Here is a 288,358-nt window from a genome sequence, read left to right on the forward strand (position 1 = left end):
TATAATACGGCGGGCCCCTGGACGACCCATGGTGGATGTGATCAGCGTCCTCTGATTCACTGCGGGCCCCTCCGCGGGTCAGCCCTCAATCCCTTTGCTGCTCCACACCAGTGCCATTAGACAAATCCTATGTTGCACAAATCTCCTACTGTGACACATTGAGGCACGAACTCCAGACTCCCTCATACCTCACATCATGCCCAGCAAGAACTTAAATAAGAGCAGAAGGACCGGCCCTATGGATTCGTTCACCAGTTCGCAGACACCTCCTGTAAGTCCGGATACTCCGCCCCCCACCACATCCTTACTGTCGGAGGACTCCAAATTCAACCACCTACTCACCACAGTACAGAGCGGATTCCTAGCCATAAATGTCAAGCTCGATGACATCGTATCCACAATTGGTTCACTGAAGACCCGAGTAGACAAGGAAAGTGCCAGGATCACCGAAGCAGAGGGTAGAATTGGTTTGAACGAGGACTCCACCCGGCAAAACACCCAGGACATTACCCTCCTGAAGGGGGAAATGGACAAACTCTGTAGCAAATGCGACGATTTGGAGTCTCGTTCCAGGCGGAACAATATCCGCATTGTCGGCCTTTCAGAATCGTTCTGTAAGGGCCCAATGGAGCTTCGGATCGAGGACTTGCTGAAATCCCTCCTTGGGGAAGAGGCCTTTTCATCTCAATTTCTGGTAGAGAGGGCCCACCGCTCTCTCGCCCCACCGCCTAGACCTGGGGCCCCACCCTGTACTGTTATAGCCAAATTGTTAAACTACAGGGACAGGGACGCTGTCCTACGACTGGCTAGGGAGAAAGGTCCCCTAAGAATTGGAAATGATCACATCCATATTTACCCGGACTTTTCATCAGGGGTCCAGACTCAAAGACGGTCCTACGAAATAATTAAACGTCAACTGCGACAGGTCCCCTATGCCCTTCTGTATCCTGCTAAACTCCGAATACAACATGGCGGAAGAGCGCACTTCTTCGAATCCCCTGCAGCCGCCCTGTCCTACATGGAAGCTTCGATACCCCTTCCGCCAGGGAGGCAGAGTGCTGACCAGGATGACCTGCAACAACCGGTGTAGCCTGAATAATCATCTTACAACGAGCGGCCAGATAATTTGGGGGACAAGTGAACTGCCGACGGCAATGGAATCGAGGGGGGGCAGAGACGCACCTCTGCTTTCGATCCTTGAATGTAGCCGGATGTGTCAAGTTGGGTTCGATGATGTGGGAGGGGGTGGGCTATGGCGATATGGGTTGCCACCTGGTTCTAGAGGCCACTGTTGAGGCCTCAAGATGCCCCTGTTGGGCACTCGACACAAAGCTTCTCTTAGCTGGTTATCGGTTACTTTTGGTTAAAATTGCACTCACTGGCTCGCTCGCTGTCCCACCTTCTAGGAATATCCACATCCTTGAATGTTATCACTACGAATACAAATGGCACAAACCACTAGAATACCCCAGGGGCTACGATTGAAACTAATCACGTGGAACATTCGAGGGTTAAACAACAGAGCAAAGGCTAGTAAGGTCGGCGCATACATTAATAGACATCATCCGCATATTGTAATGCTCCAGGAAACCCACGCACTGAAGCCCACACACGAAAAAATACTTAGGCAATGGGGTGGCAATAGACATTACACGGAATATTCCTCTCAGAGTAGAGGGGTCATCACACTGATACACCCCTCCTTGGGGTTCTCCACCGAAAAATGCAGGATAGATCCACAGGGAAGATATGTGGTGGTCTGGGGTAGCTGGGCTGGGGTAAAACTCGTTTTGATAAACACATATGGCCCGAATATCGATGATCCGCAGTTCTATATACAGCTTCTTACAACGATAGGCCTTACAACTAACGCCTGGGTCCTTTGGGGAGGAGATCTAAACACTATTCTCGATACTACATTGGATAGGTCCTCCAGTAGGCCTAGAGCTCTCACCAAAGCGGCAAATGTTATACGACATGCCCTCGAAGAGTTCACCCTCTCTGATGCCTGGAGGGGTATCCATCCCACTGAGAGGAAGTACTCGTTTTACTCCTCAGTGCACGACACTGAATCTAGAATAGACTATTGGCTAATTTCGTCCCCTCTGGTCAACTACACGGAACAATGCGAAATTCTTCCCCGTACGCTCTCAGACCATTCCCCGGTCACCTTGGCCATACTATTCCCTGGCACAGATCGCCCAACACAACGATGGAGGATGTCCCCCAACATATTAAAAGACCCGAATGTCATGGAGACTCTCCACACTGACAAAGAGGAATTCTTCCAGTTGAACAATGGCTCCGTAGACAGCTGGTCGATTTTATGGGAAACGTTTAAGGTGTGGGTGAGGGGTATTTTGATGTCCAAGACGACTGGTCTCCTTAAAGCCGTGAGAAACGAACTAGACATCACAGAATCGCGCTTGCAGATACTCGAAACTGAATATAGTATGACACACGACAGGCATACCCTGTCTGACATCAGCGCACATCTCCAAACGTTCAACGATCTGGCGACCAAGGAGCAACAGTACATGGCCACTCCCATCAGAGCACGCAGATATGGGGAGGGTAACAGAGCAGGTCACCTCCTAGCCCGTATGCTCCGCAATGAACGCTCCCATACCCCAATTGCGAGCATCTTGACAGAGGGAGGTGCAGTTGTCAGTGGCGAGAAAGAGATAAATGACGAATTCTCACGCTACTATGCTGACCTATATTCCAATCATGATAGTAGTACACAAGAAGAAATACGTATATACTTGAGTAAGATTGATCTCCCTAAACTAAACTTGGAAGACAACCAAATCCTTGAGCAGCCTATACCCTGTGATGAAATAACTGAAGCAATCAAATCACAGGCTTCAGGTAAAACCCCGGGCCCGGATGGGATAGGTGCCGAGTTATACAAATCCTTCTCAATGATCCTTGCTCCTGTCCTCACCCGTATATGGGAAGAGGCCATCGAGGTTGGCTCGCTCCCAGAATCAATGACAGATGCTGTCATCACAGTACTCCTGAAGCCTAGACGTCCAGCCCATGATCGTTCCTCTTATCGTCCCCTGTCGTTGATAAACACGGATGCCAAAGTCTACGCAAAAGTTCTTGCCAATAGACTGCTTCCTAAAATGGCTACACTGGTTCATCCCGACCAATGTGGATTTATACCCACTAGATCCACTGCACTAAAATTGCGTAGACTGTTTTGCATTCTAGCACAGATTAAACCACAAGCGCAGGCTGTAGCAATATCCCTAGATGCAGAAAAAGTGTTCGATTCAGTTTCTTGGGTGTATATGTTTGAGGTTCTCCATAAATTTGGATTCGGCCCTTATTTAACCAGTTGTATTGGGCTCCTGTACTCGTCACCCAAAGCCAGGGTATTGACCAACCGAACACTGTCTAACCAAATCTCATTACACAGAGGGACAAGACAGGGATGTCCCTTTTCTCCTATACTATTCGCTCTAACAATTGAACCGGTGGCGGCTGCAGTTAGGGCAGAACAGGAATCCAGAGGCATATATATGTCAGGGGCGTACCAAGCCATCTCGTTGTATGCTGACGACGCTCTGTTATATGTTCGAGAACCTGAGAAAAACTTGCTTCCTATACTGGCCGTAATAAATGATTTCACCCTACATTCGGGTTACAAAGTTAATAAGACCAAATCCGAAATCTTTCCATTGACCAATGCCACCACCTGTCCCACAAACACATATGGTCTCGCATGGGCTCCTGAACACATTCGATATATGGGAATACAGGTCTCCCGTGACAGCACCTCTCTATATATAGACAATCATGAGACCACTCTACAAACCATATATTCAAAACTCCAGATCTGGGCTAAGCTCCTCATATCCCTGGCTGGCCGAATAGCGGTGCTCAAGGTGACCGTGTTACCTAAGCTCCTTTACGTCTTCTGCAACTTCCCCATCTGGCCGGGCAGACCATTTTACGACAACCTTCGATCCATGGCTACAACCTTCGTTTGGAATGGGGGGGCAAATAGGATAAGCTGGGCCAAATTGGTCGAACCTTATGAAAAGGGAGGCTTCGCGGCTCCTGATTTCGAACTATATTGTCAAGTAGCACAAGCCCACTATGTGAAATTCTGGCAAGACCCCTCGGACACTACACCACACGTACCCATAGAGCGCCACTCAGTCCGCCCAACAGACCTGCGTTCAATCATCTACTCGAAAAGACATAGAGATGACTGCAAATTTGACCCAACCTCCTGCACGATCGCAGCATGGAACGCAATCAGTAAACGACTTGGCATAGATGACCCCTACGACTCACAAGCACCGCTTTGGAATTTCCCAGGCATCGCACCCACATATGATATTGGTATTCAAAAAAGTTGGCTCCCAGAATATGATTTCACAATGAAAACCATGTTCCCAAACGGTAAATTTGTGACTCCTGAAGATTTCGCAGAATCGGTCGGTGAGACTCCCCTAACAATCTTGCAGTTCCACAGAATGAAAGCAGCGTTCAAGAAGCGCTGGCCCACATTTCCAGATGAACCTCCAGAGCACGCATGTTACCAATCTCTGCACTCCCAGACTGGTACGGGGGTGTCCAAACTGTATACCTTAGTCCAGACGCATACGGACACCTTGAATACCATTAAGTCATCTTGGGAAAAAGATATGGGCACTGTTATTGAAACAGGGAAATGGTCCAGATACTGTCTCCTATCCAAAAAGATATCGTTAAATGCGGGCTTAAGACTAATACAGTTCAAGATCCTGAACAAACTTCACTTCACCCCGGCAAAGATGGCGAAGTGCTACGCTAATGTGCCTGATACCTGCCCAAAATGCCACGCCCCTGGCGCAGACTCCTTCCATATGTACTGGGATTGTCCTCTTGTAGCAAAATTCTGGAGTGAAGTAGCAAATACCCTAGAAAGCATCACACAAATCCCTGCAAACCTTAACCCCCCGAAATACCTATTTGGAGACATTGGAAAGGTCTCGGAAAAAATTAGGAGATTATTTAATGTTGCCTGTGCAGTTGCAAAGAAATGCATCCTACAGAAATGGAAAAGTACATATTGGAACAATTTCTCTCTACACTGGTATACGTGAATGAATGTGAAGAAAAGTATGTGGGATTGTTTTTTTTTTTTTTTTTGAAAATCTTTATTGGTTTTTCGATAACATGTAACAAACAGCGCATAGGCAAAGCATTGTAGTATGTATGATAACAGAACATTAACTTTAACATACCCTCCCCACCCACCCCACTCCCCTCCCCCCGAGACCGCAATAAAACCTAATATTCCATGGGCTCACGTGCCGGGCTGGGGCTGGCAGGACTGTTCGGTGTGCTGTCAGGTGTCGCTGGACGGAGAAGTGGTTCCGTCAGCTCTATCCAACGAAGAAGATCTGCACTGGAGTCCAGTTTTTGTACTTGGATTGCCATTTCCCAAGCCGCCGTTTCTGCAGCAATCCATCTCTTGAGATCGCACCACCAAAGGGCTTCGCTAGGACCCCGTACGCTCTTCCAGCCCATGGCTATGCGCCTTTTAGCTGTTATGTAAATCAAGTCTAGGAGTCTATTTAGGGGTTTGTTCTTGCTGCTTCGCGTGTATGTCCCCAATATGCAAGCTGTAGGAGTATGAGTTTCCACTTCGATCCCGGCCGACGCCACTCTCTCCTTCACCCGGGCCCAGAACTTCAGGACCTCTGGACAGCTCCAGAACATATGGGTCATTCCTGCCCACGGCGCGTGGCACTTGGGACAGGTCTGTGGCGAGGCCCCTTTGAACTTTGATATGGCATCAGGCGTAAGGTAGGCTCTGTTTGTAATATACAGCTGTATTAATTGGAGGCGAGCATTCCTGGAGGTCTTTTTATGGTAGAGGGTTATTTTCTCCCAAGTGTTGTCCTCAAATACAAGGCCCAATTCGCACTCCCATCTCTTTTTACATTTTAGTTCGTTCTTTGTCGAGGCCAGCAATAGGGCTTCGTAAATTCTGGAGGTTTCGTGGCCTCCCTCGGCAGTGTCTAGTAGGGTTTCGATGGTTTAGTTCTCGGTGAATCGGTTGTCTGTATCAGGCCACCTATTTTTTAAGGCCAATGTTACTGCCCTGTGGAGTAGAAACTGCCCGGCGGGCAGGCCCGTCAATTCGCAGAGGTCGGGGAATGCCAAAAGTTCATGTTCATGCATGAGGTCGCCCAGCACTGCCACCCCGCAAGGCTCCCACACCGAGCCTTGCGGGGTGGCAGTGTTCAGTGTTCCCCCAGGATGGTTTCGCCATGACTGCGGCGATGGGGATCTGTGGGGAGTATGGGTCTTTCAACCCCACAGCTTTGCAGGCCCGCTTCCAGAGCTGGATTCCTAATTTAGCCAGGTATGGGTGACCCTGCGGAGCCCCATTCCCGACCCACAACAAGTCTCGAAGTAGCAGTCGCGGCAGAGCCGGTTGGAGAAGTCTGGTGTCTGTGGTGGTTTCATCTGCCATCCAGTGCGTTACGTGCTTCAGTTGGCTGGCCAGGTAATATAGTTCGAAGTTGGGGACTTTCAGTCCGCCCTTCTCGTAGGGCCTTTGAAGGATGTCAAGCGCCACTCTGTGCCTGCCTCCCTGCCACAGAAATCCTCTGCAGAGTTTGTTTAGGTCTCTGAAAAAGGCTGGGGGGATGTTGTAGGGGACGTTGGTGAAGCAGTGCAGTAGGCGTGGGAGCGCTACCATTTTGAGGAGTCCCGCCCTTCCTGCCACAGAGAGAGGGAGTTTCCCCCAGAAAGCCATAGAGTTAGTGAGTGCGTCCTTTGCTCTGACTGTGTTGAGGATATGTTCAGTAGCCGGGCTACGGTGTATGGTGATACCCAAGTATTTGAAGGAAGTCACCTGCCACTGAAGGGCCAGTGGGGGCAGGGATCCACACTCATTGCTATATAGTGCTGCGAGGGGGTAGAGACACGACTTGTCTTTGTTTATCTGGATGCCTGTATGTTTTTGGAAGCAGTCCAGTGTCTCCAAGATGTAGGGCAGGAGGTGCTCAGGGTTATGTAGGTAGAGAAGAGTGTCATCTGCGTACATGGAGATGAGGTGTGTCACTCCATCTAGTGTGATGCCTCCCCCACCGTATTCCTGCCGTATATACGCGGCCACTGGCTCTACAGCAATGATGTATAGCATGGGGGATAAGGGACATCCCTGTCGTGTGCCTCTGTGGAGGGGCCATTTGTCAGAGAACGTCTTGTTGGTGCGCACTCTAGCTACCGGGTGGGTGTAAAGCAATTGGGTCCATTTAAGAAAAGTGGGTCCAATGCCCATTCTAATCATGGTGGCGTATAACCATTCCCAATTAACCGAGTCAAAAGCCTTGGTGGCGTCGAGTGATGCCACTGCATATTTCTGGGTGTCTCGCTCGGTGCAGTATATGACGTGGTGCAACCTGCGTAAATTTTCGGTGATAGAGCGCCCGGGTACATAACCTGTTTGGTCATGATGGATTAGCAGGGGGATCACTCTGCGTAATCTATTGGCGAGGAGTGCCGATAGTATTTTGCAGTCGACATTGAGCATGGAGAGTGGTCTATATGAACCGCAATCTGTCCCATCTTTGTTGGGCTTCAGTAAGGGGATAATTAATGCTTCCCTCATGGAGTCAGGGAGTGTGCCACGTTCAAAGGACTTGTTGTATACCTGTGCCAGCAGTGGGGCAAGGGTCTCCTCATATGTCTTATAGAATTCCCCAGGGAGACCATCCATGCCTGGCGCCTTCCCAGAGGGTAATGATCTAATGATTGCCTTGACTTCGTCTGGGGTAATCGGGTCTTCCAAGGCTAAGGCCAACTGTGGGTCCAGTTTGGGCAACTCTATGCAGTCTAGGGCGTTTTCGATCCCGGTGTTCAGCGAGGGCGGGGTTTTGGAGTATAGGTCCTGGTAGTACTCAGAGAAGGTTGTGTTAATTTCTGCCTGGGTGTGCACCGTAGTGCCATCCGATCTACGGATGTGGCAGATAGGGGTCCTAGGGGTTTCCCGCTTGTACAGCCAGGCCAAGAGTTTACCAGGCTTGTCTCCCAGGGCGTGTGTCCTTTCGGTATGTTTGGCGTAGCTTAGTTTCCCCAGGGACTCCCAATGCGAAAGACAGGCCTGTCTCTGCGTTATAATTTCCCGTACATGCTCTGGGGTCGGGTCTGCCTTTTTCTCTAGCACCCCTAACTTTCTTTCTGCTTCCGCCAGAGCATTCATAGTGACCCTTTGTGCCCCTCCCACTGCAGCCAACATGTCCCCCCTCATGACCACCTTATACGCCTCCCATGCGGTGCTGATGCACTCTACACTGCCTAGGTTATTGAGCCAGTATTCATCTATGCTGTCTTGTACGTGGTCCTTGAGGGCCGCTTCCAGAAGAGCCTCTGCCCGCAGTCTCCACGTGGGAACCGGGGGTCTGGGTGGGTACACCTCCCAGGTGACCAACAAGGGTGAGTGGTCTGATAATACTCTGGGTAAGTACTGTGCCTCGCTGAAAGTGGCTTGTTGCTCCCGGCTTACCAGCATGTAGTCTAACCTTGTGTGGACGCTATGCGGCGGGGAGAAGAAGGAGTACTCTCGTCTCTCCGGACCTAGTTCCCTCCACAGATCGCAAAGTGACAGCTGAGAAATCAGTTTGGATAATATCTTGGCTGGGGGGGGCGGGCGGGAGTGTTTGGTGTCGGACCTATCTTTGAGAGGATCTAGGGTGCAGTTGTGGTCTCCACCCCATATCAAGCTGCTATTTATGTAGGGGCCTAATCTAGCGTACAGGGAGTGGAAGAAAGTCGTGGCGTCATGGTTAGGTGCGTAAGTGCTAATCAGGCATAGGTCTTTTCCCTCCAAGGTACCCCGCACCAGTGCCATCCTGCCCTCATTGTCTGTCTTGGTGTCCGTAACTATAAAGGGGACTGTCGCGTTAATCCATACCAGGACCCCTCTAGCGTATGAGGAGTAGGAGGATCCCACCAAGGTCCCCCGCCAACTTTTAGCTAGCGCCGTCAGTTTCTCCCCAGTTAGATGTGTCTCCTGGAGCATGGCGATCCCTACCTTGCAGCGTCTCATGTATGCTTGGATCCTTCGCTGTTTGACATAGCTGTTCATGCCTCTGACGTTCCACGTCATCACTTTTATTCTCTCAGCCATAGTCGTGGTGGTGTTCTCTCTCCTGCCCCGGGCCTGGTCGAGGTCTCGTTAGAGGTGCTGTAGTAATAGGGTAGTCATGCGGTCTCGGTACTTTAACTTTAGGGTTCCCAACTAGGGAGCGGGTTTCTGGCTCCCCCTTCCTTAAGAAAAAACTTCCCCAACAAACAACTGGTCTGACAAGGTACTCCTCGTCGTGACTGTCCCGTTTCCTCTCCTTAGGACCAGGCATGGTCCTCGGGTGCCCTACGGGCGGGTAAACGTACCCTGTAAAAACGGAAAAAAAAACAAGCTCCAGGGGGGTCGAGGGAGTTGGAGCTTCGGTGTTCCGCGAGGAAGGATCATTTCAGCTGCTCTTGGGGTTAAGTTATTAAGCAAATTCGTTACAGCAGTCTCCGGTAGGTGCGTCAGCGCGGCTTGCGCCTCTTGCCTTCGATGTCAGGTAATTGCTGCTCATCCATCCAGTCCCGGACCTGTTCCGGAGTGTCGAATAGATGGGCCCTGTTCTTGTGTATTACTTTTAGCCTTGCAGGATATAGGAGCATGTACTTCAAGCCTGCGGCCTTCAACCTGGCTTTGGAGTAAATGAACTGAGCTCTGTTCATCTGCACTCGGAAGGTGTAGTCGGGGTAAATAGTGATCTTGGCCGAATTCCTTAGTATCTGGCCCCCTGACCGAGAGTACGCCATGACGACTTCGCGGTCTCTGTAGTTTAATACTTTAGCTATCATGGGCCTGGGCGGGCCTCCTGGCGGGGGTCTCCTGGCAAGCGATCTGTGAGCCCTTTCGATGGAGAACCCCTGCGATAGTTTCTCCGCGCCGATCTCCTGCAGCAGGAGGTTTTCCACGTAGTTGGTGGGGTCCGAGCCTTCGATGCCCTCCGGTAATCCGAGCAGCCGGATGTTGTTCCGGCGGGCCCTTCCTTCGGCCTCCTCCACTCTGTCCTCCAGGTTCTTGACCGTTTGCTGGAGGCCCTCAACGTCATGCAGGAGCTGGGTATTCGCTTCAGTGTTCTTGCGTGCTTGGGTCTCGAGGGCTTCAGTTCTACCAGCCAAGGAGCGGACGTCCTGGCGAAGGAGTCCCAGATCTATGGCCACAGTGTCGATTTTATTCACCATAGTTGTTTGGATTAACGTGATGGCCTCCAAAAGTTGGGAGTTGGTGGGTTCAGACGTTTCTGGCGAGGGGCTTATGTCTTTACTGGCAGTTGCCATGGTTGGGCACTCAGGGCTGGGGGGTTCGGCGGTTGTGTAAGCATCTAGGGTGGTCTGCCGCTGCTTTGACCTGGCCCCCCTTCCCATAGACTTATCTAAGCTGGACATCCTCTCAGCTCAGCTCAGCGGGTATCAAGTGCTGCGATCGGGTGCTCCGGCCGGGTACTTTAGAAAATTGCCAACTCACGGTTCTCCCGGTAACCAGTCCGCGCTCTGGGCTCTCCGGCGGGGTGTGTAACGTTCCGGCGCCGGTCCCCCAGGTTCACCAGGCCCCGCGAGGTGCAGTAGGTCAGCGTATAGCTTCGTCAGGCAGAGTACAGCAGAGAGGTACCCGATGGGTGTAGGTTGGTAGGCTCCCCGTGGTGGTTCCAGGAAGTCCCCCGCCAGGGCCGCACGATCGTGCGGTGTAACTAGGCCCCCACACGCTCTCCGGCCTGTAGTCGTGGCCAGGGAGCCGGGGTCGCGATGCAATTCGGGCGGGCAGATGGTGTGCGCGGCTCCCGTAGTAGCGCCCACCAGGGGCGGCGCGAGGCGGCCAGCGTCCGCACTCGATATAGTGCGCGATCTCAAGGCCCCGCTTCCGGTACTCTCTTCGCCTCCAGCCGGTCCTCGATTACCTTCGGTCCCCACAGCAGGGCCGGCAGGCCCCCTCGGCTGCTTCGGTCGCCCTTTTCGCCCTCGGGCCTGGAGCACACCCAGGCCTATCGTAGTGGTCGCTTCTGAGGGGCCAGCAGGGGTACCACCCGCACCAGCTCCGCCCAGCAGCGTGGGGCGGCCTCCTCCCAAAATGCTAGGCTGACGCCGGGCTCTCCGGGCTCAGCAAGTGGAGGCCGCCATTTTGGCTGCCCGTTCCGTCAGGCGCAGGATCTCCCCGACGCGGCTCCCGGGCATCTAATCTCGAATGTGGGGAGACCAGGAGGTTCCCGCCGCTGCCAGCAGCTCTTGGGGGTAGTTTGCAGGCGCTGAAGACGACTTAAATGTTAGATAACAGCTTATCAGTAGCTCATTGTGCGGAGCTTGCCGAAGTCGCGTCCGCTCTACATGGCGGTTGGCCACGCCCCCCTATGTGGGATTGTTACCCGCTCCATGCAAGCCGAAAGACATTTGGGCACCGCTCAGGACGTATCTAGCCGAAAATTCCTTGGATACAGAAAGCTCTGATAGTGACAGTGTAAACGAACTATAATGCTCTTCAACCCTATGTAGCGCTTTATCTCCCCTTGTGCACACTTCTATCTGTTTGTACCTATGACGTCGTATGCCCGAAATATAATATTAATCAGGAACAACTGATGCAAATCTGGATGTACATAACATGTTTGTAAAGAATATGTGAGTTTCACAGCGAGATAGCCGTGATATGCAACCAAAAATAAATTTTTAAAAAAAAAAAACAAATAACTTGCTCGATGGAAGACCTTTTGGCTAATCCGAGTAGGGTGAAGAAAAAATTGTTCGAAGCAGATTGGATCCAAACCATGGACAAAGTAGGAAAGTTAAAACTCCATACGCAACTAGCCATGGAATCAAGAAAACAAGGTGTGATTCAATCATACCTATGGAAATGTCCAAATCTGAAAATGCGGACAGCTTTTATGAGGATTCGATCCAATTTATGCAGAACTAACAAAATTATTGCGGCTCGATCACAATCCAATAAAAGGAATTTCGGATGCAGATTCTGCAAAAAAACTGAAATGAAAGAAACCCTTTCTCATCTATTTACTGTTTGTCCGTGTTTTACAATGAAATGAACGGAATACTTCGACCGGTTTGTGGAGAAATTTAGAACTCTATCGGCAGATGACTGGTGGCAATTCCTAATAGGAGGAACTCAAACCCCTTTGCTTATAACGATGGTTCAATATTATTGGAAGGTCCTAGAACCTCTGTTGGATAAGATCTAATGGTTTAAACTAAGCAGAAGACCTAGGCAAAGGAATAAAGTAATTAAAATAATGAGTAATAGTTGAGAAAGATCAGCCAATGGACTATAAGAGACATCAGGACTGTCTGGTTTAAATGTTTTATTGATGTAATTACAGAAGAAAGACTTGGCTATGATTGATGAAAGATGTAAAGACGGCTTTTGCTAAAATGTGTTTCTTTAACATAAATATGTAAATAAATAAAAAAATAAAAATACCTGGAATAAGGGTTGTATTTTCAAGTGAGGAGGCAAATGTAACTTGACTGCAACAGAGTTGATAATTTCCTGAATAAAAAACATTCCTATATAGCAGGGTTTAAATTTACATGAAGAACCGGGGATATGGATTTTTTTAGTAGACAACCAGACCTTTTGTCCTTCAACATAAAGGGGTTCTTTCCTTCCATGGCGATCTGCATGGATTTTGAACATTTCTTGACTCTGTTGGAGATGGTTCTCAATTTGAGACTGCTTAAGATGTTGATCCATTTGTCTGCGCTGGGCACATAAGTACTGTGTATCAGTTCTAGCATTAACATTTTTGGATGCTGTGCTGTGTAACCAAAAAGAGAGAGACTCCAGTTGCTCAACATAGAGAGTTCCTGCAAAAGAGGGATGCGACGCTTTGCAGAGACAGCATAACGGGACACGAATACGCCGGACGGTCAAACCAGTAGACAGAAACAGTGTCGGGGATTCAGAAGTCCGAGAGGTGTTCATCGCTAAAGGAACTGATACGCTCGCTTTTTGTTTCAATTTACTGCTGGCACTGCGAGTGCAGGGAAACTCTTGCCAGCGTGACTTCCTGGAGGAGGAGGAGCCCAGTGTCGATCACGTGAGTTGTCACGTGACTCCTTCCCGACCTCAAAATCCGCCCCAGCCGCCCGAGCGGCGTGTTCATCGCTAAAGGAACTGATACGCTCGCTTTTTGTTTCAATTTACTGCTGGCACTGCGAGTGCAGGGAAACTCTTGCCAGCGTGACTTCCTGGAGGAGGAGGAGCCCAGTGTCGATCACGTGAGTTGTCACGTGACTCCTTCCCGACCTCAAAATCCGCCCCAGCCGCCCGAGCGGCGTGTTCATCGCTAAAGGAACTGATACGCTCGCTTTTTGTTTCAATTTACTGCTGGCACTGCGAGTGCAGGGATACTCTTGCCAGCGTGACTTCCTGGAGGAGGAGGAGCCCAGTGTCGATCACGTGAGTAGTCACGTGACTCCTTCCCGACCTCAAAACCCGCCCCAGCCGCCCGAGTGGCGTGTTCATCGCTAAAGGAACTGATACGCTCACTTTTTGTTTCAATTTACTGCTGGCACTGCGAGTGCAGGGATACTCTTGCCAGCGTGACTTCCTGGAGGAGGAGGAGCCTAGTGTCAATCACGTGAGTTGTCACGTGACTCCTTCCCGACCTCAAAATCCGCCCCAGCCACCCTTGCGGCGTTAAGCCCGACTGCGCAGTAAAGGGCACTGCATTTTATATGTAAAGAACTGTTTTGCTGCTGTTTGGCTCGGGTGGCTCAAAAGAAGGTAAATCGTCTAGATCACTAATTAGCAAGTGAACTGTGGGGAGGAGAGACGGACTAAGGCTGCTCCTCAAGCTATCGGGCGTTCCCAAGGCGATATAATCATAGTTGATATTCTTACAAGCTGAGAGAATTGTTATTTAACATAGGATTTTATTATCATTTATTTTAGCATATACCGGAATTGCTTATCTTCAAGTTTTTACTATTGTATAGCAGAACACCATGGTTATGGTGAAAAATACTTTGAAAACAGGTATGCCGAACTTGGTTCCAGACCCTCTTACTGCTGTTTCCCGCTCTTCTTTAAAGCAATCAATTTTGTCATTTACTACCCCCACCTCTCCCAATTCTCAAAGTCAAATAATGCGTGCTGCTACTGCCCACTCCCAAACAATTTGTGAAAAATCAATGGGCAGAACATTGTCTTGCCCTATTGTGCCTATGATAATTACAACAGAAATAGACACTGCTTCTTCACATGTTACCAGTGCCACAGAGACCTTACCTTCAGCAATATCCCAACCTGCACAGCAAATATACATCCCACTTACCTGTTCCATTCCTATCGATCTACCTTGTTCCATCTTAACCATGTGTCATTCTGCTGGATGCGCTCCACCTACAAGTAGTCATGCAGAAGTTACAGATACCACATTAGTGTCTGCATGTTTAGCGGGAGACATACATGATACCTCTCAGCTCAATTTAAATAAACAGAAATATCGTTCTCCTGTTCATAAAACTCAGGCGATAACCAACGCACAAAACATTGATTTCCCTCAGGTACAAGAAACTTCAATATTGTCTTTCGCACCCATACAGTGTTCTGTAGCTGCACAGGCCAATCTACGGCAAGCGCATGAGCAATTGCAAATATTGGGAGAGGTGGGCGAAGACACTATGGAATCCATGAATTTATCACACAATTCAACCTGTCCTAACACTGATGTACTATATATATGTTCAAATACAGGTGACTTAATCCAATTGCAAGAGGACCAGTCACATAACAACACAATAGTACCTGCTATCCCTGGTCCATCCTCACATTCTAATCATTTGAATTCTGTTTCGTCTCCAGTATTAGACAAAACTCATAATCAAACCATCAACGAATCTCCATCTTTTATTGCGCCTACTCCACGGCGTACTAGATTTCATGAAGAGAGTCGACCGTCAGATTTTTTCATACACAAATCCCAAGATAAACGTTACTCATTTCCTGAGGCCCCGGTGCTTAATAACACACTGACTGCCATGAATACTGCTTTATTAACTGTTGCAAAATTATATGAATTGTTAGATCATAAAGTTTCATACCAGACCAAACTTATTGAACAACTTTGCATCAAAACCTTATATCCTGGGACTACGACTAGTATTAACAACAAAGAAATACAACTACCAACATCGCCCACCAGTAAATCAAGTATACCAGGGGCTGACAATGTGATGCAACTTTCACTTATCGAAACTGCACAATCACGTTCTGCAGCACATGACCCACCCAATAATTGTAATCCTATTCAATCTCAGCTAGATCTTGAAGAAATTCAAATAGTGTCTGAGCCAGACCCACTACAGATCCCCAAAGCAACCACTGAAAAGTCAACAAACATATTTGATCTTTTTACGCAATCATCGGCAATTTTATCAAATAAAGCAACAGGAGCTCGCCGCTCAAGAAAAGATTGGAAAAGGATGAAGAGATCAAGTAAAAAAAAAAACTACTGTCCAAAATCCAAAGACACTGCACGTAAATATATCAAAATCCCTACTCGGTCAGAATCTCCTATAAATACACTCCCTGTTAGCGTTCCTGCAGCTAAGATTCCAACAGTGGCCACATACAAGCCACTTGGTGATCTAGTGACCCTTGCGAAACAGACCACTTTTCCGAATTCTAATCCACTTACCATGTTTCCAACTGTAGTCACCAATGTCTCCACCGCAATGAGTAAGCAGTCTGGTCTCGTTGGCACTGCCACATCTATACCTATAACTAGCTTTCAGCAAGAAACTGAATCTATCATGTCTCAATTGCGAGATGAAATAAGAGCTTCAATCCATGCTTACACTCTCCATTCACTAGCAACTTCCCAAATTATCTTGCCATCTCAATTGGTGGACCAACCGAAGGCACCATCCCTAATCATATGCCCCCCTAAGGACTTGAGTGAGTTACTACCCACTGACCTGACTTCCGACAAGGCTGAGAATAAATCTTTCCTCGCCGCCTCAATAGATTGGCCACAGACGCAAGCAATCTCTGAGGCGGCTTGCAATGGTGCCACCCACATTCAAAATGAATCGAATCCTATATTCACAGCCTCACCACAAGAGGTACAAGACTATATTAAATCATCCATCGACCAATATATGATCAAACTTAAATCCTGTGATAGAGATTATAGAATTCCCTTACCGACAAATATGCCCAAAATATGCATTCCACCTCAAGAATTTAATGTTACAAACAAACAACAGGTCCATCTGCAAATTCTAAACAGGACTAGTGATCTGCAAGTCTGCAAAAGAACAGCAAATTTGCAAGATTTGCGTGTTCCAGGTAAACTGCGACTTCACTCCCTTAATTTAAAGTGTCGCGCATCACCATTTCCCAACTATGTTCTCAACAGGACAAGTATTTTGAATATTTGCTCTGATGTACCACAACTGAAAGAACTCTCTACTTCTGACATCGATTTGGTGGAATTCACAAATTTAAACGATCTAGCGGAAGTCAGAATACATGTCCGCTCAGGTCTGGTGTTTGATTTACTTTGGCAAGCAAGGATGGTCTTCTTTGATATGGGTTTTATTCTGTCTCAGGAATCCAAACCGTGTGCTCATAAAATTGAGAAATCGCAGATTCCCATTTATCAGTCCCGACAAAATGATGCAACTAAAACTACATCTTTTTCTCAAAATTCAAGAATATCAAGCACACAAGACCACGGTACACATTCGTAACTAGAAAACAACATGGATTCCATCACCCTTCTTTGCTGGAACACTAGAGGTCATGCCCACTTCATTAATTCAATAGATGGCAAAATTAACCAATATGACTTACTGATTCTACAGGAAACATGGCTCACAGAGACCCCATGTTGGACCTCACATGCAATTGTTTGAACACCTGCAATCAAGAAGTTAATGGGGCGCCCTTCTGGTGGCCTACTCATAGCCATTAAGACTGATTTTGGCTTTAGTATTACACAATATCCCTCTTCATCTCCTTATTTTCAGAGCGTGAAATTGACTCGAGGCAAGTTCAATTTAGCCATCGTAAATATATATTGGAGTAGACAAAATGTATCAGTCGATTCCTTCTTTACCTGCCTACCTGCTCATCTTGATATTATAGCTGCCGATGCTAGCATTACATGCTCTATCATTCTCGGTGATTTAAATTTACATATCCTCCCATTCGATACTAACAAATATATGTCTGAAGAATTAATGTGGTCTAACATCATGCAAGAAAGAGGATTTATCATGGTTAATAATTCTGTGCCTGGTGATGTACCTGGCTGCTCGACCTGGATGTATCTGTCGCGACAGTCAACTCTAGACTATATTTATATCAACAAAAATGACTTCTCCCAGGTTGAATCTCTACAGATAGTACCCTCTCCGGCCAGTGATCACCACAAACTTATTATGCTGCTCAAAGTACCATCTGGTCAGCGCCCTGTTTATAAATCTATTTATTTGTCCTCTTTATATGTGAATAATAGTGCCTCTCGCTTACAATGGAACCCTGAGAAACTAGTTCATTACAATCGTGCATTGATTAGTTGTTTCAATTCTTCAACTGATAACTCTTCCAAGTCTTATGTTAGTATGATGCAGCTCTTTAAGCAGATCAAATTGCCAGATCATACTATCAGATATAAGCACCAATACACATATAATCCAATTCTTCAGCAGAAAAAAACTAAACTTAGACAAGACATACGCAATTTAAAGTTTGAACCGCTGGCCAATAGATCGGCGCTTAAAAGACAATTGAAAGCAATTTATAGATGCTGGTTGAAAAGTGAGAGAGTCCTTCACTATCAAAAGAATGGAGAAGAAATGTTGAAACAGATACTCACCAAATCAACTAGTGGTGTCTGGAATTGCTTGAACATTGCCACCTTTAAATCGCAAACAGCCATACTTACATCTGCTGTAACTAACCACAAATGGCATGACCACTTTAATGCCTTGTACCAATCCCCGTTTCCAGATTTTGATTTGAGTTCAATTAATATGGCAACTTTGCATGCCTTCCCACTTGTCTTTGCAGATATTCTTCTATGTATTAAAAATCTAAGTCGATCGAGAGCCATTGGTCCAAATGGCTTGCACAATGGCATGCTTAAAAGGATGGTCTAGTAAAATTTTTTATTTAAAAAATAGATAGGCTACATAAAAAAAAAAATACTAGCATTCTCCGTTTTAAAACTTCCTATGTAAAATTTTGAGCTATTCAAGCTCAAAATTTGCAAAAGCAAGCACATGGGCGCATCCATTTTGTGAAATGGAGGCCCTCCTGTGCTGGCTTTTGCTTTTGCGGCACTAATGAAGGAAAAGCCAGCCAGCTGTAGTAAACAAAGGCTACCGCTGGGTGGCTTTCCCTTCATTAGTGCTGTAGGCGGAGGACGGGGGCCAGAGACCAGAGCATGAAAGCTGCAGCTGAATCTCGGTAAGTGCTATTTATTTTATTTTTTAAAAATAAGCACTAGCTGCGTTTTTTTTTCTAAGTTTTCCGGGCTGGAGGAGCCCGGAAAACTTAGAAATAAAACCGCAGCTTTAAAAATGTTGTATTTATGTTTGCGGTCGCTTTTGAAGCGACCGCAAACATAAATACAACGTTATTGTGTTGGAAAACGCTGCGGTTTTTCTTTCCAAGTTTCTCAGGCTCCTCCGGCTCAGAGGAGCCTGAGAAACTCAGAAAGAAAAACCGCAGCGTTTTCCAACACAACCGCGTTGTTTCTGCCTGAATCTGCTTTACCATTTGGGACTCTCGGGCTCCCTACGAGCCGGAGGAGCCTGAGAAACTTGGAAAGAAAAACCGCAGCGTTTTCCAACACAATAACGTTGCATTTATGTTTGCGGTCACTTCAAAATACGTTTTTAAAGCTGCGGTTTTATTTCTACGTTTTCCGGGCTCCTCCAGCCCGGAAAACTTAGAAAAAAAACTGCAGCTAGTGCTTATTTAAAAAAAAAAAATAAATAGCACTTACCGAGATTCAGCTGCAGCTTTCCTGCTCTGGTCTCCGGTCTCCGTCCTCCGCCTACAGCACTAATGAAGAGAAAGCCACCCAGCGGTAGCCTTTGTTTACTACAGCTGGCTGGCTTTTCCTTCATTAGTCCCGCAAAAGCAAAAGCCAGCACAGGAGGGCCTCCATTTCACAAAATGGATGCGCCCATGTGCTTGCTTTTGCGAATTTTGAGCTTGAATAGCTCAAAATTTTACATAGGAAGTTTTAAAACGGAGAATGCTGGCATTTTTTTTTCATGTTGCCTATCTATTTTTTAAATAACATTTTTTACTAGACCATCCCTTTAAGGATCACCCCTATGAGTGGTCCTCCATACTCATCACAATTTTTTCTCATATTTTTGCAAAGGGCAGTATACCAGATTCATGGAAAAGTTCTATCATAGTCCCCATTTTCAAGAAGGGCAATAGAGCAGACCCCTCAGCATACCGCCCTATTGCCCTCCTTGGTTGTCCGGGTAACATTTTCGCCCGCCTAGTACTAAAACAATTGAATACATGGTTGGATGTGTGTAAGTTGCGTGATCCATTTCAGACCGGATTTTTGCCAAGGTTAGGCACATCTGTCAATGTCATCACTCTGAACTCAATCATCTACCAAGCTCGCCAGCGAAAACAGGCATTATACATGGCGTTTATAGATTTTCGTATGGCCTTTGATGCCATACCCCGTGAAATATTATTAAAAAAACTCATGGACAGAGGCTGCCCCTGGCACGTCTTGAAGTGGATTATCCAATTACACAGTGGTACATCCATACAAATTAGATTGAACCACGAAGGCTTACTATCTGAACCAATAATAACTGCACGTGGTTTAAAGCAAGGCTGTTTACTGGCATCAGCGATATTTAATTTCTTCATCTCGGACATAAGAGAGGACTTTGAAACTGCCATTTCAGATTCGCCAAAATCAATAACACCCACGTCAAACATCTACTATATGCAGATGACATGGTGCTTCTCTCAAAGACTGCAAATGGTCTTCGCATCCTATTGCAAATTTTGGATAAATATACAACAGCAAATTGTCTAACTGTTAACATATCAAAAACTAAAGTCATACAATTCGGAACATCTAGACAACATTATACCAAACAACAATGGCCCCTTCAACTAACAACTGTAAGCATAGTGCCATCTTATATCTATTTAGGCACCCTTGTCACGCCCAACTGCAGTTCAAATCCTGATGAATTAAGAATCAAGCAAAAAGTATTAACAGCAGTGTCCCAGGCACGTTTAATTAAAATTAAATACTGCAAATTTTCAATAAGTCCCATCATAACATATTATAAGCAAAATTTTTTACCAGTTATAATGTATGGTATGGTAGCTGCCCTAAAAAAATCTTACCATCATTGGTCGTTACTTGAGGGTTGCTATTGGAAACGAGTGCTAGGTCTCCCGTTATCTCGGCCAATATGTATTGTAAGGCATGAATTGGGTTTGTTGTCCCTATATGCTATGCATAAGTGGAAAATGTGTACTTTCTACAGGAAATGCCTGATGGCTGAGAACAAAAATGGCCTCATTAACATCATTGCAAGGTATCTTTTAACCTCAAAAGATACATTTCCTTTCACTTGGCGAACGCAGGCACAGGAAATCATTACCAATGCAGGCATTTCTACATCCCTTTTGATAGCTAATCCAAACAAAGCCAAGGTGCGCTTATGGGAGTTTGATAGGATACAAACCAGAAGAGCGTGTAATCAATACCGCTCTTTTGCCAATAACCCCTTTAACGTTAAAAGTTATGGATCTACCGAAAAATACTTGATGATTTTTCCTGATTCTCGACTGCGAAATGATTTCCTGCGCTTTCGCTTAAATTTATGGCCGACTCACGAAATATTGCATGATCGTAAATTATTAACTGATGACGAGCTTCCATGTAGGTTCTGCGGTGTAGCCATTGAATCCTTGAAACATTTATGTGCAGAATGTCCATCACTTCTCAAGCAGAGACTTTTGCATTTTAAACCTCTATTACAAGATTATGTTATAACAACAACCGAAAAATTGGGGGAACTATTGTTTCACTCCAATACTCAATTAATTAAGTACACTATTTTGAATTACCTTTTATGGTTTAAAACTCCAAGATAAAAGATCAAATCATAGCAAATTGTGAACATATATAGCGAACTATTAAGGAGGTTCTCGTTGATGGATTGTTAACTTTTGTGATTACACATCAACAATGTGAATGATGTAATTTCTTTTTAAAAATGTCATCAATTATTGTATATCCTATTGTTATTAATGTCGTTGTGAATATTCCGAAATTCTTGTAAGTTATTGTTACAATTTCTCAATTATTTTTTCGTCTTAAATATTTTGTATTTTACTAACTGTTTTAAAAATATTAACTTTGATATTTGTTGAAAAATCAAGTTTCTTGATTAAAACAACTTAATAAATAAAAATAAAAAAATATGTAAATTCAGCAAGGGTTAAAAACATGGCCCAGTCCATCTCATTGTGACTACAATAGCATCTAAAGTATTGTTCTAGGTTTTGGTGGAGTCTCTCAGTTTGTCCATCACTCTGAGAATGATAACTGGTTGGACAGATGTACTTGTACCCCTAAGTGCTTGTTCAAAGTCTTCCAGAGTCTTGACAGGAATTGTGGACCATGATCTGAGATGATATCTGGTAGTCCATGATGCCTGAACACAGTGTTCAAGAAAATTTGCGCCAAGGTTGCTGCAGTGGGTATCTCACTTAATGGTTTGGAATGTACCATCTTGGTAAATTAATCAATCACTGACCAAATGGTAGTTTACCCCTTGGCATAGGAAGGTCTGTAATGAACTCCCCACGTATGGTATGCCAGGGGTGTGGAGTGATGGGAGTGGACATAGCAGCCACAATGGTCTTTGTCTAAGACTCTTGGCTCTTATACACATTGGTTGAACTATTGCCTAGCATCCTGAGTCATGCTTTCCCACCATGCGTAACATTGCAGTAGTTCCAATGATTTTCTCTGTCCATAGTGTCCTGCTAAGAGGCTATCCTGGCTATCATGGCACCATTCCATTAATTGGATTTGTTTCAATGGTTTGGGAATCGTGACAAATCTAGCACTATCGTCAATGATTCTTTTGAGGGAAGCTTCCCTTACGTGGCCAATGAAAGGCAGAAGCTACCTGACTCTGACCCTGGTGGTGGCTATCTGCGGGAGGACCACATAGGGGAGGACAAACTCCAGAGGGACAGAACAAAAGCATTAGATCAGAATAACCCTTCACCTGCATCTCTTAGTAACGCCCATTTCCCTTTTCAGCATTATGGTATAATATATTGTAATGCAAAGGTAGAATCTCCAATCATAACCAATCTCCAACCTTATTTGCATTTCCCTCTGCTTGACAGCACTGAGATGAGGAAGAGGACTGAAGTAATAAAGATCACTGCAAGCAGGAAACAGACGCTGCATTCTAGTCTTTGGAGAAATCTGGCCAATGCCCAGAAGTTTAAAGTTAAAGTTGACACAGCTGACAAGCCAATGAGAGAGGTGCAGAGGCTGAGTGGTGCTGAGTGGTGCGGCGGCTTGTCCCAACGCCAAAAGAAAGCGGTAAAGAGACTTTCCGGAATGGCGTACAGAGGAACCGGAATGACGGAAGCTCGCCAATTGGCAGCCTGAGGCCATGAGCAACATGCAGGGCAGAAGAAGACAGGGCGATTGCCGGGAAGCATGCCGAGCCAGCAAATTGAAGGAAGCAAAGACGGAGAAACGCAAGAGACACTTAACTCGCCCAGTAAATGCCCAGGGAGAGCGGGCAGGTTACTAGATTGTATGAGAGTGTATGCCGTGTCATATAAATAACACAAGAGAAGCAAAGTCAAACCTTTAAAGAGATTGACACACTTATGAACTGTTTCACGAATCGGTTGGTGACCCCATATCTCAAGAGAGAAATAAATGTGAACGTGAACAAGCTTGAAAAGGGGGCAGAAAGCCTGTGTTTGAAAGGAAGAATACACATTGACAAGGAGTCAATAGGGCAATATTGGACAAATATAATTTCACGTGTAAAAAGAAAAGTGATTAAAGGACGGAAAAGCCCTGACAGGTTAGTGAACAAGGCAAGCCGTGAGTCTGAGTCTGAGGCCCACACCCAGGAACAAGAGGAAAAGAGACCCACTGATGTGACATCCTGGTAGGAGAGTAAACCTGGAGTTTGAAATTGTGAACTTTTGCAAATACCCCGGCAGGAGAGTACACCAGCAGGAATAAGAACGAATGACCATGAAAAGGGAAGTGTCATGCCCCATTAAAGTTAATGGAAATATAAAAGATGAGAAGCTGAACAGTGGAGAGGAACCGTGTATATAAAAGAGGATCAAGGGAAGATGTATGCATCTTGGACAACTGTGATAAAGTGACTTTTTAATTACCAGAAGAAATCTAGTAAAAGGGAAACCCCTTTTCCTGGTGGAACTATATTACTTTATTTTCTACACCTTAAATCGTTATGTTTTTGCGCCTCTGAAGAAAAGCTAGCAGCATATAGCCTACTGAAATGTCCTTGTGCAAATTGTTTTAAATTAAGAGCTTAAGGGTCAGTGTAGTGTTTGGACACAGGACAGCCTTTTTGTTTATCCTAACACAGACGCTCATTGGGTTTTTGTTGAGGCAGGTAAGCCCCTCTTAGAGCTTAGGGACAGATGGGAATTTCCCCAAACCTCTTATTATTTTATTGAATACAAGTCTATAATCAACATCCAAAATGCCACTGTGTCCGAGTCCTACTCTTGACCCCTTACAGAGCCCATAACTGTTTCTTATGATGCATCAGTCCGTCAATGTTATGATGATGTTCATTTTACAGAAACCATAAGACATCTGTGGGTTCATAAAAGTCCTGTATGGAGTTTAGGAATTCCATATTTGGGGTTGTTATCACTAGTAATACTTTCTCTGGTGGTATGAACAAGAGTCCTTGATCTTCCTGTGCGTCTACTGGCGAAAAACGTCTGACACGTCGCCTTTGTGTTTTGTTGTCCTGGTTTATAGGTGACTTTCAAATTGAAGCGGCTGAAAAAATTAACCCAACGGGATTGCTGCTGGTTGGTACGACGGGCTGTCTTCCTAAATCCCAAATTACGGTGATCTGGGATAACCGTGATTGTATGTTGTGCACCTTCCAAATAGTGCCTCCATGCGAGGAATGCCTCTTTTATGGCTAACAATTCTTTGTCGAATATAGTGTAAATGGCTTCAGAGGTGTTGAGTTTGCATGTGTGAAAGGCCACGGGAAGGTCATGGGATTCTGGTCGTGTCTGTGATAGTATAGCTCCTATCGGCATTTTGAAGGCATCAGTTTCTACTACGTAAGGAAGGGTAGCCACAGGTAACTACAGAATCGGGGCAGAAGAGAATGCTTCTTTTCAGATTCATGAAAGCTTCTGGCTGACTGATCCCACACATACTTGACATTCTTTTTTTAGCAATTTAGTCAATGGAGCTACTACTGTGGAATATCTTTCGGTTGTAGTTCACGAATCCCAAAAATGTTTGTAAGTCTGTAAGGTTTTGGGAGCTGCCCATTCCATAATAGCTTTTACCTTGTCTTGATCCATGTCCACCCCAGTGGGTGAAAATACTTACTCTAAAAATGACACAGTGTTAACGTGGAATTCACAATTCTTTAAAATTGCATACAATCTTTGTAGCTGGAGCCTTTTCAGGAATTCTCTCACATGTAGCACATACTGAGGGTAGGATTCTGAATACATCTAAATAGATTACGACAAAATGGTCTAGAATGTCCCGAAACACATTGTTTAAGAAACATTGGAACGCAGCATGGGCGTTATGAGGTCCGAACGTCATTACCAAGTATTCATAGTGTCCTGCCCTTGTTCAAAAAGCTGTCTTCCACTCATCCCCCGGATACGTATATATGGTTCCATGTGAAAAGACCTCATGTTAAAGCTCTCCATAGAAAAAGGATGATTTACAATTACCGATTTTCTCTTGATCGCTAAACCAGCATTGTTAAGCATCATCAACGGCCTTTTTCTCTGGATAACTTTAAAATTAGTTTAAAAATAAATATATATTGAGGGAGTTTCACCCCCCCCAGCCTGCCATTGCTCCTCACCCCCATCTTTCCCCACCGTCTTCCCTCCAAATCTTCGGTTTTGCCACCCAAACCTCCATCTCTCAGCCACCCGCCTCCTCCTTCTCGACCCAAGACTCCCTCAAACCAAATAACACTCAAACACACAAAACACACACACAACACACAAAAAAAAACACACACACACACACACACACACACCCCCACTCCACCCCTCCCCCCTCTTGTCTTCGTCCTGCGCTTCCAGGTCTCAGCGAGCCTTTCAGCCCCTGTGCTCACTCGTGTGTGGCAGGGGTGTGACAGTTCGATTTAGAAAGACTGCTCTGTGCGGTCACAGAGCGGTCTTTCTAAATCCATTTTTTTTTATCTCGTGCTTTTGAAAACAAGAATTTCACTTAGGACCAGATATATACGTACCAAATTGTACGCGCCTCTTAGGTTGAGGTTTGCACCTTGGATTTGATCGATCAATACAGGTATTAAAGGCAGAGGGTACCTGTTTTTGATAATGATAACGTTTATCTGCGTATAAATGATGTATGGCCTCAATTCAGCACAATCCTTTTTGGGTATAAAGAATATTGGTGGTAGGTCGTATAAATCCTTTAGCAAGGTTGTCTGCGATGTACTGCTTTAGGACATGGATTTCTTTGGACTTGAGTGCATAGGTCTTTCCATAAGGTATGTTTGCACTGGTTCTAAATCAATCTTGCAATTGAATGATCGATGTGGGGGCAGGGTTCCAGTTTCTTTGGGGTCAAATACATCCCAGTAGTCATGATATTCTTCGGGGAGGTTATCTGTTGTAGGGATTACTTGGTTTTGTTAATGGTTTGATGCTTCACTAGTATCACTTGATGGAGAAGTAACAAAAGACTGCAAGTGGCAAAATCGGGCACAGTGAGGAGATCCAAACGTGGTACCGCCTTTACTCCAATCAATGAGGGGATTGTGTTTTTTAAGCCACTGCATTCCCAATGTTATTTAAAAGAATAGAGCATCAATACAGAAGCTTCTTCATCATGGCGTAATCCCATAGGAAAACGTTCTGTGAACCGGAACTAGATGTTCTTGTTTAAAACTCCCGTTTGATGAGTGATGAGACAGAAAGTAAAGAGGGAACCATAAATCGAATGGATGGGTTCTATAAGTTCTTTCAGAATCATTGTTCACCACAATTTAATAGAATATTGCCAGTCCATAAAGTTTCCGGTATCACCACAGTCTATCAGAGCTCTGCTCTCAATGGGTTCCTGCTTCCCTGGTAGTAAGCAGTTACCCAAATGCATATGGCTTCCTATTGGTGTGGGTGGGTGTTGTTTTTGGTGTTGGATTTTGGGTTTCGTCAGACCTCTCTTATTCACAGAGGACCCGAATCGTTTCCCAGCATTCGGGGTCAGGCTCTGACTGAATGACCCACCTGTCCACAGTAAAAACAAAGATTACATATTCTACGTCTTTCTCGCTCTTCAAGTGTTACTGGATTGCTGCCCCTCCAACCTGCATAGGCTCAGGCCCTTTGCCGCCACTGTTCTCTGCAGGCACTCTGGGAGTGGATCGCTTGAACTCAAACCTTTTATTTTCTTCTTTTCTTTCTCCTTGTCTCTGATCTATTTGTAAGGCTAGGTCTATCAGTTCTTCTACTGTAGTTGGGGGAGGTATGATGTGTACCACATCATCACTGACACCCACTCTAAGGCCTCTGTAAGACAGGACAAGACAAATTCTATTTATTTGGTTTATACCATTTACAGAGAAAATGCATTATAAAAAGACAGCAACACACACTTATACCAAAACACAACATTAACTACATACAAAACATATGCAGCTGTGTGAACAAAGTTAAAGTTTCCACCATGTTAAGATGCAGGGCACAAGAACAGTTACTTGAGAACAAAGTCCCCAGATGGCAATAAGTGCTCATTACCTCAATATTGAGCATGTGTATTTGGAAGTATTGCTGCTAAAAATCTCTATTTTTGATTCAGATTGATTTAGGTTGAGCCCATGTGACTCTAAATAGCTAGCTGTGTAGCTCAAGCTGATTCCTAATCCCTTCGAGGTGAGGTCCAACAGGATAGCATCATCAGCATACAGGAGAGTAGAATGACTCAATTTAGAATTGTTGAGAACAAGGCTTAAAATCTGAGTGAAAAATGTTGAAAAGCAAAGTCGCCAATGGGCAACCCTGCCTAACGCACTTATTCATACCGAGCTCCATGGCTGCCACTTGCCATCCCTGATTGCAATAAAGGTCGTAGTGTCGGATAAAAAGCAATTTATCAGCTGCAATAGAGCTACAGGAACCCCCAATTTATAGAGTTTACTCCACAGAAGAGCCTGATCCAGAGAATCAAAGGCCTTCACCTAATCCAAAAATGCAGTGTAAACCTGACTCGCCTAATTGAAACATACTGTTCGATGACTGTTTTAACAACAAAGCAATGATTAATCGTCCTAAAGCCTTTCCTGGAGCCAGCATGATGGATACACAGGATCTCAATGTCCACTGCCTTCTCCTCTAGTCTTGCAGTCAGACAGCAGGTGAAAATCCTAGAGGCTCCATCTAGCAATTATATAGGACGATAGCAAGGTGGATCATCATGCGACTCTTTCTTCAAAACAGGTATAATTATGCTCTTGTTCCATGAAAGCGGGATAACCTGGTTCTGGGCAATCATATTCAATAATTTCAACAAAATTGGGGCCCATCCCCCCAGGAACCATTTTTATATATCTGACCGTATGCCATCCGGGCCAGGAGCTTTACCAACTTGTCTACCATTAATTTGTATTTGTATTTGTATTTGTTTTATTTATAACGCGCAAACCATCAGGCCCGGAGGCATCAGGGCGCAATTTGTACAAGATTACAAGAATGCATATATAAAGACATAAAAAGGAGTTTTCAGCTCTGATTGTGGCGGGGAGGGAGTTCCATGGCTTAGACGCTAGGACAGGGAAGCTTGAGCCCCCGGCTTTTAGCAGTTTAAACCTAGGGATCGAAAGACAGTGGGATTGGGCAGTTCTTAGTGGTCGGGAGGTCGAGTGGCACGACAGCCGACTGCAGAGGTAGATAAGGGCCTTGTTCGTCAAGCATTTGTGCGTAAGGGCGAGAGTTTTTAGAGAAATTCTTTGCTTGACAGGTAGCCACTTTAGGTTGCTTCTGGATTCTGAAATGTGGTGGCTGCTGGGAATGTTGAGGGCAGCACGAATGGCATTATTCTGGGTTGTTTGGAGTTTATTTAAGTTCTCTTGGCTTGTGCCTAAGTAAAGAGCACTACAATAATCAATTTTAGCCATAATGAGGGTTCTGGCTAGTGTGACACTGTTAGGGGTGGTGAGAAACGGTCTGCAAGCTGAAATAAGTTTGCAGGTATATGCCGAGGCAGATCTGACTGCATTTATTTGTCGGGATAATGATAGGGTGGCGTCGAGGTAAAAACCTAACGTTTTAGTATCTTTCGAGACTAGTATGGTGTTACCGTCAATGGTGAATGATTGATAGGACGGCTCTAGTTTGCTCAGGCGTTGAGCGGTGCCCAAGATCAAGAGCTCTGTCTTGTCATCGTTTAGGCATAACTGGTGTTGGGCCATCCAGGCTTGGATGACCAGGTAGACGTCGTTAAGGGCCTTGGTGTCAGCTAGATAATCTCCTGTGATGGGAATGAGTATCTGGGTGTCGTCCGCATAGTTAGTGTAGGAGACACCCACATACTCAAGCACATCAAAGAGAGGTTTCGTGAAGATGTTATAGAGTGTAGGTGACACACAAGATCGCTGGGGTACGCCGCAGTGAATTGGGGAGGTGTCCGCGGCTGCGTTAGGGGCAAAGACCCGCATGGATCTATTGCTCAAAAAAGATTTGATCCAGGCTGCAGCAGAGGACGAGAAGTTGGCAGCAGAGTGGAGGTGCTTGCACAGGATCTGGTGGCTGACCAGATCAAATGCGTCTGAGAGGTCGAGAAGTAGTAGCATTGCTAGTTTGCTCTGATCCTTCAGTACCTCGATTTGGGTTTTTAGGTCTATTAAAGCAGTTTCCGTCCCGTGTTTGGGGCGAAATCCGGATTGACGTAAACCTAGCAAGTTGTTAGATTCCAAGTAGTCTTGGATCTGGAGGTATGCTGCACGGTCTAGAATCTTAAGCAGAAATGGGAAGGTGGTGATAGGTCGGAAGTTAGTCGGTATGCTTGGGTCTAAAGATGGTTTTTTGATCAAAGGGATAACCCAAGCACCTTAAGGTTATCTGGGACAATGCCTGTAATAAAGGAGGAGTTGATAAAGGCCATGATGAATGGGGCCAGATCATTTGCAGAATCCTTAATGATAGGAGCTGGACAAGGGTCACCTTGGCAGTTGGATGGTTTAATTCTCAGGATGATATTTTCTACCTCGGTGACGGTGAGTGGTGAGAAGGCAAATGGTTTAGTGTTGGCAGTGTCTGGAGGGGGTGTTGTATCTGGGGAGTGTGAGCAGTTGACGAGTTTCAGGCTGTCCTGCTTGTCTTTAATTTTAGATTGTAATGTGGAAATTTTATTTAGTAGGGCTGCTTGGATGTTAGCACACCATTTACTATCTTTCATACAAGTGTCTGGGGGTGAGACTGGGGTTTCTAACTCTTTTAAAATTCTGAAGAGCTCCTTTGTATTCGAGTCAGCTTGCAGAATGCGGTTGTTAAGAGATTCTTTTTTTGCCGTGATGATAGCATCTTTATAGGTAAGTGAGGCAAGAAGGAAGCCATCTTTATGCTGATCAGACGGGTGGCTTTTCCAGCGATTTTCAGCACAGCGTTTAGCTTTGCGGAGCAATCTTAACTGTGGGGTAAACCATGAGTTGAGATGTGCTTGAGGTTTAGCCTTCCTGCGTTTGAAAGGGGCTATAGAATCTATGGCCGCAAGCATAGTTTGGTTATAGGTGTCTGCTAAGGAGGTGGGATCTGAGTAGGAGTTGGTGGCTGCATTAAGGGAAGGGAGTAACAAAGGGAGGAGTTTCTCCTTAGTTATGTCCTTTTTACTTCTAGTAGGCAGTGCTGGGGCTATGAGTGTCGGTGTTCGCGGGGTGGCTTCAATATTAAAAGTTATGATGTGATGGTCTGACCATAAGCAAGGGGTATTGTCGAGAACCTTGATATTGCAGTTAGAGCCAGCTAACCAGTCAAGGGTTCTGCCTTTGATATGGGTGGGTTCTTGAATGTACAAGGTGAGGCCGAGGTCAGTTAGAACATTCTCTAGATCTATTGCAACCGGATCATTTGGGTCACCAAGACCGAGGTTAAGGTTACCTAGGATGATGGTTTGTGAATTATTTTTAGTTTTGTCAAGGAGAAGAGTGGATATTTCACCAGCAAAGGTTGGTGCTGGACCTCGGGGCCTATAGATAAAGGTGGAGGGTGGCTGTTTGGTTGGGCGTTAGTGAGAGTTTGACTGACAACGACTCGGCTGATTCGAGTTTGGAGTCAGGTACCACTCTTAGGTCAAGAGCGTTTTTGTATGGATGAAGGCCACTCCACCGCCTCTGGATTGGGCAGTGGCACGGTCACATCGTGTAATGCCGTAGTCAGGTGGTAAGGCCAGGGATAGTGAGGGGCCAGATGCGGCATGTAGCCATGTTTCTGATATGGCAATGAAGTCGAGGTCAGAAGTGGTGATAAGTTCAATGATGTCTAGTGCGTGTGCTGCGAGGGATCTAGCGTTGATAAGGGCGCCCTTGAATACAGGTAGTTTAACCTCTGTGGTGGAGTTGTGTGTGGCGGTGGATAGGGGAGAATCAGGTGGTAAGTGTGGAGTTTGCTTGGTGGTGTTGTTGCGGGAGTGTCAAAGGCGGAATCTAGTGTCTAGTCTCTTATTTCTGAAAGAGAGCAGTCAAGGTTGGTTAGGGGTGGGTCTCCTGGCGAAGTGTTCCAGCTACAGCGCTGGATCATTAAGGTATTGGTTGATAAGGTTGCTAGAGTGATGTAAACCTGCGGTGGTTACTGCAGGGCTCATTCTAGGAGTCACAGACGGATGTGCCTGATGATGTGGGTTTGGGTAGGCCAGACTTTTAGGTGACTGGGCAGGTTGAGGCCCAAGGGGGAAGGATGGTGCAGTGGGTGACTGGGTGGCTTTGGCAGCCTGAAGGGCTAGTGTGTAGTATAGTAGAAGGAGCACACTGACGTGCATGATGGTAGTGCTAGTTATCTGAATAGGATGCCTCAGAATGTGTTCACCCTGGTCAAGATAGGGTATCATTGGATGGGCTATAGTATCAGTGACCAGAGCAGCCCAGTGGGACCAAGTACCCCAAGTAGACTAGGTGTCTGCATGTATAGGGGTGATCTGAGAGTACAGTTGGGCAAAAGCATAACAAGAGATGCCTAGATTCGATTTTGGTAGTAACAGCCTAAAAGGCAGTAAGTTCAGAAGCATTAGTAAAGGACACATAGATGTGTTTTGCCTGTAAGGAGTGGGCACGGTACAGTTGTTCTCCAGGATGTAGGGCACCCACGCCAACTAAGGTTGCGCACTGTTGCAGATGATTAAGCAGCTTTCAAGACCAATGTAATGACTAGAGCACATGGAAGGTGCAGGGGAGGTGATGGAAGGTACTGTTTGAGTGGAAAAGTATATGGAGGTGTAGATGGAGTAAGTAGTGCAGACGTGGATTACTCACAGCCTCATGGGATCCGGGCAGGGGATATGGCCCTGGGCTCTGGTCAGCTCGGGACAGTCTCTGGACAGTAGTTGGCCTTGCCTTCAGGGCCTTCCCTGGAGGGGTCGGCTTACGCCTCCCGGTGCCTGATAGGTGGAGAAGTAGGGTGGACCAGCCAATCATCCGGCGCCTCTGGTCGGGTGAGGAAGTGCAGAGGAAGGGGGGGCTTCACAAGGCACAGGCGGCCATCTTGGAATGGCTTCAGCCTCGTGTCCTTTAATGGCGCTCGTATGGTTGTGTCAATGTCAGAGGGACAGCCACAGCTTTGCAGCAGATACCGTGTGCAGCAAATGCAAGTATTTCAAATATAATGAATAATGAAACCTAGATTCGGTTTGAGTGGTTACCGCGCCTAACGCGCTAAGAATAACCCATATAGTCGCAGTTTGCAGGCTATAGATGGCCTACCTTAGTACAGTCCTGCACAAGGTGTAGCAGCAGTGGATCACTGCTCCAGCAGTGGCTAGGAGCTCCTGCTCCTGTTCGGAACATTTTCGAGCAGGAATTGCCCTAGTTACCTCCTTTAATGTAAAGACAACTCTACTAGGGGAAAACCTTGACTTCCATTCGCACAAAGGTCCCTCTGCAACTACATTAAGCAAAATCTGCTTATAATGGGTTACCCACTCAGTTGGTGAGATCAGGCTACCTTCAATACACACTGGAAATTAGTGAAACTAACTCGTCATAAGCTGCAATTGTCACAACGGACTCAACTGGCAGAGCCCAGATAAATGAACCCCATCTACAAAACTCTACCTCTTCCAGGATAGGTTAGCTTTTCCTTAGACAATCTCATGTAGCAGAGTTGTTTAGGATTCTGTTCCTTCTGCACCTCTATGTTGGAGTTTAATAACTCCAATTTCCACAAAAGATCTATAGGGTTATGGTCACTTTCCGGTCTCTCGTACACCTCAAAGTCACTCACTAGCAGGTACGAAAAGCAGTCTATCAAGTAATAATCTATTAAGGATACTCATCCCCATTGGGTCATCCCCAACACACCTCTCATTCAATTCAACAAGGGACAAGTGTTGCAGAAAGGAATTTAGCATGCACCAGCGAGAATCCCCTGCCGGCAAGCCACAATTTTGGGTTACTGTATGCTACTTCCAAGAGTTTCCTATCCCTGTCCATTTCTAAATTCCTACCCAATTTGGCATTAAAATCCCCCATAATAATAATATGACCATCTCAGTTAGATGTAATCAATTTTGCAAACCAGCAATTGGCTGCAAACAAGTTTTTAGGATTTTCTTTTGGGTGTAGATACACCTTAATAATAATGAGCTTGTATTCAGCATCAACCCTTGAAACAAGAGAAATCGCTAATGCTTGATCTGAGGGGCTCGTAATTAATGCAGGTCGCCAGTGCAAATCTCTGCACACTAAATTTTCAGAGCCATTCCTTGGTCGATCTATCCCATTTTGGGTCGCTGCACAGGAGAATTCCCAAAATTCATGGAAAATAGCACCTATTTGCGAATCGTCTTTTAGCCAAATCTTTTGCAGGCAGATCACGTCACATTCTTTTAGCCAATTTATCCAGTCAGGGTCATATAGCTTATTGCACACCCCTGCCACGTTCCAACTTAACAGTTTCATCAGAACATTAGGCACACTTATAGCCCTGCTTGATTTTGCATCACCAATCCTGCTCGGCATTAACCATTTTCCACCCAAGGGACTTGCACCAATTGCTTTCTCCACCCCATGCATATAAGTCCCTAGAGCTGCTTTGTTGGGGGGGACCTGCCTGTCGCATGCATACACCTTCTCCGAAGCTTGCTTGGATACGCAATAATCCGAATGGGTGGACTGAATACGTTGCTGTTCTAGTTCTTCTCTAGACAGGTCTATAATTAAATGATTTGAATCTACTGCCGCAGGAATGGGCGGTTTCACCTCACGAAGCTTAGCTAATGGTGCGATTTCCTCTCCATGTCCAAAGAGGTGTAACATGTATCATGCAAATGACAAATATCAGACCTAATACCTACATACACCTCAATCCCTTTAACTAACAAGGCATCACAGAAAGTGCTGATTTGTAAAGCAAAAACCAACATTGCAGCCTTTACAGAACATGCAGTCAGATAACATATGCAAACTCGGAAAAAGTTTAAATGAAATATCGTTAACACCTAGGACTTCGGACAGGGCTTTGGCCAATGTTCGGTTATAGGAATTCTTGTTTTCGTGATTAAAACCCTTGAAACAACAGATCAGATTAATTTCTCTCCAACCCGCTAGCGGGTCTTCACTATTCACAGCATTCTTTATGCCGCACCTGAGCAGATTCATATGGGATACTGCAGTCCTCTTAGTCATATTATGGAACTGGGAGCTATTAGTGTGTCCTCCATCTTGATTCTGCCTCTTGCATGCAGGCCTGCTTGGAAAGTTTTGCTCCGCATAAGTTGCACCAACAGTTAATTTATTCTGCATCGGTGATACTGCGCCATCCATGGGTAGATGCAAATGGTAACAGGGCACAAGACCCAGCTAACATCGCCTGGATTCACATGTGTCGCCATCTCCTTGTATGTCGCAGTGTTACCTACAACATGATCCATAACTTACTACTGAAATCAGGCACCATACGAACAGCATAATTCTCTTTCGTAGCTCTGACTCTACCCATTGTATTTGTCAACAAGCTTATAATATCCAGATATTTATCCATCTTTTCAGCATTCCTCGATCTTATATCATGTAATAGCCTTAGCGAATCTCTTATCTCCAAATACGCAATGGATACATGATTGAAATCATTTGAACTACATTTCCCAAGGGAATTGTAGTCCGAAAACTATTTAGACTTCTTTCAGGCACGTCAGCGCCAGCGCGTCAGGGACCAGCAAGTCCTCACTTGACGCGCTGGTGCAAACCCCTGTTTTAGGACAGTATGGACAAGAGACTGGAGGCAGTGGTGGTGCGCCCCCACCCCCCTCTGGGCAGAGTCAAAAATAGAGACTGCAGCATGCTCAAGCACCACGTGTGCCTGCCCCACGACACATGTCCACGAACATGAATGTTGCACATAAGGTAACTACTGGGCAGCCCATTAGACTTGGAGAAAAAAAAAAGTAGGAAAATCATATGGCTCTAAGTAATGGCCCTCTCAAGATTTTATTACTCAACACTAGATCCCAAGATAAGCACGCTTTAAATGTCAGGGACTGCATAGTAGATCAGATCAATATATTGTACCTAACCGGAACTTGGTTGTGAGATCCCAGTGGCCCAAACATACACCTAGCCAACCTCCCACCCCCTGGTTATACCAAAATAGAGATCCTGGAAAGGGTGGGGGAGTTGCTATTTTGGCTTATGATGACTTACACTTTTTTCGGTCACTCATCAGCTGCAATAATTGTGAAATCATTTTACTCAAAATTATCCCCACCCCGAATAACTATGAACATCATTCTGGTGTATTGCCCCCCCCAATGACATGCCACTCTTCACTGACGATCTTCTAGAAATTCTATCTTCCCATAACAAACCTAACAACACCACACTTGTACTGGGAGATCTTAATAGATGGTATGGTTACCCTCAGGATACAGAAGCCACCTGTCTGAAACACCGGCTTGTGTCAGCGGGTTTTGAAGTACATAGTAAAGATCGAATGCACAATCTAGGTAACACTCTGGACTGGGATGCCAGTAAAAATCTCAACTTGAGTCCCCTAGAAATTAGTCCATGTATCTGGTCCGATCACTTTTTTGTCTCTTTTCAGCTGACCCACCCTTCTTACGCAGCCGACAAGAAAAACACTCTGAGAAAAGTCAGTAGCAGGAACTACAACAAAATTAGCCATGCATACTTTGCAGGATGACTCACCAGACTTATGAAGTCCACTTTGGACATGGACTCTCCCGATTGCCTGGTATCTGAATATGATATGGCAATAACTGAGCTACTGGATCAGGTGGCTCCTATTAAAGTTAAAACTTGTAGAGAAAAAAGTAACAACCAAAAATGATACACTTCGGCCCTGACTAATTGTAAGAAAGAGAAACGCAAGGCTGAAAGAGCCTGGGAAAAACATCAAACAAAGACGAACAAAGATATATGGAAATGGTTAGAGAAATTATATCGTGCTGACATTGTGCTAGTCCAAAAACAAATTTTGACTTCCCGATTGCTAGCGCAGAGAATAACTCAAGGAAGCTTTTTGCAATTCCGATTGTAAATATATTTAGAGGGCTTTCTCTTATAAAATAGACAAAGCCCTTGTTAATATCACTCTCAACAAGGGTCGGACAAACCAGGAGATACGCCCCATGACCCCAGAGGAATCCCGCACCACTGACTCTGTTCAGGTGGGGGAACCTAATTTCATCTTTAGGCCTATTCAGGAAGGAGACTTGATAAAAACTTTAAAATCTATGAAACCATCCACATGTGTCAGGGAAACCCTCCCTGCTAAAGTTATCCTGACTAATAAAGAGCTTTTCACCCCATTTCTAGTTCGTCTCACCAACGCATCCTTTAGAGAAAGCAAGGTCCCTGATTCTTTGAAGAAGGTAGCTGTGACCCTGCTAATAAAAAAAAAACGGGGTTGGACCCCAAAGACTATTCCAATCTGAGACCCATCTCCAACAAACCATTCTTATTGAAAGTAAATGATAAAGTGGCTACTGCACAACTTCAGGCCCATTTGGAGGTCTCAGAGTTACTGCACTCAAAGCAATCCGGCTTCAGGGCGCACCACAGCACAGAAAGTTCTTTGGTGGTCCTGAGAACGGAAATGCTCTTTCCCTTAGACAAATGTAAGGCAGGGCTGCTGATGTTACTTGACCTCACAGCAGCCTTCAACCTGGTGGACCATGTGATGCTCATAAACAGGCTGAAGAATATAGGCTGCTATTCGGGGGAAGCCGCCGCCTGGATTGAATCATTCTTGGACAATAGAATGTCCAGAGTCGTCTGGGGGACTGCAAGCTCACCTGCTGACATTTTGAGGTGCAGTGTACCTCAGGGCGCATGTCTCTCCCCATCCATGTTCAATATATTTTGTCATCCTCTATGTGTCCTGCTGGATGAATTGGGAGTAAGATTTACAAACTATGCGGACGACACACAGCTAGTGATCGAGCTGTGTGGAGAATATGAGCAAGACACTGAGAGAGTATCGCTGATATACAATTTAATGGGAATGTGCCTGAATGCAGCCAAAACCAAGCTGCTTCTCTTTGGGTCTTCTCAGGCCCGAGGGAAACCCAGGGATCGTTACATTGGCTTCATCATTGATGATCATTCGATTCCCGTTATCGCCAAGGTTAAAACATTGGACATTATCTTTGAAGCATCATTGAGCTCAGATGATCACATTCAAAATGTGGTTAGTAAAATCTAATATCACCTTAGACTACTGCAATTAGGAAAACCCTACGTGTCGGAAGCCAACTGCACTACCCTGGTGAGAGCATTGATTATGCCTAGGATAGATTACTGTAGTGCATTACATATTAGCACTAGTAAGGGAGGCCTAGGATGCTTGCAGGTTTTACAAAATGATGCTGTCCGCATGGTGAAAAGTTTGAGCAGACACAAACTGGTATCAGTGCACATAAAAAGCCTGCATTGGCTTGCAGTTGAAGCCAGGACCCGCTTTAAGGCACTCACCATTGTCCATAAATGTCACTACGGACAGGCCCCAGTATATCTAAAAACCTGTATAAAAGCCACCAGTCCCAGGAGAGCCACTAGATCTAGCAAGGGTATATGTATGGCGGTTCCGAGAAGTAACCGGACTAGAGGCTTGGGAAGATCCTTCCCCATTCAGGCCACTCTAGCCTGGTATTAGCTGCCTAAAGCTCTACGTGCAGACCCGAACCTCCTGAGTTTTAGAAAGAGTTTGATAAACTATCCTATTTGAATAATTATATCCCAGTGACTCAGACCCTGCTTCTTCATCCTTCTCTCTTTTCTGCGCCCTGATGCCTGCAGGCTCCGGCGCATTACAAACAAAAATAAATAAAATGTAATTATAATTTTCATTTATATAGCCCTCGGGGACCGCAGTCCAAAGTATGGGGAATTCTCATAGAGGTTTACAATGGTTGTGTGCATATGGGCAAGATTAGGACTTCGATGGGCTGGCTAGGCTCCGGTAACCAACCCAAGCTCTGTGGCAAGGTGCGGGTATTGGAAGCAAGACCACGCTGAGCAGCACAGGTTTGAATCCTGGATCTGTGCTTGAAACCAAGCATGTTGAGCTTTAGAGCCCGTTGGGTAGCACGCATGCAATGGATGGCATGCAGAATAACTCCGACATCAAATAATTGAACCAACTCAGGAAGATGGCAAAGGTTGCTATTTTATTAACAATGATCTAAAACAGGGAGTTACAGCAGACGTTCGCTCGAGCTCCCGGCTCATTTCACATGAAAACACATTTATATTCTAAAAATGTGTAATACGTGACGTCATACTACGTGGCAAATAAGAAAAACCTACGGAGAGTTGTTATAGGCTTAAGAGGAACATCTAAGTATACTTTCTATAACAGGTTGGATTATAGTTGGATGTCTCCTGTGGACAATTTATGCCTAGCTCTACTGCAAGTCATCTTCAACACTATTAGGTACACAGTATCTCATTGGATCTCAAACTATAAGGCCCTCGATTATATGGCTCTCTACAATTAGTTGGCATGCTCGTGCCATGTCTGGAACATTCGGTTCACTCAGCAGCACATAAACTCATACCTAGGTACTAGGAGGTGGACTTGACTTTACCTCCCCACCCAATTAGCCCAACATCTCTCATCACCCATGCCTTCTGCCATGAAGATTGTTTTTGAACTTAGCCTTGCAGTGTATTCTTGCCTGGGAGAATATCTCGAACTTCATGCCCAACTCTGTTTCCATCTTTGACTCACGTGACAGGAGACCATGATTTGGACCATTTTGCTGCATTTAAATGTCTTAAATGAATAAAACCTGTCACGCCTGATGTTCTTTCTTTGCACCTTAACAAGGAATGTTTCAGCTTCTCTCATTCACCGCCTTCAAGAATAGATAACCGGCCTTGGCTGCCTTGACTTTGATACCAGGCCAAACAGCCTTGCCATTCCTATCCACGAATTTAGCAAATTCTTGCTGTGACACATTTCTCAGCTTTTCTTCTCCATGGGTCCGAGTTTACTAAATTCATGACACCGATGTCCAGTTTCTATACAATGGCAGCCCCGCCTTTAGTTTATTCACTACGTGCAGCCAGCTTCTAAGATCACTTAATCTACTTGCGTTACTGCATCTGTACAGTTATTGAATGTCTTGCATTTTCTGCAGTGGGTCAGACACGTGCAATCTTCTTTTCGCATATGAAAGTTTACTTGATTCTTAACTTCATCATCAGCTTCTATAAGGTCCATGCAATCTCTTCAGCCAGTCTTCTCAGTGTGTCACGTTTGTCTCTCGTGACGTCACCAGCTCCTCTTTCTCTCGTTTTCATATTTCTTCAGGGAGTTCCTCCCTCCGGTTGTCGTCTCTTCCTGAATACATTTGATAGGGCTTTCTCAGAGGGTACCTTCTTTTGACTATTCGCTGTGGTATGGTCACAACTGCTGATGTCGAGCATGGCACAATCTCAGGCTTCTAACATACAGGAAGTAGGGGTGTGGGATTACCTGCAGAGGCATGCGCTGCTCCTCTACAGCGTTATTAATAACCTGCACTGGCGCAATCTGAATGTACAAGGCCTAGTAGGATCGTTTCACCCTCACCCCCCCTTGCCTTCTTGCGCCATGAGATACACATTAGTATAGGCGCATAATAAATGACCTATACAAAAAAAAGCGATCAAGCATGTGAGTGGGTGCTGAGGGTCACGATTATGTGTGAGTGCAAGAGACTTGATTATGCGTCCAACTAAACCAGAATTTTGTCATAGGTTGTCACTGTATTCCAATGGCAGAGGTGTTGAGGCAAGTCTGGAGTGAGTAGGCTTATAAATGCTAATTGTCCAGCTAGACCGAATTTTGTCGTAGGTCGAAGCTGCATTCTAATGTGCATGGATGGATAGCCATGCTTGCGGCACATGTCCACCGAAGTGGTGCATTTATATGTACCTGGAGCTCCGATGCAGTTTATCTTTGATGTCACTGTGTCATCAGATCTTCTGTGGGGACAAAAAGCCAGTTACCTCCGTAGTCTCTTCTAGGCACTATGGAGAGGCTACCCTCAAGTCTTCAAAGTGCAATAGACAGGCTGTCCTAGTACCTCTTTTAGGTGTGACATGCAGACTACCATGGGATCAAGGATATAGTATTCTAAAAGCGTCATAGACAGGCTACCATGAAAGTCTTACTGAGCTATCTTCCCAATTCTAGAAATGCTAATAGCAGCCAACTACTAACTGCGGTTTCAGGATGCCAATGCTGATTTAGGATCTTTAGGTGAAATGAAGGTTACCAGTATAGATCTTGAATGTAAAGGCGAGCTAACATTACATGCTGTCTTATCAATCTCTTAAGTGCCAAGCAGGTGCTAGTCTTAGATATTTAAGCGCAGTGCATGTTGTAACTTCCACCATTTGCCCCAGGTGCAGCAGACGTGCTGACCTACATGTGCACCCTTCTAGGTACAATGTCCTTCCCTACCCCCCAAAAAACATCCAAGAGCAATGACATGTCCCACCGCAAGATCTATCCAAGTGCAATACAATTTCCATCCCCCAATGATCCATCTAGGCGTGACACATTTCCTATCCCTCAAAAAATCTAAGTGCAGTACATTTCCTACCCCCAGCAATCCATCTAAGTGAAACACATTTCCTGCCCACAAAATACAGTTGAGTCTGGCACATTTCCTACCCTCAATAATCCATCTAAGTATATCACGTTTCCTACCCCCTACCTACAGTCCATCTAAGTGTTAACACATTTCCTATTCTTCAGAAACCATCTAGGTGTAATACATTTCTGATCCCCAGCCACACTCCATCTGAGTGTGACACCTTTCCTACCCCCGACAATTCATCTTTGTGTAACACATTTCCAATCCCCAAATGGTGCAGAGGCAGAGACATTTCCTACCCCAGAAACCCATCTAAGTGTAACACATTTCCTACCCCGAAACACAGCTGAAACTGAGACATGTCCTACCCACTAACAACCCCTCTATGTGCAACAGAATACCTATCCCTCCCAAAACCATCACAGTGAAGTACAATTTCTTACCCCCAGCAATCCATCAAAGTGTAACACATTTCCTGCCCCCAAAATGCAGCTGAGGGCAAGGCTTTTCCTACCTCCAACAATCCATCCAAGTCTAACACACCTCTCACCACTTACAAATCATCTACGTGCACTAAATTTCCCACCACCAACAATCCATCTGATTGTGATTCCTCTCCCACGCCCAGCAATCGATCCATTGCTCTCACAACATCCAGGTATAACACGTTTCCTACCCCCAACAGTCCATCTAAGTGCAATACAATTCCCACCCCCAACAATTCACCTGAGTGTGACGCATTTCAGACCCATAGCAGTTAAGTATAAGCAACATTAGCAACAGCCTGGCATGTCCGTAGTCAGTGGAAGATTGAATTGTATGGGTAGTGGTTTGTGGTTGCCGATTTGAGAGGAGGGCTGCGCGCAGACGGCCGGTCCAACCTGGGGTTGCCAGTTTATTAGGTGGTCCGCCGCGATAGCAGCGGCGACTGCTTGTGGTGTCAGGTCATGTCCATGAGGAATGTTGCACTGTCATTGTTGGGGGATGGCTGATCCGTGTTATGCTACACCTTGCAGATAGGAGCGTGGCTGTGGCTGGAAAAGTGATGATGTCTTAATGGAGATGGGGGAGGCAATCGCTTCCACTACACACTTTAGGATGCCACTAGATATAGCCACGTTTTCAGGTACTTTCCGAAGGAGAGGTGGTGTTCTTTGAGGCGGATGTGTAGTGGAAGGGAGGTCCAGATGGAGGGGGCTTGGATAGAGAAGGCGGATCCTCCCAATCTGGTGGAGTTGTGGGGGCGGGGGGATTACGAGAAGGAGTGGCAAGCCTGATCTGAGGGATCTGGTTGGATGGTACCAAGTGATTGTGTCCTGGAGGAACTCCGGTCCAGTGTGGTGGAGGGCGCGTTGAGTGATGCACATGGCTTTAAAGGTGGCCCGTCGGCTGATAGGGAGCTATGTTCTCTGGGTGAGAGGGCAAGGAGGAGTCTGGCCGCAGAGGTTTGGATTTGTTGGAGTTTCCTGAGATGATGTGCTGGGACTCCTAGATAGAGGGCGTTGGCATAATCTAAGCGGGAGAGAATAATGGCAAGTATTGCAGAGAGTCTATGAGGGTAGAATAGGTAAGGGAAGATTTGCCTTAGCATAGGTAAGTAGAAGGTGCATGTTCCGGACACAGAGTTGATGTGTTGGGAGAGGAGAGACATAGCTTTGTGTCCATTGTGCATCCCAGAATTTTTACAAAGGTGGAAACTGACAGTCGAGCTCCTAGTGCGTGTGGCTAAGGTATTGGTTCGAGGATGAGGGCGGAGTTGCCGCATAGTAGTATTTCAGTTTTTGAGAAGGTGATTGGCCGTCATCCAGTGATCAATTGCAGAGAGGCAGGAGGAGAAGTCTGGCGGGAGGACGTTGGTGATTTTGGGATCTTGAAGATGTTCTGGGTGTCATCTGCATAGTTCCAGCATGAAAGGTTGTAAGCGTGGATGAGTGCCACCAGTGGGCTGAGGTACATATTGAAAAGATGGGTGACAGGGAGGAACTCTGAGGGACCCTTATATGGACAGGGCGAGGGACGGAAGTAAAGGGCGTAGGGAGGATGATTTGCAATCGATTAGAGAGGAATGATGAAGTTTCTGATGCATAGTTTTTGAAGCCTGTCCATAAGAATGGCATGGTCAATGGTGTCAAAAGCAGCAGATAGATCGAGCAGGATGAGTGCAGTGCATCCTCCCGAGTCAGCTGTTCTTTTTGATTGTTCTTTTGTGTTCCAGAAGGACGCAAGAGTTCCTCGAAGGGGTCTGAAGCCAGATTGGGCTGGGTTAAGGGTCATATTGGCGTCTGAGAACAGGCAGAGTTGGTTGTAAGCCGGGCGGTCAAGGAGTTTAGCAATGAAGCGGGTGTTGGAGATAGGTCTATAGTTTGAAGGAAGGAGTCATTTGAGACAAGGTTTTTTTGAGAAGGGGTTTGACAAATGAGGTTTTGAGGGCTTATGGCAAGATACCAGATGAGAGAGAGTTTTTAATAATGGGCCGAGTGAAGTTGGCAGCACATGCTGTAGTTAAGATTTGTTTAAGAAGTGTAATGGGACAGGGTTCTTCAGGGGAGCCTGAGGGCTGACTTAGTGCTAGGAGTTTGAGGAACTCAGAATGGGAGATGGGTGTGAACGAGGTTAGGACTGGCCGAGTGGGCCCGGGAGGGATAGGGCAGAAGGAAGTGGGGTGAACAAAGCTAGTTTGTAGAGCATGAGGCGGTATCTTTCCATAGCGATGTTTTGGAAGTGGTCGGATAGTGTGTCGCTGAAAGCTGGGGAGTGTGAGGGGTGCCGCAGCTCGGGGTCTGGAATTCAGTGATGATTTTGTGGAGTTCCCTGTTCAGGTTTTTAGAGTTAGAAATCCGGTTTCCATAGAAAGATTTTGGGGATTTTCTTATTTTGGTCAAGTAGGCCCTAATTAATCTTGCATAAGCAAATCTTGCACAAGCAATTTTGTTTTGAAGAATGGAGCTAGCCCTCCAAGTTCGCTCTAGGCGATGCTTTATTGATTTAAGGGATTTGAGGGAGGGTGTGAACCACTTCGGGAAGGGGCCTGATCACTGAGAGGTGCATCTGGTTGGCGTGAGGGGTATCAGGGTGTTGGTGATAGAAAATGTCGATGGACGGGTATCCACCCTGCAATGGGATGACTGCAAGGGTGTGTAGAGGGAAAATGGCCAGATCAGGGTTTATGACGACTTTTTTCCAGAGGGGTACTGAGACGTGGTGTTACCGAGGTGGGGTTGGCAGGCAGGAGTTGGCGAGAGTACGGTGCATGATGGAGAAGAATATAGCATAGTGATCCATCCAGATTAGTGGGCGAGGCAGGAGGATGGACAGTAGGTCTGGTGTGCTGAAAAGGGCATCAAGTGTGTGCCCTGCAGTGTGAGTTGGGAGGGAGATCAGCAGAGTCAAGTTGTCAGTTAGCGAAGGGGTCATCCGGTTTGATGGGACATCAATCCAGATGTTGAAATCTCATATTATAGTGAGGGATGGATGTAGAATTAGGGTGGCTGATAGGGAGTCACCGAAGGAGTCGGTGAAGTTCCTATTGTAGCTTGGAGGCCTATATGCGAGTAGGATTCTGTGAGTGAGGTTGGAGTGCAGGGGGGCCTTTACTAGTAATGATTCACTATCAGAGTTACAGAGTAGATTCTCAGTGGATATGACTAAGAGGTGTTGTTTGTGGAGGATGGCTAATCCTCCTGCTCTGCTGAGCCTATTCTTTATGATCAGGGAGTAGCCCAGGACGAAAAGCCTCATGTGTGATGGGTCCATAGTGCTTGATGAGCCATGTTTCTGTGATGAATAGGATTTCAGGATTTTCATTGGAAATAAGGTTCAAAATGTTGTATTTGTTTTTTGAGACATATCTGGCGTTAATGAGTATGCAGGAAAGCTGGTGTGGATTCTGATTGGGGATGGCAGGTGAGTGCTGTGCAGGGGGTGGTGGATAAGGGTGACGAGGAGGAAGAACGGCCTAAGGTGAATCAGAGTGGTGATCAGTTGTGGTGCTGTAGGTGGGGAGCTGGGGAAGTGGTTGGAGGAACGTTGGTATGGGCTGTTGGTAGGTGAAGGGGGTTTTAGCAGGGAGGTGAAGAGAGCCAGGATGAGGTTGAGAGTGGGAGGAGAGGGTTGGGAGGAGTAAATAGGTGGTATAGGGTGGGGTCCTGGCTGGAGCTGAGGAGAGGAATGAGGGTGTGAAGTCCTCTGGTGAATGGCTCGTGCTTTTAGGGGGTAGTTTGGGTGGGGATAGGGTTGAGCGTGATAGTGGGAGGAGAAATTGAGCAAGGTGCGCTAGCCAAGGCAGCTCGTGTTGCACTAAGGGAGGTGAAGCATGAGATGGGGGTACTGGGAGTCAGTGTGGCTGGAAGAGGGTTGGAGGGCAGGAGTTGGGGGACGTGTCTTAGTGTGAGGGAATTGAGGGTTTGTGAAAGCAGGGTCTCTCTGGAGGTTGCTGGTGCTGATAGTCTGGACAGAATAACACCAGCGTTCTGCTCTATTCCTGGAGGTGTGGGGTACGCAGGCGGAAAGAGTATTGGGGGATGTGAGGGCAGGTGGGGGACACAGGATGGTAGAGGAGGCCAGTTTGGTTGGGAAGGGAGGTAGGAGCGGGTGAAGGAGATGGATTGGTGGACTGGGACGGATGTTCTGGGCCGCAGAGTGCCAGCATGCCGCTCTATTCTGGGGGGTTTGGGGGTAAAGGGAGAGTGGGTTTTAGAGGATTTGAGGTGGGCACTGGTGGGGGACACCATAAGGGGGAGGAGGCCAGATTGGCTGGTAAGGGAAGGGGGAGTGGTAGAAGGAGGGGGCGTGTGTGGGCATTGGATTGTGGAGAGGAGGAGTCGGTGGAGTGGTGTGTTGTTGGCTAGGTCTTTGAAGTGCCACAGTGTGGCTCTGATGTGGGCAGCATGGGGTATGGTGAAGGCACCTAGATTCAACACACACTGTGCAGGAAAGGATAATCTAAATTAAGAACATGCAGTGTGTTAAAATGTGTCTAGATTTAAAAGAAATGGTGAATGAAGTCACCTAGTTTCAGGCAGACACTGCAGGCGAAATGCACCTATATTTGAACAAACACTGCGGGTGAAATGCACTTATATTCAAACAGACACTGCGGGTGAAAAGCACCTAGATTAAAAAAACACAGCAAGCAAAATCCACCTATATTTGAACAAACACTGCGGGTGAAATGCACTTAGATTCAAACATACACTGCAGGTTGAAAAGCACCTAGATTCAGAAAAACACAGCAGGCGAAGTGCACCTAGATTTAAACCATATACTGTGAGCAGAATGCACCTACCCAATCAGGCTAGATGCAATATTATTCTAACTTACTCAGGCTAAATGCAGTATTAGGCTAACTTACTCAATCAGGCTAAATACAATAATTAGGCTAACTTACTCAATCAGGCTAAATGCAATGTTAGGCTAACTTACACAATAAGGCTAAATGCAATATTAAGCTAACTTTCACAATCGGGCTGAACGCAATATGAAGCTAATGTACTCAATCAGGCTAAATACAAGATTAGGCTAACTTAGTAAATCAGGCTAAATGCAATATTAATCAGGCTAAATGCAATATGAGGCTAACTTACACAATCAGGCTAAATACAATAATTAGACTAACATACTCAATCAGGCTAAATACATTAGGCTAACTTAGTCAAACAAGCTAAATACAATAATTAGGCTAGCTTACACAATTAGGCTGAATGTGACTAGATGTACAATATCCTGTAATAATGGTGGGGCTTTACCGGAGTACAGCAATGGTTGTACATACCGCCCAAACCACACTTGCCTGGTCTGTCGCTGTAGGATGTCTGCGTCAGGCGTCCTGGGGGAAAAGAGCAAGCAGGGGTAGGGACCTGCCCTCTGCCTTATGCCCTCTGCTGGCTGCCCAGGGCAAGGCTGCCTTAGGAGTGTCATAGAGGAGGTGTTCCGGGTCACAAGGAAGGCACCACGGGCCAATCAGTGGGTGGTGGGCTGGAGGGGCGACAGGGGGCCTACGATGAAGATTGACCAAGTACATTATAGTGTCTGATGCACCATCCAATTTACCAGCGGATTGTGTTTCACTTATAGAGGGTACAACAGTTTTCAGACCTGGTGGGTGGGCAGGCTGAGGAGATACCAGGGGACCGAGCTGACAATGAGGAATATATTAAATATCTGTAGACGGGTGCCGCGACAGGTGCCGCATTTCTTGCACACCGCTGCATACATTGGAGGGTATATTGTTGAAATTATCCTTTATAATATCAGAACTCGTCGGAGAAGATAGAGGCTTGGACCTCTTCATCCCAGCTTACTTCAGAAACTAGATACTTAAAATATGCTATATATGAGATAAGATCCTTGTTTCCTTGTTTGAGATCAAGAAGCTCAGTGGCGTATATTTATTTCAAACTTCCGTTTGAACACACTCAAATTCATTATACTGATGGAAAATAGGGGTTTGCTGCGTTATGCATGGTTATGCCCAGGTTAATGCAGGACCTTCTAAATTCATCACGATGAAAGCCACTCTGGCTTTCACTGCATTATACAGCTGAGGGAGATTCATCAAATGTAAAAGACAATGGGGATCATTACGAGTTCACCGGAATATGGTAAAAGTGGCAGTAAATCTGGTTAACTGCACTTTTACTGTCCTGGAGAATTACGAGTTGGAGGCAATACCGTTGCTGGTATTTCCAGCGCCTGTATTTCCAGTTCCGGTAATGGCGGCATCTGAATATCCGACAGTGGAAAAACCAGCATCGGTATTACCGTCATAATTGTATTACTGGGCGATTACAAGCCGGTAAATGGCAGTAACACTGTCATTTTGTGCAGTAATACCAGCAGAAACAAGGTGGAGATACCTACACAACTGAAAGCAGGCGATAAATGCATACAGGTGATGGAAATTAGGCCACAGGTGCACCCAATGAACACAGGAAGAGAACGAAAGGGCAACACCTTCCCCAAACACACTTCCCTACACCACCATGCTGCTACTGGTCTCTGTCAGCATTGACATGCAGCTGCGCCAGGCCAACATAGAGCTGCACGGTCTTGAAGACCAACGCAGGGAACATGAGGCTGAGGAGAGGAGGAGGACGATGATGGCGAGGAGACGACGCCATGGAAGGCGTGTGCCCATACCCCAGATAAGGGTCTCACCATGGACCCTCACTGACAGCCAGATCATCACCCTGTTCCGGCTCAAATGGGAGACTATTGCAGATCTGCTGAACCAGATCCATGATGACATAGGGAACCGGATCGCCATCAGGACGGCCATACCAGTGCTGGTAAAGCTAGTTTCAGTCCTGCATTTCCTTGCCACGGGCACGTTCAAGCACACTTTGAGCCAACTGCATGGCATCCCGCAGCCTGCTTTCACTTAAGTGCTGTGTCAGGTACAACCTCGCTGTACAAGTGACATGCAATAGGGGGGAACCCACACATAGAGATTGCATGCCCTGACAAGGCCCTGTACATGCAGGACCCACCCGCACACCCCTCACATGGCAGGCTGCAACCCACAGAAGTAGGACATGACTCACAATGCAGCAGTAGATGGACAAGCCATGCTTCCCCAACAGGCCAGCCACACACACTGGACTACAGTTACCAGAATGCAACATCACATCTCACAATATGCATGGCCTGCAAATGAGGTGGCTGGCCCACATAGGGGTGTCCAAAGTATGCCCAAGGGGTCCCCCAAGAGTCAGGGGAAAAGGGTGAAGATGACAGTTGGCAACACAACCATTGATCAAGGTTACTGTCCATTCAAAGTAAAACCACACAGTACAACAATACACAAGGAGATTGGCTACTCCAATGACACTCTGACATTCTGAATAGCCTGCCCTCCTTCAGACACCCTTGGTGCGAGCTGAGTGGGTGGGGAACAACTAGATGTGGGACTCACAAGGTCCAATGAAGCTCCTGGGGTGTCTGCAATGTAAAGGTCTGAAGAACACTGCCACACATGGTATGACATTCTGAAAAACTGCAAATCAGGGACATGACACTGGCATTTGACAGGACATGTACTCAGGTCACCATGTATATGAATCCAGTATGGAATCCACACAGATGACCTGCACATGTAAGCAGGCTCCCATCAGGAACCATGAATTGGAGCAATGCACAGGCCGAAACCACCCACCAAGGCATGCTGCCCTGTCAATCATAGACCATGAAAGTAACAAGTGTTGGCTGTGAGCTGTGTGAAAGATGTACCATGATAGACTGAACCTCCCTCCCCTGAGTGTTGGACTCCACATGCTAGGACTGGAATGTGAAGTAGTGTTGTGCAACCACACATGGCACATGATTACACAGACTGTCTATTGAGAAGCTGCTGTTACAGGTAACAAATCCAATGATCATCATGATTGACACCTATGTCTTTTGCCCTTGCAGGTGACTCTGAATATCCGCATCTTCCAAGGCTAATGACTCCTCTGAGGAACCCCCAGATGCTACTGGAGGTGGCATACAACCGGGCACATGTCCGGACTAAGGTGTATGTTGAGCACACCTCTGGCCTGTGGAAGGCCCGCTTCCGATATTTACACCGGTCTGGGGGTGCGCTCATGTATAGCCCCGACAAGGTGGGACAGATTGTGCTTGCATGTGCAATGTTACACGGCATCTGCATTCGACGGAACATTCCACTGCCCCCAGATTTGGACAGGCCACCCCCTGAGGAGGATGACGCAGTGCCTGCGGTTGCCATGCATGCACACACTGAGCAGGTAGAGGACAGAGACAGGTGCTTAACGCACCAGGAAATGACTGAAATTTATTTGTGAAAAAGCCGATCCTTTGACCCGTCGATCCTTTGACCCGTCAATCCTTTTGTTGTCGATCCTATGACTGGGAACCGTAAAATGACATGTTTTTCTATGCGATCACCATTATTAAAACAACTCAATTTCCATCAATAGATCACCATGTTATGAGGATACCTCAATACTGCACCAACATCTCTAACACAACTAATTATAGTTGCTTAGCGATACAACTCATATCATATTGTGAACATTAACCAAAACTGCCAAAATCCTAATCAGGGCCTGAGGTAGCTTTAGAGCAGAGTGATACACGTGTTGGCAAAGAGGATAAGTGAAATAGATCAGGCCATGCGTTTGAGGAAAATAGTTCAAGGGTCTAAAAAGTACAACACTGTTGACGTTTTATTCTGTACAAATATTGGAGTTTGGTGGTATTTTCAGCAGAAATACAGTCAAACTCTAAATGAACCCCTAACTGCTGATTGGGATTTTATAACAAAGATACAAACACAAATTTATTCTTGTGAGGAATAGGGAAATGCAACTCTGCTATTCAGATATGTAATTATAGAGATGGAGGCTTTTGGGAGGTGAGAAACTATATTGAACCTAAAGAACCTCCACTGGATGCCTACAGGTGATTGCAAGAGCTCAGTGGTGTTTCTGCAGGAGTTCTGTTCGGTAGTTGAAAGTCAGCAGGATGCATGGGTGGGCCCAGTGAGGTGCCATAATGACCTTAATTACAAATTAAATAACTAAACCAGTATGGCTGCATTTACAGCCGATAAATCCATAACCCTATGCCATGAGCCCATATGTTACTTGACCTATTGGCGGCCTTCAACACAGTTGACCATAACATCTTATTAGGTCATTTGGCTAGCATGGGACTTAGTAAACTTGCCCAAAAGTGGATCAACTCTTTCCTAAATAGGTCAGCTCAGTCGGTGACATTGGGCAGCTTTGATTCATTTTCCCAAACCGTTTAATCTGGCAATCTCCAGAATTCAGTGTTATCACCAACTACTATTTAATATATACATACAATCCATGGCAAAATTGCTCCACTCCTCTGGTTTGCAATTCTTCTGCCAATCCTGCCATTATCTCGGACAACAAAATAGCAATTTTACCTCAGCTCAGCCAGAGAACTAAGTTCCATTCAACACATCTTAAGAAAATAATTCCTACCTTTACATTTTCTCAACTAGCGATGGTGGTCAATGCCTGTATATCATCTAAACTTGATTATGGTAATTCCATTGGCCTTGGATTAGCGCCGTATGATATTGATACATTTTAGAGTATAAAATGCAGCATTACCTCCTACTCCAGTGGCTCAATAAAATCAAATGACACCTAGTCTGTGTCAGCTTCATTGTGTACAAATTGGTCATTGTATTGAATTTAAGAGACTCTGTATTACTCATGATGCTTTCCACAATATCCTTCCCACTTTTATCGCCAAAAGATTTCATAAATGCTCCTTTCTCTGTCCCAGGGTGAAAGACGTGCTCTGTATCCCAGACTATAAATATGAAAGCAATTCATTTACATATTCCCTTTTTTTTCTGTGTATCTGTCAACTGATGTCAGTGATGTCTGAACCTGATCTTCATTATTTAACATTTAACTGAAAAACCCCTCTTAAAGCAGGAAATTAGGGTTAGGGAAAGGTATTAATCGTTGGTATGTAATTGCTGGAATGAATAGAACAGGCCTTCAAACCACATGTTTTCCTGCAGAACAAAACAGATTTTTAAGTCCTTAAAGACATTTAGGGTCCTTGAAGTCAATGTCGGTGGCCTGAAATCTTGTGTCTGCTGGGAGATTAGCTATGTTGTATGCTGGCAAGATGCAAAGAGCCGGTTGCCAAACAATAATTGAAAAGGATTTGAGTATGCTTTCCTCTAGTGGATAAGTATTCTGATGTTGACAATGTTTACAGTCTACCATACTCTGAGCAATGAGGTAACGCTGTAGTCTTTCACTTAGAATTACAAAATGCCAAATGCTGAGTGCACATTTCTTTCTGGCAGACCATGGAAACTGAAGAAACAATAAAAATCTGAAGCTATAAAATGGATTCTATTACAGCTTTGAAGTTTAGGCTTGCCACCTGCCCCATATTTTATATTAAGATAGAGGGGGGAAGGAACCTTTAGTACAAAGGGCGTGCATGTATCTTACCCTCAAAGAACCAGACTTATGCTTTTTACAGTGCATTCCAGCATTTCATCTGGGATTGAAGCTGGAACATGCTGAAAGACAGATAACATGCAGCATAGGTTTAAACACAGATATTTTAAACGTGATGTTTCCAAGACGTAGAATCCTGCATAAAACCTTACCATCCCATAACATAGACTGCAATAGATTTAGCCCATGCATACCTAGAAAGTTGTGTGACCACCAGCCGGATATCAACCATGACAGTGTTTGAAATGTTGCCTTGCACTGCATCCTAACATATTAGTCAATGTTAACAAGTATCACACCTGGAGGGAATTGGGGATGCTGGCCTGCGTCGCATCTAGATAGATTTGTGAATGTTAGCATGTGCAACACTTAGATGGAACTTGAATGTTAGCAGGTGCCACACTTAGAATTGAGAACATTAGCCTGCGCCGTATCTAGACAGGATTGTGAATGCTAGCGTGTGCCACACTTAGACGGATTTCCTAACTTCGGCCCTGCGTCGCATCTAGATAATATGGTGAAGGTTAGCGAGTGCCACACCTGGATGGAACTATGAATATTATCAAGCACAACACTTAGAAGGAAATGAGAATGTTAACATGTCCGACACTTAGATAGAATTGTGAACATTGGCATGTGCGGTATCTGGATAATATTGTGAAGATTGAGTGCCACACTCAGACTGAATTGAGTAGGTCAGCGGGTGCTACACTTAGACAGAACTGTGAATGCTTGCATGTTAAGTCACATAACCCACTAACCAATATAAACTCAAACTCTCTGCACACTTAAACTCACAAAACCATCTCTCGCACAACAAGCTGGACGCACTTCACCACACTGCAACACCACATGCCTCACCAACAGCACACGCGGACTGACACTGATCCAATACTCACACCAAAGCTCAGCACCCGGTGTCTACCGAGTTGAAGCTGCCAACAGTACACCACTCCTCTCACTATCCTACTCCCTCCTTCACCTTACTAACCCATCCCACCTTCTCATTTACAGATCCTCCAGAGCGCCTGGGGACCAATTCCGTTGGTGACGGTGCACTATATAAGTACCGTTAACATAACCTTTCAATATTATAGGTAGAGTAAGGACAAAGGTGTGATCATGGCCCACAGAAGGAGGACCTTCGAAATATGCTACTCTTATAGTGACTCATCCATATTTTAGTATCTAAAAAGGACTTTGCAACCTCAACTCCATTTCTGTTTATACTGGCTGATTTAACCTGCATGTTAGGAAACAGCTCTCTCTGATAAGTCCAATGCTATTATTTTGTAGAACGCGAAGATATGTTGCATGTCATTTTAATAACCTCTTACTTATGCTGCTAAAATGTGCTCTTAGTGATGACATTTTGCATAGAGGAAGGACATTGTGGAACTTGTGTGCTCTTCTAAAGAGAAGGCATACATTTGAGAACTCCTCCCACCCCCAAGATTCTCACACTCTTGTGAATCAAAGGTTAGGGGTGTTCTTTGTTGACGTATTATTATCAATCTGACCATCCAAGTGAAACAGAACAAATAAAAAGTAGTTTAATCACATGTGTCTAATAAGGGTATTGGTATTTGTAAAGAAAGCATGATATCAAACAGTGAAGACAGACACAAGTGATCACAGTTCAAGGGTGTTTATTAAACTTCAATTGGGTTTGACTAACGCCTATCTAATCCTAAATCTAAAGATGGGAGCAAGCTACGACCATCAAATAATAATGAACGCAGTCCTACTAGAGTCTGGGAAAAATAAAAGGGCCTATAATTTTTGTATTGTGTTATAGTTCGAAAGAACTTTTCACAAAACGTAAACAAAAACAATTAAATAAAAAGAGCATACTCTTTAACCAGTAGATAATAACAGCAATGCATTGGTCACCAATAATACAATATTAAAATTATTAAAAAGTAATTGCGGAAAATAATTATAAAGCACGATAGACAATTTACAAAAAGCAAACAGAACACACCACACATATATACAATATAGACAGTACTGAGTATGTCTACGTCTCATTCACTAAATTTTATTAAGATTCAATATATTTCATAAAACAATCATAAAAATGATCATAGTACATAAAACATATACATTATGTTTAAAATCACACAAGTAGAAACACCATCAGTGAGTAATGTTTGCAGTTATTCCTTAAGGATCTTACACTGTGTGTACATCTCATACTCTGATTCCTATGCCACACTACTAATGGCCTATTTCCTATTGATGTAATACAAACAACCCGACTTGTACAAGTTTCTGTCCTTGAGATACAGTCATGTAGGACATTCTTCAGGGGAAATTGTCTTGTGCCGGAATTTTAAAAAATTCTTCTTTTCTAGGGGAGAACCCTGTTAATCAAAAAAATGGACACCCTATTACTATCTAGTAACAAAGTATCAATCTCTATTGACATAAAAAATATATGTACCCTCATCCCACAAAGGGTGAAAGATATGTCTTAAATTACATACCTCTCTTCCCAATAATGAATCTTGGGCTTTTTCTGTTATGTGTTGCAGATTCCCAATTTCTTCAGGAATTCTTGCGTTTCCTTAATCTCCCTTACCTATATCCTGGATTTTTTTCTGGAAGGTATTCAGGGCCCCCATATTTCCTCCCTTCCGACCTTCATGTAGTATATGCAGCAGTGAACCTTGGTGTGCATACCTTATTTTAATATAACTTTGCTCTATTATAGTCAATTTGTGTAGCTAGAGAAATCAGCCCCATTTCTAACTGAATGACCTGGAACGGCAAGTAGTTAGAGAGACCTAATATTCTCCTCCATATCACGCTCTCTGTCACGTCTTCCCATTCAGACCAATCAGAAAAGGAGGCTTCCAAAGCATACAAAAACATTGCAACCAACTTTTGCTTAAATATGTTAATGATTCCCAATAGACTAAAACCTGCTGTTTTCTTAGAAAAGCTCATAACTGCTGTTAGAGTTGCCATTATCTTGGTTTGTTTACTCTTTTGGACTAGTGGGTTCAATTTCTTTCTCTCACCACATATTTCCTGGCCCAAATATTTATAGCTGTTGACTTTCCTTATAGATCCCAGTGAGCACTGTATGGTGGTGAGACAAAGGCCATAAATTGTGTTTTTTTCAAATTGATGGTGAGGCCATTCGTTTCTGCGTATTCGCACAGGGATGCAGCACTATTACACATGCCCACATAAGTATTGTCCATGATTAGAATATCGTCTGCGTAGCAGATCCACCCCACCTTATGTGGGCCGATTTTGGGAAAGGCATTCATTTTATCTTTAAAGATATAACCAAAATCAGACATGAACAAATTGTAGAAAGTGGGCGCTAGTGCACATCCCTGTTTTACGCCTTTAGAGATGTAAATGAATTCGGATAGGGTACCTCGATTATCTAAGAGTATCCTGGCCCTGCTGTCGTCATAGATCATCATACAAAAATACAACAAATTTGCCGGCATACCACAAGCTTTAAGTTCATCCAAAGTCGCCCCCGCTCAACCGAGTCAAAAGCGGAGGTGAAATCAATGAAAAGTACATATAGTGGTAGATTTTTGTCACGGTTAGCCTGTTCTGTTAATGTATTTAATATGACGATATTATCTACTGTTGCACATCCTTTTGGGTTGGGATGTCACCTTCAATTTCCCCTAGAAAATAAAGCATCATTTAAAAATGAACCATTTTAACTGCACTTCCAATAATCACCATATAAAATAAGGTGTTTTCCATAAGTGAATTCATTAATGACAAAAAGTGAGCAACTTGTCGATTCCTTTACTGTTTGATTTCCTCAAACTGTGATTGTGCGACGATTCAAAAACGATGTACCTTTTGTTTTACAAGACAGAGATAAATTGATTGAAAATATGTTGTAATTTCTGTCTCTTTACTTATAATGCCAAGTGGTCTTTTTTGGAATACATGTCACCCTACTATTAAAATAGGGTGTGTGCTAGTATTTCAAGTGGAATTGCATTGTCAATTGTTCATAGAGAGATAGACCCAAGCCAAAGAAAACTCTTACAACACAACGTGTTTCTTGCTCCAGGAGGTGGGAGTGAGATTGTGGTGCGTGAGACCATTAGAATTAGGCTACCCGTTTCCATAACAAGGACCTAAAATAATGAATTGTGCAAGTCTTGCTTGAGATTGGGTTGTTAAATTCTCATGAATTGGATCCTGTTCATTTGAAAGTGTTGCTACAGGCATTCCGCTGTCAATTACAGATGTATCTGTTTCCTAAATGGCCACCCTCTTCTCCCATGTAGCATCAGATCTGCTCTAATGAGACTCTTTAGATTCGCCTAGTGCCTCAATACCACTGTGCCCTCTGCTGGGTGTACGTACAAGCTTTATTGTCATAAAGTGTAACATAACAGAACATTTCCAGTCCAATTCACAGCACAAAAGTACCTAACCTACCTCTTGAGAGATATGAGCTGGTGAGTTATTCAGCGTTTTCCCTGGGTGCAGATGGCCTGAAAACTGGGATCTCCTCATCCTTTTAAGAGACAGGATGTGGTCTCCCAGATGCAGGAGCCTGGTTTCTCTGCAGTTGGGTGCCTTGTCCTTGCAGACCTGAAATCATACAATACTCGGATCAAATAACATGCTGATAGGGGAGGCATCACAGTGGGGAACAGATGTGTTGCAGGGTTTAGGTCTACTTGATCGAAAATGTTTGACCTTTTCCAATTTGACTGAATCTTTTCTTCGTAGTTTGTTTGCTCTAAAATGCGGGTGAAGACTCCTGCAACTCCCCACTTCCCCCCACCTTACCCCACCTCATATATATATTTAATTACATTTGACCAAAATTCCCCCCAAAAACTATCAAAACTATTTGGTAAAATTGAAAAGGTCAATTTTTTCAATCAAGTATGCTAATACTGTGTTGCAGAGCTCCAATTTGATATAAATGAATGGTACTGTCCAAATCTAAGCCTTTGTTACTCTGCCCCCCCTAGCTCCCATAGCCATTGGCTTTAGGCATCAGGCACAGGTGACTGACAAGTATGATCACACCTTCTTCTTTCCTTTAAGCAGTAGACCATAATCCTTGTAATATGATATCTAACAAAATGTGCATTTTGTTTTTTATATGAAAGAATTCTTGTGCCTGGGAAACAGACTTGGAAACAGATGCCCAGGTCTTTGAAAATTCAAGCTACCCGCTGAGGAATTCAAATGCTGCACAAGGTAAGTACTGGTGATCGTAGTCAATTGTACCCTCAAAGTCTCAGCATAGAAGTGGAGTTGGTCTTGAAAAAGTGTTCTGCTGAACAGACTTATTCCCAATATGAAAAAATAAAATTATAGTATATTTATTGCCATAATACGAAATGGGGCAAACCCACAAAATGGAGACGGGAGACTTCTTGGTTTGCGGCTCCTTATACCAGCTGGGTTGGAGCTTCATCAAGACGAGACTTGAAAATGACTAGTCTTAATATGATCTAGTCACAATGTTATGCATCTTCTTAAATTGTCTTAAAGGAAAACTGGCATGGTGGTGAACCTGCTGCATTAAGGTCGCAGATTCTTCATATGAACAACACTTTAGCCCAGTGTGCCACGTGTGTTGGCACAGTGCATCTCCAATTACCACTGCAACGAACCCTTTTGTATCAACGAATCGACCGCCCTCTTACTTCTAAAGTTTTTCACGCACATAGGTACATAACCAGCAGAGGGTGTCTTACAGACAGCAGATGTTTGTGGAGAGACTATTTCCTGCTTTTGCAGAAATGTTTTGCCAGTTGCAGGTAAGCTCATTGTTGTGACAAAAGTACTTTAGATGTAACAAAGCACAGTGACAAATGTGCTGCGTTAATTTCTCTTAAGTGCCTAAACCCAGCTCCCTGTGAGGTGGGATTGACAAAGGTGATGGGCTTTAATCAATTAAAAAGTTAAGTTGGACTGGGAAGGGGTAACAAAACCGGGATACAAGGAGTCAGATACAACACTTGAAGTGTCTCACCAACTTTTTCTGGACTCCTGGGTGAAGGTGATAAGTGAGGGTGACATTTTCCAAGAGCAATTGTACTATCTTGCACCCGAAGAACATCATACTGATGTCTGCCCTATGAAGATAATTCATTGTGGTAAAAACCCTTTATGGGTGAGTTGAGTGTAATTTTCCACTTTCACGCTTTTGACTTTTGTTAATAGTATTATTGACTGTTGTAACAAGAAGTATTCAGTTCTCAAAAAAGGTGAATAATGTATGTTACTCATCACTGGATTAAGTTCCTTTTTTGGTGCTCTTTACTGTCAACGCACTACTGTTGGGTTTTTACAAATTGGATATTCTTGTACCTAGACTAAGGGGCCAGTTGTCCATGCGGTTGTCCCATAAGAGTCTTGCCCAGAGAGTGGGTTTGGGTTGGTTTTTGTTCCAAGGCAAGACCCACCCTTTCACCCAGAGTCTGCTTTTAAATTGTATAATGGCCATGTATTTGTCTCCTCTTTGCCCATAGGGCAGTATCACAAAGCAATTGTCTATTGAAAAGCAATCGGGTGCCCCCAGACACTTACTATACACTCTAGGAATGCAAGAGCAACGGAGAAGGGTCTGTTGGGTTATGCAATATAGGATAGCCTTCCGACCAGTAAAACCATCTAGCAGAATGGTGTGGTGAGGAGCGGATGTTGGCAAAATGCTTAGTTGTTTAAAATGATTACAAGATTTACAAAGCAATGATTAACCTATGACTGTATCCTTCCTGAAAACTAATTGTTGTTCATTTCAGGGATCATCAACCACAGGACAAATGAGGTACGAATAAACTAGATTAAAGGATTTAGGCCGACACACAGGTATGCTGCTTTATATTCAACTTCTTTCTGTATTATTCTGTGTCATAAATTCCTAGTGGCCCAGTGATGGACTGGCCTACAGGAGATGTTCTAGTGGGCCTCTGCACCATGGGCTTCTTTTGTGTGAGCGCCCTATTTTTCTGCTCTTCTTACTCTCTCCCATGCACCGGGCACCCCTTCTTTCCATTCCGCTTCATCGCTCACATTCCTTTGTGTTATAAAGCCTCATTCTAAAAAAGTTCCTTTTTTGTTATGTTTAACTACTTTTTAATCCCTATATACAGAGAAATCAGCTTTTCTCATTTCACCCAGTTTTTCCAAATGTTCTTGTGACAGAATCCCCCAAACCCACATTTTAAACCATGCACTTGCCTTGCATGGTTTAAAATGTGGCCATTTACAAAAACATTTCCAGATCCACTTTTGGTTCCTAGTGCACCCCTCTCTGCCTCCTTACAAACTCCATAGGTTTTAATCTACAACTTCCACCAGCCCTAGCCAGCATAATCAATGGTGAGTGATCATGGGAGTCATAGTTGAAAGCATCTGCCGTGCCACAGACTGCAACACGCTGCCCCAAAAGGATGCCTGCCCAGACAGCGATGGGCATTGCCAAACATCAAGAGTAGTTTCAAATCACTTGTTTGCTGCACCTGTGACGCTTATCCTAATGTTGAGGTGTGTCATTCGCCACAGAATGTTCTGGTGCATGCGTATGGTATGGTAGGGTAGGCACTTGCTTCCAATGGACCAGATCTCGTGCCTCTAAACCACTTATGCAGTGTCGGGTGCTCCTATGGTCAATGAAAGAGATGGAAGGCAGTCATGGATTGGAAGAGGCTACATCACCCCACAAAATATACAAGAATGAACACCCTATTCGTTTTTGTTTTTTTACTCAGTGTTATGGTTGGACTGGAAAAGTGGTAGGGGCAGTGTGGCGGGCATAACGGCTGAGTGGTATAGTGTTGGTAGTACAGCATGTGATATTAAAGGGACAGCAAACACAGGGGCAGTGCAATAAGGGACGGGGTACCATTCTTATATCGGGAACAGTGGGTGATGCTAATGGCGTGCAATAGTGGATGCTTTACTAGCCGTGGGTAATTGATACTGCAGGGACAGCATAACTGGTGATACTGCAAGGGCAGTGTAGGGGGTCATATACAGGGGTGGGAATTGAAATAGTTCGCGCTCGATTCCGCCAGGGCATAGAAAGTGTGCAATACTTTAAGGGATGGCATAACAAGTGATACGACGTCGATGTTTTTCTTTATGATACTGCAAGGGCTAGTAAGGTGAGTGATACCACAGGAAGGTTAAGCAAAGGGATGAGTAATGGTGGAAACCTCAAAAGGTGTTCCACCAGTGTTGTTCTAAATGGACAAAGAACACAATGTTATTGATACTGATTTCAGCCAAAAATGGTTGCATGTCATTGTCTGGGTCAGGTTTGACTATGTCCCTTATTGTCTTTAATCTATCTATCTCCTGCATTACAATTAACCTGTTATTTGTTCCGCCCTACAGGACAAATACAGCCTACCCGTTGCCGAAATGAAAAATCTTTACTTAACGAAACACAACCTTCTCCAGGTGGGACTGGTCCACTATTTGATGGGTAAACTTTTGACGTGAAGAGAGTGATTGCCCTTCCATATAACCATTGAAAATATTCATTTAAAAATTGGACACATAGAATTTGACTCACGCTCCTTCTCCTTTTCATATATACTTGTATCTTTAAATAACTTTAGTGGTTGAAAACACGAACCCTTGGGATAATGGGAGGGATTTCTCTTGTTTCACTACCTACATGCAGCTTTACCAGGTTGTAGTGAACCTGTGTTTGGCATTTAGGGTAGGGATGGATGTGCGCTTCCCAGTTTGCTGATCCATTATTTCAGTGGTCAGATGGGCTTTCTTCGGGGTAGAATCAGGGCTGTTCTGGCTGCAGGGCACACGTTAGTAATGCACAATACGTCATATATTGTTTGCCATTAGGCTTCTCCCATCCAGGCAATTAAAGGGCCGGTGGGCTCTTATGCACTAATTTTCCCTGTTAAATGTTTTGCCCCACTGTGGTGCTCCATTCACATTGCGTCATTTGGATGCCTGAATTTTGTTCAATTTGCCCTATAAAATGACAAACCCTAGTTCGCAGTGTTACATTAGAATGAATATCAGGCTACAGAGTCGGAAGCATGGGCAAGCGATACACTTATCTGCTCTGGGCAAGTTGGCCATTATCCTCCATGGTTGAGGGTTAGGAGAGACGCCACCGTGAATTTCAGTATTGTAACAGATATCTCAAATTCCATATCACACAGCCAAAGGTTCGGAATGGGAGATGCAATCAGCCCATGCTGGTTTGAGATTTATTGTAAAAGGGGTAATAAGAGAAGTGCCATAGTTAATATACTACAGGACATTCAGTAGCAGGCTTTGTATGAATGTGACCTATTGGGGGTATCTAATAAAATTTAAAAAAAGTCAATCGTGGTAGGTGTAGACCAGGGTATACTATTGGACACAAGCCAAAGAGAGGTTGTAGTGATCAGATGGGAGCGAATCGTTACCCCAGTATTGAAGGGGCTCTATTGGCATGGCAACTATTTTGGGATTCTATTTCCTCTCTGAAAATGTATTGAGTCCAAACATAGATTCACCACAAAGATAGGCTAGGAAAGTAGTAGGACAGGGGAGGCTTGGGGAGCTCCCCGACCACAAGTTACATGTTGCTGTTGGTGGTCTCAGGCAGTACCATGTAGCTTCAGTACATGAAGTTCACCAGAGCTGGGAGATTTGGAGCTCACATTAGCAGCTAGATGAATCAGGTGATACAGAAATGGTCTCTTAATTCAGAAAGAAACTCTTACCTGAGAAATATTGGTAAAGAGTACTTTGCACCTTCAAGATAGTGGCAACGTTTTTTTTTTTACAGTCAACTGCCCATGGAAATGTCAGTAATTTTAGTTTTGGTTCCTGGTTGGCATGTAAGCACCAACCAGCAGAAGCTAAATATTTCATTCAGAGAGGATGTGGCCTAGCCGATTCCATTGGTGGCAGGTCCTAGACTGATTTGCATGTGGTTAATCATCTTCCATAATGGCATTGATAAGATAAGGAACAATTGAATGGAAACTTCCAAACTAATTGAAAGTGGTTATGATTAATTGAACATTTACTAGCCATCACTATATGCAAATTGTAGTCACACTGTCTTGAATCCTCTAGAGGACAAGGGAAAAACCCTGCCAGAATGGTTTTACCTTGACTATTAGAAGTCAAAGCTGTTTATGGCGCAGTGCCAGTTACATTTCAAGTGCATCCAGCTGGATTTTCAGAAAAACAGCCTTAAGTGGTTTTTGAATTGTTCTACCTTAGCAGTAATGCTTGCTTGTCGTAGATTCATTTAGTCACAAGGGACACATCCCTGTTATATAATTTAGCTATGTTTCAAGGCCAAATGAACACAATATTACATTTTATGCCTATTGATAATGAGCTTCTGAATCTAGTACAATGCAATAGTACGTTATTTGCTTATCGGAATGGGTGTTCATGAGCTGTCCTAGAGCCAGTTTGACAAGAACTGAAAGAACCTTGCACTTGGTTTGCGGTTTCATGGACAAATTAAAGGGCACCCTTCCATGGATAGTGGATACACCACAACCCTATTTTTTTTAAAAAATATCCAGTAATTACTACATTTCGAAGGAATTACTAAATGTAAGGTAGGCAGAAATCTTGGGTAGTTTAGGAAATAATCTATTCCAGTATGATAAAGCTGCATCAGAAAAAAGGCAGTTTTGATGAAAAACCACATCTGAAATGAGGTTCTTCTAGGCGCAGTAAATCTCGGCTTTGGAGACCTCTCACACCCACTGAGATCTTACAATTGTCAGTCAAATAAGAAGAGGTTTTAAAGTGAACTGATCTGTAAGTAATACATAACAACTTAAATAAGATTTAGGGAGCCAATCGAGAGGAATTAGGATCAGCGTGAGTTGAGCAAATTCCTTTGCACCAAACACCATTCATGCAGCAGCATTGAGGACAGCTATCAATGGTGCCAGAGTGGATTGAGGAAGTCCGATAAGGATAGAGTTCCTGAAGTCAATTCATAATAAAACCTGAGACTGCAGTAAACGTCTAAAATGTACATCGTATAAAAACGGTTTAACTGAACTCGAAGCCAGTAAATGCAAGTTGGCGGATTTAACTATTATATTAACAGATCAGGATCCAGCATAAACCCTAACGATTTAGCAGTATTAGAAAAATCAATAGAGGCTCAAGGGATATTAGCTGTTTATAGTGATTGCATCGAAAATAAAGGGTCGACATACCAAACCATCGAATACAAAGCATCTAATGCCAAAGCATCGACAGGCTATCTTTTAAATGTAAAAGTGTCTTTCGTTCGAAACGCGTCCATCGAAAATATAAATGGACTGGTTTCAATGGAAATGCACTTTTACATGTAAAAGATAGCATTTCCATGCTTTTTTCTGTAACTTTAAAACGTTACATGGAACTGTCCAGTGCTGACATTTCGGCACTGACCAGCTCCTTGTAACGTTTTAATTTTCTTTTCTATATTGGGGGATTCACCCCTCAGCCCCCCATTCCCCCACGCCCAGCCCCCAACCCTAACCCTAATATAACCCTTAATCTAACACTAGCCCCAACCCTAACCCCAGCCCCAACCCTAACCCTAATGTAACCCTTAATCTAACCCTAGCCCCAACCCTATCCCTAATGTAACCCTCAATCTAACCCTAGCCCCAACCCTAATGTAACCCTCAATCTAACCCTAGCCCCAACCCTAACCCCCAACCATAACACTAATGTAATCCTCAATCTAACCCTAGCCCCAACCCTAGCCCCAACCCTAACCCTAATGTAACCCTTAATCTAACCCTAGCCCCAACCCTATCCCTAATGTAACCCTCAATCTAACCCTAGCCCCAACCCTAATGTAACCCTCAATCTAACCCTAGCCCCAACCCTAACCCCCAACCCTAACACTAATGTAATCCTCAATCTAACCCTAGCCCCAACCCTAACCCCCAACCCGAACTCTAATGTAACCCTTAATCTAACCCTAGTCCAACCCTAACCCTAATGTAACCCTTAATCTAACTCTAGCCCCAACCCTAACCCCCTAACCCTAATCTTAACATTACATTTCGAAGGATCCATCGAATTTTATGCCACCAAATGGCCATTCGAGGGAATGGTATTTCGATGGATAAAATTCGATGGTTCGGTGTTAGATGTTTTTCCATTCGATGGAATGACCAGATACCGATATTAGCATCAGTGAACGCTTACAGAAGGAGGATTAACAATGGGAATGAGAAAAAAAGCACAAATTCCGTATTCTTAGTATTCAATTAAAACAAATTAGAAGCCATTCATGATTCAATAGCCTGTAAACAGTTCTGTAACTGCCACACATCGCTTTCTGACGATATTTGGAGATACACTTGTGGCATCCGCACACTGATGCACGGAAACTCTGTATTTCACAACTAAAAGTTCCAGACATTCCATGTATATGTTAAAAATCAGGGGCTGATCAAATGGAAGCCCGGGGATCGCAAAAGGGGCTAAAAAAGAATCAGAACGATCTTGACCCATGATTGCAATCTGTTTTCATAGGTTTAAAAATGACCGTAACTAAGCAAGAACTTCACCTTGAATCCCCATTCGATCTGACACAATCTTCAAAAGGACCTGATGATCAAGTATGACCAACAAGTTACAAACTCTTTCATCTAACACTCTACAGACATTGGGCCTCATTACAAGAATTGGGGAATGGGTTAACAGGTGCCGCTAATGGTGGCAGCACCCGTTATCCCATTTGCAATATTACGAGGTCCCCTCGTGGGACCCAGTAAGGACGCCTGGTAAAACCAGGCGTTGTTACCGGGTCCCGCGAGGGGACCAGGGAGCTAACAACGGGCCGGTCGTAATCAGCCCGTTGTTAGCTCCCTGCACCCATTCCCATTGAGCCCTGTGGGGGCTCAAATGGGAATGGGGAAGGTCCGGACCCGGGTTCCCTGTAGGGCGAATTACCGTACCCTCCAAACTCAGAATGGCCTGGTAATTCCCCATTCAGGTAACTCGGACCCGGTTTTGGTGGCAGCCATGCCGCCCAATAGCGGCATGGCTACCGCCAAAGCCGTAATGAGGGCCATGGTCAAGAATCTGTAATGTACATGTCACAACACTACATTCAGGTTGAAACCCAGATTGAAATGGGCTAATAAGTTTGTTCATTAACCCAGTTATTCGGTTGCTCAGAAACAACTCTTACCAGGAATTGTCCTAGAAAGAGCAATTACGTTATTGGTCAGTAGTTAGACAGACAATTGGATTTTATTTTAAAGTGGAGAGGCATCCCCTGTTTTAAGAGAACCAGGAAAGTGACATATCTCAAGTGATATGTGATGAATCCGATGATGTAATCACTCCTTTCCCAGAGGTAGCCTCTCCTCATGGGACAGCGGCCGCTACCCGATCCTGGCCCTGAGGGTGGCTATTTGAGGGAGGATCACATGGGGGGAAGCGACCCTCAGGAGGGAAGTGAAGCATTGTTGGATGAGACATGGTATTCCCCCTTCCACTTATAGGGATATTCCCTCCATTCCACATGCTTTGATGGCATATTGCAATTCCCCTCAGCAACCCAAAACTCATCTTGACAATATACTTCAATATTCTGAGACTAACCTACTGAGAAACACTGACATGAGGAAGAGGACGACCAGAATGAAGATTAAGAAACTGAAGCAAAACGAGCAGTCTAGTAGTTGGAGAAATCCAATTGGCTCTGAGCATCTCCCTTTCTCAGCATGGGAGTTCCAAGATGGAACAGCAGAGCAACACAGTGAGATCCGACCGGCTAGCCTACGCCAAGCTGTCAGGAGGACAGGCGAACACAGAGATACGAGAGAACCGTGAAGGAAAAGAAGGAAGTGAGCTAAGCTGAAGAGCGCAGCAGAAACCAGGCAAGGCGGCGTCTGTATTGGCGGCGCATTCCCACGGGCAGCGGAGATGCTGATGAGATATGCAAAGCAGAGAGGAAGCTTTGAGCCGGCAAGGGAAGCTAGGGCACCATGCTGAACACCATCCACTACAGAGCTGAGCAGTCCAAACAGAAGAGAGAGCAGGCACGAAGCAGGACCCGAACGGGGGTCAGAGAAGCTATGGACTCTGTTCAAGTAACGGTGAGTCCATAGAAAAAGACTCGGGCACAAGGTGGAAGTGGGAGGAGGCACTCCTAAGCACAAGTGGGAGGCAAATCGCTACGGCTTGCTGCATGGCTAATTTTCATAGTCCGGGTACTTGAGGAAGAAGGAAAATACAAGTATCCCAAATGGAAAGGGGAACTTGGGGAAGCTAAATACCCCCATGAACCTGAAGCTGTTGACTGTTGTGTTGAAAGTCCTGCCGGGAGAATACACCAGGCGAACGAACGACTCACACCCATAAAGTTGAAATTGAAAGGCCTGGCAGGAGCGTATACCAAGAAATCGAATTGAAGCAAAACAGAAAGGAAGAGCAATACCCCTTTTTGAACAGAACCATGCAACAGACCTATCAAAAGAGTATAACAGGCAAGCTAGAGAATTGAAGGAAAATAGAAAGAAAGAACAATACCCCTTCTTGAAAAGAACTGTACAACAGGCCTGACAGGAGAGTACAGCAGACAAGCTAGAAAAATGAAGCAAAATAGAAAGGAAGAGCAATACCCCTTCTTGAAAATAACTGTACAACATGCCTCACAGCAGACTGTACAAGAGCTTGGAACCACAGCCAAGTTGTGGTATTCTAAAGAGGGAATCCAAAGGAAGATTTGTACCCTTGGGATTTTTAACTGCATTGCATGAGGAGAAAACATGGGGAAGGGAGTCATTTCCCAGGAGTAAAATTACAACAATTACAAGAGGAGAGAGTAACCTCTTGGGCTGCAGGACATTGGTTATTCTTTTTCAGCTTTTTACTTTTGTGAAGAGAAACCTGGGGAAGGGAGCCATGCCATAGAACTGTGAACCTTATCCATTGTAAATTTCTGTTGAACCTGAACATTTGTGCACTTTTTCAAACCAAAGACATTATCCTTAGCACCTTCTAGTTATTTTTAGTGTGAGAGGGCTAGGATAGGATTTCGGACACATGGCATTTTTGCTTTGGACATATTGACAACGGACAGACCCTTAGTTTTTGTTTGAGGTAGGGAAATGCCTCCTAGATTAGGGACAGTGAGGCCTTTCACAAACCCCATTTTTATTTAAATAAAAGTTTGTATCCACAAACATAAGTCTCCTCTATCTGCGTCTCATTCCTGGTTCCTCGCATATGGTGTTAGGGTGGGATACTGACTCAGCAGATACAAACTGGGGAACCCATCAGAATCTTTTAGAGTAATCTTTCTGAGTTGTGCCTCATATGATCCTGATAATCAAACAACTGCAGGGAGAGGAGTTTATAATTGAAGTTGCCGCAGACTAAACAATTTTTTGAATCCAAGAAATACTAGTAAATAAATGTCATCTCCCATTGGGTGTCAGTGGCTTCTCTTTCAAGGGCGCCCACTATCCAATGCTTTGAGCTTATCAGATGACGCCATGAAGCCCAACAGCAAAATCATTATTTCTATTAAAACCAGTGGAGAACCCCCACCGGTGGGTTCTTTGGGGATTAAACCAAGTCTTAAAAGGCCTGTTAAAATCCCTATAGAAAAGGAAAACCTTGAACTTCTGAAATCAAGGCTTGTGCCTTAACAGGTGGCACAGGAAGTAGGCGAGAACCCTCAGGAACTGGAAGGGGAGTCTTTTTCCTTTTTATTTGGGCCGGCAGAAGATCCCATTGGTAAAAACTGATCTTCGTGCCTTCGAAAGGGAAATTAACTTCTCTGATGTCTCATTCCTGGTTCCTCACAGACAGCTGTACAAGTTGAAAGAAAAAAAGGGAAGAATAACAAGGGCAAGGATCATCAGCGAAATAGGTAGCTTTAGCACCCGACATGAAAAGTGCGAGTTTATGGGTGCCGGGAATAATAAATGAGACCCAGCTAACCATAGTTTTATGACCTAAGATTGGGAGTTTAGAGAGCAGCTGTGGAATTATTCTGAGAATCTCTAAGATCTTACCAGAAAACAACGTAGCAAAATCTTGACATTTCATAGTTGGCAGGTGAGATTGTTTCATGAAAGTGTTTTTTTAATCACCTTTAGAAGCGCAAAAAGTACTTTTGGTTAATTTGCAGCTGATTCAATAGCTATTTTGCAGCAGGTAAATTTAACTTTGGAAATATTTTCTGAATGGGAACGGTGTGTGTATTTTAGATTCCCTAGTTTGGTAATTGAGGGAGATGAGCACCAGATACGTTCCAACCGACCGACAGTCAAAGCAAGCAAAATAATCAGGATTTGGAAGAATATTTGCGCTGCTATGTTCAGAAGGAAGAGGATTGAGTTTTTCTCCTTGTCGTTGTTGGAATTTACTGACAACTCTATGCACAATAATATAAGTTACCCTAGTTCCTCTCATGTTTTGTTTCATCCCCGGATGCTACTCACATGCTCCACAAATGACTGCTTCTCTGTGGAAAAACATCATGGTCTGCTAAGCCAAGGTTTGCAGGTGCTCCCAAAAAATTGACTGATTGCTAAACAATAGTTCAATCACTTTGCTGTTCACAAACAATGCTCTGCTCCAATGTGAATTGGGGCATGGAGTCTGGCAATTCCCCAGTCATATTTGCTGATTCACAAAGATGATACAGGTAGTAACTCTGACTTACTCGCCTGCATAATTTACAAAGCCATCACTTTGCATTCTCCCTCCTACCTAGCTGACAAGATCACTATCGCTAGTGGCCAACACACACCAGCCTCATGCAATCAAAAAGAAGCTCATAACCACCCTCTTCAAGGAGCACCTTCTTCAACATCACAGATACCCTCACCCTTTCTCTCCCGTCATCTGAGCCCATCTCACCCCTTATTACTTCTCCTGTTGCTTAACTGTAATGTAGCTAAGCCCTTTTGTAAAATGTGCCCTTAACCTGTCTTCCTATAAACCTTTGTTGTACAGTACTTTGCTGCTTCTCGAAACTTGCTCCGCACTCAATAAATACCCAAAATAAATTACTCTTGACTTACTCGTGTAGACATAACATTAAATTCACAAACACATTACCAGGAATTTCTATGTATTACTCGAAAGGGAAGAGTAAGGAATAAGTCACTCACCTGTAACTCCGGTTCTCCAGCATTGGTATCTTTCATAGATTCACGTGCTGTGAATATTCCTCGTCGTCAGGCTGGGAATCCTCGGTAACATAGAACAGTTTAAACTGAAACTGAAGACTGAAGTCACTTTTGTGCTCTCTCACAGTAATTTTGGGTTATACTGCCCACAGCCACATGCCGTGAATAGATTACAAAGCAGTATTACAATAACAGGCAAGCTCCCAACATAATTTACCACTGGAGACTTACCCACCTTACGCAAAAAGGTTCGGTAGAACCGACTGGCTGACTCTTTCGAAGAATGTCTGTTGACACAGTAGAACCTGGTGAACGTATGCACTGATCTCCAGATGGCTGCACGGCAGATTTCAGGGAGCGGAATTCCAGAGAGGAAAGCAGTGGTTGCAGCTACTGCTCTGGTAGAGTGAGCTCGGGGCCTGCCGAGAAATGGTCTACCGGCTTGCTGATGGCAGAATGAGATGCAGGTAGCAATCCATCTTGCAATGGAGGAGTTTGAGAGAGCTTTCCCAAGCCCAGAAGGCCCAAATGAAACAAACAGTTGATCCTTTGTACGGACGGACTTAGTATGCGCCACATAGTACTTGAGGGTGCACACCCAATCCAGCGTGTGCAGTGTTCGCTACGCTGGAGAAGTTGGTGTGCCAAAGAATACAGGCAGAGCCACACGCTCATTCACATGGAAGGCAGATGGCACCTTTGGCATGAATTTTGGGTTGGTACGTAGGACAGCCATGTCCTTGTGAAACGTCAAATAGAGCAGTTTTATGAAAAAAGCCTGTATCTCCCCAACTCACCTGGCCGAAGTTATTGCCACCAAGAACACTGTTTTCCAGGTAAGATGCTTACTAGATGCTTGGTGCATGGGCTCAAATGGTGGTTTCATGAGTCTTGCGAGTAGCACATTGAGTTCCCATGCTGGAGCTGGGCGACGGACAGGTGGAAAAGACTGGAACAGCCCACGCAAAAACTCCTTCACCAGCCAGTGAGACCACAGGGATTTCGCCGCTGCAGTGCAGTTGTACCTGGAGATCGCCGCCAGGTGCACCTGAATTGAAGAATGTGTTAAACCAGACTGAGCCATGGACAACAGATATGGCAACATATCCTCCGGCTGGATTGTCTGAGGCCGCAGTCGTTTGTTTTTGCACCATATTTGAAAACGTTTTCACTGGCTCCTTGAGCATTTCAAGGTGGACGGAGCCATAGCCAGGTTTGCCTGCCAATCTTGCGGAAGGGAGAGAGCCCCACATTCTAGGAACACAGGAGCCAAGCTGTCCGATTGGGAGAGGTTGGGTCGTGGTGTAGTACCGCTTCATAGTTCCTGGACAGGAGCAACTGGTGTGGGGGCATCTTGATTGGTGTTGCTGACGAGAGAGCAAGGAGGTTTGAGTACCAAAACTGTCTCGGCCCTGCCAGGGCCACTAATATCAGTTTGCACTGATACAGTCTGAAGGTGTGGAGGGTTCGATGCACCAGAGGAATCAGGGGAAATGCATAAAGACACTTCCCTTCCCATGGAAACGCAAAGGCTTCCCCCAAGCTCTCGGGATGGGGAAGCAGCTGGCAAAGGTCTTGCAGCGACTATTGTCGTGGGTGGCAAAGAGGTTGATCTCTGGTGTGCCCCATGTTTGAAAGAATTGAAGCTGGTTGTTGTGCAGTTCCCACTTATGGCAATACCGTAACTCCCTGCTGAGGTAGGGTGCCAGGGTGTTCTGAACTCCCGGTAGATGAATGGGAATGAGAAACATAGCCTGCTGTAGAGCCCAATTACACAGGGCTCGGGCCTCCCTGGAAAGCTGTGGGGACCTTGTTCCTCCTTCCTTGCAGACATAAAACAGCAATGTTGTGTTGTCGGTGTACATTCGTATCACCTTTCCCCTAATCGGGGAAGAAAAGACTTCAGAGCCCATTAGCTTCAGCAGATCTATGTGCTGGCTCTTTTACTCCTCTGACCAAAGGCCCTTAGTGTGTTGCCCTGACAGTGGGTGCTCCAGTCCTCCAGTGAAGCATCCGTTGTGACGGTGGCCTGATGGTCCGGCAACCTGAAGGGGGCACCCTGCACCCGATGTTCCCTCACTGACCACAAGCAAAGGCTCCGTCTGAAAACTGGTGTCAGAGAAATGCAGTCATCCCAGGACCCTGAGGCTTGGATCCAGCGGGCATCCAGGAATTCCTGCACCAGTCTCATGTGTAACCAGCATGTGGTGATCAACGGGATGCATGAGGACAACAACCCCAGCAGGGATTCGTAGTTGCGAAATGGCAATGCCCAGGCACTGTTGAGACAGAGCACATTGTGTAGAAGAGCTGCCACCCTTTCGTCTGACAGTCTGGCGGTGCAAGTTTGACTGTCGAGGCTTGCTCTGAGATAGAGTGCCTGTTGAGATGGAACCAGGCATGACTTTGAGAAGTTGATGGAGAAACCTGTTGCTGTAGACACTGTATGGTGGTGGCAGTGTTGGCTTCTGCCAGCGGATAAGAGGGGGCTCTTACTAACCATTCATCCAGATACAGGTAGACGTGCACTCCCCTCAGCCGCAGGGGAGCCACCACTCGCGCAAGGCATTTTGGCAACACCCGCAGAGCAGACCGCAGGCTAAATCAAAGGGCCTTGAACTGATAATGTACTCCTGCCACCACGAATTGTAGGTAGCGCAGTGTGAGAGGCGAATAGGGATGTGAAAGTCGAGGTCGAGGGACGCCAAGAAATATCCTTATTGTAGCTGGGACAACACCTGCTGTAGCATGACCATGTAGAACGTTTGCGCCTTTAGGAACTTGTTGAGCACCCTCAGATCTAATATGGGCCTCCAACCCAGTTGTGCAGTGACTTTTTTCTTACCAGAAAGTAGCAGGAGTATACTCCTGTGCGCAGCTTGTCCTTGGGAACCTTTTTCACTGCGCCCTTATGCTGCAGAGCTTGCACTACCTGAAACAAGAGGTGTTGCAACTTCTCTGGATTGTGTACCAGAGGAATGTCGGCTGATAGTCCATGAACTCAAGCAAGTGGAGGAGGGATAGCATCCATTCCTCGGTTGTGACGTCTGTCCATTCTTAAATGAATCTTGACAGTCGTCCTCCCACAGGGATGCTGAAGTGGGAGGACCTGGCCCTGGGCTGGTCATGCTTGTTTGCCAGACTGGCCCCTAGAATGGGCCCTGGCATCGCTGCAAACCCCTAGAGGGCTGGAACTTTTTCCTGTACTGGTCCCCTGATGAGTACAGGGTTTTGTAGGAGGAGGAAGATTGGTACGTGGTGCGGTTATCCCGCAAAGTCCTGCCATAGCGCCCTTTTCCTGGATGAAAGGACTGGTGCCTCTGCATTTTTATGGACTGTAAGGCCTCATCCACCTTCTTTCCAAAAAGGGCAGATCCTTCAAAGGGCATATCAACACCTGGACTGGAAATCGGGCCAAAACTCTGTGGCCTTTAGCCAACCCAGCCTACGTAGAACCACTCCATTCCATAGCTGGTGAAAACCAGTGTCTGCAATGTCCACAGAGACGTAATGGCATGGTCTGACGACAAATCGCCTTCATGGAAGATGTCCACATCTTCTTGCTTTTTGTCAACCGACAGGAATTCCAGCAAGGGACTCCTTGATAGTCATGGCTGCAGTGATAATGATCCTCTGACTGAAGGCGTCAAGGTGTTTGCCTTTTTTGTCTGGGGGAACATAGCAGGATGATGAAGGGTTAGCCAACCTTTTTCTGGCACCTGCCGAGACAACAGAGTCTGGTGTGGGTTAGGTGCGGAGGCAGGCAGTAGCTCTCTCTGGGGCTCTGTATTTTTTGTAGAACCGGTCTTTTTTAGCCTGGGCAGTTGCGGGATGCACCAAGGTGATGAGGTCCCCCCCCCAGACAACTTCAAACAACGGGATAGACATGACAGATTTTCTGCGCTGCTCTTTGTGCTGGCACAGCACACTCTCCTTTCACTGCTCCTCCGGCGCAAGGCCAAACATCGTGGCCGCCTGGACGTGAGAGCATGGAAGGCCCCTACATCAGGGGGTGAGTCTCTGAGTGGAACGTCATCTGGTTCTCCATCAGATGTGATGAAATTCTCGAGTTCATCAGTCTGGGTTGTGTGTGGAGACCACGTCGTCAGGATCCGCTTCGGTTCCAGTATCCGACAGCCTCTGCGGTACTGACTGGCGCTTACACCTTCTGGGGGGACAAGTGATGTTATCCATTTCCTTGGAAGGTCTGGGGGCTTCTGAGCAAATCGCCTGATAGGTTCAGTAACTGGGGCTGGAGCAGGCAGCCGTTGTTGCAATGTTGTCACCAGAGTAGTTCGATTAAATAAAATGTCCAATGACATGTCTTTTTGTGGAGGCAGTGATGGCTCTGGTGGATCGATGACTTGAGCTGAATGTAGAGGGGGTAGACATGGTAGTCTGATCAGGCTTGCCTCACCCCATAGTGAACTTCTGGGAGGCGATGTCCTATGTGCTGGTGATGATGACAGTGATATACTGGTCTCCTTCCCCTGTTTCCCCCACATCTGATAGACTTTGCTCTGGCACCACAATACCACCGGCAGCAAGGCTACCCCAAGGTTTGGGAATGATGCCCATGGATGGGCTGTCAATGCAGACACTGTGCTGGTGTGGGTGTCTGAGACGCCAGTGACAATGCCCGTGATAACATAGTATGGGAGGAACCACTTTTGCCGTTGTGAGAAACCAGAAGGTGTCTCACCCGCTAGTCCCCAGGGATCTGTCATCCAGGTGGCCAGGACACAGCCATCGCTTTTGGATACAGTTCCTGGGGTGGACCAGTGCGGGAGGATCCCCTGGGTGAGGGTTCATCGGGGAGTGGGACACTGGATGGTGAGACGCGGTATGTTCTTCCCTATAACACCTTTACCCCATCCTAGCAGGTAATATTTAGGAACTCTACCCCTTGAGCCCCCTTTTACAACACAAACACTTTCACACGGACAGCCCGCTATGGAAGAAAAACAAACTAACACCCGAGCAGTATACCTGACGTGTCCCAATACAATGATCAGGCGAGGTCAGGCAATTACTGACATCACACTCCTGACTTCCATTAAGCTTCCCCACATGGATAAAAGACAGAGCAAAAGAGCACACACTGAGTGAGGCAAGGCACATGAGGAGACAGCAGTTTCGAGACGCAGCTGAACGAGAGAAGAAAGATAGCAAAAAAGAAGGGGATCACAAGGAACTGTTACTTTCCCGAAACCTCGAGAGTGGAAAGCTTAAGACTGGGAAACAAGGCTGAAGAATCCTGCTTTGTGTGTCGGAGATACCCGGCACCCACCCGCGTCAACAATCAAGGCGGGAAGAATCAACAGCCACTGTGGTACCATCCTTGGATCCAAGGACAGGGCAGCATCAGTGAGATCAGCACAGCCAGTAAGTTGGGGAGACCGGTCTGTGTTAAACCAAGGTTGCAAGCAGCAGCCATGTAAGGCGGGCTCTGGAATGAACATTGTTAAAACACGTGTGATAAGAGACGCAAGTAAAATTGAACTGCTGATGAGTGAATGAATTTTAAAAGCAAGATACAATATCTTTGACAGAGTGGTCCAGCACCGCGTGGGTGCTCAATCGAAGGTCTCTGTAAGGTATCCAGCTGAGAAGTGACAAAAGTGAAAATGAGAAAAAGGTTATATCAAGAAGAGAATGAGTAATTGTGAATCGAAGTGGTCCTGCGACGGGTCGAGCAAAATGCTGCACACAGTCAAAGTCTTCGATTTTGGAGAAGTAGAGAAAGTTTGGAATAGTAGATACATTTGGTCCAAGCCCGTCAGAGGGAGACCAATTGAAGGTTTTGTGTTAACGTGGGTCTGAACCCGGCAGAGGGGGACCCGGGTGAACAGTAAATCACCCGAGAAGTTGTATATGTGAAATCCTAACAAGAAAGGAACTTTAATTTTTGTCGTGTTTCATCAGGCTGTCTGAAATAAGAGACTTTGAACGGCAAAGAGAATTTGGCACAGAAGGCCCTGATGTTGAGGTTTTGAACTGCATCCTCGTGGGAGAGAAGCCAGAGAGTGTGCTAAGCTCGAGTGTGCCGCCTTGTCCCATGCTGAAAACGTGCGAATGGAAGCCAATGGCCCTCATTAGGACCTTGGCGGAGGACCATGGCGCTATTAGCACCATGGTCCATGGCGCTAAGCTGCCAACTCCGCCATGGTGGTTGGCGGACTTACCGCCCCATTCCGACCTTGGCGGGGCGGTAAGTCCCCAATCCCCATTTACCCTTCCCCATTCCCATTTTTGCCCCATAGGGCATAATGGGAGTGGGGAAGGCGTTAATTACGCCCCCGTAAATTACGGTGGCGTAATTAACAACAAGGTCCCTTAGCGCCATGGATTTTAACGCCTGCTAAAAGCAGGTGTTAGATCCGCCATGGCGCTAAGGGAACTCGTACTCAGGCGGTAAGGGTCGGCAAGGTTTACGCCGGCGTAAACCCCTTACCGCCTGGGTCCTAATGAGGCCCAATGGGTTGAATATCCTGACATATCATTTCTTGAACACTTTTCTTTTGCATAGCATTGTTTCCCACACTATTTGTATTTAGAAGTAAGGATTGGCAATAGGTTTATTAGGATAGCCCCTTTTATTTTGACAGACTCTACTAGGACTGCGTTATTATTATTTGATGGTCATAGCTTGCTCCGATCTTTAGATATAGGATTAGATAGATGTTTTCAATAAACACCCTTGAACGGTTATCACTTGTGTCTGTCTTACTGTTTGATAACATCGATCAAGAAGACACTCAGTAAAAGGTGCCACATGCTCATTTATTGTTAAGCCTTTATGTCCATTGGTTAACACTTGTTTTGGCCTTGGGGCCTTTTTCAAAACCGACATATACTGGTTAGTCATATAAAATGCTCCATCTATTCACATTTACAGATACAAGACAGAAAAACAGAGGTTGGAGTAGGATAGGATTTAAAGGTAAAGAAAAAACAAACATTGAAAAGAGAAACAAACAAAAAAGTATTGTTTAGAAATAATGGGAGATCACCACAAATAAAATAAGAAAAGCTTCCAACATAGCCTTATCGTACCCAATGTCAAAGGGTAAAACAACTATTTTATCCTAATGTGGTCAGATAGTAAAAAATAACATCCTAGAGTAGACCAGAAAGATAACATCTTCATATCAGTTAACAATAATCCTTGGATAGTATTGTAACAACTATTAATTCCTACCGTTACTTGGACCCAAACAGGCAAATTATCATCATACCACCCACATGCTGTATTAGAACAACTTCCCCATATCCTATGTGATCCTCTCAAAACTTAAGTCCACTTTGAGATACGCCCCTCACCATGAATATTATATGTACATTACTCACCACCAACATTAGTACATCTGTCTCTTGCAATGCAGAAAATTAAATTTTAAAATGTCAGTTTCTGGTTAATCCCTTGTTACACTGTTGGGATAACCATTGAGTGCCAATTTGTACTGGGTAAACAGAAGAAAACACACTGCAGTACCTTAATGACATACAGACAAAAACTAAATGGTGTGAGTCTAAAAGTCCCAATTTATCCATAATCGTATGATCTGACATTTATATTCTACTTCAATGTTCCATATGCAACTCCTCCTCACACACATTGCTGGGTTATAATACAAGTAAAGTGAAGCCTTACTATTTTAGAAAAGTCCCCCACATCAGCCCAGTGACTCCATCTCAAACCCAATGACTTAAATTAATACACATTCCCCGGATTTATGTACAAAATATATCATTAACAAAAAACATTGTTAAGGGGACGTTATGGTTAAGTTGTACTAGTAAAAACCTATGGAATTCAATGGAAAAACGTTGTTAGAGGGACGTTATGGTTACAGGTAAAACCGAAACTCCCCCGAAATTCACCAGTTATGGTAAGCTAAGCAACCATAACTCGCGCCACCAGTGTGCACTGCAAGGACTGACACCTATGACATCGAAGATGCCATCACAAATCTCATTGACAACATCACTGATGACATCACATGTGTGGCTGCCCCTTTTTTGTTCACTGACATAAGTAGGGCAGGTGCTTTTTTTATTGATTTAGCTGAAACTAATCAACTTTTCAGTATAGTACAACATTAAAAACATCTTAAAATTAGTTGACATAAAATATAACCAATTAAATAATTCCATAATTACATATTGCAATTTTCCAACAAAAGAAAAACCCATAATTATGCATACAATAACAATTCATTAATAAAACATAAATTAATACTTCATTATTTTTCACTCATCAGTTCAACTCAAATCACATGTGATGGAACGGTAGAAACAGCTACCCTCATAACAATTTACCAAAATAGCTCCAATTGAAGTTTAATGTGAAACTTTATCTAGCAATGTTGGCAGATCATTTTGGTCTAACTTCAAGGCATGCAAAAATGCATTAGTGGCAATGTGGATAGTAATCTTGGAAGTACACAGTATAGTAAGCCATCGCGAATCTTCATTCATAGGTCCAAGGATTGAGCAAAGTTTAGAGAAGTGCATCTTACGCAAGTCGACTAAAACAAGACAAGATGATATCAAATGTTCCAACGTTTCATTACATGAACGGTCCTGAAAAAATCGACAAAACCTCAGGGTCGAAGGTATCAATGTGCGTGTTGCCAAAAGATCTCGAGTAGGCCACAGATGTAGTCGGAGACGTAAAATGGAGGATCTAAGATTTGGTCATGGCGCCTTCATTAAATAAGGTTCTATATAACCAATTTGCTTGTCTCCAACGGGCTGTGTGGCAACATTTTTATATGTCAGACACTGGCACCGAGTTCCAATCCAGCTGCCTGATATATATGCTTCTTGACCAAGTCCAGATTGGATATCAGCATTTCAATTGTAGCATCTGCCTGGATCAGAATGTGATAAATGCCTTCTAAACAATTTCGAACAAATGTATGCTGGTTTAAAAACAAATAGGTTGATAGGACCTTCAACATTACATTAATCTCGGTAGAAATCAGACGTTTCCTAAAACAGGCACATAAGCGCCATTGATGAAAAGCATTGAGCGAGACAAGGCCCAGTTCATACCGCAGGCATGCACCAGGAACACATATCGGAAGATTCAATGGTTTTCGGCAAAATTTTGATTCCAATTTGTGTAGATAATTAGTTGGTAAAGGGGCTCTGGTTTCGAGCCCGTATAGCAAGCAAGGAACTGCTTTTTGGATCCAATACGAGACGGCTGGCATAACCGAAAATTTACCGTATTTATGCTGTATGATTCTTGCCTGCGATATGGCTGCATCCAGTTTTCAGCCAATACTCTCCATCTGACCTTTTGATGGTACTGTGCCTTCAAATGTTATACCTAAGTATAGATAGCTCGGCACAACTTCCAATCTAACGTTATTAATCATCCAAGACATAAATCCCCTAGAGGTAGTGTTCGGTCGATAAACTACTATCTGAGATTTAGTGAGGTTGATTCTCAATTCATTCATGTGAATTTAGATGTCAAACGCATTTAGCAGGTTCTGTAGCCCAATCAGAGTTTTAGAAATGAGCACCATGTCATCTGCGTACAGCAGAACTTTGACAGGGTACCCCCCAAGTTTTGGAGAGTCGGAAATTATGTTATCAAAAATCTGTTTGACATCATAGATGAAGAAATTGAAGAGGGCTGAAGCAAGTATACATCCTTGCTTCAGCCCTTGTGATGTTTGAATAACCTCAGATAGCTCACCCTCCATATATAGACAGATCTGAATCCAGGTATTAGAATGAAAGGCGCATATGATGTCAGTTAAAGAGCGCGGACACCCATCTCTTTGTAGTTTCTTCATAAGCAGCACTCTCAAAACTGAGTCGAATGCGGCGCGCAGGTCTATGAATGCAAAATATACCGGTTGTCTTGCTGCCTGACATTGTGCTTTAAGGGCATTTAGGCACATAAGATTTACCACTGTACCCATGCCTGCCACGAAGCCCGATTGAATGGGGTTGCGTTTCTGTTTCGATAGTGTCCAGGCATTAAAATCTTGCAGGATAAGTCGGGCAAAAATCTTGCCCGGAGCGTCCAGCAACACGATTGGGCAATAATTAAGCGGAGACGAGCGGTCACCCTTCTTAAAAATCAGGACTACCAAGGATGTACGCCAAGAATTTGGAATCTCACAATTCGCTAGAATTCGTTGAAAGTTTTTTTGCAAAATTATCGCCAACATCACAGGATTGGATTTTAGCATGACATTGTGTAACCCATCCGGGCCAGCAGCACACGAGGAGCTTGCCTTATTATTAAAATCTTCCATAATGGTCACTGAGCATTCTACTAACCAGGGAGAATGCAAAGGCTGTTTATATACAAAAGAATCAAACTGAGCAGCAGCATATAGCTCACTAAAATGCTTGATCCACTGATGTTCCTGAACTACATTGGACTGAGCACCAAGTTGGATGGCGTACCATCTGTTATTTAACAGCGCCCATGTGTCAGCAGATGACTTCTTCGATATAGCCAACAACATGGCCTCACTGTCTTTTTGAAACATGAGGGTTTTACGTGCCCAAGTCCAAATGTGATATTTGCATTTTGCAGTTTTAAGCAGTTCAGGTCTTTTAGAGGCATTACATTTTAATATCAGTTTTCTTTCCTTCCTATAGGCATCTTTTCTGATGTTAAGCTTGTGATCATAACTATGCGTGTGCTTAAAGGCTGTGTTATTTGAGTTAACAATGGCATACTTAAATGGGACTAGTGCGGAGGTATATTGCGCAACAGTTTGCCTGTATGGGCTAAGATCAAAGAACCCAGATATCTCATCTAAATTGGATTGTGTCCACTTAAAGCGGGTTTTAGCATTGTTAACTATTAGGTTCGACTTCACATAAAGTCGTGATGATTTTGTGTGGCAAGATGGCAAATTCCACTTGAGAGATAACATGCTGTGATCACTTTGTGATTGATCAATGATCTCAAACCTTTCAATGAGTTAGAGAAGATTAGCCTCAACATATATGTAGTCTATGGTGCTAGAGGATATCCCTCTACGCCAAGTATGGTGCCCAGGAATATCGCCTGGGAAGGCTCCATTAACCATCTTAAAGTTTCTTTCTTCCATAAAGGAGGACCATCTCAGAATTTCACCCAATTTGCGACCACTTTTTCTGTTGACACAATCCAGATTTAAATCTCCGACCAAAATGTTCGAAAAGATGTTAGAAGCAGTTAGTATTAAATTTAATAGGTCACTAAGCCCTTCATAAAATGCATCATCACTTATCCCCACCGGATTACGATAGATGTTTATTAAGGCAATGTGCTGTTGTCGCATAGTAAGTTTAACCAATTGAAGATGAGAGTTAATAGAGGCCCAGGGGGTGATAGAAATACCCGCACTTAGTTTAACCACCACTAAAAGGCCAGAGGATGGTTGACCTAATGTCATTGCTTTTGCTGGTAACAAACTTATATCATGGTCATCCCACAGTGGTGTTGTGGTGAGCCACGTTTCTTGAAGAGCCAATATATCGAATTGATCTATGCCATTCAAGTCATATTTTTGCAAATGTAAATGCCCTCGTGTGTTCCAGCTTGCTAATGAAACTGATTTGGAGGCAAATTCGATTGATGGTTATGCTCTCCTTGGCAACAGCGGGACAGCGGTGGCTACCACATTGCTGTAAGTACACGTTCTGGGGGTGCAGTGGATGGCATTGCGATGTGTACATTCTTGTTAAGTCACGGTCTGGGTCTTGGGCCAATAAAAAACCCATGTTAAAGAGGACCATTTTGTTAGATTCAAATTTAAGATTGCATACAGGAGTCTAAATAAGCATCCACTGCCTTTTTTATGTCAACCATTGAGCGAACTGGGGTAGTATTTTTAGTAATACTCGCATTGGTTGTCACAGACTCTTTTGTGGGTGCAATTACATTAGAATCCTTCAAGGTATCCTGTTGCTTGTCTAGATTATCAATAGCCTGGAGAAGGTCAATCAGGGGTTCATGAGACAAATCAAGGTCTTGTGTCACCGGCTCTGAGGCTGTAGAAATGATTGATGCAGAGGGAACCATCATGGTATCTGTTGTCGTGTGACTGCTAGGTCGGGTGGTGTTGGGCACAACCAAAGATACATCACCCCCACCTCCCGCCTTGGCAGCAGAGATAGCACGGAAAATGGCTGTTAGTGTGTTTTTAGAGTGATTTTGCAGCAACTTAACATTCTTTGTGATTGTTTTCGCGATTGGGGCTATCCCTTTCTTATGACTTTTTCTTGCCTCCTCTTCAAGCCCCATGCCTCTTGCGGGAGAGACGTCTTTAACGACCGACTGGTCCACGCTCACCCACAAATCATTGCCCAGATGGATCGAGTTATTCATTGCTATCTCCACCGGTCGAATAATCTGGTCAAATGACGGAAGTGTTGAAGGGAACATAAGGGGAATAATTCTGGCAGTGATTTCAGAAGCACACAAAGTCAAGGCGTTGGCGAGAGATGCTTTAGCAAGATTCCTATTGTCGGTTGGATTCACAGGGAGATTCAATATCCCTGTAGAGAGCCATTGAGAAATGTTATCGATTTGGATAGATTGGTGCGCCATTTTGGTGTCAAGCATCTCAAAGATTTTAAACAAGCTCAAAATCGGAGTATTTATAGCCGACTGAGTAAGTCCAGTCATAGACGTGACAGTAGATTCCTTCGGACTCATAGGGGACTGTTATTGTTATCCTGGGGTGGGATGGACATACAAGACCAAAGTGGACTTTATTGAGGAGTCCAAAGAGTGTCTACTCTGATGATTTATGTGCTCACTGTATATTGAAATTAGTGATTCACACTGGCTCTCAAAAATCGAGATGTCTGAATGGTTTTCCCTAAATTTCGAGCCAGTGGAACCAATGGAATCAGTGCCTTTCGGTGGCGTAGGAGACGTGGGGGCCCGTACCGTCTCAGTCGCCGCCGAATGCAGCATGGTGTTATCTGAAAGAAGGTGGTGAGTCAGCATGTCTGTCATAGAATACGTGCGCTTGGTGGACTGCCTGGCACGTAACCATTGCGAGTAGTTCTGAGATCTTGCCAAGATTGTCGAGGGAGAGGGCGGAAGACGCACATCCCTGGGAGCAGGTGATGAGATAGCATTGGTCTCTGCGGCACTCGCGCTACAACTTACTTTGGTAAAAGAGACCGGAGTAAGCATTATGGTTTGCTGAGACACACAATTGGATTTCGTGGTTGCCATGAGATGGAAAGGCATGCACGATTTAATTGAGTAAAATCGGTATTGCATAAATTGGAATGCCAACAATGATGAAGGAGCCACACACAAACACCCGGAAGGCAGGCAAGGCCTACACACCCCTCACGATAAAGAACCGTCAACCTAGTAAATTGTAGTAGCAAGTAACCAATACAATAAGTACCTTACTCGCTACGCCGCTGCAACGCGGCAAAGCGGACAAGCGGAACTTCAGAAAGGCACTTGCTGACAGGAGCGGGCGTGCAGGAGCGCGGGCGTTCTGATGATATAGGCACGTAAGGAGGAGTGCCAAAGCAAGGGGCGTGTTTCTCACAGACCCAGTCCACGCCAATACACGCTTGCAAATGCAAAATAGTAATGTCAAATAGGCAATAAGTTAACAAGTGCCTTCCTTCATAAATCCATCATAACATTCACCTCCTATGGGAAAGTTGAGGAGTTGAACAGAGTCCAAGCGTTCACAACGAAGCAGCGGTACTTCAGAAAGGCCAGGTGCTTTTCTTCACTAACAGTCAGGAAGTAACAATTCAAAAGGGTCTACCTTTGTGTACGGCACCCTTCTCATATGTTCTTGCACTACTTTCCTCAGAGTTCTCTCACGTCATATGATACATATGCATATAGGGGAAAAAGAAAGCGTAAAACACAGCAATCATTTCTGTGCATGAAGATAATCAGTTATGTTATGAACAGTTTCTGGTAATACTGCTACTTTTTTGCTTATTGTAATTTCCCTGTATATGCTCATATTTGTATGCATTGTGGTGTCTTCATGCTTTCTGTGCAGTAGTGCAATTATGTAGTTATTAAGGCAATGGTAGCTACCTCTTACATGTTTCACAGTATCTGAAACTCTAAAACGAAAGCATTCACGATTACACTTCTATGGGGCCCGGTGCAGACAATGGCTACGTGTCCACATGAGTTGGTTCATGTACTTCAAGGAAGTCTGTAATACAATGGTGTGTATAGCAATGCATTGCGCATTGAAATAATTAGCTCATGATAGTACTTCCAATGATCTTTGATAGTTTTCTGCCACCATTACAATAACAATCCCTTGTGGAGGCTTTCCATGAAAACTAAATGCATATGTGATGTCATCAGTGATGTCATCAATGAGATTTGTGATGGCATCTTTGATGTCATGGGTGTTAGTCCTTGCAGTGCACACTGGTGGCACGAGTTATGGTTGCTTAGCTTACCATAACTAGCTAATTTCGGGGGGTTTCAGTTTTACCTGTAACCATAACATCCCTGTAACAAGGTTTTTCCATTGAATTTCATAGGTTTTTGCTAGTGCAACTTAACCATAACGTCCCTTTAACGTTTTTTGTTAGTGAATTTCATAGGTTTTTAGTAGCGCACTGTAACCAGAACGTTGCTTTAGCATAGTGTTTTGAGTAAAGGCAATAGTTTTTTATTAGCGTAACTTAACCATAATGTCCCTTTAACAACGTGTTTTCAGGGAGTACGGACTGGAAAGAAGCAAGACCAGAATGTCACTGCAATGTAGTAAGCACACTGAAGTGTGTATACTAACTGCATAGGTGCTGCAGTAAACAATAGTAGAAAAGCATAATGTCTCATTTATTACGGAGCAATGGCAAGCACCTTAGAGTGGCTTGAAGAAAATTCCCCTCATGACGCAGTGACTTACACTACTAACCCCATTGGTGCGCACAGTACTGTGAAGCGTACATTATGTAATATATATTGCTATATGTACAGCAAACACATTTTCTTTTCTGTGAGAGAACATATTGGAAAGGAAAGCAAGACAGCACAAGCGGCAACCCTTCCACAACCACATACGGCCATAGCAAAGGAAAGAAACTCATAGCAAAAAGGACAGGCTGGAAGCCAAAGTGGAAAAATTGGTGAAAAATTGTGCCGGTTGAAAGGTTGCATACAAGGGTGTATTATTGACAAAATTAAACAGCTCTAGCAGACCTGCACGTGTACCCCTTCCCCATGTCAAAGGGCGCCATCCCCTCAAAATCTGTGTGATGGGAGACATTAAAGTGATACCTCAATGTCTTCCTCCACTCACAGCCAATTTAAGGAAATCCCCAAATCCCCCCAATAAGTATCCAATTATGCTACCCTTTCCCTTTGCTAATGGTGTGTATGAATGTGTACAAGTAAATGTTAATAAGTGAAAGGTTGATGCGTTTATATGTAACATTTTTTTTTGTTGAAATGCCGTTCTCACTCAGTGGCACACAGTCCTCGTTGGAATGACCGCAATTAAGGAAAAGGTCGGTGTCCTACGGACACTGCAGTTGCCCGGCCTATCCACAATGACAGTGGAGGCATCCGTACGACGCCAGCACGCTCCGCATGTCTGCATGTTGTCCTCCACCTACAATGACGTGTGGGAGGGGACATTTGGTCGTTGTGCAAGTACACGCATGTGTATCTGTTCATCTGTGTCCTGGTAACACTGCCACTGTGCAGCATATGCAAACGAACGTTAATTAGGTTGTGGCGCCCACCCACGGCCTACAGGTACCTATACAGATAGAAATTCCACCTGCTATACCTTATAAACAGCCAGTGTCCCCAAAATGCTTTGTACAAGTATGGCACCCTATTATTCAGTATAGAAGTGGCAACAGTATCCACATGCGCACAATGTATACCACCCAAAACGCAGGACAGCAGTTTGAAAGGAGAGCAGTGGCGACGTCGCCATGCTACCGCACCCACGCTGCACGTGGGCCCTTATTTCGTTGACACGATCCGGACCTATGGACAGCGGCAAAGTACAGTGTTGAGGAACGTAGGGAGTGTTTTTCAGAAAGCACACGCTTACAAACACACCACAATGGGCTGTTGTACATGTATTTAGGTTTATGAACAATGTAGGCCTGTTTTCTGGGTCAAAGTTCTCCACAGCAGCCCTACAAAAGGCCATACCCCAGAGCTGCTCTGCAATCTGTTTGCAGCTTTTCAGAACACAGTAGCAGGCCACATAGGTTTGGCATGTAAGTGATGTTGGACCAAATGGGCTGTGCTACATTGCGTTTGCAAGTAAATGCAACCATGTCAGTCCGGCTCAGTGTGCACAGTAATGTAGAAAATTAAGAACCGCTCTTCCTGTGACCCACACCCACATGTGCGATAGTCCCCACTGTCCCAATGTCATGTGTAGCAAGCTGAAACCACGAGTATCTGCACATGCGTTTCCCCAAGGACGGCGAGGGCCGTGCCCCAATAAAGCAGAAACATTCCTTCTTCCCTTTCTACTATCTTCTTTCCAGCACGCCGTCATTGCGTACTGTTAAAAAGTTGCACACGCATCCACCAATAACATTGAAGCGCTACCCATGTAACAGTATCAGTTCTGTACAACAGTCCTCTGCGTACACACCACGCCCAGAAACATTATTGCGCACTCCCTCTACCTACACAGTCCTATTTCCATTAACGCCATCCAGAAAGTTCCTGGATGTGTAGTTTTTGTGCTGTGTGCGGGCGTGGGGGAATAAATTGCAACCAGGATAAGGGTAGTTCGTTGTAAGGGGCAACTCTGAAAAGAGCTTTTTTTTGTAGATGCTGCTAGAGAAACACCTTTTTATCCATTTTTATTTTATTTTGTGTTTTTTTGTGCTCACATTATTACAGTAAACTCTTCAGCGCATCCTGAGCAAAGAAAACTGCATTACCAATGGATGACAACATGAGAAAAGCACCTTGGCATCAATATGAAGCTGGGTAGGGGATTGGGTCTTCCATCGTAGATGTATAACTTTTTTTTTTTTCAATGCTTATTGCACAGTGTAAAAGAAAACGGCATTGCCAATGGCGCTCAAATCAATGCATTTTCTACGGAACCACTGCATATTTTGCGACCTCATGATCTCATAATGGGTGGAGAACATGCCAGCAGTCTGCAGAAATTCACACATGCTTCTGTTTATAACACACCTTCTGAGCTCTGGCTGGTGACAAATTACACTGGCATGGGCCCATACTCCTGTTGGTGTTATGCATGAGAAAACGACCTTGGCAGTAGGAAGAATCTGCATCACTGCGTTCAGAAACCTCTTCAGGTGACAGATTAAACGTCCACACGACATGTAACCCAAATGTAGACTTCCATAGTGCACCACGACAAAGTCTATGTTCGTGACGGAGGTCACATATCTGCAAAGGCGAACCATCCCGCCGAAACTGCAGTCACCCTAACAGCCCCAGAAAGCGTCCACTCCTTCCAGCCCGAAATTACCAACAACGCCTCTTTGCACACAACACCTGTGCAGATGGCGCACAAAGGTATCGCCGACGATAAGCACTGTGTGTCTCTCCATCTCGACCAACCTCACAACACAGTATTGGGAAGAAATGGTACTGCCCCTTACGGTCAACCACACCCTAAACACCTAATTGCCTATTTCCCACAATTCCATTTACATGGCCACCATGCTCATAATGGCAGGATGTGGCACGTGCACTTTCCCATCTACAATGAGGGCCACGGCCCAGTAAAGCAGACACAATACTTCTTCCCTTTGCACTGGCATTTTTGCAGCACTCCCTCATTGGGTGCTGTCAAATTTCCAAACACACGCATGCAGCAATCACATACAAAACCTCTTCATTGCACACTATCATTTCTGTACACCACTCCTTACTGTTAAACACTCTAAGTGCACGTTCCATTTCATTCCAAAGCCCCTCCACCAGAAACTTATGCTAAAGAATGCACGATTGCAGCATCTTCAAAGATCCTGAGGTGCACCCAGCACACCTTTGGCCATGCACACAACAGTGCAGCCCTTGCCCACACCCACCACAAAACTATGGATCCATGCATGCAACCATGTGGGCAGCTAACATTATGCACAAACATAACATACATAGCGGCACATCTACCCAACTCCCCCACACCATAAAACACCCATTGATGAACACGTGTCACAATTAGCAGACTCTACAAACACACCACAGCCTGCACCACCCCTACTCACTGCCATTCACAAAGCATTGTGTCACTAGCAACCTAAGCACAACATATTCACAACATTGGGCCTACTTCAATAAATCTGCACGCAGCAGAGTAACCAACCACATATAAGCTGCACTTCAACCATACACTCTTCCATGCTCACATTATATAAACACTGCACCCTGTGGCCACACTGCACAACTTCTCACTGCACCATCTCATGCCATACACCAAATACTGTAGCATGTTGCAACTATCACCACAACCATGGAACGCACAATACACGCTTTTCAACACACTTGTGCTGCTGTAGCATGTCTACAATGTGCTCCACACCCATTCTCCAAAGATCACCAGCCTGTGCCTATAAGTTGCACTTCAACCATACCTTCTTCCATACTCACATTATATAAACACTGCACCCTGTGGCCACAATGTAAAACTTCTCTCTGCACCATCTCCTGCCGTACACCAAATACTGTAGCATGTTGCAACTATCATCACAACCATGGAACGCACAAGACACGCTTTTCAACTCACTTGTGTTGCTGTAGCATGTCTACAATGTGCTCCACACCCATTCTCCAAAGATCACCACCCTGTGCCAGATGCACTGTCAAACCTGCATTGCTGCGGTGGGTGTGCTCCTTGCATACATTCCCTGCACCGTAATGCAACCATGCATGTCAGCATGTCACCAACTACCACTATGCACATACGCACCACTGGCACCAGCACTCCTACCCAACCTCTGCACTGCAATGGAGCTATACAGCGCAAAATGCAACAGTTACCATAATATACAAACATTACACTTTCTCCAGCACCCCTATGCCCTTTTATTCACTTACTATGGTCTTACCCACTTGCACTCAGAAAGTATTGTGTCACTGCCAACCTAACCACCAAATGTTCACAACATTGCCCCTACTCCAAGCAATCTGCACACAGCACACTATCCAAGCACATATAAGCTATACTTCAACCATACCCTCTTCCATACTGACAGTACGCAAACACTGCACCCAGTGCCCACACTGCTTGACTTTCCACTCCAACCACACATGAAAAACATGACCATGTTCTAACAGTGACCTCACCTGCGAAACCAAGCATACACGCATGGCAGCTCACTTCTGCTGCTCTATTGCATCTAAAATGTGCTCTACAAGCATTCTGTACAAGTCACCACCCTCTAACTGATACAGAGTCAAAAATGCATTACTGCCGTGGGTGTGCTCAAGCCCTAGGTTCTTGAGTGCATGGCCTACGGCCTACAGCCTTCAGCCATGCACCCAATAGTCTAGGCCTTGAACACACCCACCGCAACATAATGCCACCATGCATGTCACCATGTCACCAACTACGACAATCCACATGCACACCACTGTCACCAGCACTCCTACCCAAACTGCGGACTGCCATGGAGCTATGCAGCAATAAATTGCAACAGTTACCATAATGTAGAAAGAAAACACTGTCTCCTGCACCTCTGTGCACTTTCATTCACATACTATGGGTGTACCCACTTCCATTCACAAAGTACTGTGTCACTGGCAACCTACCCACATACTGTTCACAACATTGGCCCTACTGCAACCAATCTGCACACACCACACTATGCAAGCACCACCCTCCACCAGATGCAAAGTCAGACATGCATTGCTGCGGTGGGTGTGCTGAAGTCCTAGGCTCTAAAGTGCATGCCCTAAGGCCTTCGGCCATGCACCCAGTAGTCTAATCCTGAAACAGACCCACCGCTACTTCATGCACCCATGCATGCCACCATGTACCCAACTACCGCAATCCATCCGCAGAGCACAGCCACCCGCGCTCCCACCCAACCTATGTCATGTGCAATTCACTCCCCTTCTGAAAGTCACCTGCCACCATTTATCACGGAAAGAGGTCGCCACAAACAGGTGCACAAGCTATCGGGCCGTTACGACACCTGCCTCCAATCACCACACAAAGTAGTCACCTGTCTAGGTACCCACGAAGTGGCGCAATACGCATGAATACTGCAGGCACTCCTCCGTCTTCTTCCACCTATTTACATATGTCACATGAACCACTTCTCACTCCCTCACCCTTTCCCTCCCTTCTTGCCGCCAACACACGGTGTACAGTATATTTTCCAGACCCTTCCGCCGGCACAGTGTCCTCCGATACACCATGGCGGTGTTAGCCAATAAATGTTGACGCACATCACGCTTCCCTCCAGCCAACTACCGGCCGCGTCCAAAGTATGCCATTCCGCAAGCCAATGACACTTCTGTTCACGGAGCGAACAGGGAAATGGGTCCGCATAGCGGACGCAGATATCACACATTTTTAGAGACATACATTTCAGTTGTTTGCAACAAAAGTACTGATCAGATTCCTACCAAACACACAAAAGCAGGCTTTCTGACCCAAGCCCCCGCTCCTGAAGCAAATTTGGTGCAAATCCGTCCAGCCATTCGGGCTGTAGCTGTGCGCAAACTTTTAGCCCTTTCAGTCTATGGAAAAAAAAATGTTTTCGTCCCCCCGTATAACTTGGCCCCCCCTGCACAAAACCTCGCCCAACTTGGCGAAAATATTCAGAACCGGTCATATACTTTTTTTTTGCAAAGTTTGGTGAGGATTCCTCCAGGGGGAGCAAAGTTATAACCCCCCCGAAAAAGTGGTCTTCCTATGAGTTTGGCAACTTAACTATAACTACACGCCCGCTACCGCGGGCCGTGTAATATATATAAATACTTGTTTAAATCCGTGAAGCACTCACCCATAATTCGATATTCCCATTTCCCAAATTTACCATAGTCATGGAGTTCAGTTCCCCTCACGGACGTGATCCCTGTAGGAATCGCGCCGCCACCTAAACTGTACTATTTAAGCCTAAGCAGGCTTGAACCCCCGCCCCCTGGTCAACTATACCAATAGCCGCGGGGTTACTACAAAACCGCTGTATAGAACAAATGTTTGAATCCCTTCTTTCCTTGGTCCCCCATTCGTGCTGTACCAGATCTAATATCTTAGTGACCGTTAGATGGCGCCAATTGCGTAAATATTGCCAAGACCTTTTTATATCTTTTGCTAAGCATATAATTCCCTCTTGTAATGTCGAACATTATTGAGCATTCTCTACTTAAAATTTACCCTGTATGTCCTGATGTCGATCAGCCATATATCCGCTCCACTGCTTTTAATTCCGTTGAACATAGAAACTGTGCCATGGTTCCAATTATGTCATAAAATCTTCACTGACATGTAAAAAAAACAAATTACTATCCCAGTTAGGCAATCACTAAGAAACATATAATACAAGTAGCATACTCCATCTTATAAACCAGTTGGTTACTGCATGCTAAATTACCTTTACACATATTTGTGCTAAACTCCATAATTCATATAGAATGCCAAAAGCCATGATAACATGCCTTCCTTACACCATCGACTAGGTCCTCAATGGTGTCGTCGATGAGGGTATCACAGTCATGGACATAGATGTCATCGATGAGGTCCTTGTGGCCTTTGACTTTTGTCAATGATGCGGTAGTTGTAGCAGTTGACGGCTTTGTTGACGGTCATGACGAGGTGGTCGTAGTTGCCATAAACAGCTTTGTTGACAGTGTGCCAAAGGACGGCGTCGATGGTCTTGGGGTAGACAACCTGGAGTGAGGCTGGTCGTCGACGATGACAGCTTCATCGCCCATTTCGACAACGAGCCATTGAAGGTGAAGAGTGGCCACCAGACTTCGACATGGACTTAGAAGACATCGCCTCCCTAGGACGATGGAAAAAAAGGCCTTGGCTCTCTTGCTCTATGAACATCCTTTGGGCACTGACCTTTGGTGAAGACCGGTCCTTGTGCGAGGATCTGGGCTTGTCGCTGGGGGGGGTCTTTATGCCTCTTCTTGCTGGTGGCCTGCGACCTAGAGCTCTTACTAGAGGTGTTTCACTGGGTCGTCCTGCCGCACACTAACGAGGCATGACTCCCTACTTAACAGAGTCAGATGCCCCTGCCGGCATCCTTGAGCCACGCAATGAGATGACAGTGATGATCCCTCAGCGTCTTGTTGGAGAGCGACTGGCAGATTTTGCAGTCCTGGATGACATGGTGTGGATGAAGGCAGTAGAGGCAGTCGTCGTGATGATCCTCCGCGTAGACATTCTTAAGTCCACAGCGGGCGCAGGCCTTGAACAGGCTTTTCCTCATGGATTCCACCATTAGGTAGGCCCAACTGCACATACGAAGCTTTGTAGAAGATTACCAGTGGTGGGAATGGTCCACAGAGGTAGCACTGTCGCCGCTAACCCTGGTTGTGGATTAGACGTAGAATAATATATATTTTTTTGTAGAAAAGTTATTAGATCCCAATTTTATTCATAGAAAAGTTGAAGAGATGATTTTTGAGGACTACGTGCAGTAAAACATTTGAAGATGGCCGACAGGGGAGGAGCTAAGGCAGGGGTTCCTATTGGTTGTGTGCAGTATGACCCAAAATGACTGTGATGGGGCAGAAAAGTGACTAAAAGTTTTCAGTTTAAGTTTAAACTGCTCTAGTTTACCAAAGATTCACAGCCTGACAACAGGGAATATTCACAGCATGTGAATCTATGAAAGATCCAATGCCGGAGAAGTCAGAGTTACCCTCAGCAGCATATCTGTGAACCGAATAGTCTCTCCACAGGAGTAACCTCTGGTAACGTATTTGTGACTAGATCCCAGCGTGAGGAGATGGATGATGAAACATTTTTTATTTTATTTATTGGACATTGTATGACGCCTATACAGCAGAAATTGTTTCCAGGCGCCACAAGACAAAAGGGGAGGGGAGACAGGGGAGGATAAAACAACAAGAAACAGTCCCACTAGGCCTTGTAATATTCAGATCATTCAAGTGCAGTAAGTAAAGTGCATGGGGGAAGAGGAGACCCCAGGGTTGAGGCAGGGTAAGTGCTAGGGGAGCCAGCAAAGGGCATGTACGCAGGGAGGCAGGGGTATGGGTAAAGTGCGAGGAACAGCGTTGGACCACCAAACTCAGACTAGTCAGGAGCCCAAAGGCAAGTGCTGGTAGTGGGGTACTGCGGGAGACTAGTAGGAGGATGGCATGTCCCTTGTAGGACTCAGAAGGGACCAGGAAGCCAGTCATTGTAGCAGGGGGACATTAGCAGGGGAGGGGGAGAGGGAAGGAGAAGAGGAAAGTCTTGAGGAGTTTCCGGAACTTAAGGAGATCCGGCTGAAGTTTGAGAGGAGCAGGAAGGCCATTGCAGAGGGAGGCTTCTGCCAAAGAAAGCGATTTAAGAGGATGACATGATTGACAGTGTTGATGGCAGAGGACAGATCCAGGAGGATGACAACAGAAGGAGAGCAGGAGTCAAGATTAGAGAGCAAGTCATATACCACAGGTGTTCAGGGGAGCAGTTTATGTGCCTCTTGGCTGCTCCTAAGCCAGACTGGTGGTCATGGAGACAGCAAACAGCTTCAGTGTGGTGGATAAGTTGGGATATGGCCAACTTCTCCAATAGTTTGCCCAACAAGGGGGTAGTGGAAATAGGCCAGTAGTTAGCCAGGCAGGAATGGTCCGCAGATGGCTTTTTTAAGAGGGTGTGCACAAGGGAGTGCTTGAGAGGTTTTGGGAAGGAGCCAGTGGCAAAAGAGTGGTTGCAGAACTCAGCCAAAGAGGGCGCGAGGGCAGCAATATTATCCTTGATAGTTCTAGATGAGCAAGAAAGCACTTGTTTTGGACTTTTTTAGAGCGAACAGTCTTGGCAAGCTCACCTGGTGCAATGGGTGAGAAGGAGGAGAGAAGGAGGGTGGGAGAGAGAGTGGAAAAGGTGTGAAGAGGAGAGTGAGGACAGTATGTCCTGAGATTTTGTTTTGAAGTGGGAGGCCAAGTCCTGCAGAGGGGCTTGGAAGGAAGAGGAGAAGTAGAAACTGCAGTAGGATTGGCAAGTTCCTTACAGAAGTTCAGTCGTGTTGTTGGTGGCCCCCCAAGATGCAGGCTTGGATATGGGCCTGCTTCTTGGTCCGGATGGAGCAGGCAGCAGGCCAGTTTGTCAGAGGGTGTGGAAGAGGCCAGCCATTTCCGTTCCGCAACTCTACACTTGCTTTTCAGCGAGGCTGGGTCAAAATCGTACCAACTGTTGCATTTGGAGGTAGGCTTCATGCAGATCCTCATGGCAGGGGCAAGGATTACAAGGGTGTTGGAAATGTGGAGGTTAGCAAGGGCTGGGTCAGAATGAGAGTCAAGAGTAGGAATAGGGGGAGGGATAAAAGAGGTGGCAAAGGGAGCTACTGACACTCGCTTCAGCAATCGGATGATGGATCAGGAGGCTGACAGTGCAGGCAGAGGCTTAGCTGGGGAGCCCAGGAGCTCCAGGTGAGAGGAGAGAATGATCAGACCAAGAGACAGGTGTACTGAGAGGGTTAGATAGAGAGATGTCAGCAGAGATGAGCGCATCCAGAATGTGCCTGGCTAATTGGGTCGGACCGGAAGGAAGACTGGTGACAGGAAAAGAGTCAAGGCAAGTATTAAAGTCTCAGAGGAGGAGAAGCTTTGAGGTAGAGGCCAGGAGTGAAGAGGTGAGGTCTGCCCACTCTGATAGGAAAAGTGGTCCCGGCCCCGGGGTTCTGTAGATGGTAGCGAGAGTGATCGATAGAATAGGGGAGATGCAAAGCTTGCAGACAAGACATTCAAAGGAGGAGTTGGATTGAATGGGTATGATAGAAGCAGGGATCCATTCAGGGAAGATAAGGGCCATGCCGCCTCCAATACGATTAGGCCTGGGCTAGGAGAGAATCTTGTAGCCTTCAGGAAGTTTGTCAAAAGCAGTGACAGAGCTGGCATTGCACCACGTCTCGGTGAGCGTGAGGACATCAAGGTCAAAGTCTACAAGGAGGTGGCAGATGTCAGAAGAGTGTTTGGCAGCAGTCTGAGAATTGAGGATGAAGCTGGTTGCCCCCTTTAAAGGTTTTCTGAGGGTGGGTACAGGGGTGGGGTACCACCACTGGAGGGGTGGTGGGAGGTGGGTGGGAGATGGAAGAGTGACAGGAGACAGGGGGAAGTTGAAGAGAGACGGAAGACGCCTGTCAAGAAAGAGGAGGTTTAGCTGAGAGCCCTGGTCCATGATAGTCCCATTCTGATAGACATTGATGATGCTCCTGGATGATGAGAAGGGTGCCAAGAGGACTTCCCATCTGGTTCCACCATTAATGGGTGAGAAAGGGGAGAGGACGGAAACCATATGGGGAGTCCATAGGTCAGGAGAGGGAACGACAAAGAGAATGTCGGTGATAGTCTGCCTAGAAGAAGCATTGACATAGGTGTCGGCAATGGGCAGACCATGATTAGAGACCAGGAGAGCCTTCTTAAACCTTTTCGTTCCAGATCTTCGAGAGAGAGGGAGGATAGGTTATAGAGAAGCAGTTGGGATAGATAGGGGAGATGGAGAGCACCATAGGGAGGGGGGCGGGGGATTAAGATGCCCAGATGAGAGACAGAGAGAGAACACTGAACAGTGCACAACAGAACTCACCAAGCAGCCTAGTAGCCATGCAGGAACAGTTGAAGCATGTACGTTAAGCAAGATTTAGATGAGGGCAACAGCGTTAAAAAGTACCAGATTTGAAAGTTCAAACATTCATGAGGAATGCCAGAGCAGGGCAACACATCTACATACACCTAAGATAGAATTTCAGCCCTACAGCACGGGCAACCGGTATTAGAGGGCCTATGTTTTTGTTTTAATCAGCACGACATGCAGGCAATTCAGTGGGACAGCATTAGAAAAATGCCTAGATTTTGACTTTAAGAACAGCCACAAAAATGCAAGCAATTCAATGGGGCAACAGATTTTAGAAAAACGTCTAGAATTGAGATTCAGAACAGTAGTAAAAAGCGAGCAGTTTAGTGGGGCAAAAGATTATAAAGAGAGCCTAAAATTAAGTTCAAGCATACATGGAAATGCAGGCATTTAGAGAAACTGGGCAGAGGCAGCAAAGTGAGAACACCCCATGCGGTGTCCATGTAGGCAACGAATGGGGGTCCATGCACCAAATAAATGACGGTAAGTAAGAAGTCAGGTAGGTGTAGAATGTACCAGAGGGAAACGACGATAACTTGGTGAGTCGAAGAGGGTTCAGTGCAGACAGTGTACGTATGTGGAGACAATCATACAAGTGGGGGAGAGAAGCAGGAGATAGGACAGACTTGGGGCCAGAGACTGCAGCAGCATCAAAGCAACACAGGCTCCGGGAAGAGCTCAGAGGAAAGAGAGTGCTGGGCCTGGTGGCAGAAGAAAGAACTGTGATGAGCGGTTACCAATGATGCGCAGATGATCTAGGTGGCAGGCCCCAGGACTGATGATGCAAAGACAGGCAAACAAGGCATATGGGCCAGACAGCTTTTTGGCGGCACTGAAGGACAGCCGGACAGGCCAGACTGGGGCCTTGGTAGTGGGCCTTTTTTGGAGGCGGGCTCAGCCTGCTGGCTCCCCGGATTATCCTTTTAGATGAAGGTGAAGGCCAATCACTGCTTGATTTGGGCCGGGTAACAAGTCCCTCCTGTGCCAAAAATTAGCGGCAGTCATGTTGTTGGGGATGGCAGGCCCCTCTGGATTTAAATAGCCCAGCTGGGCTGAGAGGCTACTTGCAAGCGGCACGGATGATGCAGAGGGCAGGGCCCACAAGTCTTATTGCAGTCAGCAATTTAGAAGATGGACATAGCGTGTCATCAAAGACATTCAAACATTTTCAGAGCATATCAGAGTAAAAACATTAAGCCCAACTGGGCTTACCCAAGATGTTGGGATCTCGTGGCACCATGATTCTGCCTTTTGGTCTGAAGATTCTTGTAGATGCTGCCTGCATCTGCAGCCAGCATGGATAAATGGAGAGAAAGGCCAGACAGGGGCCTTGGTAGTGGTAGTGGTATCTCACTTCAAGCATCCTGCCAAGGGGTCACAGTATCGCTGATATCCCCCAAATTGAACCTGATAGTAACTCCTGTCTGCAAAACAATATTCTATTTATTTTGGTGAAAAGGAATGCAGAGGACAGGCATAGAAATGAGACGCCTTAAATTGAGGAAAAGCATAGGCTCCTTGCTGTTTAGGTGATGTCCTGGCTGGAGGGCTGGGGTACACAGTACAATCATTTTCATATACTCCTTCCAGGTAAGGGCTCGTAGGAAGTGTAGGGGCCTAGGTTGTAGGTTCTGCCCAAGTACATGCCCAAAAACATTCCCTCCCATTTATAAGTGAAAGAAAACCTCCCCCCTGCTCATAGTGTCACCTAAATATTATCATGGCTTTTGGTTTGGGAATATTGGATTGTAATTATTACAAACATTGCCATAAAATAATGTGTTTTTTTTAGTTGGAAAAATAAAACATGAAAGATAATGGTTTCCTTTTTTGCTTTCCAGAGGGAGTGGGGGTGGGCTGAGTGTTTAGATATGCTGGCTAGGGCTGATTGGGAAATGTAGTCCAAGCTATCTTGAGAGCCAATAGTTGCAGACCCCTGCCCCATACCAAATGCATGGATTTTTAATAGTGGGGAATGAAAGAAAGGTAAAATGGGGGCATCATTTGTGCAGGGGATTCTCCACTTGGGTTTCTGGCATATAAATAGCGAGTCCTCCACAAGATATGGTATACACTTGAAAGACACCCATGAAAACATATAGAATGGTTTGCTCCTGGGATTCCCCCAGGACAGTCGGAATCCTCACATGGAATTACATCAAAAGCCACCTTTGCTGCTTGTCAGAATTTTCAGTAAACAAAAAATGGTAATCTGGTAATGAGGTACTCGAACAATAAACGATTTGCAAATGATCAATCCGTCATTATATACAGTGCACATATTTCAAGTATCCGCAGATGCCAGAGCGAGCACATTTTAGTTTGCAGCGAAAAATTGGTCTGACACTAAGGAAAGTCCGAACCTAGTAGCAAAAGAAAATTGTTGGGCACACTCCATAGAAAAGTCATCACAAGAAAGAAAAAAAGCCATTCCAAATAACTGGTATTTTTCAGAAATAAATAAATGAAAATAAAAAATGGGGTTTGAAAGCATAGTCAACAAATATTTGCCAAGCATACTGTGCGAGTCAAACTGAAAGTAACTGTTAAAAAGCTACGAGGTTGGCCCTGCAGGTTACGTAAAATCATTAGGGGGCCTACGTGGGAAAAGCGCCTGGATTGATGTTCTTTGCTTGCAGATTATGAACCCATCAAGAGATAATCCACTGGTGACCTCAGTGGGGGACAGAGAACGGGGTTGCTCACGGAAACGATGACAAAGTTACATGAGTCAATGTACAGGCCCCTAAATATATACCCTCCCACCCCCCAGTAATCATGTGACAAAGTGTAGGCATTTGAATTTTTTGTCGGTCGGGTGTCCATGTTGAAGTTACATATAGTAAATGTAAAGTTTGCTGTTTCACTAGTACGGAGATAAGTTTATTGAAACTTATCTTAAGAATCCCTTCAAATCAGAAGTTCCCTAAGAGTCCTACCTCTGGTTTGTGTTTTCTTGATATTGTGAGGAACCTGAGGGCGTCCTCACTTCTTCTCCCCTTGGATCCTCTTCTCAGGTGGCCAGGGAAAGGCCATCGCTTTTGGATCCCTACCCTAGGGGTGGATATGCAAGGGAGGATCACCTGGGAGGACGAGACTTGGGAAGTGGGGAGAGGACATCCTTGGGTGAAGCATGGTATCCCCCATTTCCCTTTCACCACAAACCCTCCATCCCACAAGCCTTCATAGACTTTTGTCAGCCCTTGAACTGTGACTCCCCTAAAATATCCCCCAAATTGCAGCAGTTTGATACTGGGACTAAGAGTAGGACAACAAGGCACATACATCCTCATTTCATAAAAACAAACACATATGAGTACCCTGCTTTGCCGTGGTAGCGTTGCTGGGTGTGCCGAGCCACAAGGAGACCCCCGGGAGAACCAGGAACATGTGGCGGCAGAAGGACTCATGAGGAGCCGTAAGACCGACCAGTGAGTGAAACCAGAGAGAGGGCAGGGGAACACCAGGCTGGCAGGCAGTGATGCTGAATTTATGGACATTTTGAATATTGAATTAGTTGAAAGCAAGTTTAAAGCACATTTTGAATGTCAAACGAATTGAAAGCACATTTTGAATTCCAAACTAATTAAAAACAAGTCGGAAATTCGTGGGCATATTGAAAGGAATGAAAGACAGAATTGTGAACTTTATTAAAGGAACGTTTTTAATCATATGGAATTGGTGAACTGCATTACCTGAAACCAGTGCCAGCAAAGCCAAAAGAGCACAAAGAGGGAATGCAGATGCAAAGAACTGTATAAACAAGAATTGTCAGGAGCCAGAAAAGTGTAAGGAGGTGCAACAAGTGCAAGGTGGCTAACCAGGCCACAATACCGTGTCCGGAGAGTGCGGCATATGTAACTGATGCAATCCTTACTGCTGAGGAGAAGCAGTATACTGGTACCAAAGGGAAAGCAACCAAGGAAGGGTACCAGTTGCGTGTCCTGTAGCAGGTAGACCGTGTGGTCCGACAATCGCGCCTAGACCGGGTGACCCTATAAGATGAAGCCACTGAACACCTATAAGGAAACTGTTTTATGCAGAGACTTTATCGTGATACCTAAAACGAGTGTTACTTTGAAAGCTGAAAGAATTGAACTCTTTCTGTTTGATATCTGTAAGACAACTGAAAGAATTGAACTCTTCACTTCAAAGCTGGAAGATTTGAACTTGGCGAAGGGAACCCTGGTATTTGATGAACTATCTTGAACTTGGGGAAGGGGAGCGGATTCCAAGCCCAAGAGCTAGAAGAAGCTCTGAACTTTACTTTGAAACACTATTTCTTTTGATGCTGACGTCTCTACACATTGTATGCAGTTAGTTGTGAGGGCAAGTATAGGTTTTGGACACAGACAAATATTTTACTTTGGACTGCCTGGCATAGACTATCCTTAGTTTTCTTTAGGTAGGGAAATCCCCCCTTAGCGTAGGGCAAGTTAGGTATTCATCCACTGTCATGATGCATACCCCCGGGCATCCAGACCACGTCCATCAGCCCCGGGAGCAGGCAGCATGTCGCCTTGAGAAAACCCAGCAACCCCTGCTAGGGGCTGTCTGGGTTCAGTCCTGGCGCCTATGGCACCAGGCTCATATGGGACATCAGTTCTGGCGTCTATGGCGCCAGGCTCATAGGTGCACACTTACCTGATGCAGACCATGCTGCAAGAAGATCCAAACCCATGTGAGGCCTGGAAGGGACTACTTTACCTTAGGGACTATTTTGTTACTCGGGTGTGGTCGGGGAGGAATACCTACCTGGGACTACTTTGGAGGCTATTTAAACCACGCCCGAAGAGCAGCACATGCTTCACGTTATTCTGCATCCAGCAGCGTAACGTTCACCGTGTTAGCAGCAGCATCCAGCCTTCTGCCATGCCCGCCTCGAACCTGGAGCACCTAGAAAGAAGGAAAGAAGCAAAGGTTAGAACAAGAGTATTACCTGATTTCTTACCTGATTCCGGATTCATCGCATCATCAAACCAGAGGAAAGAATTTGTTTTAAATGCGTTGCATTGCCAGCAGCAGCGCCGCGCCATACACACCGTTCCACGCAGCATCTCTTCGATCCGGCGCTGTCTCCATCTTTACATCGCCGAATCCCGGCACCTAAGGGGGACAAGAAACAACAAGGTGAGCAGAGAGAACAGACAGAGACAATCTCTTTAGCCGCCATATGCTTACCTGATTTTACCGCCGGAGGCATAATTCAGCAGCACGCCACATCTTCTTATGCCGCACCTGTAAGATAAGGAGAAAGCAGCAAGTTTAACCCTTGGCATTATTTACCGGACAGTATTGGGTAAGACAGACTTTTACCGGAGCGCTTTCAGCTGTCAATCTTCTTATTGGGTCAAAGCTGCAAGATAAAAGAGGAATTGGACAGGAGTGAATTCCAGACATTTTGAACTCTTACGAACTATATACTTACGGCTCTTCGCCAGGACATTTTGGAGTCAGGATTCGTCTACAACTCTTCCAATATCTTCAGGCCAGTGAAGTAACTGGTCATCAACGCGTCCCTGTGTGCTTCGCAGGATGGAGGGCTCATCCTTCAAGAATAAAAGGTGAGATTGCTGAGAGGGTGCTTCAGAGGTGATTAGTGGGGAGGACAGTGGGGGTGCTATCACTTGAATCCACAAGTGGCTAAATCCATCTCTCCACTTGTAGGAGAATATTTCTATGGGTCAAGCAGATAAGATTAGGAGGGCAGATCCAGTCAGTCATCGCTGAACTACGCATCACGTGGGTGGAGGCCGCAGCAGTCCGGGTCCGACCGATGCCCCTGTGGGAGCCAGGCGAGCATAACAGAACGCAAAGCCTATCTACAAATCCCCACCCGGGCATTATGGAAACCTCAGAAACCGACCAACTGGCACAACTATTGGGGGAACTTAGGGTGGAAGTGCACTCTGCTCGCCAAGAGACTAATGCCCTCAGAAGAGAACTAATTGTATTGAAGGAGCGCACAGATGATCTCGCTAGACAACTGCTGCAAAATCAAGCTGGACAAGCACCCCTACCTGGTTCCGGGGGGAACCCAGCTCCTGTGTTATCGAGTAACCCTGTGCAAATAAACCTGCCAGGAAATATTCCATTAGCTCCACCCGAACGCTTTGCCGGGGATCCCAAAAGGTTTGCCGTGTTTATGAACCAATGCTGCTTGCACTTTTTATGCAGACCAGGTGTCTTCCCAAACGATCAAGCCAAGGTAGCCTTTGTATTTTCATATCTCAGCGGCAGTGCAGCTGATTGGTCAATTCCACTAGTTACTCAGGATGACCCAATTCTTCGGGATTTTCAGGGCTTTCAAACGAGCATGGAAAGACTATTTGCCCGGCACTCCCAAGGACAGGCCCTAGTTAACGAACTTTTGTCCCTACAACAGGGTAACCAGGATCTGCTAACCTATATCGCAACCTTCAATAGATTGATAGTGGAAACCGGATGGCCTGAGGAAAAACGAATTACATTGTTTCATCGTGGACTTCGGGGAGAACTTAAAGACGTCTTGGCTCAAGTTGTGAACCCACCTCAGGATTGCGCAGAGTTTATAGACTTAGTGGTCCAGCTGGATCATCGACTCCAGAATAGAAAGGCTGATCGAGCTAAGTTCGAAAATCGGGTATTGGTTAAATCCAACGTTGCCCCCAAAGGAACAGATGCATCAGAACCTATGCAAATCGGGGGGTCAAAGGACCCTTAACTCTAAAGGACAGGGAAAGAAGAAGACAGATGCAATTGTGTCTGTACTGTGGAACCTCAGAACATTCTCTATGGGATTGCCGTATAAAACCACCCAAGAAGGTGGTAGGAGTTGCTGATAAAAGCCCAAAAGAGCCCGATTCGGAAAACGACCATGCCCGACAAGCGTAGAGGTCTGCTTGCCGAGCTTAAAGAAGGACACTCAGACCTCGCATCTGATCATACCAATGGTCCTAATTGATCCTAGACAACCCTGACGTATGCACGCAGTAAGGGCATACATTGATAGCGGGCCATAGGGAACTATATGGACCACGAATTGGCTTCAAGGATGAATCTCCCTCTTTGCAAAAAGACCACTTCGGATGTCATCACTACAGTCGATGGAACTGAAATTGCCTCTGGGCCTGTAACTCATTCCACTACAGAGATGACACTGTTGGGTCAAGATGGGCATCGAGAGACTATTGTGTTTGATTTAATCAAAGCCCCTCAGTTTCAAATAATACTGGGGATGCCGTGGTTGGAAACACATAATCCTTGTATTCAATGGCGAGAGAAGAGAATAACCTTCCCGGATTGTACACACACCTGTTACCCGGAGAAAACCTCGAACAAAGGCCTGGCCACAGTCATCAACCCAATCGTGCAATTACCTCAGGAGTATCAAGAATTTCAGGATGTTTTTCAAAAAGAACAGGCCAATACATTACCACCTCACAGATTGTACGATTGTCAAATTGACCTTCTACCTGGTGCACAACCCCCATGCAGTAGAATCTACGCCCTCACGGAACCTGAAAATCTTCACCTATGGCAATACTTGGACCAATACCTGGCTAATAGGTTTATTCGCCCTTCCAAGTCTCCTGTATCCTCAGCTTTGTTCTACGTGCCAAAAAAGGAAGGTGACCTTAGAACGTGCATAGACTACCGCGCACTAAATCAGATTACGGTAAAAAACCAGTACCCATTGCCTCTGATCCCCGAATTACTAGACCAAGTAAAGGATGCTTGTATCTACACTAAGTTAGATCTCCGAGGGGGATATCATCTGGCACGTGTAAAGAAAGGCGACGAATGGAAGACGGCCTTTCGCACCAAGTACGGATTATTCGAGTATCAGGTGATGCCCTTCGGGTTGTGCAATGCACCAGCAGCCTTCCAGTATTTTATGAACAATGTCTTTCGTGAACTCATTGATGTCTGTGTTGTCGTATACATAGACAATATCCTTGTGTACGCCTCCTCAGAATCAGACCATGTTAAGCACGTACGTGCAGTCCTTGAGAAACTACGCCAGCACAAGTTATATGCAAAATTGGAAAAATGTGTTTTTCATGTTACGGAAGTTGAATTCCTTGGATTTATCTTCACTCCAAAAGGAGTCCGAATGGACTCACGAAAAGTGGACGCAATTCTCAAGTGGCCATCACCTAGTTCAGTTAAAGGAATACAAAGCATGCTCAGATTTGCCAATTTCTACCGCAGATTCATTCCGGACTTCTCACATGTTGTACATCCCATCACAGCACTTTTGCGAAAGAACAAATGTTTCTTGTGGACCGAAGAGGCTGAAAAGGCCTTCCAAGAGCTGAAAGCGAAATTCACGTCTGCGTCTGTCTTAAAGCATCCACGCCCAGAGCTTCCATACATAGTGGAAACTGATGCATCCAGTTTAGCCATGGGAGCTGTCCTGTCCCAGAAGGATCCTGAAACTGGTCAACTTCACCCAGTGGCATTTTGGTCCAGAAAGTTCTCGGCACCCGAATTAAACTATGCGGTTACAGATAAAGAGTTATTAGCCATCAAATCCGCCTTTAAGGCTTGGCAACACTATCTTCTCGGTGCCAGGCATACCATTACTGTAATCACCGATAACCGGAACTTGCAGTATCTGAAAACAGCCAAAGCCCAATCATCGCGCCAACTTCGATGGGCATTGTTCTTTGCCGAATTCGATTTTGTTGTCACTTATCGACCAGGCTGTAAAAATGGCAAGGCAGATGCCTTATCCCGAATATGAATGGAAGAAGCATATGCAAACCCGGAGCCGGTGCCTATAATTTCTGAACAAAGAATTCTTGGCATAACTACTTTACAGACACTAGAAGAAATCCATTTAAAAATCCAACAACTCTTCAATCCAGCAGCCCTGCAGGACTGGGTAAAGAAAGGCCCGGATTACTCAGTCATCAATGACCTACCCTACTATCAAGGACGACTATTTCTACCACACAAGGAATTACAGGAACTTGTCATCTCCAATTATCATGATACCCTAATGGAAGGTGACCCAGGTATCGCAAAAACCGAAGCTAAAATTAAGAGACAATTCTGGTGGCCCACCTGGCGAAAAGATATAAAGTAATTTGTGATGTCTTGCGGCATTTGCGCCCAAAACAAGAGTCAGAAGAAAAAACCAGCTGGCCTGTTACAACCTTTGGATATTCCACCTGCACCATGGCACACCTTATCTTTAGACTTTATTACTGATCTACCTCCATGTAATGGATTTAACACCATTCTAGTTATCGTGGATCTTTTTTCCAAGATGGCCCACTTTATTGCTTTGAAGGGATTACATTCTGCTTCAGTTCTGGCCAAGAAGTTCCTCGAAAACATCATTCGAATACACAGGTTTCCTTCTGTATTGGTCTCTGACCGAGGTAGTCAATTCATTTCACATTTTTGGAAGAATTGTTGCCAATTGGCGCAAATTGACGTAAGGTTATCAACCAGTCACCATCCCCAGACCGATGGTCAGACGGAGAGGACCAACCAGACCCTTGAACAGTACCTTTGTTGCATGCTTCACCAGACCGAAAGTAATTGGAAAGATATTTTATGGATTTCCGAATATGCATACAATAACTCTGTACATTCAGGAACCGGACAAAGCCCCTTTTATACCATATATGGTCACCACCCTCGAACCTCAGAACTCGATTCGCCTCAGCACTTAGAAATGCCTGCAGTTAGTCATTTACATTCTACTATTACACAAGCCTTCAAGGAAGCGACAGAACATTTGAAGCAAGCAAAAGAGAAATACAAGAAAAATGCTGATCTACATAGAAGTGAAACTCCACAGTACCAAATTGGAGATCAGGTTTGGCTAGCTACAAAACACATACCTCTGAAAGGAACTTGGACTTTTAATCCTAGATATTTGGGACCTTACACCATTAAGGCCATTAACAACCCGGTGGCCGTCAAACTGGAATTACCCTCCAATATGCGAATCCATCCTGTCTTTCATGTTTCACTTTTAAAACCAGTTCAACCAGGAACAAGATTAACCAAACCACCAGATCCTATCTTGATAGATGGAGAACCTGAATTCGAGGTGAAAAACATCCTGGACTCCAAGGTGGTTAAATCAAAACTTTTTTACTTAATCGATTGGAAAGGTTACGGGCCACAGGAAAGGTCATGGGAGCCTAGTGACCACGTTCATGCACCACGATTAGCGAAGAGATTCCATCTGGACTTCCCAGACAAACCAGGACCAAGGGGAGGAACGACTTTAGGAGGGGCCTTGAGGGGGAGTGCTGTCATGATGCATACCCCCGGGAATCCAGACCACGTCCATCAGCCCCGGGAGCAGGCATCATATCGCCTTGAGAAAACCCAGCAACCCCTGCTAGGCGCTTTCTAGGTTCAGTCCTGGCGCCTATGGCGCCAGGCTCATATGGGACATCAGTCCTGGCGCCTATGGCGCCAGGCTCATAGGTGCACACTTACCTGATGCAGACCATGCTGCAAGAAGATCCAAGCCCATGTGAGGCCTGGAAGGGACTACTTTACCTTAGGGACTATTTTGGTACTCGGGTGTGGTCGGGGAGGAATACCTACCTGGGACGACTTTGCAGGCTATTTAAACCACGCCCGAAGAGCAGCACACGCTTCGCGGTATTCTGCATCCAGCAGCGTAACGTTCACCGTGCCAGCAGCACCATCCAGCCTTCTGCCATGCCGGCCTCGAACCTGGAGCACCTAGATAGAAGGAAAGAAGCAAAGGTTAGAACAAGAGTATTACCTGATGTCTTACCTGATTCAGGATTCATCGCATCTTCAAACCAGAGGAAAGACTTTGTTTTAAATGCGTCGCATTGCCAGCAGCAGCGCCGCGCCATACTCACCGTTCCACGCAGCATCTCTTCGATCCGGCGCTGTCTCCATCTTTACATCGCCGAATCCCGGCACCTAAGGGGGACAAGAAACAACAAGGTGAGCAGAGAGAACAGACAGAGACAATCTCTTTAGCCGCCATATGCTTACCTGATTTTACCGCCGGAGGTATAATTCATCAGCACGCCACATCTTCTTATGCCGCACCTGTAAGATAAGGAGAAAGCAGCAAGTTGAACCCTTGGCATTATTTACCGGACAGTGTTGGGTAACACAGACTTTTACCAGAGCGCTTTCAGCTGTCAATCTTCTTATTGGGTCAAAGCTGCAAGATAATAGAGGAATTGGACAGGAGTGAATTCCAGACATTTTGAACTCTTACGAACTATATACTTACGGCTCTTCACCAGGACCTTTTGGAGCCAGGATTCGTCTACAACTCTTCCAATATCTTCAGGCCAGTGAAGTAACTGGTCATCAACGCGTCCCTGTGTGCTTCGCAGGATGGAGGGCTCATCCTTCAAGAATAAAAGGTGAGATTGCTGAGAGGGCGCTTCAGAGGTGATTAGTGGGGAGGACAGTGGGGGTGCTATCACTTGAATCCACAAGTGGCTAAATCCATCTCTCCACTTGTAGGAGAATATTTCTACGGGTCAAGCAGATAAGATTAGGAGGGCAGATCCAGTGAGTCATCGCTGAACTACGCATCACGTGGGTGGAGGCCGCAGCAGTCCGGGTCCGACCGACGCCCCTGTGGGAGCCAGGCAAGCGTAACAGTACGCGAAGCCTATCTACAAATCCCCACCCGGGCGTTATGGAAACCTCAGAAACCGACCAACTGGCACAACTATTGGGGGAACTTAGGGCGGAAGTGCACTCTGCTCGCCAAGAGACTAATGCCCTCAGAAGAAAACTAATTGTATTGAAGGAGCGCACAGATGATCTCGCTAGACAACTGCTGCAAAATCAAGCTGGACAAGCACCCCTACCTGGTTCCGGGGGGAACCCAGCTCCTGTGTTATCGAGTAACCCTGTGCAAATAAACCTACGAGGAAATATTCCATTTGCTCCACCCGAACGCTTTGCCGGAGATCCCAAAAGGTTTGCCGTGTTTATGAACCAATGCCGCTTGCACTTTTTATGCAGACCAGGAGCCTTCCCAAACGATCAAGCCAAGGTAGCCTTTGTATTTTCATATCTCAGCGGCAGTGCAGCTGATTGGTCAATTCCACTAGTTACTCAGGATGACCCAATTCTTCGGGATTTTCAGGGCTTTCAAACAAGCATGGAAAGACTATTTGCCCGGCACTCCCAAGGACAGGCCCTAGTTAACAAACTTTTGTCCCTACAACAGGGTAACCAGGATCTGCTAACCTATATCGCAACCTTCAATAGATTGATAGTGGAAACCGGATGGCCTGAGGAAAAACGAATTACATTGTTTCATCGTGGACTTCGGGGAGAACTTAAAGACGTCTTGGCTCAAGTTGTGAACCCACCTCAGGATTGCGCAGAGTTTATAGACTTAGTGGTCCAGCTGGATCATCGACTCCAGAATAGAAAGGCTGATCGAGCTAAGTTCGAAAATCGAGTATTGGTTAAATCCAACGTTGCCCCCAAAGGAACAGATGCATCAGAACCTATGCAAATCGGGGGGTCAAAGGACCCTTAACTCTAAAGGACAGGGAAAGAAGAAGACAGATGCAATTGTGTCTGTACTGTGGAACCTCAGAACATTCTCTATGGGATTGCCGTATAAAACCACCCAAGAAGGTGGTAGGAATTGCTGATAAAAGCCCAAAAGAGCCTGATTCGGAAAACGACCATGCCCGACAAGCGTAGAGGTCTGCTTGCCGAGCTTAAAGAAGGACACTCAGACCTCGCATCTGATCATACCAATGGTCCTAATTGATCCTAGACAACCCTGACGTATGCACGCAGTAAGGGCATACATTGATAGCGGGGCCATAGGGAACTATATGGACCACGAATTGGCTTCAAGGATGAATCTCCCTCTTTGCAAAAATACCACTTCGGATGTCATCACTACAGTCGATGGAACTGAAATTGCCTCTGGGCCTGTAACTCATTCTACTACAGAGATGACACTGTTGGGTCAAGATGGGCATCGAGAGGCTATTGTGTTTGATTTAATCAAAGCCCCGCAGTTTCAAATAATACTGGGGATGCCGTGGTTGGAAACACATAATCCTTGTATTGAATGGCGAGAGAAGAGAATAACCTTCCCGGATTGTGCACATACCTGTTACCCGGAGAAAACCTCGAACAAAGGCCTGGCCACAGTCATCAACCCAATCGTGCAATTACCTCAGGAGTATCAAGAATTTCAGGATGTTTTTCAAAAAGAACAGGACAATACATTACCACCTCACAGATCGTACGATTGTCAAATTGACCTTCTACCCGGTGCACAACCCCCATGCAGTAGAATCTACGCCCTCACGGAACCTGAAAATCTTCACCTACGGCAATAGTTGGACCAATACCTGACTAATAGCTTTATTCGCCCTTCCAAGTCTCCTGTATCCTCAGCTTTGTTCTACGTGCCAAAAAAGGAAGGTGACCTTAGAACGTGCATAGACTACCGCGCACTAAATCAGATTACGGTAAAAAACCAGTACCCATTGCCTCTGATCCCCGAATTACTAGACCAAGTAAAGGATGCTTGTATCTACACTAAGTTAGATCTCCGAGGGGGATATCATCTGGCACATGTTAAGAAAGGCGACGAATGGAAGACGGCCTTTCGCACCAAGTACGGATTATTCGAGTATGAGGTGATGCCCTTCGGGTTGTGCAATGCACCAGCAGCCTTCCAGTATTTTATGAAAAATGTCTTTCGTGAACTCATTGATGTCTGTGTTGTCGTATACATAGACGATATCCTTGTGTACGCCTCCTCAGAATCAGACCATGTTAAGCACGTACGTGCAGTCCTTGAGAAACTACGCCAGCAAAAGTTATATGCAAAATTGGAAAAAAGTGTTTTTCATGTTACGGAAGTTGAATTCCTTGGATTTATCTTGACTCCAAAAGGAGTCCGAATGGACTCACGAAAGGTGGACGCAATTCTCAAGTGGCCATCACCTAGTTCAGTTAAAGTGGTACAAAGCATGCTCAGATTTGCCAATTTCTACCGCAGATTCATTCTGGACTTCTCACATGTTGTACATCCCATCACAGAACTTTTGCGAAAGAACAAACGTTTCTTGTGGACCGAAGAGGCTGAAAAGGCCTTCCAAGAGCTGAAAGCAAAATTCACGTCTGCGCCTGTCTTAAAGCATCCACGCCCAGAGCTTCCATACATAGTGGGAACTGATGCATCCAGTTTAGCCATGGGAGCTGTCCTGTCCCAGAAGGATCCTGAAACTGGTCAACTTCACCCAGTGGCATTTTGGTCCAGAAAGTTCTCGGCACCCGAATTAAACTATGCGGTTACAGATAAAGAGTTATTAGCCATCAAATCCGCCTTTAAGGCTTGGCGACACTATCTTCTCGGTGCTAGGCATACCATTACTGTAATCACTGATAACCGGAACTTGCAGTATCTGAAAACAGCCAAAGCTCAATCATCGCGCCAACTTCGATGGGCATTGTTCTTTGCCGAATTCGATTTTGTTGTCACTTATCGACCAGGCTGTAAAAATGGCAAGGCAGATGCCTTATCCCGAATATGAATGGAAGAAGCATATGCGAACCCGGAGCCGGTGCCTATAATTTCTGAACAAAGAATTCTTGGCATAACTACTTTACAGACACTAGAAGAAATCCATTTAAAAATCCAACAACTCTTCAATCCAGCAGCCCTGCAGGACTGGGTAAAGAAAGGCCCGGATTACTCAGTCATCAATGACCTACTCTACTATCAAGGACGACTATTTCTACCACACAAGGAATTACAGGAACTTGTCATCTCCAATTATCATGATACCCTAATGGAAGGTCACCCAGGTATCGCAAAAACCGAAGCTAAAATTAAGAGACAATTCTGGTGGCCCACCTGGCGAAAAGATATAAAGTAATTTGTGATGTCTTGCGGCATTTGCGCCCAAAACAAGAGTCAGAAGAAAAAACCAGCTGGCCTGTTACAACCTTTGGATATTCCACCTACACCATGGCACACCTTATCTTTAGACTTTATTACTGATCTACCTCCATGTAATGGATTTAACACCATTCTAGTTATCGTGGATCTTTTTTCCAAGATGGCCCACTTTATTCCTTTGAAGGGATTACCTTCTGCTTCAGTTCTGGCCAAGGAGTTCCTCGAAAACATCATTCGAATACACGGGTTTCCTTCTGTATTGGTCTCTGACCGAGGTAGTCAATTCATTTCACATTTTTGGAAGAATTGTTGCCAATTGGCGCAAATTGACGTAAGGTTATCAACCAGTCACCATCCCCAGACCGATGGTCAGACGGAGAGGACCAACCAGACCCTTGAACAGTACCTTTGTTGCATGCTTCACCAGACCGAAAGTAATTGGAAAGATATTTTATGGATTTCCGAATATGCATACAATAACTCTGTACATTCAGGAACCGGACAAAGCCCCTTTTATACCATATATGGTCACCACCCTCGAACCTCAGAACTGGATTCGCCTCAGGACTTAGAAATGCCTGCAGTTAGTCATTTACATTCTACTATTACACAAGCCTTCAAGGAAGCGATAGAACATTTGAAGCAAGCAAAAGAGAAATACAAGAAAAATGCTGATCTGCATAGAAGTGAAACTCCACAGTACCAAATTGGAGATCAGGTTTGGCTAGCTACAAAACACATACCTCTGAAAGGAACTTGGACTTTTAATCCTAGATATTTGGGACCTTACACCATTAAGGCCATTATCAACCCGGTGGCCGTCAAACTGGAATTACCCTCCAATATGCGAATCCATCCTGTCTTTCATGTTTCACTTTTAAAACCAGTTCAACCAGGAACAAGATTAACCAAACCACCAGATCCTATCTTGATAGATGGAGAACCTGAGTTCGAGGTGAAAAACATCCTGGACTCCAAGGTGGTTAAATCAAAACTTTTTTAGTTAATCGATTGGAAAGGTTACGGGCCACAGGAAAGGTCATGGGAGCCTAGTAACCACGTTCATGCACCACGATTAGCGAAGAGATTCCATCTGGACTTCCCAGACAAACCAGGACCAAGGGGAGGAACGACTTTAGGAGGGGCCTTGAGGGGGAGTGCTGTCATGATGCATACCCCCGGGCATCCAGACCACGTCCATCAGCCCCGCGAGCAGGCATCATATCGCCTTGAGAAAACCCAGCAACCCCTGCTAGGGGCTGTCTAGGTTCAGTCCTGGCGCCTATGGCGCCAGGCTCATATGGGACATCAGTCCTGGCGCCTATGGCGCCAGGCTCATAGGTGCACACTTACCTGATGCAGACCATGCTGCAAGAAGATCCAAGCCCATGTGAGGCCTGGAAGGGACTACTTTACCTTAGGGACTATTTTGTTACTCGGGTGTGGTCGGGGAGGAATACCTACCTGGGACTACTTTGCAGGCTATTTAAACCACGCCCAAAGAGCAGCACACGCTTCGCGGTATTCTGCATCCAGCAGCGTAACGTTCACCGTGCCAGCAGCACCATCCAGCCTTCTGCCATGCCGGCCTCGAACCTGGAGCACCTAGATAGGAGGAAAGAAGCAAAGGTTAGAACAAGATTATTACCTGATGTCTTACCTGATTCAGGATTCATCGCATCTTCAAACCAGAGGAAAGACTTTGTTTTAAATGCGTCGCATTGCCAGCAGCAGCGCCGCGCCATACTCACCGTTCCACGCAGCATCTCTTCCATCTTTACATCGCCGAATCCCGGCACCTAAGTGGGACAAGAAACAACAAGGTGAGCAGAGAGAACAGACAGAGACAATCTCTTTAGCCGCCATATGCTTACCTGATTTTACCGCCGGAGGTATAATTCATCAGCACGCCAGATCTTCTTATGCCGCACCTGTAAGATAAGGAGAAAGCAGCAAGTTGAACCCTTGGCATTATTTACCGGACAGTGGCCCTCATTACGACCCTGGCGGAAATCGAAAAACGATGGCGGAAATGCAATACCGCCATCGAATAGCGCTCGGTGCAACTATGACCCGTCACCGCAAAGTACGAAGCCATTAGCGACACCGTAGTGAACGCCAACGCTAACTGCACCAAGCACGCGCGCGCGCGCCATGCCAAACCGCAAACACCACCATGGTGCAACGGTACGCCAATTCCGACCCTAGTGGACATGTACCTAACGCCATCAGGCATGGCGGAATGTACCATTCCGCCATGGCAAGAAGTACGGCATCGCGAATCAACCGTAAACGGCCCCACTGAGTGCCTGTACACCGCTCCCTGCCCACAAAGTACAACTCCCGGTAGGTGCAATGAAGTCACAATGCAACCATTGAAATGTACAAAGCACCCATGCATGCCAACGAACAAAAGCAACACAAGAGGGGCCAATGGGAGCTGCAGGTCACAGATGGCACGAATACAGAAGCCATCCCAATGGACATGACCACAGTCCCCCACCAAGAAACGCACGCAAACACAGGCACCTGTGCCCAGCAATATTCCGAAAATCACATCATTCCACCAGTCCACCTGGCTGACCGGCATCTGTTACACAAAACCCAATCCCCCGCCCCTGAGCATGACAACATTCAAACTGTCATATAGGCAGCCCCCATCCCTGACCTCACGGGCTTAGTAGGCAAACGCGCCCAGTACAGTACCACGCAACTAAACCCCGAAGGTGGAACCCAATGCAGATCTCCTCACAATACATCGCCCCCCAAATAGGCATATGCCACATCACTTGCAAAGAAAAACGCTACACGGGCCAAATCAGAATAGCAATTTATGCACATCAAAGACACCAAGCCCATACAGCCATCAGGCCATGAACTCCAAAACACTAATCACCATTGTGGGCTGCATCCGCAAGAAATGACCAGCCACTACTTGTGTGTCGCCCTGTACCCCCATGGTACACAGAGCCACATTCACGTACGAAAAGGCAACATGGAAGCGCACAGAACCGCAGGGCTGTCCCAATGGGGAGGCACTAGTCCAGCTGAAAGGCCAAAATGTTGCTCCGAGACACCAGTACTGCGTAAGGGCATGTGGGCCATTGGCGATCGTCCCATAAGATCGTAATGCTGCTCCACCGATTAACACGAAGCAGCAGGTGTCGGGAGTAAAATCCATCTGCAGAAGTGGCATACAGATGGCAGTGGCAAAAGGGGAGGAGATACCTGTCAACCAAAAGAAAAGAAAAAGAACAGAATGGCCATCAGAACTACATTCGAACAACTCACTTCAATGATCACACGAAATCCACAGCCATATGCATGCTAGCCCACTCAAAAGGATCATCACCACCCCAAGACCACTTGCGACTCATAACTATCTATATCGAGGTGCAAACACCATCACAAACGAGTGTACCTGTGCATGCGTCTGTCAAAACAGAATCCATCAGATGGGAATGTCAACGTGCATGGACACAAGTGTCTGAGGGCGCCTCGAGACAGGGAGGGCTCAACAAGGCCAGATAGACGATGGTCCCACTATGGCAGCCCTGCATCACATAGCGTAGGGGAGGCGGATAGATCCCAAGAAGCCCTGTACATGGCAAACTCTGTATCAAATCACCTGCCCATGCATCCATTCATCATTCCCTCATCCCGGGATCAAAACGCCTGAATATTTACTCACATGACATTAGAAACATCCATTGAGTCTGTGCGTTATGCAGCCTGCAAAATCCACAGTGCCCCAGCCCGTAATTCCAGTGTTGTGAAGTAACATGTATTTGGGAACGGCCGGCCTCATCGCCCACGTAGCTAATGCGCATCCCAAACTATTCATATCAATCATTGCTCCCTCGCCATGGGCCCTGTCTCAAGGACATTGAACAATAGAACGTTATATTTGCAGTCAGACCTGTGGGCATCTCCTCGCCGCCAGCTGAAGACCGAAAGCGCCGCCCTTCGAATTCCTCATTTGCAACATCACGTCGAAAAGGCATCTGTGGCCGTTTGAAATCACTAATTATTCCATCGAGTGCGGCTGTGTGTGAAAATGGCAACTGCCTTCACCCACGAATGGGACGCCCCGCCCGTCGTTGCAACTCGGTACAGTGATGCATGAGGGCCCACCGTTACTCGAGTACTACGTTCCACTGACCCTTCACAAGTCTGTTCGCGACTGCACAGATAGAATGGGAAACAATGGGACCATAGCCGAATGAACATAACAACCAATCCAACACGGCCATCGGGTACAAATACATGATAGCAATAGCAAGATACCATTCCCCGAATTGCAGCGTTGTGCGCGTGACGTGCTCGGCCAAAGGGGAGGGCAGTTTGCACAGGTGGAATGAATCACCACAGGTGGAGGCCATACAGCCTGAAAACACATGAATTGCACAGCCAGTCTCCTCCCACAACCACACCGAAATGCTACCGGCAGGACTCGCGATGTTGGCCCTGGGGGACCTGTTAGCACTGCAAGTGCTCCAACTCCAAGAGGAAGACGAACACCAACTACAACCGGCCGCACGGAGGAGACGCAGGAGGAGGAGGAGGGCAAGGCAGGGCCAGCAAGGCCCACCAGCACAGCCACTACCACCACGCAGGCAGCCCGCAATCCCACGCCTCCGAGCACATCCGTTCAACCTCACTGATGAGCAGATCCACACCCTCTACCGTTTGGACCGGGACACCATAGCCGCCATTGTGGACATGACACAGGCTGACCTTGTCAGCATGATAGATAGCCCAACCGCCATCCCACCCCTACTGAAGGTGGTGTCTGTACTCCACTTCCTGGCCACAGGCACCTACCAGCACACAGTCGGACAGTTGCATGGCATTTCTCAGCCACTGTTCTCACGGACACTATTGCAAGTGCTCGATGCCCTCCTGCAGCACGCAGACGACTACATCTCCCTACCACGCTCGGAGCAGGAAATTACAAACACGAAAGTGGGATTCCATGCACTTGCCGGCATACCGGGTTGCATTGGTGCCATCGACTGCACCCATGTGGAATTGGTCGTCCCACATGCCATGGAGGCCCAGTACCGCAACCGAAAACAATTCCATTCCCTGAATGTACAAATGGTGTGTGACTCCAACAGGATCATTACACATTGTTGCGCCCGATTCCCTGGATCAACCCATGATTCTATGGTCTTGAGGAACTCTACAATACCACGCTACATGGAGCGACACGCAGGGAACAGATCCTGGCTACTCGGTGAGTCTCATTACATGCATGATGATGTGGGGTATGTGAATTGGCAATGACCTGGCAGGAAGGGGGGGGGGGTGTGCGTACGTATCAATGGCATTCCACATCATACGGTTCTCGTCCACATACAGGTGATGCTGGATATCCACTGAAGAGATGGCTCCTCACACCAGTCCGGAACCCACGGGACCAGCATGAGGAGGACTACAACCATGCCCACTCACGTACCCGTGTAGTCATAGAACAGGCATTCGGCCTACTGAAGGGCCGTTTCCGCTGCCTCAGCAGGTCTGGCGGGGCACTCCTGTACCGCCATGAGAAGGTTGCAAAGATGGTGATGGCATGTGTCATGCTCCACAACATGTGCGTACGTAGAAATGTGCCCATGCCCCCTGACGCAGAACTGCAAGCACCTGAAGATGGTCATGATGAGGGTGGGGATGTGGCAGCACCTCATGGAGTCTGCGAGGCACCGGAGGCCCGTGACATTCGTCAGCATCTCATTGATGTATGCTTCTAGCACTCACGCCTGGTGGCTGATACATGGACACGGGACTCGTGGCACTGCATGTGTCCGGGACATGCACAATATGGACTGTACGCCTATGATGGCCTAGTACACAAAGATCAATGTCCACACATCTCATTGGTTGATCGTGCACTTTTTATGGCATATGTGATGTCATGTTGAACACCCTATCGACCCGCCACCCAAGTGAGCCCAACACACCCCCTCCACCCCCCTACCTCCCCCCCGAACACCAGTGTCCAAAGATGCTCATTGTCAGTGGGCTGTCGCTATTGCAAGCCCCCTCTGCGGGTATCAGGGGCACCCCTGCCTGTGGAGCGCAGGTTCCTTCCAGATCTACGTTGGGGGCTGCCCTGGACGGAGCTTGCAACGGATGATGTGTCTGCCTGCTCACGTCCATGCATGTCCCTAAGGGTTTGCGAGAGCTCAGTGAGCACACGGCGCACTGCGGCAAGTTCGGCACATACGTCCTTGGCCGTCGCATGCAGTTCCCCCCTGAGGCTCTCGGTGCTTCTCTCCATTTGGACTCTCAGGCTCTCGGTGCTTCTCTCCATTTGGACTCTCAGGCTCTCGGTGCTACTCTCGATTTGTGCCCTAAGTGTCTCAGTTGATGTTTCTATGTCTGCCTTAGTGCCCCCACATTCATCAGCATGGTCCTTGAGGAGCGTGGCCAGTTGCTGCTGTTGTTCGATCAACTGGTCGAGGGACTGTTGCCTCTGCTGGGTCAAGGCCATTTGCGGGGGTGTCACAGAGGGGCTGTTGTCCTCATGTTGCATTGCCACAGGGCTTGTGGGGGATGGCCAGTCGTCGTCTTGTGGGTGCCCCTGCGTGGTATCCTCATGTTGTACGGGATGGGACAGACAGGGGGATTGGGACAGGTCATGGATGGATCTGACTTCGGCATCCCCGTTTTCTGTGTCGGAGCATGCTGCCATCAATGGGGTGTCACCTATGGTGCTGCTGCCACCGGAGGCAGTGCCTTCTGTGGCATCCATTGGGGGGACCTGTGGTGGTGGTGTTGTGGGCATGCTGGCTGCTGGGGTGCCTGTTGATGTTCCCTCCTCTGTGCTGCCACCTGATTTGTGCTGCTGCCGTGTCTTGATGCGTGCAGCTGAGGTGGAGGGTCTCTGGCCGTTGGTCTTGGCCCTCTTTGCAGGTGTGCTGGTAGGGGTGTCCTGTAGCTCGTCGTTTGGATCGGACCCTGTGGTGGAGTAGAGGAGGGCGAGGGTTATTGGTGGGTCTGTGGGAATTGGAATGGCATTGTATCACATGCATTGGGGTGGTACCTGAGGGTGATTTGGGCCGGGCCCTTGGAGGTGCTTTGATTTGTGTGTGGAGTGAGGGTGCAGTTGTTTGGCAGCCTGCAGTTAGGGTGTGCCTGCTGCAAGTGTAGTGCGTGTATTAGGGGTTTTTAATTATTTAAGTATTTATTGTGGGTTTTAACGTGCGCTATCAGGCCGATGTGTGTGGACGTTCTCCTGGACATGTGTTTCTGTTGCACTATGTGGACGCATGGTACTTCACATGGATGGACTGTGTGGATTTGGCATTGTTTTTTCTGGCCCACCTACCTGTATCTTCGGATGTCTGCACTCCTTTCTCCATCCCTCCGACTCCCTCTATGCTCTCCATTCCGATGGTGGAGGCACAGATTTCTTCCCAGGGGGTCAACTTGATGGGTGATTCAGGACCTCCCCCGGTGGCTGTGGCAATGTTGCGGTTGGCAGAGAGTATGCTGCGGACGCGTATCCGCAGGTCGTCCCATCGCTTGCGGCATTGCTGTGGGGTGCGGGGTGCGGTCCCCACCGCACTTACCCGCTGTGCCACCAGAGCCCATATGGCCTTCTTGTTTGCAAGTGCCGTCCTGGTCATTTGCGTGGAGAAGACGACGGCAGCATTCTCCTGGAGGGTCTCTGTTAGCACGGTGAGTTCCTCACGGGAGAAGTGGACCTGCCGCTTGCGGTCGCACGCTTTCTTCGCTGCTTTTCCCATTATTCTTGGTTTCGCTAGGGTGGTTGACGGGTTGGGGTGTGTTTCAGGGTAGTGATTTTAGTGGTTGTGTGGTTTTAGTGTATTTATAGGTGTACGCCGGGATGTTTCCCGTTCCGGGCCCATGTTTTGACTTCCGTTTCCGTATATTTCCGGGCACCGTACTTTCCGGTAGGCGCACACTGCGGTGACCGCTAAGAGGGGTGGCGGTATTGCACCTGGGGCGCCGTACGGCGGCGGTGTGGGCCGTTTTGGGGTCATTTCCGCCATCGCGGACTTTGCACTTCCGCCATGCCGTGGTGCTCGTGCCCGATGGGTCGGAATGGGCCGCACTTTGCTCCTTCGTGCAATGGCGGAAACGCTATTTACGCTGTGGCGCTCCGGTCAGTCGCTTTCCGCCAGGGTCGTAATGAGGGCCAGTGTTGGGTAACAGACTTTTACCAGAGCGCTTTCAGCTGTCAATCTTCTTATTGGGTCAAAGCTGCAAGATAAAAGAGGAATATGACAGGAGTGAATTCCAGACATTTTGAACTCTTACGAACTATATACTTACGGCTCTTCACCAGGACCTTTTGGAGCCAGGATTCGTCTACAACTCTTCCAATATCTTCAGGGCAGTGAAGTAACTGGTCATCAACGCGCCCCTGTGTGCTTCGCAGGATGGAGGGCTCATCCTTCAAGAATATAAGGTGAGATTGCTGAGAGGGCGCTTCAGAGGTGATTAGTGGGGAGGACAGTGGGGGTGCTATCACTTGAATCCACAAGTGGCTAAATCCATCTCTCCACTTGTAGGAGAATATTTCTACCGGTCAAGCAGACAAGATTAGGAGGGCAGATCCAGTCAGTCTTCGCTGCACTACGCATCACGTGGGTGGAGGCCGCAGCAGTCCGTGTCTGACCGACGCCCCTTTGGGAGCCAGGTGAGCGTAACATCCACCCTGCCTTTTCAGTTGAATAAAAATGTTGTTAAGAAAACTTTAAACTGTTGTCCGTGTCTGATTCATGATGCCTTCAGGATATATAGGTCTTAGAATCCTCAGGTACCTATGTGACTGCTCAGCAGAAGAAAGTGAGAAGCTTGCCTTCAGGAAATTAAGGCCTCAATGTTGAGATGACCTCAGAATAACAGCGTCTGGTGGGGAAAATACTAGATGGACTGTATGCCATGTGTATGTGTAGACTTGCAATAATAGGAAAAAAATATACCTTTTAGATTTCACCATACATAAACTGTTTAAGGCTGGCTGTTTCATGTTGGACCCGATAGGTTAACGACGCTCCAGGGGACCTTTAAGCATGTGTGTGCATGCATGCATGTTTAACTGTCAACTCTTCGTTATATGGTTCTAGTAAATGCTGCTTAGACGATGAAATAAGTTAATCCTAGTTGATCCAGGATCAGGCCTTTTAAGGACTCACCGGCCTTGACCAAGAAACATTGCCTGTAACATTCTGCTGGCTAAATAGAGCCGCATTGCCATACGTGGGGTATGTAGACAGCTATTTATCTTGTTCGGGAACAGACACCTTAATGAACAATGCAAAGAGCCGTAAAAGGATTATAGAATGGACCCTAAGCCAACCAAGTTTACAATTGTAGAAAACATGTGATAGCTCTTCCACCAACACCACTAACAGTTTATACCCAGAATCTTGGACCACCCGTGCATTGTTAATTTGGCAAATAGATAACCTCAGAAAATCACATCGAAAAGGTATTCTTGTGTTAAGTCCAGTGCCAAGATGTGCAGCATTATTGGAAGCAATCAACATTTTAAGCAGTAGAGGGAGGTGGCTATAAAGATCAACAGAGTATGGGTGATTGTGGCCTGTCAGTCTTGGGTGTCAGTAGGGTCTAACTGGGATACAAACAGTGTCCCTGGTACCAAAGGAAGAGTGGCCAACATTCACAAAATGCAATCCGTGACTTTTCACACCAAAATTAACAGTCCCTGGGGCATATTTCTTGAGGGGTAAAGTTGTATGGTGCATTATAAAGCACATTGGACCACTAACGTTGGTTTAAGGTAATAGCTGCACACAGTTACAGTTTGACCCAGAAAGCTCTCCCATACAGAGCTGTCGAGCAAGCCTTGTTTTGGGCTTTGCCCTATAGACCTGTCCAGCAAGCCATTCTGACATTTCCTTATTGCCCTGATGGCCAGTTAGAGATTGGGTATGAGAATAGTCATTTTAATCTGGTTGTGGTATAGCTCGGTATTGAGGCAAAAACCTCTGTACTTCAGGTTTACGAGATGGGTTCTTGGTGGCGGGATGGGGCCACGTGTTTATATTGCAAACTTTACATGTTCTTTATAATTTAATCAATAAACTAGTATGGTTACTAAAAGCTTTCAAATAACACATGTATGTTTTTATTTTATATCAAAGTACCATAAGAACACTTTACTTTCCCGACCAAAGCAGCTGCCTTATGCCTGGAACAACACTGCCAAACATGCGAACGGCACCGTGAACAGGTAGGACTGTACGTTATCGTCAGAAATGACTGTGCTTGAATTAAATGTCTTGCCTCAGCTTGCATAATTTCCCTTTAATAATTAATTGGATGGGCCAAAGCTCGTGCAACGGGAACCCAGGGAATGTACAAATGTGTGCATCAGAATGTTCTAGGAAAAAGTATTGAATGGAACTATTTTATAGGTAAAAAACAACCCTGCAGTAGTTTTCTAAATAGTGTAGTAGGTATTGACATGCATTTACGTATTGACTTGCAAGGCCCCTTTCACAACTTAACCTCTTAATTGCGCCACAACAAATTATTGAGGGGTCCTTGTCTACATGATGCAAAAGTAATTCTGTTTTACTCTGTGCTGGCAACATGGTTGTGAAATTCAGGCCCAGACATGCAATTTTATGTCCTTCCCGCAATGAAGATGCTGAAATATGGTTGTGGCCTATGCCCCATGCCGGATAAATATTGAATTCTTGCGGCTCAGTGTTTTTCCGTTGGCTAGCCCACATACCTGCTCGCCACACCATATTACAAAGTCACAAGAGGAAAAAAGAAACACTTTTTTTCTTTTCAAAATTGAACTAAGTTATAATATTCAGAGGAATGTCGCTCTTGACTTATTTCCAGGAGATATTGTAACCAGTATAAGAAACACAACTTTGGACATGACAAAGAGGTACACGGTTGTGACAGTTTTGACCTGCACCACTGTAGGCATGCTGGTTCAACGTCCCAAAAGTGGAAGGCGGTTCAGGCTGTGTACATTTGCTATTGTAGTGTCAGTATTTGTATTATTTGCTTGAACATTAGTGTCCACGTGTGAAGTGTACTTAGTTTTGACACACTTTAGAAAGCATCATATGGTGAAATGAGGGACAGCAAAAGATACTGTCCATTATAAGTAGCATTTAGGCCTATGCCACTCCAAAGATTCTCTAGCAAGCATCACTGAAGTAGATTATGTTTTTGTTGCAGTGGAGAGAATTATATTGTGTTATTGTTGCATGAGGACAAGCTGTTTGTTAGTATTGAGTATATAGCTGTAGTGCCAGGTAGTGCAAGCATTAACAAGGGTAGATATTCATTATTATTAGCATAAGGATCACCTGCCACCATAGCCAGAGCCCTTCCATGTTTAACTGGCCCAAATAAGAGTTGTTGGCTTTCTGTCATTTAGAGCACTAGGCCGCATTTCTGAGCTTCTGTTCTATTCATTTAATTAGATTTTATTTCTGCTTTCCCCCCTAACCCCCGTGAGTGTTCAGATGGCAAAGGCCCTTGGAGGAAGGGTGAAGCGCCACAACAAGATTGGTTATCGTTGCAAGACGTAGCTGTTCCCAGATGTTTCAGGCAGGAGATAGGCAACGCTATGTTCCCAACATTAGATAAATGTAATGACGTTTTGGTGTGAACAAGGCCTAGGGCAAGAGCTAGTCAGCTTGTTGATCGAGATTTGTGGTTATGGTTGTGGTTATACTGACCCCCTTGAGAAGTGGCAGGATCATAGAAACTGAAGCTGACAGGCTAAATAGAGTAAATAAATCTCAGAAATTAGTCCCCAAGAGCAATGCCTTGGCTGCATTTTTTATAAAGCCACCTGGTTCCCAAGAGAGATAGGGGAGGGGAGGATGTGTGCTAGGAATGCAACATGTTTCAAGATGGGATTTGCAGGAGGTGCAGCTGTAAGATCTGAGAATCGATGAGGGCTGCCAAGTTGTCTGGTCTCATGAGAAAGTAGTATTGTGTCCATTTTGTTGCCACATGGTACTGACTTCACTGTTCACACTCGTTTCAGGATTGGTTCATCTCAGGGTCATGCACATCATGACATTGTCCCAGCCAATGGGAAAATGCCATCACAGCAACAGTAATATAAATAATGCTGTCCAATCAAAACGGAGTATTTTTTTCTGGCTACACAATTAGGTCATCTGTAGGGGGAGGAATTTAAATGATCATGCTTAGGATGGTTACCAATGGGTTTGGGTTGTACAGGTTGTGTTTAGATTTTTGTATAATGGCTACCCAATGGGGAGTGTAGGATCAACATGTACTTGATATTTGTAACAAATGTTTTTTTGTGGTTTTTGTCCATAAAAACTGTAATTGATATGGGCATTTTGAGAGCATTTTCAGTTCTACAGTGCTGACTGATCCTCCTGGTCATATTTTCATGCAATAAATCTTGTTTTTCTTGGAAATCGTGCACCCCTTATTGATTTGGTTATGGGCCTTCTGTACATTCTGGTGACCCCGTGATTTCCAGGACCCCCAAGAAGCTGGGACTACCCCACTGAACGCCCTGGGTTGCGGAGCCTACCTGCAGTGACCAGTCCATGTGCACACCACAAGGAGGTTTGCAGGCACCATGTTTCTCTGGCGGCGGTCTGATCCCTGGAGCAGGGCATTGCGCCCATCTGTGCAGGCAATTGAGGGGGACACAGAATCGGAGGACCTCAGAGAACACATAGAACATGAGTGCACTCTTGCGGGAAAAACAGGGAAGGGGAAACTGATAATTTTTTTATTGCATGAGTAAATAAAAGAGAGGAGGGGAAACCGCTCAAAGACAAGGGAAGACAACGTTGGGAAATAGTGTATAGGTTTTGACCAGTAGTGAGTTGAAGCTCACCCACCACGCAGAAACTTTGTTCATAATACCGTGCCGGGCAACATAAAAATGTGGTAGTCACCCCTTTGATCAAAAAACCTGGTCAGGATCCTGAGATATATTGCAACCTAAGACCTATAACGAATGTTCCATTCTTGTAAAAAATTGTGAACAAGATTGCTACAGTGCAATTTCAGGGGCACCCGGAAGAAGCAGCCGTTTTACACCCCAGGCAATTGGGCTTCAGGTCCAACCATGGCACTGAGAGCTTCTTGGTGGACGTGCACACCCAAATGCTGAACATCATGGATAAAAGAAAATTGGAGCTGCTGATGTTATTAGATTTATCGGCAGCCTTCGATCTTGTGAATCATGAGAAGCTTATCACTGCTCTTTCAGGCATAGGGTGTTGTTCAGGAAAAGCCGTAGAATGGATCAGGTCTTTTCTTAGGAACAGGATGTCAAACATTAGTTGTGGGACTGTTACTTCAGAGCCAGCGTTGATTACCTGTGGCGTACCCCAAGGTGCATGCCTTTCTCCGGCACTTTTTAACGTGTATATTTGCTCATTGTGCAATCTTCTTGAGAACATGTGCATTCAGTTCACTAATTATGCTGATGACACTCAGCTAATTTTTGAGCAGAGTGGGGATTATGACAAGGACGCTGAGAACATTTCCCACATCTATGAGGCAATCCAAGCCTGGATGACAACAAATTGGCTTTGCCTCGTTGGTGCAGAGACCGAGTTTCTGATATTTGACTCAGCCCAGGCAAGAGCTAGACTGGGAGCTCAGTAGACAGTGTTCTCCATTGATCATCATTGCATCAATGAATTCAACAAGGTCAACGCCCTGGGAGTCATTTTGACCTTTGATGGGGGAGGATGCCCAGGTGAACAATCTGGTAAAAGACATCACAATATGACCGGAGACTGTTGCGTCTAGTCAAGCCATACATCTCTCCCAAAAACGGTGCTAACTTGCTGAGAGCAAATATAATGCTGAGGCTTGATTATTGATGTGCTCTATTGATCGGTGCAAGTAAAAATTGCATTAGAAAACTAAAGATCTTGCGGAATGATGTGGTTTGCATTGTAAAGAATGTATTCAGGAAGGAACACATCACTATATATAGGAGAGGCTTGCATTGGCTACTGGTTGAAGCCAGAATTTGTTTAAACGTCAATAACCTGATGCATAAATGCATATATGGGCAGGTGCCGTCCTATCTTTGTAAGAGTCTTGTACAACATCGACCATTGCAAGCCACTTGGTCAAGCAATACCACGCTCCTCACTTGCCCTAGAAGTAAGTGTGCCAGAGAAAAATGCCGTTCTTTCCCAGTCCAAGCAGCTCTGGCCTGGAACAAGTTGTCTGTGGACCTGCAAATGGATAAGAACTTGTTAATTTTTTGTTAACACCTGAAAACTGCTATGTTTAATTGAAAATTCACATAGGGTATTTGTTCAGTAGGGTGTTCCTGTTTGTCTCTTTTTGTGCACCCTGATTCCTGCGGGCTCTGGCGTGGAATAAATACATAAATAAATAAATAGAAGTACAAGTGAAAAATTGATGTGGGGTACCTCCTCTGTAAAGGAGGAAAGACAGTGTTGTATTTGAAGTGACGTTCTTCAGTGGAAAGGGCCCAACATCCCTCTATCCTAGAGTGAAGGGGACGTGAGAAGGGTTGAATGCCCTTGTCTTGAGAGAAGGAGACAGGGGAAGGGTCTACACTATTGTGTAAATAGATGTGTTTTCTTATCGATTTTTTTTAAGCAGCTTGTGTACATAGAAGTGCTTGGGATGGTCATTGGTAGCCCATTGTGTGGGTGTTTTTTTAATTTTTATATTAGTTGAAGTGTTTTAAGAGGTTGAGGGTTATTTTTGGTTCCTCGTTGTGTATGAGAGAATTGGGGTTTGTTAGTGTGTTGTGACTTTTGAGGCGAGACACGGCTGGATCGGTGTTTGTGAGATTTTTGTTTCAAATAAGGTTGGATTTGAGAAGGAGTATGGGTTCTCTGTTGGAGCAAATGTGTGAGATGCTCCCACAGCATAAGGACAAAATCCTGAAGGCCCACCTTGAGTGGGTTCAGGAACTGAGGGTAAAATGTTTGCATCTTGGCCCGAGGAGGGCACGGGTGATAAAGTGGTACACACATTGTTGTCAACTTATAAAGGGAAAAAGTTGAAAAACAGGCAGAGTATACGTGAATTATGGAAAATGTTTGAAGACATAGAGAATGCCCCTGAAGATAGCACAGATGGAGCCAATCAGACACAGGTCACTGCTCCACCTCCTTATGGGTCCTTTCCTTTCTTTTACAGCCTGCCCCAGGGTACACCAACCCCCAGTTTTCACCCCCCCACTGAGCCCAAAAAGGGAGCACCAGAAAAACAAAGATAAAACACGAGACCAGTTGATTATGGAAATAGAAAATAACGCTTGTAGAGAGTTTGTAGCAGCGCTAAAGAAAGCAGAAGAGGAGCTGGCGAGAGCAGTTGAGGGACAAGAGATGGGGCAATGCGCAGCAATAGGCACGGATGAGTGGAGGGCGGGACAGATTCTTTTCAAGATCGATAGTAATGTTATCAAAGATATCAAGGTAGACTCAAGCGAGGAAGCTCTCAATTAAGGGAGGCTCCAGAGGTTCTACAGCATAGAGACGAATGCCACAACAGCATAGATTATGACACAATATATATCGAAGGAGAAGCAGCAGGTGAAGAGGAGGATTGGGAGACAGACGAACAACAGAGGGAAATAATACCATGGGGCCTTATGCTAAAACCGCAGCTCGACCGAATAGCCTTAGTAAAGGGTAAGAAGGGAAGGAAGACATAACAGAATAGAAGGGAGCAGGGAGAGCACATTATGTGCCCTGGCCCCACATAGATTGCAACAACCTACTGACGACACTGCCCTCTCTTACAGCGGAAGCAGGCAAGTGGATTTATGCCTTCGAAAAAGCAGTGATCACGTTAGCTGTAGGGGACATGAAGAGTTTGTTCACCACCTTAGTAGGGATGAGATCTGCAGGAAAGTTGGATACCCAAGGGTAATGGTGAACAGTGACACCCACAACGGCACACCATTTGACAACTCTCAAGCCCACGTATGGAAAGCATTGAGAGACACACACCCCGAAACACCCGACATAAATACCATCATGGACCGCACGATGGGGGTAGACGAAGACCCTGTCCTTTACATACACCAGATTCAGGAAATGTGTACATTAGAGACAGAGAAGGATGGGACATGAATATAGCTGTTTTTTTATCATTTGTTGCACAGGGGTCTCCCTGCAGAAGTGCGAGCAGACTTAGATAAAGTAGTTGGTATTGAGGTGAAAGGATGGGCCGAGATACAGGCACACATAGTGCATTTTTGTAGGAGGAGGCAAGAAAAAGAGAAACAGATAGCTGAGTAAGCACAGAAGGCAGAGGCTGTTGTTCCAGAAACATCTGTCTAAATTCACCATGGAAGGGGTAGTGATTACCAACACAACGGAAGGGCAACAGGTACAGAATGTCCAACAGAGATGGACAAAAGGGCCAGGAGATAGCGGATGGGAAACAGGAGGTCTCCAGGGGTATGTGGGCAATTATCAGAGGGGCAAAGTGAGCGGGTGGGGAGGAATGAGACTCATGTACTAAAGTAATGCAAGTAATGCAAAGTAAATGCAACTACTAAAGAAGTGCGGAAAAAAAGACCTGGATGTCATATCTGGCACAGAACTTAGTACAGTGCTGAATAAGTGTATTCAGCTTAATGACTGTGATACCCTCTATCAAGAAGGCACCCAAGCTATGCACCTTATTTGCACAAAATATGCACCTTTGAAAAATATGGCCATAAAAAAGTCTCCAAAGCCTGGTTCACTAGAGATCTTCTGGAGCTAAAGAAAGAACATAAATACCATGAAAATCAATGGTATCATTCAAAATTAACAGGATCTGTAGAAAATCTGATACCATTGCTACAAATCTGGCCTTCGGGAACATCTTTTCAGACCAAAATCGGGTAGTGTGTGGGGTTTTCCGAGATAAAGCATCTGCTCTCAAGTTTTGGCTTCCCGGCAAAAAGGTGAAATCAGTCCGATATGGTAAAAAAAAATTGCCCAACGAGCCTGTCTAGTGTTAGAGGTTTGGGCCTGTTGTAACACTTTTAGGTTTCAATGATCAGTGCAAACCTCTACAGCAAAAGGGGAACCCAAAAGGAGATGCCTCCATTCTTCAAAGGCCCTTTTGATGGCCAGTAGTTCTTTTTCCAGTACAGAATAGTGTTGTTCTGATGAGGTAAAGGTCTTTGACAAATAGGCCACAGGTCTTTCTTCCCCTTGTTCTGTCTTTTACAAAAGAACAGCTCCTAATTCATCATGGGAGGCGTCCGTTTCGACGATGAATGGTCGAGTCTGATCCGGAGTAAGTAGAATTGAAGCCGAGGTGAACAACTTTTTTAAGGTTTCAAAGGCTTGTTGCGCTAGCGAATCCCAAGAAAATGTGATCCCTTTCTTAAGTAATCGGGTAATGGGTAGTATTTTCTCAGAATATCCAGGAATAAATGTACGATAGAAGTTCGCAAACCCTAATAATCTTTGAACTTCTTTGATGGAGCTCGGGGAAGGCCAATCTAGAACAGCAGAGACTTTCTTAGGATCCATGGAGATACCGTTAGCGGACAGAACGAATCCCAGGTATGATACTTGTGTTTGATGGAACTCGCATTTTTCCGCCCTTACAGTATAGGTGATTGGTTTGTAATCGACTGAGCACTGTATTCACATGTTGGATGTGGTCTTCTAAACTTTTGGAGAAAATCAAAATGTCATCTAAATAAATGACTACATAATGAAGAAGCAGGTCTGCGAATAGATGATCCATATATCGTTGGAAGACTGCTGGTGCATTAATTAGACCAAAGGGCATCACTTGGTATTGAAAATGACCAAAGGGCGTACGAAAAGCAGTCTTCCATCCGTCGTCAGGAGCTATTCTTATTAAATGATACGCCCCCCGAAGGTCTAGCTTGGTGTAAAGAGTAGCCCCTCTGACTGCTTCAAGTATATCCTTTATCAAAGGCATGGGGTATTTGTCAGGGATCGTGATCTTGTTGAGCCCTCTTGTAGTCTATACACGGTCTAAGTTCTTCTGTGTCTTTTTTAGGAATGAAAAACAAAGAGGCTCCGGCCGGAGATTTGGATTCGGTAATAAGGCCGTTTTGGAGGTTGGAATGAAGATATTCTTTTAGTGCAGTCTTTTCTCGTTGAGAAAGGACATACATTCGCCCAAACAGAATAGGTTGATCAGGAAGAAGATCGATATGGCAGTCATCTCTTCTGTGAGGAGGAAGGGTTGGAAATTGTGGCGTGGAGAAAACTTCCAAGTAGGAATGATGACATTGGGGTATTAACCCTAACTGACCGATGGAAGGAACCTCAGGGGAATCCGTAACTTCTGAAGGAATATGAAGGCCCACCGACGTTTGAGACAGTCAGTGAGATACACAGTGCTCTGAACCCAAAAAAAGGGTTCCAGCTTTCCAATTAATGTAAGGGTTATGCAGACGTAACCAGGGAAGGCCTAAAATAATGGGAAAGTGAGCAGCTCTAATTGGTGGTGATCATGCAAGTCACGGGTTTGGTTTGTTCCCTAATAGGCCCTGAGCTCAACGGGCTGCCACCTACCCCTTGGATGGGAGTAGAGACTGTCTTGGAAATTTTGTCTATGCCATTGTCTGCTGCCCACTGATCATCCACGAAATTGCCAGCAGCGCCGCAATCTAGTAGGGCCGGTATCCCTTGCAATGTCCGGTCCGGCAAGAGCGCGGTTAACGAAAGTACTATCATGGAATGATTGGAAGGCAATGGTTCATGAGATGATCCAATCTTAGTAGGAGAACTCTGTCGTTGGACTCCTACTGCGGTTCCCCTTGCGGCAGGGACTTGGCGTTTCCCGAAGGCGATGGGGGCAGAGGTCGGGACCTGCGAGGAGGAACTAATGGACAGTCCCGTAATAAGTGTAAAGAGGAGCCACAGTACATACACAGGCCGAGCGATTTTCTACATTCTCTTTCTGCCACAGAAATGGGACCCCTTACAGAACCAATCTGCATGGGTTCCTCAGGAGAAGTGCATTTACTTGGGGAAGGAACGGAATCTGAACTTGAGCGGGGTCCCTTCCCCTTCTTCCTTTCCTGAGAACGTTCTTGTAGTCGGTAGTCTATTTGCATAGTCAGAGTGATCATCTCAGCCAGATTAGCAGGTCGAGGAACTTTAGAAATCTCATCTTTCAGGTCTTCAGCCAGACCTCGTCAGAACAGAGTCAGTAGCCCCTCATCCGGCCATCCAGTTTCCGACGATAATTGTTTAAATTGAGTAATATAGGTCATGAGGTCCTTGTGACCCTGTCTAAGATCCAAAAGTCTTTCCTGAGTGGTGACGGAAATCTCCTGACGACTAAACATGGTTTTAAGACTATTGGAAAAAGCAGGGTAAGAATCCAAGATCATATTGCCAGATGTAACCAATGGGGTAGCCCATGCAAGAGCAGGGCCCGTCAGATGGGATATGAGATAACCGACCTTGTCTTTGTCGGTTGGAAATATCTGGGTTTAATTGTAAACTGAATAGTACAACTATCCAGAAATTCTTTAACTTTATGTGGGTCACCATCGATTTTGCCTGTGGGTAGGGCGACAGGGGGGGTTTCAGAGAATGCTCGGGCGACTTGTTGCTTTAGTTGAACATTATCCTGTTTAAGGGTCTGCATCTGCTGCATTTGCTGCTCCATACCAGGTTTCCGGTGTGTCGCTAACTGTTATAACTGCCAGTAAGTTCAGTCTGAATAATACCAGCAGAGGGAATACTTCAAAGGGTTAACACTAACCTGGTTGAAACTGGTTGGTCTGGAAGCAGCAATAGCAGCAGGCAAGAATTGCCCTGAGATCCTTGCTCCTCCCTCCACGAGAAACATAGCACCAGTGGGGAAGAGGCACGAACCCAAGGGAAACCCTCTAGGGAATAAAACCGTGGGTGGCGATGATGTCCCGTGCTTTGGATGGAAACCTCTAGCGTGTGAGAGCTTGGCGAGTCTGGAGCTGGAAGTCTCCTGAATAAAGAAATGACAGGTGAGTATCGGAATATGGTAAGTCCAAGGAAAATAGAGGGAAGGAAGTACGGATGCTTACTGAAGGTTCACAGATGAGTTTGAATACTCTCAGAGAGAAGAGTCTTTTCGAGGGAGAATGGCGTGTGTAGGAGCAGCTCTGAATCCTCCTGGATTTTCTAAGAGAGAAGAAGGGGTGAGTAAAGGAAACAAGGAAACCAGAAAAAGAAGTCTCGAAACCAAGAGGGAAGGAAACTCACTGCTGCTAGCAACGCGGGGATTCCTCTATTTACTGAATGGATTTTTACGGTGAGCGGAACGAGAAACAAATGAAAACCCGGAAGTGAAGATGGACTCAGGAGCGTTCCTGAAAGCAAGCACGGGAGGCAAATTCTAAAGTGAAAGTTAGAGAGAATAGGTTAGTTCAGATCACAATCGGTTACTCAGAGGAAAGAAAGGAACCTAGGCTACGAACTTACGGAGGTTCATCCGAAGTAGCGACGCATCGCAAGGACCGTCTCCAATCCTTAAATATGATCATGTGACTCGTCGCCGACTTCTGTTGGAAGCGTGGCAACATCATGTGACTTGTAGCAAACGTCCCTTGAGAACGTGAAAGGACTAGACTGCAGATACTTGAATACTCCGACTCTCCGACTCTTAATAATACATCAGGACGAATCGATCCACATATTCGCCTTTGATGTAACCATGTCCAACGTAGGAAAGGTGTAACAATTATGGCAATTATTGCCCTATCGCGGTTCTCCCTTGGCCAGGCAAAATCCTGGAGAAAGTGGTTACCAAACAGTTGCAGGATTTTGTTGAAGATCATTGCTTGCTCCATCCTCTGCAATCTGGCTTCCGTCCATTGCATGGGACAGACACTGCCCGGATGGCGGTCTGGGACGAGATGTTGCAGACAGGGGATGCGGGGAAACTCTTCCTGCTTGTAATGCTCGACCTCTCCGCCGCATTTGATACGGTGGACCACAGCATTTTGCTGGATCATTTAAAGGATCTGGTTATTGTGGACCCTGGTGCACTTCAGTGGTTTACATAATTTCTCACTGATCGTCAACAAAGTGTCCAGCTTGGAGGTTTCCTCTCAGAAATCCTCCTCCAGTGCTGTGGTGTGCCACAGGTATCAGCTCTTTCCCCACTTCTGTTCAATATTTATCTTTGTGCCCTTATGAATATCCTGGAAAAATACCATCTCAGGTTTCACTCTTATGCTGATGATACCCAGCTATACATCAGGCTCAACGATGTGGAGGAAGCTCTTGCCTTGGTCACTAGATGCTTAGAGGAAATAGGCACATGGATGGAAGAAAATTAGCTGCAATTGAACCCAAAGAAAATGGAGGTGATCTTGTTTTTCCCTAAGCATCTCCTTGATGGAGAAAAATGTCCCCCTCCGCCACAGTTTCTGGTAGCCAGCCTCAATTACTCCAGCAAGGTAAAGAATGTGGGCTGTATTTGGCAGAATGACTTGGGATGTAATGCCCAGGTCTCAGCCAAGTTTCAGTCTGTATTCTACAATATTCGCCTTCTGCGCCAAGCTTTACCCTATGTGCCCCGAGTAGATCTGGCGGCGGTGGTGGGGGTGTTAGTCAATTCAAACCTTGACTACTGTAACCGACTCCTGGCAGGAGCACCGAGTAATCAAATCCATCGCCTTCAAAAAGCACAAAATGCAGGAGTGAGACTGACCTTTGAAGTAGCCAAGAGCACTCACACATCTGGTCTCCGCCGATCATTACACGGGCTGACGGTGGAAGATCGGATCAAATTCAAGATTGGTTGCCTGGTCTATAGATGTTTGCATGGGTTGGCACCAATATATTTGATAAACAAATTGAAACAGTACCAACCCACACGAACCCTTAGCTCGGAGGATCAACTCCTCCTTGTAATTCCGAGGATGAAGTGTAGATCAAGAGGAGACCGGTGCTTTTCAGTGACCGGACCCAGGCTATGGAAGAGTCTCCCACTAAATCTGAGACAGGCTAACTCGCTGATGCGTTTTAGAGCAGGTCTAAAAACATATCTTTTTAAGTAAATCTAATGACTTTGGATCCCTGCTCAGTCTACGTTTGTTCTAATACAATCCAGATGGGCTTGCCCTGCTTCCTTTCATTGAATCCGTTCCATCTGCGCCAGGATACGATTTAGTTCACTGTGTGCACGTTTATAAATGCTTCAGAATTCAAAATTCAAATGTGTGGAAGAAAGTGTTGGTCTTGCGGTAAGATAGGGCATTGTGCACAGAAATGTAGAAGCAGGTTGCCTTTTTCTTACAGCAACCCTAGCGGTCCAGTGTTTCGGCTCACCTACCACACACCATCTCAAATGCAGCCCCCAGTCATCCCATATGCCCCAGACCCTATGCATGCCCCAAGCACCATGCAGTCACAACTGACCTAATACACACCATCGAACACCATACAGAAACAAATGCAGCATCCACCCACACAGGCACCCACTCAGCCATGGGATAAAAAAACTGTCACAGGGCACACTAATGCATTCCACAGGAGCAAGCATTTTAGGGGGCAATCCTTTCCCACTTCTAGGCACAAACGCTTATCCCCAAAGGGACAGCCTGCAGAGAGCTTGGACGTGCCCAGTATTGTCAATCACTTCCGACCCAAAAGAGGAAACCTGGGCAGGAGTCAGGATAAGAGACCAAACATGTAGTTTTATGGTTGACACAGGAGCTACCAAGTCCTGTATCCGGGTAGGAAAGCTTCCCTTGTCAGATTAAAAAAAACAGGCATACATGGATTCTATGGGGCAATTGTATCGGCAATTGTATCGGTTCCTTTTACTGAAGATTTACCAATTACTGTAGGCACACATGCGTTGTCATCACTCTCAAAAGACACCTCAGTTAACCTTCTGGGTAGCGATCTCCTGAGCAAGCTGAATATGATGATTTAATTTACTGAGGAAGGTATAGTGTGTTTAACACCAGGCATGTACCATGCTAGAGCTGCAGCAATAACACAAGCAGTTTGTAGTGACAGCACCATCCGGGGAGTGGACCTACATATGGAATTTATTTCTCTACGGAGTTACTGTATTGTTAGGATGGGTGCCCGGAATTCAGGACAAGACACTGTGCATACCTGCTGATTTCTCTTTCAGGCCAGCTGCTCCCCAGAAAAGGGGACCAGGCACCATTATCACATTAGATTTGGAAACAGTAATCATGAGAGCCGACAAGTTAATCCTGTCTGGCACAGATGAGGATGGGGGAAATGGCGCACAGTTGTGTGCATAGACCCAACCCATTCACAGAGAGGTGTCTGATGAACAGCTGTTCGAAGACCACAATGACACGGGAGAGATGGTGTTTGAAATTTGCATACCTTGCTAGATAGTAATAGAATAGCGATAAGTACCTCACACCATACTCATTGTTAAGACATTGCCATCAAACTTGCAGGGATATCTGGAGAAGGTGCCCAGTCACTGTGGACAAGCAACCCCCATGATGTAAGAATACTGAAGGGTATACGGGCAGGTACAGTGTTGCCCTGAGTAAGACAATACCCCATGTTGAAAGCAGCAGATAAAGGGATTTACTCCACCATTGTAGCCTTATGGCAACAAGGAATAATACAGCCATCAGAATCACCATGTAATACGGCTATATACCCTGTGAAAAAAACAAAGGGTTCAAGTTGGATGATGGTCCAGGACATACACCCGTTGAACAATATTGTAGACACAGAATTACCAGTGGTCCCTAATCCCGCCACCATCCCTTGCAATATCCCCACTGCAATGACCCACTTTACAGTAACTGTCCTAAAGAATGGATTTTTCTTCATTCCATTACATGCAGACTCTCAGTACCTCACGGCGTTTATCTACCGTGGGCAAAGATCTCAACAAACGCGGTTGCCTCAGAGGTATTGTGAATCCCTGAGCATCATTAGTAGGGTTTTGCAAATGTATTTAGGGAATTTACAAGTACAGAGCACAGTGATTCAATGTGTATACTAGCTTTTGGTCCGCAGCCCAACAAGGGCGAAATGCAGAGAGAACTCAGTAAAACTTTAACTTTACTCACAGTGAAGGGTTACAAGGTAGATAAAGACAAATTACAGTATTGCCAGAAAGAGGAACTGTACCTAGGACAAATAATATCAGCAGCAGGGAGAACAGTAACTCCAGAAAGAGCAGCAGCAGTTCAACACACACTGCAGCCAACCACAGTCCCGCAGATGCAGCAGTTTTTATGATTATGCAACTACTTTAGGGCCTGGATATTTGACTACTCCACCTGCTATATAAATAAACTATCATATCATATCATACACCAAACCCCTGTTGCAAGGCCTAAAGGAAGCACAGAAAATAAAGGGACCCCTTGTCTGGGACAAATAAGATGACCAACTTAAAAATGCTATAAACAATGAACCTGTTTTAGCAACAATGAGCAGTTTTTGCTTATCTCACACTGAAATGGTCAAGTGATGATGGCTGTCCTCACTCAGCAGACATGAATGGGACACAAGCCTTTGGCTTACTACAGTGGACTGTAAGGCCCTGTAATGCCGGGTCATTTTCCATGTGAGCAAGCATTAGCAGCAGCTGCTTTCGCAATACAGAAGTCCTCTACCATCACAATGGGTTGCCCAGTGACAAATGTGGAACACGCAGTTTTCACCATTTTAGAGAAATCCAAGCCTACCCTTACCACACAGAGAGCATCAAGGTATGAGGTGATCCTATCAAACTCCTCCATTCACATTGTCAGGTGTCACACAGTGAACCCCGCAACATTAATCAAATTAATACAGCAGGATGATTCAGTACATGATTGCACAACATACACAGGCACTTCAGATGAGGGTACCATTGTCAGGGAAGATGCACTTGAGGAAGGGAAGTGCTCTACGTTGATGGGTCATCAACGCTCAATCAGCACATGAACAAAAGGCACACTTGTACAGCAATAGTGAGCCTAGTAGATTGAGAATATGAGGTGATGATAAAAAAAGAGATTGCCCCCACATTATTCTGCACAAGCGGCAGAACAGATAGCACTCATAGAAGCATTAGAAATGTCCAAAGGGTGTTACGTCACAATCTATTCAGACTCAGCCTATGTCACCTCCACAGTGCATTTAGGGTTATCAAGTTGGCACAGGAGAGGGTTCAAAAATCGTATGGCGCAGTAAAATGAACAGCCGGGGGGCTGTTGAGCAGCCGCGGAAGATGGCTGCCTAGCCCATGAGCTCTGCACCAAGGCACGAATAACCTGCAAAGGAGGCGCCATAATCCTACACTATCCTCCCTGCTGGAGTACGGATCGGGTCCCTGTGAGGCTGGAGCATCCGTTGACAACTTTGTGGACTCTCTGTAACCTGACAGTGATGCTGGAGACCATGGTGAAGAGCCATAGTGCGTGGCACCGTGAGTGGAGGAACATCGGAGCGCCAGGAGAGACTTGCGTGGTGCGGTGGGGGTCCACAGGAACTCCGCAACCCACTGCCAGTCCACACATCTGGCAAGACGGGTAAATCCGAGACTCGGAGGTCGCCACACACCGCTGATTTTTCCTGGCCCCAGTCCTGCAGCGGCGGCTGGAAGAGAAAGCCCGCCCATCCCCCAATAGTGTGCTGCCAGTGCATTTGTGGAGCCTGCAGACAGACGTGTGCTGCGACGGCCCAGCTGGGTTGGGGAGCCAAACGCCCGGACCACATCAGGAGAAGCGAGAGAGGAGCTACCCTGGGTGCAACAACCACATAAGGTGAGGAGTCCTAGACCCCACTGCAACCATACAGCCTTGCCCATTGGTCAATGCACAACCTAATCTGAGACCCCACCCACGATTAAACATCTGCACCAGAGGGGGCGCTCTAAACCATAAGAGGCAGAGGCCCTCAGTACCCATTGCAGCAGGAGCCCTGAGACAGCCTGCAGAGATATCCCTTTCAGAAGCAGAGCTGCCCCCATAGTGGGGCTGAATAATTGGCAGCCCTATAGCTGAAGAACTGACCCAGGCATGACAAGTACTGCTGGATGGAATCCATAAGTGGGATTGCCACAACTCACCATGACAAAAGGTGCCGGTGGGGGGAAAAAGTCTGGTGTAATGGACACATTTGCAAAGTTCGACTCCTCCCGGCGAGCAGGGACAGTCGAGCCAGGCCCAACCCGACCTCGACCCCATGCCTGCACCTTCAACAGATCTGACATACATGATGGAGGCCATGGCTAAACATGGCCTCCTTGTGATCACAATTGGCAGCGGAGGGGTCCGGATCACTGAGGCAGAGGTGAGGATAGGTGTCACCGAAGATAATGTGCATGTGCGATGACTTGGAGTCGCATTCACATAGGAATAATATCTGCATAGTTGGAGTCCCGGAAGACTTTCTGACTGGAAGCATGGAATCAGCGGTGGAGAACCTGCTTAAAGACCTTTTGGGTCACCCGGAACTTTCCCCCTTCTTCGCTGTGGAGTGCACCCACCGTGCCTTGGCCCCCAGAGCCAAACCGGGTGACATCCCCAGGCCCATCATAGCAAAAATCTTGAGCTACCGCGACAGAGATAAACTACTACGCCTGGCCAGGGAGAAGATGGAAATGAGATTAGGATCCCAGATCATTCGTATTTTCCTGGAACTTCTCACTCCCGGTGCAGCAAGAGCACCGACAGTTTATTGTTGTCAAGAAAATGCTCCATGAGTGCAACATACAATATGCTATTCTATTCTCGGCGCACCTAAGGCTTCAATTACGTGGTAAACTTTATTGAAGCCCAGATTCCAATAAATAACCCAGTTGCTGAGGGTAATATACCCAACTGAATGATCTCTAGGTCCTATGTCACTCTTGGAAATCTCATGTTTTCTATGAGTTGTTAGCAGCAAGATTATGTGTATCTGCGGCCTCAATACTTTCTTCATAAGGGATATGACATCCCTTGTTAAGCATAAGGTGTCTTGCAAAAACAGTGGGCTCCATTGCAGTTGCTTGGTGTGTGTTGGGAAAAGCACCCCCCGCCCCTGGGCACTGTTGGACCTTGGGGATGGTTGGGGGGAGAGGAGGGAGGGCACTACACACTGCTGGTTGGGGGGTGGCAGTGACGGTTGCTGGGGGGAATAAGGTTCGGGGCTATAACAAGGCTTGAGTTGTGGTTGTGCTCTGGTTGCGTGATTCAATGGTGTTGGGGGAAAAAACAGTAAAAGTAGTGGCACAGTTTTGAGCTGCACAGAAGTCTTAATTCTGAGAAAACAAAATGTACGTCATATGGTAACAAACATTATATGGCACAACAATTGAGAGTAATGTGTTGGAATATTCGTAGTCTGGGGAACTTCACCAAACCACAGAAAATGATGGCATACGTTAATAGACACAAAGCAAATGTTCTTTTCCTTCAAGAAACCCATGCCAGAGAGGGAATATGCTAGAGTATTGCCCCAACTTTGGGGAGGAACAGACACTTTACCTCCTACTCCTCGCAGTACAGGGGAGGTATGATACCTATACATAAAACCCTAATATTTGTGGGAAAAAAGGTACACATTGACCCGGAGGGGAGGTACGTTGTGGTCCTCTGTGTTCTCGAGAGGCTTGAACTATTAATCGCAAACATATGTGGCACCAATGTTGACACACCGAGTTGTTTGAGCTTATCGCCGGGATACTTTCCGGATACTGTGGGATACCTATAGTGTGGGGAGGGGACATAAACCTGATTCTGCTAGCTCACATACAATCACTAGCCCTGGGCGATGGTGGCGCATAACACACTCACATGCAAAGGGATATACTTTTTACTCCTCAGTGCATGATATGGCCTCCTAGATTGACATGCCCCTGATCTCCAGCTCACTTATGGGAAGGGTGCTGGATGGTGACATAAAATCCTGCACATTGTCTGACCACTCCCCGGTGACACTAACACTGAAAATGGACAGGATGACCACTGGTTGTGCCTGGCGATGTAAATCTGAAGCGTTAAAAGATATAGTGTCTCGGGCTGAGATCAAGGCTGACATTGAAACCTTATTTGCTTGCAATACTGTTGACTCCATCACCCTGGATACCAGATGGCAGGCCTTCAAGGTCTACCTCAGCGGCATGGCAATATCTAGAGAGGCTACAGTTCTTAAAAGTATTAGGGGGGACCTGGGGCAGTGTGAATCTGCACTGAAGGAGCTGGAGGTTGATTAATCTCCCTCTTCAGATCCCCTGGTGCTCGCTCAAATATGGATGGAATCAGAAATGTTAGGGGTGCATGCTCAGAGGGAAATTTGCTATCTCTCCCGCCCACAGGCAGCCCGAAGATACGGGGAAGGGGATAGACCTGGTAAAACACTGGCAAGGCTGGTTACGACAGAGAGGGGGTGAACTCAAGTAGAGTGCATTCTGGATGAGCAAGGCAATCCCAGATGGGCTGATTTAGAGGTAGTTGGGACGTTCTGTGAATTCTACAAATCTCTATATACCGCAGAGCCGCTGCGGGGGGCTCGGGGGGTGAACAGGCCATACACTCCCTATTGGAAGATATTCCGTTATGACGCCTTAATGACCAGACTAGGGAGGGACTTGAGGCCCCCATCTCACTAGAAGACATTTTTGCAGTAATTATCAACTTACCCATGGGTAAGGCTCCAGGCCCTGATGGTCTCACCGCAGAGTTCTATCAGGAAACATGGCCATCAGGGCTCCCAACCTCCTCAGGGTCTGGGAGGAATCACTTCGTAATGCTCTACTGCCCAAGTCGCTCCAGGAGGCCATAATCACGGTACTTCTGAATTTGGATAAGCCTAGCAATGAATGTGGATTGTATATGCCCCTTTCACTCATGAATTGTGACACCAAGATTTACACCAAGGGCAACCAGACGTGGACTCCCTACTCACTGTGCCCAGAGAGGCACAGCTTCACCTCACTGATGAGGCCCAACAAGGCTGAAACACGTGTATGGGGTTGCTATTGGTACTCTTGTTCAGAAGAGAATTGCCATAGCATTTCGGTGCTGGACTGCCCATGTGGGCGGGACAAAGACTGATGTGCAAATGGATATTTCCCATCTGTGAAAGGTACAGTGAGCAAAAAGCAGATGGCTGCGAACTCTCAACGTGGTTCAAAACCACTGAACAGGTTATCATGCCGTGTTCTTTCGAGAGAGGGGCGCCTGCTACCTTTTTTGTATCCTTTATATTTTGTTCAAAGATATTAGCAGACTCTGCTGTCCTGGAAGAATGCATACATCATTCCCATCTACAAAAAGGCAGTAGAGCCTGTCCAGGAAACAATAGGCCCATAACATTGATACGCTTTTTTCAGCTACAGTCCTGGGAGAAGTCGAGCAATGGGCCAGTGAGAACGGGATACTGCATAAGGCCCAGACCGGCTTTAGTAGGAATGTAGGAATGGATTGTAATGGTTTCTTGATGTATTGCCTCCAAACCTTGGCCTGGGGGACACATGGCCGGCCCATTTATATGGTTTCTTTGGACCCATCAATGGCCTTCGATTCCGTAGATTGGAATCAGCGGCAACGTGTTCGCCTTGGAAGCAAGACGACACAAAGCAACACAGGTTCGATCCCCGGGTCTGCGCTTAGAAACCTCTGGGTATTTAAGCACGTTATAAATATGCAACTAAGAAAAAAAAACAAATTACGCAACTAAAAAACAAAAACAATTCCTGTAACAGCGCCTTGATGCCCGCAGGCTGTGTGAGCACTTTAAAAATGAAAAATAAATAAATAAATAAATATTATGGGCCTACTGAATATCTTGATATAACTTCATATGGGAACATCAGTTTAGGTCAGGCTAACTAACAAAGATGTTAGTTAGCACTTTATTTTATTCCTAAGTGTGTGTTCCTCATGGCTATACACCACGAGTTAGGTCTACAGTCACTATAGAGTAGGGTTATGGAAGCAACTGGTGTTATGACAGAAATTGTTGACTGCTTCACCTGACACTATGTACGCTGAATTGAGAGCTGCTGCTTCTTTCCACACAAGCTCTGTGGTAAATGATTTTTTTAGTTATTGTGACAAACAGCTTTCGAGTTTGGATATGTCCAGTGATATCTTCATTTTAAATCCAGGTAGAGTGAAGGCCAATTTGATGAGCATCGACTGGATAAAAACTGGAGAGGTCTTGGGGTGTGGGGGACCCCTTGTATGCACATCTAAGAAGCTAGCATAAGATGGTGGGTATAGTGGAATCATACCGGTTGAGATTTCCTGATTGTAACTACAGGAATAACTTTATGAAATTCCGATCTAAATGTACTACGGACAAACAAAATGATGTGTATTAGGAAAGGTATTCCAAAGGATCAGGCTGCGTGTAGGTATTGTGGTAATACGGATGAAAGGGAAACCTTGGAGAACTTGGTATTCTGCTACTCCTAATTACATATGCAGGTTCTCCATTTTGTGACCAATTTAGCACATGTGGACAGAGAAAACTTGTGGCTAACTATTTTAGGGAGCAGATCGGTTGCCATGTCTATAGCTGCAGTACACATTTTAACGAAATTAGATATGTTTAAATTAATTTAATTTTGGAATTTGTTGCCAGGCACTCGAGAGTTAACGAGTGCAGCCCCCGCCGTTGGGGAGGCGGAGTTATTGTATTGGGGAGCGGGAAGGAAGAACGGGGAGTTCTGGGTAAGGCGCGAAGGCGCCAGTTCCGATTAGAGAGTAGATGAATAAAGAAGTTGTTACATCCACTCCGTGTGCGCGTCCTCCTTACTGGCCCTTCTAAGAGGGTAACACTGGCGACGAGGTCTTCCAGTGCGCACCGCGGAGTCCTCCTCCTCCTTGGCAATCCGCCACACTCGTGCTCGGCAGGCCTACCGGCTCCTCCGCCGCAGACACCTCCTCCTGCTCCTTCGGTGGACGCACACGTGCCGCCACCTTCCTCTTTCCGCTACATCGGGGACTTTACCACGTGCCCACCGGCAACTGAAGTACGCCACGGCCTGACTAATCTCCTCCCGACGAGCTACCATCGCACATCGCCATGAGCAGAAGGGGCTCCACCTCGGGGTCCGGGCCCAGCTCACCTCAACTGCCCCGTGCGACGCAACCGATTCAACTACGCCTACCCCCACCTTTCACCATGACCCCGCAGTCCACGAAGGGGCCGCGATGGACTGACTGGATGGAGGATTTTCAACATTACGTACGGGGGTCCGGCGATGGCGAATCGCCCAACATCAGAGACATCTTCCTCAATCTGGTGGGGGGAGAGATTAAAACCGTTGTGAAAACGATTCCCGCTGCAGAACAAAACACTTTCAAGAACTTGATTAAGGCGCTAGACAAGCTCCTCATAATTGAAGTGAACCGTGACTATGAACGCTACCTATTCAACAAGTGCACCCAAATGCCGCAAGAGACGGTTGATGAGTTCATCACCCGCCTTCGGGTAAAAGGAGCGAACTGTCAATTTGACGCGTATTCACTGGAAGAAGCCATAAGACTGAGGGTCATCGAAGGGTGCCTGTCTCAGGCCCTCAAGAAACAGCTCCTGAAGAAACCTCTCACCATCCAAGAGGTGAGTGAACTAGCCCGCATTCACGAGAGGGTGGATGCCCAGGCCACGTCCATGTGCAATCCGGCCCACCCCAAATTGGACACTTCTGAAACCGTTGCGGCGTTGCAGCCATCCCGCCCGGGAGATAGAGGCTCACACCCATACAGGACGCAGCCCACGCAACCTCCTCGTCTACAGCGGCAGTGCTATCGATGTGGGATGTCGTTCCCCCATGCCGGAGCGTGTCCAGCGCTGTCACAACGATGCTCGAATTGCGGGAGGGAGGGCCATTTCCAGTCCGTATGCCGTGAGGGCATACCATTCCCGCCGGTGAGATCCCTCACACAGGCCAGGATGCCTTTCCGTCCGCCGTTCCCACAATACCACCAGCCCAGATTCGGCCAACCAGGAGGAGGACAAAGGAGTTACATCAGAGCCATCGACGAGTATCAAACCCAAGGTTACCCGATGCAGCCTGAACTACCGGATCAGCCACAGGCTCTCACCGACGAATATGACCACCCCCCGATAGACTTCAGATATGGGACTGCCTACCATGACGCGCAAGAGGCGGCATACGACCCGCCATACGACATGTATGACCAAGACAAATTCGTCAACCTGATACAGGACACTGAAGAGGCCAGAGAGGCCCCCAAAATCCCTGTCAAGATGGGCAATCAACAGTTCCTTTTCATGATCGACTCAGGCGCCACCGTCAACATCATGGGTGAACAGGACTACGCCAAAATTCTGAACCCACCAGCACTGGAGGCCCCCCGTTCCAGAATTTTCCAGTGGGGTGCCGCAACGCCCCTACAGGCTGTGGGATGTTTTACACAACGCTTCCTCCTGAATGGCCGGCGAATCGACACGACTATCCACGTCATCCGGTCGCTCACCAAAAGTCGATGCCTCCTCAGTTACCACACGGCATCTCGCCTGGGACTAATCGAAATCCATGTGAGAGTGGGAGACGTCATTGCCGCGACCTCGGACAGCCTAAACCCGAGAGACTCAGTCGGCACTGTCACGTGCCATCAACCGCAAAATGTGATCACACAGGCCGACGTTGCGAGTGGTTTCCCGAAGCTGTGCAAAGGCCTGGGCAAGCTCAAGGCCCCCCCCATCCGGCTACACATCGACCCTTCGGTGACCCCCGTCCCGCAACACCCTCGGAGAGTTGGATTTCACCTACAGACGGCAGTGTCGGAGGCACTTCACCAACTGCTCTCCGACGGCATCATCGAACCAGCCACTGGGCCGACGCCGTGGGTGTCACCACTTGTGATCGTGCCCAAGGAAGGGGGCAAGATACGTCTGTGCGTTGACATGAGGGTGGCAAACACCGCCATCCAACGGGAGAGACATCCAGGACCGTGCATTGAGGACATGATCGTCCAACTAAACAACGCCCAGATGTTCTCCAAGCTCGACCTCAATCAAGGTTACCATCAGCTGGAGCTGCATCCGGAGTCCAGACCCATCACCACATTCGCCACCCACGATGGCCTCTACAGATACCGGCGACTGAACTTTGGGATCTCGTCCGCCGCGGAAATTTTTCAGGAGGCCATCCGGCAGGTAATCAGACCCATCAAAGGAACCCTAAACTACAGCGACGATATCCTCGTGTTCGGATCGACGAAAGAGGCCCATGACCGAGCCCTCCTTGCCACGTGCACGGCACTCCAAGACGCGGGTCTCACCCTCAACATCTCCAAATGCAGATTCAGTAGATCAAAGCTGAAATTCTTCGGTCACATCTTCTCCCGCGAAGGGATGCTCCCGGACCTTGACAAGGTCGACACCATTACCAACCTGAGCGAGCCGCGGCAAGTAGCCGAGGTCCGGTCGTTCCTCGGCATGGCGGGGTATTGTGCCAGATACATACCCCACTACGCGTCCCTCACGGACCCACTACGCAAACTCCTGCAAAAAGAAGCAGCCTTCGAGTGGACCCCCGCGTGTCGTGCGGCATTCTCTGACATCAAGCGTGCCCTGGCGGAGGCACACCGATTGGCGTACTTCAACCCGTCATGGCACACCGAAATTGTCGTGGATGCTAGCCCGGTGGGCCTCGGCGCCATCCTGGCCCAGACCAGCGGGGAGGACATTCATCCACGACACGTGATCGCCTATGCGAGCAGGGCGCTGTCCGCCCCAGAACTTGCCTACTCCCAGGCGGAAAAGGAGAGTTTGGCAGCTGTCTGGGCCTGCGAACATTTCCACAATTTTGTCATTGGCAAAAAGTTTACGCTCATCACTGATCATCAGGCCCTGTTGTCCCTGTTTGGAAACCCTCACACCAAGATGCCCCCCAGGATCGAGAGGTGGGGCATCCGCCTGCAAGAATACAACTATGACATAGTACACCGCCCCGGGGGCGACCTCAACCCCGCTGACTACTTATCACGACACCCTGTCGGGGCGCCAGTGACCCGGGAGGGTGATGTCGCCTACGTACAGTTCATCTCCACCAACTCACTGCCACCCGCGATGTCCCTCGAGAGAGTTGCAGCCGCATCGGCGGCCGACCCGACCATGGCCCTCGCCATCAGCCTCACCTCCGCCAACAAGTGGCACGACCACCGCAGAGCGATGCTGGCGCACCCGGGGGTGTGCAAACAGGAAATTGAGCGGCTGGCCAGGATACACAGGGAGCTGGCTGTGAAGGACAACGACATCCTCCTCAGAGGGTGCAAGATCGTCATCCCCGCCACACTACGGAACGAGGTCGTGCACATAGCACACGAGGGCCACAGGGGCGCGGACAACACAAAGAAACAGCTGAGGTGCCATGTCTGGTTCCCCTTCCTGGACACGGCAGTAGAAGAATGGGTGAGAAACTGCCATGCATGTCAGTGCACTGCCCCTCCAGAACACCCTCCCCCGCTACAATATACACAGATTCCAGAACGCCCGTGGGAGCGCGTGGCAATGGATTTTTACGGGCCGACGGAAGTTGGCGATTACCTCCTGCTTCTCATAGACGAGCACTCAAGGTTCCCGATAGTCAAATGCGTCACCACCACTGCATTCCCACAGGTAGCGGCGGTGATAGAAGAGGCATTCAGCGAGTGGGGGATCCCGAAGATGGTCAAATCTGACAATGGACCGCCATTCTGTGGCCACGAATTCAGGACACTAGCAGAACACCTAGGGTTTAAACACATGAAGGTGACCCCTCGCCACCCACAAGCAAATGGCATGGCCGAACGCTTCATGGCATCCATCAAAAAAACACGACAAAGAGCCATGCTGGAGGCAGTCGATCCTCACCAGGCGTTGTGCCGACTCCTAAGGGATTATAGAAACACCCCACACGAAGCCACGAACAAGACACCTGCTGAACTAATGCTTCGATACAAGGTGAGAACCCGCATACCCCACAATTTGTCACCTGAAGAACCGCTTGACATGGAGGTGCTCCAAAAGGATGCAGAGGCAAAAGAGAAAGCGAGATGGGACACTGACGCACGCCGCCATGCGACGTTGCCAGACTTCCACATAGGGGACGAAGTGCTCGTACAACAACCAACCCTCAGGAAGACAGATCCGCGGTTTGCCCCAAGCCCCATGAGGGTAACCGCAGTCAATGGCACTATGGTGACAGCGGAGGACCAACATCGAGCTGTCACCAGGAACTGTCAACATTTCAAACACTACAACAGGCGAGAGGGATTAGGAGTGCCCCAAAGGTCTGTCTCTTCAGAACCTCGAGAGCCGCGGGATGATCCGTGGATTCCCCCGGGAAGAGACCCGGACGGGCTGAGTCAGGAAGAAGGTGCCCCGGAAACCCCGGGACCAAGCGCCCTTGACGAGAGGCCTCGGAGAGTCGCCAAGAAGCCGGTGAGACTAGTTGAAGAGTGTTGACTCTGATGTTTGGACACATTGTTCGGGGGTGGTGTTGCCAGGCACTCGAGAGTTAACGAGTGCAGCCCCCGCCGTTGGGGAGGCGGAGTTATTGTATTGGGGAGCGGGAAGGAAGAACGGGGAGTTCTGGGTAAGGCGCGAAGGCGCCAGTTCCGATTAGAGAGTAGATGAATAAAGAAGTTGTTACATCCACTCCGTGTGCGCGTCCTCCTTACTGGCCCTTATTTTGAAACAACGTATTTTTAACAAAAACGACCTTGATAAAAGCAGACAGTGAGACTTGTGAGAAAAATGGGCAGGAGCTGTTGCAGTGCAAAATAAGACCTCAATTACAGATGGAAGGTGCAGTTTTTTTACAATAATAAGTGGGACAAAGGACTAATGGGGTGCAAAGCAGGAGGACTGGTGGGGTATCTGGAGTAAACAGTGGTGTGTATCAATGAGACATGTTATGATGTGTGGGAAAGATATGTGAAAAACTGACATGGATAAAGCTACGTGAGTGGCCCACTAAAGTACAGAAACGTATACATTTCTCCTTGTGTTTCAGGGGTAATGGCAGCATGCCTGTTGGTACCAATGGACATTGTAACAAGACACTTGATATTCCAGACCTCAATGGAGGAACTGCAGCACTCCTGGATTTATTATGGATATGTGGGGGCAGAGATCCAGCTCCCATCACTCTGGACGGGTGTCTGCTCCCTAGCCACTCTACATTGCCCTGTCCTTCTTGTACCAGAGGCCCATCTCATCACATTGAATGGGCAAACCCCAGCCGCAACCGTACACCACATCTACCAGAGGGCCTGTGGGTCACTGGGCCTCCTCTGCCACCATAAACGCTCAGACTATTTTCCCCAAGACTCAGAGAATCTTAATGCCATACGCGTGTCCTATCGGCTGTTTACATAAACAGAGACACTAAGTGGGACAAGTGGCTTGGCTGTTTGGCTGGGAGTGCTACCTACGAGCCTACAAGCGTCGTCAGCAAGAAGAAGCTGGCGTGTGTGGAAACGTGGACCACCTGCTATTAAGAGACTACATCTCCCTTGAGGCTCTGCGAGCCCTGACACGCCACTTCGCTCGCGTGGCCCGTTTTTCTTGGGCCATTCAGGTGGTGACTATAACGTCATTTGATAGGCGGTAGACTCTGAGTAAGATGGTTAAAAATCTCAGAAGTGGCAAACGATGCCAAAATGGTCCGCCCAATAAAACGCTAACTGACACGCCAGCTTACCCCGCCCCAATCGAGATAGCATTGAGGCAGTCTCAAGGCGCCCAGTGCCCCTTCGCTGGTATGGTGGGAGAGGGGTTGATTGGAACACCTGTCACCACTGAAGACATTTACCATGGCAAAGCACCTGTAAAAGGTAAAATGATTGCTATGGCTGATGTTGAAGTCAGTCTTGGCGCACCTCGTAGGGTTGTGTCTGGTGATAATCCGGTGCATAATGTTCCAATTAACGATAACTCATTACTTGGTTTTGCTGGGGATGTGTCTGGTATTCCTCCGTCTGACACATCGATCGTCGCTCCAGTGGTATTGGCCGAACTTAGCCGGCGGGCACGATTTGCAATGGGTCCCTCAACTCCTGCTGCATGTTTAAATGGTGTTAGGGAGCAAGTGCATTTTCATGCTGCAGTCGCTGGCAATTTAAAACAATTGAAGTCTAATAGAGATGCTGAACTGGGACCCTTAGGGAATAACAACAAAATTAAGGCGAGTTCTCCATCCTTTGACGCATCCACGAACCACAGGGAGATAATTGACTCTCAGTCACCAGTTCTAACATTCGATCATTATAAATTTAAAAGGTCCGGTGACTAAAGACGCCCTCCAAATTCTTCCTTACCACTTTACCCTTTAGAAGACACCCTTATTGATCTGAATCATCAAGAACTTCAAAACTTCCCTGTCTTGACAAAGATCTTAAACTTACTTGATAAAGGGCATGAATATACACATACTGCTATTCATACTTTGAGTTTATTAACTACTGACATCTCAAATAGATTAAGCAGAATAGAAGGCTTTATGCTTGCCCAGGAGAAATTTCATACATTCTGGGCCACCCAGTTGGTGAAGGATCACTTTAGTCTGCAAACGTCCCAAGATACCCCGCCTGTCTCTACTCTTGAACAATGTACACAAACTTGTTCACTATTAACAGGCCTCGATCCCTTAGCAAAATCCTTTGCTCAAACTGTTCAGCACCAGAAGCCCATTGCTGACATAAGAAATTTGGTCCTTCTGCCTGACTATATGGAAGTTGCCAAGCTTCAACATGATCGTATCTTAGTGCTTGGGGATGCAGTGATGGGAGTACAGGACATAACCACTCCTCAAAACATGGAAGTGGACAAGGTTTCTCCCGGCAGCCCTTCAGCGTTAACTGACCTAATTGATCTCAACATAGTTGAGCTTATCGCCTCTGAAAAACAGATATATGAACAGGATGCTCAACAGGAAGAGCCCCCGAATTCCTGTTTTATGTCACGCAAAGCTAGAAAAATGCATGCAAGGGCCCAAAAAAGGCGTTATCAGGCTAGCCTGCTCTCCACAAACCCCATTAACTCCACTTCATCGAAGCCTAAAACTAAGAATGTACCTAATATAAAAATCAAAGGTCATAACACTGCAATAAAAAAGATTGCTCAAATTTCCTCTGATGACTTGGTCATCGACTTGAATCAGCTAAATGCTGAAAGTCAAGCTCATTTGACTTTAAACAAGGGAATCCAAATCACTAATGACTTAATCTTATCTCAGGACCTTGCAAATGTTCCCTTACAAATCCTGTTGGTGGATTAAACGGGTGTAGAGAATGAGGGCAAAGCAGTGGGGCTTCTATCTCATAAGACCACCACTCCCTTGCTTATACAATCTCAAATACAAAGATTTTTTGAAAAAATAGATAAAAATAATGACTACAATGTCGTCCCAAACTATGCTTCTATCAAATAGTATTGAAAATTTGGTCCATCCAAATCCACTGGTCAGTAATCCTAGTGGCACTGTCAATAACTGCAGGCCGAGCGGTGCTATTAAGACATTGGGTACTGAAGCCTCACTTGGGAATGAGACAATGGGCCTCATTCCGAGTTTGGAGGTAACCACGCCGCTATTTGTGGCATGGCTGCCTCCCAACTCGTTCCGATTCTGCCCTGGTGAATGGAGCAATTACCGGTCCATTCCAAGGTTGGCGGGACCAGTAATTCCCCATTCACCAGGGCCCTTACCCATTCCCATTTGAGCCCCCATAGGGCTAAATCGGAATGGGGAATGCGCTAATAACGGTACCGTAAATTATGGTACCGTTATTAGCTCTAAAGACCCTTTGCGGGTCCCGTCCTTAACGCCTGCTAAAAGCAGGCATTAAGGAAGGACTCACAAAGGGAACTCGTAGTAGAGCGGTAAGGGTTTAATGGCACCGGTCTCGTTACTGGTGACCGTTAACCCTTACCGCCCTATTTGTAATGAGGCCCAATGACTGAGCCGGAGCAGGGCGCATCAAGTGAACAGTCTTCGTCAAGTGCAATTCCTTCGAGTCTGATGCCGTGTGATACTGTCCCAAGGGAGGTTAACACAGCAATGAGCGACAAAACAAATTTAAATCGTTCAGCCCTAATGAAAGTGTTTCATTTAATTCCTGCCTTACGTAATTTGATTTCCGATGATGTAGGCTGGATAAAACTGTCACATACACATAATCATCGAATGATCTGCAAATTACACACTCCCATCATTGCTACCCTAATATGGGATTACCAAAATGAACTTGAAATTTTGGGGTATCATCTATTGGCCTTTTATTCAATGGAAGCAGCTACATCCTTATTGAATTTTAGCTTCCTATGGTAACACCAGTGACCAATGCAAGTGGCATAGATCACCAAATAGTTGTTCTTAATGAAAGAATAAGGGTACAATAAGATTTGGTTGCTCAGATCTTATCTGGTCTTGCATGGTTGAAACCATTAATAAAATCACTTGCCAAGGAGAATCCTCAGACTGATAAGTCATAAAACAGTTTGTTTTTAAATTCTTGGAACTGCTGTGGTTTCAAGAATCTTTATTCTTGGTTCTCTTCATTGCCCTATGATGACCATCCTGATATACTGTTATTGCAAGAAACAATGGCAATGAGAGATATCTATCTTGATGGTTATACTGTATTTTGTACACATGCGGAAAGAGGTATGGATGGGAGGCCGTAAGGGGGTTTGGCAGTACTTGTAAAAAATTAATTTCAAATGAATTCGCATTTGGTCTATGCCTCACCTGAAATACTGACAATCATGGTCTCATCTGATTCCAAGGCAACAGATCCCTTTTTGGTGGTATCTTTGTATTGGAACCCAGGTGCTATGTATTTAGATGCTCTAATTCAGAATTTAAATCTATTACTGATTGAGGTTTTCATTAAGACCCTGAATGCTCAAATCATTGTTGGTGGGGATTTTAACTCAACCCTAACAGTGACTAACCCCCCTCATGAGGTTTCTCAGATAGGTTCATACTCTCTGTTATCTCATGAGAGAGGTCTGCTCTGGGCAAAGTTTTTGAAAGCATGGGATATTCAAATCATTCTCTTTTCTCCAAAGATAACACTCATAACGTGGGCCCGTGGAAATACCACTTCGTGCATCGACTAAATTGCGCTATCAGGTGTATTGGCAGGCCCTTCTATGTCATGTGATATACATTGTCTGACTAATAGTGATCATGGGATCTTAAAATGTTCTTTTGTGCTCCAAATGCAGTGTTATGAATCTGTTCCCTCATTGGTCTTACCAGAATTAGACAGACATATGCTATCATTAAGATGGTCGCCTGTCCTGTGTAGGAAATTAACATACTTGGTCAATCGTGATGTTATGATTATCGATGAGAATAGGGACTTGGTTAGGGAGTGTGTTGTATTTGACACATGGAATGAAGATATGATTCGCAAACATTTGTTCTCGTTAGCCACTCAGCAAAAGCAGGGTCAACCTGTTTCCGATTCTGATACCTTTAATAGTGAAATTGCAAGAGATAAACAACAACAAAATGCAGCAATCCGTAAAATGCAGTTAACAAGAACCAACTTTTTCGATTGTCAAAAGGAAAGAAATCAAATCATATCAAGGTATAAAAATGATGTCAAATATTTCAAGTTTAACAGTTACTTTAAAAAAAACAAAATATGATTACCCTTTTGAGCACAAAAAATCTTGTGAGACCTAGGCCCTTTTGAGAGATCCATCTGGGAAAAGCCCTGCTACATTTCAATCTGCAGTCAGTGGCCAGATCTGGATGGAGTTCTTTAAATCAAAATATGTATTACCTGCAAGATTTAACTCCATTGTGACACAAAATGTTGCAGCATCTATGCCTGTGTCCTGCCTGTGGGCGGTGGAGGACATAGTTACAGTTATTAAGAAATTGACATTTTCAAAGGCGGCTGGATTTGATGGCATTCCGCCATGTGTTCTTAAGATGACGCCCACTTTATGGGCTACAGCCATCATCATCCCTCTCCATAAAAAGGGCCTGATTGACCAGCGGGCGAATTTTAGACCTATCGCCTTATTGGATGTGGCCGCAAAGGTTTTTGTATCCCTGGTCCTTAAGGATCTGAATCTAGTCATATCAACTAGACAAACTCTTTCGCGATTCCAAACTGGGTTTAGGAAGTCAATGGGGACACAGCTTAATGCAACTATTTTATCACACCTTCTGTTGTCCTCTAAGGCAATCTCAAAATTGACCCATTTCTATGGCATTAATTGATTTATCATCCGCTTTTGATAGTGTCATTAGGGAAATACTTTGGGACAAAATGCAACATTTTCAGATCCCCCTCCATATCACAGTTATGATTGCACTCCTACAAAATAACACAAACTATAGCGTGCAAATTTACCATACTGGTTTGCTAACCGGTCAGATCCAAACATACATAGGAGTAAAACAGTGGTGTAACCTAGCCGCCATTCTATTTAATTTGTATCTAGCGGATATTGATGCCCTTTGGACATATACTGAGAATTCTCCAGTCAATTGGTGGTTTGCAAATAAATTGGCTTGCTTTTGCCGATGATGTCATCTTACTTGATCGTACGCCGCTTGGTTTACAAAAAAAATGGTTTCACTTTGCTGGCTTTTGTGAACAACATCATCTTAGTCCTAACCCTGCAAAGTCTAACATCGTGGTGTTTACGAACAAAAGGAAACTCATCTCATACAAATGTACCTTGGACAGTGTTTCTATCCCACGCTCCCTGGGTATGACTTATCTTGGATATTCTTTGTCCAACTCCAATTCAATTATGTCTATCTCCATCAAAATTCTTCCTTTGATAGGTCAGATGAAGATCATATTAGATAAGCTTTGTAGGTTCTCTTTGTCACCTTTAATAGAATTCTACCTTTTGAAGGTTGAAGTGGTCATTTTATATGGCATCGATCTTTGTCTATTACAGATTGGGCCAGTACTTAACATTATTCAGGGCAGGATTTGGAAGGAAGCATTGCAGTTGCCAAAATCACTTCCTAATGCTATTCTCATACATGAGCTTGGTTTAACCTCATTGGCCTCAAGGCTTGTATGGAGGAGAATGATTAATCTGGGAAAAATGATGAAGCCTTCACAGAATTCTTTATATGAAGATCTTGCAGCGATGATAGCTAATGGCAACCCGAAATCTCTGACACTATTTTTCAATCAATTAAAAGAGTCACTCGATACTACTGCAATGTATCCCGGCGATCTGATGACATGCCCCAGATTGTGGGAAAAAAACTCTACCAAAGGGATTGGGCAATGACCTGTGATCTGATAGGCACCTACAAGTCTTATGTTGAATATGCCAAACTTAGACATAAACAAAAACCGTATCTTCCTTATATTATACAGGTACCATGTTATCAGGTCCGCACAATGCTCATGCGATTTAGATTTAATCTTTTTCCGACCAAAGAATGCATGATGAACTGGGGCAACAAAAATGGCGAAATAAATGATTTGAAATGTAGATTTTGTAACATAGATAGTGAACATGAAACACTAAAGCATGTGATTATGGATTGTGCTTTTTTTTGAAAAATCAAGATCTAAATATCTTGGAGTTTATGCGATGAATGATTCGTTTTTTTTGTCTGATAACTTGTGGTCGCAATGTATGAGTGGACATAGTAAATCAATTACTTTGGCCCTATTCAACTTTTTGAACCATCTGGGGCCATGAGACAAAGGGACTAATACTGACATTTTTGGCATTTTAGTCTAATAACATAATATGATTGCCGCTGTTGAAGTGAGGCTGTTAGAGTCATATTGATACCAAATATGTAAATATCTTGACCGCTTGTGGTAAAATTTGGTGACATTGTGTTACATAAGACCTAATCTTTGTATAGGATTGTATTTTGGGACTGCATTTTAGGTCTGAGTGACCTTAAGCGAATCAGGTGTAATGATAATGATGTACATGTGTCATTGTACTGTTCTGCTTTTTATTTTGTGTACATTTTTATTATTGTATCGTATTGTTGAAATCTTAATTGTATTGTTGTAATATTGTTATTTAATTGTGTTGTAAAGGTGCTTGAATCAAAAACAACAGTAAAAAATAAAATAATAAAGAGAGACATTTTCCACCTCCCTGTTCTCTCCAGGCAGCAGCAAACTCCAAGTGGATACATTGGAGGATGATAAAACTAGAAAACGACACTGAGCACGACCTTAATGCTATTAGGGAAGAATTAAGGGCCACTTGATGACACTGCAGAACAGATATATTCTTGATATGCTCACCGTCATGGAGGGCGGTGTGTGCGCAAAGAGAGACAGTTCCTGTTATACATACAATCCACCCCATGTTTCATATAACTGGTCGCTGGCATGTGCAATTGAGGCCCTATACATCTATGCACTGTAATGGAAAAGGAAGGTGGGGTGGTGGAGCAAGATTGGTTATCATCAATATTCTCATGGGTCCCGTTGTGGCCGAGTACTGTTTGCAAAGTATTGACTGTTGTCCTTGTCGTGGTGTTTATAATGTTTTTCTCCTGCTAGCTGAGGTAAGGTGTTGCACAAAGATGCTGTCCAGAGGAACCACTATGATGTCCCTAACCCTTAAGGCAGGTGAAGCCAGTCCCCTCTTGAAATATGTACACATAGACAGACAAATGGAATGGTTACATAGAGCACCATATGGTCAGGGTAGAGCCGTCAATTGGTCCCTCAGGAACACTTTCTTACTCCCCAATCAACCCAGAGAACTATTTTGAACATTGGGGTGATTGGGCGGGAGATGGGGGATGTTGTTTTCTAACAAGTACCCCAGAGGAATATGCCTAGAGTGGAGAGAGCTTGTGTTATATGTGTAAAGTATGGGCACCGAAGACATCATTGGTTAATGAATTAACTAAGGGGGGAATTTAGGCATGCAGCCGCAACGTCCATAATGTGGAAGGCGGTTCAGGCTATGGAAATTCTATTAGCATGAACAGCTTGCTATTTTAGTGTCAGTATTTCTATCATTTGCTTTAACATTAATGTCCACGTGTGAAGTGCACTTCATTTTGACATACTTTAAAAGCATCATATGGTGAAATGACAGGCAGCAAAAGATACTGTCCATTATATGTAGCATTTAGGCCTATGCCACTGCAAAGATTTTCTAGCAAGCATCACTGAAGTAGATTATGTTTTTTGTTGCAGTGGAGAGAAATAGATTGTGTTGGAGGAAGGGTGAAGCGCCATTGGTTATTTTTGCAAGACTTAGCTGCTCCCAGATGTTGCAGGCAGGAGATAGGTAACGCTATGTTCCCAACATTAGATACATGTAATGACAGTGAAGGACATGTTTTGGTGTGAACAAGGCCTAGAGGCAAGACCTAGCCAGGGTGTTCATCGAGGTTATAGTTATATTGCCCCCTTTGGGAATTGGCAGGACCATTGGAACTGCAGCTGACAGACTAAATAGAGCAAATGCATCAGAGAAATTAGTCCCCAGGAGCAGTTCCTCGACTGTGTTTTTTTTTTATAAAGCCACCTGGTTCCTAAGAGAGATACAAAGGATGTGTGGTAGGAAAGCAAAATATTTCAAGACGGGAGTCACAGGAGGTGTTGCCAAATGTGCAGCTGCAAGGTCTGAGAATGTCGGAGGGGTGCCAAGTTGTCTGGTCTCATGAGAAATTAGTATTAAGTTAATTTTGTTGCCACTGGGTACTGACTTCACTGTACACACTTGCTTGAGGATTTGGTCATCTCGGGGGGCATGCACATGATAACATTGTCCTGGCCAATGGAAAAAGGCCATTGTAGCAACAGTAAAATCAATCATGTTGTCCAATCAAAATGGAGTATTTTTTGCTGACTACACAATTGGGTCATACGTAGGAGGCGGCATTTAAATTATCCCATGGGTAGTGTAAGGTGTCAAGAGTAAGACTCGGACACAGTGCCATTTTGGATGTTGATTATAGACTTTTATTCAATAAAATAATAAGAGTGTTGGGGAAATTCCTATCTGTTCCTCAGCTCTATTAGTGGTTTCCCTGGGGGCGCTGTTGCGCAGCATGGAGGGCTAGACTAGAATGGGTCTAGCTCCGCTCCGGCGCTGTAAACCGGGTGGCTCTGTGGTAGTCCTTCTGGGCTAATTAAGTAGTCCCCAGGTCATCCATGATGTGAAGAGAGGGGGCATGCCTTGAGTGTCGACGATCGCCCATCGGGTCGGCTGGAAGTCGCGAAACACTTTGCTGCAGGTCGGCACGTGGACGACTTGCAAATGGTGGCTTGAGCAGAGAGCTGATAAACAAGCTTGAAGACTAAAGCCGGCCTGCCATGGGAGTGAACCGGGAAAGGCGGGCTCACCCACCTGCACCCACCTGCACCTGGAGCAAGAAGGAGCAGTGGAGGCTTGCCCTAGAACTGCCGAGAGAGAGCAAGACAACTGGAGCAAATAGTATGAGCACTGCGGTGGGACTGCAGTGTCACGGTAAGCGGTTCCCATGCAGCGTCCCCCAAACGGATTATATGTGCAGTCAACGCCCAGGAATGGGTGCCTGGGGTTGGGACATATCCCAGTGCTGCAGCGGGTGAAGGGAGTGGACAGAAATCTCTCGGCCCCAGAAGAAAGCTGACTTTCTTCCTCACTAGTGGAGGAGATGGGGCCTGGCTGCCGGGGAAGCTCCGGTTGTGGTGGTCGGGGCCCAGGAGCGGCAACACTCCAAAGACTCATAAAAGACAGGCCTGCAGCAGAGGAAGGCCAGCCTGAATGCCCAGGATAGAGGAGTGGGGCCTGCCACAGGGAAAACCGTGGGCCCAGGAGCCAACCCAGATTTAAGGCAAGTGGGGGATCAGTCCCAGTGACCCCAGTTTGGCAGGTGCTTTTGGGTCCTTTGGGGACCACAGAAGGCAGAGTACCCCCCCCCTGAGAGAAAGCCGAGAGTAAAGGAGCAGGAAGGTCCGACGGAAGAGAGTAGACCCTGCAAAATGCGGTGGGGCTAGAAGCACCAGGAGGGAGTGTGCAGGACACGCAGGGAGGCCCCAGAGCAAGAGGTGGGCACAGGTGCACGCCTGGAGCCATTTAGAAAGGGTGGCTATGGTGACCCAGTCAGGGCAGCAGAAGGGAGACGGACATTCAGAGGAGCAGAGGGGAGGGTCATGGCAAAGGAGAAAGGGGAAAAGACGCCCATGCAGGTAAAAACTGATGCTTTCATGGTCCCCATGCGGGAGGCAGGGCAGAAGGAGAGACAAGTGGTGGAGAGGGCCCAGAGTCACCACCTCCACTGAGCGAACTCCTGCTGGCAATCAAGGACTACAAAACTTAATTGGAATGCAAGGTAGATGAGGTTGGAGTGGGTGAAGCGGAGAACAGAATCTCGGAGGGGGGGACGCATTACAGCCCATACAGAAGAACATCCAGGAGCTCAAACAGAGAACTAAGATCCTGAAAGACAGCGCGGATAACCACAGGGAAAGGCCGGCCTCAACAATATCAGAATCCTGGGTCTACCAGAAAAAACAAAGGGGTCCTCCATGGAACACTACTTAGAGAAGTGGTTGTTGGAATGGACCAGACAAGGCTGCCCACTCTCTCCATTGCTTTTCGTGCTGGCTATGGAGTCGCTGGCGGTGCGGGTATGGTTAGACGAATGGCTGCAGGGGTTTGAGAAACCAGTGGGAGCGAGACTGCATCTCGCTATACTCAGACAATGTACTGGTCTACCTGTGGTATCCTAAGCGTACAGGGCTGCGGGTCATGGACCTTTTTCGGGATTTTGAGGAGGTTAGTGGCCTTTAAATCAACTCGGGAAAGACTATTCTAATGCCAGTTAGGCAGGGAGACGCAGCGATCCCAGAGGGCTACCCCATAGTCATAGAACGTTCGTCCTTCAAATACCTAGGCATTATGGTGAGCGCGGGGACGGAGCAGTTCCTCAAAAATAACTTGGACCCGGTTCTGGATAGGCTGCGCAGCAATATGAAACATTGGGCGACTCTGCCACTGTCCCTCACCGGGAGAGCAAACCAGTGTAAGATGATGTCACTGCCAAGGCTCATTTATGTTTTACAAAACGCACCAGCTAAGAGCCCTCCCAGACAGCTACAGAGGGGAATAATATGGGAAGACAGGATCCAACGGTGGCACTGAAAACACTCTTTAGGTCACCGTGGGATGGGGGACTAGGGGTCCCGAACGTACAACATTATTACTGGGCATCCTAACTAGTGGTGATTAATGAGTAGCTGTTTCGGAGGGATGGGTGGCCACCCATAGACAGATTTGGACGAGATGGGCACGGTCCTACCCTTGGAAGTAAGGCGGAACACAGGCTCTCCGGAGCAGGAATTTGTGTGCTAGAATCTTGAAGGACCGCGCTGAGAGCAATAGGATGGGGTGGGATAGTGATGAAAGAGGCACCAATATGAGGCAGTGCAGCCCTGCCAGAGGTCCGAAAATTAGGCCAGCAGCAGAAGTGGCAAGAAAAAGGTATTAGGCAGGTAGGGAACATTGTGTCACAGGACCAGCTCATGCCCTACCAGCAATTACTGGAGCGATATGGACTGGGGGATGGAGACCGATATATCTACATCCGATTGCAACATGCAATGTCACAGGAAGGGTAGGACACGTGGGATGTGCCAGATAGGTTGCCTATAGAAGCCAACCTTATGGAAGGAGTGCTTTGGGAAAAAGGGGTCATGCAGATATTTCAGATGCTAAACAGTTTTAAATCCAAACTACTGACGAAGTTAAGGGATGCATGGGAGATGGACCTGGGCCCACTGGAGGAGGAAGAATGTGTGGAGGCCATGGGGTCACCGAGGGAGGCGAACATTACAACGAGGCTATGACTGATACAATACAAGATGTTTCACAGAGTAGAGAGTTTCTACATCGAATGGGTTGGGCGGCAGACACTATGTGTTTGAAGTGTAGGGTGGGAATGGGTTCTTTCTTCCACCTAGTATGGGACTGTCCGGTGGTGAAGCACTTCTGGGAAAAGGTCAGGGGTAAAATGCCAGTGATGGTTTGGGAATCTATACTTTTGCGCTAAGGATAAGTTGCTGCTATGGACGGCCTGGACACTAGGCACAAAGATGTTGTTGAAGGAGTGGGGCACTGGGGTGCCTCCCAGTTTCCAGCTGTGGCTGGAGGGAATGGATTACTGCGCAGAACTGGAGAAACATGTGTACAGGGATAGGGGGTGCCCCCATAAGCATAAAAAAATATGGGCCAAATGGCTGTAGACGGGATGAGCCGGCTTGAGCGGCAGACAGCTTGGAGTGGCATGGCAGGGGTAAGGGAATAAGGGGAGGGGCTGGGCAAGCACGGGAAGATATGAGGTCGGAAGGGTAAGAGGGGAGAAGGGGCAGGCTGGAGGAGGAAAGGGGGTGCACCTTACTTTTGAACATGACATGATGGACATTTGGTTTCAATGGTTTGAGTTATTTCATATGTTGTTTATGCTAAAAATCAATACAAATTGTTTTATAAACAAAAAAGAGTGGTTTCCCTGCATCAACAAAAACCTAATGAACGTCTGTGTCAGGATAAACAAAAAGGTTGTCCTCTGTCCTGTGTCCAAACTCTACACTGACCCTTACACACTTAACTTGATACCGTGTCCACAAGGGAATTTCAGTAGGCTATATGATTCTAGCTTTTCTTAAGAGATTCAAAAACAAAGATTTAGTGTGCAGAAAATAAAGAAATATAGTTCCACCAGGAAAAGGGGTTTCCCTTCTCCTTGGTTTTTTTCTGGTAATTAGAAAGTCACTGTATCACAGTTCACGGTTGTCCAAGAGGCAAACATCTTCCCTTGAGCCTCTTTTATATACACAGTTCTTCTCCACTGTTCAGCTTCTCATCTTTTATATTTGCATTAACTTTAAAGGGGCATGCCACTTCACTTTTTCATGGTCATTCTTTTTTATTCCCCCTGGTGTACTCTCCTGCCAGGGTATTTGCAAAAGTTCACAATTTGAAGACTCCTGGTTTACTCTCCTGCCCGGATGTCACATCAGTGGGTCTCTTTTCCTCTTGTTCCTCGCTGTGAGCCTCAGACTCACGGCTAGCCTAGTTCACTAACCTGCCAGGGCTTTTCTGTCCTTTAATCACTTTTCTTTTAATCCATGAAATTATATTTGTCCAATATTGCGTTATTATGATATGATATGATTGGTTATTTCTAACGCACTTAATACCCAGAGGTTTCTAAGCGCGGACCCGGGGATGGAACCTGTGTTGCTCCGTGTCATCTTGCTTCCAAAACGAGCATGTTGCCCCTGAGCTATCCTCCCTCGTCGTATTGACTCTGGTTTAACAATGTTCGTTCCAATATTTATTTTTCCTTTCAGCTTTTTGCCCCCTTTTCAAGCTTGTTTACATTCACATTTATTTCTCTCTTGAGATATGGGGTCACCGACCTGTTAGTGATACACTGTCATGGGGCAGCCCTGGCGCTTGTGGCATGCATGAATGATACACTGTATCACTCGCCGTAAATCCGGCATTGAGAACGGCTATCTGCGAAGAAACTCATGCGGTCTAGTCCTCTCCCAACATGGCCGCCGCCAGTAGGGTTGCTATAACAACGAGCCAAACCCACGGCTTGGGCGTTGTATCTTACTTCCTGGTACCCGCTGCAGCTCTCCTAGCTGTTTTCTCTCCAGCCGCTGTGTTATTCTTCCCCATGCAGGATTGCCTTCTGTACCAGTCCCCTTTTCTCTTTGCCTACTGTTGCCTTGTCTAGTCTAGCCTTTGTATTTTTCACCACTCTTACTCCTCTGTGGCTCTATTTTCATCGAGTCTCGTCTCGTCTGTTTCCGCTCTATCGGTAAGTCTTTTTACTATCCTTTCATCGGTTCTCCCGCTTACCTCTCTCTGGTTACTGTGCTACGGACAGTATTTCTCTGCTGTTCTGTATCTGTACTTCCTTTCTCTGAGCATCTGCTCGTACTGCTGTCACCCTCGACATTCCGTTCCCTTCATTCTGTTTTTCGCCTTTCATTCTGAGCATTCTACTGGTTACCATTGGGGCTCCTTCACTGCTCCAACCTCCACCAGCCAGTGGTGAATTTGTTCCTGTCGGATTCATCTTAAATCCCGACCTCCGAGTTACTGGAGATTGTTCCTGTTAGGAAAGATTTCGTTATTGTAGGGAATTTTCCTTCCATGTGGCAACCCCTAAACTTTTTGCTATTGTTTTTAACCTTGTTCTTGACTTTGCCAGAGAAGTACAGCCTTCTGCCGCACTTCTCTGGGCTTTCGCTCCTTTCTTACGGGGAAACTGACATGCCCTTAAGACAGTCAGTACCGGGGAACGTGGTTTCCCGTAGTTTCTTCTATCGTGTCGCAGCTTTAGTGCAACACGACACAAGAGGGCACTGTAAGCTAAGTTACAGCTCTCTTGGGTCTCTAGCCTTCTACAGGCCCTAGATACTCTTTTAGGGATGTATTTGATCGGTGCAAGTCATTCAGGGACTCGAATGGTGGCAGCGATCGTATTGTTTATTTTGAGCTCCTTTTGGCGTTCTGAGCACGTTTTTGCACTGAACCCAAAATGGTGGCCTGGCTCCCAAAATGGCCAGGCCGCGAGGCTCCTTTGTCTTGTCCACTGACCGTCTTGCTCCCTTCACCTTCCCCAGGTCGGGCGACCCGGGGCCTTCCTTATTTGGGCATGTACTTTCCCGCGAAACGTGGTTGCTTTCGCGAGCTTCTACATGTCGTTTGTGTGCCTCCAGGGTGTGGGCTGGGATGTCTGGTCCCAATACACATCCTGGGTGCCAGAGAGTCTAGGGTGGTGTGAATGCCTGGGACCACTGTGGTCCGTGATTGGTCCACGTATGGTATGTGTTTTGATGAGCGGATCTCCCATTGGCTCCCCTCCGTTTTGGCGCGAAGGGAACCGTGGATAAGAGGGAGCTGGAAACACCACTGCCAGGTCGATCTCCTGAGTTCTCACGAACGAAGGAATACAGGAGCCAAGTATCCTGCAACAACGAGGCTGGACCGAGGAATAGCTGGTGACCCGCTGAAGGAATCCTCCTTTGCACTGCTGTCGTCCTGTGAAACCCTTTCCTCCTTGGATCGAACCAGAAGGCCTGTACAGGTGCTTCGACCTTTGGAATAGCAGGAACAGCTATTCCCGGCGACTTCATCATCTCCTGGCAAGTAAGCCTTCGGAAGTGTCTCTGGGCCATCCAGCTGACTGACCAGCTTACAAGGGAGTCCTGCTCTGCAACTGCCGCCAGGTTGTGTTGTATTTCGAGTCCTTGTCACTCTCCCACGCTTCGTACGCTTGGCGTCCCCAGGTCTGAAGGGAGGAGTGTACATTTGGCTTGAATACACACAGCCGCTCCGTTGTCCTGCTGCGGCAACAAAACTGTGCTGGTTTCGTCGATTGGGACGTCTTTTTGCTCTACACGACTACGAGGCGTTCCCTGCTCTTCTGAACCTGCCAGCTGCTGAAACTAACGTGGAGAAGCCTGGGTCTGCTTGCTTCGGGGACCGGTGAGTAGTTTAGCTAGGATCTGGTCGCCCTCCTGCAGTATCCCATTGCTTTTCCCTGCTGTGTAAAAACAGCACCCTTTTGCCGTACTCGCGCTCTGCTTCTGCTCGCTGTGGAGGCTGCGCTTGAGTTGCGGAACCTGTTCTCCTTCTGCTGTGCACTAACCCGAACTGCCTGACTTCCTCCGAAGAGCTTCCCCTTTTGCCCGTTGGCACCGGCGTGGCAGGTACTTTGAGCACAAGGCTCCACTCTTCGCAGGGCTCGGACTTCCATCTAGTTAGGTGCCTCTAAAGGCGAACTGAGTCTAAAGCGTTATCGCACTGCCTGTTTTCCTTTCCTTTCAGGTGGACTACATATTTCGTGCTTTAAACGCTTGCGACTGTGTATTTGTATATATATTGTGTTGATATGGTATGTGTTGGTTTAATATTGTGATATTGTGATTTTCTCGCTACGGTCATTATTTTAAAGGCCTTAAAATAAATGTGTATCTATTTTTGATATAACAACTGTTTGGAGTAGTTTGTAAGCGCTCTTGCTTTGTGTGCTCATTGCGGGCTTTCAGTCACCCTCACCCCTCTTGAGACCTAGTCTTGACCGCCGCGATCGCTACCTTGATTGGTCTGGCTTGTCCAGAGGTTACCCTGTTCCAAGTAATTAGGTTGGCCTTCTGAACTTCTGCGCCACCAGGACAGAGTTCAGAAATCCGTCTTAACAAATTGGTGTACAGCGGTGGGATACGACTGAAGGTATCCAGTGTTGCGCTCGAACTAAGGCATTTCAGGTTATTCCAAACAGTACACGTAGTGAATTGTTATAGTATAACTTTAAAAAGGCCATAGTCCTATCAAACAGTATGGAAACAAGTACGTTGTTAACTTTAAATGCTTCCAAGTCAGAAACATTGAAAAAGATGTGTGCGGAGAGAGGTGTTTCCTCTCAAGGCACGAAATTGGAAATGATCCAAAGAATCGTGGCGTGGCAAGAAGCACAGCTTGACGCTATTACTTCTGAGGACAGTGCGGAAGGTGGTGGGGCTGCTCTCACTGGTAGAACCGACGGTTCTGCCGCCGCACTGTTCCACCGCGACCACGAGGACAGGGAGGACGAGCTGTCTAATGTTTCCTCTGCCAGTGCTGATGGGGAGGCTATGCTTGAATTCAAGAAGCAAGAGCTGCGGTTTAGGCAGCAGGAGCTTGAATTCAGCATAGCCAAACTAAAAATCGAACAGGCAGAAAAACAAAAAGACAGGGATCACCAGTTGGAACTGGCCAAGCTTCAGGTTGCAAATGGATCCAAGGGTCCTGGACATGGGTCTGGGGCCTCCTCTCATCCACGGTTTCCAAAAGATCTGCTCAGTGTGTATGAAGAGAGGAATGACATAATGGACTGGCTGAATGCGTTTGAGTATGCATGCGAGGTCCAGGAAGTTGACAATGCTGATAAGATTGCGTGGTTGCTCAGTAGACTGCCCCATTCTGGCTGTAGTGCCATTATGGAAATGTCGAAGGCTGAGCGGGCTGATTTCGCAATGTTAAAGCAGACTCTCATTTTAAAGTTTGGGAAGACTCCGGCCCAATATTTAAAGCGTTTTCGAGAGTATAAGAAAAAGGAAGGTGGTACTTGGGTATCTTATGTCGCTGAATCTTTGAAAAACTTAACTGGCTGGGTCGAAGGCTATAAGGTTTCTACCTTCGACGGCATGATAAATCTTGTCATGCTGGAACACATTTTTGCTTCTTCTTCCCCGGAGCTTAAGCAGCATTTGGCCGATTCGAAGGAGATAGATCCTAAGAAGCTGGCCATTGCAGCAGACTTATGGGTGTCACATCGAGTGTCCCATAAGGACAAAACTCATCCTGGTAAGCAGGAGGAGGGGAAAAAGTCCAAAGATGTGGAGGGTGGGGAATCTGCTAAATCTTCTTCCCAAAAGGGCCACAAAAAGAAAAACAAGGGTAAGACACAAGAGAACTCACAGGGTAGTGGAGGTGCGCCTCCGAAACAGAACTCTGGTTACAATAAGCCTCCCTACGTAAACAGACCCTCTGGGGCTTGTTTTTCTTGTGGAGCAACTGACCATGTGAAGGGGGATCCCCGATGTAAGGTTAAACCTTTGGGGGTCCACTCCGCTAATCTGGCCTTCTCCTCCTACGAGGAAGAAGAGATTACAGGAGCATCCTTCTCCTCAGACTCATTTCCCAGCGGAATAGAGGCTGAGGTAGTTTTAGTGTCCCTGGGTTCCTGGGAGCCTAAAGTCGCAGAGGCTTATGCTAGGATTCCGGATAATACCAAGCACTACTTTAAAGACAGTGTGCTGATCAATGGAGTGGATACTCCAGCTCTTAGGGATAGTGGGTGCAGTCGAACTGTAGTGGATTCTACCTTGGTAGACTCAGAGGAAGTTGCCAGAGCTACTCTGATGCCCACTAAGTTGGCTGACGGCCCCCTCCGTATGTTTCCCGTGATCCCTGTTAATCTAACTTTAAATGGTACAGCAGTCAGGATTCCAGTGAGCATTCAGAGAAACGTCCCGGGAAAGGTCTTATTAGGTAATGATCTCAGAGCTTTAGGGCTCGTAGGAGACACTGCCGAAAGACCCTACACACGGTCTCAAGCACGGGCAGCATTGGCCAAGTCCAATACGCCGCCCCAGCCGAAGGGGAAACCCAAGGCGAAAGGAGTCTACAAGTCAAGACGGGGGAAAGGGAATATTCCCCCGAGCTCGCCTACCACTGCGGTGGAGGAAGTTGGTCAATCGCCCGAGCCTGACGAGGAGGTGGCGATGCCTGAAGTATTCGACCCCAACGACCATCCAGAACTAAAAGACTTGTTAGTTGAAGGAGGTCCTGATAGGGACGAATTCAGTAAAGGCCAACGTGAGTGCCCATCTCTGGAAGGCCTAAGGAGACAGGCCTGCTCCCAGCTTGAGGGTGAACCTCCTGGGAAGCATAGGATTTATTGGGAAGGTGGACTCCTGTATAGTGAGCCCACAGAGTCTACAGAAGGAGACCATAGGAGGTTGGTGGTTCCCCTTGCTGTTAGACCCTTCCTCCTGCAGTTGGCGCATGAAGTTCCCCTTGCTGGTCACCTTGGTATGAAGAGGACCAAGCAAAGGTTATCCATGCACTTCTACTGGCCCAAGATGGGGGTGCAAGTAGAAAGTCACTGCAGGAGTTGCGCCTCCTGCCAGTTGTCTGGTAAGGTTGGCGCGACAATCCAGGCTCCGTTGGTACCGCTCCCAGTTGTGGGGGTACCATTTGAAAGGGTAGGGATCGACATCGTCTGTCCCCTTGACCCGCAAACATCCTCGGGCAATAGGTTTATCCTGGTGCTGGTCGACCATGCAACCAGGTATCCTGAGGCCATCCCATTGAAAACTGTAACTGCCAAGTCAGTTGCAAAAGCTTTACTCGGCATATTTACTAGGGTTGGCTTCCCTAAAGAAGTTGTGTCAGATCGTGGCAGCAACTTTATGTCGAAGTATATGCAGGCTATGTGGAAAGAATGTGGGGTCACCTACAAGTTCTCTTCTGCATACCACCCCCAGACCAATGGTCTGGTGGAACGTTTCAACAGAACGTTAAAGAGCATGATTGGGGCTCTGGAGGAGCCCCAGAGAAGAAAATGGGATCTTCTTTTACCATGCTTGCTGTTTGCCTACCGAGAGGTACCACAGGAGGGTGTTGGCTTCAGCCCCTTCGAACTTCTGTTCGGTCATCCCGTACGGGGACCCTTAGCCATTGTCAAGGAGGGATGGGACATGCCCACTCCCCCTGTTACTACCAATGTAGTTGACTATGTGCTAGGGCTCAGAAAACGGATGGTACTTCTGATGGGCTTGGCTAGTGATAAATTGAAGGCAGGGCAAGCGCTGGTGAAACATTGGTACGACCAGAAAGCTTCCCTCATCAACTTTACACCTGGTCAGCAAGTCCTGATCATGAATCCAATAAGGCCTCGCGCTTTACAGGACAAATGGTCAGGCCCTTACACAGTGGTCGAGCCCCTGGGTGAGGTGAACTATTTAGTGGACCTTGGAAGGCCTGGACAGGCTCCAAAAGTGTTCCACGTGAATAGGCTGAAGGCTTTCGTCCCAAGAGTCGAAATCGCAGCACTGCTACTGGCTTCAGATGTTGAGGAAGAGGAGTCAGAACCTCTCCCCGACCTGTTCCAAAGCGGTCCTTCAGATAGCTCCGTTGAGGGTGTCCGAGTGGCCCCTCACCTGACTTCTGATCAGCAGGCTGAGGTGAAAAGTTTGCTTCGGCAGTTTTCCCCCCTGTTTTCACAGTCCCCTGGTTTGACACCTTGGTGCAAACATAACATTGACACAGGAGACAGTGTACCTACCAAAAGTAGGGGATACAGGATGTCAGATAAAGTACGGTCTTATATTAAGACCGAGGTCAACAAAATGTTAGACCTTGGGGTGATTGAACCCTCTAGTAGTCCTTGGTCCAGTCCTATGGTTCTGGTTCCAAAGGCAGGCACTTCTGAATTGAGGTTCTGCGTGGATTACAGGGCTCTGAATGCTGTCACCACGACAGATGCCCACCCCTTGCCTCGAACAGATGAGCTGGTGGATACTTTGGGTGCCTCCAAGTACCTCAGCACGTTTGACCTCACTGCTGGCTATTGGCAAATAGCGTTAGCAGAACATGCCAGGGAGAAGACAGCATTTTCTACACCAGACGGCCTTTACCAATTCCGGGTAATGCCGTTCGGGTTGAAGAATGCACCTGCCACTTTCCAGAGGCTTGTGAATCATGTGTTGAATGGGTTGGACGAATTCTGTCTTGCATATCTGGACGATATAGCAGTTTTCAGTGCCACCTGGGAAGACCATGTGAAACACCTCAGGATTGTGCTCCAGGCTCTTCAGAAAGCCCACTTGACCATAAAGGCTAGTAAATGCCAGATTGGACAAGGCTCAGTGGTTTACCTTGGACATGAAGTAGGTGGAGGGAGGATACAGCCTCTACCCAGTAAAGTACAAGCAGTACAAGACTGGCCTACCCCCACTACGCAAACCCAAGTGAGAGCCTTTTTAGGACTCACGGGGTATTACCGCAATTTTGTGGCAGACTATGGCACCATAGCTGCTCCTCTGACTGCCCTCACAACTCCGAAGAAACCCAAGAAGGTAACTTGGACCGACGAGTGTGAGAAGGCCTTCAATGGCTTAAAAGACTCCTTGTGCCAGGCCCCTGTCCTTAGGGCCCCTGATTATCAAAGACCTTTTATCGTGCAGACGGATGCCTCTGACACTGGGATAGGAGCTGTACTATCACAAGTAGATGAGAAGGGTAAGGAACACCCTATCGGTTTTATTAGTCGCCAGTTTAAGGACAGAGAGCTCAGATGGTCCACGGTAGAGAAAGAATGTTTCTCTGTTGTGTGGGCCCTAAGGAAGCTGAGGCCCTACCTCTATGGGACCCACTTCACTGTGCAGACTGACCATAAGCCGTTAAAGTGGCTAATGAACATGAAGGGGGAGAATCCAAAGTTGCTTAGGTGGTCCATAAGTCTACAAGGCTTCGACTTCACTATTGAGCATAGGCCAGGTGTCCAACATAGCAATGCTGATGGGTTGTCCAGAATGTTTTACCGACCTGAACAAGAGACTCATCCAGGGGTGGATTAGTTCCCCCTGTCCATAGTCTGGGAGGGGCGAGTGTTAGGAAAGATTTCGTTATTGTAGGGAATTTTCCTTCCATGTGGCAACCCCTAAACTTTTTGCTATTGTTTTTAACCTTGTTCTTGACTTTGCCAGAGAAGTACAGCCTTCTGCCGCACTTCTCTGGGCTTTCGCTCCTTTCTTACGGGGAAACTGACATGCCCTTAAGACAGTCAGTACCGGGGAACGTGGTTTCCCGTAGTTTCTTCTATCGTGTCGCAGCTTTAGTGCAACACGACACAAGAGGGCACTGTAAGCTAAGTTACAGCTCTCTTGGGTCTCTAGCCTTCTACAGGCCCTAGATACTCTTTTAGGGATGTATTTGATCGGTGCAAGTCATTCAGGGACTCGAATGGTGGCAGCGATCGTATTGTTTATTTTGAGCTCCTTTTGGCGTTCTGAGCACGTTTTTGCACTGAACCCAAAATGGTGGCCTGGCTCCCAAAATGGCCAGGCCGCGAGGCTCCTTTGTCTTGTCCACTGACCGTCTTGCTCCCTTCACCTTCCCCAGGTCGGGCGACCCGGGGCCTTCCTTATTTGGGCATGTACTTTCCCGCGAAACGTGGTTGCTTTCGCGGGCTTCTACATGTCGTTTGTGTGCCTCCAGGGTGTGGGCTGGGATGTCTGGTCCCAATACACATCCTGGGTGCCAGAGAGTCTAGGGTGGTGTGAATGCCTGGGACCACTGTGGTCCGTGATTGGTCCACGTATGGTATGTGTTTTGATGAGCGGATCTCCCATTGGCTCCCCTCCGTTTTGGCGCGAAGGGAACCGTGGATAAGAGGGAGCTGGAAACACCACTGCCAGGTCGATCTCCTGAGTTCTCACGAACGAAGGAATACAGGAGCCAAGTATCCTGCAACTACGAGGCTGGACCGAGGAATCGCTGGTGACCCGCTGAAGGAATCCTCCTTTGCACTGCTGTCGTCCTGTGAAACCCTTTCCTCCTTGGATCGAACCAGAAGGCCTGTACAGGTGCTTCGACCTTTGGAATAGCAGGAACAGCTATTCCCGGCGACTTCATCATCTCCTGGCAAGTAAGCCTTCGGAAGTGTCTCTGGGCCATCCAGCTGACTGACCAGCTTACAAGGGAGTCCTGCTCTGCAACTGCCGCCAGGTTGTGTTGTATTTCGAGTCCTTGTCACTCTCCCACGCTTCGTACGCTTGGCGTCCCCAGGTCTGAAGGGAGGAGTGTACATTTGGCTTGAATAGACACAGCCGCTCCGTTGTCCTGCTGCGGCAACAAAACTGTGCTGGTTTCGTCGATTGGGACGTCTTTTTGCTCTACACGACTACGAGGCGTTCCCTGCTCTTCTGAACCTGCCAGCTGCTGAAACTAACGTGGAGAAGCCTGGGTCTGCTTGCTTCGGGGACCGGTGAGTAGTTTAGCTAGGATCTGGTCGCCCTCCTGCAGTATCCCATTGCTTTTCCCTGCTGTGTAAAAACAGCACCCTTTTGCCGTACTCGCGCTCTGCTTCTGCTCGCTGTGGAGGCTGCGCTTGAGTTGCGGAACCTGTTCTCCTTCTGCTGTGCACTAACCCGAACTGCCTGACTTCCTCCGAAGAGCTTCCCCTTTTGCCCGTTGGCACCGGCGTGGCAGGTACTTTGAGCACAAGGCTCCACTCTTCGCAGGGCTCGGACTTCCATCTAGTTAGGTGCCTCTAAAGGCGAACTGAGTCTAAAGCGTTATCGCACTGCCTGTTTTCCTTTCCTTTCAGGTGGACTACATATTTCGTGCTTTAAACGCTTGCGACTGTGTATTTGTATATATATTGTGTTGATATGGTATGTGTTGGTTTAATATTGTGATATTGTGATTTTCTCGCTACGGTCATTATTTTAAAGGCCTTAAAATAAATGTGTATCTATTTTTGATATAACAACTGTTTGGAGTAGTTTGTAAGCGCTCTTGCTTTGTGTGCTCATTGCGGGCTTTCAGTCACCCTCACCCCTCTTGAGACCTAGTCTTGACCGCCGCGATCGCTACCTTGATTGGTCTGGCTTGTCCAGAGGTTACCCTGTTCCAAGTAATTAGGTTGGCCTTCTGAACTTCTGCGCCACCAGGACAGAGTTCAGAAATCCGTCTTAACAGTTCCTATTCCAAGGACTGCATCTGTTCCGCTGCAGAATTCCCACAGCAGGGTTTTGTTGATGCCAAGTGCTTTTTCCCTGCTTCGGAGGCCGGCTCCCTGGGGTTCCCTTTGGTCAGGGGTTCATATGCTGTCAAGGTGGCCTCAGGCGGAGCCCGTCCTTATTTGCGTGAGAAGAAGAGTAAGAATCCTAAAGACCAAGGAGGTGGAAACCGAAGAAAAGGGACAAGTGGAACTCTGAATCGATCAACAGAAGAAGGAGGTGAGGAGGGGTCACGTGTGAGCTCTTCGGGAGTGTCCAGGAGTGACAGTATACAACGCCAAAAACTACCCATTGCTTCATTAGAGCAATACCAAGAAATGGAAGCCGCCATTCAAGGCTTGACAGCACAAATGCAAACCCTGCAAGCTGAAAATGCCGTACTTAAACAGCAGGCTGCAGTACGGTATGAAGAAAGAGGAGATTTGTCTGCTATGCCTCTTTCCTTTGGCAAATATGACGGGAGTGCTAAGACCTGGAAAGAATTTATGGATGCCTGTCGCGTATACTTCCAATTCAGACCCAAAGCCTTCGAAACAGATAAGGCCAGAGTCGGATTTTTGGTTTCTAATATGGTGGGAAACGCCTTGGCATGGGCAACTCCACTGGTAACAAACAATGTCCCGGCCTTACAGAACTTTGATCAGTTTGTACAACTTTTTCAGAACAGTTTTGATCAACCAGAAGTGTTGTTTACCTTGTATGAAGCAATGTTAGACATCCATCAGGGCAGCTCAGATGTCCAGACTTACTTGTCAAAGTTTCAGAAGATTGCCACAGATGTAGGATGGTCTGATACGGCTCAGCAGACTATTTTCAGAAGAGGGTTGAACGAAGACCTCAAAGATGAACTGGCTCGGGTGGGACGCCCAGGTACCTTTCGAGAACTGATCACCCTAACCTTACAGATTGAGTACCTATTGGTGGAAAGACGTCAGGAAAGAAGAAGGCAAAGAAATTGCTCCCCGATGACAGACCCTTCTCCTCCCACCAGAGACACTTCAAGATCAGAGCGTCCTCAGGATGAAGGCCCCTCACTCCTGACGAAAGGAAGAGAAGAAGAGATCTAGGTCTCTGAATGTATTGTGGGTCTTCAAGACACCTGCTTCGCAACTGTACAGAGGCACCTCCGAAGAAACAGGGAAAAGCTTCCCCCGAGTCAACGCAGGGGTGATACCGGGGGAGCAATCAGAAGACCCTGCAACTATGCACAAACAGTAAACCTCACCGAAGATTCCAAGCTGATGGTGTTCCTGTTAAGGCTGCAATTGAAACCATCTAAGAGTGTAGAAGTGTTGGCTATGCTAGACAGCGCTGCTGCCGGAAATTTCATAGACATTTCTTGGGTAAAGGAAAGGGGTATTAATGTTGTGAACAAGAACACGACCATTCCAGTGGAAGGAGTTGATGGAACCCCTCTCTCTTCAGGGCCTATAGTTATGGAGACCATACCCTTGCTTGTCCAGATGGGTAGACATCAGGAGACCATCTCTTTTGATATAATCCGAGCAGCCCACTTCCCAATCATACTGGGAATTCCTTGGATGAGGAGACATAATCCTCAAATAGATTGGTCCTTGAACACTTTGAGTTTTGATTCTGTCTTTTGTCAGGAACATTGTCTTCTCCATCAATCTCAAGAAGAGCAGGTCGGCCACGAAGTTGTGCTCTCGACATCAGTGGTATCAAGTATTCCCGTACAGTACCATCAGTACTCAGAAGTCTTCGAGGATAAACTACCTAGGCTTCTACCTCCTCATAGAAGCGAGGAGTGTGCACTGGAACTACAGAAGGGAGTTTGGTTCCTTTTGGTAGGATGTTCCCTCTTTCCCTTCCGGAAAGAAAGGCCCTCAAGGAGTACCTTGAAGCTAATTTACAAAATGGTCTCATCCAGGAGTCCAAATCCTCAGCAGGGGCATCTTTGTATTTTATCCCTAAAAAAGGGACCTCAGAACTATGCACATGTATAGACTATCGTGGACTCAATCGGATCACTTTACGGGATCGTTATCCCATGCCTTTGATCCGGTACATTCTGGAAGCTGTGCAAGGTTCAGTCATTTTCACTAAGTGGGATCTTCGGGGAGCGTATCACCTCCTCAGAGTTAGGAAAGGTGATGAATGGAAGACCGCCTTCCAAACTCCCTTTGGTCTATTTGAATATAGAGTAATGCCTTTCGGTCTGGTGAATGCTCCAGCAGTTTTTCAAAGGTTTATTGACAAGCTCTTTTCGGACCTATTGTTTTTGTCGGTAGTCATATACCTGGTTGACATCTTGGTATTTTCTTCTAGCCCCTCAGAACATCTTGTTCATGTGAAGGAGGTCCTCAGATATCTTCAAAGGAACCAACTTTTTGTCAAAACAGAGAAATGCCAATTCAGTGTGGAATCGGTGTCTTACTTGGGGTATGTACTGTCCAAGGTTGGAGTCCGGATGGAACCAAAGAAGGTGGAAGCAGTTCTCAGATGGCCAGAACCCAAGAGCGTGAAAGATATCCAGAGATTTTTGGGCCTGGCGAATTTCAATCGTCGATTTATACCCAATTTGTCGAACATGGTTCTTCCTATCACCGCATTATTGAAGAAGGGAGTTAAGTTCCACATGGATCATCAGACTGTGCAGGCTTTTCGACAGCTAAAAGAGTTATTCACTACAGCCCCAGTTCTTATTCAACCGGATCAGACCCGTCAGTTCATCCTGGAAACTGACGCATCGGATGGAGCAATAGGGGCGGTGCTACTTCAAATATCTGAAGATAATCTGGAACACCCAGTGGCCTATTTTTCTAGAACGCTTTCCACTAGCAAAAGGAACTATTCGGTACTAGAAAAAGAATTGTTGGCCATCAAACAAGCCTGTGAACAGTGGAGGCATTTATTACAGGGTTCATTACAACCCTTTATAGTGAAGACTGATCATCGCAACCTTCGAGTTCTCCAAACAGATGGAATGCTCCAATTCTCGCCATGCCAGATGGGCTTATTATTATTCTCAATTTGACTGACTTCTTACTTACTTCCCGGGCTCACAGAACACTTTGGCCGACGCACTCTCCAGAAGTTGGAATACTGATGCCAGTTCTCTCCAAGGAAGAGAACTTATTTTGGCAGATAAGAAATTTGTGTCCTCGGTAACTGGATTTCTCCAGGCAATCAAAGAAGGAATTCAAGCGGAAGACAGAAAGAATCCATCCCTGCTCCTGAAGGATGGTCTATTGTATCATAACCAGGCATTGTTTATACCCACGTCCGATCTCTGAATTCAGGTATTAGCCTGGTGTCATGATATCCCTCTGGCAGGACATAAGGGATTGAAGAATACCCTTGAATTGGTAAAGAGACTCTTTTGGTGGCCCACTTTATACAAGGACGTGCGGTCCTATGTATCGGCTTGCCCGATATGTGCCACCAGCAAGACTTGGTCAGGCAAACCATTGGGTTTATTACAATAACCTTCTTTACCCACACAACCTTGGGAACACGTCTCCACGGACTTTATTGTGGACCTCCCATTGTCTGAAGGCTGTCGAGCTGTAATGGTTACGGTCGACTCCTATAGTAAACTGGCCCACTTTTCAGCTCTCCCAGGTCTCCCCACTGCGCCAGAAATGGCTTCTGTTTTTCTCAAGGACATAGTAAGACTTCATGGACTCCCTAGAACCTTACTTTCAGATCGTGGATCCCAGTTCACTTCTAAATTCTGGTCCACTCTTTGAACACAGCTCGGTATCCAGAGAGCTCTTTCATCAGGATTCCATCCTCAGAGCAACGGACAGACAGAGCGTTTGAATGCCATACTCAAGCAATACCTCCGATGTTTCTGCAACAGGGAACAGGACAATTGGTTGTCATTGCTGCCTTTGGCTGAATCCTCGTACAATAACTCTCACCATACTGCAATCAATATGAGCCCATTCCATTGTACATACGGATACCATCTAGACATTTGCCTTGGATGGAGTTTTCTACTTCTGCCTCACCTACAGTGGAAACTCTGAAAAGAACCCATAGAGATGCCAACAGTTCTTTGGAAAGGAGAAGACAAGGATATAAGGACATAGCCGACCGCAAGAGACGAGCCACTCCTGATTGGGCCATAGGATCTAAAGTTTGGCTGGCTACCAAGTTCCTTCCCAGATGGATACACCTGGGGAAGTTTGCTCCTAAATTCATAGGGCTTTACCCTATTCTGAAACGTATAAATCCGGTGGCTTATCGTCTCCGCCTACCAAAAGGTCTAAAGAGAATACATCCAGTATTCATTCTTCTCTTTTGAAACCTTTTGTGTCGGATCCCTTTTTACGAAAGAGACAACAACCTAGGAACCTTAAAGACTCTGAGCCTGAGGAGTATGAAGTTTCACACATTGTGGACTCAAGGTACAGACGAGGTACCTTACAGTATTTGGTGCATTGGAAGGGATATTCTGTATCGGAACGCACCTGGGAGCTTAAGAACCACATCCATGCACACATCCTCTTGCAAAGGTTTCATAGGAGACATCCAGGCAAACCGGGAGGTACCTCGAGTGGAAAGAGGCATAATGTCATGCGGCAGCCCTGGCGCTTGTGGCATGCATGGAGGATACACTGTATCACTCACCGTAAATCAGGCATTGAGAACGGCTATCTGCGAAGAAACTCATGCGGTCTAGTCCTCTCCCAACATGGCCACCGCCAGTATGGTTGCTATAACAACGAGCCAAACCCACGGCTCGGGCATTGTATCTTACTTCCTGGTACCCGCTGCAGCTCTCCTAGCTGTTTTATCTCCAGCCGCTGTGTTATTCTTCCTCGTGCAGGATTGCCTCCTGTACCGGTCCCCTTTTCTCTTTGCCTACTGTTGCCTTGTCTAGTCTAGCCTTCGTATTTTTCGCCACTCTTACTCCCCTGTGGCTCTATTTTCTTCGAGTCTCGTCTCGTCTGTTTCCGCTCTATCGGTAAGTCTTTTTACCATCCTTTCATCGGTTCTCCCGCTTACCTCTCTCTGGTTACTGTGCTACGGACAGTATTTCTCTACTGTTCCGTATCTGTACTTCCTTTCTCTGAGCATCTGCTCATACTGCCGTCACCCTCGACATTCTGTTCCCTTCATTCTTTTTTTCGCCTTTCATTCTGAGCATTCTACTGGTTACCATTGGGGCTCCTTCACTGCTCCAACCTCCACCGGCGAGTGGTGGATTTGTTCCTGTCAGATTCATCTTAAATCCCGACCTCCGAGTTACTGGGGATTGTTCCTATACCAAGGACTGCATCTGTTCTGCTACAGAATTCCCACAGGAGGGTTTTTTGGTGCCAAGTGCTTTTTCCCTGCTTCGGAGGCCGGCTCCCTGGGGTTCCCTTTGGTCAGGGGTTCATATCTTGCCAAGGTGGCCTCCGGCAGAGCCCGTCCTTATTTGCACGAGAAGAAGAGTAAGAATCCTAAAGACCAAGGAGGTGGAAACCGAAGAAAAGGGACAAGTGGAACTCCGAATCGATCAACAGAAGAAGGAGGTGAGGAGGGGTCACGGGTGAGCTCTTTGGGAGTGTCCAGGCATGACATACACTTCATAAGTGTGTCAATCTCTTTACAGGCTTCATTTTGCTTATCTTGCGTTATTTCTATTACGCGTCATACACTCTCAGAAAACCCAGAAACCTGTCTGCTTTCCCTGAGCTTAACGGGTGACTTACGTGTCACTCACATCTCTCTGCCTTTGCTTCCTTCAATGCGCTCCCTCCGCAAGCATCCCAGCAATCGCTTTAACTTTGCCCTGTCTTCTCCTGCTCTGCGTGGCTCCCACAGCCTCAGGCTGCCAAGCGGCGAGATTCCTTCATTCCGGTTCCTCTGTACGCAATTCGGGAAAGCCTCTGCACCACATCCCAAGGGTTGCTTTCTTTCAGCATTCTGACTGGCCCTAGGACAATCCGCCGCACCCCTCAGACTCTGCACCTCTCTCCTTGGCTTGTCAGCTGTGTAAACTTTAAACTTCCTGGCATTGGCCAGCATTCTCCAAAGACTAGAGCACAGCGTCTGCTTCTTACTTCCAGTGATCTTTATTACTTCAGTCCTCTTCCTCGTTGCAGAGCTGTCAAGCAGAGAGAAATGCAAATAAGGATGGTGATAGGTTATGATTGGCGATTCTACCTTACATTACAATATACTATACCAGAATGTTGAAAAGGCAAATGGGTGTTACTAAGAGATACAGGTGAAGTGTTATTCTGATCTACTGCTTTTGTTCTGTCCCTCTGGAGTTTGTTCTCCCTTGCATGGTCCTCCCGCAAATAGCCGCCCCCAGGGTCAGAGTCAGGTAGCTTCTGCCTTTCCCTGGCCACATAAGGGAAGCTTCCCTCTAGAGAATCAGTGACGATAGTACTAGATTCCTCACAGTAGGTTGGTGACCAATGGATTAAGGTTGTATAGGTTGTTTTTAGATTTTTTTATATGGGGAGTCTGGGATCCACATGTACTTGATAATTGTAACAAATGTTGTTTTGTGGATTTTGGCTATAAAAAAACTGTAATTGATATGGGTGTGTCTAGAACGGTTTCAGTTTTTCAGTTCTACAGAGCTGACTGACCATCCCGGCCATATTTGCATGTAATAAATCTTGTTTTTCTTGCAAATCGTGCACTCCATATTGATTCCTTGGACTGTTTTTATCGATCAGGTTTTAGGCTTACTGTACACCACAAATAGGGAAACCCCCACATTGAGAATCTAGAGGGTAAATGTGTTTACACATGGCATGTCAAAGACAGGGGTCAAAACATTAAGAGGTATGAAGAAAGACTATGCTCTAAACAAACCATGTCTCTATAAGTCTCTGAAAATACAAAATTGATTCTTAGGTCTTTGGAGGCACATATGAAGCATATAGCTGTATCAGTGATGTTCTCCGATTGTATTAAATACCCTTCAGCCAGATTCCCTCAGTGCCAGAAAAGGAATGCATGGGAAAACATTTGAAGAAGGATGGGTGGAACACAATGTCAGTGGTGGGGGGAAATCAATTTTTAGGGGACCAGAATGAATGATGCATTCTGAAGTGGAACGCAAAGTTAAAGGAAAGATTATGAATGAACATCAGTGTAACGCATCACATCACATTTGGGGAAGAAGAAGAAACATTTCAAATAGTACCACATTTTAATAAGGTGACACTGTCTCATGGGAGCATGTTTTAAAATAGTAGCAGGGCCTAGGATGAGTCCCAGATGCTGCGTTTGAAGGAATGACGAGAGTCCTCTTAGAAGATCAGGCACAAACACAGCTTTTTTTTCAGGTCTTTTGCAAAGTTACTGGTTCTAATGATCTGTATGGCAGTTGAGGGTGCAAGGGTAGGAGACAAGAGATAATGGGGCACTGTGGGATGTTTTTGAAGGTGCGTTCTGCAGATTTATACAGATTGGAGGGCATGCAACTAGCTTTTTGGGGTGCTATTGCACTTTTCAGATAGAGACTGGCTGAGAAAACGAAAAAGCTAAGAGATGGGGGATTTGAGGTTTCTATGACCTTGCTCTGCCCTTTCACCCTACTTCCTCGCTCCATCTTTAACACAGAAATATTTGTGAACACACAAAGCTCTGCTTTATGGCCTTCTGACTTTTCATTGAAAGCAGAGCTGTGAAGCACTGTGTCCTGGGCCAAGTGCTGCCACTGTTTTGTCACCTACTACTGTGGTGTCTGCTACCTCCATATCTTCTGAAACCACCTGCTCCGGGTATGCCAAGCAACTATGATCAATAAAGGGCTAAGCCACTTCAGTTATTAAGGGGCTAAGGCACTGTGGGTATTAAGATGTATGACACCATCATGGACAGTAAGGGGCTTTCACTCTAGCCAGTGGATTTTGTAAAACTATGGCTGTTAAGGTCATGGGCACTGTGGACAATAAAGGGCTGTGTTACTAATTCCAGTAAAGGCGGTTGGACAATGGCCAGTGGGAGATATGGCTCTATGGGCAGAAGGGGAATTTGCTGTTGTGGTTGGTAGGTAAAATTGGTAGTCAATAGCTGTCTTTGGCATGTACCAGACTGAATGCAATAAACATGTAGAATTGATGTTAAGGCCAGGGCGCAAGAAGTTGTTCTCTGCTGAGGAATCGTCCTATCCAAGGTGGAAGTAGACAGGTTTAAGGGCAAAGAGAAGAAATGGGAAGGATGAAGAGACTCTATTTTGTAGAGTTTTGTAGTTTACTAGTACTGTCTCGGAGATGACATTCCTAACTGCATAACAGGCTACAAAGCGGTGGCAAACAGGAAATAGGCTCTCTGCTTTTTTACATCCTTTGTCAGCGATCGGATGTACCTGGGGGTTTTCTTGCTCCTAGATCTGTTGAATAATGGCTGGTCTCCACTGGAAGCCACTTCACCACCTGTCTGTTCCGAACTGGTAGGCGAGTGCATTCCCGGGAAACCTCCTAAAGGGAAACCCTCTTGGGGGAGAAAACCCTTCTCCATGATGCCTGGATGTCAGAGGAAGCCTGGAGAGCTAGAAGCAGGAGGAACGAGGAATCAGGAGACTAGGATGGAAGCAGATCCAAGGAAAACAGGATAACTACTGAGAATAGGGGGAAGGAACAACACAGGAGTCAGGAGAGCACAGACAAGGGAAGTAACAGCAGCGCAAGGAGAAGAATAACAAGGAGTAGCAGGGAAGACGATGGAAAGGAGAGTCATAGAATGAGAGGATACCTGAATGTTGCGACGTACTGAGTGTCGGGACCCTGGTCTCTGTAGGCAGCTGCAGGTCCTGGCTACTGTAAGCGGAAATCAGACAGAGTGACGGATGCCATTTTGGGATGAGCAAGGCATCTGACGGCAGCCGCCCTGATGGTTGTGGCAACGCTTCTAGCGGTGCCATAGATACCGTTGAGGACTCATGCGGGTGTCCCGCATGACAGTATCCCCCCTCCTTGTGCCAACCGGATTGGGCTTCCAAGGATGCAAGCGATGGAAGTGTAGTAGCAACAACGGGGCATGAGCATGATCAGCTGGCTCCCATGTGCACTCACTAGGGTTGTAACCCCCTCCAATCGACCAAATACTGCAGACGACCCTGGTAAAAGCAGGAGTCACAAACGCTGAATACCTCGTATTCAGAACCATGATCGGTGAGGACGGGATATCCCAATATACCTGGGATATCGGGGAAAACAGTCCTGCATATGGATCAACAGCTGTGATACATGAAATATGGATGGATCCGAGATCAGGATCGGGGTACGTCCAGTACAAAGGATACCGGGTTAACCTGTTTGAAGATCTTGAAGGGTATATAGAATTGAGGGGACAATTTAGTGGGCACTAGAAGGGTCGGCAGGTGATGAGATTACCACACCATATCTACTGGCTTCAGTTCTGGAGCAGGAAGTTATTTGCTGTCAGCAGCACGCTTGATCCTGGCACGGTAATCGCAGAGGCTCTGAAGAGACTGTTGATGTCCTTCCTGAATCCGTATGACAAGGTCCTCGACTGCCAGATGGTCCGTGTTGGGGGGAAAAGCTGTAAACAACATAACAGGTTGGAGCCCATAGGAACAGAGAAATGGGCAGAGACCTGTGGCCGAGTGTGTGGTGTTATAGTATGCCAATTCTGCAGTAGGCAGCAATTCACACCAGTTATCCTGGGAGGTAGAAGCGAAACAGCAGAGGTACTGCTCGACCATCTGATTCAATTGCTCCATCTACCCGTTAGACTGGGGATGATATCCTGAGGAGAGCGATTGTTGAATACCCAACATCTTGCAGAGAGCAGGAACTGAATTGAGGTCCTCTGTCTGAGATTACGGATTTGGCGAGCCCATGGAGGCAAAATATGTGTTGGAGGAAACAGCCATCAGAGGAGCCGAAGGAACATGAGGCATGGGTGTGAAGTGTGCCAGTTTAATCAAACAATCTGCAGTTACCATGACCGCCATGTTACCTTCTGAAGGAGGGAAGTCAATGATTAAATCTGTCTGTGGAAGAGAGAAAGAGAGAGAGAGGGAGGAAGAGAGACATAGAGAGAGAGAGACAGAGAGAGAGAGAGAGAGAGAGAGAGAAAGAGAGAGAGAGAGAGAGAGAGAGAGAGAGAGAGAGAGAGAGAAAGAAAACGGAGCTGGTCCGTCCAGGTGCAGAACCAGAGAAAGAAGAGAGCCTGCGGCTACCCCGCTCATACTGCTGTGAACCCACCACAGAGAGCAAGGCGCCCAGGAGAGAGAGCTTAGAAGGCCAGGCATAGTAACTGAAAGCCTCTGTTGGTCATAAGGAGACCCAATACTCAACCCAAAGGTACTGGAGTTGTTAGGGAAGGTCAGAAAGGCACACAGCGCTGGAAGGATAGGGTCTGGGACCCACACATATTGACCAGGCAAGAGACATTTCTCCCACCAGTTGAAACAGAGCTTTGGGAAATTTCAAACCCAGAACAACCTTTTGGCCAGGGGAAGGGAGCCATTCCTCTGGATCAAGAAGATACCACTTTGATTTAGTTGAACAGAGCTAGGATTCTGACATAAGACTAAGGACTTTTGCTTTTGACATCCTGACCGAGACATTAGCATTTTTGTTAAGGCAGGGAAACCCCTCTTAGAGTTAGGGCAAGATAGGTTTTTATTTTAATTTTCTCATATTAATAAAAGTCTTTAACAACCATGATGACCCCTCCGTGACAAATCGGGAAACCCTAAAATTGACCAAACGTATAGACAAAGCAACCGCTCCGACAGTAACCACCCACGAGTCCATTGGATTTGACCTGTGTAGTAGCCAAGAGTAGAATATAACCCTGGGAGAAAGACAAACAGTACCAACTGGCCTAATTTTAACTCCACCTCAAGGTATATTTATCTGGTTAACATCTAAATCTGGGTAAGCCTGGAGATTTGGACTGGATTTCCTAGCACAGGTCGTTGGTCCCGACTACAGGGGTGATGTGAAAATTCTGGTAGAGAATAATGGGAAACACTCTTATTTTGTTAAAATTGGGGATAAGGTGGCTTAAGGTATTTTGGAAAGGGCAATATTCCCTGGCATCTTAGAAGTCCCACACCAAGATCACAGTGAGAAGGGAACAAAAGGATTTGGTGAGGCTGACCAAATTCCAGACCCAGACTGAGAAGCCCCAAAATGTAGGACTGACCACGAAGATGTAGAAATAATCCCAGACTTAGCTTTAACTCAGCAGAACAACCCGATATTAGCTGAGGCCTTCCTCAAGGTAATATCTGAGGAGGAAGGAAGAAAGAGGGTCCCTTCTTCTTTATCAAACAAGAGTTATTGTACAGGGGAGACAGAATCAGTGATGGAGTATGTCGGTCCCAAATAGTGGCCCCAGAAAGTGACCACAAGGTGGTTCTAGAGATTGCCCATGCCCACCTTACATCTCGACACTTAGGGACCTCTAAAACTCAAAATCAAGCAGTCAGCAGATTCTGTTGGCCAGGAATTTTTGCAGACAAGCGCGTAATATCAAAAGACTGACCCAAGTAAACCTCCTCCAGCACCCTTGCAACCTCTACCCATTTTACGCATCCCTTTTTCTAGAATAGGGATGGATATTGTAGGACCCTTGGTACCTTCCAAACATGGGAATCAATATATACTTGACATCTTAGACTCTGCCATCCATTATCCAGAGGCTTTTCCCAATCCGAAACAACACCTTGAAGCAGATATTTAAATATCTCATCCCATTCTTGTCACAGGTAGGCTCTGTTAGAGAAATTCGTCCCGATCAAGGTACGACATTCATGAGCAAGATCATGGCTGAGGTAAAGGAAATCCTACAAATTAAAACCCTCAGAATTTCTACATATCACCCTCAAACAAATGGCCTGGTTGAATGTTTAAACAAACACTCAAAGGGATCCTTAAGAAACTAGTCGAGGTAGACAGGAGAAATTGGGAAATGATGGTACCCTGGGCCCTATTTGCCATCAGGAAAGCCCTACAAACCTACCTGGGGTTCTCACCCTTTGAAATCCTGTATGGGGAAGATCCCAGGGATGTCTTGGACATGCTTAGGGAGATCTGGCAAGAGAGGGAAGAAGCCATATTACCCCTATGCCCAAACAACACAGAGAATTAAAGAGCATATTGCGCTTGTTGGGGATATAGAAAATTCCAATTTGGCCAAAGGCCAAGAAAACCAAAAGTCACCAATATGATAAAAAGGCAACACTTCGCTCTTTTTCCATCTGGCAAAAGTTCCTAGTTCTCCTTTCCACATCAGAACATAAAATGCTGTCCCTTGGGCACGGTCCTTTTGAAATCTTAGAACAGACTGGGTCATGCCATTACCAAGTCTCTCAACCCGACAGATGCCTTAAATCACAAGTCTACCACATAAATCTCTTAAAAGAGTGGAGGAATGATCCCCTAAAGTCACACTCAGTGGTAACGGCTAGTCTGTTAGCTGAAGCAATTGGGAGCCTTAATTTACTACCTAATGACCTTCCTTTACCACAACGGAATATTCTCCAAGATCTTTTGAATCAGTTCCCCGATGCATTCAGCGGTGAACTCGGGAGTGTCAAGGCGATTTATTACCATATTTGCACACCCCTTAGGAAGGTTAAAACTGTAAGACCTTACTGGATCCCAGAAGTTAAAGGGAAATATTCATTGAGGAGGTGGAGAAGTTGTTAGCAGACAGTACTATAAAACCATCTCAGAGTCCATGGTCTTCTCCAATAGTTCTGGTAGCCAAACCAGATCAGTCATAGTGCTTTTGTATCAACCTCGGAAAGTTGAATGCAGTGTCCCAGTTCGATAACTACCCAATGCCAAGGATTGACGATCTAATTGATCGGCTGGGCACCACCGTTTACATCTCCATTATTGATCTGACGAAGGGCTATTGGCAGATCCCTCGGAACCCTGCAGATAAAGAAAGAACAGCCTTCTCCACCCCTAGAGGACTATTGCAGTTCACGGTCCTTCCCTTTGGGCTTCACCGTGCATCAGCCACCTTTCAAAAGGTTAATGGACAAGTTGCTTCAACCCTATACCAGTTTTTGTGGGGTCTTCTTGGACATCGTCATCCATAGCCAAACTTCGGAGGAACACATGACCCATCTCAACAAGATCACAAGGGCCTTACGAAGGGTCAGGCTAACCGCCAACCCCAAACAATGCACCCTTGTCCAGTTGGCTGTGAAATACCTGGGTTTCTTTGTGGGTAACGGGATGGTCCAGCCTCAATTAGAGAAAGTTAAAGCCGTGAAAGAAACTCCCATACGTAAGGCGTAAAGGGACCCACAGGCTTCCTTTTGGCTAGTAGGCTATTATAGAAGCTTCATTCCCGAATTTTTATATGTTACTTCAAGTCTAACTGACAAACTGAAAAATGCAGAACCAAAAAAGATAAAATGCGGAAAGGAAAATCAGGCCTGTTTTGATTCCCTTAAGTTTATCTTATGTAGTGAACCCGTCCTGAAAGTACATAACTTCAACAAGGAGTTTATACTCAAAACAGGTGCCTCAAAGGTGGGTTTAAAAGCAATTCTATCCCAAATCTATGATGGAATAGAACATCCCATGCTGTAGATCAGCCTGAAGTTATTCCCTAGAGAAAGAAATTATGCCACAATAGAACTAGGGGATTTAGCAACAAAATGGGCAGTAGGACAACTCTGTTATTACCTCTCCGGGAGGAAGTTCACCCCAATACTGACCACTCCCCTCTCCTGTGGCTCAGTCTGAGAAAAGACACCAACCCTCAGATAGATTATGTGCTGGTTCCTCGACCTAGAAGCTCTTTGTTCCTCATCGTCTTGAGCCGGATATCCTCCAATTCTGGAAACTCCTCAAGACTTTCCTGTTCACCTCCACTTGCCCATCCTCCCTCCTCTGTTAAATCCCACAGTTGCTGAGATTGGTGACCAGGCCCTTTATGCATCCTCCCGGGTCCTGGCCTCCCACACCCAATCGCCTACAGCCTCCACCCCCCCCCCCAAGTACTTTGCAGTGGCACCCACTGGCCTATGTCACCACAGGCCTGCACTTAATTAATGTTGGCTGACCACTCCGCCTAGGCACTAACAGCGGCACACTCCCTTGCTCTTGATACACCTAGCAGTTACCACCCACTCCCTCATCCCTTCTCTCTTCTCTCTTCTCTCTGCACTTACACATTCTGAATGTTGACAAGACCTAGTAGGTCCGCCTCTACCTTTCATTGTTGTATTTGTTCCTCATTCCCATGCCCCCTCGTGGGCGCTTTGAAACACAATTTACTTAATGTAAAAGTGCCTTACAAATATACAATAAATAAAATACATTTGTTTTGGTGTGGAACATCGTAAGGGTAAGGAAGAGGGGAATGTGGATTTCCTGTCCCGATTTTATTTAGGGGATGAGGTAAGCAATAGCATGAGGGGAAGGGTATTGAGGCCAGGGAGGTGAGGCCACTACCCGATAGTCCCCCTGGGGGTAGTACTCAGCAGGTGGATCTCATGGGGAAGGAAACCCCCTGTGGGACAAGTGATGACTATTGTGGGAGAACACAGTATCGACCTAACAGCTACACCTCTCCTTCACCCCCACTCTTCATACCTACCCTCCTATCCCATGTACTTCTATAAGACTTATGAAGTAGAAAGAACTGAGATGAAGAAGAATAGGAAGGAGTTGAAAGTTGGAGTTGAAAGACACACTGATAACCACTGAGACGAGGAAGAGGTGGGAGTAATGACAACTACTCCGTGGAATGAATATGAGCGGTCTCGGTCCAGACAAAAAGGACCCAATAGGCACATCATACGAATAAAAGGAAGGAAGTACCGCTAAGAGTTCCTTGTGAGGAGAAGACTGCGGGACGCAGTGGCAGCTCCGGTGAGGACCCAAAACCACCTGCAACCGGCAGGCGGGAGAGAAGGGTGGAGAACCAGCACCAATTCCTAACTGCAGAGCTGCCACAAAGGAAGTCAAGCCAGAGAGAGAGAGCGGAGACCAGAGCAGAGCTGCTGGAGCAGTCCGTGAGCAGACCCACACTTCCCTACTGCAAAGCCACTGCAGAGGAAGTTAAGCCAGAGAGAGAGGTGACACGAACAGAGCTGCTGGCACAGTCCGGGTGCAGAACCAGAGAAAGAAGATAGCCTCTGGCTACCCCGCTCATACCACTGCCGAGCCACCACAAACAGCAAGGAGGCCAGGAGAGAGAGAGAGAAACCTTGGAAGACCAAGCTGAGTGAGTGGAAGCCTCTGTTGGTCACGATGAGCTCCAACACTCAACCCGAAGGTACTGGGGTTGTTGGGGAGGGTCAGAAAAGCACAGGAAGCAGGAAGGACAGGGTCTGGGTCCCATGCCAAAACCAAAGGACGGTAAAACCCAATTACACCTGGCAGAACAGTGAAACTTGTGTGCAAGAAAGAAACAGAATGTCAATCCTTTTTTTGGACAACAATACCTGGCAGGAGAGTGAACCAGGTCTGCCCACAGGAGTCTGGGACCCCCCAACTAATAGGAGTAGCATCATCCAAACCACTCTTCCTTGTTGCAGTACCTAGTAGAGAAGGGAACCAGGTCTGACATCCAGGGTCTGGGACCCACACATATAGACCAGGAAAAAGAGACATTTCTCCCACCAGTTGAAACAGAACTTTGAGTAATTTCAACCCGAGAACTTTTGCCCAGGTGAAGGGAGCCATTCCTCTGTATCAAGAAGATACACCTTTGATTTAGTTTAACATAGAATGTGAGGAACAGAGCTAGCATTCTGATATAGGACTAAGGACCTTGGCTTTTGCCATCCTGACAGAGACATTAGTATTTTTGTTGAGGCAACAAACCCTGCTTAGAGTTAGGGCACGATTGGGTTTTATGTTCATTTTCTCATATTAATAAAAGTCTTTAACAACCACAATGACCCCTCTGTGTCAGAGTGTTACTTCTGCACCCTTATTAATGGACGTATTTTTCCAACCCAGGCCACCAGAAATGCCTCTGAATTGTAGAAGATGTTGCCTTAATTCCCTTATGTCCGGCCTTTTTGCTTTCATGGCACATCTGCAGTACACCATCCCTCTTCCATGGAGCAGGAGCTCCTCTCGACCCTGCAGGAGCAGTGGTCCCCCTTGCTGCAGTCATCCTGAATTGCCTACGAATTTCTGGTAAGCGTCTCAGCACTCGAGCGAGAATCGCATGTCTGGCTGATAATTCTGCCTATTGAGATGCCCTGCTGCAAGAAAATATTTGCAGCCTCTATGCTGTGATCTAGATGCCAACAGCTGCCTGAGACCCATTGCCACCACTACCCACCATGAGGAGTTTTGCACCTTCAAAGATGGCCGCCCGCAATCTTTCACAGACCTCCAGTGCTCAACTGAGCCCAGCAGAGTATGCTGAGCACCGATTGGCTATTGATCTGATCTTAGCCACCTATCGTGAGCCGGTAGGCGAAGCCGGCCCACTCCTACCAAGGCCCAGGGAAACAAGGCCAATACCTGTCCCAGCCTTCCTCGCCGTTCGCCTAGAACCTCTGCCCTTTTTCTGGTCCACTACCCCTGTGACCATCAGCACCGGGTACTGAGCCCTTGCAAAGACTAACTGCCACTGACTCTTTGATACAAACATGTCGCCTTAAGTCTAGCAATTCTATTATTGATTACTTGCACTACACTGCCTTGTTTTACCTATTCTCCAGTATCTTCCTGTGCTATCTCTTAGTATATTAGTAGTACCTATGCTGCAGTAGAGTTTAGGTTCATTCTGCACCTTATGCTTGTCCTCATATCCGTTCATTGCAAAAAACTGTAAAGGTGTAACTTGTTGTCTGCAAGCCACAATCTTGCCCACCATGATTGTAGCTAGAGCAAAGCGCAATGCCTCTCTTGTATAATCTGCATCTAGCCTAGCACTGCCTCCCATCTAGCCTATCCGATTAAGGTTTCTCATCCTAATATTCACCTTGACCTAATTGCATAGTATGCCTAGCTTGTATACACGTGATGAAACTGTATTTTGTAGCTCCCAGTATTCTGCTAGCCAAACTGTATGACTTGCCTACGGTGCTGAAACTGCTGTATCCTGTAGTACTTTTGGAAAACCGCATCTAGCCCCCCTGCCAGAACTGTTTTTCTGCACTCACACAGCTGAACTATATGACATGCCTTTGTTGCTCTGTCGTAGGCCACATCTGCCATTTTGAGTGTACCTATGGTCGCTTATAGGCCACATTTGCCCTCTTGACTGTGCCTCTTGCTGTTCGTAGGCCACATTTTACCATGCTCCTTACCAGGCTTACTTACCACTCTGAACATATGCATGTTAGCACATTGTATTGCCCACTACAATCTGTGACTACAGCACTTGACTCTGACTATTGCCTAAACTATTGACTAGCCCAGTAGCGAAGTTAGAACCTCTGAATAGTTGCTTTACCCTTATCCTAGTCCACTGTGCCCTAATCGAGTGACCGCCTACTGTGCCAGCCTTAGGATCTTGTGCTCTCAACCCACTTATCTATACGACATATTATATAGTAATACATCCTCAACTCTAGCAGAATGCATTTTAGCACAACTCTATTAACATACGCCCCACTGCTGTTATTACGGCTTATACTGGCAACTATGGACCAATTTAAACATGCACCCTGCCCTACTCTCCACAGAAACCCTAGGCTTTGTGTTAGACTCTCCACCCTCTACGAACCACAGTTACCTAGCAACCCCTATTTGAATCACTGTACCATACCCAAAAACCAGACTAGGAGCTCAACGCAACCTAAACCACAATTACCTGCCAGCACCTTAATGAAAGAACCCATCCCGGTTACTTCTAACACCAACTGTCTACCTAAAACAATCTCCATAACAGGAGCACTGATCAATGCTAGATCAGTCGTGGCCCACGCCACTGAAATAGCTGACCTCCTTACCTTAGATAACCTTAACCTTGACATCCTAGCACTCACAGAAACCTGGCTACATGACGCAGCAGGTCCAGCCCTCTCCCTAGCAATACCAAAAGAGTACCAACTACTAAGACTAGACCGCCCTAACGCCAGAGGTGGTGGCTTAGCCATCATTGCCAAATCCAACCTGAATGTAAGGTTAACAACACTGCCCACCTTAAAATCCTGTGAACTCCTGGCCGCTAAATTACCAATATCCCCATGCCAAACCCTAACTATTTATCTCATTTACAGGCCACCAGGGCCCTTAGGCCCTTTCGAAGAGGACTTATCCAGCCTCTTAGCAGGCAACACAAAAATGTAATCCCAGACAATGATCCTTGGCAACCTTAACCTAGGTCTTAACGACCCAAATGACAAACAAGCGCAAACAATCGCTACCATGCTTGAAGGGCATGGCCTCACCCAAAAAGTCAAAGGGAGAATATTAGACTGGGTAGCCACCTCCAACTGCCCTACTACTATCACTAAAATTACACCCCAGCCTTGGACTGACCACTTCCTCATCAATTTCTACTTAACACTTAACAAGATGTCCAGAATTGAAAAAACAATGGCACCATCTGTTCCCACTAGATCCAGAAAAAACATCACACCAGACAATATCCTACCCCTGCTCCTCCCAACCATCAATGCTTTGCCATTTGATTCTGACCCAGACACCATGGTTAAAATATACAACGACAACATGGCCATAGCTATGGACACCATCGCCCCACTGAAAAACTGTAAAAGTAAACAACAATCCCACCTTAATACTTGGTTCACCCCCCATCTAAAAGAACTGAGACTGGGGAAAAAGGAAGCTTGAAACTGTATGGCAACACTCCCCTTACAGCTGAAAATAAACTTAAACTGAAATTGTGCGCTACACTTTATAAGAAAGCAATCACCCAAGCTATAAAAGAAGTCCGAATTTCCAAAGCATGCTCCAATACAAAGGAACTAATCGCAATCTTGCGAGAACTCGAATCCCCCATATCACCACCTGATAACGTACCCAAAGACAAGCAATGGTATACAAATATCCAAAATGCCCTCGCTAATAAAGTAAAAACACTACAAACATAAAAAAGCCTCGCTCCCTCTTAGTGAAATTCCCAGCACGCCCACGCCCAAACCTAGCCCAAAACGCTTCAAATTCTCTAAAGTTTCCACATATGAAACTGAAAAAATCATTGCCTCACTAAAACCATCCAATTGAAAAGGTGATTACTGCCCAGCCCAGATAATCAAGGATGCCGCTAGAGACCTTGCCCCCTTCGTCGCTAAACTCATCAATGCCTCCTTCTCATTTAGCACCGTCCCAAGTAGCTTAAAAGAGTCCTGGGTTCTCCCCCTGCTTAAAAAACAAACCTTAGACCCCTCCATCCCCACCAACTATAGGCCCATCACTACTGTCCCTTTCCTCCTGAAGATAATTGACAGAGTGGCCTATCTCCAAATCTAAAAATACCTAGAGACCAACCAACTCCTCGGCACTCGTCAATCGGGCTTCAGACCGCAACACGGCACTTAGACCGCCCTTATAGATCTCAAAGCCCAAATTGACTAGCTCAACGATAAAGGAAACACAGCTATGCTACTCCTCCTTGATCTGTCGGCGGCTTTTGACCTAGTGGACCACGCAGTACTCTGCAAACACCTAGCGTCAGCCACCCACTTCTCAAGTGAAGCTATAGCCTGGATCCAATCCTTTCTCGACAGCAGAAGCATGCGAGTCTTCTCCACCTTGGACTCTGCAGACCCTATCCAGACAACATGTGGAGTCCCACAGGGCTCCTGTGTCTCGCCAACTATGTATAATATCTTTACTAAACCTCAATTCGACAAATTGGACAGACTGGGTGTCACCTACACAAATTATGCAGACGACACCCAGATCCTCATCCCCCTTTTGGGCAATTTCACTATGGATACAGCTTTAGTAAACAAAATGTACACCCTCATTCAGGCATGGATGGCAACCCATGGCCTCTGCCTGAATGATGAAAAAACAGAGATCCTCATTCTAGGCTCACCCAACAACCTAAAAAAAACTTGATTTCCAACTACAGCTCCTTCAATATCGATGGCAATGTAATCCCCGTCGCCAAAGAGGTGAAAACCCTCGCTTTCTATTTGGACTCCACTTTGTCCCTAAGGAAACAAGTGAACTCCCTGGCCTCATCCACAGCCTATACCGGTAAACTTATTAAAGCATGCAGACCCTTCCTCTCACCAGCTAGCTGCATTATCCTAGCCAATGCACTAATCCTCTCAAAACTGGATTACTGCAATGCACTTTATGCAAGCACAAATAAATACATCATCAGCAAACTTCAAACCCTACAAAACAACGCGCTCAGAACGTCCCTGAGCCTCCCATCTCGAATGTGCGGAGAAAATACAACTGGCTAAAAATTAGCGATAGGATCACCTTCAAAATTGTCAAACTAACATTCAAATGTCTGAACAATGTAGCCCCCCAATACCTTAGGGATAGAATAATAAGAAAAACCACTGCACGACCAACCAGAACAGCCAGCTCTTTCTGCCTCCAAACCCCTAGATTCCCACTAAAAAAAACAGGAGGTAATAGCTTCCCTGTGCAAGCAGTCCAGTAGTGGAACGCCCTACCAGTTGAACTAAGAAGGGACCGCCCTACAACAGCTTCAGGCACCATACCCGCACCTGGCTTCGACGCAATGACCTCTGAAACCGGTGACCCTGAGCATTGTGACCTGATGACACACATACCCCTCCACTCTTACATGTAAAATGTACATAATGTATTTACTGTATATAATGTGTTACCTTTCCACCCTTACATGTAAAGAATGTACATAATGTAATTACTGTATACAATTTATGTTACCAACAACCTGTAATATGCAACCTGTAACCAAGCTCTAAGCATTCTTGTTATTCTGTGCGCCCAGCTACCCAAGGGTTTTCGGGCGCCCTATAAATAAACAAACAAACAAACAAAACTTGGAGCCGGAGCTCTATGGTAGGCATGTAGAGCCTATTTCCATAAAACAAAAGATCCTGATGACGCTTCAAGTCATACCATTACAGAGAGGTGTCAGAGACCGAAAGGCATGCTGATTTGATATTTTGTAGAAATTAAGAGACCAAAAACAGAAATGTAGCTGAGAGAAGAATCTTGTCAGGATAAATTCGTAACAGGATGTCCATACTTTGGCGAGATAATGAATCCACAAGAAAGTTAAGGGATCTGGTAATGTAAGTGAACACCAAATCATATTGCGAAAAGAAATATGCTCATCGGGCTTGATGGCTGTTGCGGCATTAATGGTTTTGTAAGGCCTGTAGATTGCAGTGATCAGTCCGTATTTTCACAGGGAACTGGTATCCCAGCAACAGGTGCCTCCATTCAATGCAAGCCTGTTCAATTGCCAAAATTCCTTCTCAAGAACAGGGGAGTTACATTATGAATCCGAAAGGCTTCTGGACAGGTAGGCAATCGGATGCTCAAGGGAATCGTCCTGCATTTGTTTGAGTACAGCTCCAAGTGCTCCATGTGATGCGTCAGTTTCCACTATGAATAGCTTACTGGTGTCAAGTTTTCTCAAAATGGGAGCCAAGGTGAAAGCATTAAGTTCCCGAAAAGCATTGTTATCTTCTGGAGTCCACTGAAACTGTGTTTCTTTCTTACGGTGCTTAGTGATGGGTAGAATTCTTGAGGCAAAGCCAGGAATTCATGGATGTAAAAATAAGGCAGTCCTAAGAAACGTTGGAAATCTTTAATGGAACGAAGTGGTGGCCAGTCAAGTATAGCTGTTATTTTCCGTGGATCCCTGGGGACCCCCTCGGAGGATAATACATACCCGAGAAACGACAATGAAGTTTGATGAAAAAGACACTTCTGAAGTGTCCAAAGGGGGCTCAAAAAGCTGTTTTTTATTCATCTGCTTCACAAATGCGAATGAAATGATAAGCGCCTGTCAGTTCAAGCTTGGTGAATATTTGGGCCCCACGAACGGCCATGATGATTTCAGATCAAAGGTAAAGGATGTTCATTTTATTGTGGCTCGATTTAGTCTTCTATAACCCAGACATGCACATAATTCGCTGGTGTATTTTCTAGGAACAAAAACAACGATGCCCCCACAGGGACTTAGATTCAGTGATCAGTCCATTTTTTAGAATGTTTTGAAGATATTCATACAGGGCTTGTTTCTCAGGTACGGAAAGTATGATCATGCATTCAAATGGTACTTGACTGTCCGGAAGCAGATTAATAGAATAATCCTCTGGGCAATGCAGAGGAAGGTTTCTCTCATGGTCATGTTGGGTACCAATTGCAAGTTTCCTATGGTGGCCGAGGTATAATTGGTGGCTGATCACTGGACTTGGGACACTGGTCTGTTGCTTCATAGTGCAATGAAGAGTACAATGTTCAGAGCCCAAAAAGAAAGTGCTGATTGTCCAGTTGATGCATGGGTTGTGTAACCAGAGCAGCCCCAAAATCATGGGAAAGTGGGCTGCATGAATCTAATCAAAGGATATAAGTTCCTGATGTCGGCTATGTTTGGGACAATGTCTCCAGTCTTTTCAACCACTGGTCCAGATACTACAGGGTGTCTATCAACTCTTTCCACCAGTTGAGCCACTTCTTTCTAGATCCGGGGGATAGTATGTAACTTGGTCTAAGCATCATCCATGAACACGCCTGCTGCCCTACAATCCACTAAGGTGGGTACCCGGTGTAGGAAAATGTCCTAAAAGGATATGGTGGTGTGGAGGACAACCAGTTGGGTAACTGGATGTTCCAGGTTTTTTCCAGTGACGATTGGGGGACTCCATGCAGACTGGCACCCCCCATCATACGTCCCTTTCAGCAATGGGTGACTGCATTTCCTGTCCTAGAGGACAATCCTTTACAAGATTGCGCAGAGGCGCAATACATACATAACCCCAATTTGCATCATATGACACTTGTTTCCACTGAGAAGGGGCCACAAGCTATTCGCTATTCCGATTTGCATGCGTTTGCCGTCATCAGACGAAGGCAAATGAGGCATGTCCCCTCCAGAGCGGATGGTAATTGGTTTGTCTCATTTCTTTACCTTCTGTCGTTCCATGAGACGATAGTCCAACTGCAGTACCAACGTAATCAAGTCACCAAGAGTATTAGGACGAGGAACCTTGGCCAGATCATCCTTGAGTTGTTCCCCCAATCTGCGGCGAAACAATGTTATCAGGGCAGCCTCTGGCCAGGCAGTTTCCATAGCTAGTTCCTTGAAACAGGTCACATAGGATAATATATCAGAAGAACCTTGACAGAAATACAGGAGGGCTTCCTGGGAGGTGTAAGTAAGGGCGGGACAACCAAACATAGCCTAAAGGCTTGCCACAAAGCCTTGATAGCCAGTAGGGGGTAATTAGGCGTAACTAGGAGAGTGGTCCAGGCATGTGCGTTGCCAGCCAGCCAGCCAGGTTTTGAACAATGCACCCAATCTTGGCGCGATCAGTCAGAAAGTAATGTGCTTTAAATGTGTACTGGATGGTGCAAGCATCCAGAAATTCCTGAAGGAGCTTTGAAGAGCTGTCAAATTTACCAGTAGACAGCTCTGCGGCCTGGGCATCTCTTAATGCAACAATTTGTCTTAGGGTGGTGTTTTCTGTTTTTAAGGTTTGCACCTCAGTAGTGAGGGCTTGGATGGCAGAGATCAACTGTTGCATTTGGTGCATATTAGCTTTATCAATTTGGCGTCGCAATCGGTCAGAAACTACGTACATGGGGGGTTTTCTTGCTCCTAGATCTGTTGAATAATGTCCGGTTTGGTATTGTGTGAAGCTGTGAAGGACCGCTCGCACCGAGGAGCGTTGTGTTTACATAGAACTTGCCTAATCTGTATCAGCACTGCGAGCCAGGTGGGCTCTTGCTGATCACGCTTCCTGGAGGAGGCGGGACCGGTGTCCAGCACGTGATTGATCACGTGACCAGTAGCTCCTACTTCAAGCCGACTCAACCGCCCGAGCAGTGTATTGTGTGAAGCTGTGAAGGACCGCTCGCACTGAGGAGCGTTGTGTTTACATAGAACTTGGCTAATCTGTATCAGCACTGCGAGCCAGGCGGGCTCTTGCTGATCACGCTTCCTGGAGGAGGCGGGACCGGTGTCCAGCACGTGATTGATCACGTGACCAGTAGCTCCTACTTCAAGCCGACTCAACCGCCCGAGCGGTGTATTGTGTGAAGCTGTGAAGGACCGCTCGCACCGAGGAGTGTTGTGTTTACATAGAACTTGGCTAATCTGTATCAGCACTGCGAGCCAGGCGGGTTCTTGCTGATCACGCTTCCTGGAGGAGGCGGGACCGGTGTCCAGCACGTGATTGATCACGTAACCAGTAGCTCCTACTTCATGCCGACTCAAACACCCTTGCGGCGTTAAGCCCGTCGGAGTCAAGGCCACTGGCTGTTGTGGGGCTGTTAGGCGCTGGATGCGCGTGCAGCTTGGTGATGACAGTAAGAAGAGATTGCTGCGGTCCACTCAATTCTGCGTGTTGGCATGATGTCTTGCATCACATAAGATGGTAATGAAAAACAGTATATAAACGGACAATCTCAGTAACTCATACTATTTTTATCAGGAGATTTGTGTGATCACGATTAGCGAACGGTGGGAGACTGCGGGGCTAGGCCCTTTGATCTCAGTCGCATCTTGGTCACATGCAACGAGCTGTTTTACAGCACTTACTTTCTGTCCCTAAGCTAAGAATTCTGTCGCAGTGTGAGTGTATGAGTGTAAGCTAAGGCACTCCCATTGTGAGAAGGTGGTCGAGGAGGCGGAGCAACAGGAGTGGTTCCCCTGTGAATTCTTGCGCTCCTTGATCAAAAGAAGAGCAAATCTGGTCTGGCTGTTATGCTGACCAGATACACGACCTCAGGCATGTTGTTAAAAACTCAATCTCCGTTGTTCACAGCTGTCCACAATGATATGGGATTGTCAGCTCGGCATAAGTGTTTGACTCTGGCACGGGGTCCAGCCAAAAAAGGTGCAATGGTGAACGGGGACATTCAAATGTTTTGTAGCGGTTCACTATCAGCCCACAGAGCAAAGAGGGCTGTGGCCAGTGATCAGACACAGATGACTGGGGGTGTTTGGAGTGCACATCTCTCAAAGGCGAGTCCTGTACTTGATACTGCCCGCCCTACATTAGGCACAGCACCAGGACTATTACTTGCTGCTGTGCGACAAAATTCTTGCCTGCATGAGTTATCCATCTCGGATACGGCACTGTTAGACTCATTAACTCAAGGATCGATTCTCCCCACTGCCATAAAAAGTTTACCACAAGTGGCAGGGGATGCTGCCATTATTGACTTGGATATGAATGGATCAGCATTCTCTGACAAATGTATGTCAGACAATTTGTCTAGCACACCTTTGATGTTTACAGATTCCTCTCAAAGCGTGGATGATGATTCAACTGCATCGAATGAGTCAGTGAGTGTGGGCCATATGGGTGCACCCTGGGCATGAATACCTCCTTTTGCCCGGACATGCAATCGCGTGGGACTAACACTTGTTCGGATTTGAATGTACCGGCCCGGCCTCAGTCTAATATCACTCTACAAGTGTTGAACTTGTCTGTCCAATCACTAAGAGACTTGTTAGGCTCCTTAAATCAGAAAGTCATGAAACAAGCAAATGAGATTAATGAGCTAAGGGCTATATCTGATGGGAGGGGGAAAGTATCTTTGTGTTCAGTAGCCTCACAAACACATTTAGAGGTTCCCCAACCAATGGTGTTATGCTCGTCTGTAAGTAATCTCCAAGATCAGGGACACATGAGTAGTCTACCCTGCTTTGAATCTGTTATATATGACATACCCCCCTGTGCCTACAGTTGAAGAATTGAATCCTCTTTTGATATGCAATTCGCGTCCTGTGTGTGCTCACCCACCGAAATTTACATCTATTCAAAAGGTGTATTCAGTTTTTAATTGTGCTAATAACAAAGTGACCAATATGAGAATTGGGGATGAGGATCCGAAAAAGAAAGTACTTAGTAATGCAGTTGAAAAGAAGGCACGGATAAAATTATCAAAAAACCAACCGACGGGGCGTGGCCAGCGGGCTCAACATGGAGACGTGATCTCTGTGAGCTCCTGGGCCGCCAGCAAAATCCTTCATAATCCTGCAGTTTGCTGCTGAAATAAAGCCAAACAGACGCATCAAAAGAGAGCTGTCATCCACCGCCACAACTTGCTGAAGTTGCGAAGCTGTATATCAACCAGACCTTGAGAAATCCATTGAGGAAAGTATTGGAACCGGCCCTGTCGAGAATCCAAGATGGCCGCTATGCGCCATGAGAGAGGAGAGGCCGCAGCAGTCTGACATACTCAAGAGCGGACGGCGCGTTGTGTCAAAGAAGCGCTGGGGGCCTGGCGGCGCGGGGGGGCGTACGGGCCTCTGACCTCTGGCGGCTGCTCGCATCATTACCGCCGCAGGCAGGATGCAGCTGTGGCGGATGAGGCGGCAGATGAGTGGCGGAGCCTGCGAAGGATCCAAGCGGGTGATCCCTGACTTCTCTGCTCGGCGACTGAGCGGACGACCCGTGGCGGAGGCAGAGCGAATCGGGGTGATTGCGGCTCCACACCATCACTCCCTTCTGATAGAAAGGGACACTCGCGGGCACTGCGGGTAACGTTGAGCACCCGCTGACACCCAGCAAGCCCAGCCGTGAATCTGAGCGGGTGGGCCCTGACCTCCCCACTCGGTGACGACCGGAGGCGGAACGAACCCAGAAGATTGCGGCTTCGAACGCAGACGAACCGCGCCACACCATCACTGCCTCCTGATCAAAACAGGCATTCGCGGGCGCTCTGTATGGCGTTGAGCGCCCGCTGACAGCCAGCAAGTCAAGCCGGTAAGGATAGGGGAGGGTGGGGGCAGGACATTGTATCAAGGACGCCGTGTTGCGCCCCCCCCCGGCTTGCCTGCGTGTGCCCAACGGGTGGGTCCAAAATACCCTGAAATAGACTGCTGAAACGTGGAAGTGGGCACAAGGGTGGATCCTGCAGTACAGGAAATGGGCAGTATCCCAAAGCGGACTACCAATAAAACAAAAAGAAACCTAAGAGGGTCACGTCCCAGCCATTCCAAAGAGAGGCAACGGGGACAGAACACCCTTTGGAGGGGAATAGGCCCCATATAGTGCTTCTGGCTGAAAAACAGGGGAAGTAGGAAGTTGAAAACCACGCCATTAGCCGGAGTATCCATAGGTGGTGCAGCACGCAAAGCAATAGAATGCTACAGGCGACCATATAGAGGTTAAGGAGTCACACAGTGAGCAGCGCGCCTGGAACGGCAGTCTCTGAACAAATACAAGGGGCATCGAAAGGACCAGCAGTATCAGAACACTGAGGCCCGTATACTATACAATAACAACACGCCGGCGGGCACTTGCGGCAATGGGCAAGGATAAGACGACAACCAAAAAGGTGGTCAACCAAAGCACTATGGAGTAATTCACAACCACTCCCCTGCCTCCGCCAACAGAATCAGGTAGACCTGAAGACGCACAAAATCCTGAGGAAGCCATATCCCTAAGAGACGTAATGAACGCTATTGCCAATTCACGAACCGCAATGGAAGTCAAAATGGATGGCATCTCCACGGAAGTCTCCCTCTTGAGACACGATCTCCAGAAACTCTCATCACGCACCGGTGAGACTGAAACCCGTATATCTGTTGCGGAGGATGAGCTGAGAAGCATGGGCCAGCAAATTAATTGTCATGATCTCTGCTTCCAAAAGATCAGGACTTGCCCGACTCCCTTGGAAGCAGACCCATAACCCCGGTTCCGAGTGCCAGCCAGTCCCAATTGGGACCTTTTGGACCCTGTCCTGGCGCCAGTGGCACCAGGCTCATAAAGATGCCCAGTCCCAGCGCTGGAAGCGCCGGGCTCATAATGCTTGGGTGGACTTACCTGCAGCAGACCATGCTGCTTACTTACCTGCCAGTTGAACCCCGGATCCTCTTCTGTTTGGGACTACTTTTCCTGTTGGGTGGGGTAGGAGCCACTCCCTAGGTTCAGAACACTGGAACTCTTCTGGAAAGTAGGAACTCTTTTCTTACCTAGGCGTGGCTGTGGAAGGAGACACCTAAGCACTACAGGAGGCTATTTAAACCACACCTGATGGATGAATCTTGCTTTGTGTTATTCTGCATTCTCTGCAGCAGAACGCTCATCGTGTCTTCTGCTTCTGATCCTGGGCCTAAGGAAACAAAGGCTTACCATCCTGGAATCCAGTCTTCAGCAGCACCTGTAAAGACAAAGAAAGAACAGGTTAGCACTACAGTCTTCAGTGGCAGCGCATCTCTTACCTGGTCCATCGGCTGTCACCAACGCCTCGCGCTGCATTCCGGCATCTGAAAGACAAAGGCTTACCTACTCTTCGCATGTTCCGGAGGTCTTCGCACTGCATTCCGGCTTCTGAAAGACAAAAGCTTACCAGCTCTTCGCACGCTCCGGATGCCTTCGGCGCTGCATCACGCATCTGAAAGACAAAAGAAGGTGCGTTTAAAGACATTGGGCAACTTTATTACTCACGTGCCATTACTCCTTCCCACGCCGAATCCAGTGGGTATTCCAGCACCCTTCAGCTTCTCTAAACCTCCGAACTTGTACCTGCAAGATAAAAGGGACAGTTAGTGCGCATCGTGAAGCAGGCTACAAGCGCTTACTTACGTGCTTCCAGGCGCTTCTATTCCTCACGCGGGTTCGATCCTCAACTCTCATCAGCCCGCCATCCGCCATCGCCGGAACTCTGCAAAACAAGAGATATCATTACAAAAGACTTTTAAGACATTTGAAGCGCCCAGAACTTACCGTTCGTGCAGTTAACGACGGACAGCAGTCCTCTGAGGTCAAGAGGCCTGCACCCTTATCCAGTGAAGGAACTGGTTACGGCACCCTGCCCCGAGGCAGATGGAGAGCTTGGCGTTCACTTACCTAAGGTGAGGGCGTTAACCTTTGGGGTTCTACAGGAGAAGAGAAAGGGAAGAGGAGAGAGGCACCCAATAACCCCAGTTCATTAATCCCATATTTTCTATCTGCAGACATCTTACTCTTCGAGTCAGACATACAGTGCACAGAGGTCCAGCCCAAAGAGCCAACCGTGTGTTACACATCACCTTTGAAGATACGGCATTCACCCAGTCAAGACCGGCGCCTCTGCGGGAATCAGGTGAGCGTTACAGAACACAAAGCCTACCGCAAAACTCCCACCCAGGCGCTATGGAAACCTCGGATACTGACCAACTAGCCCAGTTACTTGGGGAACTAAGAGCAGAAGTGCATGCAGCCCGTCAGGAAACAAATGCTGTAAGAAGGGAACTGATTATTTCCAAGGAGCGAACAGACGATCTCGCTAGACAATTGCTACAGTCACAAGACGGACAAACTCCGTTACCCGCATCAGGGGAAAATCTTCCTTCAACATCCTCTACGAACCCAGTGCAGATCAACCTACCTGGGAATGTACCTCTGGCTCCGCCCGAACGATTTTCTGGTGACCCAAAGAGGTTTGCAGTATTCATTAATCAGTGCCGGTTGCACTTCTTATGCCGGCCAGCAGCCTTTCCAACTGATCAAGCTAAGGTAGCTTTCGTGCTTTCGTACCTTAGTGGCAATGCGGCAGACTGGTCGATCCCTCTAGTTAATCAAGATGATCCAGTTCTCCATGATTTTCAAGCTTTTCAGCTCAGTATGGAACAACTGTTTGCAAGACATTCACAGGGGCAGGCCTTGGACAATGAGCTCCTTTCATTGCGACAGGGTAATCAAGACCTTTTGGCTTATATTGCATCTTTCAACAGACTGATAGTGGAAACTCGATGGCCTGAGGACAAAAGGATTACGCTGTTTTATAGAGGTCTACGTGGAGAGCTCAAAGATGTGTTAGCCCAAGTAGTGAATCCCCCGCAAGACTGTTCGGACTATATTGACTTAGTCGTTCAAATTGACCACAGACTGCAGAACAGGAAGGCCGATCGTTCCAAGTTTGATGCTCGAGTATTTTCCAAACCACCAACTCCTACCAAAGGAGTAGACTCCGGGGAACCCATGCAAATAGGGGGCCTGAAAGGACCACTAACACAAAAGGAGCGGGAAAGGAGAAAACAGCTGCAATTATGCCTCTATTGCGGAAACTCGGGGCACTTTCTTCGAGACTGTCCGGTGAAACCAGCCAAGAAGGCAGTAGGAGCTGCAGTTACCAGGGTCACAAACTCTGAGCAGGGAAACAACCTCGCCCGACAAGAATAGAGGTCCTCTTGCCGAGCGTTAAAACCAGTTCCGTGACCTCGCATTTCGTGATACCTATGGTCCTCATTAGCCCTGAACATCCGGATCGATTACATGCGATTGAAGCTTACGTCGACAGCGGTGCCATTGGCAATTATGTGGATCATGAAATGGTTTTGAGGCTGAATCTGACTCTTTGTCCAAAGGCTGTAAAGGACGTCATTACTACGGTGGATGGTACGGAGATAGCCTCCGGACCAGTAACGCATACCACCCAAGAAGTGACACTAGTAAGTCAAGATGGACACCATGAGAAGATCGTGTTCGATGTGATCAAGGCCCCTCAGTTCCAGATTATTCTAGGAATTCCTTGGTTAGAGAAGCACAATCCTCAGATCGATTGGCGAGCAAGAACGGTTCAGTTTCCAGAATGTGTCTCTACTTGTCACCCTCGACCTGGTGTTACACTGGCAGCAATTTCCTCGGAGGCTCCCCAGTTACCTCCTGAATACCTAGAATTCCAAGATGTTTTCCGGAAGGATCAGGCTAACTCTCTACCCCCTAATAGGTCTTATGACTGCCAGATAGACCTGATACCTGGATCTACTCCTCCTTGTAGTAGAATTTATGCCCTCACCGAGCCTGAGAATCTTCACCTCCGACAATACCTGGATCAATACCTAGCGAATGGGTTTATTCGTCCTTCCAAGTCCCCTGCTTCCTCAGCTTTGTTCGTCGTTCCAAAAAAAGAAGGGGACCTTAGAACTTGTATAGATTATCGCGCCCTGAACCAGATCACCGTTAAGAATAGATATCCGTTACCTTTGATCCCTGAACTCCTGGACCAAGTCAGAAAAGCATGCATATATACAAAGCTGGATCTTAGAGGAGCCTACCACTTGGTACGAGTAAAAGAGGGCGATGAATGGAAGACGGCCTTCCGCACCAAGTATGGGCTATTTGAATATCAGGTCATGCCCTTCGGACTTTGCAATGCCCCGGCCGCCTTTCAATATTTTATGAACGATGTCCTCAGAGAGCTCATAGATGTGTGTGTTGTTGTTTACATTGACGACATCCTCGTTTATTCTTCATCGGAAACTGAACATCGGAAACACGTGAAAATGGTCCTCGAGGGATTGCGTCAACACAAACTTTTCGCTAAGTTGGAAAAATGTGTTTTCAACGTGACTGAAGTTATATTCTTGGGATTCATATTATCACCTAGCGGAGTGCGTATGGATTCAAAGAAGGTCGATGCAATTCTCAAATGGCCATCGCCATCCTCCGTAAAAGGTGTTCAAAGCATGTTAGGCTTCGCTAACTTTTACCGCAGGTTTATTCCCGAATTCTCTCGAATAGTCCAGCCCATCACCGCCTTGTTAAAGAAAAACAAACGTTTTGAATGGTCTACCGAGGCGGAACAAGCTTTCCAGAATTTGAAGACTAGATTTATCTCTGCACCGATCTTAAAATATCCTCGCCCAAACTCCCCTACATCGTTGAAACTGATGCTTCGAGCCTTGCCATGGGGGCAGTTCTATCACAAAAGGACCCAGTAACCAATCAGTTGCATCCCGTGGCATTTTGGTCCCGCAAATTCTCGCCTCCTGAAATCAATTACACTATTACTGATAAGGAACTTCTAGCTATCAAGTCCGCCTTTAAGGCTTGGCGGCATTATCTTCTGGGGGCCCGACACACCGTTACTGTGATTACAGATCACCGAAACCTGCAATATTTAAAAACCGCAAAAGCTCAATCCTCTAGGCAACTCCGTTGGGCACTATTCTTTGCCGAGTTTGACTTCATAATTACCTATCGACCTGGTACAAAAAACGGTAAAGCTGATGCCCTTTCTCGGATGGGAGTGGAAGAACATTTGATTAATCCTAAACCTGTACCTATCATTCCTGAACAAAGAATTCTAGGTGTAATCGCCACACAATCCATAGAGGAAGTTAAGGATAAAGCCAGGCTACTGGTAACTCCAGCAGACATACAGAATTGGCATCTGCAGGGAAAGGACTTTACGGTGAAGGACAACCTATTATATTTCCAAGAACGGTTATACCTGCCCAGCACAGATTTACAGAAAAAGGTAATCTCTTGTTATCACGATTCTTTAATGGAAGGACATCCCGGTATGACCAAGACCTCGGAAAAGATCAAGCGCTACTTCTGGTGGCCGTCTTGGAAAAAAGATATCAGAGACTTTATAATGTCCTGTGGAGTATGCACCCAAAACAAGAGTCAAAAGGAAAAACCAGCCGGCCTCTTACGCCCTATTGACATCCCGCCTCGCCCTTGGCATACGCTTTCTATGGACTTCATCACCGATCTACCTCCATGCTCCGGATACAATACGATCCTAGTAATCGTGGACCTATTCTCCAAGATGGCGCATTTCATTCCACTCAAAGGCTTACCAACAGCAGCAACTCTGGCCCGAGAATTTCTCGAAAACATCGTCCGACTGCACGGTTTTCCTTCAGTTCTAATTTCGGATCGAGGTACTCAATTTATTTCTCATTTTTGGCGAAGTTGCTGTCGGTCGGCTCAAATTGATGTGAGACTTTCGACCAGCCACCACCCTCAAACCGACGGACAAACCGAGAGGACCAATCAAACTCTGGAACAGTATTTGCGCTGCATGCTACAACAAACTGAAAAAACTTGGAACGATATCCTTTGGATAGCCGAATATGCCTACAATAACTCTGTCCACTCGGGAACTGGGAAGACCCCGTTTTTTCTTTTATACGGTAGTCACCCTCGAACCTCGGAGTTGGATCCACTCCAAGATCTTGGAACACCAGCAGTAGACCACCTGCATTCTACAATCACCCAAGCCTTTAAGGAAGCCGTTTCTCACCTTCAAAGGGCTAAAGAACAATACAAGAAAGGAGCAGACCAACATCGGAAGGAAGCCCCCCAATATCAAGTAGGAGATCAAGTCTGGTTATCCACCAAATATCTACCTCTAAAAGGACCACGCACATTCAACCCAAGATACCTTGGTCCCTATTCCATCACTACCATAGTAAATCCAGTAGCGGTCAAGTTGGACTTGCCCCCTCACATGAAGATACATCCGGTCTTCCAGGTCTCTCTATTAAAACCCGTGCAACCTCAAACCCGACTAACTACATCTCCAAAACCTATTCTAGTTGATGGAGAACTCGAGTTTGAAGTCAAAAGCATCCTGGATTCCAAGATCTCCAAATCTAAAATATTTTACCTGATTGACTGGAAAGGCTACGGTCCCCAAGAAAGATCCTGGGAACCTGCAGAATATGTCCATGCGCCTCGTCTAATCAAAAGATTTCATCGAACATTTCCTAACAAGCCCAAACCCCCGGAGAAGCCCGGTTTGGGAGGGGCCTTGAGGGGGGGTGCTGTCATGATCTCTGCTTCCAAAAGATCAGGACTTGCCCGACTCCCTTGGAAGCAGACCCATAACCCCGGTTCCGAGTGCCAGCCAGTCCCAATTGGGACCTTTTGGACCCTGTCCTGGCGCCAGTGGCACCAGGCTCATAAAGATGCCCAGTCCCAGCGCTGGAAGCGCCGGGCTCATAATGCTTGGGTGGACTTACCTGCAGCAGACCATGCTGCTTACTTACCTGCCAGTTGAACCCCGGATCCTCTTCTGTTTGGGACTACTTTTCCTGTTGGGTGGGGTAGGAGCCACTCCCTAGGTTCAGAACACTGGAACTCTTCTGGAAAGCAGGAACTCTTTTCTTACCTAGGCGTGGCTGTGGAAGGAGACACCTAAGCACTACAGGAGGCTATTTAAACCACACCCGATGGATGAATCTTGCTTTGTGTTATTCTGCATTCTCTGCAGCAGAACGCTCATTGTGTCTTCTGCTTCTGATCCTGGGCCTAAGGAAACAAAGGCTTACCATCCTGGAATCCAGTCTTCAGCAACACCTGTAAAGACAAAGAAAGAACAGGTTAGCACTACAGTCTTCAGTGGCAGCGCATCTCTTACCTGGTCCATCGGCTGTCACCAACGCCTCGCGCTGCATTCCGGCATCTGAAAGACAAAGGCTTACCTACTCTTCGCATGTTCCGGAGGTCTTCGCACTGCATTCTGGCTTCTGAAAGACAAAAGCTTACCAGCTCTTCGCACGCTCCGGATGCCTTCGGCGCTGCATCACGCATCTGAAAGACAAAAGAAGGTGCGTTTAAAGACATTGGGCAACTTTATTACTCACGTGCCATTACTCCTTCCCACGCCGAATCCAGTGGGTATTCCAGCACCCTTCAGCTTCTCTAAAGCTCCGAACTTGTACCTGCAAGATAAAAGGGACAGTTAGTGCGCATCGTGAAGCAGGCTACAAGCGCTTACCTACGTGCTTCCAGGCGCTTCTATTCCTCACGCGGGTTCGATCCTCAACTCTCATCAGCCCGCCATCCGCCATCGCCGGAACTCTGCAAAACAAGAGATATCATTACAAAAGACTTTTAAGACATTTGAAGCACCCAGAACTTACCGTTCGTGCAGTTAACGACGGACAGCAGTCCTCTGAGGTCAAGAGGCCTGCACCCTTATCCAGTGAAGGAACTGGTTACGGCACCCTGCCCCGAGGCAGATGGAGAGCTCGGCGTTCACTTACCTAAGGTGAGGGCGTTAACCTTTGGGGTTCTACAGGAGAAGAGAAAGGGAAGAGGAGAGAGGCACCCAATAACCCCAGTTCATTAATCCCATATTTTCTATCTGCAGACATCTTACTCTTCGAGTCAGACATACAGTGCACAGAGGTCCAGCCCAAAGAGCCAACCGTGTGTTACACATCACCTTTGAAGATACGGCATTCACCCAGTCAAGACCGGCGCCTCTGCGGGAATCAGGTGAGCGTTACATTAATAGAGCGCTTGAACGTATTAAGGTATTGGAGAGCAGGGTGGAGGAGGGAGAGGGCAGGTCAAGAAGAAACAACATCTGTATTTTTGGGCTACCTAAAGAATGAAGGAGAGAGCATGGAACTCTTCCTCGAACAATGGCTCACTGAACTGTTTGCTCCCAAGACCCTGTCAACACTGTTCTCAATAGAAAGGGCACATCGAGTCCCAACGGGCACACCGATACCTGGGAAACAACCGAGAACTGTGGTAGCGAAGATCCTCAACTACAGAGATCGAGACGCAATATTGCAAATGGCCAGGACGAAAGGGGAGATAACATATCACGGCTCTAGGATTGGCTTCTTTCCAGATTTCACAAGAGAGGTGCAGAAGATGAGACAGTCCTTTGACCCTCTCAAAAAGCGCTTACAGACACTGAATGTGAAATATGGCCTCCTGTTCCCTGGGCAGTTGAAGATATATCATAATGGCACCACAATACACTTCACTGATCCCAAAGAGGCATGGACTTGGGCCGAGAGAAACTTAAAGGGTGAATGGAACCCACGCAAACGACGAGCAACAAGGAGGAATAGGCCACGCCCAAATGGACCACCAGATGGACCACCCCACCAGGAAATGGAAGCGTGACCCCAGAGAGAAAATAATAAGTGCATGAATGTATGAAAGATGGAAGAACAAATAGCATAATACTAACTGAATTTACTTGACATAAACAGCGACCGGAAACTAAGTACCATAGACCAGTACTACACACTAACCCCCCGCAGTGGCAAGTGCACACTTAGGTATCTTCAATACCAAAGAGACTTAAGCACGTAAAATTAGTTAGAGTAGACAAATGTTTTGTTCATTGGGCGACAGATGCTTCAGTTGGGGACGGAGTATGGGGAGGGGGAACCGGGAGCTACACAGGTATACAATTGACACCTGGCCCATCAGGGCTACATCGAAAGCGGCATACATGAAGATCGCAGGGGACAACCATCCCCATATAGTAAGGAACTCAGGATATAATGATCACAACTGCAAATAGGGGAAAGAAGCTCGCCTTCATGACATGGAATGTGAATGGCCTGGAAAACAGTATAAAAAGAAGGCTAGTAATACAATATATAAATCGGCACGACCCAGATATAGTGATGTTTACTGAAACACACCTAGTGGGCACGAACTGCCAATTCTTCAAGAGAACCAAGTACAAAACAGCATTCCATGCAGGTTTTTCCATGGGTTCGAGGGGAGTACTAATATTGATAAACAAAAGAACCCCGATTGACGTGGCAAAGGTGATCCAGGATCCTGGAGGCAGATTCGTCTTCATGAAAGGCACGCTGTGGAACCAAACCATAGCTACATTGGCGATCTACTCACCCCCAGCACTGATGACGGCCCTACTCGAGGAGATCACACCAATATTAGTAAACAATCCGACGGGTACACTGGTGATGGGCGGAGACTTTAATGACGTGATGAACATTGTTGAGGATCGCACACATCAAAGAGGAAGAAATCCAAAACTACCAACTAAACTTGCAAGTTTTACATCAGCACTGGGCCTGAAGGACGCATGGAGAGACCTCCATCCAGGGGAGAAGCAATTTTCCTTTCACTCGGGTGCACACGGGTCGATGTCCAGGCTAGACTACTTCTTTCTCCCCGGCGAAGACATACACAAAGTGACTGATGCAACTCTCCAGCCCCGGGGGATATCGGACCACTCCCCGCTCATGATGCTGCTCGAGACAGAAAGACCCCAACCTCCACCAAAGTGGCGGCTGAACGCATACTACCTAGGATTTACGGAATTAACAGAGAAAATCCAAGAAGCAACTGCAATATACTTTGAACTAAACCAGGGCTCTGTGGATGATGCCGAAATAGTATGGGAAGCATATAAAGCAACTCTAAGAGGTGAAATTCTGAGTTGGACCGCAGCACACAAGAAAGCGCATCAGCGAGACGTGGAGGAAGCGGAGGACGAGGTGAGACGGGCCGAGGAGAAGTTCATAAGCGCGGGAGCGGGTGAGGACAACACCTCATTACAAGTGGCGCAAAAGAAGCTATATAACGTTGCCCTGACATGTGCGAAACAGGCGCACAGCACTATGCGGGCCAGGATATACGAAACAGGCGACAAAGCCAGTAAGATGCTGGCATGGCTGGAAAAGAGAGAGGAGTGTCACCTTCAGGTACGCCGGATAAGCACCACAAACACTGACTGGGTCTCAACGGATGCGGACATTGCGGAAGCCTTTGCAACCTATTACGAAAGACTATATGCCGCACCAACGACCCTGATGGACCCAGGTATATTAGATACACTAACCATTCCAGCACTAAACGAAACACAGACATTGAATCTCGAAGCCGAAATAATGGAGGAGGAATTGACGACAGCCATCTCCCAGCTCCAAAATGGGAAAACCCCGGGGCCTAATTGGCACCGGAGAAGTGGCGCCACACATGCTTAAAATGTTCTTACATGCAAAGGAGAAAGGCATCCTCCCGCTGGACCTAAGGAAAGCCAATATCGTGGTGATACACAAGGAAGGTAAACCTCAAGATACATGCAGTTCATACCGCCCAATCTCCCTCATAAACACTGAAGCCAAAATACTGGCAAAAATATTGGCCAATAGGCTGCAAACAGTGATACCCTCCCTGGTCCACCCGGACCAATGCGGCTTCATGCGCCAAAGATCCACGCGAATGAATATTCATAGACTTCAATCCGCCATTGAGAGGGCACCCACTCTGCAGGACCCACTGGCACTTCTCACCATTGACTTTGAGAAGGCCTTTGGCTCGGTACACTGGGAGGCCTTCTGGCTCCCAGCTGCCTTGTTCAAAATGCTGGCCCTCCCCCGCTTTCTATACATCCTACAGAATGCACCACTATATATACCTAAAATAGAATTTTGCAAAATAGATGAAACACTTAGAAAGTTGCTATGAGGAGGTGGTCATCCCCGAATTGCACTAAGAACCCTACAGCACTCAATATGGGAATGAGGAATTGGACTTCCACACCTACAAACGTACTACTGGGCAGCCCAAATGTCAGTAGTCAACGATATCCTGCATAACGACCCAATGCTACCACACAACAGAGCAGATACCCAGATGGAGCCCGGGATTACCCCAATAGAGAGCCTATCTCAAAAGAAAAGGCGACGAAGCACACCCACGATGGCAGCTCAGAGAACGCAGATTTGGATAGACGCACATAGGCATCTGGGATGGGAGGGGAAGGTCACAATGAAACAACCCCTGTGGTGTAATAAACATCTCCCGGAACTTAAAGAAATCCCCAAATGGGCAGCCTGGGAAGAGGCAGGGATATTAACATTGGAAGACATGGTAAGGGACGGAGAAATTAAGACTTTTCAAGACCTGAGGGATGAATACGACCTTCCCATCACAGAACACTACCACTATCGATAAATAAGACATGCGCTCACTGCAAGCGAAATAGACCTCCCCAATATACCAGAGTGCACCACGATTGAAAGGAACATAGTGATGGAGCGGATTGCACACAAAACAACCTCTACAATGTACAATGCCATCAATTCATTTGCCACAAAGGAGCTCACAGAACTCAAAGAGAAATGGGAAAGAGACTTGGGCCCAATACCAACGGAGGACTGGACTGTGGCCCTCATGTACCCTCGAGAATCAGCAATTTCGGCCAGAATCAGGCTGATCCAGTTAAAGATTCTACGTAGGGTTTACTATCCCAGAGAGGTCTTGCACCAATGGGAGAGAGCGACGGACCCCAACTGTCTCCGATGTCATCAACTGAGGGGAACTTTCTTCTATGTCCTATGGAATTTCTGCAGATAGAAAGCTTCTGGCAAAAATGCTGCGATAGACTTTCAACAGTGATTGGCCGTGAGATACCAAGGGACCCCAAACTTCTAATACTAGGAATAGACGCAGATATAGAGCTATCAAGATACCCAAAACTCATGTTCGCAACAGCCACAGGCCTTGCAAAAAGAAATATAGCCCAATTGTGGGGCTCAGCTATATCGCCACAGTACGAGAAATGGGTAACGGACGTAGATATGTGTATGCCAATGGAAACGAGTTTGTATACCACAAGACAGTGCCCGGAGAAAGCAGCCAAGATATGGCAAAAATGGGAGGACAATTGAAGGTGGGTAAAGAGGACCCATAGAGACACTGAATGCCGAATGGAGAACGGACACAAGCGATCGAAATAATCCTAAAGATGATTCGATGTGATAACTCTATAATATATGCAAAGAAGAACCGGATGCCAGGAAGAAGTGTACACCTGTGTGTTTAAATGTAGTAATTAAGTATTATTTATCTCCTTTGTTTGATTGCTTGTCTTGTTTTGTTTGTATCTATAAAACAATTAAAAAAAGAATTCATGAAAAAACCAACCGACACCCAAAAGTATTGGGAGAGCTACTGCTAAACGCTTTGTGAAATCCATTTCGACACCAATTGTTGCAAATAGAAGATTATGTGTAAATGTCTCTGACGCAAGTAAAAAGAAATATATGATGCTAAACCGAGATAAGTCAAGGGAGCCCATCAAGGCCTTTAGCGTAGAGGTGGTGGAAAAGTATCCCCCTCTAGATGCCTTGATGAATGAGATTGCACAGCTGAAGTCTCTGGTTGGCCCTCCTAAATCATTGTTGGCGACTGAAAGAAGTCAGCATTACGCAAGTGAGGCCACCATTGCATCCAGCACAGAGGAGGTAATGCCACATAGAGCAGAAATAAGGAAGGCGGTAGATGCTTAAATGCGGGTCAGCATCCTCCGCCTTTGATATCCGGGGCTCCTACTGTTATGCAGTGTTTGTCGAACAAGTGATCTAATACATTAGAGAATGGTGTGAAACAGTCTATAATCAATGATGATGCAAGTAGAAATGGAATCATTGATTTAGTAGCCCCCACTTTGAGTACGGGCACGGCTGGTATTGACAATAATCACCCGACTACAAGTGAACCCACGGTTAGTGTGAAGCCAATAATACCATCTCACATGAACACTCCAGGTGACCTCTCAAACACAGTGCTATCACTCATTTAAAAGTGCACTAAGTGACTTGGTTTTGAACATGAATGGCAAGGAATCTTTCCCTTCGGCTCATTTGCAGGGAAACAAGAGAAAAAGTAAAATTCGACCCGCTCTTTGTTCCTTGATCCTCAAATGTAGACTGGTTCCTTGTACCCAGTATGACCTAAATCGAAGAGCCATTTTGGCAATTTTACTACCATTACAGGATATCACATCAGCTGATTTAACTCTGGTAGAATTTGTATCCAATCTGAACCTAAATGCTGTTCGCATTTGGACCCAATCCAGAGTAATTCAAAATTTGGTTTGGCAAGCAAAGAGGTTTCTGTTTGATCTGGGGTTTGTAGTTAGTGTGGAAACAGACAGTACACCCAGCCCACTAGCGTCAATTAGTACTGAATGTGCATCTAAGTTAAAATATTTGCCACCAACTCACACGAATAACAATCGTTGCTAGGAGGGGGATCTTGTGTTTGCAATTGCAATCCTAATCGAAATTAACTATGCAACCCTAGAGGTCATCATTTCCTCTCATTGGTCAGTTGGAATTCGCGAGGCTTCAAGCACCTCCTGAACAATGATGAGAGTGGGCTAAGCAAGTTTGACATAACCCTCCTCCAAGAAACATGGTTAATTTCACCTCTAAGTTGGGCTGAGCATCAGGTCCATCATGTTCTTGCCTTAAAGTCCTTAGTAGGCAGACCATCTGCGGGCCTAGTAGTAGCTTTGAAAGACGGTCCAGGGTATTTGTCAGATGTCTGGGCAGCTCCAAATCCTATATGTTACTTGTCAGGGCGGCAATTCATGGTTACGTGTATGCGATTTTCAATATATATATTGGAATCCTGTAGCCATCACCACAGGCCTGTTCTTTAGGGACTTGAATGCATTGTTTGACATGGTGGACGACGATAAAAGCATCACCCACCTAATATTGGCTAGGGACCTGAACTTGAACTGTCTTGCAGAAAATGATGGGCAACAATGTGAGAGATTGGTGCGATCGAACTCTCTAGTCTCATTTAGAAATCTATATATTCTGAATGGAGCTATTAGCCCTGATGTTCCTTCGGCACCAACTTGGTATAGAGGTAGCTCATCTTCAACAATTGATTATGTATATGTGAATTTTGTACTATGGTCCAAGATGCAAGTGTTTCAGGTGTCACCGTCAAGGGTGAGTGACCATAATCTGCTGTGTGCCAGTTTGCAATCTGGAACAAGATCTGAGGTTGTCCAGCCGAAGGCATTGAAGAATGGTTGTTTGGTTGCCAATTGCGGTGGGAATCGTTTATGATGGACGGAGAATGCCTTGATCCATTTCAATCAAATCCTTCTTGACTCTAACAAAAATAACACAATGCAAACGACTAATATGGGTCTTATCTATAGTGATGTGATGCAAGCTTTTAGTCAATCAAAACCTCATGACTCGAAAAGTAGGGTTCACTTGCACACATTTGATAGATCCTTATACATCAGGAAAACCGCACATCGAGCGGAATTAAGAAGGTTAGATAGGCTTCCTCCGCCTGTCCGAACGGTCCTCACCAAAAGAACTCATTTAACATACAACAGTTGGCGCTTGGAATATCGAGCAACCTTATACCAAAGAGATGGGGAGCAGATGTTAACCACGTTAGCGCAGAAAAATATTACAAAAAATGTGGGCCTCACTCAATCAGGCCACCAATAATCATCAAATGGATATGCAATCTTCAGTGGTGGATGTACATGGTGGATGTACATCAGTGGGTGAACCATTTTGAGCAGCTATATGCAGCTATATGCGCTACCCCTTAATTCTCAACCTGTGTCTTTACCCCGGGGAGACTCACAGTTTTGACTACATTTAGATCGGGTCAAAATTAAACAATTAATCATGTCCTCTAGCAATTCATGAGCGGTGGGCTCTGATGGGATATCTAACTTCATAATGAAAAAACATTTGGAAATCTGGGGTTCACTTCTCTTCAAAATATTCTCAGCCATTAATCAACAGCAAACACTACCAAAGTCTTGGACTGAAGCGATCACAATACCAATTTTTAAAAAAGGTGATCACAAATTACCAGAGAGTTATCGTCCGATAAGCAAAATATTCTGCAGACTCTATTCTGAAGGAGCTCAATAAGTGGGTGACTGATAGTCAACTCAAAGATCCGCTCCAGTCTGGATTTGTAAAAGGAATGGGAACGATCCCCAACATCATGGCCCTTTCAATAATCCAATCAAAACAAGTGGATGGTGGTTGTCCATTGTATTTAGGTTTCATTGACTTCAAGTCAGCGTTTGACTCAATAGACAGATCAATACTCGTAGACAAACTCAAGCAACATCATTGTCCTCCATCCTTAATGCATTTGGTGATGCAATTACATATGAACACCTCTATGCAAGGGAGACTAATTTGGAAGGCAAACTGTCACCCCCGATTGTAACACACAGAGGTGTGAAGCAGGGCTGTGTCCTTGCGTCATTTTTGTTCAACTTCTTTATTCTCGATTTGGGTCCGGCATTGACGAATTGTATTACTGATGCCCCTCACATTGGTCTCCAAAAGATAGCATATTTATTATATGCAGACGATTTGGTCTTGCTCTCTCAGACACCCATTGGTCTACAAAATATGCTGAAACAATTAGAAATCTATACAATGGCCAACAATTTAATTGTGAACACCCCCAAATCGCAAATTTTGATTTGCAACAAAAACTCAAAGATACATAACTTGAGGTGGTCTTTACATAAATGTGAACTCTCAGTGGTTTTAAGATACAAGTATCTGGGAGTCCACATTGAACATCAAAAAACTCTAAAAATTCAAACTTGTGAGATCAAATCTAAGATAGAACCTTTGATCTCACAATCAAAGATACTGCTAAGAAAATTTGGGAAGTTCACACTAAAACATGTCATAGCCTTTTATAGGTTGAAGGTAGTTCCGATCATATAGAATGGGGTTGAGGCTTTTGCCCCGCTAGACCGTTGGGGGCACAACTGTTAGCAGAAAAAAAATGATAATTGGCTTTTTACATATAATGTATCGGGAATGGCAATGCATACTTATCTTTGCAAACGTTCCACTACTAGCAGTGGTTACCTGGACGCATTTTTCTCCACCTTAGTTAAAAGAAAACCATAGGAATAAAAGCCACATCACAATGGAAAACACTGGTGCACCATATATTTTCAGGAAGCTGTGAAAGGGAGCCTACCGCAGTGAATGTATCTGGTTGTAATAAAAACAAAAATAAGTAAATTAAAGGATCTTGGTGGAAGCTGGGAAACCTTTCCAAATAAATAAATTGGATGGAATGGGGTGAGATAATGGGATCTCACTTCTCCTTAGAATTTTTCATTGGGGCTGTCTTACCAGAATGTAAGGCTCATTTAGGGATTACAAATAGTGCCCAGATAGTGAGAACCAGAAGGAAACAAGAGCATGAAGGGGATTAAAATCATCCCTTCAGAGATAATAAAAAGGCAAGGAAATCATCATTAAATGTACTCAATAAAACAATCATACAGTGATAATTGGTAACATTTTCTTTAGGTGGAAAAGGCAATTCTTCAGCAAATTTAATTTAAAAGCCTCAACTTAGACAAACTACACGAATCTGATAAAAAACAGGAAATTGACAGATGAGCATGTCCATTTGAATAAAGTACGGAATACAAATGATATGGTTAATGAACAGTTCCAATAAATTGCCCGAAATGGTTCATAGATAGTTGTGTGAAACTACAAAAAGGAAGGTCTGTAAAATTGCCATTAAATCTACACTTTAGAACACATTTCTCATTTTAGCAACAAAGCAATGTTGCCCGCAAAATATGTCCACGTATTTTTAAAGAACTTTTCTTTTGTCTAAATTTAAATGAATTCAACATTAAACAAATTGGTTGCTATGGAGAATGTTTTGAACTTATTTTATAATACATACTGTAAACATCAAATCACGCTACCACACCAGCATAACATTTGAAAAACTAACAGTATTTTAATTTCCCTATCAGGCATTTGAACAATCAGGTGGACACGAACCATACAACCGGGGCAGGAACTCTTAAAATCTACAAGCGGAGTCCAGACTTTTCAAGTATTCCTGTTCAGCAGCAAAAAAACTTTATTCCACAGCAGAAAAGGATGCCACTTGAATTCCAGTGGTCATTTGACACTATGGACCGCAAAAATAGAACTGAAAGAGCCACCGTAGATGAATATCCAACTACAGAAACTAGCAGTGATATCTTTGCCAACTCAATCAGGCATCAAAACAAATGTCTAATGGAAAGCACTTTAACAGATGAAAGTGATGTGTCTGAGAGTGATAGTCCTGATGATGTCCAGCTCAGCTACTGCAAGCATTTAGACATGACCTTAAGTCCGGAGGTTATCCAAAATGTGGAGGGATCTTTTCCGGCAGCCGAAGCTCAGGTTTTCTCATATGCTGACGTTCTACCACCATCTCTAAATGCTTTTGACCTGCAAGAGTTGGCATCGCCAGATTGTACAGTATGGAAGAAAGGGGCTGATCCTTCACTTGAAAGAGCTTTTAAGCCACTGGTTAGCCGGCTATTTGAAATGGAAAAGATGCAGTTCCAGACCATGCAGAAAGAAAGGTCAAAGGCTTCTCAAACGCATCTTAATTCCTCCGCAATTGCTGGTTCAGGCACCCCAAGAGGCATTTATAAACCAAAACAGTCAATTCACAGCGACCAAATGGTTTTGCCAACCAATAGTGATGGTCATATTCAAGAAGTGAGTCCTGCCCAAGGCGCCGACTGCCGTAAATGCAAAAGCAAATCTTCAAAATGTTTACGTTACAGTAGAAAATGGAATTTTAGAACATCAGGTATTAGAGATTCTTCGAGGTCACATTGCAAATGCCCTCGGCTTACACCCTTGAGTCAACTCGTCCGACACAGGCTTTCATCACGCCATCCTATCTCGAGTGCACCTGCATCATTTGTTGAAGTGGCTAGAATAAAGTAAATCAAACCAAATGTCTTTCATTTTGCACTGCCATTTGTATGGGGGTAAAAAGTGATGTATTTTTGCACCAGGCCAGTTTTTGCAACAGTGATAATACATGAATCGGTGCACAGTTTCTGTCAAACAAGCCACGATGTATATGTTTTATGAAACATCCTTTCCTTTTTTATTTTATTGTGTTCAAATGTGGGCAATAATGCCTTCTGTCACCGGCCATTACCATCTGTTGCCATCTGTGGTCTTTAGAGAGGGAAAAAGGCCAATGGGACCTGTTATGGCCTGCCACAGAAGGTGTGATAGGCATGAGCACCCTCAAAAAGCGCTGGGTAGCCAATGATATCATATCCTGTTCAGGAGAAATCGATCACCAGCCAGCACTATTTTGTGAAAAAAAGAAACAAATGTCTGAATAAAGATGGCTGTCATTTAAAATAGACAAGTAGCTAAAACAGAGGGTCTAATTTCTTTTTTCATGGTGGCTGATATGGGACATCAGAGATGTGGAGCGAAACTGTGAGGGAGAAAAATTGACAACCTCCTGAGGAAAATGAACGGGTGGAGGCAGAGAGCAATTACTTGTCAGGGTGCCCTTTCACAGCTATGGGCCCTCCCTCGTGCTTTCCTTGCAGCAGTTAGGGCTTGAGAATGCAGCCTTCGATCAGTAGATAAAGCCTGTTTTCTGTGCTCCCTTATTGACTCCCTTTGCAGTAGTAGGGTTCTAATGTTTGTACAAATGGGGAAGAAGTAGAGTTATGTGAGGCGGCAGGAATGAGAAGCGAACACAGAAGACTCATGGTTTTGGTTATACACTTTTATTGAATATAGTAAGGCGTTGGAAATGCCACTGTATCCCTAATCTAGGAGGTATTTCCCCACCTAAACCAAAAACTAAGGGGTCAGTTATTTGTCAAGATGTCCAAAGTAAAAATAGGTCCTGTGTCCAAAATCCTATTCTGGCCCTTACGCTCTAAAAACAAACTCTAAAGTGCAAAGGATAGTGTCTTGGATCTCAAGGTACACACATGTTTGACTTCAACACAAATATGTAAATCCAATGAAATAGTTCCAAGTGGATAATATTCACAGTTCCAGGGAATGACTGCCTTCTCCTGGTTCCCTTTACCAATATGAAAAGGTCAAGCAAAGAATAACCATGTTCTTTAGAATCCAAAGAGGATATTTCCATCCTCTTTGCACATTCACAGTTCTCAGGGAAATAGCCCCCATACCCAGGTTTCTTTTAACTTTTCAAATAGTCTAGAATCCTAAGGGCATGTTACTTCCTAGGGATTCTCCTTTTACTGTCTTCACTCATGACTTTGCCTGGTATACTCTCCTGTCAGGACTTCTTTGCAGTCTATCAAACACTTATCTTCACCTGGTGTACTCTCATGCAAGGACTTTCACACAATGAGTTTTATGACACTTTACAATCTCAAGGGCATGGATGTTCCTTGAGATACTCTTCCTTCTGCAACCTATTACACACACTTTGCCTTTTATACTCTCCTGCCAGGGCTTTCATACAATTCATTTTTCTTTTATCCATGAAACGATATTTGCCCACTGCTGGCGTATTGTTCCTTGTTTAAAAGTGTTTCAATATTACATCTCTCTTTCATACAATGGGCCTCTGCCATTTTCCCAGTGTGTCCACTTTTACTTGGCTTTCTTTCACAATTACTTTGCTTTCTCTTTTAAGGTGCGGGTTCAACAACCCTTTTGTGGCATAGCTTACAAGTATGGTAGCTCCTTCACAGATTTCACTTTGTTCGCATGCTGCTTCTATGAAGCCGGGGAAGCTCTCAGGCAACCCAGTAACCCTTCTGTTTTCCCTGAGTTTACCGGGTGCTTTTAGTGTCCCTCGTGCTTCTCTGCTTCGATTCCCTTCGGGTTGCATCCCTTTAGCCACTGCACCATTGCTGTGTCTCTATATGATTTCTGCTGCTTTGTGCTCTCAGGCGGCAAGCCGTCTGCACTCTGGTTTTCCTCTTCTGCCGCCTGGGTCATCCTCGACACAGTTTCCTATGCCATCCTCTCCCTCAGCGTAATGGTCGGTGTCTGGGCAGGTCAACGTGCAGCCCAGCGTCTGCAGCTGTTGGTGCTTGCTGTCAACTACACTGGTTTTAAACTTCCTGGCATGACTTATTAGTTCCCGAAGACTAGACCGCCATGTGGGCTTAAAGGTCTCAGTGATCTTCATTGTTCTTTCCCTCTTTCTTGTCTCAGGTCTCTTTCTCTTCTCATATTTCCCCTTTCCTTTGCCAGCTGCACTGGCTCCCTATTGAAAAACAAGTGCAGTTAAGACCTATGCCTAGTTCATAGGGCTTTTTATGGACTAGGGCCCGAGTACCTGCAACAAATGTTTCAGCCATATTTTCCCAGTCGGGGGCTTCTTTCCGAGGATAATTCTCTTATCACGGTCCCGAGGATCCGACTCTCCCATGTTGCTAGTCACGCCCTTTCCATTGCGACCGCCAAAATCTGGACCTCGCTCCCTCGTGAGTTGTGTCTTACGGAGAATCATACTGTCTTTCGGCGTGCCATAAAGACCTTCCTTGTTTAATGGAAGGCTGTTGGCTTTTCTACTTGCTGGTCATAGCGCCAAGTTGCCCTAGGGTGTTAACACACTCAATAAATTCTAAATCAAATCAGTTGTTATCATGTTGTTGCTTATGTGATGTTCAGGAAACTGGTATGGGAACCTTTTGGGAGTGATCATTACTGCTCCCTGCCTCGTCCTAGTGGTTGATATATTGTTATTTATGTCATGTTGGGGATTACTTAAAGTAAATCTGGTATACGGTGGAGGGAGTGTCTCGCAATATGCCATTAAGGCATGAGGAATGGAGGGAACATCCCTGAGAAGGAATGGGGTTATGTGACTTTCCTCAATGGTGTTGTGTCATCCACTTGAGGGTTGCCTATCCCCAGGTGGCCCTCTTTCATATAGCTGCCCCCAGGGTCAGGATCAGGTAGCGGCTACCATCCCCATGCGACATAGGAAGAGAATACCTCAGGGAAAGGAGTAATGACATCATCAGACTCATCACATACTCTTCCCCTAATGCCGCTCGTTCTCTCTGCATTTATTGGGAAATTGGAAAGGAAGTCTACACTTCCCTGCTCTCCTCCTTTCCGGTGCTCTACTGTGAAACAAGAGGGCTGCATATCTAGGAACCAGTGCTTGACTTGCGCATTGGTGTCTTTACGCAGGCTCATCCATGTTAGTGGAGAATGATTGGTAACCAACCTAAATTTCCTACCAGTAATATAGTATTTTACATATGACACTGCCCACTTCATGGCTATGGCCTCAAGCTCAGTTGTGCCATAGTTCTTTTTTCTAGGCTATAGTTTCTGGCTAATATAAAGAATCGGATGTTCAATGCCATTGTGATTTTGGGAAAGAATGGGCCCTAGTCCCATATGTGAGGTGTCCGTCTGTAAGATGAATTAGTTATTGTTGGCCACTTTCAATACTGGTTCACTACATAGGATTTATTTAGTTTGTCAAAATAGGTTTGATCTTCAGGACCCCACTTTATTTTCTGAGGCTCTGCGTTCTTAAGTTTATCAGTGAGGCAAGAGATAATAGAGGAATAACTGGGAATAAACCGTCTATAGAACCCCACTAGGAAGGCTCTCAGATCTTTATTTGTTTTGGGCACTGGGGTTTCTTGCACAGCCCTTACCTTTTCGTTTCGACCTAGGGTTGAACAAGTCCATTCCCCACATAGAAACCAAGATACTTGACTGCTGGCTCTGCCAAGTGACTTGTTTTGTATTTGCTGTAAAGTCGACTTTCCTTAAAGCTCTGATGACTAAATAAAGATGGTAAATATCCTCTTCCCATTGCTTTCTAACAATCATTATGTCATCAATATAGGCTCCACAAAAAGAGGACTCCGGTACTTGTTGCCAGTAACCTTTAGTCAGATCGATCGTGGAGAGAAAAACGGCAGCTCCCAATCGATCAATGAGATCATTTATCCTTGGCATAGGATAACTATCAAATTGGGACACCGTGTTTACTTTCCTGAAGTTGATACATAACCTCCATGACCGATCTGGCTTTGCAATGAGTACAATTGAAAAGAACCAAGGACTCAGAGATGGCTCAATTATATCAGAGTTCAGCATCTTCTCCACTTCCTGTAGGACTACTTCATTCCTTGCCTCAGGGATCCGATAAGGTTTGAAATGGACAACCTTCCCTGGGGGTGTGAGGATGTAGTGAAAAAACCCTTTTACTCTCCCTGGTTAATTCTTAAAGACATCAGTAAACTGTTCTAACAAGTCTTGTTTTTGAGTTAGCAACAGGTGGGAAGGAACAAAGTTATTTCAATCTGACTCTTCTGTCAAGAGACTAGTCAGCATCCTGGTTGTGTTTTCTACAGGATCCTCTCTCCACTCCTTAAGGAGATTTATATTATATATGTGGGGTTTGCTCCACCTGTCTGGTTGGGATATTCGATAATTATATGGCCCAGTTTGTTCAATTATTTCATTGGGTCCATGACATTTGGACAGGATGTTATTTTTGGAGGTTTGCAAGAGAACAAGAACTTTATGCCTAATCGAAAAAGGCCTCAGTAAAGCGTTTTTATTTATTTGTAAGGCACATATACAACAAATAGTGTTTCAAGGCGCCACAAGACAAAAAAGGGGCAGGCGGACATGGGAGAAAGATACAATAACAGTCCTACTAGCCCTTGTGACATTCGGATGGTGCAACTGCAGAACAAGAAGTGCGAGGGAGGGGGGAAGAGAGGGGAAGGGCAGGTCTGAGTAAAACAAAGTGCTATGGTGGGAAGGGAAGGGTGAAGGGGCGAAGTGCAGGTGTAACAGAGAGGCCATCGGCAAGTGCCATGGAAAACAGGTAAGCGCAGGGAAGGGGGGGGGAGACTGATGGAGTAGGCATGGGACCATGTAGTACTCAGAGGGAACTAGGAAGCCAGTCATAGAGGAGGAGGGAGGAGTTTGAAAGGGAAAGGGGGAGAGGAGGAGGTGAAAAGGAGGGTCTTGAGGAGCTCCCGGGAACTTAAGGAGATCTGGCTCACGCCTGAGAGGGGAACGGAGACCTTTCCAGAGGGAGGCTTCTGCGAAGGAGAGACATCTACCCCCCACTCTTTGCTTAGAGAAGCGACAGATGTGCAGAGATATGGAGCTAGCACACTGAAGGGCTCTAGCAAGGAGGCATTTAGAGAGAGAGATGTATCTAGTGGAGACCCAGGCCCCAGACAGTCTTGTGGATGATGCAGAAGGTATTGATTTTGATTCTAGCAGCAACTGGGAGCCAGTGGAGAGAAATTAGAGCTGGAGAAATATGGTCCCTGAGCTTGAGGCCAAGAATAAGTCTTGCAGTCCTATTCTGGATTAGTAGAAGGGGCGAAGGGTGGATGAAGAAAGATTAAGGAAGAGGCTGTTACAATAGTCAAGCCTAGAAAGGACCAGAGCTCTGGAGACATTTGGCCTCATTACGAGGTGGGCGGTAATCCCTTACTGCCCTACTACGAGTTCCCTATGCGGGTCCTTCCCTAACGCCTGGTTTTACCAGGCGTTAAGGACGGGACCCGCAAAGGGATACCGGGGTCAATAATGGTACCGCAATTTGCGGTACCGTTATTGCCGCCTTCCCCCTTCCCATTGAGCCCTATGGGGGCTCAAATGGGAATGGGGAATGGCTCTGGTGAATGGGGAATTACCGGTCCCTCCGACCTCGGAATGGACCGGTAATTGCTCCATCCACCAGACCGGAGTCGGTACGATTTTGGAGGCAGCCATGGCGCTAATGGCGCCATGGCTACCTCCAACCTCGTAATGAGGCCCATTGAGTTTCTGGGAGAAGGTGAAGAAAGTGAGAATACCTCTGAGGAGGTGCAGCTGATAGTGGGACTTCCTGGCGATGTGAGGAGAGAAGGAGAGAGAAGAATCAAAGATGACATCAAGGTTTTTTGCTTCACAGGAAGGTGAGGGGAGGGGAGGGGCAGCCAGAGGGAGGGAGGGAAGGAAGGTAGGAGCTGGGGTCCCAATGGAAAGGATCTCAGTCTTACTGGCATTAAGGCAGAGATCATTGGCAGCATGCCATGACTGAATGACAGTCAGACGTTTAGGGATGAGAGGTGAGGAACGAGACGGAAGCACGAAAGGAGAGTTGTGGGTTGTCTCGATAGCACTGGAGGTGCGAAGAGAAAGAAGAGATCGGATGGGCCAAGGGAGCAAGGTGGAAAGGCACAGCTAGAAGATAGAGCCTTGAGGGATGACCCAGGTGGAGCGTGTGATGGGGAGAGAAAAGGGCCCAGTGGAACCTGGGAGGGTCTGTTGCAGAGGAAGGAGGTCTACCAGTACAGAGCCAGACCTGTGATGCCAAGGGTGCCACAGAGCCAATTTATCAGAGTGGCATGGTTGACTGTGTCAAAGGCGGAAGAAAGATACAGGAGGATAAGAACCGGAGAGTTAGAGTCAAGATTAGAGAGCAAGTCATCATAGGTGTTCAGTAAAGCAGTTTCTGTGACTCTGGCAGCTGTGAAGGCAGACTGATGGTCATAGAGACAGCCGACAGAATCGGAATGTTGGATCAGTTTGCAGATGGCAAGCTTCTCGAGGAGTTTGCCCAGGAAGGGCTTAAAGGAGATAGGGTGATAGTTAGCAGGACAGGAGTGGTCAGAAGGTGGCTTCTTAAGGACGGGATGTACAAGGGTGTGCTTGAGGGGTTGAGGGAAGGAGCTGGTGGCAAAGGAGTGGTTACAGGAATCATTCAGGGAGGGCGCAAGGGAGGCAATGTTGTCCTTGATAATTCTAGAGGAGCAGGGGAGCACCTGTTTGGAGGAGACTTTTATAGAGAGGACTAGTCTACAGACCTCTTCCGGTGCTGTGGGAGAGAAGGAGGAGAGAGGTAGGGAAGGGGAGAGGGGAGTCAAGGGAGGCATGATAGCTGGGGAGGGACAAATGAGGGGGGTAGAGGAGAGTGAGAACAGAATATCCTGGGTTTTGGAAAGGAAATGGGAGGCAAGAGAGGTACAGAGGGTCAGGGATGGAAGGGGAGATGTGGAGATGGCAGAAGGATTGGCGAGTTTCTTCTGATTTTTAACAGTTCGCCAGGAGATGCAGGCTTGGATGGGAGCCCTCTTCTTAAAGTGAATGGAGAGTCTGTATTGCCTTTGGAGCAGGTGACAGGCCAGTTTGTCGGAGGATGCATCTGAAGCCTGCCACTTCAGCTCAGCCACTCTGCATTTGCGTTTCAGAGATGCTATGTCAGAATCATACCAAGTGTTACGCTCGGAGGCAGGCTTCATTCAGATCCTCATGACAGAGGCAAGGATGTCCAGGGTGTTGGTGATAGAAAGGTGAAGATTAACATGGACAGAGTCAGTGTGGGCGTCAGTGGCAGGAAAGTGTCATGCTTCGGGTGTGGCTGGAAGGACTACTTTACCTGGGACTACTTGTGCAGGGTGTGGCTGGAGGGACTACTTTACCTGGGACTACTTGTGCAAGGCTATATAAACCACGCCCTAAGGACAGAACACACTTTGCATTATTCTGCCCTCCTGCAGCGTAACGCTCACCGTGTCTGCTAAGCTCCAGTTACCCGGTCTTCAGCCACGCCTGTCTTGGGAACCACGAACCATCAGCACCTGTGGAGAAAGGAAAGGAAGAGAGAACAAGAACAGTGGTTGAGTCCTTACCTGAGAAGCAGTCCATCCGAAAGGCTTTTCCTTCTGCCGCTCTCAGGATCGTCGCATCTGCAGAAAGGAAAACATACGCATAGAGAGCCAATGCTCACCCGGAGGCTGCGCTCTTCCTGTATTCCATTGAAGCGGTTCACGCGATCGCCACTCCGGAGCCACACCGCACCTGCAGAACAGGAAAGAAAGAACAGCAGGTTAGTCGCGCAAAGGAAAAGAACCATTTACTGTACATTTCGACGCTGCGTTCTCGCGCTAATACTCACCTGCAGGAATTATGCTCAGCGTCGTGGGGAGACGGCAATCCTTCATCTGGCACCCTTCTAAACCGCACCTGTAAAGGAAATAAGAACAATAGTGAGAACTTTGGTAACTAAGAACATTTAAGCAAACTATACCAAGAGTCTATTGGCATATAGACTTACCTACAGAGTCATAGTTATTCAGGGCCCCACTACAGCCCGCAGGATCAGTGACGCAACTAGATACAGAAGAGAGGCTGGAACATTACTGCGCCCCTGCATTAATTGCAGGGCGGAGAATCCGCCATTGAAACACCTAAGGTGAGGCATAAGCAGAGAGGGGCACTAGGACGTTACGGGAGGTGGGAACCTAGCCCGCCCCTCACGGCTGGTTAACATCTCATTTCAACATTCTAGGCAAACGCTCCCCTGTGAAGAAGTAGTGAGACAGAGAAGACACATGTAGGCATTCATCGCTCAGCTTTGTGCGCCGCCGCCTTGGAGACCAGGTGAGCGTGACAGAATGCGAAGCCTTACAAAAATCCTCTATAAGAACATTTGGAATTGGGAAAAGTTTACTCAAATGCGCCAACTTTTTTCTAAATTGTTCTCTGGTGAGTCAAAGTCGTAAATGATGTTATTCAAATCTTCTTTATTATTCAACGTTAGTTCAAAACTATGAACAAATATTCTGCCAGTGTTATCTTCACACCTTGTATACGTTCTTCAATTTAAAACACAAATCATATTCAGTCAGTGTTGACTTCACACCTTACATCAAGAATAAATTCTTCTTGTTGCATTTAAGTTTCCATACACTTCCTAGCTTATTGCATTTAAATTTCCATACAATTCCTAGCTCTTAAGTTTCCATACAGTTCCTAGTTTGTTGCATTTAAGTTTCAATACAGTTCCTAGCTCAACACGTGTTTCCCCACTGATAGTGTCAATGGTTCATCAGGAGATGGAACTAGATTCTATCAAAAAAACAGAAAGGAAAGTGAACTGAAAAAAATTGATTTATCTGAGGTACATGAACAAAGATTAACATTTTAAGAATTTTATAATTACAATCTTATTAATTGGTGTGTTATTATATATAAATAGTATGAGAGATTTTTTGACTCACCCCGTTTATGAATTTGACTTATTGTCCATTGGATAATGATGGTTTTACTTAGTGTCCTAGTCCTCTTAAAGCAACAAAAAAAAATGTTAATGCAAATTTCGCTTGATGTCTATATTTTCAATCTTGTCTGTGTCAACAATCACTAAAGGAAGAGAAAAGTTTAAAATAAAAATAAAAATGTTTTTTATAATTATAATTGACATCCAGTAAATCAAAGTGAAGATTGGTTTCAAAGAAGAAGTTCAGTTGTTTGGGCTTGGAGTCCTATCTTTTTTAAAGCAAGGGATGTCTTACCTTTTTAATTCTCTGTATTTTCAAAAAATTCTCCTAAACCGTGATAAGCTGTCAGGAGGTTACCAAGCCGAGTGGTCCATGTTGTATAACAAGTGCGCGCTATTTATATGATTCAGGAAACGTAGTGACATCATCACGCCACGCTCCACGTGATCTCGCCAGCGGAGCCATTGGTAACTACATGGATCAGGAATTGGCTTCAAGGATGAATCTTCCTCTTTGCGAGAAGGCAACAACTGATTTAGTCACCAGTGTCGACGGTACAGAGATTTCTTCAGGTCCTGTAACACACTCGACGATAGAGATGACACTGTTGTGCCAAAATGGGCATCGGGAAGCCATTGTGTTTGACTTAATCAAAGCTCCACAATTCCAAATAATTCTGGGGATGCCATGGTTAGAGACACATAATCCTTGCATCGACTGGCGTGGTAAGAGGCTGACCTTCTCAGTCAAATGTGCTCCTACATGCTATCAAGCAGAAGAACCCTTGACCAAAGAGGTGGTAACAATCATGGGTCTAACCAATCAGCTACCCCAGGAATACCAAGACTATCAGGATGTTTTCCAGAAGGATCAAGCCAATACACTTCCGCCCCATAGACCATATGACTGCCAGATCGACCTTATACCTGGTGCACAGATTCCATGTGGTCGGATCTATGCGCTCACTGAGCCCGAAAACCTTCATTTTAAAAAGTATCTAGACCAGTATCTGGCAAACGGTTTCATCCGTCCGTCCAAGTCCCCAGCAGCCTCGCCCTTATTCTTTGTGCCTAAAAAGGAAGGAGATTTAAGGACTTGTATAGACTACCGTGCATTGAACCAGGTGACTGTAAAAAATCGGTACCCCTTGCCTCTAATCCCTGAACTACTGGATCAAGCGAAAGACGCTCGACTTTACACTAAGCTAGATCTCAGATGGGCGTACCATCTTCTACTAATTAAGAAAGGGGACGAATGGAAAACCGCCTTCTGTACCAAATATGGGCTATTTGAATAACAGGTAAGGCCTTTTGGGCTTTGTAACACCCCGGGGCGTTTCAATATTTCATGAACGATGTCCTACGAGAATTGATTGATGTCTGTGTCGTAGTGTACATCAATGACATTCTGGTGTACTCCTCTTCCGAGCAAGATCATGTGAAACACGTCCGTGCTGTCCTTGAAAAACTCCGGCAACACAAGCTATATGCTAAATTAGAAAAATGCTTCTTCCATGTTACCGAGGTCAGGTTTCTTGGATTTGTCCTAAGCCCTCGTGGTGTTCGTATGGATTTGCGTAAGGTAGATGCCATCCTCAACTGGCCTTCTCCAACTTCAATCAAAGGAGTCCAGAGTATGCTTGGGTTTGCCGACTTCTATCGTCGATTCATTCCTGGCTTTTCGCAACTAGTACATCCCATCACATCCTTACTGCCAAAGAATAAACGCTTTCAATGGTCGGAAGAGGCAGAAAAGGCCTTCCAGGACTTGAAACAAAATTCACCTCAGCGCCAATCCTGAAACACCCTTGCCCACATCTCCCGTACGTGTTAGAGACCGATGCTTGGAGCCTGGCAATGGGTGCAGTCCTCTCTCAAAAGAAACCTGAGACGGGTCAACTTCACCCGGTGGCCTTTTAGTCACGAAAATTCACAGCACCGGAATTAAATTACACCGTGACGGACAAGGAACTTTTATCCATCAAGGCGGCTTTTAAAGCTTGGCAGCATTATCTCTTAGGAGCAAGACACACCATCACGGTAATCACAGATAACCGCAATCTACAATACCTAAAGATGGCAAAGGCCCAATCCTGTCGCCAACTCCGATGGGCGCAGAGAGGCAGGGGGAATGAAGGTGGTAGCAAAGGCTGCAACCAACACTTGCTTCATTGTTCGAATGACTGAGAAGGAGACAGGCAGTGCCAGCAGATGCTTAATAGGGAGACTTAATAGATCCAGGTGAGAAGACAGGAGGAAGTGGTCAGACCAGGAGAGAGGAGTAGTGAGAAGGTTGGAGACAGGAATGGCAGAGGAGATGAGAGCATCCATGGTATGTCTGGCAGAATGCACCAGACCTGAGGGATGAATGATGAGGGAAAGAATGTTGCAGAGACTGTAGAAGCATCTAGTGACCACCTCAGACGATTCAAGGTGAATATTGAAGTCACAAAGGAGGAGAAGTTTGGAGGTAGAGGCAAGAAGGGAAGAGGAGAGGTCAAACCACTCAGAGAGGAAGAGGGCAACCGGACCAGGTGTCCTGTAGATGATGGCAAAAGTCACCAAAAGGGTTGGAGAGACGCTGAACCTGCCAACGAGCCATTCAAAGGAGGAGTTGGACTCAGTGGCAATGATAGAGGCAGGGATCCAGTCAGGAAAGATCAAGGCCACTTCGCCTCCAGACTGGTTGGGCCTGGGCTTGGAGAAGATCTTGTAACCCTCAGGCAGGAGTGTGTCAAAAGCAGTGACAGTGCTGGAAGTGAACCACGTCTCAGTGAGGTGGAGAGAAAATCGAGGTCAAAGTCTTTGAGGAGACAGATGTCAGAAGCGTGTTTCACGGCAATGTGAGGGTTGCAAGGTAGACCTGGTTACCATCTTTGAAGGTCTTCCGAGGGACGTGGTACGCTCATCAGAAGTGGAGAAGGGGAAGAGTGGTGGCCGCAAGAGCAGTGGCGGGAGAAAGGACGAAGACGCCTGTCAGGAAGGAGAAGGTTGGGCTGAGTGCCCTAGGCCATGACACTGCCATTACGATAGACATTAATGATGCACATAGAGGATGAGAAACCCACCAAGAGTACTTCCCATCTGGTGCCTCATTAATGGGAGAAGAGGAAAAGGGAAAGAGGACAGAGACCAAATATGGAGTCCATAGGTCCGGGGAGGGAGGAACAAAGAGGAGTCTGTGACAGTCTGCCTGGAAGAAGGGTTGATGTAGGTGTCGGCGATGGGCAGGCCTGGGTTGGCGACCAGAAGATTCTTTTTGAACTTTTTCCTTCCAGGCTTCAAGACGGAGTGATAGAATAGCAGTTAGAGTAAATAGGTGAGATGTAGAGCACCATTGATGGATCGAGAGAGCAGAGAGATAGAAGGAAAGAGGGGCGGAGAGCTGCACCGGGAAGATGAACTCACCAGGCGGCTAAATAGCAGACCAGTGACATAAGAAGGAAGCAGGCAGTGTCTTTTTAAGAGTCTCCAGGGCCGCACGGTCAGTCAGCCCTCCTTCCACCGAAGCATATGCACAGATGCGTGACCAGTTAGCCCATGGAGGAGGAGAATATGCCAGAAGAAGCAAGAGAGACCGGCAGCCACTCAGTAAGCCCAAAAATTATTAATACAGTGAGATCGGGCACATGTAGCAAGAAGACAAGAGGTGGAGAAATGGGGGCTCACTGCGCAGCAAGGGGTGTGAGGGGGCCTGCAGAGGGCCATGGTGAAGCACACATTGCTTTAAAGCTGTATGCAGGACATCACTGTCAAAGACCTCTATGCTGCCACCACATTGTAACAAGATGGATGCAGATAAAGGCAAAGGCCAGCACACTTGGGTGCAGGCAAGGGCGTGTGGGGGCCAACACAAGGGCAAGGTGAAGCACACCTTGCTTAAAGCACAAGGCTGGTGCGGCGGTCAGTGGAGTAATGCCGTCACCACATTGCGAGTGGGCCGAATGCTGAGCAGAGGAGATGAAACGAGCAAACACAGGTGCCGCTGCTGCAGAAAAAGAGGCAGCACCGGGGCTAGCTTCCAACAAGGCAGATGCAAATGCTGTGTGCAATAGTAATGAGGGCCTTACTTGAGAAAAGGCGAGAGTAGATGCCTCAGCGAATGGAGCAGGATCACATCAGACGACCATCAGTAGCATAGGTTTTGGCAATCAGAATGAACAGGGACTAGGAGCTCTGAACAGGTGCACTTGCTTGAACTTGAAATCAATGTTATTCTGCTTAACAAAGATGTAGACAGAGCAGCAGGGCTGGGACATGAGGTCCGGGTAGGGCTCAAGCAGCCTAGCTGGGGCAGGGGGCAGGCAGTGGCCACTGGAGAGCGAGAGGAGGCAGTTTTAGAGCACAGGATGCAAGTCTAACCTGAGCGAAGGAGCAGAGAGAGAGGTCTTTTGGTTTTCTTGGTCTTTAGTCAGGTGGCTTTGAACTATCACTCTCACAGTGACCATATGTTCTTTCAATCTTTGGCTAGTCTGTGAGAGGGGTAGAAGGGCTTCCTCTCTCTCCTCCCAGGTTTCCCTCAACATACCAAGCACATCCCTGGGGGTCCCTACCATACAGTAACTCAAATGTTTAGAACCCCGTGGAGGACTGTGGTGTCTTCTGGATGTCAAAAAGGGCCCTGGGTATCATAATATCCCAATTTTTCCATCAGCCTCGACCAACTTATCAATTCCATTCTTAAGAGTTTTCTTGAAATGTTTGTGGACAGTAGACAGAAGTCCTAAGAGCTTTAACATGTAATATTTCCTTCACTTCTGTCATCAACCGACTCATGAAGGTAGTCCCTTGATTCGTTAGGATCTCTTTTGGGGAACCAACCCGTCAAAAAAATGGGATTAGGTGTTTCTGAATCTGTTGGGAAGTATTGATATGTAAGGGAAATGCCTCTGGATAATCAGTAGCATAGTCTACAATTACTAATATATAGCAATTCCACAACCTAGATGTTTCCAGGGGCCCCACTATGTGCATAACTATGCGAGAAAAGGGCACATCAATGATAGGCAAAGCCTGGAGTGGAGCGGGGAGAGGTATTTGGGAACTGGTCTTCTGGCATAAGGCACAGGTGAGTACGAAGTTCTTCACAGCAGCATAGATTCCATGCCAGTAAAATCAGCTAATTATTTGTGGCTGGGTTTTAGCCGTTCCTAAGTGACCACCTGTTAAGTGAGAGTGGGCAATTTGTAATACCATCCTCTTGTGAGTTTTAGGCACCATAATCTGGGATGTAGGAGTTCCATCGGAATTTAGATCACCTGTCGAGCATCCCCTGTTTTAGAAAGAAGAATGGCCCCCCTTTTAATCTCTCTTCTTCCTCCGAAACCACATGTAGGAAGGGGTCTGCTAAGGTGATGTCTCTGCAGGATTTTCCTTTGGTGCTTGGAGTCAGATTACCCAACGTGACGGACTCCAGGGAGGCTCCTCCTCCAACTGTTTAAAACCCAGTTTTAAAGTGAATGCGGCTGCAAAGGTGTCTACAATGGTGATTGCAGTCTGTGCAGGATTTTCCATTGGTGCTTGGAGTCAGATTACCTAATGTGACTGACTCCAGGGAGGCTCCAACTTTTCTAAAAATCCAGTTTTACCGCAAATGTGGCTGCAAAGGTGTCTACGAAAGTGACTGCAGTCTGTAGCCCGCTGTCAGCTGCAACAAGTGGTATATATTGTAGGCTGGGTCACTGAGCCTTTTTACATTTTTCCTTTATATAACCCGCTGTTTTATAAATAGCTGCCTTCGAATTGCACTGCCTCAGGGGTGACTATAGTTCATGATGGCAGACAATGTTATTGTTCCGAAAGAATCTATTATCTTTGTAGTGGGGTAAAGGGAGAATGGGGCCTTAATGTTTCCTTGCCGGATGCTTCGGCTGCAATGAACTTGGCCATTAAAAAACTGCTGCCAATCTCTTCAATAGAAGGGACCAAATCCGGTAGTTTGTCTTTTTCTTTAACATTGCGAAAAGGCAGACGAAAGAGCCCCTGAAATATCAGGTATAGAAACTGTTGTTAAATCTAAGAAACAGACTTTAAAATCCATCGCAACCTATTTTACTTCTTTAAAAAGGAATACAATGGCTGATAAGCAAATTCCTTCAACATCAGGAATTTTAATTATCCCATGTGGGGCTGCGGCTACCCTTCCCTCCCAGTCGCCAGTGCTCTTGGATCAGGAACTACTGGTAGTTTCAGAAGTGGGTGTGGAGGACTCGAAGGGGGAGGACTTTTATCTAAACCCCTCTCCCTCCACCCTCTCCTGATATTTTCAGAAGCATCAGACTCGGATTCCTCTGACACATCTTATGTTTCTACTCCTGCCGCCCCTAAACAAAACCGTTTGTTTTCAATGATTAAGCATTTCGACACCCATCTCACCAAACGAGAGCAGGAGCACAAGAACCAATTTTAACTGAAGTAAATCAAGTCTTGTGTCCAATGTTGTCATCAGTGGAAAATCTCCAATATGATGTGAAAACAAATTCGTCCTTATTGGATCTTATATGGGCTAAACATCACACATGCAAATTCAAGAGGTCCTTCTCGAAGATCTGAACTGACTAGTTCAAACCCTTTCACTGAAGTGAGAGATGTTTTAATAACGGAGCACCTTATGGAAGAGGGTGAGATCTGCCCCGCTAAGGACACAGCTGTAACTAACGAAGGAAATAAAACTGGTGCGGGATGTTTATTGAACAAACAGTCCCCCAACCTACTTAAGTATCCTCCCAAAAATACAGGCAAACAGCTGAAGAAGACTAAAAACAGGAAGCTACAGAAGGGGTCCAACGCATTTTACTTTGCCTGTGAAATACCAGTTGAGTAACACAATGCCCCTTGAAAAATGCCCCTTATATATAGGCCAGCAGTGGCAGAGCTCCAAGTTAAATTCCTATTTTTTGTTGTTTTATGCAATGTCAATATTAAATTCATTCTGCCACTAGTCCCTATTCTTACTCAGTTCTTTTGACAGCCTACTCGACGTGGGCCTGCATCAATTTGTGTCTGAACCAACTCATGTATTGGGTAACACCCTTGATCTCGTCTTCGCTGAGGGATCTCGAATACTTGTCTCTCCTGCCGATCAAGTCTTGTGATCAGATCACTTCCTAGTACCTTTTATGATAAAGCTTCCTGCCTTGCCACCTCGTATTGCCCCTCCAGTAGCCATGTGGCGTAACTGGCGATCTTCTGACCGTGACATTGTGCTGTCTAGAGTCATTGGGGTATGTACTACTGGCACCACAGTTGACTTGTCCTTCCTAGCTCAGTCATTTAAAGCTGCAGCTGACCTAGTGGCCCCCCTGAAATTGATCCAACTTCGGAGTGTCCTTCCAAAACCTTGGTTTTACAACGAGCTTAAGGATGTTCGCTTGAGATGGAGGCAGGCCGAACGTAGATGCCATTGTTCCTATGGGGATACTGAGAGAGCACTGTATTGCCAGCTCACTATTGACAGCCTCCTGTATGGCTGTATGATAGTGGTTACCTAATGGTTACACTATCATACAGCCATACAGGAGGCCAAGCAGGCCCTTTTCACTCCTAAAATTGAAAACGCCCTCAGCCAGCCAAGGAAGATGTTTTCAGTAGTCAAATCTCTTTCCTCGACCACCAATCTTGCATCCACCATTGTCCTGATCCAAGTGCTCTGCAACTCCTTGTCCAGGTATTTTGTAACTAAAATTGAAGACATTCGAGCTAACCTCCAGCTGTCAGCCCAGCATGCTGCCAGTGTGGCTCCTGCTAAGGCTGAGGTTGACACCCCCACCCCTCAAATGGTCTCATTTTCCTATGTTCCCTACGGAAGCCGTTAGTAGGGCTGTGACTCGGCTCTAATCAGCGGCTCCTTCTAACCCAGTACCTCTGAAGGTGCTTAAAGACATCCTACCTGGCTTGACTACCTGGGTTACTCAGGCAATTAACTGGTCGTGCCAGTCAGACCACATTCCGGCAGCCCTTAAACAGGCTGTCGTTATTCCCTTGCTAATAAAACCATCACTTGACCCAACTCTCTGTGCTAACTTCCACCCTATTTCCCTCTGACCTTTTCTCATGAAACTTGAAATCCCTGTTATCGCCCCATCTGTCCTCCTTCTTGGAAGTTTCTGGGTTCTTTGACCCCTTTCAGTTAGGATTTCACCCAGGGTGGGCACTGAGAGTGTGCTAGTGTCTGTCATGGACGACATGGCCAGGCTGGTTGACAGTGGTGGAGTGGGAGCCCCGATACTGTTAGATCTTTCAGCGGCATTTGACACCGTGGACCACTCTATTCTGATGTCCTGCCTGGCCCGTGTTCGGTCTCTCTGGACCGTCCTGTCATGGTTCACCTCCTTTCTGACTGAAAGGATCCAGTCACTTTCTCTGTCTCCATTTTCTTCACCTCCCTGCTCGCTATCCTGTGGGGTACCTCAGGGCTCCGCCTTGTCTCGTATGCTTTTCAATGTCTACATTTAGCCTCTTATAAGTCTAGTCCACTCTTTGAGCCTGTGGTGCTATTCATATGCTGACGACATCCAAATCCTGGTTCAGTTAGATCTTAGCCAGGCTTAGGTGATGTTGCACCTGTGTCAGTGCCTGACGGCAGTGAGGGGGCAGATGAACAAGAATTGGCTGAAACTGAATGGAGACAAGACGGAGGTTCTAATGGTTGACTTTCCTCCTGAGCCAGCACTCTGGACTCCAGCACCAGTAACAGTAGTGAAAAATCTGGGGGTGCGCTTGTCCTTATCTCAATCAAAACCCCCAGGTCAGCACAGTCTGTAAAGCTGGCCACTTTCACCTGAGGATACTGCGTAGGTTCTTAGATTTTCTGCCCACCCATTTACGCCTGCTGGTGGTGGCTTCCTTAGTTGTCAGCAGAATACATTATTGCAATGCCTTGTTCCTGGCTCAACTTGTGGGCCTGGTGCACCGGTTGCAGCTATTGCAAAACCTTGCTGCATGAGTGGCCACTAACTCCCCGTACGGTGCCCACATCACTCCCGTCTTCCGCTCCTTGCACTGCCTCCCAGTGGCCAGGTGGATTGAATTCAAATCACTGTGCCTGGTTCACCGGGCCTACTATGGCCAGGGAGCCGACTATGTACAGGACAGATTTGCTCTGTATCTCCATGCTCGGGCACTCAGTTGTAGCAGCTCCTGCCTAGTTCAAGGTTCTGCTTGTCTGGGGGGACATGCCTTTTCGGTGGCCGCCAGTAAGCAGTGGAATGCTCTACTTCCGGCCATCAGGCTGATTCGAAACCACCTAAAATTCAGACCCTCTCTTAAACCCCATCTCTTCTAGGTCTGCATATCATATAGACTCACCGTGTGCGTCCTAGCAGATGCCCCTGGGTGAAAGTGCGCTTTATAAATGTAGTTAATAATAATGGACATAAAGGGGCCATGGGTGGGGGGTGGGGTAGAGGTTGTGAATTCCTCCAGGCGAAGTTATAGAGATTGAGTCTGGGTCCTTTATGCCTACTTTGAATGGAGTAACCACCGATTCTGCAGTTCAAACCTGTCAGCTTTGGAACAAACAGACTCAATGTGACTTTGTGGAGTCCCAATTAGTGGGATCAGTATGTGGAGAAACAGCTATGAGGTTATTTGTCTGGGTTGGTGTAACCCAGACTGTGTGGAAATTGTGAATGGGACCTTCAGTTGGTTTCTGTTCCGAGTAGGGAAGTTCTGAGAACTAATGTATTTGTTGTAAAGTTACAAGAGCAGGTCCACAATTGTGAGGAGGTTACCTCTGTATTAACTGAGAATACTAAATGGCATCCCCACCTGGACTAATTAATAGGGAAGTTAGGTTTTTACCTGGTCATCGTATTCAGCAACAAACTCAGGCAGTATCTTGTTTTTTTAGGGGAACCAGGGGCCGGATCTCTGGGAATGTGAAATAAAGGCTGTAGGGGGTAATAACCCCCAAGTCATAAGGTCAAGAACTCCTCTTTGAATCCCAAAAAGAACTCCTCCTTAAACCCCCCCAAAGAACAATAATACGGGGTGGAAGCTTAAGGTGTCATGCTTATTACCCAAGACTAGATCTAATGTAATGAATTGTTCAGGAATTCTCTCTCTTCTAGCTGAAGTACCTGCATTAAGAACCCTTTCTACCAAGGATTTAGACAGAGTGGACTTATTTTATTCCACAAGAATGTATGCAGTGATTGTGACCTGTTTTTCAAAAATAGTATACAATCTTATTCTTAAAGAATCTCGCCCCCTATGTCCATATGGATGCAACATTTCCCCCTTAGATGGTAGTGTTTTATGTGCTGTAGGTGGCGAGCATGATTTGAAGGTGGATGGTAGAAATTTGGAATTGAAAGGGCTCCTAAGGCAGGATGATAATAGATCTGGTTATCTGTCAGCTAGGAGAATGGAGGCTAGACAGGAGAATGTGGCAGGGTTTGGTCTTGGGTGGCCTGTTCGCTTAATAGCTAGCACTCTTCCTTTAACTGTTAGTGATCAACCTGCCTTACGAGTTATGTCATGAAACAGTTGTGGAAACGTGCACCTATTTACAAATGTATTAGGAACGTTTTTAAAGGGGGAAGTTCGCTCAACAATTGTATTGTCCCAATCGATCAGGCATGTTTTTTTAAGCATACTGTAATCGATTTAAAAAGCAATTCCTATGCATCTTACCTTAGTTTTCCTCACATTTACACACGCGAAAACAGCAGGTTGGGTGCGCCATCTTGTGCTAATCTCATCCGTTGATACATCATCCTATGCTCAAGTGCCCTTGCGGCACTAAATCATATCACCCGCCCCTCAAGCTGACATCACTGGACGCTTATGCCCATTTTGACAATGCCAATGCACATCTCGTGTCAACATCCTTTGCATGCAAGCCAGTGCCGTGTCTCCATGGAAATGCCAAAAAACCTCTTTCCTCCAAGTATAAATAAACCCTTTTCGATCCCACAACAGTGGAGTTTCTTTTTCCTTCGTGTCAGTGTATTTCGTTTCGATCCTCTGTGACTTGTTTCTGCCCTATTCGGCTTTTCCAGTTTGACGCCCTGTGAGAAGGTACTTGGAGTATTTGAACTGATTAAACGCAGTAGTTGCTTAAACATTTCTTATATACAAAAGTCTTTAATAAACCATTTTTAAATTCTACTTTTTACAAGGCTTAATTTTTACATGCATGCATGCAAAATGTTATCGTTTGTGCCTATTGGTCATGTCTTTGCACTGTGGGTTTTTGCAACATGGCAGTGTGTTCTCTTCTCCTTTCTCAATAGTAGTAACTGTATACAAAAAAACACATTCTTATTTTTCTGACTGTTGATTTTGTATTTCTTTAATATTCAGACACTATGGCAACAATATAGCCCTACCAGTACGAGACAGAATATTCAGAGGAGCCTGAACCCAGTCGCATAGAAGACATTTCCACCTGGTGCCTGCAATCGTTGCAAGGTTATGTCAACCGAGATGGAGAACTGCTGCTGCCGAGAAATTTCTGGATGCTTGGCCTAGATATCAGAAGACACCACCGATATGTGTTACCAAGGTGCATGAATTCAGGGCAGCCTGCCTCACAAGATCTGTGTTGCGTATGATGATGATCCTTATGCACGAACTTTGAGCAACAGTTTGCCCTCATAATCCAAGTAATGGTAAGTTCACACTAGATCTGATGTGTGTTTGACAACTGAGACGACTAACATTTGAAGTTGTTGTTCTGCTACATCATTGTAACTTACATTGATCAATGACAAATGTTTTTTTTCTGTAAATTGAATACATTTCTCGTACTAGTGTAAAGGCAGAGTATTCATCACTAGATTTAACGTCCGTACAATTATGTTTCATTCACTTTGAACTTTAAAACAATATTGCCCTAGGTCCAAAACTATTCGAGCTTGAATGGGTGTTCACGTTTGTACTTTATCGATACTTCAAATACCAAGTACTTTATTCTGAAATCTACATTATTAAGGGTAACAATGCCATCAAATGTATGTGGGCATTTCAGAATAAAGAAACAGTCATCTGGTTCATTCATGTGAAATATTTCTGATTCTCCATCATAGGTGGTAAAGCATTGTAGTCTATCATGTGTTTACATTGTAGATTCATGGATGGCTTGGATTCCGTGTTTGACAAGTAATACCTGCCTGTGTCGTTTGAGCCATTTGCGTGAAATTCCCCAGTGAAGACGGACAGTACAGGGGATTTTTACACACAGTACCGCAGCCACATCAATACAATTTGTAGTTTGTTTGTGACATCAAAATTACAGAAGTAAATTAAAAAACTTAATATGAATAGTTGTTTCCATTTTTTTAGTAAGTGAACAACATGTCCAACCTTCTAGGAGGTTCATGAAAGAAGTTTGGTGGCCTTTTACCCTTGCCTCATCACCCACGGCCTTTTACTGCCAACACAAAACCAATGTCTCAGTCATCTTTATGGGCAAAACCCATTGGGGTGTGGTTTTGGTTATCTTTCTCTGCAGTTGGCATACACGCTCCAGAGCTTATGTATCTCTTGAACATTGTTCAAGAGATACCCATCCATGCCCATCCATCCCCGCTTCAGTATCAATGGCAGCTCACACCTGTGACCGTGCACTCGCATGGGGGCTGGGTGGATGGGAAGGCTCAAAGTGCCGAACACTATGTACACCTCAAAGGAATCTTCCACACTGCAACCATTATCCACATGGCCTCCCAAGATCCGGTATCTCCAGATTACCCTTTGAAGACCCTGTCCCTGCAATCAACATACGTATGGATCCCTTGAACATTGCTCCGGCCTATCGCGCTAGCCCCATCCTCATTCAGTATCAATGGCAGTTCGCACCTATTACTGTGCGCTCTTGAGGGGGCTGGGTGGTAGGGTGTGAGGATGTAAAACAAAGGCATAAAAGTTTGGTGGGTGTCAACGAACAGGTCAGAAATTCACATACACACCCACTTTTCTAAGCCTTTATAAATACCTTTTTTTCTTTTTCTACTGCCTTTATAAATACCTTGATAGCTACCTAGATAACATCTCTGCAATCAACAAGGTATATCGTCAACAGTCTATTTGTTACCAGGCTTGCTGAATCAGCTCATCTGCTCGGCCAAGTAAGGGTTGGTCAACTATTTTGTTTGGTGGTTTCAGCGATCACTGCTCAAAAGGTTTCTATTGCTTTATACCCAATGAACACTGTGTTCCTATTTTAATTTATTTCAAAGACTTCAGCCATCATTGAGGCTATGTATTTTTATCTCTGGAATTATCACATTTAATTCCAGTGCACTGAATCTGAATGTAATTTTCATAGTCTATGTTTTAAACGCCTGTTTTTCTTTGGTGGCTCAAAGTTTATTGAATGGAATAGTAATACATGACGATTTGCGGTATAACTATGAGTTCTGACTAATTTCATCGTTTTGATAACTAGACAAGTTTACAAAGGTTTTTTTAAATTTGAAACTAAATGTACAAACAAAACTATGTGATTGTTGCTTTGCTCACAGTGATACTGTATACATTTTAATAATTATTTAAAAAATGTTTTAACAGATTCTACAGATATTTCGAGAATGCCTTCAAGGTATCGTTTTTGGTTGCCCTACTGTGAGGCGTGTCAAAACTCCTTTGCACAGTCCTTCAAGTATTCCCAAAGGATTTAGATTTAATAAGAAGATGGCTTTTAAATTGCAGATTTCCATTGTCTGAGATAGACAGCAGAGCTAAGGATGTCTTGGAAGACGCGAGGAGCAATCGATTCTGAGTCTGCCGCATGTACGAAGCATCACAGTACACTTAGAAAACGTGCGGCCCCAGACAACTTTGCAAATTACTTCCAAATTCAGTTCCAACTAAATTTCAGCACATGCTGGCTGAGATGAGTAGTGGAAGATGAATGTATGTCTGATATATCAAAAGAGTGATCTGCATATATATGTCTTCTAAATGATCTCTCAATCTATTGAAATAGTGTGTGGCAAAGGTAACATGAGGAGCCGTTTTCTTATTAATTCTGCCTTTATACCCTAATTAAAACAATGACTATGTTATAGGGGGATGCTGGAGCTTCTACGACAATTACTTCCTCATTTGCAACCAGTCCGTAGTATGAGGTATGCCTAGTTAAAATGTTCGTAATATTAGTAGTTGTGGATTTCTTGGTTTGAAATTATTGTTTTTTTTTTTCTAACAATGTACAATACTGTTAGCAAACAGCAAAACATGTCAATCAACAACCTTGTTGTATTTGCCGCCCATAGAACTGCAACAATGAAAGTAAACCCTCCACAAAAACCTTGAGTTTGTGCCACCTCATGAGTTCAGGTGGCCATTCCATCAAAATGTCATCATTCTCATTGGCTTGATCTGCTCCTCCTTGACAAAGCTGGCCACTAATGATTGCTCCACTTGCAACTGGGCTGGCTGTGTTACAACCCCACCTACCATACCCTGGGGGATAGGCCAATTCTACCTGCTCTCTGCTTAGTGTCCCCAGGGGGAGATTTTCTGGGAGGAATGATACTACCAGTCGGCGTACAGCCCTGATTGTCCATCGAGCTTTTGAGAGAACATTACAGTGAAAACTAATTTTGGAGGAAACATTTTAATCACTATGTTTTGCAGGATATCACATCAACTCCATATGACATCACGGAAGGTTATCAAGTGAAATGTAAAAAATATATATTGAAAACGTCACATGTACTAAGTGTTCAACCTTATCTTGCTAAGAATTTTCAAATTGTATTACAATGACTAACCTTATCGTTTACAGTCAACAATCATTTAAATCAACTTTGTCAAGAATTACTTTGTGAGATCAAACTTTGTACAATTAAATTTGCTTGAAAATTTACTTCTTTTTAAAATTAATGTTATGTCCAATGAATGTACCACTCAGTTGGTTGAAATTGAAGACACACATGGATCAGAGGGGTATACATAACATTATCTGAAATGTTATTTCTCAACACGTATGATAGGCATGTTATTTTTAATATGTTCACTTTTTTAAGCACCTAATTTAGGTTCTAGTTTAAGTCATGTACATATCTTTCGTTGAGTGGAAAAGAAATGTCTTCGGTTTATACATTGTAAAAATCTTTTTTTGCAGCTTGGTATTGAGGTCGGAAAATCAAAGTGCACTTCTACAAAGAAAAGTAAGAAAACCAGGGTAAAGAACAAACCAGTTTGTTTTGGAGAAGTTTTCAAGCAGATATTTTAATCATATTAGGTTTTTAATTGGTAAATTGCATCTTCTGTATGTGTGACATAAATTGAGCATGTTTCCCTTTAAATCTGTTGGAGGCCCAGTAGCATAAAAGACTCAGACAACAGAAGCTAATGATGTCGCTTGCCAAACAGATGTCACTATGGATCAACCACGTTTTGAGGCACAGCATGGTCAAGTTAAGGTTCAGAGTTGTGATGAAGATGTCCAGTGGATAGAGTAACCACAAAGGGGAGTTTAAAGGCAGTTCCCTCCTGCTTATGCCAAATTCTTGTAACACTCAAAAAACAGAAGGCAAAATAATTATAAAGTTATTCCTGTGGCTAAGTCCCTAGCCAAACATTTAAATGACCCTATCTGTAAATAATCTCGTGCCAATTGTATCGGGACCCTAGTTGGTGCTGCTGGGCCGACTACAAATGGTGTCGAGATCTAGTCCCTAAACTCTCTAAAACACTTTCCTGGTGTCTAGTACGTGCACACAAAATGGAGGTCGATTCCTTTATGTTTAATTTGTCGCCCCCAAAGCGTGTGCCTTATCATAAAACCAAAAAAGAACAAAACTAAAACAACTGATTCTATGGACAGTTGTCAATGAGAAAAATAATCTTGTTTAAAAAATATTTCTCGCCAACCCAAAGTTTAGGTGGAAAAAAATACGTGTGGATAACAATTTCAATTTCTTTAGGCAAGCCCTCAATTTTCTTTGTAAGGGAATGGAGTTCTGGGTTATCCACCAGGCCAATTAAACAGTCAACCGGTTTCAGCGGGATTCTCTAGTGGCCGCTTTCTTCAGGACGAATACTGTTTTCAAGATGTCCAGTGGCCTAAATATGAAAAGAATCTCACCAGCGAGACATGGAAAGTAACCATGGATCATTGCACAACATATCCCAGATGAAAGTGAATAAACAGAAGATATATTAGAATTGCTTGCAGACCCAACGACACAATCTACACCCTCTAAAAAATGTTCACCAGCGAAACATCCGATTTGACCTCTTTCTCAAATTCATGCCTAAATATTACAGCCTGAAATAACCGAAGCATCTTCGCAATTGATTGATGAATATGCTCATGATCTCGACTTCAGTATTCCTAGTTTGGGGGACTTGTTCACCACCGTAGAATCGCAAACCACAGTACTGCAGAACAATTGACTATTAAAGGAGCACAAATACATTGTATTCAACTGCTGCCTGCTAGAGATTATACAAAAGATTAAATGTGATCAAACATTACATAGGCGTATATGTGGGAAGCCATTGGTGAATGTTACCCATATAGTCAAAGATACCAATTTGAAAATCCAGGCCGGCTGTGTCCACCACCATAACACATTTTCATGGTCAGCACAACCTATGCTTGGAAAAGTGCCTGCTGGAAATGTACTTTGTTCATCTGCTTTGCTGTTCAGTGGATTAACCTTCAGTAAAATGTCAAGTTTCTGTGAATTTGTGGGACTTGAGCTCCTTTCTAAAACACAGTACTACAATGATCAGAAGGATTTCTTGTTCCCCGCTATTAGCCATGCCTGAAAACTCAAACTGATAACAAATGATAGTACACTCACTGGCAAAAGGTTAAGGCTTGCTGGCGACAGACAGTGTGACAGTCCAGGATTTTCCACGAAATACTGCACTTACCACTTTCAAGACATGGAAAGTAAAAAAAACAGTGAGTTCGGTCACCGTGCAGATGTCAGAATGTAAATCCTCTGTTGCCGTGGAAAACATGGTTTCATTAAACCAAGAGAACTTCGGGAATCCAGGGGAATGCAAATAGACCTTATAGCCACTGACAGGCACGTTTAAAAAGCAAAGGCCATGCGAGAGCAGTTCCCACACATACAGCATCAATTTGATGTATGGCACGTTGCAAAATCATTTTTTTATAAATGACAGCTGCTGGAAATAAAAAGGGTTCGGAAAACATTTTAAAGTGTTCTCAGTCCATCAGCAACCATCTTTAGTACTGCTCAAAAACATGTGACGGATCTGTAGAAATTATACTTGAAAAATGGCATTCAATGATGCACCATTGTTCCAATTTACCATTTTAGGGAGAAAACGAACATTTCCACAAATGTGGAAATGGACCTTTCACTAAGGAGCAGGAGCGTAAGAAGAAGTGATGGTGTTAGGTCCCCTCCTTAGGCAGCACTAGAGAAAATTGTGTACGGCAAAACGCTTTCAAGAGACATGAATGTACTCAACAAATTCTGCCACACTGGAGATTTGGAGGTGTTCTACAATATGTGCCTAAGTACAGGCCAAAAAGGTTGCATTTCAGCATAGACGGTCTAGAAACTACCCTACCAAAGTATAGAAGGTATATTATGTTGGTTAACACAAAAGGGTTCCCAAAACAAGCTACCTCTTGGTGTCACACTATTTGGGCTGGTTGTAAGGGTGGGAATGAGGCAAAAGTGAATCACAGTCTTGTGACAAAACAAATATCACATAAGCTAGTATTTCAAAGGAAGAAAATCAGTTTTATTTTTCTAATACGTTTTAAAAGAAATTAAACATAATGAGTCCAATTATTAAAAGAACACACAACAAAACAGAGAGAAAAAATCACAATCCTGTTGGGTAAAAAAGTCGTGTGAAACAATCAACTGAATCTGTTAACTTGATTCAAAATATACAACAAACCTGTTCTATTTCAAAAGGTGATGTTAGTAGTGACAGAAGTGACTTAAAACTGATTTCCTTCCTTTGAAATACTAGCTTATGTGCATACCTTGTGATATTTGTTTTGACACAAGACTGTGATTCACTTTTGCCTCATTCCCACCCTTACAACCAGCCCAAATAGTATCACACCAAGAGGTAGCTTGTTTTGGGAACCCTTTTGTGTTAACCTAGTCTTGACCACATCCCACAAGCCCCTTCCAAAAAAGTGGTCCCCATTAGCTCAAATAGCAATACCCGGTATATTATGTTGGCCAATCGCATCATATGCCCCACATCGCCAATAGAGAATCATCAGCATAACCATAGGGCGTCCATTTTGTACTGTAACATCTGCCATTTGCTTTCTCTTCCTTTCTGTTCAACGCTTTGCAAAATGTATTTTATTTCATAAGCTCATGCACGGAGCAAGGCCACGGTTTACACGTTGAGAGGCCGGCACAGACAGAAATGCCAAACAGTACAGAAATACATTGTTTCCCTCCCTCACAAGTCCTTGAAGGCGAGCAGCGAGGCATTTAATGAGCGGCCCAGGTGCCGGCCGGTCTCGCTGAAGCTGTAGAAACAGGCTGTTAAAACATGAATTATACTTTACTAAGGGCCCCCTTCGGGGCTCTCCTTAGATCAGACTGACCCCTAGTTCATGAATAGAAACCAGTCTATAACACGCTTCGCAATGTGTCTCTCCTACGAACACAGTATCCTCGCTGAACAAGTGCCTTGTGTTCTTCATAACAAAGAACTATGTCTGCTTACTGCAAATTGCAACTGTTGCTAAAACGAGTATTATAGATTGGGTAAGAAACGTGTCATAATGTGTCATATTTGTCATAATTGTCAATCACCAAACGCTAGCTCAATAAGATACATTATGGGCGGATTTGATGTGTCATAAAGATATTGTATGATTGTCTTTACATATATATAATACTGTTGTAGAATGTTCGCTCTGTTGCATCTCACGAGGTCTGGGTGACACACGTTGCGAGACGTTAGACCCAGTCGGCCGACTGAGAATATTTGCTTTGCAATAAACCCTAGTACTTGGAAATTGAACCTCGTGTCTGTTGTATCACTTAGTGTGTGGTGATTGTGCCCTGTTTCCATACGCAAGGGTCTTCAGGGCGTAGCAAAAAATGGCGCTCGAATAGGGGACCTCCCCATTTTGCTCCATCGTGTACTTTGAATTTGAAGAAGGCGAAAACGAATCAAGGACAAGGCCGTCGAGCCGGGATCTAAAGGTGTTCGGGGCGCCCCTGTAAAAGTGATGAGACTCCTTTGCAGATCTGTACACAGCCGAACCCTGATCGACGAGCAGCGGCCAGAGAGCATCGAGGCGAGGGTCCCGAAACGAGGCATATTGAGCCAGATATGCAGTCATGACGATTCTTAACAGCCCTGATATTGGTTGAGAGTTGCTCTTGCAAGATCAAACGCACAGGGTAAGGTACGAATAAGATCAATATGCCTGGAAAATTGTTTTCCTGTCTAGTGGGATATTTCCACTGCGGTAGACAATCTTTGGAAACTGGTCAGGCTGTGCCACCCATACGGTCGCCAGCGTTTGAAATGTATGTAAACTATGGGATAGGGGCAATAATATTCAATAAAATTTGGCATAGGCAGACCAGGCATGTAGAAGACTTGCAGTGGCCAAAAGATGGTACTTTTGAGATGGCACATATAGAACTCTTGGAATCAGTACTGCTGCGCAAGAAAGCATGCCTCGCGACATTTGACGTCATAAGAGACTGGAGGAAGGAAGCTAATCTCTGTCTAATAAGTAGGGAGAAAAATGCACGTAGACACAAATCAAACAAAGAAAAAGCACTAGAACTGGAAGATCTCAGAATAACTGAGGATATCAGGAGAGGGGATAGGAGTATCCAATTAGGAATATAAAAAATATATCCCCAACAAGAATTGCATGCATCAGATGAACTAATAAATAAAATTGTAGACAAGCAGAGAAAAGAGCGTCCTCAAAGTAATGTTGACACTATTGCACAATACACATTGCTCCACCTCAGTTGCCACCCCCATTCCTGTTGTTCAAACTGCACCATCTCCCCCGTGCATGTGACACCAATTCCCCCACCACCGACAGAGCAGGAATTAGCAGCTGCAGAAGGAGGCAGTTCTAGGGAGGCGGGGCCTACACAAAGAGGGAGCACCAGAGTAACTCATAGCACGGTTAGCAGGGGGAGGAAAGAAGAATTGAAAGAATGGGCAGAAGCGTACATTGAAGGCAACGATGAGGGATCCGCGCTGAGCGCAATGTATGACTATAAGAAGCCGGTTAGTGAAGAGATGAAAATATGTACAAGAGAGGCGCTTAGATGGATTACGGATGCTAACATGTCTCAGATGGAGGTGCATTATACGTTTGATCAGTATACAGTAGAGATGCAGAGGAAGACATTGCAGGTGGTGGTTGAGTATTTACAAGATGAATGTGTTGAAAAGAAGTATTGTTGTCCCCCCGATTTAATGACCATATACAAAAGAGGGTTTTTACCTGAAAATGGAAAGTCTGCCCTCTCCCTCGATTTAGCTATAGTGCTTAATAAACGAACAAATGAGGAACACCTAGTTTGATATTGCCCATGAGAGAAGTACCTCCCACCTTTGTGCCAAAAGTAGAGATTGCTGGCGCGGATGGAAATCCACTGCAGGTAATAGAAGCCCATTATACAGCACAGTTCGTGCATGTGCCTTTTTCCAGACAAGAGGTGACTAATATAAAACAAACAATTCCTGATTTGAGAAAGAATCTGGCGGGATTTTATAAAGAGATTGAGTGCTATTTGAAATTGTCTATTTTCACAATGAGTGATATTGACCTATTCTTTCCTGTAATTCTCCCAATAGATATATGGAAACAAATTAGAAATGTAGATGATGCTGATATTTTGGGTGGGACATGGGAACATTTCATTAAAGAGGATACAGACAGAAAAGCTGGCAAAAACCATTGCCGGTTTTATTAGCATTACCAGCACGCATAGTTCACAAATTAAAAATACTAGTTCCTGAAAGAATAATTGTCTGGGATAAATTAACAGCATGTGTGCAAGGTAAAGATGAATTTGCTACTGACTATTTTAATAGACTTGAAGAAGTATTTGCAGATTTTAGTGGCCAAGATTTGAGCACTGAACCCGGGAAGAGATTATTTGTTGACAAATATGTGAGAGGGTTGCTACCGAAAATTCAAAATTTAAAAATGACATCTGAAAGTGCATGGCAAGCAAAATCACAGAGTGAGGTATCACACATGGCAAAATACTATGAGAATAGAGTAAATACAGAGAAAGAGAAAGAAACGAGGGATAGAGTTAATTTAAAGACGAGAGTATTGTTACAGAAGGTAGCGAATAATAAGAGGGGCGGAGGGCATGCACAAACAAGAGGGAATTTTTCCAACATGCACGGAGGCCCAATTGGACTGAATCAATGTGCATATTGTAGAGAAGAAGGTCATTGGCGAGCACAGTGCCCACATTTGCAGAATAGGAATGGAAATGCCCCGAGGAGGCAGAATAGAGGTCGCCCGGGAACACAAGGACGAAATAGGAACTCAAGGATGCAGCAAAATCAGAATCACCAGGGAAATAACAACCCGAATCAGAACCAAAATCAGCAACAGCAGAATAGTGCAGGATAAGGAAAAGTTTTTGATACTCAGTCTAATTCATACTACTCTGGCGACTTTACATCTGATGATGTATTGTTCAACTAGGACAGCTCAAGACAGGGGTCAGAACCAGTGTCTATTCCAGTTGACCAGGAAGGGCCCTACATAGAGATGAAAGTTGGGAATATAGAGCACACTTTTCTAGTGGACACAGGAGCGCAAAAGTGCTCAATAGACCATCACTTGGTTCCAGAAATACCAAAGTCAGGGCAAAAGAATGTTTCAGTAGGGTTCACAGGTACTCCAGTAATCAGTCCAGTATCACAATCAGTACCTATAACACTAGGTCCATTCACTGAGTCTTGCTCATTTCTTTTGACACAAAATTGGGGCGAAAATGTATTGGGTTTAAATTTGTTGAAAAAATTGAGTGCGGTTATTCATTGTTCCCCTGATGGAGTGTATTTGACAATAGCACCACATAAAATGGCGGTATCAAAATTGTTTGTCTAAACAACTGTGATGCAGGAAATGCATCGGAGGGACAGGGTCTCCGTAGCCTTGTCCTTTACTGCTTTTTATCGTGTGTTCTGTTGTGTTTTCCACGCAGGAGTTCATGTGGGACTCCTGGCGGTGCAGCTCTCTCTTTTGGTTTTGGTGAACAGACCAATACCCTTATACCCTTATGGCACCCATGGGTGGGGGTACAACCCTGTGCCCTTAGTGTATGTTTTTGGGCACCTATGTGTAGCCCACAGAGCAGTGTATGGGCTGGTGGCAGCTCCATGCTGAATTTGACAGATGCTCTGAGTATCCTCAATTTTGGGATACCCAGGCCTTGCCATTGGAATCAGTTGATTCCTGATAGGAAATAAGATGGTCCCTGTGGCCTCTTGCTTTCTATTGCCTGTTACCCTGTTTTCCCAAAGTCCTGGGAAGCCCTGACTCTGTCCCTTCCCCCTGACTGGCTGTTGGGTGGAAGTTCCATGTATGGTGTTGTTGTGAAGTCCAGGCCAGACTGGCTGGAGCCTTCCTTCCCAGTGACGGTATGTTGTGGGTACACCCTGTGGGTGGGACCTGGCGAATGGATTGTGTGACAAATACGCATTCTGTGTTGCGGATGTCTAGTATCTGGTGGTTGACCAAATGACTGAGACCAGCCTGCCCGAAACTGGTATAAATGCAGTGTGGAGTGTTGAATGGCTAAGTACTTGCCCCAATACACATAACTCGTTGTGAGTGTCTGGAGAGAAGTGAATGGCCTGAATGCTCTATGCTCCTGATTGGCTGCCTGCCTGCATGAATGCCCTTCTGACCGATTGGTTGCCTGAGTGTGACCCAGCAGAAGGAATGGGAGATCAACTAGTATATCTGGGGGCCTCTCACTGCTAGAATTCGTGTTCAGAAGCTGAAGTGCACTACGAAGAGTAACTGGAGAAACTGAAGCTTAACCTTGAAGCCCTGCTGGAAGAGAAGAATTGCTGTTGCCCTTCTTCATCAATCTGAAAGCTGCTGTGTCTCCAAGGACTGACCCAGAGAGGACCTGGTAAGGTGCCCTCTTCCCGAGCTACGAGGGACCATCGTGCACCAGCTGATCTTTGCCAAAGCTCCCTGGTAGACAAACCTTCGACAGGCTGCCGACCCGAGACGGGGACCGCCGCGGAATCCCAAAGAGAAGCGCCCGGACTGTTGTCCATCACCCACGATGACCGCCGTCGAGGACCTGAGCCGCAGCGATCCCGTTTGCCTAAGAGCCTCATTTGATCCAAGGACGTTCTCGTCTGCATCATCACCGCTGTATCCCGCTGGCGAAGGCCTGACCGTTGACGCGCTGAGGAGTATCCACCGGTGGGTTTCCTGCCACCCAAAGACCACAGAGACGGCAACGATTCAATGCCCTCGCTGGGCCACAGTTCTTCAAACTCTTTGCGGTCCAGAACTTTCATCAACGAGGTGCCCCGCACGCCACTTCCTTGCAGGACGCCTACGCTCTGTCGTCGACGAGCACCGCTAGGAACTAAGCTGCCACTTCACCGCCGTAGTTCGCCCTTCCTCTCGACGGACGTTCGACAACCCGTGGCTCCTGCCTTAAAGGGAGTGCACTCAAGAAGGGCCGTCGATTTCCCGACAAGGAACTTGACATCATCAGGTATTTTGGGGTTGCTGAACTATTGGGAAGACTCTTGTGAACAATATATGGACTGGGCTTGTGATATATCTTTATTCCACAGGTTGCCCATGTGGGGGGATCTCCACACAGAACTGTGCCTAGGTAACGGGGCCAGTAGTCTGCCAATTGCTCACCAACTGCTTTTCCCTTATATCTATTGTTGGTTTCCTTTACGAACTGATTTGTTTGACATTTAACCAATGCACTTTAAAGAGATCTAATAGTAACGGTGGTAAAACGTAGAACTGCATATTTGCCATTTTAGATAACCGAGTACAAAGTGATTTATCGTGATACTGTATATAACCTTGAATATTAATTATATAAAGACTGTTTTAACTAATACAGTGTGCGGACATTCCTTTGGGGGTGCTTGGGGACTACACTGTAATTAAGAACCAGCCTGCATCACCTCCTGAGGAGCTAGGCCTTGATTGCTTGACCATAGCTACCGAATAGAGAATCTTGGCTGGGGTCCTCTGTGCCTCTCCTCTACCATATATAGAGCAGGAGTACAGACACCTCCCTCCAGTCTTTACACTGGTGGCAGGGGTGGGATGCTTATGGTTTTAAGAATCAGTGTATAACCGTGCTACTTACAAAATATCTGCACTTTGTTAAATTAAGGTTTAGTTGTGTACAAGATAACTGCATTACAAGCGATGGAGTCTATTGCAAATGGTAAATGGACTAGGATGAGCTTAGAGGCTCTCCAGAGTGTGTGTGAAGCCAGGGAGTTAGACTTTGTGGATAAGTCTAGGGCTGAGCTGATAGCTGCCCTGGTGGACTACCAGACTGATGGTGAAACTCTTGAAGGGGGGGGGTGCAACCAATGAGTACTCTGCCCTTGGGGTGTTTGCTGAATCTGTTTCTGGGAATGCCACCATTCCTGCTGCCTCTGTTCCAAACCCCAGCACTTCCTTGGAACTTGAGTTATTAAGGATGAAATTGGCCTTTAAATACCGCAAGTTGGAAATAGAAGCTGATCTTAAGAAGGAGGAGTTGGCTCAACAAGTGGAGCCCAAGAATAGGGGCCTTGAACTCAAAAATAAGGACCTTGAACTCAAGAACCAGGACACTGAATGTCAGTGAATCCAGCTAGAGAAAGCCTGAGTGGAGACTTCAGCTAAACCCAGTGAGAGTGTCAGGTCCTCTATAAAGATTTGGTTGGTGTGTTTGTGGATGGTTAAGATATCCTACAATGGATTGAAGCATTTTAGATGGCTTGTGCAATTCATGATGTTGATAAGAGAGATTGGGCTAAGTGTTTGTTAAGCAGAGTGCTCAAACTGGATATGACTGTATTCTGAAACTGAGTGTGGAAGAAAGGGGTCAGTATGAGTGCAGGAAGTCTGCTTTGATAGCCAAGTTTGGCAAGACACCTACCCAATACCTTAAAAGGTTCAGAGAACTTAAGAAAAGAGATAATGTGTCTTGGGTTGACTGGGTGAGTGCTGCGCACATGAACATGGTGGGGTGGATTGATGGTTACAAGGTGAAAACATTTGTTGCATTGTCCCACTTGTTTTTTTTTTTTTTAGCATTTTTCTGAAGCCTGTTCACCAGAGCTGCGTCAGTATGATGCTGACCAGAACCTTTTGGATCGCTTTAAGCTGGCTAGGTTGACTGACAAGTGGGTCTCCCACTTGTTGTCCCCTAAGGACTCCAGTGGGAAGGGGAAGGACAAAGAAAAGGGGGCCTCTCAGAAAGCCAAGGAGTCCCAAAGCAGTCACAGTCGGGTAAACCAAAACCTTCCTTTCCTAAGACCCAAAGATCTAGTGGGGATAAGTCATCTGTGAGTGGGAATAAGAGTAGTGGTCCACCTGCTACAAAGCAGGCTCCCAGTGGTACTAGTGCCATACCCCGCATTCCTGGCACCTGTTGGGAATGTGGGGTGACTCTAAGTGTAAAGGCAAGGCACTTGGAGTACAGGTTGTCAGCCTGACGTATCTGTCATGATGCCTACCCCCGGGCATCCGGACCGAGTCCATCAGCCCCGGGAGCAGGCATCCAGATACTTATTAAAACCCCAACAGCCACGGCTGGGGGCTGTTTGGATTCATTCCTGGTGCCAGGCTCATCATAGAAATCAGTACTGGCGCAATAGGCGCCAGGCTCATAGACTTTACTTACCTTATGCAGACCATGCGGCAAATGAGTCCAAGCCAACATGAGGCCTGGATGGGACTATTTTATTACATGGACTATATTTCACTCGGGTGTGGTTCTGGGGAACTTCTTACCTGGGACTACTTTGCAGGCTATTTAAACCACGCCCGAACAGCAGCCCATGCTTCGTGTTATTTTGCATCCAGCAGTGTAACGCTCACTGTGTCTGCAAGTCAGCATCCAGTCTTCTGCCACGCCCGCCTCGAATCCGGAGCTCCTAGACAAAAGGAAAAGAAAGGAGAAGAGGGTAGATCACGGACATTATTTGATTCCTTACCTGATTCCAGACCCAACACAGCTCCGAGCCTGGAAAATACATTATTTCAGCACGCGTTGCTTCGCCAGCAGCAACGCCACGTTATACTGACCAGTCCACTGCATCTTTCGACTCGGCGCTGCCTCCATCATTTTCTTTGTCGAAACCCAGCACCTGGGGGAAAACAAAAGGAATAACAAGGTGAGCTGAGGAAAACGACAAAGACAATCTCTTGCCACCATAGGCTTACCTTCTTTAGCACCGGAGGTATTATCCTTTAATTCGCCGCATCTTCCTATGCCGCACCTATAACGGGAGAGAAAACAGCAAGTTAAACTCGTGCTACTTTTACCGGACAGTGTTTGATAATACAGACTCTTACCTGAACGCCATCAGCTGCCTCCAGGCAATATTCTTTTGGACCCAGCTGCAACCTAACGAGGTAATGGAACAAGAGTCAACTTCAGACATGTTGAACTCTTTGAACTTTATAGACACTGGAGTCAATATTCCTCCGGAACTCCTCCAGTACCTTCAAACCAGTGAAGTAACTGGTATCTACACGCCCCTGTATGCCATGCAGGATGGAGAGCTCATCATTTAAAAACATAAGGTGAGGTTACCAAGAGGGGATATCGGAGGTGATTAGTAGGGAGAACGAGAACAGTTGGGGGGCCATCACTAAAGTCCACGGGTGGCTAAATCCCTTTCTCCACTTGCAGGAGAATACTTCTACGAGTCCAGCAGACAAGATTAGGCGGGCCAGTCCAGACAGTCATCTTGAAAGGGGCCCCTAGAGGGCCCTGACGTCTATGGAAACACACGATAGAGACGCCAGACACGAGGTTATATTCCCAAAGCTAGGGTTTTATTGCAAAGCAAAAGTCTCAGTTGTTCAACTCGGGCTCATGCCCCCTGACGTGTATCTCTAGACCTCGAGGGACGCAGGAGAGCGAATTACGTACATCAGTTACATATATACAAAATGCATATCAAACAATCTGCTATGACATGTTTAACACCACCCTTTATTGGGTTTCTTTGAACTTGGTGTGATGATGGACATTTCCGACCACTATGATACCTTCAAACATCTATTCTAGTAACAATTTGCAATTTGTGAGTGCAAAGGCATCTTTCAGTTATTGAATAGAATACGGCGCTTCTGTTCTTGGAAGCGAACTACATACGGGGGGAGTTGCATTCCGGGCCTTGCTATCTATCAGGTGCTATTCGCGTCCTGGGAGCCAACATGCTCTAGCAGGCTCAGCAAAGGGGGGCCGTAAGAAAGGTATAATTCAAGCCTTTAGCGGTATTATTCTAACATATCCTACCATATAACGAGACTGGCTGGCAGCTGTGAAATTATTAAATGCCCTGCAGCTCTGCTTCAAGGCTACATTTGGGAGGGAGCCGGGCATTCTTCCTGGCGCTGCCTACGTTTGTGTTTCAGCGAACTCTTGTTATCCTCACGGCCCTGCGGCCTTGTCCTTCTCACATACAGACAACAATGTTTCACTGTCGAGCAGTGTAAGCGGAAAATATACTGCGAAGCAATAGGAACAGAAAGCAATGAGCAATGGTAAGAAAACAAAATGGCGATTCTTGTTACATCAAAATGGCCGTTCATTGGCAAACTCGAAAACCTATATTTTGTCATATCTTGCATTAGACGGTTGGCCCACGGCCACCAAAATGCGTTTGCGGTCTCAAAGTAGAGGTATCCGTATTTCTAGACTGACAAACCCCCCTTTGGCCGTATGCCAAACGTCTCATCTATTTATTGAAACCTCCTCTAGTGATGATGAATCTGAAGTACTTATGTCTGAGTCTTGCATGCTATCATAGACATCATTGTCTTCATCAATATCTATTGCCATCAACTCTTTTACTGCTCTCATCTCATTTGGGTCTGGGCTAGTTCGGTCATGAGGTTTTTCTTTCTTTGTTATCATATGCATGCATCCTTTCGTACATCCCTCAGTTACCTCAGCGCAAACTATGGGTAAACAATGTATACAACAACAGCACGTTAGGAATATTCCGAACACCACTACTAATATTGAGATCAACTTCCATCCCCAAGATCGTAGTATTCCCCAAAACCAAGATCCTATTCCCCAGCTCCCTTCTCCAGTAGGGAGTTCAGAGCTTAGAAAGTGCATTTTTCTTTATTGCTTCAAAGATCGTGGGGGAATAGTCATCGACATAAACGCAACATGCTGATCCCACTATTTTGCAAATTCCCCCACGATCAACCAGGATCACATCGAGAGCCATTCTATTTTGCAGCGTCATTAACCTTATTCCTCTTTCTTCCAACATCATGTTAAATAATATAACTGTTGTTGTGTTTACTGTATTCTTTAGGATTCTGGACAGTTGCCTTATATTATAGGAGTTCACTACCTGTACTAAGAATGGAATGAATGATTTTGCTACATCAGTTGCTATTAAAACACCTTTGTCAGTCCTTCTGACTCTAGTTCTGGATAATCTGGCCATGGCTGCTGTTTCTAAGAGGAATACTCCTGGGAACAGTAGCCCTAGGTAACATGTACCTCCCCAGTTTCTGGGCAACCAAGGGTATGCTTTCTCTCCACATATAAAATAAACTGGATCACCTACGTATACTGGTTCTATTTCCCATCTTAGTACCACTGTATTCATACAACCAGTATATGTTCCAACTGAAAAAGAGCCTTTCTTTTTTAGACAAAAAGGGAAAGTTCTTGGGCTATAATTCACTGTGAAAGATGGGGTAATCGCATCTTTGTCCCCTTCTGTTCTTACACGAAACGTCATTACAGATGTTTTTTCTGGCGGGGACAATCTATCTCGTCTATTTTGTCGTGTTATCTTCCGTGTACTTTTCCTCGTGGGCTCTGGGGCTATTACTTGTGCTTTATGGAAAATAGAACAACCAACAGGCTTCATTATTATCTCCTCAAACTCATTCATGTTGGTTCTGTCTAATTGACCCGTATTACTCTCATTCAATTTCCCATAGAACATTGCACCTAAAGATGCACTACATGCAGAACTTAATGGTAATGGCTGTACATACCACCCTATTCCTTTCCCAGTGTGCTGTGGTAAATGGGCACATACCCAGCAGTTTGTTTTCTTCAGGATTGCATGTGTCATGTTCATTATAAGCAGTAAGGTGATATTTCCAAAACCTTCCCCGTGTTTTTCTTCCATTGGGGGTAGGGTATAAGTGATCACCTCAACCAGGCTTTCAGTAGTGGATATATTAATTATTGGTAAAAACCTTTCTAATGGGTGTATTGTTTCTACCCACCATAATATTAGGGCTGTCGATATTGGTGCTACCACGCTCATAAAGCACATTATTATCGTTAGTGCCAGCATACAATTTGTTTTACCATGCGTTTTTCTTAAACTTATAGTCTTTATAACTGACTCATTCTCAGCGGTGGTGGTGCAGGAGGAGGCTGGAACCGGTCCCGGCATGTTTCTCGTCGTCCTTTTTTATCACAGCTCGTTGTGGATATCTTTCTTCGTCGCGCTTGCTCTGATGTTAATAAGTTCAATGGAATTGTCACAATTCAGTTCTGCCTGTCCTTTTTAGCCTGGATTCGATTATTCGTTTTTAGACGAGATCACTTGTCCCTTCTTACACTACTCAGAGGACCTTTGATCAGTTATCTCCTCAGTATCATGTGGGCCCAGCTTGTCCGCTCTGGTTCCGGACACATGTACTTTTTATGATCGCACCGAGTATCCGCGAGTCTTGATTTGTCCGATTTGCACAATTCTCACGCTTCGCTCCTCTACACCTCTGGTTCCTTCTCCGTCCATGAGCTGAACCAGAGGTTGACATAAACACCAAAAAAGACTGCAGATCACTTTGTCTTCCGAGGCCGCATGTTGAATCGCCTTGCTCCTGGTATCGTATGATCCGTGAACAGTGCCGGTGCACTTTCAGATTCAGGCTTGAAGTCAGCCTGTGGTGCTACTGCAGGTGCTGGTGTGCACCGCGCCAATGATGCAGATCAGTTTTTTGGCGTACTGGCAAGTGCTGGTGGGCGCCAAAGGGGTACACAATTTGGTTTTGCTGGTATTTGCAAGGCAGATTTCGCATCAGTCAGCAGTGATGTCGATTCTGCTGGGCAACGTTGGGGCACTCTTTGCCCTTCCCCCCTCTTTGGCAATCATCTCAGGCTTTGTTTCGAGTTTCACTTCTCGTTTTGGCAGATTAGGTGGCTGCTCACTGGCAACAGTTTCTTTCGTTCCTGGGACAGCTGTCTCTTTCCGGTCATCAGTGTCAGGCAAGACTTTCAGTGCAGTTGGAATCTTTTTGGCATGGGTGGCATGGATCCACGACTTCCTTCCATCCACCCGTATTGCCGTCTGCGTCGCCAAAAGTACTTGATGGGGCCCGCGCCACCTGGGTGCTAATGATCACTTTCTTTCAAAGTTTTTTAGCAGCACCCAGTCTCCTGGCTCCAGCGCGTGCCCCGGACCGGTGTATCTCACTGGTAATGCCTCCTGCACCTGCTGATGAATCAAACGCAATTTCTACATTAAAAGGCCACAATAAGTACTAAGCACAGGATGTTCTATCTCACTAAGTCGTTTTGGCTGAGGTGCGCACCAAACATTTGCCGGCCTCCCCATTACGATTTCGTACGGGGAGAGCCCATTTTTACCCTGTACAGACGTATGCATGCATAGTAGTGCTATTGGTAATGCATCCACCCAACTCAACTTGCTTCCCGCACAAATCTTGCTAATCTTTGATTTAAGAATCCCGTTGTGCCTCTCCACAAGACCGGCAGAACTCGGATGCCTTGAACTATGGAATCTCTTATCAATCTGGAGACCAGCACATATCTGTAATACCACTGCACCCACAAAATGCGGTCCATTATCAGACCATAGGACCCGGGCAAGCCAAATCTGGAAAAGTACTCCTTGAACATTACTTTTGCCGTACTCATTGCTGTGCAATCTTTCAAAGGATATGCCTCCACCCACTTACTGAATGCACAGATCACCACCAAGACGTATTTTAAGTTTTGGCACCGCTCCATCTCTATGAAATCAAAATGGATTACCTCAAATGGCATGGAGGGTGGGCCAAAACTGCCTGTTGGAGTCACTGTTCCCTTTCCTACATTGTGTTGTAAACACGTGATACAGTTCTGCACCAACTTCTCTGCATTCTTTTTTATGTTGACATTCTGCCATACTGTAGAAAGGTGCTGTATTATTTTTTTGGCACAGATGTGCGTAGGGCTGTGGGCCATTGTGACCATTGCAGTCACATACGAATTTGACAACATCCAGTTTCTAGTTCCCTTGTCCACCCAACAACCCTCGAAATCCAACTCAGCAGATCCCTCTGCCCATCCCTGTATTTCATCGGCCCTAGCCTCGGCCTGCATTTCTTTGACAGTCACAATTCCATCTTCTATCATACAGGGTACTTCCTCTGTCTGAACCGTCATCATCTTGGTATTCAAATCAGTGGCAGTTTGTTTCACAATTCTGTCTGCAAACGCGTTTCCCTCTCCTACTTTGCATGTTACTTTTTTATGTGCCTCGCATTTCACTATTGCTAGGCGCTTTGGAAACGTGAATGCAGACAGCAATCGTTCAATCAAAGGGCCATGTTGAATTCTGGCACCATGTGATGTCAGAAACCCTCTCTCAGCCCAGAGTCGACCAAAGTTATGAACCACTCCAAAAGCATACTGACTATCAGTATATATATTCACATTCAAATTTTCTGAAATCTCGCAGGCTCTTGTCAATGCTATTCATTCCACAGCTTGTGCTGAATTATAGGGGATTCTTTTACTTTCTACAACACTCTCTAGGGTAGTGATAGCGTATGCAGCAGTTGTCGTGCCATCTGGTAATTTAAAACATGAGCCGTCACAAAATAACTCTCCATCCGGCTCTTTCCGTGGACTATCACTTAAATCAACTCTTCCCTTGGTTTCTTCCTCAGTGACCATTAAGCAATCGTGGGGGAGGTGATTCATTCTTCCCAATTTCTTTTAAGGTCAGTGGCATTAATTCTGCAGGATTCAAAGTGCTATACCTCATAATTTGGATATGGGGCGCGAACAAGATAATCTCATATCTTGTCAATCTAGCAGTGGTGAGGTGTTGCGTCTGTGTCCTATTTAATAGAACGTCTATGGCATGTGGCACCATCAGAATTAAAGTGTGCCTCAATACCATCCCTTCCGTTTGTTTCACTGACGCAGCAGCCGCTGCGACAGAACGCAAACATGGTAGTGTGCGCGCTACAGGGTCCAGCGCAGAAGGAAAATAGCCGCACAGCCTATTTCTTCCAACTTGTTCCTGTGTCAAAACCGCCAATGCACATCCTTCACTTTCACACACAAATAGTCTAAACATTTCTCATAGTTCGGCGTACCCAAAACTGGAGCTGAGCATAATGCAGTTTTCAATCCATCAAATGCTCTCTGACATTCCTCATCCCACTGCAAAGGCATATCCGCATCCTTTCTAGTTAAATTCACTAATGGTTTCACAATTAACGCAAAATTACCAATCCATTGTCGGCAATATGAAGCCATGCCTATTATGGCTCTGACTCCTTTTTGTGTCTTTGGAATAGGCATACAAGAAATACTTTCTATGCGTTCTGGCGTTAATCTTCTCCCTCCTTTTGAAAGTAGGTAGCCCAAATAAGCCACCTCCTTTCGATTATACTGATATTTCTTCAAACTAGCTTTATGGCCATGTGCCGCAAGGTGTGACAGTAGTAATACAGTGCTTTCTTTACAAATCTCCTCTGTGTCTGCAGCTAGCAATAAATCGTCTATGTATTGCAAAAGTACACAACCCATGGGTAATTCCAGCATGTCTAGCTGTTCTTTTAATGCTCTACTGTAAATACTTGGACTTTCCGTATAACCTTGCGGAATCCACGTAAATGTAAATGATCGTCCTCCTAATGTGAACGCGAACAAATATCTACTGTCCTTGTCCACTGGAATACTAAAGAAAGCATTTTTCAAATCTACTACACTAAAATATTCTGCTGAAACAGGTATCATTGTCAATATTGTAGTGACGTCTGGCACTAGAGGAAATTGCGGATCTACTACCTTATTCAATGCGCGTAGATCAATTATGAAATGGTATGGTACCTGATTACCTCCTCTTTTTATAAACCGGAAGAATCGGGCTGTTGCATGTACTGCCTGTGATTTCCTCGATTACCCCTAATTTCACCAAATCTGTAACAATACTCTTTTTTTTTAATATAGTTTTATTTTATTTTTTAAGGTCAAACAAACACACTACAACCGTTTCAAAACATAGAGAACATCATATTTCAACACATTTTCAAACTCCCCAACTCCCCCCTCCCCCTTTAAACTAGAGCCAGTTCTCACATATCATTTACGGGAACATCACTGGGTGGCACACCACCTAGACTGCCATCAACCGGGTCCTCTATTTCGTTGTCACCCTGGTGAGGGTTTGCCAACGAGGCCACCAATTGCCGCCAGGCCAACAAGGGCCCTACTTTGTCTTCGCCCCCCCTGGTGACCGCTTCAAACCAGACTACGGATTCAGCTTCCGCCCATCTCAAGAGGTCTGTCCACCACAACTCCACCCTGGGTCTATGGGCCGCCTTCCAGCTCATGGCGATCCTACGTTTGGCCAAGACATAGGCCAGGTCCTTCATCTTGCTTATGTGTTTCAAATGCCGGGGTCTAGGGAATAGTCCAAGCAAGCATGACCAGGCCGATTTCACATCCAGCACTACCCCCCGCCAGCCAGTTTCGTCTTGACCTCATTCCAAAATCTATGCACCTCCGGGCAAGCCCAAAACATGTGTAGCAGTCCCGCGTTCACCTCCCCGCACCTGGGGCATTGCTGTATAGCTGATCCCCCAAACTTTGCAATTTTCTCAGGGGTCAAATAAACCCTATGGGTAACATACAACTGAAGCTGTTGGAATCTCGCGTTACGGGACACCTTTTTATGGTACCTCTGGGCCCGTTCCCACTGCCCATCCGTCATGGGTCCTCCCACCTCCTCCTCCCAATCTTGTCTCAATTGGAGCAACTCCTTCCCTGCCCTTGCCCGCAGGAGCTCATATATCCTCGATATTTCGTGCCCGCCCTCCGATACATCGTACATGGTTTCCAGGGAGGCATCTGGATCCTCCGCGAGCACGGTCTCCGGCCATCTTTCTCTAGTCTTTTTCACCAGCCTAGTGTAGGTTATATATTGGCCACCATGTACTCCCGTCTCTTCCTGCAGCCGCTGGAAGTCCACCGCCTCCCCTTCCCGCCATATGTCCCTGAGGGTGGCTAGGCCTACCTGTTCCCAGTATCTGCGGACCGATTCAAGTAGTTGGGAGTCGCTCCCACACAGAGCCGCCAAAGGGGCCTGCTGGGAGTATGGTTCCGAGTCCCCCCAATTTTCCATGTCCTGTGCCAGATCTCCCAGCCCAACCTCAGTAACCGCCCCTTGCCCACCAGTTTATCTCTGCCCAACCACACCACTTCCATCAGAAAGTATGGGGCTGTATCTTCGCGCAGGAGCCTGGCTTCCGCCGAATCTTCAGTTGAGAGCCACCTGGCCACGTACTGCAGCTGCCCCGCCAGGTAATAGAGTTCGAAGTTAGGCAGGCCTATCCCCCCCCCTGTCGCACGGGTTCTGGAGCTTCCACAGAGCCACCCTATTCCTAGAGCTGCCCCACATAAAACCCCTACACACGCTGTGAAGTTTCGCAAATAGGTCTCTGGGTATCAGAAACGGGACGTTTGTAAAAAAGTGCAAGAGTCTAGGCAGGACCACCATCTTGAGCAAGGCCGCCCTCCCCATCATGGTCAGGGGCAGTCTGGACCAAAATACCATGCTGTTCCTAATCCCCTCTATCGCCTTTTCCGTGTTGTGCTTGTGTTCTGTCTCGATCTTGTGGTAAATATTTATTCCCAGATACCTAAATGTTACGGGCTGCCATGGTATTGGCAGAACAGGTAGCCTCTGCACCGGGACGTTCCTATATCTACCCAAAGGGAACAGGCTGGACTTTCCAGGGTTCACCGATATACCAGAGAGGATGGCGTACCGTTCTATCACCTCTAGGATGTACTGTAGGTTTTCCTCTGGGTAGCGTAAATAAAGGAGCATATCATCCGCATATAATGATATCAAATGCTCTCCACTGGCCGTGTTTATGCCCACCTCCCATATTGTTGATGCAGGCATATTGCCAGCGGCTCCAATGCCAGTATATATAGCATCGGTGACCAGGGACATCCCTGTCTGGTCCCCCTACCCAGTTGCCAAGAATCTGAGACCGTGGACCCCGTCTTGACCCTCGCCATCGGGGTGCTGTAAAACAACTGTACCCATCTGAGGTATCCGGGTCCCACTCCATACCCCTTCAGGACAGCTTTCACCCAGGGCCATCGTACCGAGTCGAAGGCCTTGACCGCGTCTAACGACACTATGGCCAGCTCGCCCGTGTCTTCCTCAGTTTGGTCCATGACATGGTGTAGCCTCCGGTGATTGTCGGTGATGTTCCTGCCCGGAACATATCCCGTCTGATCTGGGTGTATCTGTTTTTTAATCACCCTCTTCAGTCTATTAGCCAGCACCGCCGTGAGTATTTTGCTGTCCTGGTTAAGCATGGACAACGGTCTGTAAGACCCGCACTCCACGGCCGGCTTGCCTGGTTTCAGGAGTGGGACGATTACGGCCTCACGGAGAGACAACGGGAGTTCTCCCTTCTCATAGGCCTCGTTGAAAGTGGCAAGCAGTGGCTGGAGCAACTCTTGCTGGTATGTTTTATAGAACTCGCTGGGCAGCCCATCCGAACCCGGCGCCTTGCAAGTGGGCAAGTTCCGAATCACTACCTCCAGCTCATCCGAGGTGACGGGTGCGTCCAACTCAGAGCGTTCTAGATCATCTAAGGTGGGCAGCTCAATGTCCCCCAATGTGTCTAGTATGTCTTGGCCCATATCCTCCCCCATGTCCTCATATAAGTGTCTGTAAAACTTAAGGAATTCCTCGTTTACCTCTTTCTGGGTGTTGCATATGCTACCTCCATCGCCCTGAATCTCACTAATCGCCGAGCGGGGGGTCTCACTCTTGTACAACCAAGCCAGCAATCTGCCTGGCTTATCGCCCCCTGCGTGTATCCGCTCCGTATATTTCCTGTAGCTGAGCCTGCACAGTCTATCCCAGAGTGCATTACAAGACAACTGTAGCTCCTCTACTTTGGTTCTGTTATCATGAGCGGTGCTCACGCAACGCGTGAGCTCCTCTAGCTCTCTTTCCGCCTCCCGGAGCTCCCTTTCAACCCCCCCCCCGTAGCCCTTTAACTTGGGAAATAGCTACCCCACGCACCACCACCTTAAACGCTTCCCACGGTGTGCCCACAGAGCTTACACTTCCGGTGTTTTTATCAAAATATTCTTCAATGGCGTCCCTCAGGCCCTACCGAAACCCCTCATCCTGCAGAGCCTCGGTCCTAAGTCTCCATGTGGGGATCTGTGGGCGTGGGGGCTGGTGTCTCCAGTCTACCACCAAGGGCGAGTGGTCCGATAGCACTCGGGCCCTGTATTCGGCTCATTCTATTTCTCTCACTATCTCGGCTGTTACAAACATGTAGTCTAGCCTTGTGTACAAATCATGTGGCGCTGTGTAGTGTGAGTACTGTCTTTCCTTAGGATGCAGCCTCCTCCACGCATCCTCTAGGCCTAGGTCCTTCAGTAGGGTACTCAGCGCTTTAGCCGCCTGCGCCATTTTTCCTGCCTTATCCTTGGACCGATCCATACTGGGGTCTACGGTACAGTTAAAGTCCCCCCCCCACTACCGTACCCCCCGCCAAGGGGCCAAGTTTACCGTAGAGGGTCCTAAAGTAAGCCGCTGTATCGTTATTGGGGGCGTACAAATTTATGATGTGTATTTCTCTGTTTTCCAAGAGACCCGTTACCACCACCATTCTACCCTCCGGGTCCACCGTAGAATCAAGCACTCGAAACGGCACGTGGGGCGCCACCCAAGTGACGACCCCTCTAGCGTATGCTGAGTACGCCGCCCCCACAAGGGTGCCCTTCCATTTCCTCCCGACCACCTCCAGCTTTTCCCTAGTGAGGTGGGTCTCTTGCAGCAGGGCTATGTCTACGCGCATCCTCTTTAAATACATCATCACTTTGTTGCGTTTAAGGTAGCTGTTGAGGCCCTGTACATTCCAGGTCACAATTCTGAGATTACCCGATGCCATCTAGTCGGTCTATCTCTGTCCCATCCCTCCCCACAATGTTCCCCATGTAGGGTCGTGTCCTGGCTCCTTCCCTACTATTAACGACCCGTGCCCCTCTCCCCCCTTCTCCAACCTCACACCACTGCACACAACTCCCCTCCCCCCCTCCCCGCCAACCCCCAACAATAGCCCAGCTCCATCCCTGGATCTCAGGCCTACCCACGTCTGGACCCGTCTCCTGACCAAGAACAAGGCCTATCTAACCGATCTAACAGTGACCTAACTAAGTATACTACTATCGGGTGCAGAGGTTGCTCCCCAGGAGCTCAAAGTCATCTATTTAAGGAGAAGTGAATTCAACGGGACCCACCGGCAGATGCCGTGACTTCCCCCACACAAGCACAATATCAAACTATATTCTAGTCCCAATGTCATAGCTCTGGCCTCACGGGTGCCTCTGCAGCATGCTACTTATCTCAATCCGCTTCTGTCTGGGCATCCGATTCCTGTGGTCGACCTTGCATATCCAGCCATTCCATCACGTCGCTCGGCGTCTCAAAGAAGAGGGATCTGTTCTTATGGATCACCTTTAACCTGGTGGGGTAAAGCAACATGTAGCGGTGGCCTGCCTCTCTGAGCCTCCTCTTCACCGTTCCAAAGTTCATTCGACTCCGTTGTACAAGCAGCGTGTAATCCGGATACGCTGTCATATTCGCTGACCCCCTTTCTATCGTGCCCCCTTTCCGGAAAAATTCGAGAATCTTCTCGCGGTCACGATAGTTCAAGATCTTTGCAATCAACGGCAGCGGGGGGGCTCCTGGGGCCGGTCTCCTGGTCAGGGCCCTGTGCGCCCTTTCGACCGCGAACCCCTGGGTCAGCTCTCAGCCTGTAATCTCCTGCAAAAGCATGGTTTCAACGAAATCCGTGGGGTTCGATCCTTCCATTCCCTCCAGTACCCCCACTATGCGAATGTTGTTGCGCCTGGCGCGCCCCTCCGCCTGCTCTGCTCTGTCCTCCAAATTGCCCACTCGCTGCACGAGGGCATGAAGTTCCTTGGCGTGCGTATTACACGCCTCCACGGTCGGGGCCAACTCCTTCTCCAGTTCCCCAGTGCGCTCCGCGATCGTTCGCACATCCTGGCGCAACAGGGTCACTTCTTCTCGGACCGCTCCTATCTTGAGGTTTAGGCCCTCTTGCAACTCTCTCATGGCCAGGCCCAGCTTCGACTCCCAGGCCACCTTCAGGTCAGCAATTGCTGCCAGCACCTCCTGGATGGTACCCGGTTGGTCCGTCGCCGCCGCAGAGGTTTCTTTGCTCTTGCCCCCTTCCGCACCCGAGGGCGACCTAGCGTAGGTCTCCATCGTAGGCTGCTTGGTCCGGGGTCGCACCACCTTGGAAGACATCCTGTTGCGGCGATTGGGCCCACGCGCCCAGCTGTATCCTTGCGGGTTCACTCTGCTAGTCCGTCACAACCCATGGCCTCTGCAGTGGTAGGGGCTCGCCCTTATGTTCTTGCTTCCAGCCCGAGGCGCATGCGACCCGTCTATCTGGTTGGGCTCACCCGCGTTCCGACCAACCTTGTCTTCCTCAGCTCGTCAGACCTTTTATGGCCCTTTGTCCACAGGCGGCCATCTTGGGCGCTCCCTTTCCTTTGCGCGACCGCCAACTTCTTCGGGGTCTAGTTCCGTGAATATGCAGTCTTGCCGTTGGGGAGGGCACACACCGTATGCCCCCCACTCTCATACGCCTTTAGATGCACCGTGGGCTCAAAAGTCAGCCGAAAACCATCACATTTTCCCCAGGATCAGGATCGGATCATCGGGAGCTCCTCCAAGGAACGTCCTCTCACGTAGCAATCAAGCCACGCCCCCCCAGTAACAATACTCTTCAATCCTTTCTCACCTTCAACCGAAATTTTGTATTGGGGTATTCGCGGTAGGGTAACACCTTCTTTCAACATAATCTTTACTGGCTCTATCTTTAAACATCCCACATCGTTGTCATGCATTGCCCATATACAGGTTGGTACTTTACTTAGCTCCCCTGGTAACGCTTCAGACATGAATTCTGACACAAGGGCATCGTGTGGCCATATCGTTAGAAACACTCTGTCTGCCGTGCAATGTATGACAGAACCTGGTTTTTTCAACAAGTTTAATCCCAACAAATTTTCTCCACAATTTTCTGTTAGAAGGAAAGGACAATGTTCAGTAAATGGTCCTATGGTAACTGGGACTGGTTTGGATACTGGGTCTATGACTGGTGTACCTGCGAACCCTACGGAAATATTCTTTTGCCCTGACAGTGGTACCAAGTGATGGTCTATTGAACACTTCTGTGCTCCCGTATCTATAAGAAAGCGGAGCTCCTCATTCCCGACTCTCATTTCTACGTAGGGTCCTCTATGATTCACAGGAATAGACACTGGTTCTGACCCCTGTCCTGGGCTGCCCTATTGGGGAAATAACACATCGTCTGATGTGTAATCATTACTATTACTGTAATACGTGTTTGGCTGTGTATCGAAACATTTCCACTCTTCCCTCTATTTCCCCCACTCTGATTTCCATATTGTTGATTTTGCTGTCCCTGACTCTGGTTTGGGGCATTTTGGTTTTGGCCTTGGTTTTGATTACCTCCGTTATTATGATGCTGCTGCATGCTATTCCTATTTGGTCCATTCGCTCCTGGGTGTCCTCTATGCTGTCTCCTCTGACCAGACCCATTTCTATTCTGTAGATGCGGGCATTGCGCTCGCCAATGTCCTTCCTCTTTACAATATGCACACTGATTCGGTCCCACTGCTCCCCCATGCATATTAGAACTACTCCTTCCTTGTGCGTTCCCTTGCCCTCTATTATATACTGTTACTTGCTGTAATAGTACCTGTGTTCTTATTAGACATTCTTTCAAGTCTGCCCCCACCTGTTTTAGCAACAATAATTTGTTCACCATCTTCTTCTGCCCCGGCGATGGTAATTGCTGCCGTTTATTATGCGACCCCTTTTCCCCCTTCTCCAGTCTCCCAACATCCCTCTTCATGTAGCGTGCTAATGCATTCAAATCTAACAATCGCTGCGGTGTTAATTTCCCAATTAGCTGTTTCCATTTCTCCACCAAATATTCACCCATGCATTCCAACCCTACCTGTCTGTAACGCTCACCTGATTCCCGCAGAGGCGCCGGTCTTGACTGGGTGAATGCCGTATCTTCAAAGGTGATGTGTAACACACGGTTGGCTCTTTGGGCTGGACCTCTGTGCACTGTATGTCTGACTCGAAGAGTAAGATGTCTTAGCTCTCCATCTGCCTCGGGGCAGGGTGCCGTAACCAGTTTCTTCACTGGATAAGGGTGCAGGCCTCTTGAACTCAGAGGACTGCTGTCCGTCGTTAACTGCACGAACGGTAAGTTCTGGGCACTTCAAATGTCTTAAAAGTCTTTTGTAATGATATCTCTTGTTTTGCAGGGTTCCGGCGATGGCGGGCTGATGAGAGTTGAGGATCGAACCCGTGTGAGGAATAGAAGCTCCTGGAAGCATGTAAGTAAGCGCTTGTAGCCTGCTTCACGATGCGCACTAACTGTCCCTTTTATCTTGCAGGTACAAGTTCGGAGCTTTAGAGAAGCTGAAGGGTGCTGGAATACCCACTGGATTCGGCGTGGGAAGGAGTAATGGCACGTGAGTAATAAAGTTGCCCAATGTCTTTAAACGCACCTTCTTTTGTCTTTCAGATGCGGGATGCAGCGCCGAAGGCCTCTGGAGCGTGCGAAGAGCTGGTAAGCTTTTGTCTTTCAGATGCCGGAATGCAGTGCGAAGACCTCCGGAGCATGCGAAGAGTAGGTAAGCCTTTGTCTTTCAGATGCCAGAATGCAGCGCGAGGCGTTGGTGACAGCCGATGGACCAGGTAAGAAATGCGCTGCCACTGAAGACTGTAGTGCTAACCTGTTCTTTCTTTGTCTTTACAGGTGCTGCTGAAGACTGGATTCCAGGATGGTAAGCCTTTGTTCCCTTAGGCCCAGGATCAGAAGCAGAAGACACGATGAGCGTTCTGCTGCAGAGAATGCAGAATAACGCAAAGCAAGATTCATCCATCGGGTGTGGTTTAAATAGCCTCCTGTAGTGCTTAGGTGTCTCCTTCCACAGCCTCGCCTAGGTGAGAAAAGAGTTCCTGCTTTCCAGAAGAGTTCCAGTGTTCTGAACCTAGGGAGTGGCTCCTGCCCCACCCAACAGGAAAAGTAGTCCCAAACAGAAGAGGATCAGGGGCTCAACTGGCAGGTAAGTAAGCAGCATGGTATGCTGCAGGTAAGTCCACCCAAGCATTATGAGCCCGGCGCTTCCAGCGCTGGGACTGGGCATCTTTATGAGCCTGGTGCCACTGGCGCCAGGACAGGGTCCAAAAGGTCCCAATTGGGACTGGCTGGCACTCGGAACCGGGGTTATGGGTCTGCTTCCAAGTGAGTCGGGCAAGTCCTGATCTTTTGGAAGCAGAGATCATGACACTGTCTTTCGTTGCTTCTATGGAAGTCATATATCGAAGCCAATGTTGCCATCCCATCATTCCCGTCCATATACATCTCTGCCTGTTGCTGCAATTCCACCTTCCTTTCTTTGCTGATTGCGCTGCGGGTTACCCTCATGCACCCCCGTTGGTCAGTCCCGCCTCTTGCCCCCGCAGTTTCAACTTCAACCCCGGGAGGAACCGACGGTACTGAGTCTGTGTCTAAGGCGGGAGGTGCGGATGGGACAATGGGAACAGGGAGTGTCTGTTGTGGGCCTGGTTGGCTAATAGGAAGTGTTACGTGCGCGGTCTGTGGCTATGGGAGGGCTTGAGCTACCGGAGGGGGAGTTTGGGCTACGGGCGGGGTCTGGGCAATAGCTACTGACGTGTCTGGTCTTACTTCTGATCTTGGGCCTTGTTTTGTATGGGTCAATATATTTTCTATCAATTCATCTGCTATGTGTAATTCTCGTTGTGGGTATATCTTTTCTATATTCAACTGGTCCTCGCCTGCCTGCCCTTCTTAGACTCTCAGTCCACTCCTCCTCTTCTTTTTCTTCCGCTACCTCACCTTTTGATTTATGCCTGGGTGCATGCTTTGCTCTGCTTTTAAATCAGAGCATTGCTTCCTTTCTCCAGTCTTTAATAGTCTCAAATGCTGCAGGACGCGCTTTCTTTCTTATCAACACCCTTTCCAGGTTATCTATCCTCGCCATCGCAAAACTACCATTAATAGGCCACTGATGGTCTTGTTGCTTTCTGGTTTGCCTATGCCAAGTCTCACAGAATATTATCGCACCCACTCCATACTCCACATACATCTCATACGCCAGCGTTCCCCCAGGTGGTACAATTTGGCCATCTTCCAAAGATTGTCTACCACAGCGGAAAAACCCCGCTAGGGTGGACAATACCCCAGGCATGTTTCAACCTTCCCCCTGGTTAATCAACCTTACCTAGGGCGTTTGATTTTGCAAAGTCAACTCTCAACCAATATCAGGATGCTTTGAATCGGGGAATGACTCACCTGATAAATCAAGCCGTCTGTATACTGACGCATCAAAGGACGTCGTGTCTGCGTTTCTTGGCTTCTGCCTCGTTTCGGGACCCTCGCCTCCTTGTTCTCTAGCCAGGCACGTCGATCAGGGATCAGATGTGTGCAGATCTGCAAAGGAGTCTCTCATCACTTTTACAGGGCGCCCCGAACACCTCTTGATCCCGGCTCGATCGTCCCGTCCTCGCCGTTCTCTGCCTTTCTCAATTACAATGTTACGCGAAGGAACAAGTGGGGGAGGGTCCCCAGTCGGGCGCCATCTTGAAAGGGGCCCCTAGGGGACCCTGACGTCTATGGAAACAAGGCGGGTCACCACACACGATAGAGACGCCAGACACGAGGTTGTATTCCCAGAGCTAGGGTTTTATTGCAAAGCAAAAGTCTCAGTTGGCCAACTCGGTCTCACGCCCCGCGACGTGTATCTCTAGACTTCGAGGGATGCAAGAGAGCGAATTACATACATCAGTTACATATATACAAAATGCATATCAAACAATCAGGTATGACATGTTTAACACCCCCCTTTATTGGGTTTCTTTGAACTTGGTGTGATGATGGACATTTCCGACCACTATGACACCTTCAAACATCTATTCTAGTAACAATTTGCAAGTGCGAAGGCATATTTCGGTTATTGAATAGAACACGGCGCTTCTGTTCTTGGAAGCGAACTACATACGGGGGGAGTTGCATTCCGGGCCTTGCTATCTATCAGGTGCTATTTGCGTCCTGGGAGCCGACATGCTCTAGCGGGCTCAGAAAAGGGGGGGCCGTAAGAAAAGCATAATTCAAGCCTTTAGCGGTATTATTCTAACATATCCTACCATATAACGAGACTGGCTGGCAGTTGTGAAATGATTAAATGCCCTGCAGCTCTGCTTCAAGGCTACATTCGGGAGGGAGCCAGGCATTCTTCCTGGCGCTGCCTACGTTTGTGTTTCAGCGAACTCTTGTTATCCTCACGGCCCTGCGGCCTTGTCCTTCTCACATACGGACAACAATGTTTCACAGTCGAGCAGTGTAAGCGGAAAATATACTGCGAAGCAATAGGAACAGAAAGCAATGAGCAATGGTTAGAAAACAAAATGGCGATTCTTGTTACATCAAAATGGCCGTTCATTGGCAAACTCGAAAACCTATATTTTGTCATATCGTGCATGAGACGGTTGGCCCACGGCCACCAAAATGAGTTTGCGGTCTCAAAGTAGAGGTATCCTTATTTCTAGACTGACAATCTCTGCACTACGCATCATGTTGGTGGAGACCGCAGCTGTCCGATAGACGCCCCTGTGGGAACCAGGTGAGCATAACACTATCCTTACCCCATGTCTGAGGTGGAGGCCACTGTCCTCCCCTCCTCTACCGGAATCACATTTGGTGCTCCAGTGAAGATCTCCTTAGTGTCCCTTGGGGCCTGGGACCAGTGCTCAGAAGTACTGGCGACTATCCCACAGAACACTGGTAGGTTTTTGAGAAGTGTCCTCTTGAATGGCCAGCCTTCTACTGGCTTGAGAGACACTGGGGCAAGCATGACCGTGGTGGGCAGGATCCTGCTCAAGCCAGAGGACTATGTAGATGCTCCTCGGAGAACCACCAGGTTAGCTGGTGGGCCTCCCAAATTATCGACTCCAGCCTTAGTCACACTCATGATTGGGGACAAGACAGCAAAGCTTCCTGTCCTGGTCCAGGACAATGTCCCTGCTAACATTCTGTTAGGTAATGATCTAGTAGAGTTGGGGTTGATCTCGGATGGTCTTCCCATGACTGCTGCTGCAGTCACTAGGTCACAGGTGACACAGGGTCTGGCTGTGAGTCAGGTACCCGAGCCAAAGGCGAGGCCTAAGGCAAGACGAAGGAAGAACAAGAAGGCCACCTCTGTGCAGGGGGCTCCTTCTCTTCCAGTTGTTCCTACAGCACCCATTGGGATCCATGCTCCAGACAGGCTGGGTCCAGTGGAAAACCCAAACTCAATTCCTGAGGGAGAAGAGGCAGAAGACTCTCCTGTGGGAGAGGTTCTCAACCCGGAGGATCATCCGGACCTTCAAAGCTTGTTCGCTGAAGGGGGACCCTCCCGGGCAGACTTCTGTAAGGGACAGAGAGAGTGCCACTCTCTTGAGGGTCTGAGGAAACAGGCCGTGTCCCAGGCACAAGGAGAAGTACCTAGGACATTCCGGATTTATTGGGAGGGTGAGCTCCTTGTCAGTGAGCCCACTAAGCCTGAACCTGGTGCCCTCAAGAGGTTGGTGGTACCCCAGGTTTACTGACCCTTCCTGATGCAGTTGGCGCATGAGGTGCCCTTAGCTGGTCATCTTGGGACCAAGAAAACTAAGCAGAGGCTCTCTGCCCATTTCTACTGGCCCCGGATGGGAGTAGAAATGGAGTCCCACTGCAGGACCTGCCCAACTTGTCAGTTGTCTAGCAAAACTGGAGGCAGTGTCATTGCCCCACTGCAGCCATTGCCAGTGGTTGGCACACCGTTCGAGAGGATGGGCATCGACATTGTTGGTCCCCTTGACCCTCCCACTTCAGGTGGACATCAGTTCATCCTGGTCTTGGTCGATCATGCCACCATGTACCCTGAGGCTATACCCCTTTGGACTAATGCCAAGGTGGTTGCCAGGGCTCTCCTGGGCATTTTCACCCATGTTGGATTCCCTAAGGAGGTTGCCTCTGACAGAGGATCCAACTTCATGTCTAGTTACATGAAAACCATGATGAAAGAGTGCGGGGTAACCTACAAGTTCTCCACCTCTTACCACCCCAGACCAATGGTCTGGTTGAGAGATTTAATAAAACTCTCAAGGGCATGCTAGGTGCTTTGGAAGAGCCCCTAAGGAGGAAATGGTAACTCCTTCTGCCATGCCTGTGGTTTGCTTACCGAGAGGTACCTCAAGAGGGTGTTGGTTTCAGCCCCTTTGCGTTACTCTTGGGACATCCCGTGAGGGGGCTATTAAGACGGATTTCTGAACTCTGTCCTGGAGGCGCAGAGGTTCAGAAGGCCAGCCTAGTTTCTTGGAACAGGGTAACCTCTGGACAAGCCAGACCAATCAAGGTAGCGATCGCGGTGGTCAAGACTAGGTCTCAAGAGGGGTGAGGGTGACTGAAAGCCCGCAATGAGCACACAAAGCAAGGACACTTACAAATTACTCCAAACAGGTGTTCTATTAAAAATATATACACATTTATTACAAGGCCTTTGTAACATTGACCGTAGCGAGAAATCACAATAAAACTCCAGTAAACCAACACATACCAAACCAATACAATATATATACAAATACAAACGAGTGTAACGAGTTAGACGCACGAAATGTGTAGACCACCTAGATGGGGAGGAAAACGGGCAGTGCGAATAATAATTAGACCAAGTCCGCCTTCAGAGGCACCTAACTAAAAGGAAGTCCAAGCCCTACGAAGAGTGGAGCCTTGTGCTCAAAAGTACCTGCACACGCTGGTGCCAACAGGCAAAAAGGGGAGTCTCTTCGAGGGAATCAGGCAGTTTAGTTCGGTGAACAAATGAAGATGAACAGAGCTCCGCGACTCAAGCGCAGCCTCCACTGTGGGCAGAAGCGGAGCGCGAGTACGGAAAGGCGTGCTGTTAGACACAGCGGGGAAAAGCTATGGGCTCCTGCAGGAGGGCGACCAGTTCCTAGCGATGCTACTCACCGGTCCCCGATGCAAGCAGACCCAGGCTTCTCTGCGTCAGTTTCGGTGCTGGCAGGTTCAGATAGGAGCAGGAGACGTCTCGTCGTCGTATAGATTCCGCAGCAGCAGAAGTTGAGTTGAGGACGTCCCAAACGCAGTGAACCCGCACAGTTTGTTACCACAGCAGGGCAATGGAGCGGTCGTGTGTATTTCAGTCAAATGTACACTACTCTCTTCAAACCTGGGAATGCCAAGTGTACGAATCGTGTGACAGTGACAAGGACTCGTAATACAACACAACCTGACGGCGGTTACAGAGCAAGACTCCTGGGTAGGCTGGTCAGTCTGCTGGATGACCCAGAGACACCTCCGAAGGCTTACGTGCAGGAGATGGTGAAGATGCTGAGAATAGTTGTTCCCACTATTCCAAGGGTCCAAGTACCAGTACAGGCCTTCTCGTTCAATCAGAGGTAGAAAGGGTTTCACAAAGCGACAGCAGTGCAGAGGAGCAGTCCTTTAGCGGGTCACCAGCGATTCCTCGGTTCAGCCTCGTGATTGCAGGATACTTGGCTCCTGTATTCCTTTGTTCGGGAGAACTCAGGAGATCGACATGGTAGTGGAGTTTCCAGCCCCCTCTTATCCACGGTTCCCTTCGCGCCAAAACAGAGGGGAGCCAGTGGGAGATCCGCTCATAAAACACTCACACCATCTGTGGACCTTATCACGGACCACGGGGGTCCCAGGCATTCACACCACCCTAGACTCTCTGGCGCCCAGGATGTGTATTGGGACCAGACATCCCAGCCCCCATCCTAGGGGCACACACCAGGCCTGTAGAAGCCCGCGAAAGCATCTGTGTTTCGCGGGAAAGTACATGCCCAAATAAGGAAGGCCCCGGTCGGCTCGACCTGGGGGAGGTGAAGGGGGCAAGACGGTCAGCGGACAGGACAAAGAGCCTCGTGGTCTGGCCATTTTGGGAGCTAGGCCACCATTTTGGGCTAGGCACGAGAAACGCACTTAAAACGCCAAAAGGAGCTCAAAAACACAAGAAACGATTGCTGCCACCAATCCCATCCGTGAGTCACTTGCACCGTTCATTTACAATCCAAAGAGAGTATCTAGGGCCTGTAGAAGACTAGAGACCCAAGAGAGCAGTAACTTAGCTTACAGTGCCCTCTTGTGCCATGTTGCACGAAAGCTGCAACATGATAAAGAAACTACAGAAAACAACGTTTCCCGGTACTGACTGTTTTAAGGGCATGTCAGTTTCCCCGTAAGAATGGAGCGAAAGCCCAGAGGAGTGCGGCAGAAGGCTGCACTTCTCTGGCAAAGTCTAGATCATGGTGAAAACAGCAGCAAAAAGTTTAGGGGTTGCCACATGGAAGGAAAATTACCCACAATTAAGAAATCTTTCCTAACAGGGGCCCCTTGCCTTGATCAGAGAAGGTTTGGAGGCCACCCCTCCAGGGCCTGCCAAGCAAGTGGGGGACTATGTGTTAGGCCTCAGACGGAGGATGACACTGATGATGGGTCAAGCAACATCGAATTTCAAGGCCAGCCAGGAATTGAATAAATACTGGCATGACCTTAAAGCCTCGCAAGTGGATTGGACTCTGGGACAGAATCCTTGTGATGGAGCCTACCAAGCCTAGAGCTTTGCCAGACAAGTGGACTGAACCCTTCAGGATCATCTCCAAGATGGGCGAAGTCAATTATCTGATTGACATGGGTGTCCCTGGGGTAGCCCCTCAGGTATTCCATGTTACCAGGCTCAAGCCTTACCAGAGGCGAGCAGAAGTCACATGTCTCTTGCTAGCTTCAGAGCAAGAAGAGGATGAGAGTGAGCCTCTTCCTGATTTGCTGCATAGCAACCCTCAGGATGGCTCAGTGGAGGGAGTACATCTCTCTCCCGATCTGACGACAGAGCAGCAGAAGGCCTGCAGGACTTTGCTCCGGCAGTATGCCTCTCTGTTCTCACTGACACCAGGCCTTACACCTTGGTGTAGGCACAAAATTGACACTGGTGACAGTGTGCCTTTCAAAAGCAGGTGCTACCGTATGTCAGATACCGTTAAGAACCACATCCAGGCTGTGGTGGCCAAGATGTTGGATCTGGTTGTTATTGAACCCTCAACCAGTCCCTGGTCTAGTCCAGTGGTCCTTGTCCCCAAGGCAAGTTCCCAGGCAGGTACCAAGGATTGGAGGTTCTGTGTGGACTACAGAGGAGTCAATGCCGTCACCAAAACAGACACACACCCATTGCTCAGGGCTGATGAGCTTGTGGACACCATAGGTGCTGCCAAATTTGTAAGCACCTTTGACCTTAACTCAGGCTATTGGCAAATAGCTCTGACTGACCATGCCAAGGAAAAGACGGCATTCTCAACACCTGAGGGACTCTACCAGTTTAGAGTAATACCTTTTGGGTTGAAGAATGCCCCTGTCTCCTTCCAGAGATTGGTCAATCATGCGCTCAGTGGGCTGGAGGCCTTTTGTGTGGCTTACTTAGACGACATTGCCGTCTACAGTTCCACCTGGGAAGAGCATTTGACACATCTGGATAAGGTGTTGCAGGCCTTGAAAAGGGCTAACCTCACTATCAAGGCCACCAAGTGCCAGATAGCTCAGGGGAAAGTCACATACCTTGGTCATGAGGTAGGAGGGGGTCAAATCCAACCTCTCCCCAGTAAAGTACAGGATGTACATGACTGGGAGACTCCCACTACTCAAACCCAGGTGAGAGCCTTTTTGGGTCTCACTGGGTATTATCGCAATTTCATGGCAGACTGTGGAAACATAGCTGCACCCCTGACAGCTCTGACTTCTCCCAAGCAGCCTAGGAAGGTTAATTGGACTGAAGACTGTCAGAGGGCCTTTGATGGCTTGAAAGACAGTCTGTGTAGGGCACCTGTGTTGTGTGCGGCTGATTACAGCAAGCCCTTTATCGTTCCATTTGACACCTGCGACACCGGAATTACAGCTGTCTTGTTAGATGATAAAGGGAGGGAACATCTGATCATATTCATCAGTAGACAACTCAAGGGTAGAGAACTTAGGTGGGCTACTGTTGAAAAGGAATTTTCAGTATAGTTGGAGCGTTAAGCGTTTTAGGCCCTACCTTATGGCGTCTACCTTCAAGGTCCAAGCAGATCATAAGACCCTGAAGTGGCTTATGCAGATGAAGGGTGAGAACCCGAAACTGCTCAGATGGTCCATTAGCCTGCAAGGGCTAGACTTCACCATAGAGCATAGACCAGGGAAGAGTCACAATAATGCAGATGGCCTTTCCAGAAGGTATGGTGACCGTCTGGATGAGGGGGTCTATCTCGTGGGAGATTAGGCACCCTAACCTCAGTCTGGGGGGGGCGACTGTGATGCTGGAAATGCATCGGAGGGACAGGGCCTCACTATCTTTGTCCTTTACTGCTTTTTATTGTATGTTCTGTTGTGTTTTCCGCGCAGGAGTTCATGTGGTACTCCTGGTGGTGCAGCTCTACCTTTTGGTTTTGGTGAACAGACCCATGGGATACCCTTATGGCACCCATGGGTGGGGGTACAACCCTGTGTGCCTAGTGTAGGTTTTTGGGCACCTGCGTGTGGCCCACAGAGCAGGGTATGGGCTGGTGGCAGCTCCATGCTGAATTTGACAGATGCTTCGAGTATCCTCCATTTTGGGATACCCAGACCCTGCCACTGGAATCAGTTGATTCCTGATAGGAAACAAGATGGCCCCTGTGGCCTCTTGCTTTCTATTGCCTGTTACCTTGTTTTCCCAAAGTCCTGGAAAGCCCTGACTCTGTCCCTTCCCCCTGACTGGCTGTTGGGTGCAAGTTCCATATATGGTGTTGTTGTGAAGTCCAGGCCAGACTGGCTGGAGCCTTCCCAGTGACTGTATGTTGTGGGTACACCCTATGGGTGGGACCTGAGTGAATGGAGTGTGTGACGAATACGCATTCTGTGTTGTGGATGTCTAGTACCTGGTGGTTGACACAATGATACCACCCTGCCCGAAACTGGTATAAAAGCAGTGTGGCATGTTGAATGGCTGGGTACTTGTGCCAACACACATAGCTTGTTCTGAGTGTCAGGAGAGAAGTGAATGGCCTGAATGCACTATGCACCTGATTGACTGCCTGCCTGCCTGCCTGCTTGCATGAATGCCTTTCTGACCGATTGGTTGCCTGAGTGTGACCCAGCAGAAGGAATGTGAGATCAACTAGTATATCTGGGGGCCTCTCACTGCTAGAATTCATGTTCAGAAGCTGAAGTCCACTACGAGTAACTGGAGTAACTGAAGCTTAACCTTGAAGCCCTGCTGGAAGAGAAGAATTGCTGTTGCCCTTCTTCATCAATCTGAAAGCTGCTGTGTCTCCAAGGACTGACCCAGAGAGGACCTGGTAAGGCGCCCTCTTCCCGAGCTACGAGGGACCATTGTGTACCAGCTGATCTTTGCCAAAGCTCCCTGGTAGACAGACCTTCGACAGGCTGCCGACCCGAGACGGGGTCCGCCGCGGAATCCCAAAGAGAAGCGCCCGGAGTGTTGTCCATCACCGTCGCCAAGCGCCGTCGCCGACCGGAGCCGCAACGCTTCCGTTTGCCTAATAACTTCATTTGATCCAAGGATGTTCTCGTCCGCATCATCGCAGCTGTATCCCGCTGGAGAAGGCCTGACCGTTGACGCGCTGAGGAGTATCCACCGGTGGGTTTCCCGCCACCCAAAGACCACAGAGACGTCGACGATGCAACGCCCTTGCTGGGCCACAGTTCTTCAAACTCTTTGCGGTCCAGAACTATCGTCACCGAGGTGCCCTGCACGCCTCTTCCTTGCAGGACACCTACGCTCCGTCGTCGACAAGCACCTGAGGAACAAAGCTGCCACTTCACTGCCATTGTTCACCCTTCCTCTCGCCGGACGTTCAACGACCCGTGGCTCCTGCCTTAAAGGGAGTGCACTCAAGAAGGGCCATCGATTTCCCGACGAGGAACTCAACAACAATAGGTAGTTTGGGGTTGCTGAACTATTGGGAAGACTCTTGTGAAGAATATATGGACTGGGCTTGTGATATATCTTTATTCCATAGGTTGCCCAGGTGGGGGATCTCCACACAGAATTGTGCCTAGGTAACGGGGCCAGTAATCTGCCAATTGCTCACCAACTGCTTTTCCCTTATATCTATTGTTGGTTTCCTTTACAAACTGATGTGTGTGACATTTAACCGTACAGTTGATGCACTTTAAAACAATCTAATAGTAACGGTGGTAACAGTAGAACTGTATATTTGCCATTATATATAACCGAGTACAAAGTGAGTTATCGTGATACTGTACATAACCTTGAATATTAATTATATAAAGACTGTGTTTTAACTAGTACAGTGTGCGGACATTCCTTTGTGGGTGCTTGGGGACTACACTGTACTTAAGAACTAGCCTGCATCACCTCCTGAGAAGCTAGGCCTTGATTGCTCACCATAGCTACTGAATAGAGAATCTTGGCTGGTGTCCTCTGTGCCTTTCCTCTACCATATAGAGAGCAGGAGTACATACACCCCCCTCCAGTCTTTACAACCATTACCAACCGAATTAAGTAGTGTGCCAACTTGTATATGGGCGATGAATGACAATGATGTTGGTTGTTTGAAAATAGAGCCAGTGAAAATCATTTTGAAGGAGGGATTTACATTGCCACGTATTCCACAGTATAAAATCTCGGTGGAAGGTGAAAAAGCGTTGAAATGCATTGTTTCTGATTTAATGAAACGGAACGTAATTGAAGAAATTACTGGTAGTACTTGCAATAGTCCAATTCTTCCAGGTTACAAGAAAGGAGGGAATGAAATACCATATTCTTTCATAATTGATTTGCGCGGATTGAATAAAGTAGTTGATCCCCAATTCCCATTGGTCCCAGATGTCACTACCATTTTAACTATGATACCAGCATCTGCATTGTATTTTAGTTTTATAGATCTGAAGAATGTATTTTTTAGCATTCCGGTACATCCAGATAGCAGATATTTATTTTCATTTACACTAGGAGGACGTTCTTTCACATTCACACGAATTCCACAAGGTTACACTGAGAGCCCGAGTATTTATAGCAGAGCGTTAAAAGAGCAACTAGACATGCTAGAATTACCAACAGGTTGTGTATTATTGCAATACATTGATGACCTATTGATTGCTGCTCACACAGAAGACATTTGTAAAGAGAGTACCTCTAAGTTGTTGACACATTTGGCAGCACATGGACATAAAGCTTCACTAAAAAAGTTCCAGTATTGTCGAAAGGAGGTGGCCTATTTAGGCTACCTACTTTCGAAAGAGGGAAGGAGACTGACACCAGAAAGAATAGAGAGCATCTCTGGTATGCCTATGCCAAAGACACAGAAGGAAGTCAGAGCTATAATAGGCATGGCTTCATATTGTCGGCAGTGGATTGCTAACTTTGCCATGATTGTGAAACCGATGGTGGCGTTGACAAAGAAGGATGTTGTATTGCCTTTGCCATGGAGCGTGGAATGTCAGGATGCATTTGATATGCTCAAAGTTGCATTGTGCTCAGCTCCAGTTTTGGGCACACAAAATTATGAAAAGGATTTCAAGTTATTTGTGCATGAGAGTAATGGTTTGCTTTGGCAGTTTTGACTCAGGAACAAGGAGGGAAAATAGACCATGCGGTTCTTTTTCTTCCACGCTGGATCCTGTTGCATGCGCTTTGCCATGCTGTTTGCGAGCTGTTGCTGCGGCTGATGCGTCAGTAAAACAAACTGAGGGAATGGTTTTGGTTCACGCCTTAACCTTAATGGTGCCTCACACAGTAGACGTTCTTTTAAATAGAACGCAGATGCAACATCCTACATCAGCTAGGCTGACGAGATATGAAATTATACTATTTGCACCGCATATTAAAATTTTGAGATGTTGCGCTTTGAATCCTGCAGAGTTAATGCCCCCTCCCAATGAAAGAACGGGTGAAAGGGAATCACCACCCCATGATTGTATAATGGTTGCTGAACAAGAAATGAAAGGAAGAATTGAGCTAACAGATACCCCACAGAAAGGGCCAGATGGAGAACTATTTTGTGACGGTTCCTGTTTCAAATTACCTGATGGCACATTAACTGCTGCATATGCCCTCACGACACTAAAGAGTATTGTAGGGAGCAAAAGGATCCCATATAATTCAGCACAGGCTGCAGAGATAATAGCGTTAACCAGAGCATGTGAAATTTCTGAAAACCTAAATGTAAACATATATACTGACAGGCAGTACGCATTTGGGGTGGTACACAATTTTGGTCGACTCTGGGCTGAGAGGGGTTTTCTAACATTACATGGAACCAATATTCAACATGGTCCTTTGATATCAAGATTGTTGTCTGCATTGGCGCGACCTAAGCGATTAGCAATAATGAAATGCGAAACGCATAAGAAAGTAACATGTAACGTTGGAAAAGGGAATGCATTTGCAGACAAGATTGCGAAACAAACTGCCACTGATCCACACACGAAAATGTTCATTGAGAAGTCAGAAGAAGTACCCTGTATGATAGAAAATGGGATTGCCACAGTTAAAGAGATGCAAGCAGAAGCAACTGCAGATGAAATAAAAGCTCGGGCTGAGGGTCCAGCAGAATTAGACGTAGAGGGTTGCTGGGTAGACAAAGAAAGTAAAAAGTGTATGCTGCCCAACTCCTATGTAACCGCAATGGTCATTATTGCCCACAGTCCCATACACATATGTGCTAGGAAAATGATTTAGCATTTAAATACAGTATGGCAGAATCTGCGTATTAGAAAAACTGCTGAAAGTCTGGTTTAGAATTGTATGACATGTTTGCAACACAACATTGGAAAAGGAACTACCCCAGTAGGTAGTTTTAGTCCCCCCTCTATGCCATTTGAAGTGGTACATTTTGATTTTATAGAAATGGAAAGATGTCAGAACTTGAAGTACGTCCTTGTAGTAGTCCGTGCATTCAGTAAATGGGTGGAAGCACACCCGCTTAAGGACTGCATAGCGATGAGCACAGCAAAAGTGATGCTGCAGGAGTACTTTTCTGATTTGGCCTGCCACGTGTAATATGGTCAGACAACAGCCCGCATTTTGTTGCTGCTGTGATATTACAAATCTGTGCAGGCCTCCAGATTGATAAACGATTCCATTCAGCCAGACACCCGATGAGTGCCGGTCTTGTTGAGCGCCAAAACGGTATCTTGAAGAACAAGATTAGTAACATTTATTTAGGGAGTAAGTTGAAGTGGCCTGATGCGCTGCCTTTAGCTTTGCTGTGCATATGCACATCTGTGCAGGCAAGGACTGGACCCTCCCCTTACGAAATTGTGATGGGGAGACCCACGAATGTTTGGAGCGCTCCGCAGCCTAGGCGTTTGAGTACGAAATTAAATACCCTCTGCTCAGCACTTATTGTAACGTGTTAACTCAAAAATTGCGTTTGATTCATCAGCAGGTGCAGGAGGCTCTTCCTGTCAGATACACTGGCCCAGGGCATTGTCTGCAGCCAGGCGAATGGTTCCTGGTCAAGAACTTTGAGAGAAAATCTTCACTTGTACCGCGTTGGAGAGGGCCCTACCAGATCCTCCTGGCAACATAGACTGCAGTCCGAATGGATGGTCGAAAGGCATGGATTCATGCCACCTACACAAAAATAATTCCATTCTCGTTGAAAGAGCTGCCTGATCCAGACGACAAGAAATAAACAGCTGCCCTTGACTCTAAAGACACTATCGCCAGTTCTCTGCCACAGGTACTGCCTAAGCCTGAGAATGAGCCTGAAAAGATTGCCACAAAGGAGAAAGGGCTAAAGGTGGCCCAACTTTGCCCAGCTAAGCCTGCATCATCGCGGGCTGACATTAAGCCTGCATCATCACTTATTGTATCACAGGCTGACACTGAGCCTGCATCTGGAAGTGAATCTGCATTATTCATGGAACACACAGTACCTGGAGCAATAAGGTACAACCTACGTTCTCAAAATCGGAAGTGATCTGATCTACATGTTTTGTTTTGCCTCTATTCCCAACATGGATGAATTGGGAATCGGAGGTCTAGGGAAGTGGAGCGTGGGATCTGTATCAATCTGCATCTAAGTGAAAGCTCAGTAACGTGGCTTCCAAGGGCTATCTTTGAAAAAATGACTGGCCTATGTTGATCACCCTGTGCTAACAAGCGGGGTGCACATATGGTACAGACACAACTGATGCTTGCTCCAATGTTTTGGAGCATTGTGCAGAGCCACAATAAGCTTGCTATTTCTTTATAAAGCAGGCTAACAAGAACTGGCCTGGACGCTTTGCTAATTTCTTTGGACGCTTTGCTGATTAAACAGGGGCTGCTGTGAAGAAAGAATTTGCGACGAACATTGCTGAGAAGAAGAATTGCAGACAATGCCTATACTTACTTCTGTTCCCTCCTGCACCAACGCTGATGACGTAATAGATATAGAAACTATAACGATGTCTAGAAGTATTTGCTGTAGGAAATTCATGCTAATGATTATAACACTACTTTGCATTCTGGGTACGCTGATCCCAGTATTATGGTATCTGGAGAACGGGCATCCATTAAGTGCTCTTTTGCCTGCTACCAATGCACCTGCCACAAACAGTCCAGTCCATGTACTCTCTTATACTCTCCCCCCACTTGAAGAAAGACACAGAAAAGGGTATGATAACAACACGTTGCTTTTGTTCATGAATATGGCCCACTCTATCCTGAATAGAACAAATTGCTGGGTCTACTCCCATTTACCCCAGCATGGTGGGAAAGGAATGGGTTGGTATGTACAACCGTTACCCCTAATTAAGGCATGTTATGCATCATGAAGCGTATTATTTTATGGGAAATGGAACAAGAGTGATACGGGTCAACTAGATGGAACAAACATGGATGAGTTTGAAAGAGTGATAATGGAACTAGTGGGTTGTTCCATATTTAACAAAGCAAGAGTAATCAAACCTGTGGTGAGACCAGTAGATAGACTTTATGTGCCTTATAAATCATCTGTAATAACTTTTCACATGAATCCAGTAGGGAACAAGGACGTTGTGCCCCCCTCTTATACTATTAATTACAACCCGCACACTGTCCCATTTTGCTTGCGAAAGAAGGGTTTCTATTCAGTGGGGACATTCACTAGATGTATGAATATTGCAGTACTTGAGAAAGAAGAAGAACCAATATATGTAGGTGATCCCGTTTATTTTATATGTGGAGAAAAAGCTTATCCCTGGTTGCCTAGAAATTGGGAAGGGACCTGTTACTTAGGAATCCTTTTCCCTGGTGTATTCCTTTCCAAAACGTCAGACATATCCAAATTATCCAGATCTAGGCCACGGCGGGATGACACAGGATTAATTGCGGAAGACATAGCAAAATCATTTATCCCATTTTGGGGGCAAGCCATAAACTCTTGGGATATACGAAGACTGTCCCGGATATTCGAAAAAAACGATAAATGGAACAACCAACATATTGTATAATATGACACTGGAAGAAAAGTCAGTTAGATTAATGACACTTCAAAATAGAATGGCTCTTGATATAATTTTGGCTGACTGTGGAGGCGTGTGCAACGATTTTTGAGGCAATCAAGAAATTGCACATTCTGAGTTCTGACATTCATACTCCAACAGGCGGTTCGGAGCTGAATATAAGTTCATGGTTTTGGGAGTTACTGCGCTCATGGGGATGGATACTAATTGCAATTCTAGTAACATTATGTGGAATCCTCATGACATGTTGTTGTTGCATACACTGCCTGCCAATCCTTTGCTCCGAAATAACAAATGAATGTGTACACATGGTAACAGAAAAAAGAACTTCCAAATTGGATCCGAATACAAATCACGAAATAGAAACAATGAAAGAGTTCATGTCAATTAATATTGATGATGACGATTACAGTAGCATGCATAGCTCATAGCTAGATACATGGTCAGATGAAGATGCGATGTACGGATGATGCTCTTGGTTTACGGCCAAAAGTAGGGTTTGTGAGTCTAGAAACTACCCTACCGAAGTATAGAAGGTATATTATGATGGCCGAAAACCAATCACATCATATGCCCTAAATCGCCTATAGCGAATCGTCAGCATAACCATAGGCATCCATCTTGTGCTGTAACATCCGCCATTTGCTTTCTCTTCCTTTCTGTTCAACACTTTGCAAAATGTATTTTATTTCATAAGCTCATGCACGGAGCAAGGCCACGGTTTATACGTTGAGAGACCAGCCCAGACAGGAATGCCAAACAGTAAAGAAATACATTGTTTTCCTCCCTCACAAGTCCTTGAAGGCGAGCAGCGAGGCATTTAATCAGCAGCCCAGGTGCCGGCCGGTCTCGCTGAAGCTGTAGAAACAGGCCATTAAAACATGAATTATACTTTTCTAGCGGCCCCCTTTGGGGCTCTCCTTAGATCAGACTGACCCCTAGTTCACGAATAGAAACCAGTAGATGACACGCTTCGGAATGTGTCTCTCCTACGAACACAGTATCCTCGCTGAACAAGTGCCTTGTGTTCTTCATAACAAAGAACTATGTCTGCTCACTGCAAATTGCAACTGTTGCTAAAACGAGTATTATAGATTGGGTAAGAAACGTGTCATAATGTGTCATATTTGTCATAATTGTCAATCACCGAACCCTAGCTCAAGAAGATCCACTATGGGCGGTTTTGATGTGTCACAAAGAGATTGTATGATTGTCTTTTCATATATATGATATTGTTGTAGAATGTTCGCTCTCTTGCGTGTCACGAGGTCTGGGTGACACACGTTGCAAGATGTTAGAACCAGTCGGCCGACTGAGAATATTTGCTTTGCAATAAACCCTAGTACTTGGAAATCGAACCTCGTGTCTGTCGTATCACTTAGTGTATGGTGATTTTGCCTCGTTTCCATATGCGAGGGTCTTCTGGGCCTAGCACAACGAGAACGTTGGGAGGGAACAAGCAAAAACTGCAGCAACTTGGGATGCTTCGTTACATCATGGCGTTTACAAAACAAAGCACACAGTGGGTGGCCAAGCCAATATTCCAGAAAATGGATTTTGAATTTGTGAAAGATCTGACATGAACTGTGCTGGCCATGCATACACATGGAATGGCTACAGGTTTTGTTCATAGGGCACAGACGATGCCACAGAACATTGCAAAAGGGGCTTGTCCTCCAAAAGAAGAACTGGTCGAAAGGGTGACTTCCAGATTTAAATGATTTGTAGCTGTCATCAACAAGTGTTCACAAGCAAGTTTGAATATGTTACCCAATATTTGGACACTATCGTTTAAAGCAATAATGCAATATTAATGTTCAATAGTGTATTTTTATTTACTTATTTTTGCAGATGTAATCGTGTTAAATATGCATTGGTGGTTTAACCTATCGTTTCTTTATATTGCTTTTCCTCTGCCATTGATATATAGATGATATATATATATACACACACACACTGAAAATGTCAATGTGATTATTTGAAGTATGTTTGTTTCAAAATCACAGAAAATAATGTTTTAATTGAAAATCTTGCTACATATGCTTTTAGATTCTATAAATGGTTGTGAAAAGTCTGTGTAAAATGTTCATTACAACACATACAAAATTTTCTGTCAATAATGAGATCTCATCTTTGAATATTTGCACTACAACAGAACCAAGATGTAATATTGACATGGTTAGAATTTATCGGGAATACAGAATAATCCTGGCATACCCGTCGCTGACACAAATGTCAATGCTGCTTCCAGGCAGACTGTCACAGAAATCCTCTTTGGCGCTCCCTCTCCGGACATATGGACTACTGTGAGAAACCAGAAGCTGTCTTGCACACTAGTCCCCATGGATCTCTCTCTCTCAGGTGGCCAGGGCACAGCCATCACCTTTGGATCCAGACCGCAGGGGTGGACAAGTGCAGGAGGATCACCTGGTTGAGGGGTCTTCGAGGAGTGGGACACTGCATGGGGAGATGCGGTATTCCTCCCCCTGCAGCACCTTTACCCTATCCTACCCAGTAGAATACATGGGAACTCTGCCCCCACCCTTTTCCCTACACAAACACTTTCACACCAACAACCCGCCCTGAGAGAAAACAGACTAGCACCCGAGCAGTATACCCGACATGTCCCACTACAATGGTCAGGCGAGGTCAGGCAATTACTGACGATTACTCACACATGACTTCCATTAAACTAAAAGGCGGAGAACTAAAACACACTCTGAGCGAGGCAAAATACACTAAGGAACAGCAGTTCCAGTCAGCAGCTGAACGAGCAGAGAAAGACAGCAAATCCAGAAGGGATCGTAAGAGAGGAAATCCCCTTAACCTGTTTGGCAAGATGCTGTTACTTTAAAGAAACCTTCAATGTAGAAAGTGTGAGACCAGGGAACCAGACTGAAGAAGACCGATGAAAGCCGTCTGTGTTGAAGTCAAGGTTGCAAGCGGCAACATTGTATAACAAGCGTTGGAACGAACATTGTTAAACGCTTGTGATGAAAGATGTGAGTAAAGCTAAACTGCTGATAAATGTCTGAACTTGAGAAGGCAAGATACGATACCATTGAGAGTGGTCTGGCACCGTGAATGTTCTCCATCGAATGTCTCTGTAAGGTATCCCCCACCAAGAGAAATGAAAGTAGAAGATTTATTAACACAATTGTGTTAAGTGAATCAAAGTGGTCCTGCGACGGCTTAAGAAAACCCATCACACATTTGAAAGTCTTCGATTTTGATACTAAGAGGATCTGAGCCCGAATGAGAGAGATCCATATCCAGAGGATCCAAGCCCAAACGAGGGAGATCCATATAATGAAGGAGATCCATGGTCTGAACCCGAATGAGGGAGACCAAGTGTGAACATTGTGATAAAAGTTGGTCTCAGCCTGAAGAGGGAGAACCATGATGAACATTGAAAGCGAGAACTTGTGCATGTAAAAATTCTGATGAAATGGAACTTTGAGATTTTGTTACAACAGACCCTCTGCAGTAAGAGACTTATTTGAAATGAGGCTTTGGCAGAAGACCCCGAGGTCTGTGCGTTGAACTGTATACTTGAGGCCGAGAAGCCAGAGTGGGTGCAAAGGTCAACCTTGGCGATCTTGTCCCATGCTGAAAACATGGTGAAGGGGGGCCAACTGCTCAACTATCCTGACATATCATTCCTTGAACACTTTTCTTTGCATACATTGTTGTCCCACACCATTTTGTATTTAGAAGTAAAGATTGGCAATAGCTTTTATTAGTATAGGCCCTTTTATTTTGACAGACTCCACTAGGACTGCGTTATTTCTAATTGATTGTCGTAGCTTGCTTCCAACCTTAGATTTAGGTTTAGCATTCAACCAACCCATTTGAAGTTCAATAAACACCCTTAAACTGGGATCACTTGCGTCGGTCTTCACTGTTTGATACCATGCCTTCCTTAAACTACCCACATGGTCTTTGTCCTCTCCCCTTTCTCTTCATCGCCCATTAAGGGTGGCACCAGATGAGCAGTACCGGTAGCCCTGCTCAGAAGAGCCTCAAAAGGTAGCAACCAGATTCACCAACCTACCTCAACTCTCGACCTGCTGTAAAACATTCCTCTGATATCTGTCTGCTTCAAGTCTTTGACCTGGATGTTCTCGTCCTCACTGAGACGTGGATCACAGCCAGCTCTGTTACTGCTGTTCACACACTCCTCACCGGGGGATACAACCATTACTCTAAGCCCTCACCTAAATAGTGCAGAGGCGGAGTGGCCTTGGAACACCATTAGTTGTGTAGGCACAATACACACAACCCCAAAAAATAATTAAAATACAAATAATGATCGACGGAACTATAACTAGTTGTGTGGTCAATATATATTAATGAAGCAATAATACCAGGTGGAAGTTGTAGGGGCACTAATGTTTGTACATAACAGTCCAACTGCATTAGCCAACATATTTCATTGATCAATTTGCTTACAAATCACCACCCGCCATTGCCCTTGTTTCGCATGTACATGGTAGATTACATTTATTTACCATTCATGTGACGTGAGACATAAGAAGTAATTGTGGTCGTGCACTTGATGGTGAAGGCCCGCCCATGTTCGCTCACACCAGAAAAAATAGAACTTGCTAGGAAAAAAGGCCCAAGAAACTCCTGCAAGGATAACAAGTTTTATTTTCACACAAAAATAGGTATTAGCAACGGACTCTGCTGCTACGGAACGTTCTGCTAAAAACTATGAACAGAAACCTATAAAGCCAAAAATCATCATGAGTGACGCAAACAGAGTAAAAACCTGCATGGCTGGTTGGTGAGACCCTACACATGTCCAGCCTGCTCTGTAGGATATGTCTGGCCACTGGCCCGAACCCAGTCCATCCATCTTCTATCATGTGGGGTCTGCTGGGCTCATCATCTGCATGGAACCAAGGTCGAGCTAGCAATTAATTACAGACTATGAAACAATGTTGCTTTATCATTACACTGTGCACCTGGGAGGCTTGGGGACTGGCAAATAGGAAGTTGTGGGTCAAGCTAACCCACACATCCTTCACTCACTCTTTATCGCATTGTTTGCACCAAAGACTTCCACCCTTGTTTTGGACTACAATTTATTCCTTTGTGTACCTTGCATTACAAATCTTGTCACATTCTTAGATCTTCTATGGCCAGCTAGTTTATGGATGGTGGTCTAGGGTCAACTACTATCATGGAATTCAGGGGGTCTCAGAACTCAGACAGTTGTAGTGGCTGTGGGGGACGGAGGCCTGCTTTGGCCTGGCTGTGATAAACATGCACACTAAGGAGCCTTGTACTATCACGTGGCCTTGCTGGGCACATTCCTTCCAAACAGACACATTGGTCGAATATTTTACAACAAAGGAGGGTTTCATTGGGGGTTGGCAGCCTGGCCCATCGGTCTATGGTTTGGCCATGGACAGGTTTCCCCATGCAACATCGAAGCCTGTATCCTGACGTGTTGAATGCCCTGTGCCGTGCTTTGGCTATATCTAATAAAACAATGGCGTTTGGTTGCATGCATACACTATGTCTACATTTCTAAATTGATCATAATAATTGTGGTTGTGCAGGGAAATAACAATGCCCACCTCCCCCCTTGCTCCATTACAATTCTCCTAATGGGGGCTCGTCTTACTCTGAAGCGCCTAGGAGTGGGTCGGGTTTAATCCCTTCCCAACAATGGTAATTGCATCTATGTGGACTACCCACGAACAACTGAGCTAAAGACACTCCGTGCACTTGACAATTATTGTACAGACATATGGCACATTGTTCTAAACTTTGATGCATAGTTCAAATAATAGAAGCATAGGTAAATGCGTGGAAATTCATCCGTGGATATGGTGATGCATAGGTAATAAGTATGATCAGTAATCTTTTTTTCTTCATGTCTACAAAGTGGAGGTGCTTTCCTCCAAGACTAAATGTTTTCAGAAAGTGCCATGGAAAGCACATTCTGAATGTCTGACAGTCAAACGATTCTCCAAGCAGAGGGCTAGGGGGTGGGGGAGGAGTTCTCTCTCCTCGGCTGGTGTCCATCTTTGGAGCAGCCTCCCTACCCTTCTCAGACTTGAGCTGCACTGCTCAAAACTCTGCACTTCTCCACCTTTTTCCGTTCACAGCTAATCACCACACTACCGCTGTGACCAGTGGCTTCATCATCATTTATCTCACAGGATACCAGGTCCATCCAACAAGTCAATACCGGCACCCCTAAACGAATACACTGCCCTGCGGGCCCCCGCTTCATGGCTCGACATACCTTCATTGAGAGCCACCTGACTTACCACTGAGGCCGAGGTTTTCCACCTTGGCTCCGCTTGACACCTCCCTCTAAGGCCCTCCATCAGCACTTGTCCACCCCTATGCTCTTGCCATTGTTATGATTTCCCGTTCCGTTGCCAATACGCATTGTGGCGCTTTGAAACATAATTCTGTTGTATAAAGTGACTTAAAAATGCTCAATAAAATAAAATAAAAAATAGATAAATACACCACATTGAAATCCCTGATGGCAGAAGGAGTCACTTTGATTGTGCCAAAAGGCTACAGAATAATTAGGTTTGAGTACACAGTGTTCTAAAGCCTCACCTTGTGGTGTGTGTGGCTAATTGGCATGAGAATAAACACATGTGAGGCACGTAGTGTGAGCACGCAATCTCACCCATTTTCGCCTGATGGTACACTGGGCTGCTTCAGGTACGCATGTGAGCATGACCGGACATGCAGGAATTATAGTAAGAGGTGTTGAATATATGTCCGAAATTTGGATTGCAAACACACAAATCAAAGGTGGAACTAGGACTTAGTAATGAAGGGTGGTCAGGTTGTAAGGGACTAGGAGTAGCGGTACGCTTTGGGCCATGAACGAGTGCGGGATGAGCAAGAAGGGGGTATAGGTCTTGTCGTACAGCGCAAAAATAGCCCCGGAGGGAACAGCAATGCAAAATGTTCTGTTGTATTATCGCTTTCCTCTGGCGGCACATATTGTGACCTTTCTGGCTCGCCTTCGGTGTACACCCACTGCAGCAACAGAGATTGCTGCACCGCTCTCTGGTGTTAGTGGTGACGGGGACATACCGCGCTGCGTGACCCGCTCGTGGACGGTTGGCCGCAAGTATACGCAACGTCACTGTGGTGGCTTATGTGAAGTCTTGGTGGTGTCAGTTGTGTAACGCTCACCTTAACTCTGCAGGAGCACATGGAACCTCAGTGCGTGCCGTGCTGTGGTGAACTTCTGCTTGCTCCACAAGGACTATGGTACTATCTGCTTTCCCAGAGACAATGATCTAAGGATAGAATTCAGAGAAGGTGTGAAGCGTTAGATTTGTATGTGGGGACTAGTAGATGTTCTCACCTTCCACCTTTCCACAGCCGTGATTCCACCCCTGCACAGGAGCTCACCTTATGTGATGAGGTAGGGGGCTCTCCGTCCTGGTCTGGTCAGCAGGGGCGCAATGTCCAGCTGTCACCAGTTACTTCACTTGTACGGAGTCTGTAGAGAATCTTATGAGCAGATACCCTTGGCGCGTTAGCACACTCAACTGTGTGCTGTCCAATAACTCCTGGGTTACTTCACTCAAGTGGGTTCTTATGGATTTTTTTCAGTATTCGCCATTAAGTTCACATGCCAGAATACGGCCGTGTCCACCGCTGGTTTCGCGTGATTCAAGTGAAGGCAATACTACACACTGCCTTGTACTCAGGTCCTGTTGAATGCTGCTCTTACGTGTTAATGGATTACAGCTAACTCTTCTCTTTCTTTACAGGACCGCCGGATAGCTGAGCACGGCGCCTCGTCGCGTAGTCTATGTAAACAGGAGATCGGGAGCGGAAGAACCCACGGGCTGTTAGAGGAGGAGCCAGGAGCCGGCGTGGAACAAAGACAGTACCACAGCGGAACGAAGACCAGAAGCGGAGAAGTCCTGGAGCTCGGAACGACTGCAGAAGCCGCCGCGGAACTTGGAGGTAAGTTTCTGATTACCCAAAGGCTGATGAATGTATCCGGAGCGGGAGATGACTTGGGGATTCACCGGAAGGATCGCGGAGCAACAGTGAGCGTTCAGCTGCGTCGGGCAGAGTAACGCAAAGCGGTGGAGCACGCCTGGGTGTGGCTTAAATTGACGATTGACTTGATGGTGTATGAGCCTAGATATCTTGGTCAGCCACACCCAGAGACTAGACTGCTGCTCCAATAGAGGCAGAATGGAGTCCTCCATGTTGGAGTGTGTTCAGTAAAATGCTGAGTACAGCGACTGGTGCAAAGAGTGCCATGCTTGAGCCCAACTGAGTCTCTTCCTATTCCTAGACACCAAGTGATGAACATGTGACAAGGGTCGGTGGCCTGGCTGAGAAGCCCCTGGAGTGGATATGTGTGTGTGAGCTACAGGGGTTGTGGTCATGACAGTACGCCCCCCTAAAACCCCTCCTAAAGTGACCGCCCCAAGGCCCAGTTTGGCATGCGTGATGGAACCTTTTCACCAAACGAGGAGCATGAATATGTTTGCTGGGTTCCCAGGATGCGTCTTGTGGCCCATATCCTTTCCATTGGACTAGATAATATAACTTGGACCTA

General features: G+C 46.3%; 1 protein-coding gene across 1 annotated transcript; it reads left to right on the forward strand.

Annotated features, from left to right (window-relative positions):
* Positions 1-59,953: 59,953 nt before the first annotated feature.
* FAM217A (family with sequence similarity 217 member A) lies at positions 59,954-213,652 on the forward strand. The gene is made up of 3 exons (XM_069612316.1): positions 59,954-60,031; positions 119,532-119,620; positions 212,674-213,652. Exons 1-3 carry the CDS (start codon positions 59,993-59,995, stop codon positions 213,650-213,652), a joined length of 1,107 nt encoding a protein of 368 aa, XP_069468417.1. The 5' UTR covers positions 59,954-59,992.
* The last annotated feature ends 74,706 nt before the right edge of the window (positions 213,653-288,358 follow it).

This window comes from Ambystoma mexicanum, chromosome 5p (genome assembly GCF_040938575.1).
Source record: "Ambystoma mexicanum isolate Mex_15411 chromosome 5p, UKY_AmexF1_1, whole genome shotgun sequence".
Classification (NCBI taxonomy): Eukaryota; Metazoa; Chordata; class Amphibia; order Caudata; family Ambystomatidae; genus Ambystoma; species Ambystoma mexicanum.

Coding starts and splice junctions, on each gene's coding strand:
- FAM217A (XM_069612316.1), top strand. CDS start 59,993: ATGAAAAATCTTTACTTAACGAAACACAACCTTCTCCAG. Junction 60,032..119,531: donor CGAAACACAACCTTCTCCAG/GTGGGACTGGTC, acceptor TTTATATCAAAG/TACCATAAGAACACTTTACT. Junction 119,621..212,673: donor GCGAACGGCACCGTGAACAG/GTAGGACTGTAC, acceptor TTTCCCTATCAG/GCATTTGAACAATCAGGTGG.